Source organism: Oncorhynchus mykiss, chromosome 20 (genome assembly GCF_057628025.1).
Source record: "Oncorhynchus mykiss isolate SJ-2025 chromosome 20, ASM5762802v1, whole genome shotgun sequence".
NCBI lineage: Eukaryota > Metazoa > Chordata > Actinopteri > Salmoniformes > Salmonidae > Oncorhynchus > Oncorhynchus mykiss.
Genome location: NC_143041.1, coordinates 12,591,845 through 12,814,946, shown reverse-complemented (window position 1 = coordinate 12,814,946; position 223,102 = coordinate 12,591,845). Strand labels below are relative to the sequence as shown.

Here is a 223,102-nt window from a genome sequence, read left to right as displayed (position 1 = left end):
GGTGTGCCTTGTTAAAAGTTAATTTGTGGAATTTCTTCTTTGTGTATTTGAGCCAATCAGTTGTGTTGGGATGGTATACAGGATATAGACCTATTTGGTAAAATACCAAGTCCATATTATGGCAAGAACAGCTCAAATAAGCAAAGAGAAATTACAGTCCATCATTACTTTAAGACATGAAGGTCAGTCAAACCGGAAAATGTCAAGAACTTTTAAAGTTTTAAAGTGAAGTCGCGAAAACCATCAAGCGCTATGATGAAACTGGCTCTCATGAGGACCGCCACAGGAAAGGAAGACCTAGAGTTACTTCTGCTGTAGAGGATAAGTTCATTAGAGTTAACTGCACCTCAGATTGCAGCCCAAATAAATGTTTCACAGAGTTCAAGTAACAGACCCATCTCAACATCAGCTGTTCAGAGGAGAATATGAAATCAGGCCTTCATGGTCAAATTGCTGCAAAGAAACCAGTACTAAAGGACACCAATAAGAAGAAGAGACTTTCTTGGGCCAAGAAACACGAGCAATGGACATTAGACCGGTGGAAATCTGTCCTTTGGTCTGACAAGTCCAAATTCAAGATTTTTGCTTCTACCCGCTGTGTCTTTGTGAGATGCAGAGCAGATGAATGGATGATCTCCGCATTTGTTGGTTCCCATCGTGAAGCATGGAGGAGGAGGTGTGATGGTGGGGGTGCTTTGCTGCTGACAATGTCAGGGATTTATTTAGAATTCAAGACACACTTAACCAGCATGGCTACCACACCATTCAGCCATCCCATGTGGTTTGCGCTTAGTGGGACCATCATTTTTTTTTCAACAGGACAATGACCCAACACACCTCCAGGCTGTGTAAGGGCAATTTGACCAAAAAGGAGAGTGATGGAGTGCTTCATCAGATTACCTGGCCTCCACAATCCCCCAACCTCAACCCATTTGAGATGGTTTGGGATGAGTTGGACCGCAGAGTGAAGGAAAAGCAACCAGCAAGTGCTCAGGATATGTGGGAACTCCTTCAAGACGGTTGGAAAAGCATTCCTCATGAAGCTGGTTGAGAGAATGCCAAGAGTGTGATACTTTGAAGAATGTAAAATATAACATATATTTTGATTTGTTTAACATTTTTCTGGTTACTATATGATTCCATGTGTGTCATTTCATAGTTTTGATGTCTTGACTATTATTCTTCAATGCACAAATGTTTAGAAAACCTCTAGAATGAGTTGATGTTTCCAAACTTTTGACTGGTACTGTATATCCAAATATTTATCAGGTGCACAGAGGGTGTAAATGAAATGTAAGTGGTTACAGCTGTAGCCAGTTAGCCAGATAACACCTGGGAAAGGACAGACAGCGGGCATGCGTTCCCCCTTGGAATAGTCTCACACACACACCCACACACTCACTCTCAACCTTACACGAAAAGTGCTTATAGCAATTGAAAAAGTGCCATGTACTCCAAATGCGATCCATTATTGATTTACTGTCAATACCCAGCTAACACGTTTGGTTCCTTGGAAGTTGTGGGAACGAAGCCATATGTTTCCTGACTGGGAAAACAGATGATTTTTTTTAAATGTTCTGAGAACGGAAGTGAAAATTTAGCCTGTTCTGGGAATGTACATTTTTAGGTTCCAGAGAAAGGTTCTGAGAAAGTTTTACTGGGAGGTTTTATTAGCGTTCCGAGAACGGCAATGACAGGTTATTTTTTAGGTAAATAACGTTCTAAGAAAACGTTTCAAGAAGACGTTTAATAACACTGTTAGCTTAGTTTGGGTTAACTGTTTTGAACACCAAGCACAGATAGGTCACATGGCAATTCATTTCCCTAGGCATTAATCATGCAAACACATTTTATTGTTGCACGGTATCAGTGAGATTGGGACCTATAATATTTCACTGCCCCACCAGGATTGAGCTTAAAGTTTTTTTAAGCTGTTTATTTTAGTCTTTTCAACCAGACCCCATTTCTAAAGAAACAAGCACTCATTAAGATCAGGTGTGGCCAATTAGTGGGCACGGCCAAATCACCTGAACACACTTAACAAGATAGAGGATAGAGAGAGTTTTGTTGACGATGAGAACAGAATGTATATGTTTTTAAATTACATTGTTAGAACATTCTTTGAACGTTACTAATGTTTTCTTGTGGTTTTTATGGAAAGTTTTCTCAAATGTTCTGACAACATCACTTTAAATAGAACCGTGAACCAAGTACTGAATTCACCACCTAAGAAACATATGGTTGTCAGAACGTTATGCGCTAGCTGGGTATCCTGAACCATTCCTAGAATGTTGTGGGAAGGTTGTATGCAAAGTAACTGTAGGACAACCATTCTCTCACCAAGCTATCATTTGGTTCTCAGAACATTATGTGCTAGCTGGGTATTATATCATCACATTCTATTGTACTGAAAATCAAAGCTAACGGCTTGACAAGCAGTTTAATTGTACGTTTGCCAACGTCATTAACCTGCCGATACAATAAAATCACAATCGCTGTAGAAACGCAGGTCTCCTGCTTTATGTGAGAATAAAGAAGGAGTCCTGCATAGATATACCACTTTGTGTGTGTTTTAATACTCTGTCCAAGCAACCACTCTCCGACCCCATAGCCCCAACAGTTCCTTTCTCTGCCTAGCGCCCAGAGGGCACAACTGGAGCATTATCTGAAGCCCTTGACAAAGCACTTTCTCCAGCAGGACGCGGCGGTTACACACACAGCCACATTCAAGCAGACAGTTCCTCTTAAAAGCCCTCAGTTGTACCAGCCTGGGCTCTTACCGTAATTTGGGAACCAGCGTTTTCAAAAGAAAATGGGTTGTAGTAATGGCAGGAGAGTGATGGCAGGCATAAAGGATTGCTCGACATGGAACAGTAGGAATGGAAGAGGGGGTTCTCTGGATCTCAGATGGGGCTGCGCTTCATTGCTTTGTCAGCACTGTAACTGCAGACTTGTACAGGGAAAACATATCTGAGCAGAAGATGAAGCCTCAATCACAGATATGTCTGTATTTACTAGTAATGTATTCTCCATTGCCTCAGAGTGGGGAGAGATAAGGATTATGTTTCTGGGATATATTTAAAAGCCGTTTGGAAATGGATTGGGTTGGATTGTACAGTCCTCTGAAAGTGAGAGCATTGAGAGGATGATTGTGAGAATAGAATAGAAGAGGTGATCCCTGAATGTTCTGCTCAGGGAATAAACTGACACAAAAGAGGATGACAAATGACTAAAACTTTACCCAAAACCCACCGCTATCAATCCCTATCTCTTACCACCCACATGGAAAGTTGCTGTTACATTTAAGCCAACCCAGCTGAAACTGGGTCCCTCAATCAAGTTTATTGCAGGAACTGGTAAGATACAACTGAAAGCCCAGCTAGCATATAAGGTTCTGAGAACCTTATGTTTCTTAGAGCTGGTTGAGTGTGTCGGTTGTCCTATCGGTATTTTGCAAACAACCTCCCCACAACATTCTGGGAATTGTGCAGGATAACCAGCTAGCCCATAACGTTCTGAGGGCCGTATGTTTCTTACGGAGAAATTTCAGTAGTTCAGCATAAGATTTCCTACAGGTTTCCTCATGGTTCTATTTAAAGCAATGTTCTCAGGAAAACTTTCCATAAAAACACAAGAAAACATTTGTAAAGTTGAAAGATTTTTCTAAGAATGTTATAGAATTTTTTTTTGCAGCATCAACAAAATTCGCTCTCTCTTGTTAAGTATGTTCAGGTGTGTTGGTCACGCCCACTAATTGGCAACAACTGATCTTAATGAGTGCTTGTTTCCATTGAAATGTGGTCTGTTTAAATAGACTAAAATTAACAGCTTTGTATGATTGAAAATAACATGTCAGGGAACCATAGTAAAACGTTCTCAGAACCTCCCTGCAACCTAAAAATGTACATTCCCAGAACAGGTGAATGTTCATTTCCATTTTCAGAATGTTTAAAAAAAAAAAAACATTTTTGGGGGTTTGGAAACTTATGGCTTCGTTCCCAGAACAAAATGGAAACCAAAAACGTACATTCCCACAACTTCCAAGGAACCAAATGTGCTAGCTGGGAGAGGTGTATTTCACTGTAATCTTTAGAAAACAGATCTTTACAGCAGCACACAGATGTGAGTGTAAAGAACATGACAGTGCTTGCTTAGCAAGTACCACTTTCTCCTGATTCGGTTCACACCAAGGCTCGAACTCAGGACCTCTGCCTTGCTAGCACACTTGACCACCCTCCTGAAGCATCTTACTAGCTTTTTGCTGGTGCACGATACTTCAGGCTGACAGGCCATTTACACTAGGAAGCGACATTGAAACATCGGAAGCCCTTCACTTTAGAAGCTTGCTTGCTAGCTTGTTAGCACCCACATGAGGGCAAGGCAAGCGTGGCTAAACGAGTGCCACTTTTATAGTGTAAATGGCAGGTCAGAAGTAAGTTTCACACATCCCTATGTGCCATATTCACCCCTCAAACTACATGAGCACTGAAGCCAATTCAGATTTGATTTAACTTCTTATCTTTACATGTGGTTTAGTTGTGCTTTTCATTCTCACCAGTTTCCAAGTGGCTCATTCGACAAACCTCTCCAGTTCCCTACAAATCTTCCCCAAGATCTTTGTTGTAAATGAGAATGTGCTCTGTCTTAGTCAACTTACCTGGTAAAATAAAAGCTAATTAATAAGAAATGAGAAAACATAGCCCATTCATGAAACATGTGCTTTCAGAGGGGTGTTAAAGCAGCTTGCCTATTCAATTACCTCATTGTGCTCTAGCAGCAGTCTGTGCTGTTTACTATATGTATAAAATAGATATACAGTACAGTGCAGTTTGCATCTGAGACCGTGCATATGTCTCAGAGCACATCCATCCCTCTAGTCCAGAGGAGCTCTTTACTATCGGGAGGTTTACATTTTTCATCACAACAAGGATGGATGGCAATAGTAAAAAGTGGTTACTAAGCAACTGCTTGCTGGCTTTGTGATCAGTCAACTGTTGCAGGCATGTGAGGATCTCTCTCTCTCTCTCTGACACACACACACACACACAACACGTAAGACAGTGTGTGTGTGTTTCTCAGTGTGTCACTAATAGGCAAAACTCACAGAATCTATTATGAATGACTGTGAGAAGGTCAGTTCTGGTGACTTATTAAAAGGAAATTCTACTCCAAAATTAATTAGAATAAAATAACGCTGACATCTCAATTAAAATATTTATCCCGTGTTTCTGGCTATGTTGTGACTATGGTAGCTAGTCACAGTAATATTGCCGCTTATTTCTCGTTTTTCAAGCAAAGGTCTTTAGGGAGTATGAGAGCACAGATGGTTGCTTCGCCTAGCTGAGTTCTGCTAGAAGCAAACCGAACCTATGGATGTGGACGCCTTGAGAGGGAGACGAAGGAAGGGAGGGAGGAGAAAAAAAGAGAGACGAGGAGGGAGGGGAGAAGTGGAAAGTGGTCTCTTGCTGAGCTCTGATATTCTATTCACTCTCTCCGCGCCAGACAGAGAGCAAGCAAGTCAACGGCAATCTTGAAAGAGGTAGGTTTTATCACCAAAACTTTCACTTTGACCTATTGCTTGTGCCTCAGCTTCATATGCAGATATCTAGATTACATTGCGTTGTGCTGTGCTTTTCCCTGTAAGGTAAAATGAAATACCTTACTTTTAAGCAGTCTAATATATTGAAATAGGCTATTCGTTGGCGATATTTTACTGAGTAAAAACAAATATTTGGCTGCAATTAAAACAGTTTTGTACATATTGGTTATGGAAATTTGGCATTTGGATAATTCCAGTTGCAACGTATGTGCATTGAAAGGGATTTAAACAAGCACGTATTGACTGCATGCAGCCAATATGATAAGCCCAGAAGCCCGGAATGTCAAATACTTCACGAAAGGTTGTGACAAAAAAAAACGTTTATCGGAATAAATTAGTGTTTTCCATCGCGTGGCTGAATAGTTGATAGACTTAATGCGCCACCCTTGACGTGCGGATAATGGCTAATTAAGCGTTTTGCTTGTTTCCTCTACAGCGCAACTTTCACCACAGCAAGATGTGCGCACAAACCCTACTGTTTAAAGACAGCTCGACCTAAGGCGCGCCATAGAAATCAGGACATTGGACAGCGACACCCGGCCGATTTCAGAACCTCCAACCCGGCGGAAAGCACAGAGTCACCGGTTCTCGACTTTCCTATCAGAGCGCAATGGGTTGCAGAAGCTCTGCTATTAATGATACACTTAACTCACTCTTCTACCCAGAATGGTAACAGTATCGATACTGAGGGGACCAACGCGAGTGGCGGATGCCAGGGTTGCGACAGCCTTGACAGACTAAGAGCCCTATCACATTCACTATAAGTACCAAGTCAGAAAAGAACACAAGCGTCGCGTCAGAAGTGAATTGACAGGTTAGACACACCATGGGGATACGGCACCTTTTGCTGCTCCTCATATACTTGGATCCCCTGAGCGTTTTCTGCGCCGCCACGGGAGGCAAGAAAGTGAAGACGGAGACCAAGAGGACTCCCAAGGCAAAAGAAGCCAACATCACCGCGGCGGTCCCCACCGCTGCGCCGCAGAAGAACACGACCAAGGACTACGATATGTGCACGGGTTACTACGACGTGAGCGGACAATTTGATAGAGAGTTTGCTTGTAACAACACGGTTCACCGCTACTGCTGCGGGTCCTGCTTCCTGCGGTTCTGCTGCCAGGAAAAAGAAAAACGAGTGGATCAGTCAAGTTGTAAAAACTATAACACGCCGGACTGGGTGAAAACGCCCCCCCCGTCGCCAGCCTCGACGGGACAGCCTTTTGACCCGAGCATGGACCAGACGAACACTGCGGTGTACATCACCTGTGGGATCATAGCATTTATTTTAGTGGTGGGAGTTTCGGCTAAAGTTGCCTACGACAAAGCCACAGAGCCACCTCAGGAAATGAATATCCATAGGTAAGTCAGAATGACTGAATTAATGAACGCCTGCTTGGGTGCAAAGCCCGCTCGTATGTGTGCCGCAACGTGATCTGGTCTATAATGTCTTGAGACAAAAATGTCAATGTCGTTAAACATATTATTGTGTAATGAAATCATGTTCGCATGCAGTATAAAATATATTATGGATTGTCAATCTGTCAATTGAAATCTTCAATTTTCCGTATAACATGGCCGAGCTAATATGGGGCGTATCCACAACCCCCAGTTGTCTAAGCCAGTATACCAAGAGGTCTAACCCTTGAACTAAGAACACTAGCCGCACCTGGAACAGTTGTACAGTAGACTGACTATATTACTCCATGGCAATTAAGGGTCAGAGGTCATAGTTCAGCCTACTGTGAGGTGTCACGTGTCAGTTGTTATATCTGACATGAATGGGTCCCATTCTATGTGTATGAATTGTGGCTGTTCTCATACTTTTCAAACGTTAACTTTAGATGTGATTTAGATGTGCTTAAGATTAGATTTGTGCCCAATAGAAATTAATTGTAAATTATGTATTGTGTCATTTTGGAGTCACTTTTATTGTAAATAAGAATATAATATGTTTATAAACACTTCTACATTCATGTGGATGCTACTATGATAACGGATAATACTTAATTACCATTCCTTTATAATAATTGCCATTCATTTCTATTGGGCACTAAAGAGTTTGAAACACAACCCAAACGAACAGGAAACACATTTTGTAGAGTCACAAGCTTGATGTAGTCATTGCATACTAGGAATATGGGACCAAATACTACATTTTGGACTACTTTCTTTATTTTGACCCATACTAAATCTAAATGACCAAAAATAAATCTGTTTCTCTGGGGGATTGTATTAGTATAAAATATTAAAATGTCCCAATTATTTTGAGCACACAATATAGCTCAGTATTTGAATATTTGTTTTAAACAGTCATTGCTCATGTTTGTAGAGTCAATAGAGTCAATCATTTCAGACCCCACTATATATGGCTCTGGTTCTGCTTGCTCCATATGTGGCACCCCTAAACGTTCTATAAAGAACTCCTTTGTAGGGTTCTTTGATCCGAACCCCAGCCATGGGAAACACTGCAAACCTACGGAGGCTGCAAACAGTAAGCTCTGTCACTCAGGCAATAAGCATTCAACCAATCCATAATTGAACAACAAATGATTTGCGATTGTTGCAAAAGTTGCTTAAATTACCGAAAGAAAACACACATTGCATACACTGTTAACCTTCTGGATACAATAAATCTGCTATGTGATATTGGCACAATGTGGTTGAAAGTTATCTATTTATATATTGATACTTCATTATATGTAGCTTTTTATTAAACCCAATAGGGGTACTTTTCTATTGGAGTTTGGATGTTAGGGGTGGATTTGGTAAGATGAAAAAAGAGTAGCTCTATCTCTTTCACAAGATGTGTTTTTAATTCATGTCAATTTACCAACCTTTCTGAAAATGGATATATTGCATTTTGGAATGAGATATGTCCTGCCAATACAGTCTGACACTGCTTATAAAAATGACCCTATCACCCACTCATAGTTCAAATGGTGCATCTTTTTTTCCCAAATTATATTCTATTGGATTATACAGAATTGAGGTTAAATGCCAGAATGCCATTAATACAGTAGTGTACACATGAAATAGCAGAGGTGTTCAAAGCGAAACATCTAAATGATTTGGATAGGCAGACTTGTTGGCTGGCAAATCAGGTGTGTGGGTGAGGGAATGATCCTACTGATCCTACTGATGCATATTTGATGTATCTTTTGAGCACGTTTCATTGCAGGTGTTGTGATGAATCTGGTTTCTGCATCATAAACCCAATGTAATAATACAGAGAGCACTGATGATGCATCATCCCTTAAAATGGAAACGGATAAATCCAGACAGAAATGTGTCTATGCACATTTCCCTGGTAAAAATACTCGTAAAATGTCAAGGCCGGGCCTCCCGGGTGGCGCAGTAGTTAAGGGCGCTGTACTGCAGCGCCAGCTGTGCCACCAGAGACCCTGGGTTCGCGCCCAGCCTCTGTTGCAACCAGCCGCGACCGGGAGGTCCGTGGGGCGACGCACAATTGGCCTAGCGTCGTCCTGGTTAGGGAGGGTTTGGCCGGTAGGGATATCCTTGTCTCATCGCACACCAGCGACTCCTGTGGCGGGCTGGGCGCAGTGCATGCTAACCAAGGTTGCCAGGTGCACAGTGTTTCCTCTGATACATTGGTGCGGCTGGCTTCCGGGTTGGATGCGCGCTGTGTTAAGAAGCAGTGCGGCTTGGTTGGGTTGTGAATCGGAGGACGCATAACTTTCAAACTTTGTCTCTCCCGAGCCTGTACAGGAGTTGTAGCAATGAGACAAGATAGTAGCTACTAAAACAATAGGATACCATGAAATTGGGGAGAAAAAGGGGTAAAATGTAATAAATAAATAAAAATGTCAAGGCCTTTGTCAAGTCAAACCAGTTTGTTATCAGTTGACTGTTATAGACAATAACATTTTAAATATACCTTCTATTCAAGCCCCCCCCCCCCCCCCCACACTTCCATACCACCTATCATACCAAGACTTTCTCGTGGTGGCGGTGGTGTGTGGATTCTCAGCCTGCAGTGGTGAACTGACAAGGGTTAATCAGCATTATGTTGGAGATTTCCACCGAGTAGCTGTTTGTAGTTATGTGTGTAAGCTTCCATGTGTCTTCTCGGCTGTTTCCCGGCTCCCTTTGGGCTTTGCCACATTACAGTTACCACAGACGAGTGGACAACACATGTTGGAGAGAAGACATCGATGAGCGACCGCTGACAAACATTGTACTCTCCCTCTATGACGCATGGTCCTTTCATACATGCATGACTCAACCCAGGACTAAGCTCGAGACAGTGAATAATGTATCACGTTAAGGTCAAAGTTATCATTATAATGGGCTCCCGAGTGGCGCAGCGGTCTGAGGCACTGCATCTCAGTGCAAGAGGCGTCACTGCAGTCCCTGGTATGAATCCAGGCTGCATCACATCCGGCTGTGATTGGGAGTCCCATCGGGTGGCAGACAATCGGCCCAGCGTCGGCCGTCATTGTAACTAATAATTTTTTCTTAACTGACTTGCCAAGTTAAGTAAAGGTTTAATTTCAAAATAACAATAACAATAATTGCTTTTAACACATCTGCACAACAGCACATCCAATGTTAAAGTACCTAACTGAAAAACACAGGTGTGAAATAACTAAAAAACATGAACAATATTTATAGAGCAGCAAAGGTTATGCTGTAGAGATATTTGTCATGCACAAGGCTTGGAGCAACCGCAGCAATGCAAACATCATTTGATTTCCTCCTCCTCTTCCCAAGTGCTGGCAGGAAAAAAATGGAATATTGTTGTTATTTTCTTTCATGAGGCTGTTGAGTTTTTCTATTCCCTCTCTTCCCTCTCCTCCTCGTCCCCGAGGAGCCATACCTCCATACGCACCTGGCGTCGGCCTGAAAAACACTACCATTCAACCTAATTAGAACGGCTTCTCATAAACACAACTCTGTGTCTGTTTCTTCTCTTTTATTAATGGTTCTCTGTAACCTTCCAGTGCCAAGAACACTCACTCACCTTGGAGTTTAGTGTAGCTGCTTGGAGAAGTTAGCTAAATAGTAGTAACAGTAACAGTTGGTGCCCAAAATATTGAAAGCTCTCTCTCTGTGTGTCCCCAGGGCCCTTGCAGACATCCTGAGGCAGCAGGGGCCCATTCCCATATCTCAGTACGACTGTGAGAACTTTGCAGCGATGAACGGCTCTCCCAAAGACAACACTCCTCAACAAACCTCCTCCAAGAACCACTACACCCCTGTCCACCAGTCCAAGTCCAACCACGGTACGTTACCTTTATAGTATGGTACATATATTCTACTGTTTTGAGTACATATCATCAAAGACACATTTGGTGAAGTGGTATGAGAATACTGTGTGAAGTGTGTGAATGTGTTGGTGCATCATCATTATTCTTCATGACTTTGACCTGCTTAATCACCTGCATGAGACTGTTACTGAATTTATATGTGTCAGTGGTCTCTCATTCTTTGTGTACGAGTGCACACATTGTTTGTCTACGGCATGCTGCGCTCCCTGTCAATGGTGTAATCTCCTGTGTTAACATCCCATAATCATCCGATTTGTGCAAGAGTGGGAACAAGAGGGAGAGAGAGAAAGAAAGAGAGGGATAGAGACAGTAGAGAGAGGAAGAGAGGGATAGAGACAGTAGAGAGAGGAAGAGAGGGATAGAGACAGTAGAGGGAGAAAGAGAGGGATAGAGACAGTAGAGGGAGAAAGAGAGGGATATAGACAGTAGAGGGAGAAAGAGAGGGATAGAGACAGTAGAGGGAGAAAGAGAGGGATAGAGAGAGTAGAGGGAGAAAGAGAGGGATAGAGACAGTAGACAGAGGAAGAGAGGGATAGAGACAGTAGAGAAAGGAAGAAAGACAGACAGAGGCCCTGTTAGTGTAGATCATTGTGGCTGGTGAGGGAACAGGGCCGGGCCGTCTGTGGCAGGGTGGAAACGGTGGATGCTGAGTGGTTCAGCGGGTGAGTCAGCCAAGGATGACACCCTGAAACACAGACCGCAGCGAGACCGTGACCGCGTTGGCACGCATGGGAATGGGATTCAACCACACGGCTGGGAAGTGGGAACAGAACAACACTGACAGGGGGTGTACATCTCGGTTCTGGGATCTCTGAAGACATACAGTCCTGCAACCACAAACCTGTCTCATGTTTACTGTGAGTGTGAGGCAGGTCTGAGTTGAGCGAGAGGGAGAGAAAGACTAAAAGAGAAAGGTGTTTGAGAGATACACAGTAAGACAGAAAACGAGTGCAGAGAGGAAGAGACTGTGGCCGTATCCGAAAACCCATACTTCTGTACCTCAACACAACAAGAGAAAGGGAGGACAGACAGACAGACAGACAGACAGACAGACAGACAGACAGACAGACAGACAGACAGACAGACAGACAGACAGACAGACAGACAGACAGACAGACAAAGACCTAAAAATCCACTCGCATGGACAAAAGACACGCAGAGACACACAGCAGGACAGACAAACAGATGTGCAGGCTAGACATACAAGTGTGTCAGGTTTCGAACCAGCTCATTTAGGTTGCAAAGCATGGCGGGCCATGTCGTCCCCGGTCTGTCGACCCCGCCGGTCTGTCGACCCCAGTCTGCTCCCAGGCAGCGGCCCTGTCTGTCTGTCTGACTCACTGTATCAATCTGGTCCTAATGCCCACCGAGCCGTGCAAGGCACAGGGGGAAAGCACCCACCCAACTGGATGACCTTGTGGGAAGTCATACTCAGCGGAGGTCAAGCATCTCGCTCTCTCTGTGCCTTTCTGTCTGCCTGTCGGGTTGTGTCTCTGTCTGCCTGCCTTCCTGCACACAATCGTTGTTAGTGTTAGCAAGTGAACATAGCTCATCATGTAGGCTAGCTTATCCCTTCCCAGCCCAGCTCGCCCTACACTGTGGACCAGGAAGTCCTGTGGTCTTGGACATGAAAGGCAGTGACATGCAGAAGAGACTACATGGGTAATGTGTGGGTATAAATTGGGAGTTGCCATTCTATCGGGATCAGGATCGGTGGTACAGCAGCACAGGGAGAGAGAGAGATAGAAACCACTCACTCGCAGTGAAATTGCATATTCATGTGTGGCAAAATGCGACTCCAGTATAATACCGTACTGTTGTGCTCCTGACTAGAGGATTTCTTTCTATGAGAGATGTCCCCGCTGGGGATGACACAGTAGACAGAACATGGAGAACGGAGAGAAAGAAAGAAAGCGATTGAAAGAAAGACACAAATAAATGAATAAATGAAAGAAATCCTGCACACACCACACGCCGCAGCCTTCCAAGACGAGCCCCTCAGGTCTCTTAAATCAGAATGTCCCAGAGTCCTCGGTAACCAGGTATAGCTAAAGCCAAAGGTCTAGAGAAGCCTAAGAGGACCCTCTCCAACTGAGCCAAGAGATGAAATGACATCCTCCTCTGATCCTAAAATGGAATGCCGTGGTTTTCCACATCACAACAAGAAAACCCACTTTGCCCACAAAAAAAAAACAGATGATTTTCGTGGCATAGCTTTAGATGCATTCCTAAAAATGCAGGCCGGGTATGTCACAGGTATCCTTGGTAAATTGCTAGAAAACCTGTCCCGCCGTCCGGGGCATTTTTAAAAACAGATCCCGGAGCAAACTGTGCAGACAGCAGAATACGATACCATGCTATTTACATTGTCATCCACTCTGCTTGAGTTGTAAGCTTGGAAACCTGCTTTTAGGTCTGAGAGTTAACGTCACACACCCTGCAGCCACAACAAGGAAAAGTCCTTGACAGTTGTTCAGTTTAGAGGGCTTGAGTGGATTTGACGTTAAACGTACTTCTGGGTTTGAAGTAAAGAAACTAAGCGAGAGAAAATGAATGAATCATTCTTTTTGGACCCACATAGCTCTCACGGGGAAAAACATTTACATTACACTGCAAACACAGGTTTTGTAACTGTATGTTGGTTTTTGCTATAAAAAAAAAGTGAATTAAGTCCATAAAGAATAGAGGAAGTTATGTTTATTGTAATGTGCAGTATATCTGTTTATACTCCAGGATCCAGATCCTAACATCTTAGGGTCAGAGGTCCTATTTTTGACTCAACAACAACCACAGTTTCTCTGACTTTCAAAGTCCAATGATGACTCTGTTGCACAAACAGCTAATGGTGACTATATACAAATGACAACCATTTCATCTTCTCGCTTTTGACGTAACCTTGTTTTGATATGACTTTTGGACATTTCCCACAGCCCTTTAGTGCTGTGTGTGTGTGTGTGTGTGTGTATGTATGTGTTTGGGTATTTGTGAGTCTGTGTGTATTTCTGCATGAGTATGGGTGTTAGTCTCACTCTCTGCGTATGTGTGTGTTTGTGTGTGTCTATTGCCTCGGAGAAATTGGCAGCACAGCATGCATGAGTTTTGCCTGGATTACTAAACTATGATTTCATTAATTTAATTAAGATATAGTTCGCCGATTGGCACTTTTCATAATCAGATTCAGTCTGCACTTTTTTTCTCTCGACATTTTCAGTTTTTCTAATCTTCCAACAATTAATCCTAAAACTGCACGGCTATTACATCTCCTCACTGACCTCCCTCCCGCTCTCCCTCCCTGTGGGCTTGGTAATCATCTCCTCCATTTAAAGAGGGGTATTTCTATGCTGACTGTGTCAACATGGTTTGTATAAACCACCTCCTGTGTGCACCCGTGTTGTGTGTCAGAGCTTGCATGTGCTCATGCACATGTGTGTGTGTGTGTGCGTGTGGTCGTGCGTGCGTGCGTGGTCGTGTGTGTATGTGAGAGGTATGTGTGTGGCGGGGCAGGTGCGAGGGTGTAATTCCTTTTATGAAGACCTTTAAGTGTAGCATCGTACAGTTACTTCTTGTTAATTAGAAGCTATTTTGCATAATGACATCAAGCATTCACCACTGTGTTCTAGGTAACACAGTATTTAACCCGTTGGTTTCGTGTGCGATCAACAATTCTGACATGAAGAATAAGTATTGCACAGTATAGCATTGGTAGATTGGTTGTTACAAAGGCTGAGCGCTTACCGTGCATGGGAGGTTGAGAGAGAGAGAGAGAGAGAGAGAGAGAGAGAGAGAGAGAGAGAGAGAGAGCAGTACATACAGTACACGATACAGATGACGTGCATGCCACCATGTCCCCTACACAGTAGATACGGAGCTGACAACGCTGTAAAACCACTACACCATGTCAATTACCCCCGCCTGTCTCACTGTGGTAAAGCTTAATCGCCCTTGGAGTTGAATAACCTTGCCAGTCTCTCCGAGCTACACAACACCACATCTCTCCCTCTCATTCCATAATGAAATTATCTGATTATTAACATTCTTCTGCAATATAGAGCCAGGAACTCGAGAAGGTACAACAAAAGTTATCACGTGTCAAAGGTACCTCTCTATCTCCTACATCTGACACATACATAGGTGCATAGGTGCATAGGTGCATAGGTGCATAGGTGCATAGGTGCTCATTGGAGGTGAAAGTCACGTATCCTTTTATCAAGGACAATCAATTCGTAATGCATAGCCTTTTCCGTGGCGGTGCTTCACGCTATCTCACCTTAATACGTTGGGAAAATAATCAGGAGAAGGGGATTGGAATTGGGTTTGAACAGGTCCTTTGGATTCACAGGTTGTCATCTAGGGTCAGAAACATGGCCTAACCATGATAAAGGTTAGACAGGAAGGATCGGGTATGATATTGTGTGTGTGTGTGTGTGTGTGTGAGACTGCTCACAACACAATTACCATGGTAATAGAATGGGAGGATAATACAGGCGAGACGTACAGTAAGCCTAAGACATGATATCTGCAGCTATGGCAACCTCTGGTAAGTGAAGCATGATTGGGTTCACAGTGGTCTTTCCTATGGATTTTTATTAGCATGTTTATTTATTTATTTAGACTAGTTTTCTTCCATTTTCTAGTTTAAAGAGAGAATGATCAAGGGGTTCTGATAGCAGCAGTGATAGTGAGAATCAAAGTAATCAGAAGTGTCTGCTGTTCTTAGGTGATCAAAAAGAGAAACTTTGCAAGTAAGCAGTCTTTGGAAGACTCCTCCTCGATGTCCCTATAGGTTTACACCAGGTTTCTGACTCTGTGATTGGCTCTTGCAGGTCTCCAATACGGGAAGGAGAGCATCCGCAGCAGTGGGGGTCACGACCTTCATACTTTCATCTCTTCTGGGTTCGTCACGTTGGGTCGCGGCCAGCCCAAAGGTACAGTACAACACTCTATACACTTTCTATATCTATATAACCCTTAATCTTATCGATCCAACTCTATCTAACCTCTGCCCCATATAAAGCTTATCTATATACCTCTATCCAACCCCTTATCCACCAATCACCATCCCTCCATACACTGACCTCCATACACTGCTGAGTCAACAATGATACATACATCTTCTCTGCTTTCCTCTCTCATTCCCTCTTTACCTCTTTTTCTCCCTGTGGCCGATATCTACCCTTCCTAGTACTACATGCTGTGTACTAATGGCATTGGAAGTAAGCACCATTTTTGAAATTCCACATGCGATAAAGCTTTCTATTTTCGCGTACCCAAAATGCTTACGGTTTAGAACGCAAGTAAGGTCCCTCTCTCCTCTCTCTCTCACACACACACACGCACGCACACATGTACTCACACACACACAGTAACACAAGCATTTTGCTGCACTCGCTATTACATCCGCTAAACTGTGTACGTGACCAATAAACGCTGATTTGATTTTGATTTGACTCTCTTTCTCTCCCTCTTCACCCCGGACAGTTTCTCTCTCTAACCCAAAAGGCCTTGCGTTCTATTGGAACTACCCAGCCTCCCCCATACTGCGCACACTGTACCTCTGCCAAGTTATACACATTATTATCGGTGTACATCTTTGTTTGGTGTCGAGACATTGGGGTAAAGGAAATAGAAAGTGTACAGAAAAACAGCGATGTTGCCGTCTACCTGGCTTAGAGCGTGGGGTGGAAATCATGACCCAGCCATCTACATACACCCACGGAGGACACTCACACACACACACACACACACACACACACACACACACACACACACACACACACACCTCCTCAAGATGGATGTCATTAGCTAGGCCCTGTGTTTCCCCGTGGGTTAAATACTGATTAGTATGCATCCCTGTAGACTGTCCTGTTGTGATTCATTCTCCTCCATTTACCTTCCATTTAACACACACTAGGGATATGTCACTTCTAGAAGTTGCAATGTGTGTGTGTGTGTATGTGAGAGAGAGTGGGTATGTGCGCGCGGCTGAGTGTTTAGTTTAGTTTAGTTTATTAGGATCCCCATTAGCTACTGCACATGCAGCAGCTACTCTTCCTGGGGTCCACATATAAAACATTAATAGGCAACAACAACATCAGATATGACATTAAATAAAATATAAAAATACAAAATAAGAGTTTATATATATATATATATACACTAGTGTGTGTGTGTCCATCTCCTCCCACCCTTTTGTCTTGCTAAATGTATACTGTAGCTGATACACACATATTTCTATATACAGTGCCTTCGGAATGGATTCAGACCCCTTGACTTTTTCCACATTTTGTTTAGTTACAGCCTTATTCGAAAATTTTAAAAAATATAAAAAAGCTCAGCAATCTACACACAATACCCCATATTGAGGCCTCCCGGATGGCGCAGTGGTTAAGGGCGCTGTACTGCAGCGCCAGCTGTGCCATCAGAGTCCTTGGGTTCGCGCCCAGGCTCTGTCGTAACCGGCCGCGACCGGGAGGTCCGTGGGGCGACGCACAATTGGCCTAGCGTCGCCCGGGTTAGGGAGGGCTTGGTCGGTACCAGCGACTCCTGTGGCGGGCTGGGCGCAGTGTACGCTAACCAAGGTGGCCAGGTGCACGGTGTTTCCTCTGGCGCATTGGTGCGGCTGGCTTCCGGGTTGGATGTGCGCTGTGTTAAGAAGCAGTGCGGCTTGGTTGGGTTGTGTATCGGAGGACGCATGCCTTTCAACCTTCGTCTCTCCCGAGCCCGTGCGGGAGTTGTAGCGATGAGACAAGATAGTAGCTACTACAACAATTGGATACCACGAAATTGGGGAGAACAAGGGGTAAAATTCAAAAAAAAAAAAAAAACAATACCCCATATTGACAAAGTGAAAACAAGATGTAAGAAATTTTTGCAAAACCCAACCCAAAAAACAGAAATACCTTATTTACATAATTATTCAGAATTGTCTGTAGAGCTCCGAGACAGGATTGTGTCGAGGCACAGATCTGGGGAAGTGTACCAAAAACTGTCTGCAGCATTGAAGATCCCCAAGAACACAGTGGCCTCCATACTTAAATGGAAGAAGTTTGGAAGCACGGCCAAACTGAGCAATCTGGGGAGAAGGGCTTTGGTCAGGGAGGTGACCAAGAACCCAATGGTCACTCTGACAGAGCTCCAGAGTTCCTCTGTGGAGATGGGATAACCTTCCAGAAGGACAACTATCTCTGCAACACTCCTCAGTAAAAGACACATGACAGCTCGCTTGGAGTTTGCCAAAAGCCACATAAAGAATCTCAGATCATGAGTAACAAGATACTGTGGTCTGATGAAACCAAGATTGAACTCTTTGGCCTGAATGCCAAGCGTCACGTCTGGAGGAAACCTGGCAACAACCCTATGGGGAAGCATGGTGGTGGCAGCATCAAGATCAAGAATTTGTTTAGCGGCAGGGACCAGGAGACTAGTCAGGATCGAGGCAAAGATGAAAGGAGCAAAGTACAGAGAGATCCTTGATGAAAACCTGCTCCAGAGCGTTCAGGACCTCTGACTGGGGCGAAGGTTCAACTTCCAACAGGACAACAACCCTAAGCACACAGCCAAGACAACGCAGGAGTGGCTTCGGGACAAGTCTCTGAATGTCCTGGAGCCCAGCCAGAGCTCAAACTTGAACCCGATCGAACATCTCTGGAGAGTCCTGAAAATAGCTGGGCAGCAACTTTCCCCATCCAATCTGACAGAGCTTGAGATGAGGTGATGCTGTAATTGCTGCCAAAGGTGCTTCAACAAAGTACTGAGTAAAGGATCTGAATACTTATGTAAATTATTTCTAACAAACCAAATCTCTCTCTCTCATATATATATATACATATTTTTTTTCCCATTATAATGGAAATATCAAATTACTTACAGACCAGTCAAAAGTTCAGACAGACCTCCTCTCTCTAACCCAAAAGGCTATGCATTCTATTGGAACTACCCAGCCTCACCCATACTGCGCACACTGTACCTCTGCCATGGTTCTAAATGAAACACAAGTCTTTCACAAGACACCGTCACTGGCCATAATGACACAACATATTACATCAACTGGAATGACACTGGAACTCACGGTAGCACAAAAAAAATACAAAAATATTCAAATGAGCCTCTGTCACCTACATTTTAGTTATCACTAATGAGGAAAGAACACTTTGCCTGAACTGCAAAGAACCATTGAAGGCCTCAAAATCATTACGGTTCCACTTAGAACCATTACCCTTCCCAAAGAACCCTTGAGGAACCCTCTTTTCTTAGTTTGTTCATATACTTTGCATCTGTTATATTAGAAGCTTTTACTGCATGAAGTCAGCCAACAGCCACAGCCACGTCTTGTTCCGTCGTCATGATTTCTCGTCCCCTTTGGGCGGTAGCAGTACAGTAGAAGAGTGGATGGGAAAAGCTATATAAATGATTGTACATTAGGAGATGTTTATCATCTGTTTCCACAGAGTCAATACTTCTTGAATCCATGTTCATCATATCCGATGAGGAACATGTAATTGCGGCTCTGCAGATTTACACAGGACACATTTGTCCCTGGGTTTGGCTGACATCTGGTCTGTTGCCTGCCTATAAACCCTGTACTCTGTGGGGCTGAAGGGAGGGTTGGAGCTGGACCAGAACTGCATTGGGTGATACTCCAATAAATCAACATCTCTCGTCCTCACGAGGAATGGAGAGCGGGATTAAAATATATTTTTCAACCTATTCTGTCCCATCTGTGAATATTCTCTGCTTTGCCTCTGTTGTTTTAATGAGAGAATGATGATTTATTGTTTACATAAAATTTGCAGTTTCTGTCTTTGCTCCTTTTTTGTGTCTCAGTGTGTTATGGTCCCCGGGGGTTGGACTATATACAATGGTATTCATCCAGAATGGCTTTCTTTTTTTTTCTCTCTCTTTTTTTTCTCTTTCTCTCTCTCTCTCTCTCTCTCTCTCTCTCTCTCTCTCTCTCTCTCTCTCTCTCTCTCTCTCTCTCTCTCTCTCTCTCTCTCTCTCTCTCTCTCTCTCTCTCTCTCTCTCTACCAACATCACAGATGATGCTTCCTCTGCTTCCATCCCTAGCTGTATATTTGTGAGGCATCATGGGGTATGGTTTAGCAAAACCCAGAGTTTTGTAACAATCGGTAGTCATATTTTTTTTCGGCGAACATACACATTTCCAGATTGGAACCTTAGCACTTAGAATATAACAGATCTCCTGGGCTAGCTTGCGAAAAAATATACACAAGCAAACTAGGTCTTGTTACAGCTACAGTAGTTCTATGGTGTAGTTGTGTTTCTGTCTCAGTTTAGCTCTTTTTTTGTCATGCAGTCCCTCTCCTCCTCTGTCTTGCTCATTCTCTCTCTCCCCCCCCCCTCTCTCTCTCCCCCTCTGTCTGTCTTTATTACACTGTGTCTCTCTCTCTCTCTCCCTCTGCTGTTAACACATAGCTAATTTCTATGGAGCTTATCCATTTGCAGCGAGGCACATGATATTCACATAGCAGCAAGGTAGAATATCAAGATCAATCCCCTGCTTGTATTTGACTTCGGTTTGGAGAATGTTCTCATTCGATATCACCTGCTAATGTACAGTAAGGAACGGGCCCTGCCCTCTCAGTTGATTTCTTCTCGTCGTGGGTAAAAGCTTTGGACCAAAATCGGAGGAAAAAGGTTATTTTTGAGTCCTGATTTAGTTTTCAGGGCTGATGTTGAATAAGCAGGCGTCTGTTCAGCTAGTTAATTACAGTGTGTGTTTAGTCGTTAATTACAGGCAGTGTGTGGGTTTGTGTGTTGTTGTTTCCCTGGGGACTATATAGCAGAGGTCAAAGGGGCTGGAAGCTTCACATCTGTCTGTTAGGGTTTACCACAACACTGGGTCCACCTCAAAGGAGTTCAAGCATAGCCTTTACCCAGAGCACAAAGACTAAATTATATATAGGCTAACTCTGTCTTATCCTTGTACAAAGTGTGTGTGTGTGTGTGTGTGTGTGTGTGTGTGTGTGTGTGTGTGTGTGTGTGTGTGTGTGTGTGTGTGAGTGAGTGAGTGAGTGAGTGAGTGAGTGAGTGAGTGAGAGAGAGCTGTATGACAGCTTTTCTCAGAGATACTGATGCTCTTTTTTAAATACTGATTTGAGGCATCACATACACGTGCGCACACACACACACACACACACGTCTTTTCTCATTGCGTCGTATCCTGAGTTGCCTTCAACTATTGGCTTCATGTGTCAACTCCCACTCATTTCTATTTCATGGGTCCACCGAGTCACTCAATAGCAACAACATTCACACACATACTAATGGATTGGATTTACATACTTTGCCGCTATACCAATCTTTAATTTACTCCTGTAGAACACCAAGTCACACCCATTCACATCCAGTCAGTATTTAACCTTCAAGGACCTTGTCCAACCTGCAGTGTCCCTGGCAACCTGCCAGCCGGTCGACAGACATTTATGTTGGTGCCCATCCATTTTTATGCCTTGCGTTGCGTGACACCTTAAAAGCCTTCCACTTCCTGTATCTGTGTGAGGAGGACAGGACAGGACAGGTGTATTCGGAGGGGTGAGTAGCCATCTGTTCAGTAGTCAGTGTTATCTGTGCTGGCTCTGACTCCTACTGGGCTTCTCTCTCTCTATCTGGACTTCATCGTTCTGAGAGACAGACACTCCTGTCTCCTCTGCCATCTGTCTGGACGACCAAGATGCCTCTTTCAATTCCTTTGCTCTTGTTGTTTTGTCCTAGACTGTCTCCGAAAGGGCACCTTATTCCCTGTATAGTCAGCCTTTTTTTTTTATCAAATAGAATTGTAAAAGTCTGTTTGTGTTCTGTGAATGGTAATGGTGACATTCAGCCATGCTATGGCAGTAGATATTTTCTGTTGATGTAGCTACTATGATATGCAATACATCAAAGTAGGTATACATCAAAAATGCAGTTTGTCACTGATCTTCAGTCTCCATCTTTAGTGGTCCTGTGTAACTCAGTCGGTAGAGCACGGCGCTTGCAGCTCCACAGTTGTGGGTTGGATTCCCACAGGGGATCAGTATAAAAAACGGATGAAAACGTACGCTGACACTCTGGATGAGAGCGTCTTCTAAATGGCGTATGTGTAAACGCTGTAATCCGAATAGAGTTTTCTCCAGAAATCAGAGCACATCAGAGCTGCTCTTGTCTTTCTGCTCCCTACAGTTTCAGGTTTCCGTTTCACGTGTTAATGTCTCATGCACGAGTACAGCGAAAGTCCTTTCTTGCAAACTCAATACCCAACAATGCAATCATAAAAGAAAAAAATATTACTAGAAAAAAAAAACATGAGAAACAAGAAAAATAAATATGAAATACACAATAAATAAGTAATTAAGCATACTATACTATATACAGGAAATATTTAAAAATCAGATCCAATACCACATTTACATGTGCAGGGATACTGGAGAGATGGAGGTAGATATGTATAGGGCAAGAGGATGTAAGATAAACAGAGTAGCAGCAGCTTGCATGTGAGTGGTTGTGCGGGTGTGTAGAGTCAGTGTAAATGTATGTGCATATCATGTGTGAGTGAGCAAAAAGACGGAGTGAGTGTTTGGGTGTGTTTTGGAGTGACAGCGTGTGTAGGGCACAGTGAGTGTGCATAGGGAATACTGCAACTACTGACATAAACGGTCAGTAAAGATACAAGGAAAAGTCGTTCCGTTGTAGCTATTTTGTTACCTATTTATCGTATTGCTTGGGGATAGAAGCTGTTCAAGAGCCTGTTGGTGACGTCATACACTTACAAGCCTCCCATAAAAATAAAAATAAACTGTATTCTGTGATCTAAAGTAGAAAATAATACAAGACCTGTCACAACTACTGTATTTATTGACCTTTTTCTTCTTCAGCTAGTGTCCCGAAGAGAAGTCCGTACAGCACATCCCTGTCACATTATACCAGAGTCTTTGAGATGTGTCACACATATTTAGCCAAGCTAGGAAGTCCATAGAGAATAATACAGCTCAGCACTCTGTATAGCCGGATTGAAAATCCCTGTCACTTATGAGGAGATACTATAATTCCACCTTGATTGATTGGAATGTTCCGCTACAGCCCAGAGAGCAGATAGATTGACAGCCAGCTATGCATGCAAATTCCATAAAGCATTCCAATTCAACTCAGAGGCTTTGATTGGTTGAAGACAGTCATTTTAATTTCCCGCATCCGTATGTCAGTCAGTGAGGATGATTCGACATTCAGCCACGGCCGGAACAGTCCTGAATAGAAGTAATTGCTTTAGACAAAGACGAAATCCCAAATCTTTTATTTCTATCCTCATTACCTCACCAAGCCCCGAGTTAATTCCAGTTGGTGTTGACCTCAAATTTGTTTTCATGGCATTGGAGGATTGTTTTTGTAAATATGATGTGCGTCTGGTATGGCTGATATAATGATTGCTATAATGATATCAATCAGTATAGTAGCAGACGGTTTTAAATGATATTGTTGTGTTTACTGTTCATTCTCAGCACATATGATCTACAACTTATATGTGTACATTTCCTATACTCCTTTTACCCAGACTAGCTGCGGAGTTTCGAATATCATGAGTTACAACAGAGAAGTTGTTTAAAAGGTGGGAAAACACATTTTCAGAGCGATCAGAGGGGTAGAGGTGGGAGTGAGAGGTTTACTGCCAAAGGACATTTTCTACTTTCATGTAGTTGTGTTGTCATACTGCCAGATGTTTTCTTCTAAATAGCTCTTACTTTTTATTCTGAGAATTATGATGAGTCCCTCACTGCCCAAAAACTCCCACTGCTGTTAAAACACTCATCTCCAAGATGCAGATGAATCAGACTTGGAATGAATCAAATTTGATAGAACAACAACATACTGTACCATCAGACCGCATGATAAAAAATTGGGGCTGCGTGACGCCTGACCAAAACATCCTCCCCCAAGAATCTTAGAAGCTTCGTTAGCGTCGTCACAGAGACAAAGACATAAACAACAAACAGGAAGAGCCTCCTACGATGTCAACACACACACACACAACAAACCACACAGATCCTATCTTTCTTTATTCATTTCTATGACACACAAACGTCAACCCAATCAGTCACCTTCCTCCTCCTCCTCTGCCTCAATACATAGTATAGAGCCTCCAATGATGCTAATAAAGGACATAATCTGTTTGTGCATGTGACCTGTTTGTGTTAGCCCACTGAGCTGAGACATATAGCTCTGGCAGCTATAACACAAGTCTTAAAGGTGGAACTGACAGCCTTTTAGCAACATGAAATCTGACTCAAATCTGTTCATATACACCCCCAGGAAGAATTACATATTTTCTGACAAGCTTGCACTTAGATATGGTCATTTTCATAAATTATTAGAATGTTTGGGAATGACGTATAGTTAGGCATTTGTGAAAATTCCTCAGCAATGTAGAGTGGGAAGCGGCCGTGCGTTTGGGCAATTAATGGACATTGCAGTAAATAAAACCTAATACATAATACCGGTGCGCCACAGTCAATCAGAAGTACAGTAGGCCTTTATGCGAATATGCCATTTGCCACACTGGCCTGCCATCATTCACTTTGAACTGGACTGTGTATATAGTTAGTAGCAACAGTGGGACTTTAGATCATTAGAGCACATTTGCCAAAAGCCACAAAATACACCTGAATGGATTTTTGCATTTGGGAACTTTACAGTCCTATATCAAACAACCGTGAAAAGGTATTCTCTCTCTCCCTCAGTTATGCACATCAACAACAACAAGATCAACAACTAAAGCTAGCCAGAGAGAGATGAGCTAAACTCTAACGAGGGATAAACCCTCTCAAACTAGTTCAGCTAGTTGGCTGTCAAAATTGCACTGATAAATGATGGGGAATAGTAGCCTGCTGCTGTATCTTGCCTGCCAACGCATGCTTGTCCCAACCCACGTTTTGACAACTGAATGGGAACTTGCCTGCACGCCGATTTGATAATTGCCAAGTACATCTGATTGACAACTAGCTAAGGGTGCGTTTATAAATTGCCTCCAGTGTCAGAGTGTGCTCATTTGTAAATTTAGAGCTTTTCGCTCTCTGAGCGTACACTGCCCGATTGACACTGGATGCACTGGCTAAGGAGTAGGGTTGATCAGAGCATTCCTCACAACGGTAGTCAAGTACACAAGCTAACTTGTTAATGTTGGCGAGTTTGCTAGCTAGCTACTTCCAGACACAAATGAGAGAACAAGTAAGCTCTGACCATTTTACTCGCCCTAGCAGAGCTGGTTAGGTTGTTTACATGTTATCTAGAGCGTTCGTAGCTTGCTGTTACGCTCTTTTGCATACGTTTAGCGACTGACACTGGTCATATTCAGCGGGTGTTGCCCGTTCTTAAATTCATCAGTTATTCTGTGCTTTGAAATTGGAGTAGATAGCCAGAGTGAATTCATACACGCAAGCAATATGCTAACTGGATAACAGTCGTTTAAGTTAGCTAGCAAAGCGATTCATATTTATTGCTAGCTAACCAAATGACACCTGCATCCATCTGTAGCCCCTGAAAAAAACAATATGAGGGGAAAAAGTTGGTCACTCATTCTCCTCCAATGACATGAAATCCTCCCAGCAGTTAGCTAGCTAATGTGAGAGCTCCGTGTTTTTAGCTTGCTAAATTAAGAGCTACATAAATAGATAGTCTGATTGTATTGACATTCCCAGCCTTAGTTACGTTCACCCGTTTTTGTCCACAGTGCATCCGAATGGGTGGAGACAGCAAACAATGGCCAGCTGTGATTTATAACCTGATAGCAATATTTTTGGGACTACCAAGACATATTGGTGAATTATATTGAACTGCATCCATATATTCTGCCAACAATGTCTTACTGTACGTCATAGTATTGTCAAATGGAACCTATTTTTAAAACCTCTTGCATAAACTGGCATTTGGATCATTTTAACTGATATTCTGATTTTCTGTTTGTTTCATATCTGCAAAGTAGTCAAAACGCTGTCAGTTCCACTTTAAGATCTCGGGAAAGGTGACTCATTACACAAGCACTACTACCTGAAACAGGCATTTGATTGAAAGCTGGCTCATCTGTGCACCCCACTCACACATTAGAGGTCAGGTGCTGGGTGGTGGTGTCACTGACCTGCCAGATGAGTGCTGTGCAGAATATCCAATGAGTGGCCTGCTAATATGGTCCTTCAGAGAGTGATGGGGCCAGAGCATTCATTAGCAGCTAGGACATAATTAGGGCAAGATTCCTCTCACACAATTGCAGAGAAGAGAATGTTAGACATCTCCATTTTTGTTGCTCTCAGGTGGTGCATTCTCTGCTGAATATGGAGCGGAGGAGATATGGTGTTGGAATTTAGGGAAAAACGTGTGATGGTGAGAAATGGGGAATGTTAATTGTAGAGCTGCAGAGCTAGCTAACTGGTACCTGTGTTTGAGCGGGCGTGTTATTTTTTTATTTATCATAAGTTAACATATGTCAGGGTTTACTTCAGAGCTTTATCACCCACTCCAGGTCAGGAGAGGAGAGATATTCTCAGAGAGCGAAAGCTCTTCAGGGATGGAGAGGAGATTAGAGGAGAGGAGATTAGAGGAGAGGAGAAGGGAGAGGGAGTTCTGAGAGAACTTCGCCAGGGAGTTCTGAGAGAGAGGGAGAGAGAGAGTCAGACAGACAGAGAGAAAAAAATTGAGAGCCGGAGGAAAGGACCGAGAGAAAAAAAAAGAGAGGACAGGAAGGAAGGGAAGAGAGGACAATGAGGAGGCTGTGATGTTTGCTCGGTTAAGGAGGCTACCACTCTCTAATGTGCAACATCAATCAGGATGCTCTCTTCTCATCTCTTCTTCCCTCTGCCGCGCTGCGTGGCAACTTTTATTGCTGCTCATTAAAGTAAGTGCAGATATTTTATGCATCGATTGAAATGAGAGGAGTTTTTCATGCTAATTTCCCTCCTTTAGATTTGTTATTCAACTTCTTTGAGCAAAATGCACAGGAGAAGAAGCAATACACAGCTGATCTATGTTGTTTTCAGTGCTGAAATAGTGCTGCTGACACTTTAGCAGCCTCTGGAATTTTTCTTATCCACTTATGTTGGAAATAGAACACAATCTAATACTGAAGCATCCTCCTATAGTTATGTGACAAGCCTTCCCATAAGAGACAGTTAGCAGAATTAAGGATTGGCATGGTGTAACTCATCTCTCTCATCAACCGCCCTATGGGACTCCTGATCACGGGCGGTTGTGATGCAATGCAGTGCCTTAGACCCTTGCGCTCCTCGGGAGGCCTTGATGGGGAACATTTCAAGACACATGTTCATGGCTCCTCTTGACCTCCTCTTGACCTGATAAGCTTTCTCCAAATGCCACAACCCGTCTGTGAAATAAAAATAATGATCCCGGAATAGGCCTCTTCTAGCTTACTGAGAGCTAGCTCCCATGTGAATGCATTAGAACAGAGGTGTCAAACATACGGATTGGGTCCAATATTTTTGTTTTTAAACACCAGGGGCTCAGAGCACGAGTGGAGGGAGTAGAATACCATGTTTAGTCTTAATTGATTTTTTTATGACGGAACGTGAGCAGCGAACAGTCTTTCTCACTAGAGGCATTTGGTGATCTGACAACTTGGAATCCCCAGCAAAAAGGACAACGTCTCCTCTTTGAGCCAGTCTGAGCTTTTTTTCCCCCACATCCACACCACCAACCCCGTTTTAGGTGGAAAATGTAGCCTATCATTATTCCTCATTTGCTGCCCTATATACAGTACCGGTCAAATGTTTGGACACACCTACTCAGTCAGGGGGTTTTCTTTATATTTAGCTGGTTGAAGATGGTTGAGAGAATGCCAAGAGTGTGCAAAGCTGTCATCATCGATTTGAAAAATCTCAAATATAAAATACATTTGGATTTGTTTAACACTTTTTTGGTTACTACATGATTCCATATGTGTAATTCTATAGTTTTGATGTCTTCACTATTATTCTGCAATGTAGAAAATAGTAGAAATGAAGGAAAACCCTTGAATGAGTGGGTCTGTCCAAAAATTTGACTGGTACTGTACATAGACATGGAATTACTGCCCACTTTAATAATATAGAACACTAGTCACTTTAATAATGTTTACATACTGCTTTACTCATCTCATATGTATATACTGTATTCTATTCTACTGTATTTTAGTCAATGCCACTCCAACATTGCTCGTCCTAATATTTATATAGTTCTTAATGGCATTATTTTACTTTTAGATGTGTGTGTATTGTTGTGACTTGTTAGATACTACTGCACTGTTGTAGCTAGGGACACAAGCATTTCTCTATACCCGCAATAACATCTGCTAAATGTGTGTATTGGATTTGATCAGGTGAGTTGGGTAGCACTATTCAACCCACCTTGTTAACCTTATGACATTTTCTTCCGGATGTGACTGGACATTGACAGTTGGGTTGGAAGGGTTCAGTGCACAAAAAACTGCTGGGGTACAAAGATACCTAATAAAAATACACTTGACTGCACTATATATAGCTAGCTGTTTATCATACTGTAGAGTAAGTCATTGAATACTGACTGAGCAGCCGGTGACCTTCAGCAACGGTTCAGCTACTAATATAACGCCAATGAAAATATTTATACTAATAATTTCAAAAATAAATCATTTGAGGATGCTTGTTGAAGTGCCTTTAAACATGCAGGCTGATCTTGACGGTACTGAGCTGACCTCATAGCTACATCAGTATGCTGCTTGGCTGTCCCCCCTGCAAGGAAAACTACACTTCTCATCTCTAATCTATTATTCAGAGAGAGGAGCCAGAGCGACGAAGACAGGGGAAGACAGGATAACTTTAGAAAAATCTCTCTCTCTCTCTCCCTCTCCCTCTCTCCCCCTCTTCCCTCCATTCCTCCTTCATTTCTATTTTCCTTGCTTCCATTATGTGCGAACACAAATGGAATGATTGCCTTTTGCGGAATTGGAAACCGGACTTGCCATTCCGAGCGCACAAGCTCTCTCTGAAACGCTGATGGTATTGTTAAAATAATGATACATGAGCAGAGATTAAATTAAACTTCATCAGCTTCAGTTGTGATCCATCTCCAAGTCTATTTCCTGAAGATGAAAACATTAAAAGGGCAATGATGACAAGGGGGGAAAGGGAAGTGTTTGTTTTATCGTCCATTATTTATGTTCTTGTTCATTTTGGAGAGATGTTGGGTTTTGAGTTGAGTTTATTAGAGTATTGATCTTGAGCCTGAGGTGCTGGTCTCGGATGGTGTGGTATCAAGTCTTTGTTATGTCAGCTAATGTATCTCTCTGCAGTAAATATTGTACACACAAACACACAGCTTGAATAATACTCTGATCAATGGCATGATGAACTACACTGAGTGCACAAACCATTAAGAACACCTTCCTAATATTGAGTTGCAACCCCAGGAATGATCAAATGAAGATCCTACCTGTAGTGTGTTTATCACATCGTGTAAAGGTTGTCCCTTCTTTTAAACATGGTTTACTATGTAGTTGTGTTCTTTTAAACTTCCCCCATTTCGCTTCATTGTGACAACGCCTCTCTTAAAGACAGGTAGTGTGTTTATCACATCGTGTAAAGGTTGTCCCTTCTTTTAAACATGGTTTACTATGTAGTTGTGTTCTTTTAAACTTCCCCCATTTCGCTTCATTGTGACAACGCCTCTCTTAAAGACAGGTAGTGTGTTTATCACATCGTGTAAAGGTTGTCCCTTCTTTTAAACATGGTTTACTATGTAGTTGTGTTCTTTTAAACTTCCCCCATTTCGCTTCATTGTGACAACGCCTCTCTTAAAGACAGGTAGTGTGTTTATCACATCGTGTAAAGGTTGTCCCTTCTTTTAAACATGGTTTACTATGTAGTTGTGTTCTTTTAAACTTCCCCCATTTCGCTTCATTGTGACAACGCCTCTCTTAAAGACAGGTAGTGTGTTTATCACATCGTGTAAAGGTTGTCCCTTCTTTTAAACATGGTTTACTATGTAGTTGTGTTCTTTTAAACTTCCCCCATTTCGCTTCATTGTGACAACGCCTCTCTTAAAGACAGGTAGTGTGTTTATCACATCGTGTAAAGGTTGTCCCTTCTTTTAAACATGGTTTACTATGTAGTTGTGTTCTTTTAAACTTCCCCCATTTCGCTTCATTGTGACAACGCCTCTCTTGAAGACAGGTAGTGTGTTTATCACATCGTGTAAAGGTTGTCCCTTCTTTTAAGCATGGTTTACTATGTAGTTGTGTTCTTTTAAACTTCCCCCATTTCGCTTCATTGTGACAACGCCTCTCTTAAAGACAGGTAGTGTGTTTATCACATCGTGTAAAGGTTGTCCCTTCTTTTAAGCATGGTTTACTATGTAGTTGTGTTCTTTTAAACTTCCCCCATTTCGCTTCATTGTGACAACGCCTCTCTTAAAGACAGGTAGTGTGTTTATCACATCGTGTAAAGGTTGTCCCTTCTTTTAAGCATGGTTTACTATGTAGTTGTGTTCTTTTAAACTTCCCCCATTTCGCTTCATTGTGACAACGCCTCTCTTAAAGACAGGTAGTGTGTTTATCACATCGTGTAAAGGTTGTCCCTTCTTTTAAACATGGTTTACTATGTAGTTGTGTTCTTTTAAACTTCCCCCATTTCGCTTCATTGTGACAACGCCTCTCTTAAAGACAGGTAGTGTGTTTATCACATCGTGTAAAGGTTGTCCCTTCTTTTAAACATGGTTTACTATGTAGTTGTGTTCTTTTAAACTTCCCCCATTTCGCTTCATTGTGACAACGCCTCTCTTGAAGACAGGTAGTGTGTTTATCACATCGTGTAAAGGTTGTCCCTTCTTTTAAGCATGGTTTACTATGTAGTTGTGTTCTTTTAAACTTCCCCCATTTCGCTTCATTGTGACAACGCCTCTCTTAAAGACAGGTAGTGTGTTTATCACATCGTGTAAAGGTTGTCCCTTCTTTTAAGCATGGTTTACTATGTAGTTGTGTTCTTTTAAACTTCCCCCATTTCGCTTCATTGTGACAACGCCTCTCTTAAAGACAGGTAGTGTGTTTATCACATCGTGTAAAGGTTGTCCCTTCTTTTAAACATGGTTTACTATGTAGTTGTGTTCTTTTAAACTTCCCCCATTTCGCTTCATTGTGACAACGCCTCTCTTAAAGACAGGTAGTGTGTTTATCACATCGTGTAAAGGTTGTCCCTTCTTTTAAACATGGTTTACTATGTAGTTGTGTTCTTTTAAACTTCCCCCATTTCGCTTCATTGTGACAACGCCTCTCTTAAAGACAGGTAGTGTGTTTATCACATCGTGTAAAGGTTGTCCCTTCTTTTAAGCATGGTTTACTATGTAGTTGTGTTCTTTTAAACTTCCCCCATTTCGCTTCATTGTGACAACGCCTCTCTTAAAGACAGGTAGTGTGTTTATCACATCGTGTAAAGGTTGTCCCTTCTTTTAAACATGGTTTACTATGTAGTTGTGTTCTTTTAAACTTCCCCCATTTCGCTTCATTGTGACAACGCCTCTCTTAAAGACAGGTAGTGTGTTTATCACATCGTGTAAAGGTTGTCCCTTCTTTTAAACATGGTTTACTATGTAGTTGTGTTCTTTTAAACTTCCCCCATTTCGCTTCATTGTGACAACGCCTCTCTTAAAGACAGGTAGTGTGTTTATCACATCGTGTAAAGGTTGTCCCTTCTTTTAAACATGGTTTACTATGTAGTTGTGTTCTTTTAAACTTCCCCCATTTCGCTTCATTGTGACAACGCCTCTCTTGAAGACAGGTAGTGTGTTTATCACATCGTGTAAAGGTTGTCCCTTCTTTTAAGCATGGTTTACTATGTAGTTGTGTTCTTTTAAACTTCCCCCATTTCGCTTCATTGTGACAACGCCTCTCTTAAAGACAGGTAGTGTGTTTATCACATCGTGTAAAGGTTGTCCCTTCTTTTAAGCATGGTTTACTATGTAGTTGTGTTCTTTTAAACTTCCCCCATTTCGCTTCATTGTGACAACGCCTCTCTGAAAGACAGGTAGTGTGTTTATCACATCGTGTAAAGGTTGTCCCTTCTTTTAAACATGGTTTACTATGTAGTTGTGTTCTTTTAAACTTCCCCCATTTCGCTTCATTGTGACAACGCCTCTCTTAAAGACAGGTAGTGTGTTTATCACATCGTGTAAAGGTTGTCCCTTCTTTTAAACATGGTTTACTATGTAGTTGTGTTCTTTTAAACTTCCCCCATTTCGCTTCATTGTGACAACGCCTCTCTTGAAGACAGGTAGTGTGTTTATCACATCGTGTAAAGGTTGTCCCTTCTTTTAAGCATGGTTTACTATGTAGTTGTGTTCTTTTAAACTTCCCCCATTTCGCTTCATTGTGACAACGCCTCTCTTAAAGACAGGTAGTGTGTTTATCACATCGTGTAAAGGTTGTCCCTTCTTTTAAGCATGGTTTACTATGTAGTTGTGTTCTTTTAAACTTCCCCCATTTCGCTTCATTGTGACAACGCCTCTCTTAAAGACAGGTAGTGTGTTTATCACATCGTGTAAAGGTTGTCCCTTCTTTTAAACATGGTTTACTATGTAGTTGTGTTCTTTTAAACTTCCCCCATTTCGCTTCATTGTGACAACGCCTCTCTTAAAGACAGGTAGTGTGTTCTCCTGTCTCTTTGACACTGCCCTTCTTCCTGCAGCAGGAGCCAGGTTGAAGACACCATAATCACCTCATTAGATCTGACACCGGATGCCATTTTGAAATCAATGTGTGAAGGGAACATCTTGAGAGGAACACTGTGCACCATTTTGCAAAGACACTCATCCCTGTCCAGGGTTACAGAGTAAACCCTCCTCTTTCTCGTTTTCTATCTCTCAGACATCATTAAATCCTATTCACTGTACTACATGAATAATACGGCATGCCGGTCTACCTCCATCCTAACCAGGGATGTATTCCCTGTTCACCCACAACTCCAGCACCATCCTTAAATTTGCTGACGACACGATGTTGGTAGGCCTGATCACCAATGACGATGAGGCAGTCTATAAGGAGGAGGTCAGAGACCTCTCCCTAAAACGTCAGCAAGACGAAGGAGCTTATTGTGGACTGCAGGAAACGGAGGGCCGAGCACGCCCCCATTCACATCGACGGGGCTGTAGTGGAGCTGGTGGAGAGCTTCAAGTTCCTCGGTCTCCACATTACTAAGGATCTATCATGGTCCACACACACCAACACAGTTGTGAAGAGGGCACGACAACGCCTTTCCCCCTCAGGAGGCTGAAAATATTTGGCATTGGCCCTCAGATCCTAAAAAAGTCTTACAGCTGCACCATTGAGAGCATCTTGACTGGTTGCATCACCGCTTGGTATGGCAACTGCTCTGCATCTGACCAAAAGGTGCTACAGAGGGTAGTGCGTATGGCCCAGTACATCACTGGGGCCGAGCTCCCTGCCATCCAGGACCAGGCGGCGTCAGAGGAAGGCCCTAAAAATTTTCAAAGACTCCAGCCAACCAAGTCATAGCCTGTTCGCTCTGTGACCGCATGGCATGCGGTACCGATGCATCAAGTCTGGAACCAACAGGACCCTGAACAGCTTCTATCGCCAAGCCATACGACTGCTAAATAGTTTGTTAAATAGTTAACCAATAAGAAATCCCAAACTATCTGCATTAACCCTTTTTGCACAAACTTTTTTTTTGACTCATCACATACTGTATGCTGCTGCTACTGTTTATTATCTATCCGTTGCCTAGTCACTTTATCCCTACCTACAGTATATGTTCTTAACTACCTCAATTACCTCGTACCCCTGCACATTGGCTCAGCACCGGTACCTTGTAATATAGCCAAGTTATCGTTACTCATTGTGTATTTATTATTACTTTTCTCTTATTTCTTTATTTTCTTTCTCTCTGCATTGTTGGGAAGGGCCCGTAAGTAATCATTTCACTGTTAGTCCACACCTGTCGTTTGCGAAGCATGTGACAAATAAAATTAGATTGGATTTGATTCGAACTGGCCTAAACGTTACCGTCATTGTCGTTGATCCAGTGAACTTCCTTCACTCACAGCCCACTTGAATCATGTCTGGTAGAGGCTACAGGTAATCAATCCCCCTCCTCTCTCCCTCCCCAGCCCCAGACCTTTGGGGTAATAGACAGGGGGGAGGGTTAGGTATTATAATCAAAAGCCCCACTTCAATAGCGATAAATAATGAAGTTTCCCTAGGGGCTATTAGTGGTGGAGCAGAGGGAGGAGGGGGAGGAAGTGGAGAAAGGAAGGAGGAAGAGGGAGATCCTACATATATAACCGGCTCTGTTAACATTTCACTGAGTGGAGGGATGAAGGGAATGAAAAGAACATGATACTGGGGAGGGAGAGAGAGGAGGGGTTACAGACACGCTGGTCTATTATGAACAGACTGGAACAAGGTGTTAAGCAATGCTGATAGGCTGAGTGATGCACGAAAGGGCATTTACTATGAAGAAATTCTCTTTTATGTTCTGTAGACTTTCCTGTATCATCGTATTGGTGTCACATGGCTTGCATAGCACGCACACACTGTAAAGTGAATTGAAATCAAATACATATTGAAGAACGTCAAGTGTGTAGAAAGAAAACAAGGTGTGACATACAGTGTATGGGCAAAGGGTGAAAGTAGATTTCATTTCTTCCTTGGTACTGGACCTTTATGAGTGCATGCGATTATTTATAGAATTACATACAGAATCCCTATTAACTCAATCGGATCTCTGTGGGCCTAGTCGTAAAGATTGGTCATGTACAGTTGAAGTCGGAAGTTTACATACACCTTAGCCAAATACATTTTAACTCAGTTTTTTCACAATTCCTGACTTTTAATCCTCGTAAAAATGCCCTGTCTTAGGTCAGTTAGGATGACCACTTTATTTTAAGAATGAGAAATGTCAGAATAATAGTAGAGAGAATGATTTCTTTCAGCTTTTATTTCTTTCATCACATTCCCAGTGGGTCAGAAGTTTACATACACTCAATTAGTATTGGGTAGCACTGCCTTTAAATTGTTTAACTTGGGTCAAGCGTCTCAAGTCGCCTTCCACAAGCTTCCCACAATAAATTGGGTGAATTTTGGCCCATTCCTCCTGACAGAGCTGGTGTAACTGAATCAGGTATGTAGGCTCACACACACTTTTTCAGTTCTGCCCACAAATGTTCTATAGGATTGAGGTCAGGGCTTTGTTATGGCCACTCCAATACCTTGACTTTGTTGTCCTTAAGCCATTTTTCCAGAACTTTGGAAGTATGCTTGGGGTCATTGTCCATTTGGAAGACCCATTTGCGACCAAAGCTTTAACTTTCTGACTGAACTGACGTCTTGAGCTGTTGCTTCAATATATCCACGTAATTTTCCTCCCTCGTGATGCATCTATTTTGTGAAGTGCACCGGCATCTGTCATTCATCTCTGCCTTGGCTAAATTTCAGTGTTCTAGTCGAACCATATTGCATTTTGGAGCATAAGATACACCACCCATATTCAATCGTTTTTCTATGCCTTTGACATGCAGTAGCCTAATGATAAATAGTGATGTAGCAACTTAAAGTTTTCTTGACATTTTATTTGAATTCTTATGATAGGCTCATGTTTTACTGGTACCACGTACCCCACTACTTATCTTACCACCTGACTGTCACCTCAGCATATTGGTATTTTAATCCACTTCCCAACTGTGTGTTCTGTGTTGTTGTAAGGGAGTTTGAGTTCCTTATCTTAATTGTACTACAGTTGGCGTGATCGCAGTAGTGTACTGTAGTCCTGAGCCTGTGGGACACAGGGACAGCACAGAGATGGTGTGTGCGTGTGTGCGTGTGTGTGTGTCCGCACACCACAGGAGGTCGGAAGGGCTCGTAGTAATGGCTGGAGCTGAATGAGTGGAATGGTATCAAATACATCACACACGTGGTTAATGCCATTCCATTCACTCTGTTGAAGCCATTATTATGAGCCGTCCTCCCCTCAGCAGCCTCCACTGGTGGGCGCGTGCATGTTGGGCGCGTGCACTGGTGGGCGTGTGGGACAGAAACGAGACTGACGGCAGCTACGTATGGGAGGACAGAGCAGAACAAGGCACTCAGCAAACATGCTCAGGATGACAGGAACAAGGGAACAACTCCCAGAGGAGAAGAAGAGGAAGAGGATGAGAAAGAGGGGGGGATCGCTCAAGGGAGAACCCCCTGAAGGCAGTCAGGACGTTGTGGGAGGCTCCATGTCCTGGGGCTGTACAGAGAGACGGTTCAGAGGCTTAGTTTGACATATTCCTCTTTTCCTCAGCCTTATGTCTTTTTCTACCTTTTTGCTTGCTCCCCCCCTCTCTCCCTCTCTCCCCCTCTCTCACTCTCTCTCTCTCTCTCTCCCCGTCTTTCTCTTTCTTGTGATTGGCTGTAATGTCTATCAGAGGTCTGTCGAGGGTCACGGTCCAAAGCCCTGCCCTTGGGGAATGCTGACGGGGTGGTGATCCTTCAGCGCTTTATATACTGGGACTAAAATGGCAACTTTGTATAGTGTACTGGCTGACTGACTCCGCAGATGGAGATACATTTGTTTGCTCAGTCACTGTGTGTGTTTTACATTCTGAGAAAAGGCAGTGATGGGATTGACATATCTTTCCACCAACTCCAATGGTTCCAGGCGCTTTTCCAGATTCTCTGTGTGCTGGTTGGATGTCTAAAAGAATGACTCTGGCAGTGAAGCCCTCAGTGGAGAGCTCAGTCAGAAATCCAGAGGGAAAACCCTCAAAGGCTAGCATCACACCAGTGAAACTGTAGGCCTGCGCTCTCCTATTCCAGTAACGTCAACACAAAAGTCTACTCTGTCAACGCTTTTCTCTTCTTGGCTTTTCTCTTTTTGTCGGTCTTACAACCTCCGGTTGCCTCCAACGCACCATTAACATGCTTGGGAGCCAGCAGAAGCATGTATGTGATGTTAGATGTTGTGATGTTTACACGACACACTTGTCCACATAAACAACCTGACGCGGGACTGGATGTGTAGTACAACATCACCTCTGGTCAGCATCAGTGTAGGCTGTTGTTGTTGTAGTTGTAGTTGTAGGAGGAAGTCCTGACAATGCATGTTTCAGCCCGGAGAGGAGAGGACAAGGAGGAGGAAAGGAGGGGGAGAGGAGAAGCAAAGGAGAAGGGCTGCTAATGGACATATACTGTATCAGCCAAGCCTAGCTCCACACATGGTACACAACACAGAACAGTGGAAGGTGAAATTTCCTGTGTCGGCCGGCTGGAGGACTTGCTACATTATTCCTCTCCTATATTTTTCATCTCACGGACACAGCCATTGATCTGTCTCCTGAAAGCATCGACCGGCCAAGCTGACTGGAGCAACACTATCAATATCACATCAGACTCATTCTCAGCCCTGGCCTGTTACGTGTCTCACTTACAGAGATGTAATGTAATGGGAAACAGGGAGCTGGTAGAAGAAATTGCCTCTAACGGATTCAGAGAGAGGTATTTTTTCTATCCAACTAATGGTTAAGGTTAGGTTTGGGGCTAAGGTAATCTGACCCTAGATCTGTGATTCGACGAAAACACGTATAGTCTGACCTTCATTCCATAGGTGAGTCACAGACTCTGTGAACTTTCCCTGTAGCCTATAATTATAATTTCTCCAAAGTCTTTGCATTATGGGATCGTTTTAAGAAGTGTGGTTCTGTGCTTTAGCCTTAGCTAAGAGACAAAGACAGGGACGTCGAGGGCGGGAATAGTGTAAAGTTGGCAACTCTCTCTATGCCTGCAAAAGCAGGTTTTGCATTATTCAGGGCCTCACATTTAGTTCAATTGGTATGCACAGGTGGCATAAATTAGTAATACACCATAGTTAATTAGTATTCTATCTTTTTTTAGTGTCTGAAATTCAGCTATTTCTAAGTGCTGGTTAAAGTTTAGCTTTAACAGAGAAAAGTTGATGCTGCAATACTGCTTCAAAGTTTTGAAAAATGTTTTTCTCTCCAGACTTTTTAAAAATGTTTTATTATTAACAGCTGGATGTGAAAATCTTGTCCCGCTGTCTCGTGGAGCATCGTTTCTTAGTCAGCTCATGGGAGAGAGAAAATAAAACAGGCTTCATCTGAGGATTGAGTTTGAGTGTCTCCATAGCCTCGCTGGTTTTGTCTGGCAGATAAAGCAATCTAGGGAAGCAAGAGAGCATTAAATTAAACTGGGAAGAATCAGTCATGCAGCTGCCCCCTGGGAAATGTAGTCACAAAAATGTAAAGTGTTTCTGGGGGATGATGTCTGGAGTGATGATGTTTGGATTGCTTGGGGCTCATTAACTGCCGGCCTGTTAGCTCGTTCATGAGCCCGCTAGCTGGAGCTGTTTCCAGAGGCTCACAGTGGGCTCGCCGCGGAGCATCGGAGATGCTACGCTATCTAGCTACTGTATAAATTACTGCCCCTGAAAAGATGATCTCAAAGTCCATGACGCGCATCATTCTGACATATTGTGGTAGTGAACTGTTATTAACAGACAATTAGTATCCTCTCAAAGAGCTTACATAATGCATAATCCCTCCAATAAGAGTTGTTTTCGTTTGGGCATTCAGTGGGGGACTAACCAAGGTCATGACCTATTTCTGAAAGGGCTCAACCAGCTTTAGTTATCTCCACTCATTAGGGAACATCGGAAGTTTTAATCACCTGAGGTGGCCATCTATGATTCTGCATTTTGAACATTTAATCCAATTATGGGCATTTCCTGACATATATAGGATGGAGTGTTCACCCACATTTAAGGTTGGCCAGATGTGGTTAAAGATGTCATTGTAAAGAAAAAAGGGAAAGAATATGAGAAAAAAAAAAGATTATGTAACCATTCTTTGATATGACTTTCCCCTAATAATTTAATAGGGCATAACTAATGTTGTCTAATTTGCTCTAATTGAATTTGACCGTGCAGTTTGACTGGGACTGATGAGGCCATACAGTACAGTAGTAGTGTAGCAACCCATTCCTCACTGAATAGAGACTGTCCTGCTAGGAGGCTGCAGCATAACACGAAACCCAAACCGGCTGCGCGGGTGCGCCACCGTGCGCTATCGTGCATACATTTATTTTGCCCCCCCCACACCAAAGGCGATCACGACACACAGGTTAAAATATCAAAACAAACTCTGAACCAATGACATTAATTTGTGGACAGGTCGAAAAGCATTAAACATGTATTGCAATTTAGCTAGCTAGCTTGCACTTGCTAGCTAACGTTAATTTGTCCTATTTAGCTAGCTTGCTGTTGCTAGCTAATTTGTCCTGGGATATAAACATTGAGTTGTTATTTTACCTGAAATGCACAAGGACCTCTACTCCGACAATTAATCTACACATAAAACGGCCAACCGAATCGTTTCTAGTCATCTCTCCTCCTTCCAGGCTTTTTCATCTTTGTACTTCTATGGTGATCGGCATCTCAACTTTCATTGTATTACCACGACAACCGGCAACAAAGTTCATCTTTCAATCACCCACGTGGGTATAACCAATGAGGAGATGGCACGTGGGTACCTGCTTCTATAAACCAATGAGGAGAGGACTTTCAACGCGATCAGCGTCAGAAATAGGAACGACTCCTATTTTAGCCCTTGGTGTCGCGGACGCTCGTTGGCGCGCGCGAGCAGTGTGGGTGCAATAATTGAATAACATGGATTTCTACATTTATTTTGCGACACTCGCGCACGCGACGTGTCCGGTCTGGTCAGCATGTAAGCCGTCACAAAGTACCTCTTTTCTTAAACCAATACTGTATGTACCTAATCCTACCATGTAGACGGGGTGAAACCTAGTCGGCTTTTTTATGAGTACTATTATCATTCTATATGCAGGAGTTGTGTTCTCAGACAGGTAAATCAGTGTAGTAATTAATTTACCAAATGATTACTGCAGCTCTTCCTGCCCATGGTTACAAGGAATTTACTGTCCGTTTGCTGAATATTATTTGCAGGCACAAAACGAACTTGTACAGATATGTAGTCTCATTTGTAAATTGTGCAATAGAGATTCTACTAAATGGGTACTTGAAAGCAGACTGCTGCATATATTATTGTGTAATGTACTCTGGTTTTTTGACCAGTAACAAAATGCTGTGTCGCTAATGCTTGCTTAATGGACTGTTTAACTAGCGGTAGGAATGTGTGGGGTACAACTTAACCTTTTCAAAGAGAAATAGGCTGACATGTCATGATGCCAGTAACGTTGTTGTTGTGCTGCTGTAGCTGCAATGTCAAATACCAAAAGATCACTTGACATGTCAAAGTGCTTATGAAAAGTAATACACAAAACCACTTCCCTCCCCCAACAGGTCGTTCTATTGCTGTATGTAAGGGAAGGCTGCGAGTCTCATCAGTATACTGGTTCATACAAATACATTTCCTCTGCACTTTAAACATCCCATTTGTTTACTGCTACAGTATATTGTCTTGGAGGAACACCTCTCAATGCTGCTCTGCATAGATCCCTCCCATTGCCTTCCCCTCTACAAGGTGATTGATAGCTTTGTACATTATCCATTATAACTCCCCATTGATTGAGACTGGCAGTCAAAGATCACCAGTGAACCGCTGTTGTTGGGTCTCTCTCCGTGGAGACTGCTCCCTCATGAGGCTGGGCATGGCCGTCAACTCCTGCAGTTAGCCTGCAGTCAAGCCACAGACTCAGGTGCATCCAAAATGTCACCCTATTCCCTACATAGTGCACGACTTTTGACCAGAGCTCTATGCCCTGGTCAAGAGTCGTGCACTATATAGGGAATAGGGTGCCATTTGGGATGTAGTCTCTGTAATCACCGGGCTATGTGAGTAATGGCTGTGGGAGCAATCACGGGGGACATGCTTCATCTCTGGAGCCCCTCCATATATCAAACTGCCTTCCCTTCATTTGACTGAATGCATGCCAATGTGAAATATGACGCCCCGGGGGAGGGAGGGAGAGAGAGAGAGAGAGGGAGAGAGAGAGAGAGAGAGAGAGAGAGAGAGAGAGGGAGAGGGAAAGAGAGAGAGAGAGAGAGAGAGAGAGAGAGAGAGAGAGAGAGAGAGAGAGAGAGAGAGGAGAGAGAGAGAGAGAGAGAGAGAGAGAGGGAGAGAGAGAGAGAGAGAGAGAGAGAGAGAGAGGGAGAGAGAGAGAGAGAGAGAGAGGGAGAGAGAGAGAGAGAGAGAGAAGAGAGAGAGAGAGAGAGTGTGAGGGAGGGAGAGAGAGAGAGAGAGAGAGAGAGAGAGAGAGAGAGAGAGGGAGAGAGGGAGAGAGAAAGAAAGAAAGAAAGAAAGAGTTTCTACTGAACATAATAGTTATATATACTCACAGAGGCCCATTGTAGCTCGTGTTTTTGACAGATCTGACTGGGGTTTGTTGGAAGGATTTGTGTTTGTCTTAAGGGAAACCTACAGTATGTGGACATTTCTGGTTCTCACTGGGAAAGGACTCTTCTTGTTAAATCAGATACACAGATCAAAGTTAAGTTACAATATTTACTTGCAGACAGTGTATTCCATAAAGCAATAACAAATATTTCACTTGCATCAACAGAAAATCTAACTCTTCAAAGAAAACTGTCAGAATACATTTTCAGTAAAAAATGTTTGGTTGAAATAAACACTACTGTAACAGGCGTCCTTGACTAACCATTGTCTTGAAGAGTATCATTATCACCACCGAGGGGAGCCGGAATAAGATTGTCTCATTGTTTACAAATATTGAATATGTGAAGTTGTTTATGTCATGGCTCTGGCTGAGTAAATGTTTGTGTTATCTCCGTGGGATTTCGGTGTGAAGAGAATATGTACTTCATTTTATTTAAGCCACAGGGTTATTTTTCTTCCTCTTGGCAAGAGAGAGAGAGCGAGGATAAAGAAAAAGAGAGAGGATAAAGAAAAAGACAGAGAACGATGGCTGGTTTCCGATTGATATATTCCTTCTTCTTGAGCGATTTCTTCACGTTTGACAATCACTCGTCTTGGCTAACTGAGTGATTTTGAATAGTTTCAACGGGTATCGTTCCATTGTTGATATTTCAAGGGCAGTAGTATGTGTATTTCCCATTTAATAGGAGAAAAATCAACGTCTAGTCTATTTGGAAGAGTGCATTCAGAATGAGAGTTGTAAGAACACACAAAAGACACGAAGACATAGGCCTAGGCACATCCATTTTGTACGACACTTCTAGATACAAGAAAGACAAAACTAGAGTTCTATAAAATCATGGAACTGGAGGTCTTCTGCTAAAACAAATTTAACGCACGATTTAGGATTCCTTGCATTCGCCGTGTAGATTACTCATTTCAGAACAAATTGGCTCTATTTTTCGGGAAATTAATTCTACAGGGATATTACTACAGTAAATTGGATGGTAGTGAGAATCTGGCAGGCATTTCCCTGGCCCCCCATGGTGACACCCCTCACCTCAGCCCCTCAGCCTCTCACTACACACTATATATTGATTGCTCGTAGAGGTTAGAACCAATTATCTAGCCAGAACTTCAAAACGTTACCCTCTCCGAACTATATTTTTGACAAAGTGAGTCATGCGTTTTGGTACTTACAGGATGTTTTTTAAGGTTCAGAAGGTTAATTCAGTCTGTCAGCACCGGGAGGTGGTTTAGAGTGGATCATCATCACAGACTGAAGGAGGCAAACATGGCATTGATTAAGATGCTTTAATTAATTTTCATCCCTCCACTGATGGCAATATAACATCAGGATTAGCATTACCACTACAGTTCCCCTGTGGTGTGTGTGTCTGCATGTGTTCTCCCCTATGAGTAAACAGATGGTGACTCACAGCGCAACATTAGGATCTGCTCATGATGTGCTCCTCATAAAGTTCATCTCATGAACCATTGACACCTGACGCTAATCTACTATGCTCTGATCAAGGCTGGCGCTTTAGCTTGTGGCACTCTTCTGAAATGTTGATAAAGTTGTAACGGTTTGAAATGCTACTGTTCTGGTCCGTAGCCCTGGGCTGCTCACTGATTCTCAATGACTCTGGGTCATTATGGCTGCCGCTGCCAGCAGTAATTAAAGGGATACTGAAAGGAGCTCTGTCCTTGGGCCTCCTCTCCCCTCCCCTCCCCTCCTCTCCCCCCCCCCCCCCCCCCCTCCCGCTGGAGGCTGACTGACTGACATGGTTTACTAGATTCACCAGTGTGATTGGCATATCAATTGGGGCCGAGGTAGATTAAATGCCCTTAATCATTATTCAAATTTGTCTCGCCCAACACCCAAAGTACCCATGGCAAATTGTCGGGTACGGTTATAGCTTTTGAATGTTCGGTGATGCGTAGAGCCAAGAGGGCAAGGCTCTTAAGGGGACATGCTGCTCATCAAAAGTAACGTGACTTTGAGTGTTATTTGTAATTTCATAGTCAGGTCACCCTTTTGAACTTATGAAAATCCCAAATTTGTCAAGAAGCAAAACAAAAGTGAATGAAAATAGCAACGCCAGAGGGACATCTGGAGGTCGTGGAAGGTTAGAGGCTTTTCTCCCCAATACCCAGATCAGTGGTACGAACAACACAAAGAAGCCTCTGGAGAAATATTCAACAAGCTCTGTTGTTTTTCCTCCCTCACTCACCCATCGGCCAGAGGACAACTCTTGATGAATACATCCAGATTCTAATTCTTTTGTGGAAACGATTTGTTTTGTTTTTTGTTTGTTTTATTAACTCACCAATCCTCCCACAAGGCATGACACTGAATTCTTATGTCTCTTTTGTACCACTCTTGACAAAATCATAATTCAATTGCAACCAGGGTCTTCCATACCCTGTCAGGCTTAAAGAAGCCTTTATCTTAGCAAACGACTGACAGTCAACTGTGAAAAGCGCGTGTTTTTCTCCCTGACACAGACAGCACACCCACACCGTTTGCCTTTGTTAACAGTATTGTCCTAGTCTGATCATTAATGCATTTGGAATTAGCTCTGTGTGTTGGCAGGAGACTGGATACTGAGACTCCTGCTGGGTTTGATTGTACAGTGGAAGGAGAGAATGGGAAACAAAAGAAACCAACCAGTGTGTTTGTGTGACTTGTTTAGCCAATGCGAAAGCGAAAGCATTACATAACATGTCAAAACAGTGGCCTATTAGTTTGCCTGACAACACTGTTGTGATTGCAGTGAGTAGGGGGGTCATTTAAGGAAACTACTGTGGTTTGAATCCGGATGTGATCTCCAATTACATTGAAATGTAAAGCATGTCAAGCATGACGTGAAATGGGAATATTCCCAGAGGTGGCTGGCTCTCTGCCATGGTGTGAGAAGTTATTTGTCCATAACACATCAGAGATCACATCAGAGATCACACACAGAGAGAGAATGAGAGAATGAAAGAGAGAGAGAGAGAGAGAGAGATGTGTATCATCATCATCTCAAATGTTGTATCATTCAGGTCTTAGCAGCACGGCTGGGTACGTTAAAACTGTATGTACTGTAAACGGTACAGAGATGTTTGTACTGCATATCTGAACAGATCAGAGGTCAAAGCCCCTCAAATGAAACTTCCTCGACTGGCCAAAGAGAGTCTTCCCACAGATTGATGCTTGAGAGAGCATTATAGTCCTTCCATTTGAGAGAGCATTATTGTCCTGCCATTTTACAGCATCTGTATTGTCGGCCTCATCTGTGGGTTTCAGTTGCTTGTTTTTCTCTTGCGCTCTACTTGTCTCTATTTCTCGCTCTCCCTCCCCATCTCTCTCCTGCAGCAGTGTTTCTCTGTAATGAGCTTGTCGACAGGACGATATGATTCCAGGAATTAAAACAGCATTTCTCACTTTGATCACCCTACATTTTTAGCGAATCTCGCTCTCCCTCTCTACTTACCTTAATATATTTTTTCTCTCTCTCTATCCCCACCCCTCTCTCTCTCTCTCTCTCTCTTTCTCTCTCTCTCTCTCTCTCTCTCTCTCTCTCTCTCTCTCTCTCTCTGTCTCTCTCTCTGTCTCTCTCTCTCTCTCTCTCTGTCTCTCTCTCTGTCTCTCTCTCTCTCTCTCTCTCTCTCTTGCTCTCTGTCTTCTATTTGTGCTTGGGGGATTGCTGCTAGATGGAGAGTTAATGAAGAAAGCTTGTTTCAGAGCAGACTGGTAAACTCTGACAACACATTTGCTCTGTGCTGCTGTTAATTATCACCAACACAATCCGCTTTGATGCCTGACTGATCCCAAACCACTGTATCAGTTTAACATGCATATTTAGCACCACACTTCCAAACCTCTGTAAATCGACTGTATCTTTGTATGATTTGCATAAGCTACACAGTAGGGATCAGTGGCTGGTATTTGTTCTTTATGGGAGCTCCGAAGCAGCTAAATCTTTTACTGAAACCTTCAAGCCCATCCCATCCTTCAAGCCCATCCAAATACATCCAATACATCCTTTCTACTGCTGTTCTTCTGTATTGGTTCAATGCGTTCTTTCACCTGTGCCACAGGAGACTCAAATCCCAGGTGTGATATGAGTCCTACCAACACACCTGCATAGGTGGTGTTTTAAAAAAATCAAAGACATATGACGCTATTAAGAATGTAATCATCTCGCATGGCTTCTGGTGCTGTAGGAGGATGATAATGCTAGCTATCAGGCAGATTTGTTATGTAATGTAATGAGATATCAGAGGGAGCGATAACAGCCCAACGCACTCAGCAGGGAAGCAGGAACACAAACACTCACTCACACATGCAGTACATGACATCACACCCAGTCCCAGCCTGTTTTCTGTTATACCAGAGAGAGAGCGGGAGAGACAGAGAGAGATGGAGAGAAGAAACACCGTGCCAATTGATTATGCTATATGCTGAATGACTCTCGAGTGTTGCTCACACAGAACAAACTGACTGAACTTTGAAGAGTGATAAATGAAAGAGAGAGGGGAGGAGAGAGAGGCAGAGGCGAGAAAGGAAGAAAGGAGAGAGATGAGAGGAATGAAAATAGCAAGGTTGGGAAGGGAGGAGGAAAGGTAGAAGGGAAAGGGAGAAGCGATGTGGAGGGAGAGAAGCATTTTTAATGTTATTCTAGCTCTCCAATCGTCCTTTATCTGTGTGTGTTTTGCAAAAAGCCACACATTTGTTCTTGAAATGACCTCCAGGCAGGCTAACTCCAGCTCATTGATTTAATCAGACTTATTGGGATGTTGCTGCGGAGACCGGAGTAGCAGACTGGAGTAACACACCAGGGCCATTGTAGAAGTATTTACCCTGAGCACAAATCTAAATGAAAATCTTCGCAAACATTGGCTCTCACTGACGGTAGACAAGCTAGGCTGGCCATTTGAGGGTCTCCCTCAGGGCGGTGACATCTCTGTTGCTTTAGTCACGATAGCATTCACTGCAGTCCCATTGGCACAGGTGTCATTTCAGCGTCTAGCGTTGATTTACATTTGGTTGAGTTGTCAACTAGTGTGAATTAAAAAGAAAAAAAATCATTTTGAAATGTCTCCCTGACTTGATGACTATTTGCAAATCCAATCAGTTTTCCATGTTGATTCAATGTCATCACATTGAATTGCTTTATTGAAATGATGTTGAAACCGCGTTGATTCAACCAGTCAGAGGCCTCATGCCCTAAGGAGGAACAGGACTATGTGCCTCCTCAGATTTGTCCTGTTTAAAATAGTTGTTGTTGTTGTTGTTCCCAATGTCCCACTCTTATAACTAGCTACCAAGCTGCCATTTCAGGGTATCAATGAATTTAGAGTATCTAGCTAGTCTAACTATCTTAGCTGGCATGTCTGCTGGCAAGTTTGGTAGACTTTAGAAAAGCAAGTACATAAGCAAGTACATAAGTCTCACATTCCTTTCAATCTTTCACCAAGATTTTAGCAGAAGCAGAGAAGCAGAGAAGCAGAGAAGCAGAGAAGCAAAAAAGCAGAAGCAGAGAAGCAGAAGCAGAAGCAGAAGCAGAAGCAGAGAAGCAGAGAAGCAGAGAAGCAGAAGCAGAGAAGCAGAGAAGCAGAAGCAGAAGCAAAGAAGCAGAAGCAGAAGCAGAAGCAGAAGCAGAGAAGCAGAGAAGCAGAAGCAGAAGCAAAGAAGCAGAAGCAGAAGCAGAAGCAGAAGCAGAAGCAGAGAAGCAGAGAAGCAGAGAAGCAGAGAAGCAGAAGTAGAAGCAGAGAAGCAGAAGCAGAAGCAGAGAAGCAGAGAAGCAGAAGCAGAAGCAGAAACAGAGAAGCAGAGAAGCAGAGAAGCAGAAGCAGAGAAGCAGAGAAGCAGAAGCAGAAGCAAAGAAGCAGAAGCAGAGAAGCAGAAGCAGAGAAGCAGAGAAGCAGAAGCAGAAGCAGAGAAGCAGAAGCAGAAGCAGAGAAGCAGAGAAGCAGAAGCAGAAGCAGAAACAGAGAAGCAGAGAAGCAGAGAAGCAGAAGCAGAGAAGCAGAGAAGCAGAAGCAGAAGCAAAGAAGCAGAAGCAGAAGCAGAAGCAGAAGCAGAAGCAGAAGCAGAGAAGCAGAGAAGCAGAGAAGCAGAAGCAGAGAAGCATATCCAGTTACTTTAAATCAACAACCACCAGGATACAGCTCAAGAGTTCATAGTATTAAGCATAATGCTTATGGCTCTAGATTGAAGGAAAAAGCTGTTTCACGTGTTTGAAAAATGCAAAATTGTCCAACTTACGGTCGGGGAGGCCTAGCTTCCCTTCGGACCACCCCACAGCCATCCTCACATACTTTTTGTCCCCTCAGATCTCTGGGGTGAATGACGCCTCTGCAATCAGTTTTTTTCCCCCCCAGTGGGTTTGTTTGGTTCGTTGTGGTGCAGCTATAGACTCCCTGTACTGAAGTGTACACACGGCCAAAAACCCAAGACTAAAGAGTCAGCCAAAGCTGCCAATCGGAATGAACCCATTGACCATTGACTTGTGAATGACATCATCTCTCCCTACCTGTCAGCAGTAGATATAGGTGAAACAAAGGATACAGATCGTTAAACAATGTGACCCAAAGGGGCATCATTCTTTTAAACTGTCAATGAACAGAAGTTAGCCACGAATAGACATGGCATAATCAATACAATCCATTTAGTATTGAACAGAATGTCTCTAATGTAGTAAATATAAATATGGAAGTACATATAAGTCCAAATCTGCAACCCAAATGTATTACCTACTGTATGTAGTGCACTACTTTTAACCAGGTCACTACATAGAGAATAAAGTGCTATTTGGGACACGGACAATGTCTTACATGTACTGTAGATCCATACCAATAAGGTTCTGGTGAAAAGTAGTGCACAATAGGAAATAGGGTACCGTGCTGGATATCTGTATCTCTCTTTGGCTTTCCACATCTCAAACTGATTTCAGTGTGTTAGACATCGGGCCATAGCATTCCATTAGCTCTTTAGGTCAAGGCTTCAAGTCACTTAAAGCGTTTGTACGTCTGTATTATTAATGTACCTTCCTACCTCAACACACATGCATGCACAGCAACACACTAGCTGACCTGTTCTGGGCTGTATCTGGTCATAGTGAGGTCAGGGCTGTGTTGGGTTGTAACTTATTCATACTACTACTTAACTACTTAACAAATCAGTGTGTGTGTGGGTTTGTGTGTGTTTTGCTAGGCATTTAGAGGTGGGGAACGTAGGCCCACAGAGCATTCGGAAAGTATTCAGACCCCTTGACTTTTGCCACATTTTCCTACGTTACAGCCTTATTCTACAATTGATCTACACACAATAGCCCATAATCACACATTTTTGCAAATTTATAAAAACAAAAAAACAGAAATACCTTATTTACATAAGTATTCAGACCCTTTGCTATGCGACTCGAAATTGAGCTCAGGTGCATTCTGTTTCCATTTGATCAACCTTGAGATGTTTCTACAACTTGATTGGAGCCCACCTGTGGTAAATTCAATTGATTGGACATGATTTGGAAAGGTACACACCTGTCTATATAAGGTCCCACAATTGATAGTGCATGTCAGAGCAAAAATCAAGCCATGAAGTCAAAGGAATTGTCCGTAGAGCTCCGAGACAGAATTGTTTCGAGGCACAGATCTGGGGAATGTTACCAAAAAATGTCTGCAACATTGAAGGTCCCCAAGAACAGTGGCCTCCATCATTCTTAAATGAAAGAAGTTTGGATCCACCAAGACTCTTCCTAGAGCTTCCCAAACTGAGCAATCGGGGGAGAAGGGCTTTGGTCAGGGAGGTGACCAAGAACCCGATGGTCACTCTGACAGAGCTCCAGAGTTCCTCTGTGGAGATGGGAGAACCTTCCAAAATGACAACTATCTCTGCAGAATTCCACCAATCAGGCCTTGATAGAGTGGTCAGACGGAAGCCACTCCTCAGTAAAAGGCACATGACAGCCCGCTTGGAGTTTGCCAAAACTGGTCTGATGAAACCAAGATTTAACTCTTTGGCCTGAATGCCAAGTGTCACATCTGGAGAAAACCTGGCACTATCCCTACAGTGAAGCATGGTGGTTGCAGCATCATGCTGCAGGGGTGTTTTTCAGTGGCAGGGACCGGCAGGTTCGAGGCAAAGATGAACGAAACAAAGTATAGAGACATCCTTGATGAAAACCTGCTCCAGAGCGCTCAGGACCTCAGACTGGGGCAAGGTTCACCTTCTAACAGGACAACGACCCTAAGCACACAGCCAAGACATCGCAGGAGTGGCTTCGGGACAAGTCTCTGAATATCCTTGAGTGGCCCAGCCAGAGCCCGGACTTGAACCCAATCGAACATCTCTGAAGAGACCTGAAAATAGCTGTGCAGCAACGCTCCCCATCCAACCTGACACAGCTTGAGAGGATCTGCAGAGAAGAATGGGAGAAACTACCAAAATACAGGTGTGCCAAGCTTGTACCGTCATACCCCAGATGATTCGAGGCTGTAATTGCCTGCAAAGGTGTTTCAACAAAGGACTGAGTAAAGAGTCTGAATACTTGTAAATGAGATATTTCAGTTGATCATTTTTTATAAATTAGTAAACATTTCTAAAAACCAGTTTTTGCTTTGTCATTATGTTTTTTTTGTGTAGATTGATGAGGAAAAACAACTATTTATTACATTTTAGATTAAGGTTGTAACCAATTCTTTTAAATATCAGTATCTGTTGCTGTGTGGGAGGCAGCCTGTATGAGGAGCTGATCCATCATCTATAATGATGGATCAAAGTTTCGCATGGCTGGACCCTCACACCCAACAATGTGTGTGCATGCATGCGCGTGTGCCTGCATGCGTGGGTGGGTGGGTGTGCGTGCGTGTGTGCACACGCCTCGGTGGTAACATGGTGTACAGAACACAGCTGACTTCTACATCTCCTCGTCTCTTTCATCTCCCCCTTTCTACTCGTCTAGTATTGGATCTGTACCTTCTTTGCCATCCTTTTAACCTGCAGCCCTTCTTCTCTCGTAATTCCTCCAACCTTCATTCTGCCTCACATTTCATCTCGTTTATACTCATATAGCCTTCAATCTTTACCTCCTTTTACCTAATCTAGTAGCGTAGTGTTCAGTCCGGTGTTAGCTGTATTTTACTTGGAGTGTGTGGCATAACCTTTAGTAAGGGCCGATCAAATGTCCCGCATTCATTTCTACTTATGTGATCATATGAAGTGATCTGTACAATACCATGTCTTTATTTGATTGGCAAATGTGACATTTGAAAGAAAATATATAATATGTTGTGATGTTTCAGCTGTATTCTGTTGCTCTATCTGGCTCTCCTCTCTTGGTTTGATATGTTGTAAACTCTCTGTCCTCTCCACTACTTACTGTGCCTGGTTCCTTCTGTATTCTAGGTGAAAAGCATTGGCCCGTCCGCTCCCAAAGCCACCATGGTAGGAATGGCCGTTGTGTGTGGAATAGGTAAAGGTTGCTCCTAACCACTGATACACGGTCAGAGCTTATATCAACTTCCTAATAGTTAGGCTAGGATTGGGGCTAAGGTAATCTGATCCTATATCTGTGGTGAGCGGTGACTTTTACCTTGAGTGTTCTGTGTCTCTCCTTGACCTCTATCTGACCTTTAACCTTTGACCTCTAGCTCCTGTCACTGTGTGTGGTGGATCTTGTGTGACATCTGTTTGTGTACATTCGCTGCAGACCATCTAGATCAGTGTCGAGTCAATTGCAAAGATGAGGAGTTTATCTTGTCTTATTGAAATATCTCAAACATATTGTGAAACTTTTGAAAAAGCGAATTCCTTAATTAAATTCACCCACAGTGGATTTGCAAGGTCTATCAACCAAAGAGAAAATCTCAAGCACAACTAACCCATAGTGGCACTTTCAGTGACCCCTGACCACAAAGTGGCAATCAAAAGATGAGCTATTGCGTAAAAAATATATTTTTTAAAGGACTATTAGTAGGCTATAAGGCGATCTTAGTGGAAATGGAAATGAGAAAATCTCTTGATGATTTTCATTGCAGTTGACCTGACAAGTAAAGTGGTTTTCTATTCCATCGTGTTGTGCCTTAATAAGCCCAAGCTGTCCCATACTGTCCGTCTTTTCCTAACCTACTGTACCATCAGGCCTGTGTCAAAACAGTGTTTTCTCTCAAATACATTAAGTGTGCTTGGTTTAGCTCACCCAGCACACTGGATTGGTATTGTTGGCACTTTCGGGACTATCTAATTGGTTCCACTAAACCAAGTGCAGCTTAAGTCTTTGAAGGGATAAAAATACTATTTATACCCAGGTCCTAGCTACTGTACTATACCATGTATGTATGTATGTATGTATGTTTGTTTGTTTGTTTGTTTGTATGTGCTATGCTCCTGGACTCTTTCAGTCCTCAACATACCAAGAGGAGTTCTCTAGAGGTACGGATAAAGGCAGCTTTGAATGATGTTACTTCTTATTACTTAAAGAAGACATCAGATAAATCTGTGCTTATCCTTGCTAGCGACACTACAACCCTTCTCCTGTCCTCACAACCAACAGTCTGAAGGACTACGAGGGAGCTGGTATGTAAAAAAGAATTTACACAGAGAGAGATATTACTTTATTATACTGAACAAAAATATAAATGCAACATGTAAAGTGTTGGTCCTTGTTTCATGAGCTGAAATAAAAGATCCCAGAAATGTTCCATACGCACAAAAAGTTTATTTCTCTCAAATTTTGTGCACAAATTTGTTTATATCCCTGTTTGTGCGCATTTCTCCTCTGCCAAGATAATCCATCCACCTGACAGGTGTGGCATGTCAAGAAGCTGATTAAACAGCATGATTATTACACAGGTGGACCTTGTGCTGGAGACAATAAAAGGCTACTCTAAAATGTGCAATTTTGTCACACAACACAATGCCACAGATGTCTCAAGTTTTGAGGGAGCTTGCAATTGGCATGCTGACTGCAGGAATGTCCACCAGAACAGCCACCCAGACAGCTGATGAAACCGAGGGCTATTTCTGTCAAAAGCCCTTTTTGTGGGGATAAACCCATTCTGATTAGCTGGGCCTGGCTCCCAAGTGAGTGGCAGCCTATGCTGCGCCCCTGCCCAGTCATGTGAAATCCATTGATTAGGGTCTAATACATTCAATGATATGAACTGCAACTCAGTAACTTCGTACGCATGTTGCGTTTATATTTTCTGATCAGTATAGTTCTAACGGAACAGTTGGGGTGTGAAAATATGAGGATGAGGTATTTTTTTCCATTTACTGAATCCTGAAATATTGTCTATTCTTCTTGGTCCCATGTGATTTGAGGAAGCCAAGGCATAGTGGTGAACATCATTATCTTCTGCGTTGTCTAGAGAGACTGTGAGGTCTCTCAAGGTCTCTGTAAATGTCAGCGAAACTCTGGCCCCGGAGGTCTAGAATACAATTTTTTTTTTTTTTAAGTCTTATAATGTGACAACACAGGGTCACTCTGGTAGATGATTGTTCAGCGTCCATCATATTGCTAAATGAACACACATTTGTCACCAAAGATTGGCATTTATAGCAGCAAGTAAGCCTTAAATGCCTTTGGGTTATTGAGAGAGATGAGACACTGACAATGGAATGCTCCCTACCATTCTAAAACTGGCACTTACATTTCAGTTAATTAGCAGATGCTCTAAACCAGAGCGACTTACAGGAGCAATTAAGGTTCAGTACCTTGCATATTTTTTACCTGACTGTAACGTCATGATGTAAAATTTCTCCACCTCCCTGCCCTTCTCCGCTGATTGCTCAGTTTGGGAAGCTCTAGGAAGAGTCTTGGTGGATCCAAACTTCTTTCATTTAAGAATGATGGAGGCCACTGTTCTTGGGGACCTTCAATGTTGTAGACACACCCTCTTCCCTCAGCCCTTAAATTAAGTGGATGCTTCTGATGACGTATCATGATGTATGATGAGTATACACTTGCTGGGACAGAGGCGAGGGAGGAAGGAATGATTTTTTAAATGGACCAACCTTGCCCGTAAATTCGTCACTCGTTCATCCTGCGATGATTGTGTTTTCAGCCACCGGTAGCTTGTGGGTGCTTTATATGTGCTACAGTCAAATATGATTGCATGTCTACTTACATTAAATATATAATATATTGTTATAAACTGGGTGGTTCGAGCCCTGAATGTTGATTGGCTGACAGCCGTGGGATATCAGACGGTATTCCATGGGTATGACAAAACATTTATTTTTACTGCTTTAATTACCTTTGTAACCAGTTTATAAAAGCAATAAGGTACCTTAGGGGATTGTGGTATATGGCCAATATACCACAGCTAAGGGCTATATCCAGGTACTCCGCATTGCGTCATGCATAAGAACAGTCCTTAGCTGTGGTATACTGGCTATATACCACACCCCCTCGGGCCTTATTGCTTAAATATACACCTACTGTATGATAGCTAGCAAATTAATTAGCTAAATAACATTAGCCGGCCTAGCTGGAACTTCTGAAGAAGGAAAATGTTTTATTTCTACAATTTCCGAAGCTAACCAAACAAAAGCATCATTACTTTACGAGACGTGTTTGTGCATTAGTAGCACCATTTCTAACTGATTTACATTTGTTTATACTTACACTTGTATGCTGACTCCATCTTGACGTTGAGGTTTTAAGTTTTGGCAGACTTTTCTTAGCGGATGTACAATCATCACGAATTGAATTATGCGGTGTTTCAAGCCCCGAAGTGAACATAATTGTACACTCGCAAACTCCATTAAAAACGAGGGCTGAGGGGCTTACGTTGCAAACTTCCCTTGCTTGGCTAATCATTTGCACCGACGACAAATATGGCCGCGGAGATTCCCCCAAGGGAATGAGGGTATGTGGACGAGGGTGTATCTTTAATAAGTTTGAAACGCAGCCCGGATGTTTCTCTCACACCCTTCCTCGACCTTGAAAAACTGCTCTGTGGGCACGCACATTTGTTTCACACATCTGCCAATCAATGGTGGCCAGGAGTATTGAAGCTTGTTGAGGCGTGAGGTCAGCATATAAACACCCAGACTCGTGCGTCAATGTCCCGAGGGTTGATGTGAAGAGAGATCTTTTGCGATTACAAAGACTTTGGCACTATGGGAGGGTGTGAGAGAAACATCCCCACAAGCTCAGCCATCCACATAAAGAGACGCACGTGCAATTATTGAACTGGAAACATTTTCTCGCTGGGAGAGGTTTTACAACATGACGTCACAATCACAACACAATCAGAATGATTGGGAACTATTTCACGCTGGGAGGATTTTTACATGGCATTCTAGAACAGGCTAATATTACTGGCCCTTCTATATCCTGTAGGCTACTGTATATGATTACCTCTTATAAACAAAATATGTTTGCCCCACTGACTTTAATTATCCCATCAGCTTGCATAGTCTTCTACCAGTTAATCTAGGTCAGGTTCTAAATGATTAGCCTATAGTCTATAAAAGTCTGGCTGTACTTAAGTCTAACACCCAGAGACTTAGGCACACTGAGTCTAAAATGAGTTCTATAGGTCTACATTTGGAGGCAGCAGCATTAGATATAACTTCCTAACCAGTATCGCTGGTGCCACAATTGGGTCAGAAATAAGCTGTTTCCACTGTTGGGATGAGCGGAAGGCAGAACGAGACAGAAGTTCCATCCATTGGTAAAATAAAGTCTCCCCGCCCGCCGTACTGAGTCAAGCTGGCAGTTAACATTTAGCGATTAAATGTTAACACTCTTTGTCAGTTGTTAAATGCCAAGTCCACAGTGGCTCTCAGCCCCATGGCGCGGCGAGGTGGAAAAGAGAGGGAGGAGAGGGGATGAGAAGGGCAGGGTAGATGTGTTGGCAGTGTTTCGATGTCAACAAAGCCAATAGGATAGAGAGACCCCTTGTCTGACACCCTCTCGCACAGGCGCATGTACATACACACGTGTTTATTCAAATACTGAAAAATAAATGGAAGATGCATCTGTGAAAATGTCATTGCACATTATTTAGAACGAAAAGATCAGGCAGGGGTTGAGCAATTACACCAAATGTCATCCTATAATTTTCACTCATATTAAGTGAAATTGTATAGTCAGACAGTCAGGCAATTATGATACCCTTATGATAACCAAATCATCCCAAAACTAAAATGTATACGTGAAAGGGTTCAAATTGCCTGAGAATGTGGAAGTTGTTGCATGACTGTGTTTCCGAACGGTCTTTTGTATGGGGAGGAAAGGAGAAGAGTTTGCGTACACCAACTCTGCTGCACCCCGAGGGGCTCTGGAGGGGATGTTAGGGACCCATCTCTGGGTTGGGTGGAGGAGAGAGAGGGGATAGGGGATAGATACACAGCTGCTCACCCTCTGCTCACTGATGACCTTGTTTGTTTTCTGTTTTTCTCTTTTCAAAGGGAACACTGATGACTGAGGGTTGGAGTGTTCTCATTACTGAGGGTTGGAGTGTTCTCATTACTGAAGGTTGGCGTGTTCTCATTACTGAGGGTTGGAGTGTTCTCATTACTGAGGGTTGGAGTGTTCTCATTACTGAGGGTTGGCGTGTCCTCATTACTGAGGGTTGGAGTGTTCTCATTACTGAGGGTTGGAGGGTTCTCATTACTGAGGGTTGGAGTGTTCTCATTACTGAAGGTTGGTGTGTTCTCATTACTGAGGGTTGGAGTGTTCTCATTACTGAGGGTTGGAGTGTTCTCATTACTGAGGGTTGGCGTGTTCTCATTACTGAGGGTTGGAGTGTTCTCATTACTGAGGGTTGGAGTGTTCTCATTACTGAGGGTTGGAGTGTTCTCATTACTGAGGGTTGGCGTGTTCTCATTACTGAGGGTTGGAGTGTTCTCATTACTCAGGGTTGGAGTGTTCTCATTACTGAGGGTTGGAGTGTTCTCATTAGAGGGTTGGCGTGTTCTCATTACTGAGGGTTGACGTGTCCTCATTACTGAGGGTTGGCGTGTCCTCATTACTGAAGGTTGGCGTGTCCTCATTACTGAAGGTTGGCGTGTCCTCATTACTGAGGGTTGGCGTGTCCACATTACTGAAGGTTGGAGTGTTCTCATTACTGAGGGTTGGAGTGTTCTCATTACTGAGGGTTGGCGTGTTCTCATTACTGAGGGTTGGCATGTTCTCATTACTGAAGGTTGGCGTGTTCTCATTACTGAGGGTTGGTCCTCATTACTGAAGGTTGGCGTGTTCTCATTACTGAGGGTTGGCGTGTTCTCATTACTGAAGTTTGGCGTGTTCTCATTACTGAGGGTTGGCGTGTTCTCATTACTGAGGGTTGGCGTGTTCTCATTACTGAAGGTTGGCATGTTCTCATTACTGAGGGTTGGAGTGTTCTCATTACTGAGGGTTGGAGTGTTCTCATTACTGAGGGTTGGCGTGTCCTCATTACTGAGGGTTGGCGTGTCCTCATTACTGAAGGTTGGCGTGTCCTCATTACTGAAGGTTTGCGTGTTCTCAGTACTGAGGGTTGGAGTGTTCTCATTACTGAGGGTTGGAGTGTTCTCATTAGAGGGTTGGCGTGTCCTCATTACTGAGGGTTGGAGTGTTCTCATTACTGAGGGTTGACGTGTCCTCATTACTGAGGGTTGGCGTGTCCTCATTACTGAAGGTTGGCGTGTCCTCATTACTGAAGGTTGGCGTGTCCTCATTACTGAGGGTTGGCGTGTCCTCATTACTGAGGGTTGGCGTGTCCACATTACTGAAGGTTGGAGTGTTCTCATTACTGAGGGTTGGAGTGTTCTCATTACTGAGGGTTGGCGTGTTCTCATTACTGAGGGTTGGCATGTTCTCATTACTGAAGGTTGGCGTGTTCTCATTACTGAGGGTTGGTCCTCATTACTGAAGGTTGGCGTGTTCTCATTACTGAGGGTTGGCGTGTTCTCATTACTGAAGGTTGGCGTGTTCTCATTACTGAGGGTTGGCGTGTTCTCATTACTGAGGGTTGGCGTGTTCTCATTACTGAGGGTTGGCGTGTTCTCATTACTGAAGGTTACCTTAGCATGACTCTCCTTCAAACTGGAAGCGTGTCCTCATTACTGAGGGTTGGCGTGTCCTCATTACTGAAGGTTGGCGTGTCCTCATTACTGAGGGTTGGCGTGTCCTCATTACTGAGGGTTGGCGTGTCCTCATTACTGAGGGTTGGAGTGTCCTCATTACTGAGGGTTGGCGTGTCCTCATTACTGAAGGTTGGCGTGTCCTCATTACCGAGGGTTGGAGTGTTCTCACAGGATGTCATTAAAATTAAGGGGAAGTTTAGAAGGATTCTTAAGCCCTGAGCTTTAACAATGTGCTCAGATTGCCGCATCCAGTTTGAAGGAGAGTCATGCTAAGGTATTTATTGGTGGGCTATACATTACTAGGTGTTTATGCACCAATTGTGCCATATTAGTGCAGTTATCAAATCAAATCAAATTTTATTTGTCACATACACATGGTTAGCAGATGTTAATGCGAGTGTAGCGAAATGCTTGTGCTTCTAGTTCCGACAATGCAGTAATAACAAGTAATCTAACTAACAATTCCAAAACTACTGTCTTGTACACAGTGTAAGGGGATAAAGAATATGTACATAAGGATATATGAATGAGTGATGGTACAGAGCAGCATAGGCAAGATACAGTAGATGGTATCGGGTACAGTATGTACAATGAGATGAGTATGTAAACAAAGTGGCATAGTATAGTATAAAGTGGCTAGTGATACATGTATTACATAAGGATACCGTCGATGATATAGAGTACAGTATATACGTATGCGTATGAGATGAATAATGTAGGGTAAGTAACATTTATATAAGGTAGCATTGTTTAAAGTGGCTAGTGATATATTTACATCATTTCCCATCAATTCCCATTATTAAAGTGGCTGGAGTTGAGTCAGTGTCAGTGTGTTGGCAGCAGCCACTCAGTGTTAGTGGTGGCTGTTTAACAGTCTGATGGCCTTGAGATAGAAGCTGTTTTTCAGTCTCTCGGTCCCAGCTTTGATGCACCTGTACTGACCTCGCCTTCTGGATGATAGCGGGGTGAACAGGCAGTGGCTCGGGTGGTTGATGTCCTTGATGATCTTTATGGCCTTCCTGTGACATCGGGTGGTGTAGGTGTCCTGGAGGGCAGGTAGTTTGCCCCCGGTGATGCGTTGTGCAGACCTCACTACCCTCTGGAGAGCCTTACGGTTGAGGGCGGTGCAGTTGCCATACCAGGCGGTGATACAGCCCGCCAGGATGCTCTCGATTGTGCATCTGTAGAAGTTTGTGAGTGCTTTTGGTGACAAGCCGAATTTCTTCAGCCTCCTGAGGTTGAAGAGGCGCTGCTGCGCCTTCTTCACGATGCTGTCTGTGTGAGTGGACCAATTCAGTTTGTCTGTGATGTGTATGCCGAGGAACTTAAAACTTGCTACCCTCTCCACTACTGTGCCATCGATGTGGATAGGGGGGTGTTCCCTCTGCTGTTTCCTGAAGTCCACAATCATCTCCTTAGTTTTGTTGACGTTGAGTGTGAGGTTGTTTTCCTGACACCACACTCCGAGGGCCCTCACCTCCTCCCTGTAGGCCGTCTCATCGTTGTTGGTAATCAAGCCTAACACTGTTGTGTCGTCCGCAAACTTGATGATTGAGTTGGAGGCGTGCGTGGCCACGCAGTCGTGGGTGAACAGGGAGTACAGGAGAGGGCTCAGAACGCAACCTTGTGGGGCCCCAGTGTTGAGGATCAGCGGGGAGGAGATGTTGTTGCCTACCCTCACCACCTGGGGGCGGCCCGTCAGGAAGTCCAGTACCCAGTTGCACAGGGCGGGGTCGAGACCCAGGGTCTCGAGCTTGATGACGAGCTTGGAGGGTACTATGGTGTTGAATGCCGAGCTGTAGTCGATGAACAGCATTCTCACATAGGTATTCCTCTTGTCCAGATGGGTTAGGGCAGTGTGCAGTGTGGTTGAGATTGCATCGTCTGTGGACCTATTTGGGCGGTAAGCAAATTGGAGTGGGTCTAGGGTGTCAGGTAGGGTGGAGGTGATATGGTCCTTGACTAGTCTCTCAAAGCACTTCATGATGACGGATGTGAGTGCTACGGGGCGGTAGTCATTTAGCTCAGTTACCTTAGCTTTCTTGGGAACAGGAACAATGGTGGCCCTCTTGAAGCATGTGGGAACAGCAGACTGGTATAGGGATTGATTGAATATGTCCGTAAACACACCGGCCAGCTGGTCTGCGCATGCTCTGAGGGCGCGGCTGGGGATGCCATCTGGGCCTGCAGCCTTGCGAGGGTTAACACGTTTAAATGTCTTACTCACCTCGGCTGCAGTGAAGGAGAGACCGCATGTTTTCGTTGCAGGCCGTGTCAGTGGCACTGTATTGTCCTCAAAGCGGGCAAAAAAGTTATTTAGTCTGCCTGGGAGCAAGACATCCTGGTCCGTGACTGGGCTGGGTTTCTTCCTGTAGTCCGTGATTGACTGTAGACCCTGCCACATGCCTCTTGTGTCTGAGCCGTTGAATTGAGATTCTACTTTGTCTCTGTACTGGCGCTTAGCTTGTTTGATAGCCTTGCGGAGGGAATAGCTGCACTGTTTGTATTCGGTCATGTTACCAGACACCTTGCCCTGATTAAAAGCAGTGGTTCGCGCTTTCAGTTTCACACGAATGCTGCCATCAATCCACGGTTTCTGGTTAGGGAATGTTTTAATCGTTGCTATGGGAACGACATCTTCAACGCACGTTCTAATGAACTCGCACACCGAATCAGCGTATTCGTCAATGTTGTTATCTGACGCAATACGAAACATCTCCCAGTCCACGTGATGGAAGCAGTCTTGGAGTGTGGAGTCAGCTTGGTCGGACCAGCGTTGGACAGACCTCAGCGTGGGAGCCTCTTGTTTTAGTTTCTGTCTGTAGGCAGGGATCAACAAAATGGAGTCGTGGTCAGCTTTTCCGAAAGGGGGGCGGGGCAGGGCCTTATATGCGTCGCGGAAGTTAGAGTAACAATGGTCCAAGGTCTTTCCTCCCCTGGTTGCGCAATCGATATGCTGATAAAATTTGGGGAGTCTTGTTTTCAGATTAGCCTTGTTAAAATCCCCAGCTACAATGAATGCAGCCTCCGGATAAATTGTTTCCAGTTTGCAGAGAGTTAAATAAAGTTCGTTCAGAGCCATCGATGTGTCTGCTTGGGGGGGGATATATACGGCTGTGATTATAATCGAAGAGAATTCTCTTGGTAGATAATGCGGTCTACATTTGATTGTGAGGAATTCTAAATCAGGTGAACAGAAGGATTTGAGTTCCTGTATGTTTCTTTCATCGCACCATGTCACGTTAGTCATAAGGCATACGCCCCCGCCCCTCTTTTTACCAGAAAGATGTTTTTTCCTGTCTGCGCGATGCGTGGAGAAACCTGTTGGCTGCACCGCTTCGGATTGCGTCTCTCCAGTAAGCCACGTTTCCGTGAAGCAAAGAACGTTACAGTCTCTGATGTCCCTCTGGAATGCTACCCTTGCTCGGATTTCATCAACCTTGTTGTCAAGAGACTGGACATTGGCAAGAAGAATGCTAGGGAGTGGTGCGCGCTGTGCCCGTCTCCGGAGTCTGACCAGAAGACCGCCTCGTTTCCCTCTCTTTCGGAGTCGTTTTTTTTTTGGGTCGCTGCATAGGATCCACTCCGTTGTCCTGTTTGTAAGGCAGAACACAGGATCCGCGTCGCGAAAAACATATTCTTGGTCGTACTGATGGTGAGTTGATGCTGATCTTATATTCAGTAGTTCTTCTCGACTGTATGTAATGAAACCTAAGATGACCTGGGGTACTAATGTAAGAAATAACACGTAAAAAAACAAAAAACTGCATAGTTTCCTAGGAACGCGAAGCGAGGCGGCCATCTCTGTCGGCGCCGGAAGTCTTAGCATTAGTGTTAAGGTGTTAACTTACCACTTATCTCCACTGACGTTACCCACCGTTTTATCACCACCACATTCCTGGATGTCATGATTTGTGTGATAGGATAAGTTATGTCAGGATAGTGAGTCAGTGTTGAGCCATCTGGGTGTTAATATGCAGGCTCACATGTGCTGTATCAGGTGTGAAAATACTGATTAATATTAATATGATGCAATATGTGCCTACAGGAAGAGAGATGATGTCAAATACCTCACGGAACCACACAAGCCCGCATAAATCTGGGTTCATCATCTCATTTTGTTTGGAATGCTGAAAACGTGACTGCCAGTCATGACAGACAAAGTGCACAGCTGCGTCATCAAGTTGCAGACAGACAAAATACCCATTTTATCCATTTAGATTGGAGACCTGGTTAACCTCTCAATCAGGAATAATCAATATACAGTGTAGTTATATACTCAGTCCCTGTGCTTATCTCCTTCTCTCCTTATCACATTCAGCTGGCAGAACCAATAACTGATACAGCTAATAGGCAGGCGTCTTTAAAATGACTTAAATCCAACAATATTTTGCCCGTCCCTCCTTTAAAGGGGCCAATGCAGCCATTTTTATCTCAATATCAAAACATTTCTGGGTAACAATGAAGTACCTTACTGTGATTGTTTTCAATTTGTAAAATTGAAGCTTCTTAGCAAGAGCAATTTCTCAAGCAAGGGTTTTGCTAGGACTGTCTGGGAGTGGATAGAGGAAAACTGGAAACTGGCTGATACTGACAGAGAGGTTTGGAACTCTCTTTCTTACTGGTCTATTAATGTCAACAGGAAGACCAAACTCCCACTAAAACAGGCTGACCCACTGAGCTTTGGAGAAATACGCAGATTTAAAGAGGAGTACGTAATTCTAATTATCATTACCTTCTCGTCAAAGAGGTTCATGACGTTATCACTGCTGAAGTGAAAGCCATCCTCTCTTGGGGAATGCTGCTTTTTAGTTAGCTTTGCGACAGTATCGAAAATAAATGTTGGATTGTTCTTTTTCTCCTCAATTAAGTTGGAAAAATAGCGTGATCGAGCAGCAGTGAGGGTTCTTCGATACTGCAAGCCAGTCGAAAGACTTCCAGTTTGGTGTGGCGCCAATACAGTTCAAATTTTCTGGAAGCTTGCTTCAGGGCTCGGGTATTTTCTGTATACCAGGGAGCTAGTTTCTTATGTCAAATGTTTTCCGTTTTTAGGGGTGCGACTGCATCTAGGGTATTACGCAAGGTTAAATTTAATTCCTCAGTTAGGTGAGTTAACCAATTTTTGCTCTCTGACGTCCTTGGGTAGGTGGAGGGAGTCTGGAAGGGCATCTAGGAATCTTTGGGTTGTCCGAGAATTTATAGCGCAGCTTTTGATGATCCTTGGTTGGGGTCTGAGCAGATTATTTGTTGCGATTGCAGACATAATAAAATGGTGGTCCGATAGTCCAGGTTTATGAGGAAAAAGATTAAGATCCACAATATTTATTCCACTGGACAAAACTAGGTCCAGAGTATGACTGTAGCAGTGAGTAGGTCCGAAAACATGTTGGACAAAACCAACTGAGTTGATGATGGCTCCGAAAGCCTTTTGGAGTGGGTCTGTGGACTTTTCCATGTGAATATTAAAGTCACCAAAGATTTGAATATTATCTGGTCTGATAGGAATTCAGGTGAACTCAGTGAGGAACGCTGTATACGACCCAGGAGGCCTGTAAACAGTTGCTATAAAAAGTGATTGAGTAGGCTACATAGATTTCATGACTAGAAGCTCAAAAGGCAAAATGCAATCTTTTTTTTTTTTAAATTAAAATATGCTATCGTAAATGTTAGCAACACCTCCGCGGGATGCGCGGGGATATGGTCACTAGTGTAACCAGGAGGAGAGGCCTCATTTAGCACAGTAAAATCATGGCTTAAGCCATGTTTCAGTCAGCCCAATCACATCAAGATTGTTATCAGTGATTAGTTCATTGACTACAACTGCCTTGGAAGTGAGGGATCTAACATTAAGTAGCCCTATTTTGAGATGTGAGACATCACAATCTCTTTCAATAATGAAAGGAATGGAGGAGGTCTTTATTCCAGTGAGATTGCTAAGGCAAACACCACCATGTTAAGTTTTGCCCAACCTAGATCGAGGCGCAGACACTCCTCTGCATTCCAGACTTGGTCCTGTTCGTGGGTAAGTAACATTCAGAGAACATTCTAATAATGTTATTAAAAACAAACATTCCTTTCTTAGAATGATGAGAACACTTTCCATAAAAACCACAAGAAAACTTTAGCAATAATGTTATTTAAAAACATATACATTCCGTTCTCAGCATCAACAAAACCCTCTCTATCCTAAGTGTGTTCAAGTGTGTTGGCCGCGCCCACTAATGGGCCCCACCTGATCTTAATGAGTGCTTGTTTCCTTTGAAATGGGGTCTGTTTGAATATACTCAAATGAACAGCTTTTTATGTGTAAAAAAAACATGGCACGCTGGCTCCATCCTGGTGGCGCAGTGGACTAATTCCATGGATAGAGAACAGAAGATTATAGGTTTGAATCCGATAAAACATAAATGTGTTTGCATGATTAATGCCTGAGGAAATTAATTTTCATGGTTCCTATCTGTGCTTGGAATAAGCCAGCAGTGGTATTAAGTCGTATTGAAACATTCAGTGAAGGAAGTTATTCAAAAGAACATAATTCCCATTCTCAGAGCCTTTATAAAACCTCCTAGGAAAACTTTCAAGGAACCAGACAAACATGTTCTCTGAACCTCCCTGCCACCTAAAAATAAGTGTTCCCAGAACAGGCAAAATGTTCACTTCTGTCCTCAGAATGTAAAAAAAAAAAAATACATTTTACTGGTATGACTTTGTTCCCACAACCAATGTGAAACCTCAAAAAATAAGTTTCCACAACTTTCAAGGAACCAATGTGCTTGCTGTGGTGTGTGTGTGTGTGTGTGTGTGTTGCCTCTCTCTAACACAACTAATTGGTCCCCCAATTACAGCGGGATCATTGAACTGGTCCTTCTTCCTTCTTAATTAGGGCCCAGTGCAGTGCAGGGGCTCTTAACTCAGCAGAACTTCTCTCTGTCTACACTTTCTCTATGGGGAGCTCTGCAGTACTGACTCTCCCTATTTCTCTATGGAGGTCTCAGTGCTTTCTCTATCTGGGCACTGACAGTGTGGGGCCAAGCCTGAAGTTCAAAGGTGTGATTGGGGTGTCAGCACTGTGTGTGGATTAACTACAAAAGTGAATGGAAAGTGTTTTGGTTTTACAGCTATGGCACAATGTAATTAAAATGGAGATCACAGTGCATGTGTGTGTTCTTTATGTCTGATGCTTTTCAAGAACATTAAATACATTCATATATTCAGCAAACCCTGCCCTCACGTCTGTGACTTCACTTTGTCTGCAAACAGTCTCTCTCTCCACAAACCAAACCCTGCCCTCACGTCTGTGACTTCACTTTGTCTGCAAACAGTCTCTCTCTCCACAAACCAAACCCTGCCCTCACGTCTGTGACTTCACTTTGTCTGCAAACAGTCTCTCTCTCCAGAAACCAAACCCTGCCCTCACGTCTGTGACTTCACTTTGTCTGCAAACAGTCTCTCTCTCCACAAACCAAACCCTGCCCTCACGTCTGTGACTTCACTTTGTCTGCAAACAGTCTCTCTCTCCACAAACCAAACCCTGCCCTCACGTCTGTGACTTCACTTTGTCTGCAAACAGTCTCTCTCTCCACAAACCAAACCCTGCCCTCACGTCTGTGACTTCACTTTGTCTGCAAACAGTCTCTCTCTCCAGAAACCAAACCCTGCCCTCACGTCTGTGACTTCACTTTGTCTGCAAACAGTCTCTCTCTCCACAAACCAAACCCTGCCCTCACGTCTGTGACTTCACTTTGTCTGCAAACAGTCTCTCTCTCCACAAACCAAACCCTGCCCTCACGTCTGTGACTTCACTTTGTCTGCAAACAGTCTCTCTCTCCACAAACCAAACCCTGCCCTCACGTCTGTGACTTCACTTTGTCTGCAAACAGTCTCTCTCTCCACAAACCAAACCCTGCCCTCACGTCTGTGACTTCACTTTGTCTGCAAACAGTCTCTCTCTCCAGAAACCAAACCCTGCCCTCACGTCTGTGACTTCACTTTGTCTGCAAACAGTCTCTCTCTCCACAAACCAAACCCTGCCCTCACGTCTGTGACTTCACTTTGTCTGCAAACAGTCTCTCTCTCCAGAAACCAAACCCTGCCCTCACGTCTGTGACTTCACTTTGTCTGCAAACAGTCTCTCTCTCCACAAACCAAACCCTGCCCTCACGTCTGTGACTTCACTTTGTCTGCAAACAGTCTCTCTCTCCACAAACCAAACCCTGCCCTCACGTCTGTGACTTCACTTTGTCTGCAAACAGTCTCTCTCTCCACAAACCAAACCCTGCCCTCACGTCTGTGACTTCACTTTGTCTGAAAACAGTCTCTCTCTCCAGAAACCAAACCCTGCCCTCACGTCTGTGACTTCACTTTGTCTGCAAACAGTCTCTCTCTCCACAAACCAAACCCTGCCCTCACGTCTGTGACTTCACTTTGTCTGCAAACAGTCTCTCTCTCCACAAACCAAACCCTGCCCTCACGTCTGTGACTTCACTTTGTCTGAAAACAGTCTCTCTCTCCACAAACCAAACCCTGCCCTCACGTCTGTGACTTCACTTTGTCTGCAAACAGTCTCTCTCTCCACAAACCAAACCCTGCCCTCACGTCTGTGACTTCACTTTGTCTGCAAACAGTCTCTCTCTCCAGAAACCAAACCCTGCCCTCACGTCTGTGACTTCACTTTGTCTGCAAACAGTCTCTCTCTCCACAAACCAAACCCTGCCCTCACGTCTGTGACTTCACTTTGTCTGCAAACAGTCTCTCTCTCCAGAAACCAAACCCTGCCCTCACGTCTGTGACTTCACTTTGTCTGCAAACAGTCTCTCTCTCCACAAACCAAACCCTGCCCTCACGTCTGTGACTTCACTTTGTCTGCAAACAGTCTCTCTCTCCAGAAACCAAACCCTGCCCTCACGTCTGTGACTTCACTTTGTCTGCAAACAGTCTCTCTCTCCACAAACCAAACCCTGCCCTCACGTCTGTGACTTCACTTTGTCTGCAAACAGTCTCTCTCTCCACAAACCAAACCCTGCCCTCACGTCTGTGACTTCACTTTGTCTGCAAACAGTCTCTCTCTCCAGAAACCAAACCCTGCCCTCACGTCTGTGACTTCACTTTGTCTGCAAACAGTCTCTCTCTCCAGAAACCAAACCCTGCCCTCACGTCTGTGACTTCACTTTGTCTGCAAACAGTCTCTCTCTCCACAAACCAAACCCTGCTCTCACGTCTGTGACTTCACTTTGTCTGCAAACAGTCTCTCTCTCCACAAACCAAACCCTGCCCGCACGTCTGTGACTTCACTTTGTCTGCAAACAGTCTCTCTCTCCACAAACCAAACCCTGCCCTCACGTCTGTGACTTCACTTTGTCTGCAAACAGTCTCTCTCTCCACAAACCAAACCCTGCCCTCACGTCTGTGACTTCACTTTGTCTGCAAACAGTCTCTCTCTCCACAAACCAAACCCTGCCCTCACGTCTGTGACTTCACTTTGTCTGCAAACAGTCTCTCTCTCCAGAAACCAAACCCTGCCCTCACGTCTGTGACTTCACTTTGTCTGCAAACAGTCTCTCTCTCCACAAACCAAACCCTGCCCTCACGTCTGTGACTTCACTTTGTCTGCAAACAGTCTCTCTCTCCACAAACCAAACCCTGCCCTCACGTCTGTGACTTCACTTTGTCTGCAAACAGTCTCTCTCTCCAGAAACCAAACCCTGCCCTCACGTCTGTGACTTCACTTTGTCTGCAAACAGTCTCTCTCTCCAGAAACCAAACCCTGCCCTCACGTCTGTGACTTCACTTTGTCTGCAAACAGTCTCTCTCTCCACAAACCAAACCCTGCCCTCACGTCTGTGACTTCACTTTGTCTGCAAACAGTCTCTCTCTCCAGAAACCAAACCCTGCCCTCACGTCTGTGACTTCACTTTGTCTGCAAACAGTCTCTCTCTCCACAAACCAAACCCTGCCCTCACGTCTGTGACTTCACTTTGTCTGCAAACAGTCTCTCTCTCCACAAACCAAACCCTGCCCTCACGTCTGTGACTTCACTTTGTCTGCAAACAGTCTCTCTCTCCACAAACCAAACCCTGCCCTCACGTCTGTGACTTCACTTTGTCTGCAAACAGTCTCTCTCTCCACAAACCAAACCCTGCCCTCACGTCTGTGACTTCACTTTGTCTGCAAACAGTCTCTCTCTCCAGAAACCAAACCCTGCCCTCACGTCTGTGACTTCACTTTGTCTGCAAACAGTCTCTCTCTCCACAAACCAAACCCTGCCCTCACGTCTGTGACTTCACTTTGTCTGCAAACAGTCTCTCTCTCCACAAACCAAACCCTGCCCTCACGTCTGTGACTTCACTTTGTCTGCAAACAGTCTCTCTCTCCACAAACCAAACCCTGCCCTCACGTCTGTGACTTCACTTTGTCTGCAAACAGTCTCTCTCTCCACAAACCAAACCCTGCCCTCACGTCTGTGACTTCACTTTGTCTGCAAACAGTCTCTCTCTCCACAAACCAAACCCTGCCCTCACGTCTGTGACTTCACTTTGTCTGCAAACAGTCTCTCTCTCCACAAACCAAACCCTGCCCTCACGTCTGTGACTTCACTTTGTCTGCAAACAGTCTCTCTCTCCAGAAACCAAACCCTGCCCTCACGTCTGTGACTTCACTTTGTCTGCAAACAGTCTCTCTCTCCAGAAACCAAACCCTGCCCTCACGTCTGTGACTTCACTTTGTCTGCAAACAGTCTCTCTCTCCACAAACCAAACCCTGACGTCAACGGTCAAGCTCTTTTTTAATAGAAATAAAATACGCACATACACGCCCACCTACTCTGATGACACATTCCATCTTCCTATAACAAATATTAAAACCCATGATGTGAGAACGAGGGTCATCTATCCCCTCTCAGCACTGTGACTGCTAATGCATGACTAAACAGGCACAACAGCACACAGCCAAATGAATGTGTCTCAACAGTGGCGGCACTCGGTCGGCAGTGTGTCTTCCATCTATCTACAGTATCGTTGCTTTTTCACCTGGATCACTCTTGCACACACACACATGTGCGCACGCACGCACACACACACACGTGCGCACACACACACACACACACACTCACACACACACACACACACACACACACACACACAGGTATAAAGTACTTAAGTAGAAATACTTTAAATTATTACTTAAGTTGTTTTTTGGGGTATCTGTACTTTACTATTTATATTTTGTACAACCTTTACTTCTACTTCACTACATTCTTAAAGAAAATCAGTTAGTTTTTACTCCATACATTTTCCCTGCTTGGCAGGACAGGAAAATTGTCCAATTCACGCACTCATCCCTGGTCATCCCTACTGCCTCTGATCTGGCGGACTCACTAAACAACCATGCATTGTTTGATGTCTTGAGTTTTGGCCCTGGCTTTTGAAATTGTTTATACTTTTACATTTATTTTTGATACTTAAGTATTTTTTTAAACCAAATACTTTTAGACTTTTACTCATGTACTCATTTCCTATTAAGGTATCTTTCCTTTTACTGAAAGTAGTACTTTTTCCACCACTGCACGCACGCACACGCACGCACGCACACACACACACAAACACACAATAGCTGCCATTCATCACTTGACTCAATACAATGGGATCTTTAAAGGGACCGTGTCTCTGACATCTCTGCCATCTCATTTCAGCCCAAAACAGTCCACATGGTCTGGATGGACAGTTGGTTAAGTGACAGGGGCTTGTGCCGAGGGGTGCAATGCTACAACATGTTCATCCAAGCGCTCTCACCTTCACTGTCATCCCAAAACGTCTGAATGGAAGGATCATAATATCACAAAGAATGACCCAACTCAAATGAGATGTTCAGATATATTACTATTTTATTATGGTGTCTTTTTCATTTTCAGTACTGCCATTTTTTTGAAAGAACAAGGGCACTCATGTCCCATGTCAGTGTGTATGTGAATAACACATGCTCAGTGTACATGCTGCTCTTCTTCTGCACATTCTCCTCAATGATTCCAGAGTCTCCACCTCTCCATCCCGGTTTTTCCCCTTGCGCCCCTATTTTACCTGGCCTTCCTCTCCTTACTGTTTTCTCTCCATATTGCTTCCTCTCCATCTTTCTTCACCATGATATCCATGTCATTGGCTGGAAGATGTTAAAGGGATTCTCTATGTCTGAATCTACGTTTGTCAGATGTTTTAAAAAAATATATTATTAAGATTGATTTAAACACCATTTTTGAAGTGTGAAAACATCTGTCAAGCTTTTATTTCGTGATGAACCATCCCTTTAATGATGCCAATTCTAGCTCTCTGCTTGTATTAACCATGTCATTACTTTTGATCAGATACGATATCTGATATGCTTATCTCATGCACATTGAATGATCCTCTCCATTGCTGTTTTCACAGGTACCCATCAGCAAAACTACAACCATGTGGTTCTAGGTAGCCCGACACGCACCCAAAATGGTAAGGACAGCTAACAGCACTAGCATCCAGATACAGGGTTATGTTTCAATACCCACTCTAGCATAGGCTACTACTTAGAATTCATGCCCAGTACATTACTTAGTGTGGATGTTGAATCAGAGCCACACAGTTATTTGTAGAAAGACAAATGTCACTAAATCCCTTTTTTTTTTACCAAACCAGGCCATTCTCTCGAAGTAATGTAGCCCAGATTTTTCAAATTAACTTTGAAACACTCTTTTGACACAAATATATGCTACCACTGATGCCAACCTACTCTTCAATTTCTCTTTTTGAAAATTAGCATTCTCTTATTGAAAATATATATTTTTTTATTAACGATAGAATCACAGAAGTGTCACATTTCATCATCATGACCATGTATTCTTTTGAACGGAGCGAATAAAAAAACAAATGAATGTCTATCACCTTACTAAAAGGAAATGCGATTGGCTGGGCATCAAGTGAACCTCCTTTTAAGGTCACAGTGTCCCGGCTATAGCTTTCGACCATCGTGCACGTTCCTCCTCTGTCATTAGAAGATGGAGTACTATTACTGTAGCCCCTGCTCTCTGTGAGGAAATCACCCCCAGCTTCATTACATTTACAGATTTTCTTCTGCCAATGTTCTCTATTCATTCACAAGAGCTGGGTTTAGGGGGGATAGAGGCTGATGAATAGATATGAGGAAGAGTGCTGGTTGCATAAGGACAAAGGGTGAGGCGAGGATAAAGAAGAATGAAAAGGAGAGAAAATACCATTTCTTTGTGTTTGTTTAACATTGGATTGGCCTCTCTGGCTGATGTTCAGTGTCTGCTCAACCCTGTGTAGAAGCCTTCCCCTCCGATGCTTCCGCTGCGTTTTAAGGAGATTCTGTAGTCGTACCGCATCTGCTCCTGTGTGTCAACTCAATGTGTGTTCCATTACACACTGCTAAACCAGATGAGTGTGCCATGAATGAAATAACCCTGAATTCTATGGGAAACATGAGAAATCCATTCTGACAACACATCGAACGAACACGCTTTGATCACAAGCCATATAAACAGGGCTTGGTGTGCCAGTGTTCTGTGTTGCTCTGATAAGGCTGGTCTATGTAGCTAGTGCAACCTCTGCTATCCTCTGTGTGTGAAGCAACTGCTGACCTTCTGTCAATTAAAGAGGGTATACAACATTGCTCTTTGTACATATAAGGTGCGTTATTACTATATCTAAAGGCACATTAGATTTTGGTCTGTTCCGAATACATAAAAATGATATACGTCATTGGTTTATTCCAGAGGTAATTGCTGGACTGATGGCATTGAATGAGGTGTGTGTTGGTTGGGTTTCACACCATCAACATGTTTCTGAACTGTTTGTTTTCCACTTGGGTGGGGTAGCTCACCGATCATTGAGGCGGGGTAAGTCACACACACACACACGCACACACACATAAACCCACATGAATTAACTAACACACACACCCTTCCATTCACCCCCACACCCTTCCACACACTCACCAACCCTTAGCCTTTGTACCTTCCCCTGTCCACATAGTCCGTGGTGTGGCTGTACTGTGCGTGGTGATTTAGCAGTGACGTGTGTTTCTGGTTATGGAGGTAGCTAACAGCATGCCACAGTGTGAGTCTATTTTCCTTGTGTGGAGAGTGTATTGCAGACACTTCTTTCACAGCTGGGTCTCTCTCCTCCCAAATCTCACCCCCCACAGTTCTCTCCGGACCCCTGCTGTCATCTGTCCTTTTCAAACTTCTCTTTCTTTCTCTTCAACTCTCCCCCCTCTTCAACTCTCCCCCCTCTTCAACTCTCTCCTGAAGCAGTCACCCATCCCTCTATTTTTATCTGGCCGCTGGAGCCAGGACTTGAGCCGCACCCTGCTGCCCACTGCTCTGCGTGACAGACTCACAGCCAGAAGGGGAGAGAGAGATGGGGAGAGGGATGCAGAGAGGGAGGGAAAAGAGAGTAGTCAGAGGGAGAGAGAGAGAGAGCGGGAGCTAGGAGATAGTAGGAGAGAGAGGAGCAAGATAGAGCGAGAGGAGTTTGAGACGAAAAGGGCAAAGAGAGAGAGAAAGAGAGGGAGAGAGGGGCCAGAGTCCCAGTATGCCCCTCTCTCGCTCTGGCATCACATCGCATCAGGCTGATGAGCGGGTTGCTGCCCTGTCCTAACCCTCTCCCCACCCCACCCCACTCCCCATCCCTCTCCCCACCCGACCCCACTCCCCATCCTCCTCAGATCACAGTACACAAACTGTCACAATCAGGGTCACTGAAGCAGACATCCGTTGTTTGATGTGGTGTTGTTATTGGTCCGTTGTCATCTCCTCCGTGCCAAACAATCCCACAGTGCCTAGTGACCGCCACCTTCAACCCACGTCCCCTAACCCCCCTCTCCTTTCAGCCCACCCCCCACCTCCCAGACTCCACCAAACGCTCTCTGAACAAGTTCCTGTCAGATGAACACCTCCCTTCACTCCCCTCCCTCCCTTCCTCAGCAGCTGTGCTCTACCAGCGTTGCCTTTGTTCTGACTCCGGGTATGTTTTAGGAAGCCTGCCCATTTCCCATCTTGTTTGTTTTGCTGTGTCTCCCCAGAGAACACTAGGATGAGTGGCATCCTGACCTCGCAGACGGAGCCATACGACCTGTCCTCCTCGCGCTCCTTCCAGAGCCTGTCCCACCTGCCGCCCACCTACGAGGCCGCCGTCAAGGCCGACCTCAACAGATACTCCTCCCTCAAGAGACTGAGTAGGTCCTCGCCACAGCATAGTCCACCGTTAGCAGAAGCGCTGAAAGAGCTCCCACTGCCTCGCTGAATGACCTGCATGTTAAAAACTCTAATGCATAAGTTAATGCCTACTCTGGCATGTTAAAAAGTCTGTATTCGTCACTCGACTCGTTACTTAACTGGCATACGTTTATGAAGGATTATACCACACGCCCCTTAAAATGTAGTGCTGGGATACGTCAAAATGAAAGGCTACATTCTCTTTTTCTGAAAGGGTCCTAATATTCAGTGTATCAGCATTCACAACCTTTCCAGAAAGTGCTGACTCTTGAAGGCATAAACAGAGTGTCTGGATGAGAGGGGACAGACAATCACAAATACACACATCAAACATGCCCCTCCATAACTTCATCAAAACCACACCTCACTGGTATTCCATACCAATACACCACACAGTCACTCTCTCTCTCTTTAAAGATGTCTCTTTAGAAAAGCAGCAGCCACTATTTCTCAGTGTGAGCATTTAACCACATTAAGCTCTGTGCTGTGCTCTAGTTGCAGCTCTGTATTGATTCAGTGTACTACGCTGGGGTTCATCTCGTCATATTGAGCAGAACACAAATGTTCCTTAAGGCTTGTGTAATTGCATCATGGCTGTCCTACTTACATTTGAGTAATTTAGCAGATGCTCTTGTCTGGAGGGACCTACAGTAGGGAGTGCATACATTTGAATACTAGTCCTCCATGGGAATTGAACCCACAACCTTAATATTGCAAGCACCATGCTCTACCAACTGAGCCACACGGGACTAAAGGGAGAGAACTGAAACTATTGTAGTCTACAATTCAAAGTCGTGTGTCTAAAGTCGGTGCTGTCACAATCACGTGCGCCACACACACACACACACACACACACACACACACACACACACACACACACACAGAATCAAATACGAGATCTATTCAACCAAAAAAAGCACCTATTGAGTTTACAGGGTCTAATGGGGAGAAATCCATAAAATGTATTCCAAAGTGAAGGATCTGATCCCATCAGTGCTCGCTATCTCTAGAGTGGGTCAAAATCGTTATACATGTGCCTGTCTCAGGTGTCTCTTGTGCTTGTTATTGTCTAATAGATATTGGACTGCATATTGATTGGAAGATGCTATGTCATTGCATGGGAAATGTCAGTGCTTGGGAAATTGTCTTAATAAGTAATGTTACAAAATGCATGGTGAATGTTGTTGCCATGTTAAAAACCTAAAACTGTCCTCAGGCAGTGCCAGCCCAGCCTGACTGTCTTTATCTGCTTCCAAAGCAAATCATTTGCAGCAGCAAATAGCCAAAAGGCATCTTTCTACTGATAGATCATGTAGGATAGAGCCAGAGGCGAGATAGAGACGCATTTCCTTTATTGGAATAATGAAATGGCAAATCTCAGCATCAACTAATACATGTAAATTGATGTATAAATTGAAAGTAAAGGGTACAGTGTGTCTCTGCACACACATTCATTCCTTTTTCAGATGATTTTTGTTCAGCCTGAACTGGCCTTGCATTCTTCCCCATAGGGAATTAAAATGCATAGTATATGTTTCTCCAATCTCTAAAAAAAAAAAAAAAAATTTAAAGAAAAAACTGCTTTAGAGAATTAATGATGACATCTTACTTTCATTTGCTCTTTTATTCATTAAGGAGATGTATATTTCACTGATTTAGGCTAATTTATTTAATAACACACATCATTTTCATGCCAATTAAAAGCCTATACAGTGGGGCAAACAAGTATTTAGTCTGGCTCTCACAGACCTGTAACTTCTTCTTTAAGAGGCTCCTCTGTCCTCCACTCGTTACCTGTATTAATGGCACCTGTTTGAACTTGTTATTAGTATAAAATACACCTGTCCACAACCTCAAACAGTCACATTCCAAACTCCACTATGGCCAAGACCAAAGAGCTGTCAAAGGACACCAGAAACAACATTGTAGACCTGCACCAGGCTGGGAAGACTGAATCTGCAATAGGTAAGCAGCTTGGTTTGAAGAAATCAACTGTGGGAGCAATTATTAGGAAATGGAAGACATACAAGACCACTGATTATCTCCCTCGATCTGGGGCTTACGCAAGATCTCACCCCGTGGGGTCAAAATGATCACAAGAACAGTGAGCAAAAATCCCAGAACCACACGGGGGGACCTAGTGAATGACCTGCAGAGAGCTGGGACCAAAGTAACAAAGCCTACCATCAGTAACACACTACGCCGCCAGGGACTCAAATCCTGCAGTGCCAGACGTGTCCCCCTGCTTAAGCCAGTACATGTCCAGGTCCGTCTGAAGTTTGCTAGAGAGCATTTGGATGATCCAGAAGAAGATTGGGAGAATGTCATATGGTCAGATGAAACCAAAATATAACTTTTTGGTAAAAACTCAACTCGTTGTGTTTGGACCGGAAGGTTGCAAGTTCAAAACTCCCGAGCTGGCAAGTCTGTCGTTCTGCCCCTGAACAGGCAGTTAACCCACTGTTCCTAGGCCGTCATTGAAAATAAGAATTTGTTCTTAACTGACTTGCCTAGTTAAATAAAGGTAAAAAAATATATTAAAAAAATACCTACTGTGAAGCATGGGGGTGGACACATCATGCTTTGGGGCTGTTTTTCTGCAAAGGGACCAAGACGACTGATCCGTGTAAAGGAAAGAATGAATGGGGCCATGTATCGTGAGATTTTGAGTGAAAACCTCCTTCCATCAGCAAGGGCATTGAAGATGACACATGGCTGGGTCTTTCAGCATGACAATGATCCCAAACTCACCGCCCGGGCAACAAATGAGTGGCTTCGTAAGAAGCATTTCAAGGTCCTGGAGTGTCCTAGCCAGTCTCCAGATCTCAACCCCATAGAAAATCTTTGGAGGGAGTTGAAAGTCCGTGTTGCCCAGCAACAGCCCCAAAACATCACTGCTCTAGAGGAGATCTGCATGGAGGAATGGGCCAAAATACCAGTAACAGTGTGTGAAAACCTTGTGAAGACTTACAGAAAACATTTGACCTCTGACATTGCCAACAAAGGGTATCTAACAAAGTATTGAGATAAACTTTTGTTATTGACCAAATACTTATTTTCCACCATAATTTGCAAATAAATTCATTAAAAATCCTACAATGTGATTTTTTTCCCTCATTTTGTCTGTCATAGTTGAAGTGTACCTATGATGAAAATTACAGGCCTCTCTCATCTTTTTAAGTGGGAGAACTTGCACAATTGGTGGCTGACTAAATATTTTTTTGCTCCACTGTATATATATTTATATATATATATATATATGTATATTTTTGTTATTCATCTGGTAATTTGCTTTAGCCAATCCCCTTTTAGCGCCCTGTCATAAATGACGTTTGTGTGAAAGGACTGATCAGCCTGAGGTGTATTAGAAGCCTTGTGTCCATCATTTATACAGCTGGATCTATTCTACAATGGTCTATTATTGTTCTCTGGATTCTGGAGAGGTATTTTATTTTTCAATTTATGAATAATGAATATTATTAACGGATTCATGTTATGAAAGTTCATCTCCATCTCACTTTAGCAGTAAAACGTTCAAAGCCGAAGTGAAAAAGAACAGACTCAGAGGAAGACAGCTGTCTTTTTGGGGGTGAACTTCAAAGGTTTCCATTTTTTATATATTTACGTATATAAAAAATACATATCATCTCTGCCGCAGTATTACTTAGTCATGGGCGGCAGGTAGTCTAGCTTTTAGAACGTTGGGATAGGAACCGTAAAGTCTCTGTTTTCGGATACTGGAGCCGACAAGGTCAAGAATCTGTCGATGTGTTTTTGAACAAGTTATTTAACTCTAATTTGCACCAGGGGTGACGCACTACTACGGCTGACCCTGTAAAACAACACATTTCACTGCACCTATCCGGTATATGTGACCATGAAACATATATTCTTTACATCTTAGTTTGACAGGATGTTTGTACGTGAGCATGTGTGTACTGTACATCTGTGTGTGTGTGTGTGTGTGTGTGTGTGTGTGTGTGTGTGTGTGTGTGTGTGTGTGTGTGTGTGTGTGTGTGTGTGTGTGTGTGTGTGTGTGTGTGTGTGTGTGTGTGTGTGTGTGTGTGTGTGGCGCACGTGATTGTGTGTGTCTGAATATGTCAAATCCGTACGTATGACTAATGGTTGATGCATGGTTCCCAGTGAGTCTCCTTTATAACACATACAAGGTGTGAGGGTGTGATATCACACATCCTGCCAAGACAATCTGGAGACATGCACATATCTCTAGACCTGTTCTTGGACACAACCCATATCCATGTTCGATTTGTTAATACATGAACGTGCAGATGAATTTTCATCCATGTTACGTGATCCTGCGTCTTTTCAAATAGCCTTTGTGTATGACGTTTTTGTGTGGTGTATGCAGTATGACACTGTTTGTTAACAGACTTGTACGCAACCTTTGGAAAGCCCACAGCCAGAAACGCTGGTAAAATCACAGATGGGGCCAGGATTGTCGTATTTCCGGAGCAACCTTCAGACCCGCTATTCAATCTCCTTTACTTCCCTTTTCTCTCTTTCCCTCCTACTCTCTCTCTCTCTACCTTCTCCCTCCCTCTTTCTCTCTCCTAATCCACCTCTTCTGTCTCCCTCTGTCTCTCCACAGCGGATAAAGACGTCGACGACTACTACACCCGCAAGCGTCACCTCCCTGACCTGGCAGCCAGAAGCACAATGCCCTTACACGTCATCAAAATGAACCAGGAACAAGTACTGCATCTACATATTTGTATAAATCTGCATTTTGTTATGCAGTGGTGCCTGTTCAGGGCATGCATTTACAAAAGTCCCAAGCCATTGAATATATCAAGAGTTGACTGTATCTTCATCCATTCCTCCAGCAGCAGCTCCAGAGCCAGCCCCCCCAGCCCCAGGTGACCCAGGCCCCACCCCAGCAGCCCCAGGCCCAGCAGGCCCCCAGGAGACAAAGGCCTCCCCGAGTCCAAAGGGCCATGTCTCAGGACCGGGTTCTGTCCCCACACCGAGGCCCCCAGCAAGACTATAGCATCTCCTACGGGATGGGGATGACCGAGCATGGAGGACGAATCCTGTCTGATGAGCAGCTACTGTCTGCTGAGAGGCTGAGGTCCCAGGAACGCCTGCTTCCTCAGGACCGCATGATGTCCCAGGAACGGCTGTACTCCAAGGACCGCATGTACTCCAAAGACAGGCTGTTACAATCGCAAGACCACATGTACCCTAAAGACCGCCACTTCTCCCAAGACCGCCTCTACTCGCAAGACCGCTTGTACTCCCAAGACCGCCTGCTATCTCAGGATCCTCTGATCTCGCCGGACAAAATGATGATGTCGCTAAAGCGTGGTGTAGTTGGCAGCGTGTCCGGCGGTTTCCGGGGAAACAACGACAAGTCGATGTCGCACGCCATCTCGCACCCGGACGTGTTCATGCCCACGACGCCACTCATGGACCGCTACAAGATGACAAAAATGCACTCCCATCCCAGTGCCTCGAACAACGCAGGAGCGGCAGGCGGAGCAGGACCAGGACCAGGACAAGGGGCACACTCCAACACGCTAGCCATGAACCACACGACTAATAAGAGGCAGCAGTTTGCCTCTAGAAGGACCCACACTGTGGAGCAGCTCCACTACATACCCCAACACCACCACCAACAGCAACAGCAGCAGCAGCAGCAGCAGCACTATCGCACAGGCAGCAAGACCGAAGTGACTGTTTAACGCTGGCTAGCACGCTAACGGCTAGCTTGGGAGTGACGCAATGGGTAATGCTAACTCGCTAACAGCTAATCGCTAGTATGGGAAGGATTATGTTTGTGTGGGGAAAGGGATGGGAAGAGACTGACTGTTTGTAAGGTGGGACATGACACTCTGTAGCTTAGTTTCCTGCTAAGTCAATCAAAAGATAATACCCTCATCTCTTTGCCTTTCCGGACTTCACCAGAACCAAGTACTGTATTGTAATAGACTGGAGTTCTTCTGTAGACACAAACTCCATAAAGACTGACTCCAGATAAACATGGCTCAGCTGTGGTAGTGTGCTGTGAAATTGGCAAACTACTCTACTGTTATTCCTGTTATGCCCTAAGCACCAGCTCCCCTTGCCCTACACAATTGGGGTGTGATTCATATGAGGGGACATTGATTATATGAGAATACCGAGGCTCAGGCAGCCTTTCTGTCCAACCGTCCAACACAAATCTCTTCTTCTTTGAACTTCTACCGCTACTCTAAAGGGCTTTGCATGGTAAAACACAAGGACTGATCTAATCGATGTCTCCAAGACAAGTGTTGTTGAAAGACATGACAAGACAACCACGGGTGATGAAACCGGGACGGCCCTGTAACAACTTTATAAATATATAAATATAAACTACTGTTTGTAACGCCAGTCTTACGCATAGCTGTAGAGAGATCTTGAAATAAATCAAAACTAACGTTACTAGCACTTTTATTGGTGCCTCAGTCTGAGACAAGTGTTCCATTTTTACAAAATGGAGAATTGGTTTTAGTGGGTTTAAAAAGCACAATCAATTAATGAGATACTCTGTTTCTGTTCTTTCTTTCATAAATTAGTTCGGTGATGGCTAGCTCATAGATGATTGTAAATAAGCTATAATTCTAGAGGCAGTATTATGGACCAGTCCATACTGGTTGGCTTTTGTATTAGACTGTCTAATGTTTTCAGTAGATTCTGAACAAGTTATAAACCACCACCGTTTCGTGATCAGTTCAGACTAGAAAACCCACTTAACCAAGTATTTGACAGGATAAATGAATACTATAATGTGTGTCTTTTCAACTATGTTTGTAGATTGAGAAGTGAATGAATGTGTTGATAAAAAATATACCACTGTTCATATTTGGATGTAAACTGTGTTCTATTGACTAATATGAGAAGTTGAAAAACATGGTGATGGATTATATGCTTGTTGCAGTAGGGTCAAATAAACCATCCATATTTTTTTAAACAGACAATACTCTTCTGAAATGACTATATTTGTGCTCTGTTTGTTGATGTGTATGAAAAAGAGCATATGTCAATCATATCATTTTACGTTGGTACAGCTGACCAGCATGACCAATCAATACCTGCAGGGGTTTGAGAGGGCTGAGTGAGAGCTGAAGGTGGGGTTTTCGTACACTTACACATGAGAACGTTTAGAAAACGGTAGCCTTTCCTTGCCTGTACATATTCAAGCAATTGATAATCTCATAGAATAACCAAAATGTGAAAATACATGAAAATACATCATCTCATTAGTTAAAGAGAACACAAATTAGAGGTGGGATTCATTTTTTCCCATGACACAGTGATCTTGTTTTTCTCAGGGGTGGTCACACCTATCCCTATCATAATCAAATCCAATGTTATTGGTCGCAAACACCTATTTAGCAGATATTGCGGGTGTCGCGAAATGCTTGTGTTCTTAGCTCAACACACAAATTTAAAATGTTTAATTAAGAAATATATAAATATTAGGATGATCAACGTCGGAGTCCGGAGTATAAATATACAGAACCAGTCAAAAGTTTGGACACACCTACTCATTCAAGGTTTATTTCTTTATTTTAACTTTTTACCCGTGGCATTCTCTCAACTAGCTTCACCTGGAAAGCTTTTCCAACAGTCTTGAAGGAGATCCCACATATGCTGAGCACTTGTTGGCTGCTTTTCCTTCACTCTGCAGTCCAACTCATCCAAAACCATCTCAATTGGGTTGATGTCAGGTGATTGTGGAGGCCAGGTCATCTGATGCAGCACTCCATCACTCTCCTTCTTGGTCAAATAGCCCTTACATAGCCTGGAGGTGTTTTGGGTCATTGTACTGTTGAAAAACAAATGATAGTCCCACTAAGCGCAAACCAGATGGGATGGCGTATTGCTGCAGAATGCTGTGGTCGATATGCTGGTTAAGTGTGCCTTGAATTCTAAATGAATCACCGACAGTGTCACCAGCAAAGCACCCCCACACAATCACACCTCCTCCTCCACGCTTCACGTTGGGAGCCACACATGCAGAGATCATCCGTTCACCTACTCTGTATCTCACAAAGAAACAGAGGTTGGAACCAAAAATATGAAATTTGGACTCATTGGACCAAAGGACAGATTTCCACCGGTCTAATGTCCATTGCTCGTGTTTCTTGGCCAAAGCAAGTCTCTTATTCTTATTGGTGTCCTTTAGTAGTGGTTTCTTATCAGCAATTCGATCATGAAGGCCTGATTCACGCAGTCTCCTCTGAACAGTTAATGTTGAGATGGGTCTGTTACTTGAACTCTGTGAAACATCTATTTGGGCTGCAATTTCTGAGGCTGATAACTCTAATGAACGTATCCTCTGCAGCAGAGGTAACTCTGGGTCTTCCTTTCCTGTGGCGGTCCTCATGAGAGCCAGTTTAATCATTGCGCTTGATGGTTTTCGCGACTGCATATGCAGAAACTTTCAAAGTTCTTAACATTTTCCGCATTGACTGAACTTCATGTCTTAAAGTAATGATGGACTGTAATTTCTCTTTGCTTATTTGAGCTGCTCTTGCCATAATATGGACTTTTTATTTTACCAAATAGGACTATCTTCTGTATACCACCCTACCATGTCACAACACAACTGATTGGCTCAAACGCATTACGAAGGAAAGAAATTCCACAAATGAACTTTTAACAAGGCACACACTGAAATGCAATCCAGGTGACTACCTCAGGAAGCTGGTTTAGAGAATGCCAAGAGTGTGCAAAGCTGTCATCAAGTCAAAGGGTGGCTACTTTGAAGAATCTCAAATATAAAATATATTTTGATTTGTTTAACACTTTTTTGGTTACTACAGGATTCCATATGTGTTATTTCATAGTTTTGATGTCTTCACTATTATTCTACAATTTAAAAAATAGTCAAAATAAAGAAAAACCTTTGAATAAATAGGTGCAGTAGGTCTGTGGATCTATTGGGACGGTATGCAAATTGAAGTGAGTCCAGGGTGTCAGGTAAGGTGTAGGTGATATGATCCTTAACTAGCCTTTCCAAACATGTTATGATGACAGAAGTGAGTGCTATGGGGGCGATAGTCTTTTAGTTCGGTTACAGTACCTTTACTTTCAATGGTGGGGACAGAAGTGAGTGCTATGGGGGCGATAGTCTTTTAGTTCGGTTACAGTACCTTTACTTTCAATGGTGGACATCTTGAAGCAAGTGGGAACAGCAGACTGGGATAGGGAGAGATTGAATATGTCCATAAACACTCCAGCCAGCTGGTCTGCGCATGCTCTCAGGACGCAGCTAGGAATGCCTTCTGGGCCGGCAGCCTTGCGAGGGTAAACATGCTAAAATGTCTTACTCACACCGGCCATGGATAAGGAGAGCCCATAGTCCTCGTGAGCAGCCCACGTTGGTGGCCGCAAAGTCCAGTGTACTTCCTTGGGGGCCGATGTGGAATCGGCTTGAGGGTGAAAATATACGGCTGTGTCTATAAACAAAGATAATTATCTTGGGAGGTAATACGGTCAACATTTGATTGTGAGCTATTCTAGGTCGGGTGAACAAAAGGACTTGAGTTCCTGTACATTATCCCAATCACACCATGAGTAGTTAATCATGAAACATACACCTCCGGCTTTCTTCTTCCCTGAGAATTCTTTATTCCTGTCTGCGTGATGTACTGAGAACCCAGCTGGCTGTATGAACGACAGTATATTCAGAGAGAGACATGTTTCCGTGAAACAGAGTATGTTGCAGTCCCTGATATCTCTCTCGAAGGAGATCCTCACCCTGAGCTTGTCTACTTTATTGTCCAGGGACTAAACATCAGTGAGTAATATACTCGGAAGCAGTGTTCTTAGTCCTTAGTTGGACTAGAAGTCCACTCCGAATACCTCTTCTCCACCGGTGGTGTCTTGGGGCAGCCTCTGGGATAAGTTCAATTGCCAAAGGATCCAATTCGGAAAAGTCATATTCCTGGTCGGAATGCAGGCGAGTTACCTCCGCTCTGATATTCAAAAGTTATTTCCGGCTGTATGTAATAACCCAAAAACGTTCTGGGCTAATTATCCAAAAACAAAATAGTGCGAAGATGCTTAGGAGCTAGAAGCAGAGCTGCCATGTCTATCGGCACCATCTTCATATAGTCTGTCACGTTGACAGACAGTTTTACTTGACAGCCTTGCCATAGTTAGAAATATGCCACAGATGCAGGCTACCGCAGTACTTTACTTCTGATATCTGAATTAGTATGGTAGCCACTGCAATTTCAGACCTTCTTAAAATTCATTGAACTCCTGTGGGTTTCGAACGTGAATTCTCACAGAACACAAAAGAGGCCCCCGCAATCACATTGGTCCACAAATACAAAAGAGTAGGGAACTAAGCCGGAATAAGTTTCGGTTTCCAATTTGCACCCAATCCTCTAACCGATCAGCATTTAGATGAAAATATGACACTCCAATCAAAAGAAATCTATGGATGGGGGAAATCAGCTGGAGCGTAAAAGGTAGGCCTAAGATGCCCAGGCGGGTGGTTATGGAGACGGAAGTTAAAGCCATATCCACTGTGAGAAAAGGGAATCAGGCCAAGAACAGGGCTTTCCATAACATAATCAGGAGCTTTCAAACTGTCTCCACATTTTAAAAACACTGTCTCGTTCCGCAATACAAGACTTCATTCTGTCACTCCTCGAGTTTTAATGCTGACAAAGTTGAGGGCGGACTGAGGACTTTTTTTGTTCTGGAAATATTTGGTTTTAGCTATCGTTGCTGTTCCATTTGTCCCTGTGCCTTTGTCATTCCTATTCTGCCCTCAGAGAGAATTGTCATCTTTGATTGGGAAGGAAGGAAACATTGGCCAGTTCGCGTCGCAATCCATGGAAACCTTCAAATGTCCTACAACAGACTGTGACCTTCCTCTTCTCAACCCATACACACAGCACATGGGATAACCTAGAGGACAATGTGCCACATTTCCAATGAACGATAGGAGTGAGAAACATATAGAACTCCGTATTTCACCTTTCCCAAGTAAAAAAAATAATTTGTCCTTCACACTCCTCTGAAGACCCACAGGCCTATGCTAATCTATGTTATGGATATCTGTGTAATAGTGTGTTCAGAAGGATCTTTTCTTCTGTTTGTGCCTCTAATCCACCTGCAAACAAGTCAATAAGAGTTGAGCTGGCGGAACTCCACACCCTGAGAGGGATGTTGGTTAGTTAATCTTGCAATTAGGACTGGTGCTGGAACTCAGAGACATTAAGATGATATTTTGGCTTTAATCTGAAATAATATGACATTTTAGTGGGGATCTTAAAACTTAATACGCAGCAATAAGATGATAATAGCAACATTTAAAACTTCTCTACAAGAAACTACTCTTTACAATAAACTGTCTTGAAGTGTTCATGTGGCAGTGAACAGTCCAAATGAACAAGTCCATCTTCATTCAGGAAACAATCAGCTGAAAGAAACCTGAGTAAAAAAACAATTTCTATGTTGAAAATGTTGTTGCCAAATCCATAATTCCAACCTTATCTCCTCCTAGCACAGGGATCCAGGCCCAATAGCTCTCACTCTTGATAATCCTCAGATTGGAGAGACAGCTAACAGACGTTTTGTTTAGCGACAGATGCCAAATCCAGATAAACATTTAATTAGCAGCTCATCAACTCTGTCAGAGTTAATTACCCAAGGCCTGAGCCCAGCCAGAACTCAGCTAGTGCCACGTTAAAGCTGCTCACAGAGGCCTGAGCCCAGCCAGAACCCAGCTAGCACCATGCTAACACTGCTCACAGATGGTTGGTCCTCACAACAAGGACTGACTGGGACCCAGAGAGGCAGAGGATTCACAGAGTTAAAACCCAGGAAACCTAGACACTGTTTAGGAATTCAGATCACTAATCCAGGCATTCTGTCACTGCAGACAGAAAGTATTCACACCACCTTGACATTTCACACAAATTGTTGTGTTACAGCCTGAATTTTAAATGAGCTAAAATGAGACATTTTTTGTCACTGGCTTACACACAATGCTCCATACGAAGTGCATTCAGAGAGTGTTCAGACCCCTTCCCTTTGTCCACATTATGTTACATTACAGTTGCGTTTTTTTCACTCATCAATCTACAACGCTATAACCCATAATGACAATTCGAAAACAGAAATACCTTATTGACAGTTGAAGTCGGAAGTTTACATACACCTTAGCCAAATACATTTTAACTCAAATTTCCCAATTCCTGACATTTAATCAGAGTGAAAATTCCCTGTCTTAGGTCAGTTAGGATCCCCACTTTATTTTAAGAATGTGAAATATCACAATAATAGTAGAGAGAAAGATTGATTTCAGCATTTATTTCTTTCATCACATTCCCAGTGGAGCAGAAGTTTACATACACTCAATTAGTATTTGGTAGCATTGCCTTTCAATTGTTTAACTTGGGTCAAAAGTTTTGGGTAGCCTTCCACAAGCTTCCCACAATAAGTTGGGTGACTCGTTTTACTGTGGATATAGATACTTTTATACCTGTTTCCTCCAGCATCTTCACAATGTCCTTTCTGTTGTTCTAGTATTTATTTTAAATTTGACCCCCTTTTTTCGCACCAATTCCGTAGTATCCAATTGTTTTTAGTAGTTACTATCTTGTCTCATCCCTACAAACTCCCGAACGGGCTCGGGAGAAACGAAGGTCGAGAGTCATGTGTCCTCCAAAACACAACCCAACCAAGCTCACTGCTTCTTAACACAGCGCGCATCCAACCCGGAGGCCAGCCGCACCAATGTGTCGGAGGAAACACCGTGCCCCTAGAGACCTGGTCAGCGCTAGGCCAATTGTGCGTTGCCCCATGGACCTCCCGGTCGCGGCCGGCTGCGACAGAGCCTGGGCGCTGATATGGTGGCACAGCTAGCACTGCAATGCAGTGCCTTAGACCACTGCGCCACCCGGGAGGCCCTGATTTGCACTTTTTGCACCAAAGTACGTTCATCTCTAGGAGACAGAACACTTCTCCTTCCTGAGCAGTATGACGGCTGCGCGGTCCCATGGTGTTTATACTTGCGTACTATTGTTTGTACAGATGAATGTGGTACCTTCAGATGTTTGGAAATTGCTCCCAAGGATGAACCAGACATATGGAGGTCTACAATTGTTTTCTGAGGTCTTGGCTGATTTCTTTTGATTTTCCCATGATGTCAAGCAAAGAGGCACTGAGTTTGAAGGTAGGTCTTGAAATACATCCACAGGTACACTTCCAATTGACAAAAATTATGTCAATTAGCCTATCAGAAGCTTCTAAAGCCATGACCACTTTTCTGGAATTTTCCAAGCTGCTTAAAGGCACAGTCAACTTAGTGTATGTAAACTTCTGACCCACTGGAATTGTGATAGTGAATTATAAGTGAAATAAACAATTGTTGGAAAAATAACTTGTGTCATGCAGAAAGTAGATGTCCTAACCGACTTGCCAAAACTATAGATGTTAACAAGAAATGTGTGGAGTTGTTGAAAAGCGAGTTTTAATGACTCCAACCTAAGTATATGTAAACTTCCGACTTCAACTGTAAGTATTCAGACTCTGATTTGAGACTCAAAATGTATCTCAGGTGCATCCTGTTTCCATTGATCATCCTTGAGGAGTTTCTACAACTTGATTGGAGTCCCCCTGTGGTAAAATTAAATTGGTTGTTCATGATTTGGTAAGGCACACACCTGTCTATATAATGTCCCATAGTTGTCTGAGCAAAAACCAAGCCATGAGGTCTAAAGGAACTGTCTGTAGAGCTCAAACAGGATTGTGTTGAGGCACAGATCTGGGAAGGCTACCACAAGATTGACTGCAGCATTTTTTTGTACTTGTATTTATTATGGATCCGCGTTGCCAAGGCAGCAGCTACTCTTCCTGGGGTCCGGCAAAATTAAGGCAGTTGTATCATTTTAAAAACATTACAATACACTCATTACAGAATTCACAACACACTAAGTGTGTGCCCTCAGGCCCATACTCCACAAAATCTATGTGTACTGTTTGTGTGTGTATGGTGCGTATGTTATCATGTGTTTGTGCCTATGTTCGTGTCATTTCATAGTCCCCGCTGTTCAATTAGGTGTATTTTTTACCTGCTTTTTAAATATGATTCTACTGCTTGCATCAGTTACCTGATGTGGAATAGAGTTCCATGTAGTCATGGCTCTATCTAGTACAGTGCGCCACACATAGTCTGTTCTGGACTTGGGGACTGTGAAGAGACCTCTGGTGGCATATCTTGTGGGGTATGCATGGGTGTCCGAGTTGTGGGCTAGTATTTTGAACAGACAGCTTGATATCTTCAGCTTGTCAACACCTCTTACAAAATCAGGTAATGAGGAAGTCATTCTCTCTTCCACTTTGAGCCATGAGAGATTGACATAAATGCCATTAATGTTAGCTCTCCGTGTACTTTTAAGGGCCAGCCGTGCTGCCCTGTTCTGAGTCAACTGCAATTCCCTCTTTGTGGCACCTGAACACACGACTGAACAGTAGTCCAGGTGCAACAAAACTAGGGCCTGTAGGACCTTCCTTGTTGATAGTGCTGTTAAGAAGGCAGAGCAGCGCTTTATTATGGACAGACTTCTCCCCATGTTAGCTACTGTTGTATCAATATGTTTTGACCATGACAGTTTACAATCCAGGGTAACTCCAAGCAGTTTAGACACCTCACATTATTCATTACGAGATGTAGCTGAGGTTTAGGGTTTAGTGAATGATTTGTCCCAAATACAATGCTTTTAGTTTTGGAAATAGTTAGGATTAACTTATTCCTTGCTACCCACTCCGAAATTAACTGCAGCTCTTAAGTGTTGCAGTCGTTTCAGTCGCTGTAGTAGCTGACGTGTATAGCGTTGAGTAATCCGCATACATAGACACACTAGCCTTACTCAAAGCCAGTGGCATGTCATTAGTAAAGATTGAAAACTGGCAGTTACCCTGGGGAATTCCTGCTTCTACCTGGATTATGTTTGAGAGGCCTCCACTAAAGAACAACCTACGTTTTTCCAGTCTATGATCGATAATGTCAAAAGCTGCATTGAAGTCTAACAACACAGCCCCCACAATAATTTGATCATCAATTTCTCTCAGCATATCATCAGTCATTTGTGTAAGTGCCGTGCATGTTCAGTGTCCTTTCCTATATGTGTGCTGAAAGTATGTTGTCAATTTGTTTATTGTGAAATAGCATTGTATCTGGACAAACATATTTTTTTCCAGAAGTTTACTAAGGGTTGGTAACAGGCTGATTAGTCGGGTATTTGAGCCGGTAAGGGAGGTTTTACTATTCTTGGGAGGAGGAATGACTTTATCTTCCCTCCAGGCCTGAGGGAACACACTTTCTAGTAGGCTTAGATTGAAGATGTGGCAAATAGGGGTGGCAATATTGTCCTCTATTATCCTCAGTAATTTTCCATCAAAGTTGTCAGACCCCGGTGGCTTGTCATTGTTGCTAGACAACAATCATTTTTACACCTCCTCCACACTGACTTTACAAAATTCAAAAGTACAATTCTCATCTTTCATAATTTGGTCAGATATTGAAGTCATTGAAGGTCGCCAAGAACACAGTGGCCTCCATTATTCTTAAATGGAAGAATTTTCAAACCACCAAGACTCTTCCTAGAGCTGGCTGCCCGGCCAAACTGAGCAATTGGGGGAGAAGGGCCTCAGGGAGGTGACCAAGAACCTTATGGTCACTCTGACAAAGCTTCAGAGTTCGTCTGTGGACATGGGAGAACCTTCCAGAAGGAAAACCATAGCACTCCACCAATCAGGCCTTTATGGTAGAGTGGCCAGATGGAAGCCACTCCTCAGTAAAAGGCACATGACTGCCTGCTTGGAGTTTGCCAAAAGGCACCTAAAGACTCTCCGACCATGAAAAACAAGATTCTCTAGTCTGATGAAACCAAGATTGAATGTCAAGCATTATGTCTGGAGGAAACCTGAAATAATCCCTTCAGTGAAGCATGGTGGTGGCAGCATAGTGCTGATGGAATGTGGGATACTGGGAGACTAGTCAGGATCGAGGGAAAGAAGAAAGTACAGAGAGATCCTTGATGAAAATCTGCAGAGAATCTGCAGAGACGAATGGGAGAAACTCCCCAAATACAGGTGTGCCAAGCTTGTAGCGTCGTACCCAAGAAGACTCAAGGCTGTAATCACTGGCAAAGGTGCTTTAACAAAGTACTGAGTAAAGGGTCTGAATACGAAAGTAAATCTGATATATCAGGGGGTTTTCTTTATAAATTTGCTCAAATGTATAAAAACCTGTTTTTCCGTTGTCATTATGGGGTACTGTGTGTAGATTGCTGAGAAAAAATATATTTCATTCATTTTAGAATAAGGCTGTAATGTAACAAAATGTGCAAAAAGTCAAGGGGTCTGAATACTTTCCAAATGCACAGTATCTTTGTAGTAAATGGGTGTATTAATACACCATCCAAACTGTTGTTAATAACTTCACCATGCTCAAAGGGATATTGGCATAAAGGGATATTAAAGGGATAAAGGGATATTGGCATTGGGAAACCTCCCTGGTTTGAATCTGTGTTTGAAATCCACTGCTCTACTGAGGGACCTTACAGATCATTGTATGTGTGGGGTACAGAGATGAGGTAGCCAAATTGGCCTCACAATCGCAGACCACATGTATGACGTTGTGTGGGCGAGCGGTTTGCTGATGTCAACGTTGTGAACAGAGTGCCCCATGGGGGCTTTGGGTTTATGGTATGGGCAGCCATATGCTAAGGACAACAATCACAATTGTATTTTATCAATGGCAATTGGAATGCAAAGAGATACCGTGACAAGATCGAGGACAAATGTCGCAAGAATCTGTACACAATTCCTGGAAGCTGAAAATGGCCTGCATACTCACCAGACATGTCACCTATTGAGGATGTTTGGGATGCTCTGGATCGACGTGTACAACAGCGTGTTCCAGTTCACGCCAATATCCAGCAACTTCGCACAACCATTAAAGAGGACTGGGACAACATTCCACAGGCCACATTCAACTGCCTGATCAACTCTCTTTGAAGGAGACATGTCGCGATGCACGAGACAAATGGCGGTCACACCAGATACTGGCTGGTTTTCTGATCCATGTCCCTACCTTTTCTATATGGTGTCTGTGACCAACAGACGTATATCTTTATTCCCAGTCATGTGAAATCCATACATTAGGGCCTAATTGATTTATTTCAATTGACTGATTTCCAATCTTTGAAATTGTTGCACATTGCATTTATATTTTTGTTCTGTATATACAGTACCATTCAAAAGTTTGACACACTGACTCATTCAAGGGTTTTTCCTTTGTTTACTATTTTCTACATTGTAGAATAATAGTGAAGACTTCAAAACTATGAAATAACATATGGAATCATGTAGTATACAAAAAAGTGTCAAACAAATCAAATTATATTTTATATTTGAGATTCTTCAAAGTAGCCACCCTTTGCCTTGATGACAGCTTTGCACACTCTTGGCATGCTCTCAACCAGCATCACCTGGAAAGCTTTTCCAACAGTCTTGAAGGAGTTCCCACATATGCTGAGCATTTGTTGGCTGCTTTTTCTTCACTCTGCAGTCCAACTCATCCCAAACCATCTCAATTGGATTGAGGTCAGGTGATTGTGGAAGCCAGGAGGTGTGTTGGGTCATTGTCCTGTTGAAAAACAAATGTTAATCCCACTAAGCACAAACCAGATGGGATGGCGTATCGCTGCGGAATGCTGTGGTAGCCATGCTGGTTAAGTGCGCCTTGAATTCTAAATAAATCACAGACAGTGTCACCAGCAAAGCACCCCCACACCATCACACCTCCTCCTCCATGATTCATGGTGGGAACCACACATGCAGAGATCATCCGTTTACCTACTCTGCGTCTCACAAAGACACGACAGTTTGAACCAAAAATCTCACATTTGGACACATCAGACCAAAGGACAGATTTCCACCGGTCTAATGTCCATTGCTCGTGTTTCTTGGCCCAAGCAAGTCTCTTCTTATTATTGGTGTCCTTTAGTAGTGGTTTCTTTGCAGCAATTCGACCATGAAGGCCTGATTCACACAGTCTACTCTGAACAGTTGATGTTGATATGTGTCTGTGACTTGAACTCTGAAGCATTTATTTGGTCTATTTTGGGCTATTTCTGAGTCTGGTAACTCCAATGAACTTATCCTCTGCAACAGAGGTAACTCTGGGTCTTCCTCTCTTGTTGTGGTCCTCATGAGAGCCAGTTTCATCATAGCACTCGATGGTTTTTGCGACTGCACTTGAAGAAACGGTCAAAGTTCTTGACATTTTCCGGATTGACTGACATTCATGTCTTAAAAGAATGATGGACTGTCAGTTCTCTTTGCTGAGCTGTTCTTGCCATAATATGGACTTGTATTTTACCTAATAGAGCTATCTTCTGTGTACCATCCCTACCTTGTCACAACACAACTGTCTCAAACGCATTGAGAACTAAAGAAATTCCACAAATGAACTTTTTACAAAGCACACCTGTTAATTGAAATGCATCCCAGGTGACTACCTCATGAAGTTGGTTGAGAGAACGCCAAGAGCGTGCAAAGCTGTCATCAAGGCAGAAGTTGGATACTTTGAAGAATCTCAAATCTCAAATATATTTATATTTGCTAAACCCTTTTTTGATTAGTACATGATTCCATATGTGTTATTTCGTAGTTTTGATGTCTTCACTATTATTCTACAATATCGAAAATAGTAAAAATAAAGGAAAACCCTTGAATGTGTACGTGTGTCCAAACTTTTGACTGGTACTGTGCGCGCGCGTGTGTGTGTGTGTGTGTGTGTGTGTGTGTGTGTGTGTGTATATATAGATATATATATCAGGAAAAGTACATAGTGAACTCATACACATTGTAAATACGTAAATAGAATGCATTTCAGAACTTGACTTACCACTTGCATGTAAATATCAGACTGGGAAGAATTGACATTCGCAATCTCCCCCTGTCTTCAAGCGTAGCCAATGACATAACAACTTATTGACTTGAACCAACCAATAGAAATACAGAAACATTGAACACATATTTCTGCAGTGGCAAGTGGAAACATAACCAAACCTGTTACTTCAGGATAAAGAGCTAAATAAAAGTCTGATGGAACATTTTGCTGGTGTTAATAACTGATAATACTATTGATCAATGGTTATTTAAGTTATATTAATACAAGTAAGTATAATACTGAAGTTGGCATCCAATCATTTTTGCTTGGCAAAACAAATCAGAAACCCCCCAGGTAGCACTTGCTCGTTATTGAAGAAGCTTGCCGTCATGGCTGCCACCTTCCCTGCTGTTTTCACAGAAAGTATTTCAGAGAACAAGTGACATTTTATAATGAACATCAATGTCTAGCTTTAAAAAGAAGAAAAACATATTATGAAAACTGAAAAAGGAGGTTAAACTCTATGGGTATTATTGGGGTAAAATATTAAGCTTCCATTCTTTCATGACCTGCTACTACAGTATCTGAATGTGACTATGCAGTGCTGGAGGTGATAACGTTTGACTCCTGATTTCGTTTTGCATGTCTGAAGATAATGTCTGAATGATTGCAGAGGTCTGGGGCAAGGGAAAAATACATTGCATGATCCCTGTCATTACCGAAGGCAACTGAAGAACTGCAGCCATTTCCTTCAAATTAGTATGTCACTTGCTTTCATGTTACACACAGCAAACCATTGCAAGCTTTTCACATTAGCAGTTTCTCAGAACTGACCTGTAACCTAGCAACCGGCTGACGTGTGGCTCAGAAGATGATTAAAGCTACCTTCTTTGCCATTCTGAGCAGGAGCCCCTTTTGATAAGAATCTTTCCCAACCAACCCCAAAATTCTAACATTCTCGCCCCACACTTCCATGCCAGAAGCTCTCCCTAAATAATGAAATATGAATGGCCATGCTGTTTTTGGCCTTTAAAGACTCATGGGTTGTAACTCGCTATTGCCGAAAACCCATCCCTCCTGTACCATTTCAGAAGCTATAATGCATGAGGTACTGAACGTTATTATGCTGCACTTCATGATGTCAAGTAGCTGCTTCACGAAGCTCGGCAGTCGAGTTCACCAGGACGAGGGCACAGAGTTGCAACTGAAAATCTGAGGCAGGGAAATCAAGGCACACGCTTCCGCTGTGGCACGGCGGGACATTAGGCATCTACATGCTGGTATAAGGACATGGATTGCTGGGCCTGTGGTAAAACGGGCCACATCAAGCGAGCCTGCAGAAACAAAAGGAGCTCACAGAAAACATTAAAGACTGAAAACAAGAAAGAGACATTCCAACGAAGGAAAAAGGGACATGTTCACGCTGTTGAGCAAGAGAACACCGAGGTGAGTTACTCATCAGACGAGGAAGTCACTGAATGTACTGACTGTTGCTGGGGGACCGCACGGCTACCATGTCTCTCAGTTGCTAGAGTTGTATCTCGTGTCAGACCCAGTCTACAAAAAGACACTGAAACTTGCTTGTCTTGCTGCTTTTTGTTCTATGTTGCTCTGTCTGTATGCTATGTCTTGCTTGTCCTATGTTGCTGTTGTCTATATTGTAATTGTTTTTAATAACCTGCCCAGGGACTGCGGTTGAAAATTTGCCGGCTGGCTAAAACCGTCACTTTTACTGAAATGTCGATTAATGTGCACTGTCCCTGTAAAAATAAAATCAACTCAACTCAAACACCTTCCACTTCAACCAGACTTACGCAAGTGAATCTATTGCCGTGAGAGGCATCACTGAGGTCACCGGTCAATTAAACTGACAAACTGAAAAGCTGTCATTCTACTTCGTGAAAGGAGACTATCCATCCCTACCGGGACATTCGTGGGTGGAGACAATCACACTGGACTGGCCATTAGTGTCTACAATAATACATGGAGACATATCTTACCCGCCATCTTAAAAAAAAACATGGAGGAAGGAGTCTTTAATGGAGAGCTGGGTTGCATGAAATACATTACAGTGAAGCTCAGCATTAAGCCAGACAAGATTCCAAAGTTTCTGAAAGCACAACCCATAGCTATCAGACCAAAAGTCGAGGGCGCGTTAGTCAAGAACAAAGTACTGGAGCCAGTCAATATGAGTGAATGTGCAACACCCATTGTATCAGTCCTTAAGGAGGGAATCAGGATATGTGAAGACTTTAAAGTCACAGTTAACCCCGTGTTGTCCGCTGAGCAGTATCCGCTACCACACATTGACAACCTTTTCAAGGGTATAGCTGGGGGTCAAAAGTTCCTCAAAATCGAGTAGATGAAAAGTTAAAGGCGCTGCTGACCATCGTGACACACACGGGGCTCTTCAAGTACTGTCGCCTACCATTTGGAATCACAAGTGCGCCACCTCTGTTCCAGAGGACAATGGACCCGATCTTGAGTGGATTGCCAGGAGCATAATGCTACCTGGATGACATCCGCGTTACTGGAAAGGACGAAGAGGACCATCTACAGAACTTGAATGTGACCTTACAGAGATTGAAGGACTACAGGCTGCGAGTTTGTCAGGCCAAATGTGCATTCTTCCAATCATTGGTCATACCCGTCATCGCAGCTACGGGCCTCCACAAGGCTCCGTCCAATGACAAGTCTATCTTGGACATCCCAGCTTCTCAGAACGTTAGAATGTCCAAGACAACGTCAGCATATATCCTCCTGGGGTTACTGAATTGCTACCGATGCTTTATCCCAAGCTCAGCAATGAAGCTGAAGCCACTGCATCAGTTTCTTTGTCAGGACAAAACATGGAAATGGACAGAACAATGCTAAGAATCATTTGTGAAAACCAAGGAAACACTACTGAAATCTGCGGCACTGACACAATTCAAAGCTGCATTGCCCAGCCAACTAGCTTGTGATTCTAATCCATATGGTGTAGGAGCAGTTGTGTCCCATGTCAGAGGGTTATACATGGACCCAATGTTTCCTCTAAGCTGAGCGCGTGCTCGGGCACACAGCTCCCCTCGGACTGCTGCGTACAAGAAATATCAGCCCGGCAGAGAAGCACAAGATTAGTTAAAACTATCAATTTTTCGCTCTACTGTTGGAATTGTGATCAAATCAATGCAATATTAGCCACTTTCAATGTAACGTACCGAAACAAATAATGACTGAGGCTACTGAGGGCTAAATAAAGGGAGAGTAATCAAGGTGGTAGTTTTCTACAAGATGTGTGCATTTCTAACCATCTTTGAAAAGAGAATCAGGTTAAGAGGTTTTTTCATGTCTTAATTAAAGGGGCAGTGTTGTATTTTGAGATGGTCTTGAATAAGCCAAGTAGCCAATAGGCAGAGAGTAGCATAATTTGTCTGATTCTCTGTAATAATGGTATGGGAATAATAAATGTTATTTTGTAAACAGTTTTTTTTTGTTGCATCAAACAACACATTTTCAGTCACCTCCTTGTCTGAAGGACAAGTGGATAAACAGGTTAATATAAAGCCTTGCATGTTTTTTTCAAAAGTCTCATGGAATGTAGGCCTACATTGAACATCACACATTTGCTGATACTGTAGGCTGAATGATAGAACAGCTATTTCCATGTTATGAGATGCATGTTTTGCTTCGTATACGCTGGGAGTCAGGGTGCAGGTGCAGAAGGTGAGTTTAATAATAATAAAAGGCAGATGAACTCATCAGTAGAACGTTAAGCGTACTGGACGTGACAAAACCAAAAACTGATGACTGAGGCTACTGAGGGCTAAGTAAAGGCAGAGTAATCAAGGTGATGATGAGGTCCAGGTGTGTGTAATGATGGGAGCAGGTGTGCATAATGATGGTGCCAGGACCGGTGGTTAGTAGACCGTTGAGCGCTGGAGAGGGGGAGTGGGAGTAGGCGAGACATTTTTCTTCATTGTTTTTAATGGTAGGCCACTCTGGTAGGTGATCAAATAGCCACAGTAGCATACTTGGCCACTGTTAAAACTGCAACTTAAAGCAGGTACAGCCTCAGTGTTCACAGTAAACGTTGTTACACAGAATTTTCTGAACATTCAAGTTTGCGCTCAGCAGACCTGAAATTTGCTCAGTGCTGAAGAAAATGAGAGGGAACATTGTATGAAACCCAAAAGAGTTCTACCTGGAACCAAAAATGGCCGCAGACCCATTTTGGAACCCTTTTTTTCTAAGAGGGTAGGCATTGTTTTTGGAGTGCGTAAGTTTCACCAGTATCTGTATAGGAGGAAGTTCACCTTTCTTACAGATCATTGTCCGCAGACAAGCATCTTTGCACCGCATACTGGGATTCCGTCACTTGCTGCAAGCAGAATGCAAAGGTAGGCTTTGTTGTTGTCAGCACACACTAACCAGAAGAGAGATTCTTCAAATAACTTTATGAGATTTGCAAAAATGGAGCGGTTAACAATCACTCAATGGTGCAGCGTTAAAAGCCCAACGAACAGAGTTGTCTCTCAGCTTTTATAGAAAAGTCCAACCTCTTTGGCAGTTAGCAGATGTATGCAAACAGGGATGGGGAAAATAGTGTATTAAAGGCATTTAGCTTGTCTGTGCAGATTACGATAGCTGACGTTGCCACCATTGTGTGTTCCTTCCTGCAAGTTTCCACACAGATGAGTTCCTGCAGATAGTACAAACGTTGTCGCACCCGACTGCAGTACGCCCAGACTTACGACTAAGTCACACAAGACCAGCCTGCATCAGCAAAAAAACACTTGCATATAAAAATTGACAATTCTCTATCTAAAAACAGCATAGTATGTCCACCACAACAACTACGACATCAGGTTCCGCAAGTCAGAACTACACTGCAATGCAGATGTCAGTACAGTCCGGTTGCCTGCTGTGGGGAAGGAGCGTTATCCTTCCGCCTTCACAGAGGAAACCAGAGCAAACAGTTACACTCAGGTCATTGTGCAATGGTTCACATCAAGGAAATCGCACAAAGCTACTTCTGGTGGTCTGGATTGGGTGGAAGCATTGAGGAGAAAGCATATTCCTCATGTCAGAAGGTTCGCAATGTACCTCAACTTCTACCTCTTCATCCGTGGGATTGGCTAGAGGTGTGGCAATGCATAAATGTAGACTTCGCAGGTCCATTCGAAGACAGAACGTTTCTTGTGGTTGTGGATACTGATAGGTAGTGGCCAGAGGTTGCCATCATGAGGTCTACTACTGCTGAGAAGACCATCGAGAAGCTTGGAGAAGTGTTTAGTAGGTTTGGATTGCCACTCCAACTTGTTAGCAACAACGGACCGCAGCTGTCCCAAGCATTGTCCATGTTCCTACAGGTGAAAGGCGTATAGCACATCAGATCCACCCGTCACATCCATCAACCAACGGGCTGGCGGAGAGGTTAATTCGTAAAGACCATGAAACAGGCCTTAAAAGCGTCTTAGGAAGGAACACTGCACCAACGCTCGAACAGCTTCCTGCTATCCTACAGGAACACACCTCACGCAACAACCAAGGGTTCGTCTGTATAGCTACTCATGAAGAGAGAGAGCAACGCACAAGCGTCAACCTACACAAACCTCCGAAAGCAAAGGAGACAATGGAATGTCAACAGGAGAGCCAAGTCAAACATCATGAACTGCAAGCAAAGGACCAATCTTTCAATCCTGGAGAAACTTTTAGCTAGGAACTACCTCAGCGGAACAAAGTGGGTTCCTGCTACAGTCATTGCTCAGACTGGTCCTGCACTGTCGAGACTGCAGAGGATGTCATCTGGAAAAGGCACGTAGATCAGTTACTGTTGAGTAAAGCTACATTGACAGAAACACCAGTCGTGAGTCGTCCAGAACTGTTACACTGTTTTCACCTGGGGGCTAAAGGTCAACTTTTCAGGACTGTTGTTCACAATGGTTACAATTTAAGTCGAAGGGGAGAAGGTGTGGTGTATTGGGGGTGTGCCGCAAAGCATGATGGTGTTGTATGTGTTCTAGACCTAGCACGTTCCAGATAAATGGTTGAACTGATTCCTGTCTCCCGTCTCATCATTATTGCATTTTTATAAAGGTGTGGTTATGAAACCCACGAGACATAACAGTATTGTTTGAAGGCAGATAAGTGCTAACTTTCTCTTTGGTCCAAAGAGCTCATAGAATAGAAAGAGTCAACAAAAACGCAGCACTTCAAAAGCACTTTGAATTATTTCTTCTAAGCTTATAAGAGGGTAATAATTTCTCCTGAGTCCCATGCATCATCTGTACTGTGTATACCGGTATGCGCCACATAGGCAAAGGCACAATCTATTTTCATAACACTACCTGAAGGTGTAATTTGCAAGTTCTACATAGATTGCCTCCCATTGCATTATTGCTTTCTTCATTTTCCTCCCTCTTTCCATCCCTCCTCCTCATGCCTCTCTGTCTCGTGGTGCTTTGTTAAGGCCCTCCAATAACTGGATAAAGGAGACACCAGGGAGACGGAGCTGATGAGAGAGAAAGAGAGCGAAATAGAGATAGCTGAGGCATCATAACTTATACACCACCACGATAAAATGAATCCCTCCTCGTGATCCTTTTATGGTGTCCTTGTGAGTGCGTGTGTATGTGTGCAGTCTGCACATGTCTGGGTGCAATGGATGGGTATACAGTATATGTGAGACTGCAGAATGAGCTTTAGAGTTGGGAAGGTTATTTAGGAAGGAGGTGGTTGGTGGAGAAGACTGCTTTGAAAAAGTTAGAGAGAATGACTGTAGATGAGAGAAAATGGAGGGGAAACAGGAGCAACGCAGTGAACACAAATCACCTGACTGCACTCTTGGATGGTTCAGTATAAAAGTCTTTATTCTACAAAATTGGTGTTTAAAAAAAGAAGAAACTACTATTTGAGATCTCCAGAGTAGATTATTTTTGGATTATACTGATTTAAGTACTACAGGACAAACCTATCTATTTGGTGTAGGGTTTCTCTTCTCTTTAAGACAGAATAAATCTTTCTTTTGAACCTTCTCACTTCGTTCCTCATTTTGACAGGAACATTTCCTCCTTTCGACAAGTGAGATCAATCTAGAACTCAACTAGTAACAACTATTCAAAGACGGTCTGATAAGTGTGCTGTACAGTTAGCTAGGTTCATGTTTATGTGCAAAGAAAAAGGTCAGTCAAATCGACCCCATTCTGAAGTTGGCTGGCAAGACTATGTCTGATGAAGGTCTCTGACCGAAACGTCACAGTATGTTTAGAACTTTGGATCTACAAAAACAAGATAAAACGTGCATTTAGATCTGCAGTAGCAGGGCCACCCCAGCTAGGGTCCACTTGGAAGGGTTCTCTTTGGTCTTGAGGTTGAAGGTCCATACGTAGGTGGGTCCTCTCTGTCTGGTCTTGTAGACAGGACACTGGTAGACGTTACGCACCTCCTGCTTGTCCACAGGGATGGCTCTGATGAAGATGACGGGCATGGTGGGGGTCAGTTCCTTCAGACGGGCATCCACCATCATACCAGCCTGGTGGGAGAGGGAGAGAGGACAATGACATGGTCTTTGAGAAAAAAAGTATCTCAACTATACACTTTTCTTCAGTGTAGGTGCCCTTAAGACAAACAACAGGAATAATGTGAAAATTAAGTATTACCATATAACTAAAGCAATTTTATTTCCTGAAGGTTCTATTTGGTCAAACTGAATTAAATCATTCTTAAACAATACAGCAAATGTAATTAAATTAATCTAACTGAGTTGGCAGAAGGACAATTTAGGGGCTCAATATTTGGGGTACCCTTGAACAGTGTGTGAAAGTCACTATAAGTCTGAAGTTATCCTGTCTTCTCCTGCCTTTCAGAGCAGACTTTCCAAACACGCTCAAACAGGAAACAGAGCGGTCCATCTCACTAATTAATCCTCTCTCCACTTAGTGTCCAGGAGACAGAAGTTCCACCACGAAGCTAGCTGACTCCAGGAAACAAATGTAAATCCTAATGACTTTGGAGGAGAAGCTTGGAGGACGAAGAGACGAAGCCACTTTATGACGTCCGTCTGAATTACAGCCCTAATTGCATCAGCAGTCGGTACATTTTTTTTTGCATTCTTTTAAACATTGATAGCTTTATGTGTATTTAGGTAAATAGGAATAATGAGGGTCGTAAAAGACGCCGCCCCATCTCATTGAAATTCATGACAATCATCTTCTTGAAGGTGTATGGGGTTGATAGAAATATAAAAAGATAACAGCAACCGTCACCATTAGGAGAGAATAGATATTTATTTGTTGCAAAGACAAAACTGGCTATAGTGTATCTTATTAATAAGCTACTGTACTTCCACAGATCTAAGTGAATCTGAACAACCCTTTAACTGGAACAGAACATGGACAAATATGACCTTGGCATTTTTAGCAATCTACACACAATGACAAATGACAAAGCAAAAACAGGTTTTTAAAAATGTTTGCAAATGTATTAAAAATAAAAAAAACAGAAATACCTTATTTACGTAAGTATTCAGACTCGAAATTGAGCTCAGGTGCATGACTGTAAAGCCCAACACATACATATAAACAATCTATAAGGCCCAACACTTAAACTACATGGCCAAAAGTATGTGGACACCTGCTCGTCGTACACCTCCTTCCAAAATCATGGGGAATTAATATGGAGTTGGTCCCCCCTTTGCTGCTGTAACAGCCTCAACTTTTCTGGGAAGGTTTTCCACTAGATGTTGGAAAATTGCTGCGGGGACTTGCTTCCATTCAGCCACTAGAGCATTAGTGAGGTCGGGCACTGATGTTAGCCGATTAGGGCTGGCTCGCAGTCGGCGTTCCAATTCATCCCAAAGGTGTTTGATGTTGTTGAGGTCAGGGCTGTGTGCAGGGCAGTCAAGTTCTTCCTCACCAATCCCCCCAAAAAATGTATGTATGGAACTCGCTTTGTACACAGAGCATTGTCCTGCTGAAACAGGAAAGGGCCTTCCCCAAACTGTTGCCACAAAGTTGGAAGCACAGAATCGTTTAGAATGTCATTGTATGCTGTATGGTTAAGATTTCCCTTCACTGGAACTAAGGGGCCTAGCCCGAACCATGAAAAACAGCCCAGACCATTATTCCTCCTGATTCATTAATCCAGAGAACGTGTTTCCACTGCTCCAGGGTCCAATGGCGAAGAGCTTTATACCACTCCAGTCGACGCTTGGCATTGCGCATGGGGATCTTAGGCTTGTGTGTGGCTGCTCGGCCATGGAAACCCATTTCATGAAGCTCCGGGCGAGCAGTTCTTGTGCTGACATTGCTTCCAGAGGCAGTTTGGGACTCGGTAGTGGGTGTTGCACCCGAGGACAGACAATTTTTATGCGCTTTGTGCTTCAGCACTCGGCGGTTCCGTTCTGTGAGCTTGTGTGGCCTACTACTTAGCCGCTGAGCCGCTGTTGCTCCTAGACGTTTCCACTTCACAATAAGAACACTTACAGTTAACCTGGGGCAGCTTTATCAGGGCAGAAATTTTACAAACTGACTTGTTGGAAAGGTGGCGTCCTATGACGGTGCCACGTTAAAAGTGACTGAGCTCTTCACTACGGGCCATTCTACTGCCAATGTTTGTCTATGGAGATTGCATGGCTGTGTGCTATACACTGGTCAGCAACGGGTGTGGCTGAAATAGCTGAATACCCTAATTTGAAAGGGTGTCCACATACTTTTGGTCATGTGCTGTACACACAAACAAAATATATAAACCTATTTTCCAGTGTTGTAGTAATACGGTCTCGAGACCACATATTGAGTGTCTCAGTCTTGTCTCGAATACATTTGTACTAGGTCTTGACTCGATCTCGGACAGTGAGGAATTTCTTCCCGAGACCAGCCGAGACCAGCGAAGTAAAAAACTCATTATCAGCTTCCATTTAGTCAGCCCTAAAACCGCTTCGCCAAGCCAAATATATACACTCCTTTCTTGAAACATGAATACAGCCTTTATATCTATTATAGTCATGTTTGTGCAGTGGTGAACCTATAGGCCTTCAGTGTGTGAACCTATAGGACCTTCAGTGTGTGAACCTATAGGACCTTCAGTGTGTGAACCTATAGGACCTTCAGTGTGTGACAGGTTAGTACAGTGGTGAACCTATAGGCCTTCAGTGTGTGAACCTATAGGTCTTCAGTGTGTGACAGGTTAGTACAGTGGTGAACCTATAGGACCTTCAGTGTGTGACAGGTTAGTACAGTGGTGAACCTATAGGACCTTCAGTGTGTGAACCTATAGGTCTTCAGTGTGTGACAAGTTAGTACATTGGTGAACCTATAGGACCTTCAGTGTGTGACAGGTTAGTACAGTGGTGAACCTATAGGACCTTCAGTGTGTGAACCTATAGGTCTTCAGTGTGTGACAGGTTAGTACATTGGTGAACCTATAGGACCTTCAGTGTGTGACAGGTTAGTACAGTGGTGAACCTATAGGACCTTCAGTGTGTGACAGGTTAGTACAGTGGTGAACCTATAGGACCTTCAGTGTGTGAACCTATAGGTCTTCAGTGTGTGACAGGTTAGTACATTGGTGAACCTATAGGACCTTCAGTGTGTGACAGGTTAGTACAGTGGTGAACCTATAGGACCTTCAGTGTGTGACAGGTTAGTACAGTGGTGAACCTATAGGACCTTCAGTGTGTGACAGGTTAGTACAGTGGTGAACCTGTAGGACCTTCAGTGTGTGAACCTATAGGTCTTCAGTGTGTGACAGGTTAGTACATTGGTGAACCTATAGGACCTTCAGTGTGTGACAGGTTAGTACAGTGGTGAACCTGTAGGCCTTCAGTGTGTGACAGGTTAGTACAGTGGTGAACCTATAGGACCTTCAGTGTGTGAACCTATAGGACCTTCAGTGTGTGAACCTATAGGACCTTCAGTGTGTGAACCTATAGGACCTTCAGTGTGTGAACCTATAGGACCTTCAGTGTGTGACAGGTTAGTACAGTGGTGAACCTATAGGCCTTCAGTGTGTGAACCTATAGGACCTTCAGTGTGTGACAGGTTAGTACAGTGGTGAACCTATAGGACCTTCAGTGTGTGAACCTATAGGCCTTCAGTGTGTGAACCTATAGGACCTTCAGTGTGTGAACCTATAGGACCTTCAGTGTGTGAACCTATAGGACCTTCAGTGTGTGACAGGTTAGTACAGTGGTGAACCTATAGACAGACCTTCAGTGTGTGACAGGTTAGTACAGTGGTGAAACTATAGTGTGTACCAGGTTCATGATTCTGAAAGGACAGCAACCGTAATACTAGTATACTCATGTAGGAGTGCACTTTTTGTACAAAAAAACAAGGGCCAGTGGTGTAGTGGAGGCTATTTGTAGGTATAAACTGTATACACACTTTTATTCAGTGGGCATTGCGTATACACACTTCTTAATCCCTAGTGATGCGTATCAAAGTAGTGTAGTGGAGGTATACTACTTACCAATTACGTACTACAATAGAGAAATCATACCTACACAATCAGCGGCTTACACAAACGCAAAGCACGTGAAATATATTCACATGCGCGCCGCACACATAGCCTCGTTTCAGAGGAACATCATCCGCAGGCAGCAAGAGTGTGCAGCTCTCGGCTGGTTTTGGCATGGAGCAGCTCACAGAAGAATGACATCGGTAGCCGGTAGGGTAGGAAAGACATTTCAACTTATGATATCTACCAGTAAATGCTAACTAAGACAACAATGGGTATGCAAACCAGGTACTGAAAAAGTTTCGTCTGAAGTGTTGTTTAGTAGGCTATTTGTGATGTGCAATTGTCATCATGCCCTGTTTGCATCAGGGGCGTAGACATGGATGGGCCTGGGAGGACAGAGGCCCACCCACTGGTGGGCCTGTCAGAATGATGTGGTTTAAGCATTGTTGTGGACTTAAATACGATGGTCTATAAAAAAAAAAGTGATTGAGAGTGAATATCTAAAAAATCTATAGGGAAATTCATTAAAAAAACAGGAAAACATGGGACTTTTCACCCAGGGTGCCTTTCCTTCGCCTGGCGGGCCATTTGGGAACTTTTTGGCAACATTTGAGTATACCCCCTTCTCCAGGAACCACTATACCACTGCATAGGGCCAATGGAAAGACAGCATTCACACACAGCATGATGTTGAAGAATAAGCAGTCCATTCACCTGGACATAATAAGCCAGTCGGTCCTAATCATAAGAATAGGAAAACACAACCATTAATCATTTCCCAATCAAAATGTACAACGATTACTTCCCATTGCAAAAAAAAAACCGTTCACTTTTGACACACAAAGTATCCAGTCACCTAATGTTTAAAGTGGAACTGACAGAGTTTTAACTCCTTTCCAGATATGAAACAAACAGACAATCATAATATCAGTCAAAAATATCTAATTCACTGTTTATGCTACAAAATCAACTCCATAAGAGGTTTTAAAAATAGGTTATATTGGACCACGACGTACACTAAGGCATTGTTGGCAGAATAGATGGATGCAGTTCAATGCATTAATATAATTAATATAATTCCCCAATACATTTCTTGGTAGTCCAAAACATATTTGCTATCAGGTTGTAAATCCCAGCTGGCCTGGTATATTGTTTGCTGCCTCCATTTGGGATTCACTGTTTCAGTTTCAACGACTCAATATTCTGGACAAAAATTGATGAATGTAACTAAGGCTGGAAATGTCAATACAATGAAACAAGCAAGGGCAATGATCACAAGTCAGTCATAACATGGCTAATTGGCTAGCGTACCTATGTATGTAGCAAGCTAAAAACACAGAGCCTAACATTAGCTAGATTGCTAGGAGGATGTCATGTCATGCCATTGAAGGAGTGGGTGAGTAACAAAATGTTTCCTCTCGTATCGTTTTCGGTGGCTATACACAGCTACCAATAACTTTATCGACAGTTATCCAGTTAGCATATTTCTTGAGTTCGCAAATTCACTCCGATTTCAGAGCACTCTCATATGAGTGTGCCAGAGTGCAGAACAACTGATGAATTTAGGAACACGCAACACCTGCTGAATATAACTGGTGTCAGTAAACGTAGACAAAAAAAAAGTTATAGTAAAAAACGCTCTAGATAACATGTAAACAGCCTAACCAGCTCTGCTATGGTGAGTAAAATGGTCAGAGTGAGGGTTCTCTCATTTGTGTCTGGAAGTAGCAAGCTAGCAAGCTAGCCAACTTTAGCCAGTGAGCTTGGGTCCTTGGTTGGGACGAGCATGCATTGGCAGGCAAGCTGCAGAAGGACGGGGAGGCTACAATTCCCCATGGTTTATTATTGCAATTTTGACTGTCAAATAGATGAAAAAGTTTGAGAGGGTTTATCTAATGTTCCTTCATTAGATTTGAGCTCATCTTGCTCTGGCTAGAATTAGTTGTTGATCTTGTTGTTCATGATGTGCATAACTGAGGGAGAGAGAGACTACCTTTTCATGGTTGTTTGACCAAATGTAAGAGGACCCCCAAGGTGTTTACATATTTGCAGAAATCTATTCCAGTGTATTTTGTGGCTTTTGTCGAATGAGTTCTAAAGATCTAAAGTCATGCTGTTGCCTGTAAACACACAGTCCAGTTCAAAGTGAATGATGGCAGGGCCGTGTGGCAAATGGCTTGTTTGCATAAAGGCCTACTGCAGATCTGATTGGCTATAGCGCATGGGTCTGTGTCGACCGGTCCTGGACAAGACAGCTGTTTTTATTTACTGCAGTGTCTATTATTGTCCAAACACAAGGCTGCTTTCCCACTCTATTTTGCTATCAAATGCCTTAGTATATGTAATTCCCAAACATTCTAATAATTTATGAAAATGTGAAAATGACCATTACTCAGTAGTCTCTTGACAACCCCCCTGGGGATGTATATGAACAGATTTGAACAAGATTTCATGTTGCTGAAATGCTGTCAGTTCCACTTTAAATGCAACAAATTTCCGCACGTAACTTATTTTCAAAGAGATGGCTGAGACCTGCTGCAGCCGCTGCAAACTAACCAACAACAAAGCTAGCTAGCTAGACCGTGGGAAAACTATTGCTCGCTATTGTGCAGTGAGTGACCTGTTAGCCTTCAAGAAGGCAGAAGTTTCCATACGTTTTTGTAAAAACGGTCCCACCTATTAAGTCAAAATGTTATTGGTTGATTCCACTGTCACTCCAAAATGTTGCCCGTATACAGTTGAATGGCAGATGCCTTTATCTAGCTACTGATAGCCTAACCAATGGCTGACTTAGCTAGCTAGATTTATCTACCCAGAGACCAGCAAAGAGAAATCCTGATTGTATATTTTTTTCTCTTCAGTGTTAACCCTTTCCAATGAAAACTGATTAGGGTATGAGTGGTGGGGTGTGGGCTTATGGGATAAGTAGTGAGGGGTGGGTGGGGGGATTAGGGGATAAGTGGCGGGGTGCGGGTTGGGGTTTAGGGGATAAGTGGTGGGGGGCAGATGGGGAATTAGGGGATAAGTGGTAGGGTGCGGGTTGGGGCTTAGGGGATAAGTGGCGGGTTGGGGCTTAGGGGATAAGTGGCAGGTTGGGGCCTAGGGGATAAGTGGCGGGGTGAGGGTTGGGGCTTAGGGGATAAGTGGTGGGGGTGGTGGGGGCATAGGGGATAAGTGGTGGGGGCGGGTGGGGGCTTAGGGGATAAGTGGCGGGGTGAGGGTTGGGGCTTAGGGGATAAGTGGCAGGGTGAGGGTTGGGGCTTAGGGGATAAGTGGCGGGGTGAGGGTGGGGGCTTAGGGGATAAGTGGTGGGGGGCACGTGGGGGCTTAGGGGATAAGTGGTGGGGGTGGTGGGGGCATAGGGGATAAGTGGTGGGGGCGGGTGGGGGCTTAGGGGATAAGTGGCGGGGGGCGGGTGGGGGTTTAGGGGATAAGTAGTGGGGAGCAGATGGGGAATTAGTGGATAAGTGGTGGGGTGCAGATGGGGGTTTAGGGGATAAGTGGTGGGGTGCGGGTTGGGGCTTAGGGGATAAGTGGTGGGGTGCGGGTTGGGGCTTAGGGGATAAGTGGCGGGTTGGGGCTTAGGGGATAAGTGGCGGGGTGAGGGTTGGGGCTTAGGGGATAAGTGGCAGGGTGAGGGTTGGGGCTTAGGGGATAAGTGGCGGGGGGCGGGTGGGGGTTTAGGGGATAAGTGGTGGGGAGCAGATGGGGAATTAGGGGATAAGTGGTGGGGTGCAGATGGGGGTTTAGGGAATAAGTGGTGGGGTGCGGGTTGGGGCTTAGGGGATAAGTGGCAGGGTGAGGGTTGGGGCTTAGGGGATAAGTGGCGGGGGGCGGGTGGGGGTTTAGGGGATAAGTGGTGGGGAGCAGATGGGGAATTAGGGGATAAGTGGTGGGGTGCAGATGGGGGTTTAGGGAATAAGTGGTGGGGTGCGGGTTGGGGCTTAGGGGATAAGTGGTGGGGTGCGGGTTGGGGCTTAGGGGATAAGTGGTGGGGTGCGGGTTGGGGCTTAGGGGATAAGTGGTGGGGTGCGGGTTGGGGCTTAGGGGATAAGTGGTGGGGTGCGGGTTGGGGCTTAGGGGATAAGTGGCGGGTTGGGGCTTAGGGGATAAGTGGCGGGTTGGGGCTTAGCGGATAAGTGGCGGGGTGAGGGTTGGGGCTTAGGGGATAAGTGGCAGGGTGAGGGTTGGGGTTTAGGGGATAAGTGGCGGGGTGAGGGTGGGGGCTTAGGGGATAAGTGGTGGGGGGCACGTGGGAGCTTAGGGGATAAGTGGCGGGGGGCGGGTGGGGGCTTAGGGGATAAGTGGCGGGGGGCGGGTGGGGGCTTAGGGGATAAGTGGTGGGGGGCGGGTGGGGGCTTAGGGGATAAGTGGCTGGGGGCGGGTGGGGGCTTAGGGGATAAGTGGTGGGGGGCGGGTGGGGGCTTAGGGGATAAGTGGTGGGGGGCAGGTGGGGGCTTAGGGGATAAGTGGCGGGGGGGCGGGTTGGGGCTTAGGGGATAAGTGGTGGAGACAGACAACCAACCTGTGTTGCCAGGCGGGGTGGGAAAGAGCGGAAAGTGGGGGGGGGGAGGGGGTGTAGGCCCACCTCTTTTTGTTTCTCATTTCTTTACATACCAATTGTATTAATACTAAATCATGTGTGATCAATCTGATAATTTCTCTGTATGTATTTATTTTTTCTTTTCTTTTGAGTGGCAGCCTACAGGTACGTGTGGTATAAACTGTGTAAATTGAATATTGTACCTGCAACCCCCACAACAAAAAAATGACAAAGCAAATAAGCTACAGTACCAAACACACACCCTTCCCATCCCCCCACTATCATCTCTCGATCTTTATTATATACACATAGAGTGCTACTGTGTATTCCTCCGTCTTTGATGTCCGCATCCCCTGAATAAGTAGCTTGGCTCATTCATACAGATGAGCTGGTTTATCATAAATCTTTGACTTGTACAGCTGCAGCGCCAGAGCCAGAGCCGGGCTCCAGATGGAGGGATGCTGCTCACACTCCCGTTCACACTCCGTTACACCCTGACACTACACGGGCACAGTGCTGGCCCAGGGCTGAGAGGAGGAGTGGAGATGAGAGGAGCCAATATGAGTGCAAGACAGAAGTTAGGAGGAGAGAGGAGGGGAGCGGAGAGGAGAGGGGGAGAGGACGGGAGAGGACACTGACTGTCTCCATCGTTGCCCGCCTTCCTCCCTCCCGGACTGCCCGCCTGTCTCCCTCGCTGCTCGTCTCTCAGTCTGACTGTCTGCCTATACCCCTCCCTGTCTGTCTGTCTCCAGCTTTTAATAAAGAGAGAACACAGCAGTGCCACTCATAAGGGTGATTAAAGTGTGCCAGTGCATACTCGACACATTCACTAATTAACAGGTCCACTGGGACCCTGCAGGAGAGCTGGATGCATACATATAATAAAAAGAAAGCCTGACTGGCACACTCACCGCACACACTATTCCATACTACAGTAGTAACTGAAGTAACCTTGAGATAAACTTTAATTAAATAACTACTTTACCCTCTCTAACCATGTATGGACTGTAAGCCTCTTCACACATGCAGTGTAGGTGGGAAACCTATGTACACACACACACAACACGACTATGTCACTCTTAAGTCACTGATACGTCAGCCACACGACTCCTCAATGAGGTGACATCCCCACCTGTGTGTCCCAGCAAGCTCCTTCCACGTACAGTCCATGTACGTAGGCCCCATCTGACATAAATACCCAAGTCTCACTAGCTATGTCACCTTTGTGTCATCTATATGTCCCCTATATAACCCCTCTCTGTACCTGAGTGTCCCAGCGAGCTCCCTCCATGTACAGTCCGTGTACGTAGGCCCCCTCCCTGGGAGGAGTGCTGAAGTCCTCTCTGTTCTTCTTGGTGACGTCACACTGCAGACACATCCTGTCCAGAGGCCACTCATTCCTGACAGGAGGAATCATGGGAACATCATGGAATGTTGTATCACAATCACCTGCCTTTACCTCCCTTATCTCACCTCATTTGCTCACATCGTATATATACTTGTTTCTACTGTATTATTGACTGTATGTTTGTTTTACTCCATGTGTAACTCTGTGTCGTTGTATGTGTCGAACTGCTTTGCTTTATCTTGGCCAGGTCGCAATTGTAAATGAGAACTTGTTCTCAACTTGCCTACCTGGTTAAATAAAGGTGAAATAAAAAAAATATATTAAAAAAAGTAGTATTGTGAGAACAGCTTTTATCGTGATAATTGACAGTGGGAATTCTAGGTACAAGCTGAATTCTATTCTCACAGAAAAAACTGTTTTGAAATTAGAAAAACTGTACTTCTCACATTATTTTAAAGCGAATAATAGTTTTGTTTCCATTATCTGATAATATGTGTGATCGTGCCGAGCCTGGGTTAGCACAATTATCATTGAATCCACTTTTTCAGGCTTTATTTCTGTAATATCGATTACCATGCCAACCTACCTGCGAGCCATAGCCTGCATGATGGCTGTCAGAAAGGACTGAGGGTTGAAGAAGCCGGCCAGCCAGACGGCTGAGGGCAAGATGAAGTCAGTGGCCCAGGCCTCCAGCTCCTTGATCCTCCCCAGCAGGTCAGTGAACCACAGGACCAGGCCACACATAGACGGGTAGGCCCGTCTGGTCCACGACTCTGGGACCAGGTCTAGGAAGATGGCCGTCTGGAGACTCTCCATGTCACTGGTCATAGTCAGCTCTCCCTGAGAGGGAGGAACCAATCAGAAAAAGCGATGGGAATGAGATTCAGAGAACCTTTATTGGCAGTCAATTATGGAATAAGTTTGTGTCAAATGTTTTATTAGTAAGGCACATTTTTTATTCAAACAACTTTTTAATTAACAATGTAATTTTTCCTGTGGATTTCTGCAAGAACACTGAGGAGAAATCTCACAGTTATTGGAGTTGTCTTTTTCACACTAAAATTGAAATCCTGTGTGTCATTGAGCAATACCACCCTGTAACCACTAGCAACAGCAACCCATAGCTGATGAAGTATGCATAAACAAAAGCAGTCACTCACTTTCTTCAATTTCTATCCAAAGAGAAAACAGAATAATTATATGGATGGAGGCTAACAAGTTCAATGGCTATGACACACAGTGTGTCCTCCACTGAATGATACCGTAGCTAGCTGACGAATGTATTCATGTCTCGTCGTCATAACCCTTCTTTACTGAGGCGATAAAGAGTTCCCAGACGTATCTCATCTACTGCAGAGCGTTAACCCTGAACCAGTCACCCTTTTAACTCTCCCCCAAATCACTCAGATCCCTCAACAAGTCAGGACACCCCCTCCCACCCCCCAAATGCTTCCAGCCAAGGTCTAGATTCTGATAGTTCCAATTTATTTGCACAGTAAAGTCGAAATATGAGTACATTTGACTGGTAAAATAAAGTACATAGCTTTTAACACACTGAGGCGATTTACCAGAGGCAATATGTTGAGGCATCGAAGCTCATAACTCCTTAGAAAAGGCACTCACACACACGCACATAGCCACCTGCCTTAACCCTAAACCAGCCGTTGCTAAGACAACACTGAGCTAATATACAGCTGGGATTCCAGAACAGGCCATGTCATGAAATGTCATTTTACTTTTGTGTAATTAAAAAAATATATTCTCTCCCGTGTTTAAGGTCATATTGTTTCTCAAATCCTCACTATGACTAACACTTAAGACGAAACGCATGCACACACACACACGCACACGCACACGTGCACACGCACACACACTAGGGGCCAGAGGGCTGACTCACCACTACTTAAGAAGACAGCCTGCGTTTCAGAGGAATACTAGTGACACAAAGTTATGCAGGAATAATAACAGAGCAGACCAGACTGCTTCAGCTACTGTATACAGGCTTAACCAACAGAGCGTGACTCATTACCCCAATGATAAAAATATATATTTTTCAACCCTAAAAAGGGAAGTTGACTCCAATGCCATTGTTTCTTTTTCTTAGAAGTGGTCTATCGGTTGGCAGTGCCCAGCCACCCACCACCGGTGGACACTGGCATTGTTTACCCCAAAACAAGTCATTATCTGAGCTTCAAAGCAAAGTTAACTCAAAGTAACTGTGGGGGAGTGAGTAGAAGAAGTAGACAAAGAAGACTGTTTGTGATTGGCTGACCTTGATAGAATGATTGATTGATTGACTCACCTTGAGTCCAAGGTTGAGTTCGCGTAGGGATCGCCTTATCTCCTGGGTGAGTGTGTTCATCCTTTCACACTCCTGCAGCGCCACCACCTGGTAGGGTGTCCTCTCCTCAGCTTTCCCCAGCAGCTCTACCATGTTAAACTCTTCTGGTAACTTCTCCATTATCTCCTCCAACACAGACCGTACCTGGGGTAAAGGTGTGTGTGTGGTGTGTGTGAAGAGACAGTCACAAAATATTAACCTTGAATTTGGGGATGTATTGTGAAGACGGTATTAATGACGGAACGATAGATTGTGTTCATTGTCAAGAATTTCTCAGTGCCGGTGTCACAGTTTGTTACTGAAAAGTAGGGAATCAAAAAAAGATGACATCTGTCGAGTAAACATGATGAGAATTCCAAGCACTAATGACTCCTTGAGAAGAAAATTATGGAAGAAAAAAAATGTATAAATATTCATGAGAATTATTTGCAACAACAGCAGCCGTTTGTCTTTAATAAAAGTCAAATCCCCAGAGAATCAATCCTCGTCTCATATTTCCGTTGGGTAAGTGATGAAAGCTTATGTCTGTGTCCACATTTCCCAGCACTAGAGATCAATCCACGGATTAAACATTGAACAAAGGATTGGAGGTCATCATAACTATGGATTCTCCGCTCAAATATTGAATCTGTCTTCTTCAGCTCCGCGGCAGCCTGCATATCAAACAGGAAGCGCTCAAACGGACATCGTTCGCTAGCGTTGGTTGTCATCTGTTAAGACATAACTATCTCTGTTTCTCAGTTGTAGGTCAGCCGTCATAATACACCCAGGCAAGCACACACACACACACACACACGTACAAACACGCACCCACATGTATGTGCACACACACACTTCTATATCATGAAAAGTCAGACAGCACTAAAGCGTGAGATAGTGTAGGGACACAAGGAGAAGTCACTGCTCTACATGTATCACGCCCATTAAACAGGAAGCTAGCTTGCATATTAGAAAAGTGAGGTCATAATGTATTGGAATTTATAAACTGGGTGGTTCGAGCCCTGAATACTGATTGGCTGACAGCCGTGGTATATCAGACCGTTAACCACGGGTATGACAAAATATGTATTTTTACTGCTCTAATTACGTTGGTAACCAGTTTATAATAGCAATAAGGCAGCTCAGGGTTTGTGGTATATGGCCAACATACCACGGCTAAGGGCTGTGTCCAGGCACTCTGCTTTGCGTCGTGTGTAAGAACAGTCCATAGCCGTGGTATATTGGCCATATACCACACCCCCTCTGGCCTTATTGCTTAAGTATAACAGTTTTCTGAGTGCTTTAGATTGTAGGGGGGGGGGGGGGGATTGAGCTCATTCACTATGATCATATTTGTTTCAGACATTGGACTAGTTTTTCTGAGGTAACACATGGGAGTGTATTTAAGGTAAGGCATATGGGGATTGGGAACAAGGGAATAAGATTGTCCAGACATTGGGAGAGTGTAGTTAAGGTAACCCATATAGGTTGTCAGGGGGTAGAGGTGACGTATTATGTAATATGTCACTCCTGTCAGTGCCAGATGGGTGTTATAGAGCTATGACCTGATGGAGCCTTGGACCAAAGACTACCTTGTTCTTTACCTTACAATCAGTATGGTTCAGGTTTGACACTTTCAAAATATGAATCAGTTCACAGAACTTAGAATCTCAGAGGCAGCAATCGCTCTAACATTGGCCCAACTTCCTCTACACTCTATGGGCCGGTTTCTGGGCCACAGATGAAGCCTGGACTCCAAAACCATGCTCAATGGAGAACCTCAATGGGTGTAGGCTGTTAGCCTGTGGTTTTACCATATATGACTGTCGCATTGCTCCTCCTCCATACAGTTAGTCCATCCCTACCTTCTCATCTCTGGTGGTCCCACTGCCCTCCCCGGCCCCTCCGTCTCTGGGCTGCATCTCCAGCACAGTCCGGAACAACTTCTCAGACGTCTGCGTTAGGAAGCCGATCTCAGCGTTGGGGTGGAGGCCGTACAGGTAGGGAGACTCTGCAGGAAGTGTGTCATCTATGTACTGGAGGAAGAGGGAATTACACGTTAGAACACCAAATTAGTGGGAGTTTGCATTTCAATATTCTACAGTGAATTCCCGTCCTTCATCTGCACTGATCTGAAGAAAAAAAACTGGTGAAGAAAATATGGTGGATGCCAGATATAGTATATACTTTGCCAAGCTCTGTTAAAGCAAAGGAAAGAATGAGACATGTTATAGTTCTAGAACATCTGGCCATTGTAGTGGCAAAGGGCGACTCATTTCTCCTGGAGATTTTCAAAGGTTTCCCCTTTCACACCGATCCATATCCTCATTTGAATTCCATGCTGTCACTGTCACTTGTCCACTCAAGCTTAACATTATTGCCATCTATGGCCCACCAGGTGCCCTTGGAGAGTTCCTTAATAAGATCGATGCCGTGATAAGTTCACTTCCTGACGATGGTCACCGCTAATCGTACGCTGAGATTTCAACCTCCCAACGCCTTCCTTCAATTAATTTCTTTCCACCTCTTTCTTTCCACTATTTTCCTCTTTGACTTCACACTTTCCCAGTCCCCTACCACTCACAAGGCAGTCAATGTGCTTGACCTTATCTTCACCAGATGCTGTTTGTCTACGAATCCCCCTGTTACCCATCCATGTCTCTCATCACTTCTTCGTATTGGTTCTCTCCCTCTCTCCTCCAACCCCCCCACTCAACCGGCTTATCCCAGTCAAAGCTCTTCTCTGTCCTGGTCCCCAAATGTTCTGAAAACATCTCAAAACCTCTTTGAGAAGTATCTCAAATAATCCCATAGCCTGCCCTCCTTCCCTTTCCCCTGCTCCATCCCCATCTCTCTCCTGTACAATGGGCAGTACAGATGGATGAGGGAGTGGACATGGCCTAACAGACCCCCAGGGACCACCAGGCCTTTCCAGTTCCAGGCGCTCCAGCTAAGTCTCAGCCACTCAGCTCCCTCTCTATCTGTTTGCTGGCCAAGTGTAAAACGCTCCAGACCTCCATGCCAGGTGTCTCTGTCAGCCTAGACGTGCCCAGCGAACAACACCCGGGCTGGGGATAATTAAATACAACCTCTCCCTGGGGAGCTGGTGGGAGGAATGTGGACAGGCTGCGAGGGCTGGCAGACATTTTAGCAAGAGAGTGTTACTGATATAAATCTTGGCAGTTGTCATTTTTTTTCTTTAAAAGAGGGCTGTGGTGAAGCAAAGTTCCTGCTGTCATAACAGAGAAGCAAACAGAACAGATTCCAGAGTTGGAGAGAAATATCAGCACGCCGAAAATGGGGAAAACAAGTAGATTTGAATTGACACAACAGACTTAGACCTTAGACTGTCAAGGTTGCTATCTAATAAATGATGGATGATATTTTTTTTACTTCCGCAATTGACACAACAACCAAGTATACAATATAGTTATAGATAAGTTACAGATAAGTAACCAACTTTTCCCTCCCACATTCTCAAGGTTGCTATTTAATAATTGACAGGACTTACTTATGCGTCTGCCATGTCTGTAAGCTAGTTAGCTCCGCTAGCCAAGCACTGGCCATGGGCTCAACTAGCTAGCTATCATAACGCTACCCGTTAGAATATCCCTGAGCTGTCCTCCTCACTGATGGAAAACATGTCACTTGTGCGCACCACAAAATCTTGAGGGAAAATCTGACCTGACCCGGGGAAATGAAAACCAATGAATACAGCGGTTCTCAGGCAGGCTAGACGCGCAATATCCTTACTGTTGCATCACATTGGATGACCACTACCCACTTATTGGAGCTGTTGAACATTGAAAAAATACAACGAGTGACATATTGCAGCTTTAAGCCATGTGAGGTAAGATCATTAGGTAACCTGATTGTATTTATAGTCCTTTACTTTACTGAGAGCTGTTGTGGTCCATGTTCCCAGGCAGGGAGAATCCGGGGGTCTGATGGTAGATGTGGTTCTTTACTGACCTGGTGGTAGGTGTTGTAGTCCATGTTCCCAGGCAAGGGGAAGCTGGGAGCCAGGTACAGCTCTCCCTCCATCATCTCAGGTTTGATGAACTCCTCCAGGTAGGTCCTACAGAGTCGTCTGTCCCAGTCATCAGTGATGTGACCTCCATACATGATCTCTCCAAACAGGTATCGCAGGTCATCATATGGCACCTGGGACGCAGAGAGAAAATGAGTTATAATGCACCTTAGAATCTTAAATGCTTTTCACACTACAGAACCGAATCGAGGTTAGCAAAACCAAGTTCTACTAAGTTGGCCTGGTTTACACATCCATCATAGTTGCCAAATAAAATATCCACTATTTGGTTTAGGGTCGGCACAATAGTGTGAAAAGGGTGTTACTGTCATGGAACATGGTTGTCTTTATTACTACTGTGGCACATAAGATACAGCATGTGTGGACTGGTTACTTTCGAGTTAGCCTCCAGGTAGTTGTAGAGTACATTGATGGAGATGGTGAGGTCTCCTGTGTTGAAGGGGTAAGATCTGTTCCAGCCCTGAGGTCCAAACTTCCTCCTTTCAGCCACCACCGCGTGGAAGTAGCACAGTGCAAACAGGATGCTCTTAAACTCATTCTCCCTGGCACACATCTCCAAAGTGTCCTAGAAGAAAACAAAGGCCCAGACAACTAAACAAACATTCAAAACTCTTCCTGACGAATGTCAACCAAGTTCACCGTTTCACTGTCTGCCTCAGAAAAGTACGGGTAGCATTTTTGAAGATTTTCCAATACAAAAGCGTTGTGTTGAAAGTAAGAAGCTGTGGCTGATTCTCTGTGAGGTGTCTCTGTGCCGAAGTCCCCAGCAACGAAGGGGCTCCGCGGTACAGAAAGAAGACAATGAATGGAAATAAACGTCAGGATGAGATTATTTTTTAATTGTTACTACTTGTCAGGCGATCTCATCCCGTTGGCTCATTATACCCAGATAAGGGGAATGAACGTAAGATGGCACGAGGCCTTTAGGGGAGGGACGGTGAAATAAGTATGCCAATAACCTCTATGAAAACAGTGGGTTTAAATGCTCTTTTTATATTCCTGCCTGTGTCAGGTTGAGTACTGTGGTGAAGGCCCTCTGGCTTTTCCCCTGTCGAGCCCAAGGGAGCTGACTCCTAGAACGTATGCACACGCGCGCACACGCACACACAAACGAGCACACACACGCCACAAACACACACACGGAGAGTTAGTTAATATTCTGCACACAGTGCCTCTCTGGCTGCTCAGCTGAGAGTGAAGCATTGCCTCCCTATCCATACACTGTTAGAGGACACACACACTTGATTACATTCTCTACCAGCAAAGAAGAAGCATAAACCAAGACCTGATAATACATCTATAATGACATGTCTTCCAGCCCTTTGACAACTGTGTAACTACATCAAAAAAATCATAACCTTGTCATTCCAGAGGCCTGTTTCTTTAATGTCTCCTGTCCTCTGCTGGCCGTCACACACACAGCCAGGGAATGAGAATGGACACTAAAGCTTTTTGTATCTGCTGGTTGAAAAGGTCAGGAAGGAGGAAAGACACTGTCATCTCTCTGGCTTACTGTGGGTTACTAAGGATTCTGGCTGTATAGAGACAAACCATTGATTAGCTTTCACCCTGTACAGTACATGATTGGAATATTGTCCCTCCCTGCTCTCTACAGTACCTTAGGGGACCTCCGTGTGTGTGTGTGTGTGTGTGTGTGTGTGTGTGTATTAGCTACCACACAAACATGCACTATCGGAGAGATAGGCATCAGCACTTTAAAATGGCATGTTGGGTGGAAGCTAAGCATTGCATTATTGGTATGGAGGCAGAACCCTAGCAGGTTATGGTAGGTTACAGATGGAGAAGCATTGATAACTTGTTGATAAGAAGCTACATTTCTGGCTAACAGCTGTTTTACTGTAGATAGAAGTGCACTGATGAGGTAGAGGTGGAATTCTAACGAGCACAAATGCATATGCATGAAGGCATACACACACATAATTATGTCATGCTGTATTTCGATCACAGAAAGATGGCTTGTTGATTAACATCCGAACATCCCATCCAAATCTGCCTCTTCCCCATAGAGAGCCATGTTTCTACTGCAGTGGATGACTTTGTCCTCCACAGGTCAGAGTCGACTCTAAGGTCACTGACAGTGGTAACCCTCTCAATCTGTTAGCTGTTACTGCACACCAAATAGGCAACTTGATGACAACACCACAGAGAAACTGGCACGTAAACATGGGACGTCTGGACTGCTTCTTTTACGGGCAAATGAAAATGAAGAGAGGGAGAGAGAGAAAGAGAAATCGTACATTGTATGCCTATTTGTGTGTTACCTGGTTGAAGTTGTCCAGGGCCTTGTGCAGGTTGGCGTTTATGCCAGTGGGTGGTTCATTGGTGATTTTGATGGAGTTCTCCAGGATGCCCTGTGGTATGATGTGGCCCTCTGGGGTCCCTGAAGGCTCAGCGCTGATGAAGACTCTGAAGTCCTGGTGACTGTTCTCTCCATGCTGCTCCAGATGCTTCTCTAGAGAACCCAGCCACCTCGCCACCAGGTGAATGTTCTATAGGGAGAAATATTACAGTAATATCAATAAATACAAGCAGCATGCCTCAAGCTAGTCCACATTTACCTACACAACACGTTTTGTTGCAGGTGCGACTGTGCATTTTTAGCTTTTTCTATTCCCCTCAGAATGTACATTTCCACCCTGTATAGGGATAACATTGCGATAGCACTACATAAACTTGTCTGAGATCAATTTTCCAGTCCGTGTGTCCTAACTCCTAACCCTGAGAGAGGAAGTCCTCATGGTGATGAGGAGTTAGCCAAGCCCCTCACATCACATCACCGCCCAGAGCGCTGCCCGCCCGCGTGTTACCCAAATCTAATTACACCACTAATAACTGCAGTCATTAATTCATAAGCCGCTTTGCCTTCTCCTCATCTCCTACGGCACTCTAAATTTAATCATCCCTCTGATTGTTCAAGTTAACCCTCTTTCCAAATGACAGGAGATCCTCTGGAGCAACATCACCTCAAATTTTAGATGACAAAATAAATAAATAAAAGAGAACGATAAGACGTTTCCTTGTGTGTTTAGTGAGAAGAATACATAGCCCGAAGCTGAGGGGGTAATATTGAGATAGATCCAAGTTAGGAGCCTATAAACTTACAGCATATTGAACAAGACACAAATTAAAACTTTAAATTGAAGTGCTTTTTCATTGCCTTGAAGAACAAGCTCTCCTGTTGGCGTCTAACTAACGAGTGTGTAATACAGAGCCTAAACAGACAGACAGACAGACTGAGGCCTCCCTTAGAGCCTGTCACCTTAATGAAACCACCCAGGCTCAGAGAGAGAGAGAGAGAGAGAGAGAGAGGAGAAAGAAAAATACCTTCGAGATATTTTCTTTGTTCTCTGTTAAGTACCTCCATCCTCCAGTTCTTATAATGATGTTGTCACCATCGCTGGCTAATTTTGTTTTTTGCTATGACATGATGTCAATAGTGAACATGGCCTGTGGCAACACCAAGGCCCACCCGGCTGTCTCTCCACGTCTTCCTCTGCTCACACACTCAGTCCTCACTCTCTCCACATCTTCCTCTGCTCACACACTCAGTCCTCACTCTCTCCACGTCTTCCTCTGCTCACACACTCAGTCCTCACTCTCTCCACGTCTTCCTCTGCTCACACACTCAGTCATCAAGGCCCTCTGCCCTAAGGGCATCTCCACAGCTGGCCTCTGACTATGTCTTTATAACAATGTCTCTGTAGCAGAGACTTGGGCAGAATGACAGAATAGGCATTAAGGATAACCAAACAGACTGTAGAGTTTGAGAATATAGCTATTCTGCAGAAGAAACATCCACACTATATTCAGCACCGGAATAGTTTTGTAGATGAAAAAAACATTATTATTATTATGTTAATTTATATAGCGCTTTTCAAAGAATCTCAAAGCGCTTCAAAGCACACACAAAAAAGACAAGTACTCCGTAGTAGATTGCTAGCTAGCTAGTCCTTCACTACTAACAAAATTGAGCATCCACTTGGATGTTGCTACGGCAGTCATGTGGCGCCAGTAAGCACACCACATTTCAATAATAATTAAAGACCAGCCTTGTAACTTTGTCCTCACTACGATCCTCATCGCTGCCCACCTCTTGCTTTTGGCTAGTCTCCATCCTCAACCTCCGGACACTGGCTGGCATTCAAATCAAAACAGCTAGCAAGCTAACGTTAGCTAGTTTACCAAACAAACAAATTACTTGCCAACTTCAGTCTTGACTTTGTAGAGGATATCATTAATTATTTTAATTAGCTATATTATTTTTTACTTCTTAAAAAGATTTGTAGATAAAGAAATCTATTAATTACAAAAATATTTCATAATTTACAGGAGCTTTCTGCTTAGGGCACCAAGGCAAATATGATATAACAATAATGAAAGACTAAGAAGAAGTATGGCTGAATGAAATGAAGATTTAAAATGGCATGTAGCCTATGGCAATAGGATCCTTACAGTGACGACTCTGATTAATTCAACTCTCGTTCATATCATTCTCTCACTGAAAACTCACAAGAAGAAAAAGTGGTCTGCATTAAACTTTACAACACTACCCAAATACCCAAGCTATCATGCTCCTTACAGAGTGAAGTGAAGAAAGATGAAAAAGAGGGAGAGAAACAAACTTTTTCTCTAAAGCGTCTCGCCCTATTTCCTTTCCATCTATTTTGCTAGACTGTGAGCGTCCCTGTGCCTTTAGGAGTAAGTGCCTGGAGGACCTGGGTATTTTAGGTCCACTCAATAGAATCCCACTGCTGGGGATATGGGCTCTTCAGCTCAAATATATTCCTAGGTCTGGGGGATATAGCCTATTCAGCTCCAATCTGCCAGATTGATTGCCTTTTCTCTTTTCTCCCTCTCTCTCTAGGTGGGTTTCTGCATCTCTCAAAGTGTCTTTGGGTGGTCCTGGTTGGGCTGTGAAGAGTAAGGATAGGACAGGGCCCGGTGTGCAGTGGTATAGGGATAATGCTCCCGTCAGAAACATAGGAGAGAGAGGAGAACAGGGGCCAGAGTAATTTACCTGCAGTGAAGGAGAACCTGCCATTAACCCAGCTTTGCAGCCTGCTACTGATCTGATGCTGGGATGTCGGGACCAGTGGGAGATGAGAGGGAGGTAAAAGGTGTGTGTGTGTGTGTGTGTGTGTGTGTGTTTGTTGTGGGATCAAGGCCTGGATACGAGAGTGGGATGGGATGACTGAGGTTAGAAAGATGGGAGGAATGTGAGGCAGAAGAGGAGACATTTTGGAAAATGTGAGGCAGGGTGTGAAAAGAGCGGGAGACAGTGGCAGAGGATGAGAAGAGGGATTGAAATAGAAAAGAGACAGACCTCCCTCCATTCTTTCTCCCTCCTTCTATGAGGGTGGTACAGACCTCCCTCCATTCTTTCTCCCTCCTTCTATGAGGGTGGTACAGACCTCCCTCCATTCTTTCTCCCTCCTTCTATGAGGGTGGTACAGACCTCCCTCCATTCTTTCTCCCTCCTTCTATGAGGGTGGTACAGACAGACAGACAGACAGACAGACAGACAGACAGACAGACAGACAGACAGACGATGATAGAGTGAGTGGGCGGTGAGGTTGGTTGCCACGGGGACAAGGCTTTTTTAAGTTGTATCGATCAGGAGTCTTATGCAAAGGTAATTCAATCGCTGCTTGTCTCTGTGATGATGGCTGTGTGTGTGGCTGGGAGAGAGAGAGACACAGACAGAGACAGAAGGAGAGATGGATTGAAAAAGAGATGCTGCTTGTGTCTGTGATGACTGGGTGAGAGAGAGCTGAAGAAAGAGAGGAGAAAGAAAGGGATAGCAAGACATTCTCTGTGAATAAAGGAGACCCCCCCCACACACACACACACTCTCTCTCTCTCTCTCTCTCTCTCTCTCTCCAAGAGTTGTCTCTGTGCCCTGTGCCGGCGTTCATATCTGTCGATACTCCCCATTAGGATTCAACAAACGAGCTGGCTTAAAATGCAAACGCTGACTGGCCTTGCCCTCCAGATATGAGAACACACACTGAGGAACCAGATACTGTACTGAATAATACCTCTCTCTCTCTCCAGGAAATTATACTATTTCATATGCAGTTGAACCACAAAGGAGAGCAAAAAGCCAACACTATGTGCAAAGCACAATGGATTAGAGAAACAATATGACCTTAAACACGGGAGAGAATAGATTTTTTTAATTACACAAAAGTAAAATGACATTTCATGACATGGCCTGTTCTGGAATCCCAGCTGTATATTAGCTCAGTGTTGTCTTAGCAACGGCTGGTTTAGGCAGTCGGCTATGTGTGTGTGTCTGCAAGTAAATGTGTGTATCTGAATACCTGCAGTATAACCCAGTGTCCCTCATTAGCTGCCAGATCCAGAGCCTGTTCAGCCACCACCTCCTGTCCCTGGCCCAGAGACACATTGTGGAAGTTACCGCTGTCAAACGTATAGCCCAGCTTCCTGCCTGAAAGAAAGATCACAAAGTAATGATTCATGTAATCCATAGCAGTTTAGGGAAAATTGAAATGATCAACAGTTTAGTAATAAAGTAGTAATCTCTTTTTTATAAAGTGCGCTTCATTTATACACTGAGTGCACAGAACGTTAGGAACACCTGCTCTGACCAGGTGAATCCAGGTGATAGATTTTATCCCCATTGGTGTCACTTGTTAAATCCACTTCAAATCAGTGCAGATGAAGGGGAGGAGACAGGTTAAAGAAGGATTTTTAAACTTTGACAAAATTGAGACATGGATTGTGTATGTGTGCCATTCAGAGGGTGAATGGGCAAGGCAAAATATTTAAGTGCATTTGAATAGGGTATGGTAGTAGGTGCCAGGCGCACCGGTTTGAGTGTGTCAAGAACTGCAACGCTGCTGGGTTTTTCATGAATGGTCCACCACTCAAAGTACATCCAGCAAACTTGAAAACTGTTGGAAACATTTGAGTCAACATGGGCCAGAATCCCTGTGTAACGCTTTTGACACATTGTACTGTCCATGCCCCGACAAATTGAGTCTGTTCTGAGGGCAAATATTCAATATTAGGAAGGTGTTCTTAATATTTTGTAAACTCAGTGTAGATTCACTATCGCCTAAGAAAAATTGGCCATCTGAAATTTAGCGAAGACCCACATTATTTTTCTAAAGTAAAGTGTATAGATTCAGGGTTCTTCATTCTGTGTGATCTGTGTTGCCTTTGGCCCTCTCTTCACACTCTACATCAGGCCTCTCTGATTGGTTAGCTGCTTTAGCTTTGATGTGATTGGTCACGCATACAGGGAGGGCTTGGATAATTAGTCATACACACGCATGCAAACACGTGTGCAAACACACACACGCGTGCGCACAGAAGGGTGTGGACATCAATTATACACGTGTGTGTGTGTGTGTGTGCATTTGAACGAGTGTGTCTGACCAATTATCTGAGCTTCAGTGGGAGAATGATCTCATGTCACATGATGAGAGGATAGCTGAATTCACGCCAGACCATAAAAAAGACTTGGAGACTATTCACTCAAACATCAAACTAGGTTACTGTGTTTCCAAGGTACGGAGAAACAAATTTACAAAACATGTTATCTACAATCCAGCCTCAGCAGCCCAATAATATTATTCACACGTTGTTCAATATAACCCTGTCAGTCGCATTTCCATTTGAATCACATTTGAATCTTTCATAAGACCAAATAGTGAAGTATTGAAATATTCATCATCAAACACTGCCTCCTGGGTGGCGCAGTGACTCTGGGTTCGCGCCCAGGCTCTGTCGGAACCGGCACAATTGGCCTAGAGTCGTCCGGGTTAGGGAGGGTTTGGCCGATAGCGATATACTTGTCTCATCGCGCACCAGTCCCACCACAGAAGTCACTAGAACGTGGTGGAACAAGGAAATCCTGGCCAGCCAAACCCTCCGTTAACACAGACAACACAATTGCGCTCCGCCTCATGGGTCTCCCGGTCGCGGCCCGGGATCGAACCCGGATCTGTATTGACGCCTATAGGTTTATGAGGCAGTGCCTTAGGCCCCGTTATGGCCCCGTTATGTTACAGACTTATTCTAAAATGGCTTAAATAGTTTTTCCCCCCTCACGAATATCCCACAATGACAAATCAAAAACCGTTTTTTTTTAACAGTTTTGGAATTAAAAAAAAATTTATCAAGGATCTCTCTGCACTTTGCTCTGTTCATCTTTCCTTCGATCCTGAGTAGTCTCCCAGGCCCTGCCTCTGAAAAACATCCCCACAGCATGATGCTGCCACCACCATGCTTCACCGTAGGGATGGTGCCAGGTTTCCTCTAGACGTGACGCTTGGTATTCAGGCCAAAGAGTTAATAATCTTGTTTCTCATGGTCTGAAAGTCCTCTAGGTGCCTCTTGGCAAAATCTAAAATCCAAAATGACTGAGTAGTGGCTTCCGTCCGGCCATAAAGGCCTGATTGGTGGAGTGTTACAGAGATGGTTGTCCTTCTGGAAGGTTCTCCCATCTCCACAGAGGATCTCTGGAGCTCTTTCAGAGTGACCATCAGGTTTTTGGTCACCTCCCTGACCAAGGCCCTTCCTTCGCATTTGCTCAGTTTGGCCTGGAGGCCATCTCTAGGAGTCTTGGTTTGGAGGCCATCTCTAGGAGTCTTGAAGTTTGATAATCATGGATTTATCGGTGGTGACCGTGTTACCTAGCCTCAGTGCAGTGGGCAGCTGGGAGGAGGTGCTCTTGTTCTCCATGGACTTTACAGTGTCCCAGAACTTTTGGGGGTTAAAGCTACAGGAAGCAAATTTCTGCTTGAAAAATCTGGCCTTTGCTTTCCTGACTGACTGCGTGTATTGGTTCCTGACTTCCCTGAACAGTTGCATATCGCGGGGACTATTCGATGCTATTGCAGTCCGCCACAGGATGTTTTTGTGCTGGTCGAGGGCAGTCAGGTCTGTAGTGAACCAAGGGCTATATCTGTTCTTAGTCCTGCATTTTTGAACGGAGCATGCTGATCTAAGATGGTGAGGAAGTTACTTTTAAAGAATGACCAGGCATCCTCAACTGACGGGATGAGGTCAATATCCTTCCAGGATACCCGGGCCAGGTCGATTAGAAAGGTCTGCTCGCAGAAGTGTTTTAGGGAGCGTTTGACAGTGATGAGGGGTGGTCGTTTGACTGGGACCCGTAGCGGATACAGGCAATGAGGCAGTGATCGCTGAGATCCTGGTTGAAGACAGCGGAGGTGTATTTGGAGGGCGAGTTGGTCAGGATAACGTCTATGAGGGTGCCCTTGTTTACAGATTTAGGGTTATACCTGGTGGGTTCCTTGATGATTTGTGTGAGATTGAGGGCATCTAGCTTAGATTTTAGGACTGCCGGGGTGTTAAGCATATCCCAGTTTAGGTCACCTAACAGAAAAACTCTGAAGCTAGAATGGGGGGTGATCAATTCACAAATGGTGTCTAGGGCATAGCTGGGAGCTGAGGGGGGTCGGTAGCAGGCAGCAACAGTGAGAGACTTATTTCTGGAGAGAGTAATTTTTAAAATTAGAAGTTCGAACTGTTTGGGTATGGACCTGGAAAGTATGACATTACTTTGCAGGCTATCTCTGCAGTAGACTGCAACTCCTCCCCCTTGGCAGTTCTATCTTGATGGAAAATGTTATAGTTGGGTATGGAAATCTCAGAATTTTTGGTGGCCTTCCTAAGCCAGGATTCAGACATGGCAAGACACTTAGCAGTCTCCCAACACTGTTCCTAACCCTGGCAGTCATTGTGAAAAATTCCAACTGTTGGATATCTTAACTCTGGCTAGATTCCAATAGGAATTACACATCACTTTGCAAGCCAGCATAATGTGACTTGCAGGTAGGGTTGCAAAATTTCGGTAAATTTCCCAATGTTTTCCAGATATCCCGTTTGGACGATTCCTGGAAATCATTCAACCAGGATATATATTTTGGGAAAGTTACTTGCAGGCCTGATGTGGCCTGTAAACCATGAGTTTCTGGCCACTGTATTAGGGTAAAGCTAAGCCCCATAATATGGCCTTAATGAGAAATGTAATGTCATAAAGAGTTAAATTATAATGTTAATATTCACCTAGGAACTAACTTGGTGAACGATACAGGACTGAAAATGAACGAATTCCACAACCATGTCTCTTTTACTGACAAATACAGTCATGGGTGGTAACTCTACAACTCACTCGAAAAGACAAGGTACAGTGGGAAATTATATTGGAGGCGTGGCTTAGTAAATTTCAAGCTGATACAACTTAAATCTGGACCCCCTACATGTTTGAGTCGTTGTAATGAGAGCCTAAGTCCCACATTCCAGGGCAGGATTTACAGTTCTGTTCGTGGCGGCGCCGCCCTCTTACAAGCTATCACAAGACAAATAAACTCCTCTCCCTCTTCTCCTTTTACAATGTGAGTGTCCCTGAGGGGGGTCAGAAGGCAGAAAACAGTCGCCTTCAGCAAGTCAGCAGACCACCTTGTGATCTGCATGTGTTACTGGGTAAACGACCATCCAGGCTTTAGAGCGCCAAGAGATGTGTATTGCAAGGGAGGAGATTAACTTTCACTCTTTGTGACAAAGGGAAAATGGCGCAAGGACATTTAAACACGTTTCCTTAACAATGTATTAAACTGAGAAACTCATACATGTTGATATAACTTGAAGCATAATGTGAGAATTTTCTTCTGATTCTTCTATGTCATTAAAATGGGTATAACAGGTATTCTTCTGAACCAAAGAACGGATGCATTTGACCAATATCCTGTTTGGTACCTACAGGCTACTTACTTCATCCTAGAGATTGTAACCTGTTTACGATATTGGTTCCCAATTGGGGATCAACCCTCCCACGTGCAGCTGAAACGGTGGCGCATGGAACGCAAAAATATTCTTACAAATATTTAACCTCCACACATTAACAAGTCCAATAGCTCAAATGAAAGATAAACATCTTGTTCATCTAGCCAGCAAGTCAGATTTCTAAAATGTTTTACGGCGAAAACATAGCACATATATATGTAAAACCACCACCAGACACAGCTCATTTCAATAGCCAAAACATGCAATCAACAAACGCAGGATTAAAAAATAAATCGCTCACTAACCTTTTGAAAATCTTCATCAGATGACAGTAATATGACATATTACACAGTACATATTTTTTTTTTTCAATAATATGCCATTTATATCCATAAATGTCCATTTACAGTGAGTTCACCTTCAGAAATTACTCAAAAATGCCCGCAGGAAATCTATGTAGCGCGGCAAGATAACGTAAATAGACATCATAAACTTTGACTAAATATACATGTTCTACATATAGTTAGAAAGATACACTGCTTCTTTATGCAACCGCTGTGTTAGATTTATTTTTAACGTTACAGAAATTGCACACTATTCCATATGCTGAGACAGCGCTCAGTTCCAAGCTACATTTCCACGTAATGTTGGAGTCAACAGAAACACAGATTTAAGCATAAATATTCCCTTAATTTCGATGGTCTTCGTTCAGAATGTTCTGGAAGGCTTCATACTTACCCAATACATCGTTTGGTTTCAAGTCTTGCGTCTTTGTATTAGCTACTGCTAATAACATCAGCTGAAATGCACCCAAAACGTCCTCTGGTCCGGATAAGTTGCGCATCAAAACTTCAAAATTACACATTATATGTCGACTAAACAGGTCAAACTAAGTGCAGAAGCAAGCTTTATGATGTTTTAGACGTGCAAAACAAACTTCAATTCAATCGGCCATCGTCTGCCCTTCTCTTGAGTGCTGGAAACAAAGGAATGGCTGGGACCAATTCGCGCCCATACGCACAGCCTATTCTCTCGTGGCACGCACTAATTTCACTCCCATAGGGTCAATTCTCGCGGGATTTGAACGATTTGAAGCTCTAATGAAAGAGGACATCTAGCGGAAGAGAAATAAAGTGTCCCCAGAATCATAGCTCGTTGGGAAGGGTGGGGGCCATGACGTCAAAGTTGCTCCAACTTTCATGGCCACAAAAACTAGTTTGGAAGAATGCCTGCCCTGTGAGTTCTGCTATACTTACAGACATAATTCCAACGGTTTTAGAATCTTTAGAGTGTTTTCTATCCAATAATAATTTTTATTTGCATATATTAGCAATTTTTGACAGATTTTTTTTCCAGTTTACTAGGGGTACCCAATCTCTCCAAAGGGGGCGTATGTCTGCCATATCCTTAACAGGTACTGTTTTGTGCAGTAGAAACATGCTGTGGACACTTTTGAAGAAATCTCGGGTTTGTCCATAAGAACAGAGATGCTGAATATCTAGAATCAACGGGGTGGTCTCGTGATGCCATGTCAGGTCATCAGAGCCCTATGAGTATCCCTATAAATTACAGGATTTGCAAACAGATGAGGAGATCAAGTTTCTTTAAGGGGCGGCCACACCATGAGTGATCCCATCTCCTTGGAAACCAAACTCCGATCAACTTCTCCCATCATACTTAGACGGAAGCAATCATCCCAGAGTGGATCCTGCAAACGCACTGTTTGCCTTGGAGACTAACTGACTGTGTTTGCAATCCATCCCGGCTGGACCAAAGGAAGAATTCACTGTATGGAAGTTCTCTAATATAATGTACTTTCCTGGACTGAGAACTGAGAGAGAGATCTCGCTCCATTGGCTGTGAGCTATTTTCAGTGCACTGGCCTCATCGACTACTGTTGCGAGAGACTTGGCCAACCATCAAATCCCATTTTCATCCCATCATAACAGAATCCCAACTGAGAGGCAACAACGACATAAAAGTAATTTCCCCTGTTACATTATCTATATAAAGTGGCGTTGTGTGTGAAACTTAGTGGAAGTCACTGAGTAATTGCAAGACGGCAGGTCTAATTTACAAGCCCATGTTCAATGCTGTCCTGGCATTGTCCATATCGGAGGCTAACTGGTAGCCTAGCCCATTATAGACGCTCTCCATAATTTCACAGTTGTGAAAGCCTATGTCAACGATGTAGCCCAATCACTTTTTCTCTTTCAATTAATAAGACCATATCATCCTCAAAAGTCTTGTGAATGTACTATTGTACTTGCCTGAGTTGAATACGGAAATTCATTTATACGGACGGACCTGTGACTCTCACCTCAATAACTGAATTGAATCCCATTATACCCTGCCTTGAAATTGTATTTTCTTAGCTACCTCATGTTCCAACTTATTTGGTCTAGTAAATAAAACATTGAATGAACTATTTGTGGCATAAAGTTATTTCGCGAGTGATCGGGTTCTTGAGGTTCCAGAGCTCGACGATAGTAAAATGATATTGTTGATAGTATTAACACTATAACGGTTAATGATTCATTTGGAGAGAATAACCAAATTAAATCAATCAAATCACTGAATTATTCCAGTAATTAATCAGTAAATGATCTTAAATGTGAATTAGCCCAAAGTCACAGCAGAGTAATGACTACAAAAACATTTTAAATAATTGTACTTGGATATATTTATGAAACTTCACTGTCGGTTAGGGGCCCGTAAGTAAGCGTTTCACTGTAAGGTGTATGGAACCTGTTGTATTCGGCGCATGTGACGAATACAATTTTGATTTGATATTAAGTGCAATGAGTTTCCTCAACATTTTTGAGTAATGACAGCACATTGGTGTTAACAGTGTAGGGGACCCCATTACCATGTTTTTCCACGTCCTTCAGTGGGTCTACTCCAGGAGAGAGGATGAAGAACATGGGTGTGGCGGGACCAGACTCTTCAAAGGACACAGCAAAGTCAAGCGACCTGCCAACCACATACTGACTCCCCAGCTTCTCCTCCACAAAATCTCTGTGGGGAGACATGATGATATATGTTCAATACAAACAGTACCAGTCAAAGGTTTGGACACACCTACTCATTCAAGGGCTTTTCTTTATTTAAAAAAAAAAACTATTTTCTACATTGTAGAATAATAGTGAAGACATCAAAACTATGAAATAACACATATGGAATCATGTAGTAACCAAAAAAGGGTATAATTTTGATTTCTTTAACACTTTTTTGGATACTGTATGTGTCCATATGTGTTATTTCATAGTTTTGATGTCTTCACTATTATTCTACAATGTAGTAAATAGTAAAAATAAGGAAAAACCCTTGAATGAGTAGGTGTGTCCAAACGTTTAACTGGTACCGTACACGTAACTGCCCAAATAAAGGAAACACTTGAGCAAATGTTTCCTTTATTTTGGTAGTTATCTGTACAAAATACACATTCGGAATGCAGAGCACTGCTCATGGCTTATGGTGGTTAGTTTAAAAGCTGAAAATGCACTCATACAAACATAGTATTTATTACTTTTCTATTAAATAACTATTACATACTGTAGCTGTGGTCAATGGCCACTGGGTTAAATGTTAGCTCACTGGGTTGAATGTTAGCTGTTTACATTATATTATGTTTGTTCATTGGTGGGACAGGGAAATTCAAAAGATATCCTCACAAAAAAAACAGAACCACAGTTGTACTGTATATCCTCTAACAGTAGGTTAGAGGGTAAGGTATTTGACCTTTCACCTCACAGCGTAGGTCATGCGGTCAGGCCTCATGGCCCTCATCATACACAGTCTCTGTAGGGAACTCTTATTCTTCCACTCCTGAGGAAACTTCTCCTTCTCAGGACACTCCGACTCCACAAACTTCTTCCAACGCTTGGCCGAACCCTCCATGTCCCGGTCCAGGTTACGGAACTCGTCCATGGAACACAGAGACTGGGATGGAGGGATGAATGTAGAGGAAAGTGAAGAGGAAAGCGGCCGCAAAAAAATATGCATTAAACATTTGCCAGAAACTACAACTCTGGTGAATATAGATTAATTCTTAGATATACAGTCCCTCATCCAAAGTAACCATGTATTCAAAACTGGAATGCAATTTCTTGTTCTCATAAAATAAGATTGTAATTGTCACATGCCCCCAACACAACAGGTGTAGATATTACAGTGCAATGTTTACTTACAAGCTCTTCCCCAATGATACAGAGTTAACTAATAAAGAAATTATAAAAACACATGAGAAATAAAACACACAGGAATAAAGCTATATTCAAGGAGTACCATAACAATATCAATGTGCAGGGATACGTGGTAATTGAGGTAGATACTGTATGTACATATAGGCAGGGGTTAATGTGGTAATTGAGGTATATACTGTATGTACATATAGGCAGGGTTAATCTGGTAATTGAGGTAGATACTGTATGTACATATAGGCAGGGGTTAATGTGGTAATTGAGGTAGATACTGTATGTACATATAGGCAGGGGTTAATGTGGTAATTGAGGTAGATACTGTATGTACATATAGGCAGGGGGTTAATGTGGTAATTGAGGTAGATACTGTATGTACATATAGGCAGGGGGTTAATGTGGTAATTGAGGTAGATACTGTATGTACATATAGGCAGGGGGTTAATGTGGTAATTGAGGTAGATACTGTATGTACATATAGGCAGGGGGTTAATGTGGTAATTGAGGTAGATACTGTATGTACATATAGGCAGGGTTTAATCTGGTAATTGAGGTAGATACTGTATGTACATATAGGCAGGGGGTTAATGTGGTAATTGAGGTAGATACTGTATGTACATATAGGCAGGGGTTAATGTGGTAATTGAGGTAGATACTGTATGTACATATAGGCAGGGGTTAATGTGGTAATTGAGGTAGATACTGTATGTACATATAGGCAGGGGGTTAATGTGGTAATTGAGGTAGATACTGTATGTACATATAGGCAGGGGTTAATGTGGTAATTGAGGTAGATACTGTATGTACATATAGGCAGGGGTTAATGTGGTAATTGAGGTAGATACTGTATGTACATATAGGCAGGGGTTAATGTGGTAATTGAGGTAGATACTGTATGTACATATAGGCAGGGGTTCATGTGGTAATTGAGGTAGATACTGTATGTACATATAGGCAGGGGTTAATGTGGTAATTGAGGTAGATACTGTATGTACATATAGGCAGGGGTTAATGTGGTAATTGAGGTAGATACTGTATGTACATATAGGCAGGGGTTAATGTGGTAATTGAGGTAGATACTGTATGTACATATAGGCAGGGGTTAATGTGGTAATTGAGGTAGATACTGTATGTACATATAGGCAGGGTTTAATGTGGTAATTGAGGTAGATACTGTATGTACATGTAGGCAGGGGTTAATTCATATACACAGTATTTTCCCACCGTCTCTGAAACCTTTCTAAGGATGAACAAATGGTTATTTGCTCTTATTGTTTACCTCATATAAGTGCCACAAAGGAGAAAAGTTTGGGTTGGAAAAGTCTCATAATAAGACAGAGTGCTTATCTTCTCTTACGCCAATATGAATTGTATTTATTCAAACCATAGTGCTGAGTAGACATTAGGCTGTTTATAACAGCGGGTAGAAAAGGGGAATATGCTTCGGCAGCACAAACCTGGCACATACTCTAGACTTTTATCTGACAGCATTTGTTCTTATCTCAGCTTTGGATCACTGAAAAACAGTGGCCTCACAGAGTGCTCTGAATGTCACACACACACACACACACACACACACACACGGGCACACACAAACACCTGTCCTCTCAGTCTCTGTCAATCAAGTCAAGGTCCTATCGAAGAACATCCCAACTCCTTCCCCGGAAATACCCACCACGGCCCTTAATGAGCTAAGATGAAGTCACTCCAACTCCTCCACTTAGTTAATTACCAGTATCTGGGTTGGCAGATTCTCAGGTCAGGTGAGAATACTACAGCCCCCTGTGGCTTCCTCTCCATCCCATCCTTCTAATATCATCTAAGAGGGCCACGGCCACCAGGCACTATCACAGGATCTCATCCTCTCCAACTGATTATGTTCCTAACCGCGATAAGAACCAGAGTGACTGAATTAAATTAATGGTACCTAGACCGACATCTCTGTGGAATAGCAGGAGAGGAGAAGATGGTTTTGGAGTTTAGGATCATTAATAGTGAAGAGGGTCCAGGTTGAAATATTTATGAGTACGAAAGCCTGAGGTACACTGCCATTAGGGTTTAGCTTGTACATCAACTGATTTGATGGGAAACTATGCTCTCTGGAGTACAGTAGCCAGACATCTGCTCTCAACGCTACTGTAAACCCTGAGCAAGTGGGGACGTCATAGCCCCCCACCTTTCCGGAAAGATCTCTCTCTCTCTCCCCCTCTTGCAATGGTGTTTGTGCACCACTGGTTGCCCTTTTCTTATGGCAACAGGTCACAAATCTTGCCGCTGTGGTGGCACAATGTGGTATTTCACCTAATAGATATGTGAGAGTTGTGAACCCTTGAGGCAGCAACTTCTCAAATGAACATTTTTGTAAAAAGAATGGCATGCCTTTATTATTTCATACATGTTGTAGCGGTAATGCTCTTACCGCTAAGAGCGGAGTTTCCCAACTCCGGTCCTCCAGAATGGAGTTTCCCAACTCCGGTCCTCCAGTACCCCCAACAATTCCAATTTTTGTTGGAGCCATTGACAAACACACCGGATTCGATCGAGGGCTTGATGATTAGTTAACAAGTTGAATCAAGTGTGCTTGTCCAGGGTACCAATACAAATGTGTACTGTTGGGGGTACTGGAGGACCAAGGTTGCTTAATTGTAGTGGAAGTAGACTTCACTGTACCCATTATGTTCTGTTATCTTCCACAGATGTACTGAGTTATGGAGTGGAAACAGACTAAGTGCTAAAATAACAACAGGGGAAAAGGGGAGTTCAGTCATACGTAAATGACAAGGATAGTCAGTGGATGGTTTGTTCTAAAGTATGTAGTAGGATGAATTTATCCCTAGACACTGATTTAAAGTAGCATGTTGTCCCCTGATGGTGAAGGTTTGGCTTTTGTGGGGTAAACTGATCTTAGATCTGTGGTTAGACGCGTCTTCAACCTCAACTGTGAAGGTCTGACATCTTCGCTTCCTGTTTGCCTCACCTTGATACCGCCCCAGGAATGGTTGGACAGGAAGTCGACAGGAGAGGTCACTCCTGGTTGGACGGGATACCTCAGCAGGAAATCTAACTCTGTAGGGTTGATCTCCTTATTCATCAACAGGATCTGGGTTCACAATGACGAAAAACATATACTGTCAAAATAACATGAATTCCTATATTGTTATTTTTTAAAGACAAAAACATTTATATTTGACCAAAAATGTACAATAAAGCTTTTATTGAACTTTGAACTCTGACTTTCTGTGTACCTGGAAGACGAGCTGTGCGATGTATGTGAGTTTATCACACTCGAATAGGCCTCTGGTGGTATACTGGAACACTTGGACAGTGATGCTGTCTATCAGGTTAGACACTCTCTGTTTCAACACCTCGTCTGCCTGGGCCTTCAGTACCGCTTTCTGGAACACTACACTAAACGCCTGTAGCATAGAAACAATAGATAGAACAGACTCAGTACTGCCTAGGATAACAGACACTATGGGTAGAACATTCTGGAACGCCACAATGAACATCTGGAGCATAAAAACACAATGGATAGCAGACACACTTCTAGAACCCAAATTATTTATTTCCTGAAACATATCCAAAGTACGAGCTGGCTGGCAATTGTTCAACTGACTGCATTTAAAATATATGGGTCTGTGCGTTTTATCTACAGCAGAGACATTTCATCTGGTGAAAGGTCCAATGCAGCCGTTTTTATCTCAATATCAAATCATTTCTGGGTAACAATTAAGTTCCTTACTGTGATTGTTTTCAATTAAAATTGTCAAAAAGAGGGGCTCCCGAGTGGTGCATTGGTCTAAGGCATTGCAGTGCTAGCTGTGCTACTAGAGATTCTGGGTTAGAGTCCAGGCCGCGACCGGGAGACTCATGGGGCAGCGCACAATTGGCCCAGCGTCCGGGTTAGGGGAGGGTTTGGCCGGCAGGGATGTCCTTGTCCTATCGCGCACTAGCGACTCCTGTGGTGGGCCGGGTGCAGTGCACGCTGACATGGCTGGCTTCCGGGTTAAGTGGGCATTGTGTCAAGAAGCAGTGCGGCTTGGTTGGGTTGTGTTTCAGAGGACTCTCGACCTTCGCCTCTCCCGAGTCCATACGGGAGTTGCAGTGATGAGACAACACTGTAAATACCAATTGGATACCACGAAATTGGGAAGAAAACAGGGTAAAAGAAAGCTTCTTAGCAAAGAGCAATTTCTCAAGCAAGAATTTTGCTGGGAGTGGTTTGAGTGGGAGGGGAAAACTGAACATTTGCTGTTATTGGAAGAGAGGTTTGTAACTCTTTTTTTTTATTGGCAAACAAATTTTGATGTCACCAGGCAGGCCAAAACATCATCCCACCAAAACAGACTGACATTTCAGGCGGTCTTTTCAAACAGCTCATACACTAAAAGGGCATCATCAACATTTACAAAATGCCACAGCATTATTCCAAACTCATAGTGTGAAAATATATATCAAATATTGGAACATCACATTTTTGACTGCACTGGGCCTTTAAACTCTCTACAGTTGGCCCAGGGTGGCTAGCTACCTGCAGAGAGCAGTGTGATTGCAAACCATATCTCACCCCGTGACTCCTCAGTGCTTTGGAGGGTGACAATAGCAGGGACATTAGGTGAAGCATAAAAGCGTTAGGAAGCGACAAACACAAAGAGCAGAAAGCATAAAACACTGGAAACTAATGGAGGAAAAGGCAGAAAACAGAGCAGCGTGGGTAAAGACTTAGCTCACTGGGGAGCTCTGAGGCTGGGAGAAACATGGTGGGTTATTAGAGAATGTACGTAGAGAAAGAGAGAATAGTGAACTGTGTGTGTGCTCACTAGGGAGTGTCAATAACAGGTCAGGTCAATAGAGAGGTGGGTGTACCTTGAGAGAGAACTGGTACATTGGGTGGATCTTATTGAGGTCGTTCATTATGAAGTACAATAAGGATGCTCGGGCTGCCGCAGGCCGATAGTGCTCCCGCGCCTCGTTGATTTTGGCCTCGGTCACCTTGGCTTCTTTAACCTGCAACACACACACATGCGTAAATACACACACAAAGGCATGTAAAACACACATAGGATTCATTCACCAGCCAGGGAAATTATAGCAAATTATAACAGAGAGTACAATAACATCCTCTCCCACTGAACAAAGCAGCCATTCCAATTTAATGATCCAATTCAACATGCCTATAGAGAAGGTGAAAAATATGTTGCCACACATTCACTGAACATAAAGCGCCAGTATTAACAAAGTAGTGGCACTTTGTAAAGGAATCCACTCTCACATCTCAGTCTCTAAGCAGTGTCCTTGAGCCTAATGAAGAGCTTTTCTACTGCTCACTTGCCAAGTTTCCCAATTTGTGACTGTGCCAACGCTTCGATCTACAGTAAGCGAGTACAGTCAGCAGTGAGCAGGAGGCTCTGCATCAGCATCTCAATATACTGTGTATTCAAAAACATCTGTAGGATAGTCTTTAGAGGTGGAGAGCTAGACGTGGAGATGACCCTTTCCTGCAGTCAAATGACCAAATCACGCTCTAGTGGACTCATGGATGGAATGTTATTCATATTTTTCAGAAGTCAATGTTTTTTTTATTTATCTGACATGGTGCAGATTCTTCTTTTTTTAAGCCTACAACCACGTGTGAGGTGTATACTTTTGTTTCAAAGTAGATTTGTTTAAGACTACCAAGAAACACTCTCTGTGACCCTGATTTAGCCCACTGCGGTAAAAGGTCAATAAAGTACCATTGCTAATAGCTTTCCGAAAAGGTGCAGAGCTACGACATCCCCGCTTGCTTAGGGTTTACAGTAGCATTGAGAGCAGACGTCTAGCTTTGTCGTACCTTTGCATACTACAGTTGAAGTCGGAAGTTTAAATACACTTAGGTTGGAGTCATTAAAACTCATTTTTCAACTACTCCACACAATTCCAATGGGTCAGAAGTTTACATACACTAAGTTGACTGTGCCTTTAAACAGCTTGGAAAAATCCAGAAAATGATGGCATGGCTTTAGAAGCTTCTGATAGGCTAATTGACATCATTTGAGTCAATTGGAGGTGTACCTGTGGATGTATTTCAAGGCCTATCTCCAGACTCAGTGCTTCTTTGCTTGACATCATGGGAAAATCAAAAGAAATCAGCCAAGACCTCAGAAAAAAAGTGTAGACCTGCATATGTCTGGTTCGTCCTTGGGAGCAATTTCCAAACACCCGAAGGTACCACGTTCATCTGTACAAACAATAGCATGCAAGTATATACACCATGGGACCACGCAGCCGTCATACCGCTCAGGAATGAGACGTGTTCTGTCTCCTAGAGATGAACGTACTTTGGTGCGAAAAGTGCAGAACAACAGCAAAGGACCTTGTAAAGATGCTGGAAGAAACAGGTACAAAAGTATCTATATCCACAGTAAAACGAGTCCTATATCAACATAACCTGAAAGGCCACTCAGCAAGGAAGAAGCCACTGCTCCAAAACTGCATTAAAAACCCAGACTACGGTTTGCAACTGCACACGGGGACAAAGATCATACTTTTTGGAGAAATTATCTCTGGTCTGATGAAACAAAACAACTGTTTGGCCATGATGACCATCGTTATGTTTGGAGGAAAAAGGGGAAGGCTTGCAAGCCGAAGAGCACCATCCCAACCATGAAGCACGGGGGTTGCAGCATCATGTTGTGGGGGTGCTTTGCTGCAGGAGGGGCAGGTGCACTTCACAAAATAGGTATCATTATGAGGAGGGAAAATTATATGGATATATTGAAGCAACATCTCAAGACATCAGTCAGGAAATTAAAGCTTGGTCGCAAATGGGTCTTCCAAATGGACAATGACCCCAAGCATACTTCCAAAGTTGTGGCAAAATGGCTTAAGGACAACAAAGTCAAGGTATTGGAGTGGCCATCACAAAGCCCTGACCTCAATCCTATTGAAAATTTGTGGGCAGAACTGAAAAAGCGTGTGGGAGCCAGGAGGCCTACAAACCTGACTCAGTTACACCAGCTCTGTCAGGAGGAAAGGGCCAAAATTCACCCAACTTATTGTGGCAAGCTTGTGGAAGGCTACCCGAAACGTTTGACCCAAGTGAAACAATTTAAAGGCAATGTTGCCAAATACTAATTGAGTGTATGTAAACTTCTGACCCACTGGGAATGTGATGAAATAAATAAAGCTGAAATAAATAATTCTCTCTACTATTCTGACATTTTACATTCTTAAAATAAAGTGGTGATCTTAACTGACCTAAAACAGGGAAGTTTTACTAGGATTGAATGTCAGAAATGGTGAAAAACTGAGTTTAAATGTATTTGGCTAAGGTGTATGTAAACTTCTGACTTCAACTGTATATGTCAGAGAGCATAGGTTCCCCTCTCCCGTCAAATCAGTTTAGGCACAAGCTAAACCCTAATGGCAGTCTACCTCAGGCTTATATACTCGTAAATATTTCAACCCTGACCCGCTCCAATATTAACTCAAACCATCCTAAACTCCAAAACCATCTTCTCCTCTCCTGCTATTTCACAGAGATGAGAGAGAGAGAAAGAAAGCTAGAAAGAGAGAAAGCGAGAGAGACAGAGACTCAGAAACAGACAGAGATAAAAAATAGAGATAATAAAAGAGAGAGAACCTTCTCCTCTATCTCTGCGGCAGTGCGTTTGGTGATCTCCAAGTTCTCCACCAGCTCTGTGTCTCCCAGGAAGTTCCCTGAGGCGGAGGAGAGACGGGACAGCAGGTTGTCCTCCAGGATCTTCAATGTGATCTTAAAACCATTCTGCTGCTTCGTCAGGTTCCACTACAGTAACATACAGACAGAAATAAACAAATGGAAAATAAAGATTGGACTAAAACAGATGAAATAAAACATTGCAGTAAAATACACAGACACTACACACAAGTGTCAAAAAGGTAAGATTAACAAACTCAAAGAAACACAACTAAAGAACTGAAACACAAAATGACAGAGAACAGAGAGAAAAATGGCCGCCATTAAAACAAATCCTCTCTTCCGTAGCGGCTGACCTGGGGTTATCTTTTATCTCGTGAGGTGAAGCCAAATGCTAATGTCACTCTCAGGGTGGACAGTAAAGTTCTAGTCTATTCTATTCTATCCTTGGCGAACCTCGAAAGTTCCTTGAGGTAAACAAGGCACCAAGGGCGATGGGTTGCTCAGGGTTGGACGATGGTCATGTTTGATTAGAAACACTGTTGAACTACGTGTGGCCCATCCTTGATTCGGGACACTAATTACTGCTGGTGGTAGATAAACACGCATTAAAGGTGATGGTGGGGGCTTAATTCAGCGCAGGCATACTGAAGGATGCCTCAAAGGCAGAAGCAATCAATGGTCTCTGCATGGGCTATCTGGATAGATGAAGAGGAGGCTCTGGGGTGGATTAGAATGTCTTCCTCTCAAGGCTGAGGACATCAAGCAGCGGCCAACAGACTTCCACCACCCTGCTGCCGTCTGATGAGAGAGTCGATGCTGCTGCAGGATCCACAGGCTTTGATGATAAACCAAACAAACACAAACACACGGACAGGCGCTGGACGGATCACACACACACACACACACACACACACACACACACACACACACACACACACACACACACACACACACACACACACACACACACACACACACACACACACACACACACACACACACACACACACACTCCTGAATGCCTGCACATGGCCTGGATTAAGTGGTATTAATCATCGCACACCATATGGAGAGGTGAACCTGGCCTTCTGAGAAAGCCTCAATGCTTTGGTTTTAACACCCTTTGTTTTAAAATGCCAGGGTACCACAAAACTTTCACTTTTCAAAGATAGACAGGACCCTTGTTTCGTTGTCCTTCGCTCTGCTTGGCCTCCTGCCGTTTCATCCCCACCAAAAACGTTCCTGCACAGTCTTCCTACTCTTCTACGGATTGCTTCTTAGCTGTAACCTGGTTGGGTGATTGATTCTAGTTAGTCCCAAAACAATTACATACCAATGTGTTCCAAATCAGTAACAATAATGGTGTCAAGGACATACTGTATCTAATTGGAGGTACATAATTGGAGAAACAAGTATATGTATAATTGGAGGAGGGGTTCAAGTGAAGCAATTTGCCCTGTGAGATCACGTCACGACCTTGACCTTCTCTCTTCTGTCTCCCCTCTCTTTCCACTGTACGAGGGCAAAGCTCGCCACATCAAAACACCCCCCAATTTTTAATAACAAGTCAGTTATTAATGTTTAGTTCTCAGTCGGAATATTGTTCACGTAATTACCCGGCCTGGGAAAAACAAACAATTAACCAGATAGCAGAAATCCCTAATTGGGATTAAAAAGAGATAATACATCTATCATTTCAGGCAGATGATTACTGAGAGCTAGTGAACAGCCCTGGTGAGGCAATATGGAAAACGGATCTCTCTCCATCTCTTTCTCTCCCTCTCTCCCACTCTCCTAGGCTGCATCAGACACACACTCATGTACGCACACACACACACACACACACACACACAAAAACACTGCACCCGAGTGGGAGGCCGTTATTAGAATTGATAGGGGGATTCTATGGGTGTCCCCCTCTCTGAAAATGGGGTGTTGACATTTGACACTTCTTAACTGGACTTTGGATGAGTTCATTAAGCAATAAGGCAAGAGAACCCGTGGATTATCGAGAGTAACACACAGTTTAGGGCTGTTCTTAGGCTCGATGTGAATGCAAAGCGGGAAGACTGTGCAGGAAGGTTTATAGAAACCCCCGCTGTCTGAATAAAACATCTAATGTTGGCAACATCTTTATTCCAGTGGAGATAAAGTTTATGAATTGCCTGGCTGAACTATGGGACAGGGAATATTTCAAATGTAACTGTTATCACAAATTACGGTCCTTTGTGGTTTAGTTGGTAGAGCATGGCGCTTATAAAGCCAGGGTAGTGGGATCAAATTCCCATGACCACCCGAATGTAAAATGTATGCTTGCATGACTAAAATGCTATGGGGATAAAAGCGTCTGCTAAATGGCATATATTATATTATTACCCGTGGATTATCATGAATAACTAATGCCTATCAACCAATCAGCATCCAGTATCCAAACTATCCTATTCAGCTCAGTAGCTAAACTCTAAACTCATTAGAGGAATAATGGCATGAAGTTGATTCAGAGACAATAAACAGGTCTACAGGCAGGCTCTATTTACAGGCTCCTATCAGTACTGTGATTGTTATCAGTCAGTAGAGAGGAAACGTGTTGTTTACTGGGGAACACAGAACAGGTTATAACCAAATAAACAAATTCTACTGGGAATTGTTTGGATAGCAGGTGCATGGAGTTAGCCACGCGTTTACCCCGCTTAACTTTTAACGTTAATTAAAAAGATAAGAGTTCCACATCACGTCTTTTCCTTCCCCTCTTTTTCCTCATCTTCTTCTTCCTCTCCTCCCATCTCCATGAAATGCTAATTAAACAAGCTTCATTAAATCACATTTCACTTCACCGCTGCGTTTTGCTGAGGGGACACACAGGCGGCTTAAAATAACACTGCCGTTTTGTGTGCGTTTGTGTTTGTGTGTGTGTGTGTGTGTGCCCATCTGTGTGTGTGTGCCCATCTGTGTGTGTGTGTGTGTGTCTGTGGCTATCTCTGTGTGCGTGTGCCCATCTGTGAGTGTGTTTGTGTTTGTAAATGCCCGTCTGTGTGTGTGCCCGTCTGTGTGTGTGTGTGTGTGCCATCTCTGTGTGTGTGTGTGTGTGCCCATCTCTGTGTGTGTCTGTGCCCATCTCTGTGTGCGTGTGCCCATCTGTGTGTGTGTTTGTGTTTGTAAGTGCCCGTCTGTGTGTGTGCCCATCTCTGTGTGTGTTTGTAAGTGCCCGCCTGTGTGTGTGTGCCCGTCTGTGTGTGTGTGTGTGCCTATCTGTGAGTGTGTGTATGAGCCCATCTCTCTGTGTGTGTGTGCCCATCTCTCTGTGTGTGTGTGCCCATCTCTGTGTGTGTGCCCATCTGTGTGTGTGTGTGCCTATCTGTGTGTGTGTGTATGTGCCCATCTGTGTGTGTGTGTGTGTGTGCCCATCTCTCTGTGTGTGCCCATCTGTGTGTGTATGTCTGCATGTGTGTTTTCAGGTTATTAAAAATGATGATTTGTCTTCAGATGAAAGCCTACAGGTCTGATTAAACCCTCCCTACAGAGGCCCAATGCCAACAAGCAGCAAGCTGAATGAAATCCACTGGATGTAAATAGAATCACTGCTACAGTAAATCTCCACTCCGCTCTGCTCCGACCCGCTGACTGAGTTTTACAATTATCAGAGTTCCTGATCTCTCCCAAAACACTGCCGTCAGCCGAATGTGTTTCTGAGTAAAGTTGGGCTTTCTGATTTGGTTTAATGCGGTGGTGGTGGGGGGGGGGGGGGGGGGATATAGAGATAGGGAGATTAAGACAAGAGTGTGTGTGCATGTGTGTGCACGCATGGGTGCTTGAGTGTGTATGCGCGCATGTGTGTGTGTATTACTGAGAGCGGGGGATGGACAGGGATGCTGATAGTAGCAGTGTTTCAGTGACTGTCCTGTCTAAAGGCTTCAGGACATCCATATCCAACAGCCGTGGACACAAAGCCGATCCTGGTTATCGTCGATGCTGTGAGCATGTGGCATCATTAAGTTCCTGGGCTTTGATCAAGACCATTCTTCCAGTAACCTGCATTCAGATACTGCACATGTCGGCCATTCTCTCTCCCTACATAACAACCCAGCCAAGCCAAGCATCTCAAATGACACCGTATTCTCAACCAGAGGATGAAGTTTAAATGTAATGCGCTGTCTACAAAATAGGGTGGTATTTTGGTACACAGTTCAAGGTGACATCCCATGGACTCTGGTCAGAAATAGTGAACTACTTGTGTAGGGAATAGGGTGTCATTTGAGATGTAATGCTGAGGTGTTACTGAAGCGACAGGCCAGTTTACCGACATTATTATTACCATGCTGAGTAGTTGCTCATCAAGATGCAGTTGATGAGGCTAGTTAATTGACGAGGGCAGACAGACGTATGTGAGCGTGCACACACACGCGCGCACACACACACAATATTCTCTACGTGATGGACCCAGGGCCCAATAATTATCCCCCTTCCAGTTAACGTCTCGCTAATCAAAGAGTCTGACGATTGTTTTTGGAATCAAAGAGCTCGCCGCCGCGGGCTCTAGCGCAGCCGCTTGTGATGTCAAAACTTTGTTAAAAGAAGAGGAGCGAGATAATGATGAGAGGCTGCAAAAAGTCGCTGACTCTAGTCAGTGTTGATGAATCTGTTGTTAGTTACACCTAAGGAGAAGAGACATCAAACCCTGCTCGACTCTTGACAGTCTAACTCTCAGATGGTATCTGAAGACGAAAGATGAAAAGACTAAATGAAACCTGACTGGTTTGAGTGTCTGACTGGTAAATGTCTAGAGCTCGTTTCGATACCCGAGGGAGAGTCACACCATATGTTCCTACAGTATCCTCACTGTTGATTCCCCACTTCCAGTAATGTATGCTCGCCACACACACCAACGTTCAAAAGTTTGGGGTCGCTTAAAAATGTCATTGTTTTTTAAAGAAAAGCACATTTGTTGTCCATTAAAATAACATAAAATTGATCAGAAGTACAATGTAGACATTGTTAATGTTGCAAATTACTATTGATGTTTAATGGAATATCTACATAGGTGTACAGAGGCCCATTATCAGCAACCATCACTCCTGTGTTCCAATGGCACGTTGTGTTAGCTAATCCAAGTTTATCATTTTAAAAGGCTAATTGATCATTAGAAAACCCTTTGGCAATTATGTTAGCACAGCTGAAACTGTTGTCCTGATTAAAGAAGCAACAACTGAGCAAGAGGACAAGTACATTAGTGTCTAGTTTGAGAAACAGATGCCTCACAAGTCCTCAACTGGCAGCTTCATTAAATAGTACCCGCAAAACACCAGTCTTAACGTCAATTGTGAAGAGGCAACTCCGGGATGCTGGACTTCTAGGCAGAGTTCCTCTGTCCAGTGTCTATGTTCTTTTACCCATCTTAATTTTTTCTTTTTATTGGCCAGTCTGAGATATGGCTTTTTCTATGCATCTCTGCCTAGAAGGCCAGCATCCCAGAGTCGCCTCTTCACTGTTGACGTTGAGACTGGTGTTTTGCGGGTACTATTTAATGAAGCTGCCAGTTGAGGACTTGTGATGCTTCTGTTTCTCAAACTAGACACTCTAATGTACTTGTCCTCTTGCTCAGTTGTGCACCGGGGTCTCCAACTCCTCTTTCTATTCTGGTTAGAGCCAGTTTGCATTGTTCTGTGAAGGGAGTAGTACACAGCATTGGACGAGATCTTCAGTTTCTTGGCAATCCCTTAATTTCTCAGAAGAAGAATAGACTGATGAGTTTCTGGCCATTTTGAGCCTGTAATCGAACCCACAAATGCTGATGCTCCAGGTACTCAACTAGTCTGAAGAAGGACAGTTGTATTGCTTCTTTAATCAGGACAACAGTTTCAGCGGTGCTAACACAACTGCAAATTTTTTTTCTAATGATCAATTAGCATTTTAAAATTATAAACTTGGATTAGCTAACACAACGTGCCATTGGAACACAGGAGTGATAGTTGCTGATAATGGGCCTCTGTACGCCTATGTAGATATTCCATGAAAAATCAGCCGTTTCCAGCTAAAATAGTCATTTACAACATTAACAATGTCTACATTGTACTTCTGATCAATTTGATGTTATTTTAATGGACAACAAATGTGCTTTTCTTTCAAAAACAAGGACATTTCTAAGTGACTCCAAACTTTTGAACGGTGGTGTACATTAACAGTTGAATGAGAGGGAAGCCTGAAGCTTCAAGCACATAAAGAAGCGGTACTAGAATGCCTATCTCAGATCCCTTTTGATTCTCTCCATGTTAGCCACAGTGGCCATTTAGTGCCAGAACGTTCACCACAGAATAACCATGTTCCCATCCAACCATGTAATGCGGAAGTATATAAACACTCCTGACAGGCCTGATGGAAACAGCAAACTTGTTGGTATAATGTCCTAATGTCGACAATACAAAATACACTAGATGTATCGATTTTTTGTGGTGAAATAGATCGGGAAAATTGCTGTGGAAACACTTTTACTTGTCAATATTGATATAATAACCATCACATGGAAGTAAACAAGGATTCACACCATGATGTGTTGTGTTGTCCTCCCACCACGACGAGGAAAAGCATGAAGAGTTTAATAGGCAAATGAATTAAGTTATGAACTTCACATGGTGGTTAAGTGATGGACGGTGATGAGCTTGATGCACATTTCCAATAGATATCTAGGGTATTATTTGTATGCTGGTGACATGATCAGTGATTGGCTGCCAATTATCAAATAAAATGTATCTTGCTCTTATCCATATGACATCATATAACCTACCCTCTCCAAGATATCAGCAAACTGTTGTCTAGACAGCATGCACCAAGACGAGTTTGGGGCAAGTTCGCTGTTTATCGTAACAGTTTTTGTGACAAAACCATCCAGTCAGTTTGAAGGAAACACTCTTCCGCTGTTAAAATGTGTATATATTTGCTATGCAAATATTTGATAATTCCCTTGAAAACATTTTTGGGTGTGGGGGTGGAAACATAGCTTACGACCATCATCATAGACGAAACGCTAACTGTGCCCCACCTTGAGTTCCTCCAGGTCAGGCCTCTCCATGCTGACCACAGCAGCCAGTAGCTGGTCCTCCAGACCATCCCTGGTCACGGTAAAGTTCATCAGGGTACACTGGGCCTGGAGCTCGGGCTGGTAGTGTGGGCTGGCCAGCTTAGTGTGGAGAATCAGTCTAAAGCTGGGGTTGTACTCACACTCCTTGTCTCCTATCTTTATGTACCTGAGGAGAGGTGGATGGAGAGAGGAGAGGAGAGTAGTTGGAGGTGTGATGATTGAAGTCATGGAGTCATGTACTACGATAAATCCACATTTCAAACGTGTCAATGAACTTCTCGCTTCAATTTCTGACAGTGACCGTGCAAGGTCGGTAGGATTCAGCCTACTGGAACTGGCTGACAGGTTTGTTTTAAAGCAGGTTTCAGATTTGATGGAAAATGCTTTGGAAACCACTTAGAGAGTCACGCACCTGCCCTTCTTGATGGTTTCTCTCCCCAGTAGTGGCCCTAGAACAGGGTCTACAGTATCCTCTAGGTTCTCGATCAGAACCACGTCACCAGCAGACAAAGCTCTCTCTATGGAGTCCAGATACCTGAGAGACACATGCCCAGAAGTCAACACAGACCCGTGAATAGGAGTTTTACTGTCACTAGAAAGAGCTTAAGCCTTAATCAGTTTTACCCAATATTTTAAAGACTTTGTACTATGCTTGTTGAACCGTCTCCTGCACTATCGGTGATGGGTAATGATGTGGAAATTTCATTGAAGAAAATGTTTAATCTACATCGTTATAGCAATTCATTAAACCAGGAAGTGATTCCAAGTAAAGTCTTTCTCACCCACTCTGCCCAATAAAAGAGGCAATTATGGTCTCTATTAAGAATGTCAAGGAGAGCCCATTATATACCCTCTTCAAAAACTCTCTCCAGAACAGCTGCCATCTTGTGACTCACCCTCTCTGTCCGATGCGGATGACGCGTAGATCCTCTCCGTATTTGTTTTTGATCCACTTGACACCCTGTAGCTGGGGGTCCACCATGAGGGGCCAGCGCTGGCAGGAAGTGAGGATGGTGGCATTTTCCGTGGACATCCTATCGGCCGGCAGGCCCTCGTTCTGCCACGCCGCGATGTCAGCATCGTCCATCAGCATGGTCAGAGGGTCCAGGTCAGGGGTCACTGGGATGGGCACCTGGGAGAGAGGGGAGGTGGGATGGGGGACGGTGGTTAGTAACAAGCATAGAAGCCACAGGCATCGAAATGGCATGGATCAGGGGTGGACAACCTCCTCTTGGAGATTCATGGAGGGGGGGCTTTTGGTCCAGCCCTGATTCTATTCATCAGCTGCTTATCAGGACGTTCATTAAATGAATGGCAAACACTTTTACAATGATGTGATAACAGAAATGTTGATTATTATGTGTGTATGCATATGGCTCTGTGTGTGTTGTCCCACCTGTAACTGACTGAGGTATGGTCTCCAGGTGTTGTCCATGAGCTGCTGTCGGTAGCGCTTAGTGAAGTATCCCAGGTAGGAGACAAACGCTGTGATGAGGAGGACGTCCCCACACAGAGTCCTCTCCTGACGTCTGAAACTCTCCACTGCCTCCGCCCAACGCACGTTCTCCGATGCCAGACCACCTACCTACAGACCACAACACAATGTGACACGGCAGGACACAACACCACACATAACCATGGAGTGAGACAGGCCAGATCACAATTCAAGTGGTGCAGCGGTCTAAGGCACTGCATCTCAGTGCCAGAGGCAACACTACAGTCCCTGGTTTGAATCCAGGATGTACATCACATCCGGACGTAATTGGGAGTTCCATAGGGCGGTGCAAAATTGGCCCAGTGTCGTCTGGGTTTGGCAGGGGTAGGCCGTCATTGTAAATAAGAATTTGTTCTTTACGGACTTGCCTGGTTAAGTAAAAAAAATATTATTAAAAAAATCTAGAATTTTCATGCAAATCTCATATTGATACCAAGGCATGATTAACACAAAAGTCAAAGTTAAGGCTCTACAATTAGCATTCTGCCCTGAGTGACATTGATTACCCACACTGCACCCTGCTAGCTGTAGACTCATTAAAAAAGTATACCGTCAGTAGCCTGTCTTAATTACAATAACATCAATGAATAGAAGTGTGACAAAGTTATAGAACACAGCTGGTTTGGAAATAATAAGCTTAACTTAGCAATAATGATTACAATGTTGTTTGACACTTTTAGAAAATGCTGATCCTTCTATTCCTTTGTTGGCCTGTCTCTCATCAAGTGGAGATTACCACCCTCACACTGTCAACACAACACATCTCCTTACTGAATACTGATCAGCAGGCGATGTGTATGCCCCCAGGTAAGTGTGTGTGTGTGTGTGTGTGTGTGTCTGGCCAACTCACCAGGCGGTTGGCAAGAGAGATGGTGCGAGCGGTGGACTCAGCCTCCTGCTGGCATTTGAGCTTGTCGGCCGTGGCTTTCTCAAACTTGGCTGTCAGCTTGGCCAGGTTCTCATTAAGGTGCTGTCACACACACACACACACACACACACACACACACACACACACACACACACACACACACACACACACACACACACACACACACACACACACACACACACACACACACACACACACACACACACACACACACACACACACAGGAGAGAGAGACAGAGAGAGAGAGAGAGAGAGAGAGACAGAGAGAGAGACAGAGAGAGAGACAGAGAGAGAGACAGAGAGAGAGACAGAGAGAGACAGAGAGAGAGACAGAGAGAGAGAGACAGAGAGAGAGAGAGACAGAGAGAGAGACAGAGAGAGAGACAGAGAGAGAGACAGAGAGAGACAGAGAGAGAGACAGAGAGAGACAGAGAGAGAGACAGAGAGAGAGACAGAGAGAGAGACAGAGCTTGGTAAATTGACAGATAAAACTTCAAATGATCTAAACGCTTGTTACCCGACGACAAGCTACTCCGGATGAAACAAAACTTTCACAGTTTTCTGAAAGTTGCTGAAATGTGATCAATCTCCACAGAGGATTTATTAGGCATACGGAGGCAGTTATTACAAGGACAAACCCAATTAATTGGTGGAGACACACAGGTTCATATTATATGATACTGAGGATTGCTAATTCCCCCTGGCTCAGGAGCCATTTTCTACACAAATGCTTTGGCTGACAGCTGAACAAACGACAGGCGGAAAAAAGTGGATTTGGAACTTATTAGAGTCTAAACTAGAAACTCTTCAGGGTTGGACGTTGGCAGACAGCAAGGCGGCTGCTACGGCAGGGCTGCTATGGCAGGGCTGCTACGGCAGGGCTGCTACATGGTCTGACTTCATAAAGAGGGACTGCATAGAGGCTGCTAAGGATGAGGGTCTGAATGTCAAATACACAATAGGCCGTTGACTCACAGCTATTATTTACAGCTATAGGGATTGTCATCTTGAGATGTATTTCTTGATGCATATAACAGCCTCTGAATAGAATGTATTTTCTACTCCCTTAAAGAAACATACAACTTATTATTAGGTAATTAGATTAATTACATTTTCACAATGTGAATTCTGATACCATGATATAGTGGACTATAAAACCAAAGTCTAAGAACTGTTTCTAAATAGGATTCAACCTGATCAGTGTTAGGTTAACTCACGTTGATCTTAGTCTTGATGACTGTGAGTTTTTCCTGGGCTGCAGCCAGCTCAGCGTTGGCCTTGCTCAGAGCCTGTCTCTTGGGCTCCACCTCACAGAACACCTGGTAGAACTTGACGATGTTTAGGACCCAGGAGCAGAGGCCCGCCGCAGCGTTGGACTTAGAGGCCACTAGTTCAGGCTGGAACTCTGGGTCCTGCAGAGTTGGCATGGGGTGGAGGGACACGATTAACACGTTCAATGAAAATGTGCTGCTTGACATCATGTCCGAGGTTATGCAAGCTGGTAAGTACAACTGGTCTTGCATGTTGAGTTCTTGGGTACTCTAACAGATTCAACACTCTCACCTTCCTCAAAAGACGGTTTAATAAAGTATCACAATAATATGACACTATCATCACTGAATTATTCTCAATCAAATTCCCTAAAATAAAACAGTAGGTAAGGCTGTGTGACTGTACCAGTATGTAAGGCTGTGTGACTGTACCAGTAGGTAAGGCTGTGTGACTGTACCGGTACTGTAGGTACGGCTGTGTGACTGTACCAGTAGGTAAGGCTGTGTGACTGTACCAGTATGTAAGGCTGTGCGACTGTACCAGTAGGTAAGGCTGTGTGACTGTACTCTACCAGTAGGTAAGGCTGTGTGACTGTACCAGTAGGTACGGCAATGTGACTATACCAGTAGGTAAGACTGTATAGCTGTATTCTACTAGTAGGTAGGGCTGTATCACTGTACTCTACTAGTAGGTAAGGCTGTGTGACTGTACCAGTATGTAAGGCTGTATGACTGTACAAGTAGGTAAGGCTGTATGGCTGTACCAGTAGGTAAGGCTGTGTGACTGTACCAGTAGGTATGGCTCTGTGACTGTACCAGTAGGTATGGCAGTGTGACTGTACCAGTAGGTAAGGCTGTGTGACTGTACCAGTAGTTAAGGCTGTGTGACTGTACCAGTAGGTATGGCAATGTGACTGTACCAGTATGTAAGGCTGTGTGACTGTACCAGTACTGTAGGTACGGCTGTGTGACTCTACCAGTAGGTATGGCTGTGTGACTGCACCAGTAGGTAAGGCTGTATGACTGTACAAGTAGGTAAGGCTGTATGGCTGTACCAGTAGGTAAGGCTGTGTGACTGTACCAGTAGGTATGGCTGTGTGACTGTACCAGTAGGTATGGCAGTGTGACTGTACCAGTAGGTAAGGCTGTGTGACTGTACCAGTAGTTAAGGCTGTGTGACTGTACCAGTAGGTAAGGCTCTGTGACTGTGCCAGTTGGTAAGGCTGTGTGACTGTACCAGTAGGTATGGTAGTGTGACTGTACCAGTAGGTAAGGCATGCATGACTATACCAGTGGGTAAGGCTCTGTGACTGTAACAGTAGGTAAGGCTGTGTGACTGTACCAGTACTGTAGCTACGGCTGTGTCACTGTACCAGTAGGTATGGCTGTGTGCGAATGTACCAGTAGGTAAGGCTGTATTCTACTAGTAGGTAAGGCTGTATGACTGGACTCTACTAGTAGGTAAGGCTGTATGGCTGGACTCTACCAGTGACTAGTAGTTAGGGCTGTGTGACTGTACTCTAACAGCAGTTATGGCTGTATGACTGTACCAGTAGGTACGGCTGTGTGACTGTACCAGTTGGTAAGGCTGTGTGACTGTACCAGTAGGTACGGCTGTGTGACTGTTCCAGTAGTTAAGGCTGTGTGACTGTACTCTACCAGTAGGTAAGGCTGTGTGACTGTACCAGTAGGTAAGGCTGTATGACTGTACTCTACCAGTAGGTACGGCTTTATGACTGTACCAGTAGGTAAGGCTGTGTGACTGTACCAGTAGGTAAGGCTGTGTGACTGTACCAGTAGGTAAGGCTGTATGACTGTACTCTACCAGTAGGTATGGTTGTAATCTACCAGTATGCAAGGCTGTATGGCTGTCCTTTACCAGTAGGTAAGGCAGTATGAATGTACTCTACCAGTAGGTAAGGCTGTATGACTGTACTCTACCAGCAGGTAAGGCTGTATGACTGTACTCTACCAGTGGGTAAGGCTGTATGACTGTACTAGAAGGCTGTATGACTGTACCAGTAGGTAAGGCTGTATGGCTGTACCGGTAGGTAAGGCTGTATGACTGTACCAGTAGGTAAGGCAGCATTAATGTACTCTACCAGTAGGTAGGGCTGTATGAATGTACCAGTAGAAAAGGCTGTATGGCTGTACTCTACCAGTATGTAAGGCTATATGACTGTAACAGTAGTTAAGGCTGTATGACCGTACCAGTAAGTAACGCTGCATGACTGTACTTTACCAGTAGGTAAGGCTGTATGACTGTACTTTATCAGTAGGTAAGGCTGTATGACTGTACTTTATCAGTAGGTAAGGCTGTATGACTGTACTAAAAGGCTGTATGACTCTACCAGCAGGTAAGGCTGTATGAATGTACTCTACCAGCAGGTAAGGCTGTATGCCTGTACTTTATCAGTAGGTAAGGCTGTATGACTGTACTCTACCAGCAGGTAAGGCTGTATGACTGTACTAGAAGGCTGTATGACTGTACTCTACCAGTAGGTATGGTTGTAATCTACCAGTATGCAAGGCTGTATGGCTGTCCTTTACCAGTAGGTAAGGCAGTATGAATGTACTCTACCAGTAGGTAAGGCTGTATGACTGTACTCTACCAGCAGGTAAGGCTGTATGACTGTACTCTACCAGTGGGTAAGGCTGTATGACTGTACTAGAAGGTTGTATGACTGTACCAGTAGGTAAGGCTGTATGGCTGTACCGGTAGGTAAGGCTGTATGACTGTACCAGTAGGTAAGGCAGCATTAATGTACTCTACCAGTAGGTAGGGCTGTATGAATGTACCAGTAGAAAAGGCTGTATGGCTGTACTCTACCAGTATGTAAGGCTATATGACTGTAACAGTAGTTAAGGCTGTATGACCGTACCAGTAAGTAACGCTGCATGACTGTACTTTACCAGTAGGTAAGGCTGTATGAATGTACTCTACCAGCAGGTAAGGCTGTATGACTGTACTTTATCAGTAGGTAAGGCTGTATGACTGTACTTTACCAGCAGGTAAGGCTGTATGACTGTACTCTACCAGCACGTAAGGCTGTATGACTGTACTCTACCAATTGGTAAGACTGTACTCTACCTGTAGATAGGGCTGTATGGCCTTGAGGCAGGGCTCTGGGATGTTCTGCTTGTTGAAATGGACCAGGGAGTCCAGGAAAGCATCTACTTTGGCCATCATCACCTTGGCAGCCTTCCAACTACGGTCCTTAGGAACCCGACCACCCGGTGCCATCAGAACCATGACTGCAGCGGTCACGTTGGTCACAGCCACCACAGGAGAACCAAACGACTTCAGCTCAGTCAGGTTGTTCTGGAGGGAGAGATGGAGGGAAGGAAGAATGGATTGAAATAGAAAGTGCATTTGGAGGACATCAGCTTGACCAGGCTATTATGAAAAATGAGAAGGAGGGATAGAGACAATGACAGAGATTAAAAACTGGAATGCACTTGAAGGACTTCCACTCTGCCAGGTTATTCAGTGCAAGGGAAGGATGAATAAAAAAATATGAAAAACTGGATTTCATTCAAAGGTCTACAGTTACATTTATATGATATTTTAGTCATTTAGCAGATGCTCTTATCCAGAGTGACTTACAGTTAGTGCATTCATCTTAAGATAGGGGCGACAACCACATACTGTATCACAGTAAATACACTTTTCAATAAAGTAGGAATTAATCAGCAGTTCAGTCAGGGCATTCTAGAAAAAAAGTAGGTTTATAAAATTGGAACAGTTTGCTGACTTTGAGAAGAAGAAGAAGAAGAAGAAGAAGAAGAAGAAGAAGAAGAAGAAGAAGAAGAAGAAGAAGAAGAAGAAGAAGAAGAAGAAGAAGAAGAAGAAGAAGAAGAAGAAGAAGAAGAAGAAGAAGAAGAAGAAGAAGAAGAAGAAGAAGAAGAAGAAGAAGAAGAAGAAGAAGAAGAAGAAGAAGAAGAAGAAGAAGAAAACAACAGGGAATACTAATTGGAGTCTTTAGAGAGGGTAGCCTAGCCGGAAAAGAGATGTCAGTTCTGGTTGGGTGAACACAGAACACCTTAAACCACTCAGGTGCTTAGTGAATCCCACAGCTCTTCCACATAAAACCAACAGAGAACGGCTATAGCACTAGATAGTAAGAAACCGCTGGACATTGAGCCGTGAATATTTTAGCACATTATTTTGTGGAAAATACCATAATTCCATTTCAAATCTGATATACTGGAAATGAAACCCATAAGGTATCAAACTGTGAGTGTATTTGTGTGTTTGTGTGTGCACCTTATTGAGAGTGTTAAGAGCCTCCTGTGCTGCTATGAGGGCTGGTTCAGCCTTGGCCAGATCCTTCTCACAGTCTCTCTGTTTCCCTGTGACCACCACCGCTATGGCCGCCACCTTCTCTTCCTCCTCATCCGCCACAGTCTTCTCCTTAGACACCTGGTCATAGATCAAAGAAAAAGGACGTGGGAATTATTGTCGTACGCAGCAATGCTTCTCACAAAGTCTCAAAGTGATTCACAATAATGCTTTAGAAAATGTGGATTGCACATTTACAATGTGGAAAGCACTTTACAATCCATTGTTTAGGGAATGATGAGGGGAACCCGACCCACCCACCACCAACAATGTTTTACAGTACCACCCACCTTCTCTGTTTCCACACCGACTACCTGGATCAGCCTATCAGCATCTTCGTTCTTCTGCTTGAGCTCCACCTCCTGGGCGGCCAGCTTGGCCTTCAGGTCGTCCACCTATCGCAGAAGAGAATAGGAGAGGGCAGGTCATGTTTGAGGTTTGGTTGATTCTTCTATCTGTAATAGTGACCGGTAGAGAGCAGAGTGTCACATGTCTTATATGAGATCTGTGAAGACAGGAAGACTGTATTGTTGATCATTTTTGTCACGATGATAACGTATTATAAGCAGAAATCAACAGATATATTACACACACAAAATGAATCTGTTATCGACGAATAGAATCTCTGATGTGTGGTTATACAGGACCAAACATTTTTAAGACCCAACCCTCAGAACAGACATCATTCTATCATTCATATAATATTGATCTATTGCATTAAAAAAAATCTATGATTTTCTCAAAGCAGAGAAATGGACAAAAAGGGGACACAAATGGAGAGATAACAAGTACACTACCATTCAAAAGTTTGGGGTCGCTTTGTTTTTGAAAGAAAATAACATTTTGTGTCCATTAAAATAACATCAAATTGATCACCCTCTCTACACTGGCTTCCTGTTAAGGCAAGAGCTGATTTGAAGGTTTTACTGCTAACCTACAAAGCATTACATGGGTCTGCTCCTACCTGTCTTTCTGATTTGGTCCTGCCGTACATACCTACACGTACGCTATGGTCACAAGACGCAGGCCTCCTAATTGTCCCTAGAATTTCTAAGCAAACAACTGGAGGCAGGGCTTTCTCCTATAGAGCTCAATTTTTATGGAATGTCCTGCCTACCCATGTGAGAGACACAGACTCAGTCTCAACCTTTATCTTTATTCAAGACTCATCTCTTCAGTAGGTCATATGATTGAGTGTAGTCTGGCCCAGGAGTGTGAAGGTGAACGGAAAGGCACCAGAGCAACGAACCACCCTTGCTGTCTCTGCCTGGCCGGTTCCCCTCTCTCCACTGGGATTCTCTGCCTCTAACCCTATTACAGGGGCTGAGTTACTGGTGCTCTTCCATGCCGTCCCTAGGAGGGGTACGTCACTTGAGTGGGTTGAGTCACTGACTTGATCTTCCTGTCCGGGTTGTCACCCCCCCTTGAGTTGTGCCGTGGCAGAGATCTTTGTGGGCTATACTCGGCCTTGTCTCAGGATGGTAAGTTAGTGGTTGAAGATATCCCTCTAGTGGTGTGGGGGCTGTGCTTTGGCAAAGTAGGTTGGGTTATATCCTACCTGGTTGTCCCTGTCTGGGGTTATCGTCGGATTGGGCCATAGTGTCTCCCGACCCCTCCTGTCTCAGCCCTCAGTATTTATGCTGCAGTAGTTTATGTGTTGGGGGGCTATGGTCAGTCTGTTGAATCTGGAGTATTTCTCCTGTCTTATCCGGTGTCCTGTGTGAATTTTAGTATCTAAATATCTCTCTCTAATTCTTTCTTTCTTTCTTTCTTTCTTTCTTTCTTTCTTTCTTTCTTTCTTTCTTTCACTCTCTCGGAGGACCTGAGCTCTAGGACCATGCCTCAGGACTACCTGGCCTGATGACTCCTTGATGTCCCCAGTACACCTGGCCGTGCTGCTGGCCTAAAGAAGGCCAGTTTTCTTGCTTCTTTAATCAGGACAACAGTTTCAGCTGTGCTAACATAATTGCAAAAGGGTTTTCTAATGATCAATTTGCCTTTTAAAATGATAAACTTGGATTAGCTAACACAACGTGCCATTGGAACACAGGAGTGGTGGTTGCTGATAATGGGCCTCTGTATGCCTATGTAGATTTTCAGTTAAAAATCTGCCGTTTCCAGCTACAATAGTCATTTACAACATTAACAATGTCTACACTGTATTTTTGATCAATTTGATGTTATTTTAATGGACAAAAAATGTGCTTTCAAAATCAAGAACATTTCTAAGTGACCCCAAACGTTTGAATGGTAGTGTATACAGAAGTCGGAAGTTTATATACACTTTAGCCAAATACATTTAAACTCAGTTTTTCACAATTCCTGACATTTAATCCTTGTAAAAATTCCCTGTTTTAGGTCACTTAGGATCACCACTTTATTTTAAGAATGCAACATGTCAGAATAATAGCAGAGAGAATTATTTATTTCAGCTTTTATTTCTTTCATCACATTCCCAGTGGGTCAGAAGTTTACATACACTCAATTAGTATTCGGTAGCATTGCCTTTGAATTGTTTAACTTGGGTCAAACGGACACCTTCCACAAGCTTCCCACAATAAGTTGGGTGAATTGTGGCCCATTCCTCCTGACAGAGCTGGTGTAACTGAGTCAGGTTTGAAGGCCTCTTTGCTCGCACATGCTTTTTCAGTTCTGCCCACACATTTTCTATGGGATTGAGGTCAGGGCATTGTGGTGGCCACTCCAATACCTTGACTTTGTTGTCCTTAAGCCTTTTTGCCACAACTTTGGAAGTATGCTTGGCGTCATTGTCCATTTGGAAGACCCATTTGTGACCAAGCTTTAACTTCCTGACTGATGTCTTGAGATGTTGCTTCAATACAGTGCCTTGCGAAAGTATTCGGCCCCCTTGAACTTTGCGACCTTTTGCCACATTTCAGGCTTCAAACATAAAGATATAAAACTGTATTTTTTTGTGAAGAATCAACAACAAGTGGGACACAATCATGAAGTGGAACGACATTTATTGGATATTTCAAACTTTTTTTACAAATCAAAAACTGAAAAATTGGGCGTACAAAATTATTCAGCCCCTTTACTTTCAGTGCAGCAAACTCTCTCCAGAAGTTCAGTGAGGATCTCTGAATGATCCAATGTTGACCTAAATGACTAATGATGATAAATACAATCCACCTGTGTGTAATCAAGTCTCCGTATAAATGCACCTGCACTGTGATAGTCTCAGAGGTCCGTTAAAAGCGCAGAGAGCATCATGAAGAACAAGGAACACACCAGGCAGGTCCGAGATACTGTTGTGAAGAAGTTTAAAGCCGGATTTGGATACAAAAAGATTTCCCAAGCTTTAAACATCCCAAGGAGCACTGTGCAAGCGATAATATTGAAATGGAAGGAGTATCAGACCACTGCAAATCTACCAAGACCTGGCCGTCCCTCTAAACTTTCAGCTCATACAAGGAGAAGACTGATCAGAGATGCAGCCAAGAGGCCCATGATCACTCTGGATGAACTGCAGAGATCTACAGCTGAGGTGGGAGACTCTGTCCATAGGACAACAATCAGTCGTATATTGCACAAATCTGGCCTTTATGGAAGACTGGCAAGAAGAAAGCCATTTCTTAAAGATATCCATAAAAAGTGTTGTTTAAAGTTTGCCACAAGCCACCTGGGAGACACACCAAACATGTGGAAGAAGGTGCTCTGGTCAGATGAAACCAAAATTGCAAAACGTTATGTTTGGCGTAAAAGCAACACAGCTCATCACCCTGAACACACCATCCCCACTGTCAAACATGGTGGTGGCAGCATCATGGTTTGGGCCTGCTTTTCTTCAGCAGGGGCAGGGAAGATGGTTAAAATTGATGGGAAGATGGATGGAGCCAAATACAGGACCATTCTGGAAGAAAACCTGATGGAGTCTGCAAAAGACCTGAGACTGGGACGGAGATTTGTCTTCCAACAAGACAATGATCCAATACATAAAGCAAAATCTACAATGGTATGGTTCAAAAATAAACATATCCAGGTGTTAGAATGGCCAAGTCAAAGTCCAGACCTGAATCCAATCGAGAATCTGTGGAAAGAACTGAAAACTGCTGTTCACAAATGCTCTCCATCCAACCTCACTGAGCTCGAGCTGTTTTGCAAGGAGGAATGGGAAAAAATGTCAGTCTCTCGATGTGCAAAACTGATAGAGACATACCCCAAGCGACTTACAGCTGTAATCGCAGCAAAAGGTGGCGCTAAGTATTAACTTAAGGGGGTTGAATAATTTTGCACGCCCAATTTTTCAGTTTTTGATTTGTTAAAAAAGTTTGAAATATCCAATAAATGTCGTTCCACTTCATGATTGTGTCCCACTTGTTGTTGATTCTTCACAAAAAAATACAGTTTTATATCTTTATGTTTGAAGCCTGAAATGTGGCAAAAGGTCGCAAAGTTCAAGGGGGCCGAATACTTTCGCAAGGCACTGTATATCCATATAATTTTCCTCCCTCACGATGCCATCTATTTTTTTTAAGTGCACCTGTCCCTCCTGCAGCAAAGCACCCCCACAACATGATGCTGCCACCCCCGTGCTTCACAGTTGAGATGGTGTTCTTCGCCTTGCAAACGTTCCCCTTTTTCCTCCAAACATAACGATGGTCATTATGGCCAAACTGTTATATTTTTGTTTTATCAGACCAGAGGACATTTCTCCATAGAGTACGATCTTTGTCCCCATGTGCAGTTGCAAACCGTAGTCTGGCTTTTTTATGGCGATTTTGGTGCAGTGGCTTCTTTCTTGTTGAACGGCCTTTCAGGTTATGTCAATATAGGACTCGTTTTACTGTGGATATTGATACTTTTGTACCGGTTTCCTCCAGCACCTTCAAAAGGTCCTTTGCTGTTGTTCTGGGATTGATTTGCACTTTTCGCACCAAAGTATGTTCATCTCTAGGAGACAGAATGTGTCTCCTTCCTGAGCGGTATGACGGCTGCGTGGTCCCATGGTGTTTATATTGTTTGTACAGATGAATGCGGTATTTATTAATTTTTGTACTGTATGTTTTGTTCATTCCATGTGTAACTCTGTGTTGTTGTATGTGTCGGACTGCTATGCTTTATCTTGGCCAGGTCGCAGTTGTAAATGAGAACTTGTTCTCAACTAGCTTACCTGGTTAAATAAAGGTGAAATAAAATTTTAAAAAATAAAAAAAACCTTCAGGCGTTTGAAAATTGCTCCCAACGATGAACCAGACTTGTGGAGGTCTATGATTTTTTTTCTGAGGTCTTGGCTGATTTCTTTTGATTTTCCCATGATGTCAAGCAAAAGAGGCACTGAGTTCGAGGTAGGCCTTGAAATATATCCACAGGTACACCTCCAATTGACTCAAATGATGTCAATTAGCCTATCAGAAGCTTCTAAAGCCATGACATCATTTTCTGGAATTTTTCAAGCTGTTTAAAGGCACAGTCAACTTAGCGTATGTAAACTTCTGACCCACTGGAATTGTGATACAGTGAACTATAAGTGAACTAATCTGTCTGTAAACAATTGTTGGAAAAATTACTTGTGTCAGGCACAAAGTAGATGTCCTAACAGACTTGGCAAAACTATAGTTTGTTAACAAGAAATTTGTGGAGTGGTTGAAAAACAAGATTTAATGACACCAACCTAAGTGTATGTAAACTTCCGACTTCAACTGTATCTACTGGATAATTTAATAGCGTTAGGCGCTAGAACTGTAATCAGACACACAAAGACAGACACACACACACACACACACACACACACACACACACACACACACACACACACACACACACACACACACACACACACACACACACACACACACAGGTACAAACACACACTCATGCCACACACACACACTCATGCCACACACACCCACTCATGCCACACACAAATTAAAACCTGAAACACACACAATTTCCACAGAATGCATGCATGTTTCTACATTACCATCTGACTTCGTCAAAATGTTGCACAGGGGAAATAAAACAGAGTGATATTTGTTGTTCTTTGAGATAATTAACTAAACACGACGTGAGAGTGCTGAGGGTGTTGTGTAGAAGATGTCTCTGTTGGGTCCTGATGAAATCAACCCAGACAGAAACTGAAAAGCACCGAGTGAGCCATCAGAGTGATGTGTGGGAGGGGGAGATGGAGGGAATGAGAGGGAGAGAAAGATAGAGAGACAGAGGGATGGAGAGAGATAGAGAGAGGGAGAGAGAGAGAGAGAGAGAGAGAGAGAGATGGATTGCGAGAGAGCGATAGCTAATTGTTGTGAGACGTGGCTCTGAGATAAACAGTGAAATCGCTCTACATCTGGACAGCTCTCTATATACATGTAAACACGTACCACTGTGTATGGGGCTATCTAACACCCACACATAATACCCTAGCTTCTAGACAGGGTGCATTGTCTTTATCAATTAAAATCCGTATAACTGCCTGTCCAGGTGGATCTAAACAAACCTAAAGTTATTTCCAAGATCTAATTTACAGGAGAGCAGGTATTTTCCCCTACAGCACCACAACCAGTTCATCAGACTGGGAGTCTGGGACCGATACTCTAGAACTCATCAGATCATGTTATCAGAAAAAAGAGAAATGTGGTTGAAGAAGCAGAACTAGTTTCCCTTAATCATTAAAGGCCCAGTGCAGTTGAAATTAAGTTTTTCCTATGTTTTCAATAATATTTTACAACAGCTAATGACACTAACACTGTAACACTGTGTGAAAAAATTGGATAGTTGCTGGTTGAAAATACAATCTACAACTTAATTGTTTCCTAGAAAGTATTTGATATTGATATATAAAAACGGCTGCATTGGGCCTTTAAATCATTTTTATATATAACTATTTTTCCTTTATCTGGCTCCCTGTCAGGGATCTGTGGATGAGGGTAGATTGGAGGTTAGAACCCTCACATTTACACGACTGGAGATGAGACATTAGCCTCCCACAGCGATTAGTGTCAGAGGGAAAAAAGAAGAGGAGGAGGTGTATGTGTGTGTGTGTGTGTGTGTGTGTGTGTGTAGGTTCATTATAAAGAGTATAAGAGCACTGTTCTCCCACGCAACTCTACACTGATAGAGGCAGGTCTAGGAGCCACACACACACACACACACACACACACACACACACACACACACACACACACACACACACACACACGCACACGTGTATGTGCATGTGTGTGCAGCGCAAGAACTCAGCTCCCCTGATCCGCTCCCAGATACATCCTGTGGTATCAGCGCATCTCAGCTCCAACCCACTCTCTCTCCTCTCATTAAAACACTATTAACACTCATCATCCAAGATGGCTGCCGCAAAAACAGACCAAAATCCAGACCAGAGGAGCTGAATACAGCCCACAGGAATCCCTTTAATATGTTCTCTGGGGAGCCGATGAGTCATTTTCAGCCTCATCTCCCCGTTTTAACCCCTGCAACCTTGTTTATTGTTGTTTACCAGACAGCCAACCTCTGACTTTCTGAATTAAGTGTTGATGTTACAAAACAAGTACATTTATTGCAAGAGGCTTGTCATAGGGACGTGAACACATATAAAACGACCATTAATGAAGCCTGTCGTAAAAGGGGTCAGGGGGTGTAACTGTAATGAACAGTCAACACAATTACAGGGTAAGTATGTGCTGTAATGTATGTATGTGACCTGCTGGGTATTCCTATAGGGGGTTGGTGACACATTGTAATGCATTAATGCTAGTAACGTTGGAGGGTGTGTGTGTCACCAACACAACACACAATATAACACTATATACTATGCTGATGTGTTCATGTCCCTTCAAGTGTTGAATCAGGGAACATACACTGAGTGTACAAAACATTAGGAACACCTAACCTAATATTGAGTTGCACCCCCATTTGCCCTCAGGAAAGCCTCAATTTGTTGATGACTCTACAAGGTGTCAAAAGCGTTCCACAGGGATGCTGGACTATGCTGACTCCAATACCTCTCACAGTTGTGTCAAGTTGTCTGGATGTCCTTTGGGTGGTGGGCTATTCTTGATACACACGGGAAACTGTTGAGCTGAAAAACCCAGCAGCATTGCAGTTCTTGACACACTCAAACCGGTGTGCCTGGCACCTACTACCATACCCCGTTCAAAGGCACTTAAATCTTTTGTCTTGCACATTCACCCTCTGTATGGCACATATGCACAATCCATGTCTCAATTGTCTCAAGGCTTAAAAATCTCCCGAGCAGAGGAGCTGTTGAGTTTCTGCAGGCCATTCTCCAGCCTCTCCATCTTGGTGGTTAAGGTGAGGAAGAGGTTGGTACTGTAGGTTAAGTTAGAATAAAGTAAGGTAAGGTCTGACCTGAGCGGAGGTGCTGTTGAGTTTCTGTAGGCCGTTCTCCAGGCGTTCCATCTTCATGGTGAGATCTCTGCTCTTATTGGCCAGCAGGCTTTGGTACAGCTTGATCTGCTCCAGGAAGGACTTGGGCGTGGTGTAGTTATAGCGCCTCTCATTGGACAGGTACTCCTTGGAAGTGTGGTTCACACTGACGTGGACGTAGGCCATGAACTTACTCACTGACTCCTTCAGCTCCGGCTGGGAGGACAACAGAGGTAGAGTGTTAGAGGTTTTATTGTGGATGATGATTACGAAAGAGAGGGAGAGAGAATGAGAGCGAAAGAAAAGTGTGTGAGAGAAAGAGAGAAACAGAGAGAGAGAGAATGAGAGAGAGAGTGGGAAAGAAAAGTGTGAGAGAAAAAGAGAGAGAAGGAGAGATCTCACCTCAATGTTGTCGACCTCTTGTAGGAACTTGAGGCTGACAGACTCCAGCGCCTCCTGTGGCCACTCATGGAACCAGTCGATGGCTGTACAGTTAACCACAGCTGGAAACTTCCTGCTACGCACCCGCAACTTACTGCCCACCGGAGAAAAGCACAGGGCCACCTACACACACACACACACACACACACACACACACACACACACACACACACACACACACACACACACACACACACACGTCAGCCCACTGCCCCCAGGGGAGAAACACACAGCCACCTACCTAGCACAGGGATGAGGAATCCAGCTGTATGTGTTTATGTGCGTGTATGTGTGTCCACCTTTGTATTTGTGTGTGTGTGTGTGTTTGTGTATATGTGTGTGATCCAGCCTCTCTAAACACCGACCCATGGGACTCTACTACCCTAATTTATTCTGCTCCAAACCTCATCATAATAATAATACTGCTAACCCCTGGCCTGACGCTTTCCCTCAGACAACAGGGTATAGTGGTGGCACGATCTCATCAGGACTGTAGTCACACAGAGAGAAATGCTGGCCTACAATACCCAAACTACAGCTCCCACAGCAATATAATAAGACTAGACCTTACTAAAAAAAAAATGTATCTGAAAAATGTCATGAACTTCTGAATAGTATAATCTCTATGGTCTGACACAGGAAGTGGTAACAACTCAGAAGGCCAAGCTGGTTACAGAAACCTGTTTACAACCACATCTAGACCAGTTTCATTTGAATTATTATTATTCATGTTTCTCAACTTCTTACACCCGAGAGAGGTATGAAATTCAAAGAAAACGCTCAAAGAAGAAAACGTCCCTGAGCAAGACAGTTTGTCACCTTGAGCTGCTTGCGGACTCGATCGATGAAGAACTTCCAGCAGTTTTCCCGGGTGTCCATCATTCCAAGTCCTCGCACCTCGTTCCTGACGCTCCCGATGATGTTCTCAACCTCGTCATCTGGGAACAGGTCAGGAATCTCCCCTGGGATAGAACATTCACATCACACAGAGACATGGTGGGTAACGTACAGGCCTTGGGGGGGGGGGGGGGGGGGGGGCTACTGTGTATGCAGGTTCCTGTTCCAGACCATTACTAACATGTCACAATTCAACTATGTAGAAATGTACATTTCTAAGTGAGGGTGTCATAGATGCTACCTGTGCATCCCACATAGAGGGTCATATACTGGAACACTCCAACATGTTGTTGAAGTATCTAAACCAGTGGGGATCTCACCGATCATATAACATTCAGGTCTAAACCAATAGGGAGCTCATCTACAATATAACATTCAGGTCTAAACCAATAGGGAGCTCATCTACAATATAACATTCAGGTCTAAACCAATAGGGAGCTCATCTACAATATAACATTCAGGTCTAAACCAATAGGGAGCTCATCTACAATAGAACATTCAGGTCTAAACGAATAGGGAGCTCATCTACAATATAACATTCAGGTCTAAACCAATAGGGAGCTCATCTACAATAGAACATTCAGATCTAAACCAATAGGGAGCTCATCTACAATATAACATTCAGGTCTAAACCAATAGGGAGCTCATCTACAATATAACATTCAGGTCTAAACCAATAGGGAGCTCATCTACAATATAACATTCAGATCTAAACCAATAGGGAGCTCATCTACAATAGAACATTCAGATCTAAACCAATAGGGGGCTCATCTACAATATAACATTCAGGTCTAAACCAATAGGGAGCTCATCTACAATAGAACATTCAGATCTAAACCAATAGGGGGCTCATCTACAATAGAACATTCAGGTCTAAACCAATAGGGAGCTCATCTACAATAGAACATTCAGGTCTAAACCAATAGGGAGCTCATCTACAATAGAACATTCAGATCTAAACCAATAGGGGGCTCATCTACAATATAACATTCAGATCTAAACCAATAGGGAGCTCATCTACAATAGAACATTCAGATCTAAACCAATAGGGGGCTCATCTACAATAGAACATTCAGATCTAAACCAATAGGGAGCTCATCTACAATAGAACATTCAGATCTAAACCAATAGGGGGCTCATCTACAATAGAACATTCAGATCTAAACCAATAGGGAGCTCATCTACAATAGAACGTTCAGATCTAAACCAATAGGGAGCTCATCTACAATAGAACATTCAGATCTAAACCAATAGGGAGCTCATCTACAATAGAACATTCAGATCTAAACCAATAGGGAGCTCATCTACAATAGAACATTCAGATCTAAACCAATAGGGAGCTCATCTACAATATAACATTCAGATCTAAACCAATAGGGAGCTCATCTACAATATAACATTCAGGTCTAAACCAATAGGGAGCTCATCTACAATATAACATTCAGATCTAAACCAATAGGGAGCTCATCTACAATATAACATTCAGATCTAAACCAATAGGGAGCTCATCTACAATAGAACATTCAGATCTAAACCAATAGGGAGCTCATCTACAATAGAACATTCAGATCTAAACCAATAGGGAGCTCATCTACAATAGAACATTCAGATCTAAACCAATAGGGAGCTCATCTACAATATAACATTCAGGTCTAAACCAATAGGGGGCTCATCTACAATAGAACATTCAGATCTAAACCAATAGGGGGCTCATCTACAATAGAACATTCAGATCTAAACCAATAGGGGGCTCATCTACAATAGAACATTCAGATCTAAACCAATAGGGGGCTCATCTACAATATAACATTCAGATCTAAACCAATAGGGAGCTCATCTACAATAGAACATTCAGATCTAAACCAATAGGGAGCTCATCTACAATAGAACATTCAGATCTAAACCAATAGGGAGCTCATCTACAATAGAACATTCAGATCTAAACCAATAGGGAGCACATCTACAATAGAACATTCAGATCTAAACCAATAGGGGGCTCATCTACAATAGAACATTCAGATGAGGATAAACCTGCGATATTACAACAACAAAGAACTTCAAACAACGAACACTGTTTTTTCCCCTTGTATAATTTCACATCACTTAATGCAGGATAGAAGAGCAGAATAGGTCCTGCAAATGTCTTTTTACCATGCTGGATGCTTTATCAACAAAACAATAACAGAATGTGCTGGGGCGAACAGTGGCACTGTTTCCTCTAACACTGAAGGGGTGTAAACAGGAGGTAGTGACAGGCAAGGGTCCTAGTGACTGGATGACTCACATCACTGATTTACGGTGAAGCTCTGAGCATTACTATTACAGTACTGCAACTCAGACTCACAGGAAGACAGAGAGGAGAAAGACATCCTGTTTCTTTAGGTTTTTACTTCCATGTCTCCTCCCCATCCATCTGAATAATGGAATAGAATTGTAGTATAGAACTCACTTGTTTGTCTACCCGGAGGTGGACATTTGCGTTTGGCATCACCTCTAACAGTGATGCAGTAGCAGTGTTTCAGCACACTCACACAAAGCCATGGTAACTGGCTGTTCTTCTTTGTGAAAGAGAGAACTCTCCTCTCATTCATCTACATGGGCAGCTATTGGCAAGGCCAGATACAGTATATTGGAGCTCTTTATATATGGCTCTGGCTTCCCCTGCCTTACCTAATGCCAACAGAGTGACACATAGCCTTCTTTCCCAATGTCCCAGCCAACCCCAATGCCAACCTCCCTCCCCAATGTCCCAGCCAACCCCAATGCCAACCCCCCTCCCCAATGTCCCAGTCAACCCCAATGCCAACCCCCCTCCCCAATGTCCCAGCCAACCCCAATGCCAACCCCCTTCCCCAATGTCCCCGTCCCATTCGTACCCGATGCCAAAAGATCGTTGACCAGAACGAGGAACTTCTCATCTGCCACCTGGGCATCAGTCATTAGCAGCACCGTGCCAACATTCTTCACGCCAGCTTTGATGTAGAGGGACGCCAGGTCAGTCTGATGGGGGGGAAGAGAGAGAGAGAGAGAGGTGTGGAGGGAAGGAGGGTGGGAGTGGAGAAGGGAGAGAGGGAGCATTTAGCTGGTCAGCTGCTAGACATAAGTTCCCAGTAGAACAGAATGGGGAAAATTTGTAGTTTAAGTCATGCAATATGCAATGGTCTCGGTCAGTGCATGCAGGTGCGGGTGTGCGTGCGTGTACCTTGAGGTCAGGGATGCCGTAGCCTTTCCTGAGGGTGATTTGGAACACTTCCAGGTTGGAGATGAAGGCAGCCAATCGAGTGAGGCTCTGCTTGCCGCTGCCGCCTACGCCGACCAAAAGAGCATTACCACGTGGAGACTCCAGGATACGGTTGATACGGCAACTACAGGAGGGGGGAGAGAGAGAGGGAGGGGAATAAAGAGATAGAGGGGAAAGAGAGAGAGGGACAAAAGCAGAGGTTTTAAGAGGCAATCACCCTTATTTACTGATGATACGTCATTAAAAGTGTTTCTCAGTTCATTTCTTTTTTATTAGTGACATAGCAAAAGAGGGACCAATAATAAGTACATTAAAAAGCCATATAGAGGTTTCTCCTTCCTACATGTGAGCCATAGCGTCTTCAAACAGAACCAGGTTGAGGACAGCGTTGACTTCGTTATAGCTGTCCAGGACCTCCAGTAGTGTCTTGTTGAGGGAGCTCCAGGACTGGACAGCCATGTACCGGGGCTCCCCCACCCCCGAGGCGAAGTGACAGAACATGTTCATCTCCCTGGCCTGCTCCAGCGTCTCCTCCATATCCTGAGGGGAGACACATTCTGTATGCATCCCAAATGGCCCCTTATTCCCTATTTAGCGCACTACTTTTGACCAGGGCCTGGGCTCTAGTTCAAAAGCAGTGCACTATATCAGGAATAGTGCGTCATTTAGGACAGAGCCTCAGTTAGCTACAGTGGAATGGTTAAATGGAATCAGTCTGGACAGGGAGGAACTCAGCATTCAGCAAACAAAACATTTCCTGGAGTAGGCTACTCTGTGTTCACTTTTACTAGTTATGTTTAACACTTCAAATATTTATGATAGCGGGATGTTTCTAAACGCAGGCCTCTGTTTGAGGAAATGTACATTCCTACAGTGTATTCCCTAAGACTGCAGCTCATCTGAGGGGAACTGTGATAACGTTCTCCTTTCTCCTGTCTCTTTCTCATTAGAGAACACTTGAAAACGACGAGCTGACATGCCGGAACCGGAGCTTTATATTTTGGTGGTGTGTGTGTGTGTGTGTGTGTGTTCCCTCGCTGCAAAAAAAAAGTGTGTGTGTGATCAACTTGAGGGTGTGTGTGTGTGTCTGCGTGTATTCCCCTGTGTGTGTAGGTGTCAGTTCCCTGGCTGTAAGCATGAACAGTGTGTTTGTGATAAAGTCAGGAGGGTAGGGAGTCAGGGCACAGCGGTCAGAAAACCATTAAAATGTTTTCCAATTTGCTGGGCTGGTGGCCCAGGCCCTGACAGTCAGTCTCCTGATTACTATTCTCTCCATTCCCCTCCTCTTCCCTCTCCTCGCTGCGCTGGTCACTGATGTCCGGCCTCCAACTCTGAGCAGGCTGTCTAATGATTTTCCCCCCTCCACCTCTTGCTCTGTCTTCCTCTGCTGAACTTGGTAAAACTCTCTCCTCAACAGTGTGTGTGTGTGTGTGTGTGTGTGTGTGTGTGTTTGCATGCCTGTGTGTGAAGTGTGTGTGTGAAATGTGTGTGCCCGTTCTGATGTCTGTGGGTGTACGTCCATGTGCGTTCCTGCGTGTGTGTGTGTGTGTGTGTGTGTGTGTGTGTGTGTGGCTGCGTGTTTGTGCCTGTGGGTGTGTGCCTGCGTGTGTGTGCCTGTGGGTGTGTGCCTGCGTGTGTGTGCCTGTGGGTGTGTGCCTGCGTGTGTGTGCCTGCGTGTGTGTGTGTGTGTGTGTGTGTGTGTGTGCCTGCGTGTGTGTGCCTGTGGGTGTGTGCCTGTGGGTGTATGCCTGTGGGTGTGTGCCTGCGTGTGTGTGCCTGCGTGTGTGTGCCTGTGGGTGTGTGCCTGCGTGTGTGTGCCTGTGCGTGTGTGTAGGGGTGTACGTCCACGTGCTCGCCTGCGTGTGCGTCTCCATTTCTTTGGGTGTAACTTGGTAAAACTCTCTCCTTACCTCATAGAACTTTTTCACAGTGTCTGCCTGCAGCTTATCAAAGGCCTGTGTGTCTCTGTCCTCCACCATCTTGTCTCTGTAGACACGGTTGGACTCATGGAGGTAGATTTTCACCAGATCCACAGGACCCCTCAGACACTCACAGGTACAGAACAGAATACCCTGGTCAGGACAGGAGGCAGATAAAGTCAAGTTATACCATAAAAAGGATCAGATTCTGAAAGATAAATGTGGGTAAGTCGATCACTGTTGGGTCTAAATGCAGGTAGAAAAGGAGTGAGAGAAAGTAAGACCAGGGGTTTATGTAAGTAAGAAAATAAATCAATGGGACTTCTTGGTTTGATTTCATGTATATACAGTATTCTGAGCAATCACTGTTTATTTAAGAGACACATATTTCATAAAAGCAAGACCATTTATCATACTTTTATCTTCACAAGCTAAACCCTGGCATCTCCAACACGCTCCCAAATGAACTGAATGGCAAACTTCAGATCAAATAATACCTTCCAACAGATGAATGTCTAACTAACCTTCCAACAGATGAATGTCTAACTAATCTAAGATGATATGCTTTGCTCCGGATGAGCTAAACACTAACATTGTCCCACAGGGGAAGACTAGAACTCATCCATGTCTCAGTGTAATCCCATCTCCTCTCCCAGCAGCTGTCCTAGCATGAGGAATAGGCCCGGTGAAGCCCCGGCACTGTTTGTCCCTTTCTGCGGCCCGTCATCGAGGGAGAAAAAACACAAACTAACAGATGCTGTGTGCTCCAGGCAGCAGAACGTATGCAAATCAACGTCGTCATCATCACCTCGCGTGTTACAGCCAACTGAATCCGATCTGATGATGACTGTCGTAACAGAGTGCGTTGGAGGTGTCTGTGTAATATCTTCCTCTCCTTTTACTTCAGTCATCCTTTGGCAGCCCCCCCACCCCACCCCTCTTCCCCCTCTATCATTGTCCACAGAAGAGAGGGATGGGTATGAGTCAGAGCCTCCAGACTGTTCTCTCTGATACTGATGCACCAAGTCTAGGACCAGCATCTACCCCCAAGCCATAAGACTGCTAAACAGTCAGTTAAATAGTTAACCAATAGCAACAGTACCTGGACTATCTGCATTAACCCTTCTTGCACTCTTTTGATTCATCAAATGCGCTGATGTTACTGTTTATTATCTATCCTGTTGCCTAGTCACTTTTTTCCTACCTACATATGTACAAGTCAACCTCAATTACCTTGTAACCCTACACATCGACTTGGTACTGGTACCCCGTGTATATAGCCAAGTTATCGTTACTCATTGTGTATTTATTCCTTGTGTTATATATATATATATATATATATATATATATATATATATATAATAGAAAAAGTATATATATATATATATATATATATATAATTTTCTCTCTGCATTATTGGGAAGGGCCCGTAAGCATTTCACTGCTAGTCTACAACTGTTGTTTACAAAGCCAGTCGCTCTGGGTTCCAAACAACACCTCTCCTCCTCCCTGGTTAACTACTACAGCTATCCCCAGCTCAGCGGACTGGGCTTTCTATGTTAGACAGACAGTACAATTAGGGTTGCACATTGGGGAATATTCAGAGGTGAAGCTTTCCGTGGGAATTAACGGGAATATATGGGAATTAACGGAAATATATGTCAATTTATATTCATACCATTTAAATGTAGATGTTTTTTTAATTGGATATATTTACCATATCATATGGAGACAGAAACATAAACCTTTTAACTTATCATAAGTAGACATAATTGCAAATGATTAAATCCTGACAATAGAAATGTTAAAAAACTATTTAAATGAGTTAAATCTTCACATGGAATGATTTCACTGAACAACAAAAGAAAGGGAATATTGAATGATCCCCAATGATCCATCGCATCTCCCAAAAACGTTTTCAACATATTATGTGTAAAATGATAGTCTAGAAACTAAAGCTTTGGCTGTCTTCCTCTCAGGTTTCCATGTCTACTCCCTGGACCTACTCAATGTCCACCTCTTGAACATCAGACTCTGAGGCCTCATCTTCACTGTCACTTTCCAACCTTGTTGAGGATGTTGAGGTTGTCAGGCTCAAAAAGGCTCAAATTTGCCCGGATGGCCACCAATTTCTCAACCTTTGTATTGGTCAGCCTGTTGCATGCTTTGGTGCGTCTGTTCCCAAACAAGGACCAGTTGCGCTCTGAGGTGGCTCATGTTGGTAGGATTTAGAGGATGATGGAGGCGACAGGGGAAAGAGCCTCAGATCCACAAAGTCCCTTCCAACAGGAAGACTTCAATAGGGACTTCTCATCATATCTCCAACAGTACCGTCTGTGGTCCAAGGCCATTGATGACTGCCTTCAGCTCATCTGCAATGTAGAAACCGGTGTGGCTGTTGTCCCTTGTGTCTGTGCTCTTGTAGAATACTGGTTGAGGGGTGGAGATTATGTAGTTAATTATTCCTTGCCCACGAATATTCGCCCACCCATCAGAGATGGCATTCTCTATGATTTGCTTGACCTTCACTTGAACTCTGTTGAACTCTGCATCCAGCAAATGAGTAGATAAAGCATGTCTGGTTGGAGGGGTGTATGCTGGGAGAAGAACATTCATAAATCTCTTCCAATATGCATTGCCTGTGAACATCAGAGGTGAACCAGTTGCATACACAGCTCAAGCAAGACATTCATCAGCATTTATCTGACTACGTTCCTCCATTGAGTCAAACGTATGATTCCAGGAGGACCATGAGCTGTTGCTATCGATAAGGTGTCTGATTCAACATTTTCACCTCGAATAGAAGTAGAGGGTCTTTTGTCAGAGGTTGCTTGTCGTGAGCTTCAGGGAACTTTTTGCACTTGGCCAGATGATTCTGCATCTTTGTTGCATTCTTCACATATGATTTGGCATAGTATTCGCAAATGTACACAGCTTTTCCTTCTACATTAGCTGCAGTGAAATGTTTTTGTGGCGTTTTCCTGTAAAGGTTAGAAAAGTTAGATTAAACAACTCTTTTGTAAGATAAACGTTTTAAAATGAAACGTACGGAAACAGGTGAATTAACACTCCTCAGTTAGGAGGCTCAAGCAAGCTAAAAACCCACATGGCAGCAAAAAAAAACTAGCAGAAATAGTTAACAAGTTAGAAATGATTTAAACACACTTTGCTGTAGGTTACCATTTACTAGTTAACAAAAAATAATGTCTGCCATATAAAATCTATTCACCCCACCCAGTATTGTAATCAAAACTTACCAGAACGCATGTAGTCCTTGGCTCAGACATTGTAGTAGTGTTGGCTCAATAGTATCTCAGTAGTGTGCAAGATCTTGAGAATCAGCTCTTGAGAATGATGTGATGGAAGAGTGCACTGCACATGATGGAAGAATGCACTGTGTATTCAGAGGGTTGCAATTCCATTGAATTGGGGATAGTTTAACCAAAATATGCCACAAGACCTAGAATTGCCTTATGTGTATCCCACAAAAACGGTTCACTGTTATAAGCTAACTTTTTTTGATGAATTTAAGCCAAATTCCCCAAATTGCCAGGCTTAACCTCCCATGGAAAAATTCTGGAAATATCCTGGAAAGTGTCTGACCCTTTGCAACCCTAAGTACAATACAGTAGATGGAGTTCTCTCTCTCCTAACCATGCTGACATAACTTTCTCTCATCTCTCCTGCTCTCTTCCCTCCTTTTCTCCTTCCCTCCTCCCCCTCTCCTACCCATCGCTCTTCTTCTCCCTTGTTCTCACTTTCCCTCATTCCCACTCTCCTTCTGTTCTACCAGAGCTCATTTAGGGTGATGTTCGCCAGACAGATCCCTGTTATGCCCGCTGGCCGTGTACGGCAGAAAAACAAACGATAGACAGCGTTCCTAACGGTCTGGTGCTGTGGAATGCAGTTCTCTCACAACGCATCCCTATAGGAACATAGAGTGTTTTTCTTGTCCTATTAGCAGGGATTTGGCTACTGGCATCTAGTTAACTATCAAACATCAACATGTCCCCATAGGATGATGGTGTGTTTCTGTCATCATATTAAGCTGGATCTGGCTTTGAGTTGTTGTCAGTGAAGTAACTATGAAAACTTGACAAACACTACAAAAGTGTTTAGTGATAGCCTTGTGGTTGTATTTCAATCAATAAGGGACGGAGGAAAAACCAAAGAGTGACAGAAAGAGGAGAGAGGAATACCGGAGAAAAGAACTGATCACTTCTTGTGACATCAATACAACCTTGTGACAACCACCTTGAGGAGTGTAACTATTGGAAAATATGAGGATTTCTGGTGAAGAGAAGAAAGGCTTAGACACTACCTTGAATGTTGTCTGAACAGTTCTCTTGGAAATGCTGTAACAAAGTGTTTTCCCCCGTTAGGTTCCTCAGCTTGGTTTCCCTCATTAGAGCTGATGATAATGAGGCAGTAGTCGCCTTGGGCTGATTGTACCAGTGTTCCAGTGTTTACAAAGAAACGAAACTAACTGCTGCTTCATTAAAAGTCACCAAACTAATGTTCCTTAGGTAAAGCTCTTCAGAAATAATCCACATTTCGCTAACTTTAATGAACACAAGAGGACAGCAAAATTGCAGTAGAAGGAATACTATGACGTAATGGTAAGCACCAACACAATAGGACCTGCGTGGCTATTGCGCTAAAATACTTACTAGTCCTCACTTCGTCTGACTAGCTATTTCATAGAACAAGTTTGGGGCACAGACAATGTCTGAAGACACTAAGATGATTTGTAAACTTTTCAGGAGCTTTATTTGTAAATGAAAGAACTTTTCATTCTTAAAAACACTGAGGACAAGCAGACAAGGTGGAATGTGGACTAGAGTGTGTGAGCAGGCTGTGTCTCTTCAACCCTGTGTAGCTAGCTATCCTCAGGCCCTGGAGCTAGTTAGCAGCTGAACAGTGAAGACATATAGAGAGTAAAGTTCAAAAGAGAACTGTCTGAGATGGGGCTGTGTCTGAGCCCCATCTCACTTTCTCCTTATTACCGCAGCTGAAAAAACAACAAGGATTCATCCTGCGCTCTCTCTCTCTTTCTCCCACCTTTCTCCCACACTCTCTACCCACTTGACACCAGTGACACTACACAGACCCTTTAGAACGCAGGCTTCACCAAAACGCACCGCACTGAGACTCTTCAAAGGTCAAAAGCTAAGTTTAATGAGCTCTACCCCCATCAGGCCACTGCTATTGAAATCAATGCTGTACTCTCGTCAACGTTGATTTAAGGTGTAAAAGGTAACATAAAGGGGTCAGCAGGGCTGAAGTCCATGGTCTGTAATTATAGATAATAAACTCTCTAGTGTTGAATCTATGGTCCCTCATCGTTAAAAGGTGAGGTTAGAATAATTATAATAGCTCAACCTCAACTCATTATAATTGCTAAACCTGAACTCTTAGATTTAAGGCTAATAATGATGAATAACTGAGAACCTGTTCTTTTGAAGTATGACTTACTGTACATTCCGACGTTCTGCATGCACATTTTATAAGAGGATAAGGGTGTGACTCGAAACAGTTCCAAGGCTTGGAGGTCTCAGGGAAGGAATTATGAAAACTAAAGTACTATGCTTGAATGGCTTAGAGTATTAATTATGTATTGGTGCTCGTATTAAATGAGAGTCTTCGCCCCCCCTGGAATCGCTGAGGATCGTGACAGAAAAATATTGCGCATAAGCTTCTCTCTCATGACAGCTTTAGAGGTTACAGTATAATATAATATTCATTTAAATACATTAAATCGTTACAAACACCCCTGAGAGCAAATCCATTCTTCTCTCTTTTTCTGCAAATTTCAGCCTTATTTCTCTACACTAGGCACACCTTACTAAATCAATAATCATTTAGATGAGAAATTAGTTACAGTACTTTAACTTTTACCGCCTGGGGTGCAATAAAACTCTACCAATCCAAACTTTGATACAGTATATTAAAAAAGTTAAAGAGATGGGTTTTGAGTGCACATGCCACATCATTTAACTAGTGCTGTTTTAATGGAACAATTCATGAATGAAGGAGAAAATGCCCTAGGTCTTAGTTTTGAGTGTACAGTACCAGCTTCAGTAACTGAACATTTGCATCAATGTAAAAAATGTCACCAGGGATAGTAAATTGTAAATGTGTGTGTGTGTGTGTGTGTGTGTGTGTGTGTGTGTGTGTGCACCCGTCAATCCATTCATTCATTTGCATCACCTGGAATATGTTGGAGAGGTCTCGGAGGTTAAAGATGTAGTGGAACTTGACAGCGGTGGGCAGGAAGGTGGAGGTGAGTCTCTGATGGAGGGCCAGAGCTAGCTGGACCAGGGTAGGACAGCTCTTCTGCAGGGCAGCACTGAAGCCCTCTCCCCTGAGGTGCTGAGAGAGGATGGAACTGTAGATGGTGCTAAGAGCCTCCGCTCCAGGGAAGGACAAGGCAAACACTGAGAAGTGACGCTACAAAGAGAAATGGAGAAAATTAAAAAATGATGTGTATATGTATAGGGGTTCATAATTATGCTAATGAAACGTTGCAAGAGAGACAACGGAACATCATCAGATATGCATGCATGTGTGTGAGTGCATGCGTGTTTGTCTGTGCTTGTTTGTAAGTGTGCCTGTGTGTTTACCTGTAGACGTGGGTTAATGGTGAAGCTGCCTGCCGTAGGGTTCATGCAGGACACGTATTGCACACTGTGGACCTCTTTCAGCAGCAGCTTACTCCTGTCATACCTTGACACACACACACACACACACACACACACACACACACACACACACACACACACACACACACACACACACACACACACACACAGTCTTGTTTAACTAACCTTGTGGGGGGACACAATTTATAACCATTCAAAATCCCTAACTTAACCCGAAAACCTAACCCCAAACCCTAAACCTAACTCCTAACCCCAAATCTAAATCTAACCATAACACTAATTCTACCTTAACCCTAAACCCCCAAGAAATACACTGAACAAAAATATAAACGCAACATGCAACAATTTCAATGAGTTATAGTTCATATAAGAAAATCAGTCAATTAAATGAATCCCTAATCTATTGATTTCACATGACTGGGCAGGAGAGCCTCAAGCAGGGTTTTATCCACACCCTCGTCACCAGCCTCCTCGAGCTTCTTTTTTGTTAAAAAGAAAGATGGGGGACGGCGCCCCTGCATTGATTATCTCTGGATAAAGGCACCGTAAAGCTCAGCTACTCTTTACCCCTTGTCCCAACCATCATCTAACAAATGCACAGGGCGCAGTACTTCACGAAACTGGACTTGATGAGCGCCTACAATCTCGTGCGCATTCGTGCAGGCAAAGGCCCTTTCCATGACCACGGGCCATTACAAGTATCTCATAATGCCTTTTGGTCTGTCTAATACTCCTTCAGTCTTCCATGACTTTATTAACAAAGTGTTTTGGGGCGTAGTGGTTTATATAGACGACAATTTGGTCTATTCTGCTGACCGCGCTCAGCATGTCTCGTTAGTCAGGTCTGTGCTGGGAAGCGGTCGTTGTCCTTTTTGTGCTACCTCATGTCCACGGAGGGAGTGGAAATGGAGGAGCAACGCGTCAGGTCATGGCCCATCCCCAACTCTGTGAAAGCAGTCCAGCGATTCCTGGGGTTCGCCAACTATTTCCAGAGGTTCATCCGGGGCTTCCGGGTCTTCTACACGGTGGTCGCGCCTCTTACCTCCCTGCTGAGAGTAGGTTCCCAGCGGCTTCGTTGGATGGCAGAGGCGGAGACACTGAAGGCACGCTTCACCATTGCTACCGTGCTGGCACATCCCAACCCATCACTCCCCTTCCACGATGAGTTGGAAGCCTCCGAAGTAGGAGTCGGGAAGACTCAAGAAGGTCAAGAAGACTCTGAAGGCATGGAGACACTGGCTGGAGTGGTCCAAACACCCTTTCCTGGTGTGGACGGACCACCGCAACCTGGAGTACATCAGGGCAGCGAAGAGGCTAAACCCGAGACAGGCCAGATGGGCTCTACTCTTCGCCAGGATCCAATTCATGCTTTCCTATAGGCCAGGCTCGAAGAACGTGAAGGTGGACGCCCTGTCTCGCCTCTATGATGAAGAGGAGAAGCAGGGAGAGGAGATCCCCATCATCCCTCCGTTCCGTAACATCGTGCCAGTGGTGTGGGACGTGGATGCCGACATACGGCAGGCCCTGCGCACGGAACCCGCACCTGCACAGTGCCCAGAGAACCGCGCCTACATGCCAACAGGTGTACAGGACTGCCTCCTTAACTGGCACACATGGCGCCTGTATCGGGTCATCCTGGGAGAAGCCGTACCATCGCCTGCCTGTCTGAGAAGTACTGGTGGCCCACCTTGGCTAGGACGTCTCTTCCTGCTCCATCTGGGCTCAGTCAAAGACACTCAGACACCTCCCTTATGGAAAGCTCCTTCCCCTGCCGGTTCACTGGTCTCACCTCTCGGTGGACTTTGTCATCGACCTTCCCCCCTCCCAGGGGAACACCACCGATCTTGTCGTTGTGGACTGGTTTTCCAAAGCTTGTTGCCTCATTCCTCTGCGTGGGCTCCCGTCGGCCATGCAAACCGTGGAGGCTCTTTTTACGCCCGTCTTCCGGCACTACAGGATCCCAGAGGATATTGTGTTAGATCATTGTCCTTAGTTCACCTCACGCGTATGGAAAGCGTTCATGGAATGCCTTGGGGTCACGGTCAGTCTCACCTCCAGGTATCATCCTCAAGCTAATGGGCAGGTGGAGAGGGTCAATCAGGAAGTGGGCAGGTTCCTAAGGTGTTACTGTCAGGACCGGCCGGGGGAGTGGAAGGACTTTCTACCTTGGGCTGAGTATGAGCAGAATTCCCTCCGCAATTCCTCCACTAACCTCACTCCTTTCCAGTGCGTATTGGGGTATCAGCCGGCCTTGGCACCTTGGCATTCGAGCCAGACCGAGGCCCCTGCGGTGGACGAGTGGTCTGGGTGCGCTGAGGAGACCTGGAACGCTGTGCACACTCGTCACCAGCGGGGGCCTCGTCGGCACAAGGAACTGGCGGGCCGTGCGTCGGCACAAGGAACAGTGATTTTCACTGTTGGCGCACTGCCCGACCCACACCGCGCCCCTGTGGTCGTCCCCGAGGCCGGTGTCGTCCCCCTGCTGGTGCACCGTGCCCCTGTGGTCGTCCCTGAGGCCGGTTACGTCCCGCTGCTGGTGCACTTGTTATTTCGGGTCTCGTCCTGTGTAGTGTTATTACGGGTCTCGCCCCGTGTAACCTTTAGAGGTTTAAACCTCACTCTTTTGTTTGGGTTACATCCGTGTGTATTTTATATACTTGTTTGTTTTGGGCTTCGTCCCTGTGTCATGTTCATGTATTTTGGGTGGAGTCATAAAACCCCCTATTACGCATTCCTGCACCTGTCTACGATCCTTAAAGAACGTGATACTGTTTAATCAGCTTCTTGATATTCCACACCTGTCAGGTGGATGGATTATCTTGGAAAATGAGAAATGCTCACTAACAGCGATGTAAACAAATTTGTGCACAATACGTTTTTTTGTGTGTATGAAACATTTCTACGATCTTTTATTTCAGCTCAAGAAACACTTTACATGTTGCGTCTATATTTTTGTTCAATATAACATTTGACCGTATGGGGACTAACAAAATGTCAATGTTTCGTTCGTTTACTATTCTTGTGGGGACTTCTGGTCCCCATAAGTATAGTTAAACACGTCCACAGGCACACAAAAGCACAGGCACATACACATTGCAATGAAATACAGAAACACACTCTTCATGTGCTCCTGTCAATATGCACGCCTCAATTCTGCCTTAAGCCAGCATAGTTTAGTAACACCCTTTTCCCTCTCAATTTCATACCTGAGATACTCTCCATAACTCTACTGGCTGACCGTGTGTAACACACACACACACACACACACACACACACACACACACACACACACACACACACACACACACACACACACACACACACACACACACACACTGTGGCTGTATCTACAATACGCTTACTATGCCTGATGCCCCAACTACACAATCCCTTTAAGGAAAATCACATGCCCAAGCTCTCACATTGGACATCATTTAAGTTGTAGCATATTTTAGTAACAGCAACTGCAGTGAGTGTCCCTTTTAATAGTAAACTGAAGACATGCTCTGCTGTAGTAAGCTGAATAACAGATCAATTATTGGACTAACTCACTGCAGTAGGTTTGCTATAGCAGGGTTAGCCAGCCAGTACCCTCTTTAAAAGAGCTGTGGTACAGTAACTCTGAACAAATGTGCCTTTACTGTAATTGTCCAACATTTATGGGGTTCTTAAATTATGAAGTGGAACATCGTTCTTTTCCATAAAATATCACTGTCAAGTTCCATCTGTGATAACAATACATAGGACAAAAAGTATACACCTACTGCAGTGGTCACCAACCGGTTGATCAACTGGTTGATCTCCAAAGCATTCCTAGTCAATCACCAAACATTTCTGTAAAAAAAACTAAGATAAAGCCTTGAGCACACAGCAAAGATGAAAATGAGATTTCAAAACTTTTAAAAGCATGACTAGTGAGAGATTCAACGAATACAGCAAAGCGCTGCTGTTTTTATGAGTAAATCCATGTTTAAGTTATTCAGCAATGCCATAAAATGCACATTCTCCCTACTTCCACTCGCGCTACAACCAGCACTGCAGCTGTAATGAATGACTACAGCAAAGTGTTTTCGTAAGCCTGCGTTGTTGACGGCTTGACTCTTTGTTGGCGGCTTGACTCTTTTTTATATCAAGTAATATTTCACTTCATCTGGACATCGAATTAACAACATTAATTGGTGCATGAGGCAGAAACAATGCACTGCGACTTGAGTTTCGCCATCAGCTTGAAGACTGTCCACTTTTCTCAGTGGAGGGAGGGAGAGAGGGATGGTGAGTCGTGTGAGAGGCAGCCTCACCACTGCACTCTCCATCCCCTCAGACTGACCATCAGATGCCATCAGTTCAGCAAAATTTTAAAAAAGCGAATTATTATGCTCACTCAGCTGTGCCTCACAATCCAGGTGTTTGGTGTAACAGGGTTATATTGGTGATTCACATTGCCACTTTACTGTTAAGCCAATGGGCTTTTGTTTTTAGTTTTGTCTTGTCTTCACCTACTCAATATGGCATCTTATTGGCTGGTTTGCGTGGCTTGCTTACGAAGGCGGATGTTTAAATTAGAATCGTCCCAGTGAACAAGCACCAAACCAGCGGTAATGTGTTGGTTGAAAAGTGATTTTTATACTCCCAAGTGATGATTTTAAAGTACAATTTATATCAATTTGTTTGTAAATATCATTAGAACATCACACATAAGATGCAGCGTTTTCGGTGCATATTTGTTGTGCATTTTGTTGTAAAGAATTCCCGCCAATACTAGCTAGCAACTTACTGTGTCTAGTGGGGGGGTTTCATATATTTTGTACAGTGCGTGAGTGCATTGTTGGATGGTGAGCCGTGCATTGCATTATGTGCAATTTTGTGCTGTATCTATCAGAATAAATCTCCATGATTGGTGCTACAAGTTGGAGTCTGTGTCGATGGTTGTACACAACGCAAGAACAGACGCAAGAGCACTGTTACATTGGGGTATGAGTGTGTGTGACTGCAGGGTCTGTGTGTGCACGTCCTCTCACCAGTGGTTGTAGTCCAGGTGTTGGCGTATGAGTGTGTGTGGCTGCACGGTGCCGTAGGCGTCCACCTCTGGCATGTTCATATCGTCTATGAAGTAGACCAGCCTCCTGCTGCCTGGAGGACCATAGTTACGGCCTGCCTTCTTCTCCAGGGGCTTCTCCAACACCGCTGCAGGAGAGAGGGAAGATGGAGAGGATGAGAGTGGAAAGAGAGAGGGATGGGAATGTAAAAAGAGATGAATGGAGGATGAGTGCAGAAAGAGATGGATGGAGGATGAGTGTAGAAAGAGATGGATGGAGGATGAGTGTAGAAAGATGAATGAAGGATGAGTGTAGAAAGATGAATGGAGGATGAGTGTAGAAAGATGAATGGAGGATGAGTGTAGAAAGATGGATGGAGGATGAGTGTAGAAAGATGGATGCAGGATGAGTGTAGAAAGATGGATAGAGGATGAGTGTAGAAAGATGGATGGAGGATGAGTGTAGAAAGATGGATGGAGGATGAGTGTAGAAAGAGATGGATGGAGGATGAGTGTAGAAAGCGGGAATGGAGAGAACCAGCTAGGCTACAGTATATTTATTTGCAGTTGTACACTAGTAGTAGCAGACTATTCCCTACCCTGTAGCATGGCAGAGGTGGTGTAATAATTGAAGGGGACGTTTTTGATCATGTATTTCTCCTGGTCCAGTGATCCCAGTTTGTCTCCGACCAGAACAGACTTCCCAGTACCGGCATTCCCGACCAGCATGACGGGCCGGCGGCGTTCCAAGAGGCGGTCCATGAAGTAACGGACGCGGATAGTCTCTGTGGTGTGGACCAGACATGCCTTGGGAGAGGGGAGGTAGGGGACAGAGTTCAGATAGACTGTAGATAATCTACAGGTTGGTGTTTCCCCACAGATTTAGGATCAGATTACTCAACTCCAATTACAACCTAAACCATTACTTATTGTGGTCCTTCAAGCCGGATGTTGTGCAATATTTACGCACTGATGTTCACTTATTGTAAATTGCTCTGGAGAATAGCATCTGGTAAAAGAGCATCTGATAAATTGTAAAGAATATGTAATGAGAAGATATTTTACTGTAGACCGTCGATGACTACATAGAAGAGCTTTGAAGCAGCTAATGCATGGTATAATGTCACTATAGAAGTGACATGAAGTGACACCAATAACACAAGACTTTACCGTACCTGTAGAGGAATATCAGCATCCATCTCGAACCTGGGCACCATCTTGGACCAGGGTTCAAACTTCTTGGTGTCGGGGTCAATGTAGTAGTCAAACACGGTCCCCTGGGAGGGGAACTTGATGGTCTTAAACTCTGTCACCCACCACTTACTGAACTCCACACGGTAGTCCACCAACTACACACACACACACACACACAGGGAGAGACAAACTCTGGGTCAATCTCAATAGTCTTGAGATACTTCTGGAAGAAGAAGCCATGGTTTATTGCGTTGCGATCATACTTTCGGTCTGCATTAAAAAACAATCAAATGAAACAAAGACACTCCTATCCAACTACCCACTGGTGGAACAACTACCCACTGGTGGAACAACTACCCACTGGTGGAAACTGGTTAACATTGTTTCCATGTCATTTCAACAAGAAAAGTCAATGTGATGACGATGATTCAACGTGGAAAAGCAATTGGATTTTCAAAAAAGTCATCAATGTAAGGGAAATTTGAACCTAAATCCAATGACTTGGGGGACATTTTTTGTTGATTTCACGTTGAATTCACGTTAGTTAACAACTCAACCTTAATGTTGAGTTGATGTTGAACTTGATGTTGAAATGACGTCTGTGGCCAGTGGGTACCCATCAGTAAAAAATAAAAATCCCTGAGCTGTTATTTCCTCTCTCTCCTCTCTCCTTTCCCTCTCTCCAGGCTGTCTACTGTGTTCAGGCCCTGCTCTACAGTCAATAAACCCACTTAGCATATAAATGCAGTGTAGATAAGGAAATAAAGTGGAGCACATTGGTATGCTAGGAGAGACTGTTTTATCCCATAACGTAGATGGACATGGTTACTGTACGGAGCTGTCTGGGTTGCTTAGCAACCGCTCGTCACTTTGTTCGCCTCTGGTTCAACATTCAGCCGGCTATAGTGTTTAGGACTGTGAGTGGAATACACTTAGTTTTGAAGATGAAGCTGCAATACAGTACGGAGTCCTCGCATTGAAAGCCACCATACTTTACTGAAATATATGTGAAGCAATTCTCATCATCTGAACCTTTGAGGGGAGTTGGAGAGCGAATTAGATGACGATTTACTAAAGCGTTTGCACCCGTGATAAAAGTATACCACTTTTTCCGAAGCAATCTTATTTTATTCTTTGACTCTGAGGGAAAGCACTTATCCACTACGTAGGAATGTGTCTCACAAAAATACTTCAGAATAATATATGCCATTTAGGAGACACTTTTATCCAAAGCAACTTACATTTTAAGTACGGGTGGTCCTAGGAATCTAACCCACTATACTGGTGTTGCAAGCCCCACTGAGCTACAGAGGACCAACCACAATCATAGGAATCATTCAACCATCCTACCTGGTCCTGGAACATGGCACCTCCGAAGGCCCAGACAGCACCGAAGACAAAGTAGAGTTCGTAGAGTTCCTTAGGGCAGTCTGGAGGGGTGTGTTCTGGGGTTAACAGACACTCCAACAGATGGCACAGCATCTGGACCATACTCTGCTCCGGGACTGGGATGATCTTCTTAAACCTGACCACACACATTACAGACATAGGGGTAAGACCATCAGTGAAATAAATATACAGTATATATATTTGTTTTATGTCTTACACTATTTAGGCCTATTGTTCTCTGTCACTCGCCCTCTCTGTCTTCTCTCTCTCTAACCTTTCTTACTCCCTCTCACCCTCTTCCATGTCTACAGTCTCTCTCCCCTCAGTCCAGAGGAACCATCTACAGTGCCTTGCGAAAGTATTCGCCCCCCTTGAACTTTGCGACCTTTTGCCACATTTCAGGCTTCAAACATAAAGATATAAAAGTGTATTTTTTGTGAAGAATCAACAACAAGTGGGACACAATCATGAAGTGGAACGACATTTATTGGATATTTCAAACTTTTTTAACAAATCAAAAACTGAAAAATTGGGCGTGCAAAATTATTCAGCCCCCTTAAGTTAATACTTTGTAGCGCCACCTTTTGCTGCGATTACAGCTGTAAGTCGCTTGGGGTATGTCTCTATCAGTTTTGCACATCGAGAGACTGAATTTTTTTCCATTCCTCCTTGCAAAACAGCTCGAGCTCAGTGAGGTTGGATGGAGAGCATTTGTGAACAGCAGTTTTCAGTTCTTTCCACAGATTCTCGATTGGATTCAGGTCTGGACTTTGACTTGGCCATTCTAAACACCTGGATATGTTTATTTCTGAACCATTCCAATGTAGATTTTGCTTTATGTTTTGGATCATTGTCTTGTTGGAAGACAAATCTCCATCCCAGTCTCAGGTCTTTTGCAGACTCCATCAGGTTTTCTTCCAGAATGGTCCTGTATTTGGCTCCATCCATCTTCCCATCAATTTTAACCATCTTCCCTGTCCCTGCTGAAGAAAAGCAGGCCCAAACCATGATGCTGCCACCACCATGTTTGACAGTGGGGATGGTGTGTTCAGCTGTGTTGCTTTTACGCCAAACATAACGTTTTGCATTGTTGCCAAAAAGTTCAATTTTGGTTTCATCTGACCAGAGCACCTTCTTCCACATGTTTGGTGTGTCTCCCAGGTGGCTTGTGGCAAACTTTAAACAACACTTTTTATGGATATCTTTAAGAAATGGCTTTCTTCTTGCCACTCTTCCATAAAGGCCAGATTTGTGCAATATACGGCTGATTGTTGTCCTATGGACAGAGTCTCCCACCTCAGCTGTAGATCTCTGCAGTTCATCCAGAGTGATCATGGGCCTCTTGGCTGCATATCTGATCAGTCTTCTCCTTGTATGAGCTGAAAGTTTAGAGGGACGGCCAGGTCTTGGTAGATTTGCAGTGGTCTGATACTCCTTCCATTTCAATATTATCGCTTGCACAGTGCTCCTTGGGATGTTTAAAGCTTTGGAAATCTTTTTGTATCCAAATCCGGCTTTAAACTTCTTCACAACAGTATCTCAGACCTGCCTGGTGTGTTCCTTGTTCTTCATGATGCTCTCTGCGCTTTTAACGGACCTCTGAGACTATCACAGTGCAGGTGCATTTCTACGGAGACTTAATTACACACAGGTGGATTGTATTTATCATCATTAGTCATTTAGGTCAACATTGGATCATTCAGAGATCCTCACTGAACTTCTGGAGAGAGTTTGCTGCACTGAAAGTAAAGGGGCTGGATAATTTTGCACGCCCAATTTTTCAGTTTTTGATTTGTTAAAAAAGTTTGAAATATTCAATAAATGTCGTTCCACTTCATGATTGTGTCCCACTTGTTGTTGATTCTTCACAAAAAAAATACAGTTTTATATCTTTATGTTTGAAGCCTGAAATGTGGCTAAAGGTCGCAAAGTTCAAGGGAGCCGAATACTTTCGCAAGGCACTGTAGATCACTATGAACCATTCCATACTGACAGCTGATGTGTTACCTGGACCTGAGGGTGTCTAGACATGAGGGGAGGTACTTGTCAAACAGGATTGTCAGGTTGGCCTTCTCCGATTGGACCTCCCTCCTGTCAATCCAGCTGGATACAGGTGGGTTCCAGCCCAGATCTGCTGGGTTGATATACAGAATGCCTGGAGGGACAAGCAGAGCTTGTTACTCTGTAGTCACATGTAAACAGGTACGTACAAATACATGTCAAATGTGATCTAACTGTGAAATATGTGGTCTAGGATAACAACAAAAGAAGAGGAGAGCAGGGGGACAGGGATAGGATAAGGGGACGAGGAGGAGAGGTAATGGAGGAGGCGAATGACTAGCATACCAGCTCTAGATACAGTAGCAGGAGTAGCAGTCCGGAGGTGGCTGATCTCAAACACCAGCCTCATGGTCGGGTTGAGAGGGATACGCTCATTACTCGCCAGGGTTAACACCTAATGCAGGGAAAGGTACGGAGAGTTATTACACAGACGGACAGAGAAACACAGACAGGGAGACAGACACACACCTTGTTGTCGTCCATGACAGTGTTGAGAGACTCAATCCACATGGGGTCTATGTCTCCATCCAGTACGATCCATTTAGGCCCAGTGTGGCTGAGGTTAGCCAGCTCACGCATGATGTTAGAGAACAGACCTGGAAAACAGACATGTATCAAAGGTCTATATGTTGGTCATATCATCATCATCATCATGACAATCATCATCACCATCACCATCACGACCGTCATCATCATGCCCTCCCCTCACCATCCCTCCACTCCCTGGTTGCAGGGTTGATGATGCCAAACAGCTCATCATTGGTCACAGCTTTGGGGTTGAGGTCCGCCCACACGGGCCTCCGCTTGATGTTCTGGTAAGTCCGTTGGAGAGACCTCATCACCTGGCTCTTCCCTGTGCCTGCATTACCCACCACAAACACAGAGTGGCGCACCGCCAGCAACTCTTCCAACTGTACCACCTGGGGGAAGGAAGGAGAGAGCGAGAGCCAGAGAGAGAAAGGGAGAGACAAATAGTATGGTATTGCTATACATAATGGTATGGTACACTGCAATGCAGCAGAGTAGATCAGTACCATACAGTGTGTCACTCACGTTACATCTCTGTGAAAGACCAGTATTTACTGCATAAAGCAAACAGCAAACAGTGTGGAAAGAACAAATTATGCTACCTCTAAAACAGCCTCATCTGTGTTATGTAAAGTATCAAATTCACCTCATTAATATCAGCAACACTTTGATACACAAAATATTAACAACTTGAATTGTGGATGTGACAGGAACTTGAGAAAATAACAGATTTAAAGTACATTGTGGCAAATATCAAAGTCTCTGTAACGGTAAGAAAACGAGAGAGAGCGAGAGTGCGAGAGAAAATCATATTTCCTTTCACAGTGAAACTCACTGATGGCATTCTCAATCAATGCAATTGACTCAAGCTATTCACCCTCACCATAGTGTTAGCATCCGAAAGACCCACATTGATATTAGATGTGAGATGTGGGCAGCTGACAGGAGCTAATGCTAGCGCTACAAGCGGCTAACACTACAACAGGCTAACATTATGAGAGGCTAACAGTACAACAGGCTAACATTGTGAGAGGCTAACACTTCGACAAACTAAAATTATGAGAGGCTAACACCACAACAGGCTAACATTATGAGAGGCTAACACTACAACAGGCTAACATTATGACAGGCTAACATTATGAGAGGCTAACATTATGAGAGGCTAACACTACAACAGGCTAACATTGTGAGAGGCTAACACTTCGACAAACTAAAATTATGAGAGGCTAACACCACAACAGGCTAACATTATGAGAGGCTAACACTACAACAGGCTAACATTATGACAGGCTAACATTATGAGAGGCTAACATTATGAGAGGCTAACACTACAACAGGCTAACATTATGACAGGCTAACACTACAACAGGCTAACATTATGAGAGGCTAACACTACAACAGGCAAAAATTATGAGAGGCTAACACTACAACAGGCAAAAATTATGAGAGGCTAACACTACAACAGGCTAACATTATGACAGGCTAACACTACAACAGGCTAACATTATGAGAGGCTAACACTACAACAGGCTAACATTATGACAGGCTAACACTACAACAGGCTAACATTATGAGAGGCTAACACTACAACAGGCTAACATTATGACAGGCTAACACTACAACAGGCTAACATTATGAGAGGCTAACACTAAAGTCAAATAAACCCATTCCCCTCTGGACTTCCTCCTTTCACTCTAATCTTACTGACCAACAGAATGTGGCCAAAAGTCGTGCACTATAATATAGTTTAACATGGCTTCAGGGAATAGGGTGTCCGACAGAGACGGAGAGTGTAAGGTTCAGACGATACAAATGGATCATTATTGACCTGCAGTTGTCTCATCAGCCTGTTCCCTCCCTGTTTATATCCATGTGTGGTGTCTGTGACAGTGGCAGGGTTAAGAGCTGCTCTTGCGGTACAGCGGCGTGATGGAGTGTCATTACGTTGCTACCATACCGCTTTGACCTGCTGCAGATTGCACTCATTTCCCCTGGCCCCGCTTTCCTCTGTCTCTGACATTGTATGTGTGTGCGTGTGTGTGTGTGTGTGTACGCAGCATAATGGCTAGAATAAGGACGGTGGACCTTTCCACCTGGGACGTTATTACAGTATAACCGGAGGGTTTGGGTTGGGTATATTTGGCCGATTCATCAACAACCCAGACTGCTCTGACACTAATGTGTACTTACCACTGATATAGTACAGTGCAACACCAGGTACATGGCTTTTGGAGAAAAGGGAACTAGTAGCAGAGGAACGCAAAAGCTAAATTTGTTGTTTTATTGTTAATTACCAAGATTGAAGTGTGGTTTCTTTTCCCTGGCAGTGTTATTGAAGGTCAGGGACATTACAGTATTATGGGCTGTGCTCTTACAGGGTTATCATCTACCGTCAAAAAACGGTGTCTTTTCATGTATTTTTGGATGATTCTAGGCCTGGGTCACTTGTTATATATGAATTGTTTCATTCATTAAGTCATTCATCAACATGAAAACATAGTGCCTTGCGAAAGTATTCGGCCCCCTTGAACTTTGCGACCTTTTGCCACATTTCAGGCTTCAAATATAAAGATATAAAACTGTATTTTTTTTGTGAAGAATCAACAACAAGTGGGACACAATCATGAAGTGGAACGACATTTATTGGATATTTCAAACTTTTTTAACAAATCAAAAACTGAAAAATTGGGCGTGCAAAATTATTCAGCCCCCTTAAGTTAATACTTTGTAGCGCCACCTTTTGCTGCGATTACAGCTGTAAGTCGCTTGGGGTATGTCTCTATCAGTTTTGCACATCGAGAGACTGACATTTTTTCCCATTCCTCCTTGCAAAACAGCTCGAGCTCAGTGAGGTTGGATGGAGAGCATTTGTGAACAGCAGTTTTCAGTTCTTTCCACAGATTCTCGATTGGATTCAGGTCTGGACTTTGACTTGGCCATTCTAACACCTGGATATGTTTATTTTTGAACCATTCCATTGTAGATTTTGCTTTATGTTTTGGATCATTGTCTTGTTGGAAGACAAATCTCCGTCCCAGTCTCAGGTCTTTTGCAGACTCCATCAGGTTTTCTTCCAGAATGGTCCTGTATTTGGCTCCATCCATCTTCCCATCAATTTTAACCATCTTCCCTGTCCCTGCTGAAGAAAAGCAGGCCCAAACCATGATGCTGCCACCACCATGTTTGACAGTGGGGATGGTGTGTTCAGCTGTGTTGCTTTTACGCCAAACATAACGTTTTGCATTGTTGCCAAAAAGTTCCATTTTGGTTTCATCTGACCAGAGCACCTTCTTCCACATGTTTGGTGTGTCTCCCAGGTGGCTTGTGGCAAACTTTAAACAACACTTTTTATGGATATCTTTAAGAAATGGCTTTCTTCTTGCCACTCTTCCATAAAGGCCAGATTTGTGCAATATACGACTGATTGTTGTCCTATGGACAGAGTCTCCCACCTCAGCTGTAGATCTCTGCAGTTCATCCAGAGTGATCATGGGCCTCTTGGCTGCATCTCTGATCAGTCTTCTCCTTGTATGAGCTGAAAGTTTAGAGGGACAGCCAGGTCTTGGTAGATTTGCAGTGGTCTGATACTCCTTCCATTTCAATATTATCGCTTGCACAGTGCTCCTTGGGATGTTTAAAGCTTGGGAAATCTTTTTGTATCCAAATCCGGCTTTAAACTTCTTCACAACAGTATCTCGGACCAAGGCACTGTAACTTTTAACCAACACTCTCTAAAGGCTGAAACAGCCCACCCTGGTCAACCGGTAATTACAACTCACCTTCAGTACAAAGTTATCCTCAGCCTGTAATTTGAGGTCCAGCACAGACTGCTTGACATGCTTCTCAAACTCCAGGTCTCTCTTCCTGGGGACGTCCAGAGCAGGGAACAGGTCTCCGATAAGCCCCATGAACACTGGCATGTCATCTGTCACGATCTTAGGGATGTTGAAGTCTCTCAGAGCCCGCATGAGGACCTGGTCCTCAGGCCGATCTGGGTCACCCCGCTTCAGGGAGCCAGCCACCACCAGGACAGACTTGATGGCCCTCAACCCCCAGTCATAGTGGTCCTGGAGACCAGGGAGAGACGGAACATTAATATTTAAGGCACATTTTCCTTTTCCAAGAATGACAAAGATGTGTAATGGAAGGGATAGAAATGTAATGGAAGGGATAGAAATGGATGTACCAAAGGTTTCCGAAAGTGCTTGTTTACTAGACAGACAAAGCATAGTCTTTGTTGTTTTGAAATGCCAAACATGATTGTGTCCTTTTTTCTGGTTTCAGCTGAACATATTTTGAAAGTAAGACAAGGACAAATGGTCACACATATTTTAAACATATTTTTTAGCCCTTTTTCGTGATATCCAATTGGTAGTTACAATCTTGTCCCATTGCTGCAACTCTCGTACGGACTCAGGAGAGGTGACGGTCGAGAGCCATGAATCCTCCGAAACACGACCCTGCCAAGCCGCACTGCTTCTTGACACACTGCTCGCTTAACCCAGAAGCCAGCTGCACCAATGTGTCGGAGGAAACACCATACAGTGTGCATGTGCCCAGCCCGCCACAAGGAGTCGCTAGAGTGCAATGGAACAAGGACGTCCAGGCCGGCCAGACTGTCCCCTAACCCGAAACGACACTGGGCCAATTGTGCATCACCTCATGGGTCTCCCAGTCACGGCCGGTTGCGACACAGCCTGGGAACGAACCAGGGTCTGTAGTGATGCCTTAGACCACTGGGCCTCTCGGGAGGCCCAAACAAGATATTCTAACACGTTAATCTATACATATATCTTTTTACACACAAGTTTGCACAAAGCAAGTTATTTCATATTAGAAACTGGGTGGTTTGAGCCCTGAATGCTGATTGGCTGACAGCCGTATACCACGGGTATGACAAAACATGTATTTGTGCTGCTCCAATTACATTGATAACCAGTTTAAAATAGCAATAAGGGACCTCGGGGGTTTGTGGTATATTTATTTTACTAGGCAAGTCGGTTAAGAACAAATTCTTATTTTCAATGACGGCCTAGGAACAGTGGGCCTGTTAAGGGGCAGTACCTTGTCAGCTCGGGGATTCGAACTTGCAACCTTTCGGTTACTAGTCCAATGCTCCAACCACTAGGCTACCCTGCCGCCCCATGACTAATATGCCATAGCTAAGGGCTGTATCCAGGCACTCCCCGTTGCGCCATGCAAAATAACATCCTTTAGACGTGGTATATTGGCCATATACCACACCCCCCATGCCTTATTGCTTAAATAGAGCCCTGAGTACCAGGCCATTAGTTACCTGATGATCGTACTACTAATGCATGTCCAGAGTGCATAACAGGAGATTACCATGACTCAGCAGTCACATTGAATTTTACTGCGGTCATGACTCAGTTCTTCTCTATATCGAGCCATTTTTGTGTAATAACCAATATGGACATAATGGAGCTAGCCTAGCCTAGTCCCAGATCTGTTTGTGCTGTCTTGCCAAATCCTACTGTATGGTCATTGTCTTGCCACAATGACCATGTGAGTTGGCAAGCCAGCACAAACAGACAAGGGACCAGGCTATAATGGAGCTACTGCATAAGATCAGGCATCTGAAGCATACTGTACTTGTTTGGAAAGCAGCTCTTTGCAGAGTGTGTAGAGGGTGATGAACTTCCTTGCCAGGACTCTGGCATCGAGGAAACCTTCAGCCACCAACATGATCTCACAGATCAATTCAAAGTCTGGTACTACCATGGCACAAGGCCTACAGAGAGGGAGGGAGGTAGAGAGGGAAAGAGAGAAGGAAGGAGGGAGAAATAGAGAGTAAGATTTAGTTCAGAGGGCTGACACAGTCATGTGGCTTCTAGTCAATCCTGGTACAAATCTCGTGGTGGACATTTAGTTCAGAACTACTATTTAGTTTAGAACTACATGTAACTGTGGGACTGAAATATATTCATTGTCATTGGTCAGCTTTTCGTCCGTCAACATTATCATAAACATCCCACGGTGAATGCCTTGAAAGAGGTAACTCATCTTTGTTTTTCCATTAGTCTCATCATTTCACTGTTAAAAAAAATGACATTATAGCATTTTAAAAAACAAGGAAACACTTTTGTGCGTGTTCCGTGTGTTACCTAAACAGGGCCTTGAGATTCTCAGGTAGTTCGGTCCTGCCAGCGTAGCCTGGGTTCATGGTGATGAAGATACCTACAGAGGGGAAAAGATTCACCTCCTCGCCCATGAAGTTAAACCTCTGCTTCTTGTCTCGGATGGCGTCCTGGATGCTCTTCACCTGAACAGGACAGATATATAGATATACAGAGATATATAGAGATATAAGACAGTCAGGAACTAAACTCAGCAAAAAAAGAAACAGCCCTTTTTCAGGACCCTGTCTTTCAAAGATAATTCATAAAAATCCAAATAACTTCACATTGTAAAGGGTTTAAACACTGTTTCCCATGCTTGTTCAATGAACCATAAACAATTAATGAACATGCACCTGTGGAACGGTCATTAAAACACTAACAGCTTACAGACGGTAGGCAATTAAGGTCAGAGTTATGAAAACTTAGGACACTAAAGAGGCCTTTCTACTGACTCTGAAAAACACCAAAAGAAAGATGCCTGGGGTCCCTGCTCATCTGCGTGAACGTGCCTTAGGCATGCTGCAAGGAGGCATGAGGACTACAGATGTAGCCAGGGCAATAAATTGCAATGTCCATACTGTGAGATGCCTAAGACAGCGCTACAGGGAGACAGGACGGACAGCTGATCGTCCTAGCAGTGGCAGACCACGTGTAACAACACCTGCACAGGATCGGTACAAACAAATATCACACCTACGGGACAGGTACAGGATGACAACAGCAACTGCCCGAGTTACACCAGGAACGCACAATCCCTCTACCATTGCTCAGACTGTCCACAATAGGCTGAGAGAGGCTAGACTGAGGGCCTGTAGGCCTGTTGTAAGGCAGGTCCTCACCAGACATCACTAGAAACAACGTTGCCTATGGGCACAAACCCACCGTCGCTGAACCAGACAGGACTGGCAAATAGTGCTCTTCACTGACGAGTCACGGTTTTGTCTCACCAGGGGTGATCGTCTGATTCATCGTCGAAGGAATGTTACACCGTTACACCGAGGCCTGTACTCTGGAGCGGGATCGATTCGGAGGTGGAGGTGTGTCACAACATCATCGGACTGAGCTTGTTGTGCGTTACAGGGAAGACATCCTTCTCCCACATGTGGTACCCTTCCTGCAGGCTCATCCTGACATGATCCTGCAGCATGACAATGCCACCAGCCATACTGCTCGTTCTGTGTATGATTTCCTGCAAGACAGGAATGTCAGTGTTCTGCCAAGGGCAGCGAAGACTCTGGATCTCAATCCCATTGAGCATGTCTGGGACCTATTGGATTGGAGGGTGAGGGCTAGGGCCATTCCCCCCAGAAATCTCTGGGAACTCGCAGGTGCCTTGGTGGAAGAGTGGGGTAAAATCTCACAGCAAGAACTGGCAAATCTGGTGCAGTACATGAGGAGATGCACTGCAGCTCTTAATGCAGCTGGTGGCCACACCACTTTTGATTTTGACTCCCCCCCCCCCTTTGTTCAGGGACACATTATTTCATTTCTGTTAGTCACGTGTCTGTGGAGCTTGTTCAGTTTATGTTTCAGTTGTTGTTCATACAAATATGTATTTATTTGCTGAAAATAAACACAGTTGACAGTAAGAGGATGTTTCTTTTTTTGCTGAGTTTAGAAAAAAATGGTTCCAAAAGGGTTCTGCGGATGTCCCCATAGGTAGGAGATCTTGTAAGATACTACCACTCGCATTCAATCACCAACAAACACAAAATGGAACGGTATTCACACTCTAAAAAATAGCCAAGGCAATGATATTTGCTATAAGCTATAAGCTGTTTACTGAAATGATGAAACGGCAACACTAGTTCATCCTCATCATTTCACATATCCTACATCTATGTGTGTGTGTGTCTAGGATGTGTACAGTAAGAATGAGATTAACTTTTCCGTGTCCTTGGCTGAACCCAAGATCTCGACTGTACAGGGTGTGGTAAAATAGATTAGTTTAGAAAATGATGTGTTTACTCTGTGTATATGAAACAGCACTCTCATAATTATACACCCATTAGTCATTATTCATCATCCAGTCTGGTATTTTGCAGACAATTTCACCAACAGACAGTTGTGTTGAGGATAAGAGAGGGGCTGAATTTAGCTAATTTGTCTCCATTCAGCTGTGTCTGTGCTGCCTTCTGTTTCCCTGCCCTTTACCTAATGGAGAATTGATCCTGCCACCTGCGAACGCACTCACAAACTGCAGCTACGTTATGGCGCCTGCTCTCCCCTTAAACAGAATGGATTATCATACACCTTCCTCTGACATTCGCTTATGGAGAAGACGGGTGGGTCGTATTCATTAGGCAAAGAACAGAAGAAAAACAGACTGAGAAAAAGGGTGGGAGGCACTACCAGGACTTGTCCAATGAGAAACGCTAATTTTGTTGTTCCGTTGAAAAACAGTTTAAAATGTTTTCTGTAGCGTGCTGTTATGAACACAACCTGGGTGAAGCGCAGAGGAAGGAGAAGAGTGTCACGCCCTGACCATAGAGACCCCTTGGATTCTCTATAGTGGTTTAGGTCAGGGTATGACTAGGGGGGTGTTCTAGAATGTGTATTTCTATGTTGCTGGTTTTGTATGGTTCCCAATTAGAGGCAGCTGGTAATCGTTGCCTCTAATTGGGGATCATATTTAGGAAGCCCTTTTCCCCCACCTGCTTTGTGGGATATTGTTTGTGTGTGCAAGTTGCACCACTTATGTGGCGTTGCTTGGGTTTTTTTTTTTGTTGGTGTAGAAGTTTCACCCGAATAAAATATGTGGAACCTTGGTCCGACCTTTTTCACGAGCGTGACAGAGGGTACTGGAGCGGGTAGGAGAGTGCCCTTCAGAACCATTTGATTGTTTTCTGCCCGGTCTTATCCAAGGTCTTCTTCCTTTCATCCTTTCCAAGCATAGCTTGATTTATTATTCAATACGCCTGCTAACGCCCAGCTATTGCTCCGTTCTGCCACTTTACAATTTCAAAGTTCTCTCTCTCACTGACTTATTGAGAATGTTTCCTTTCATAGCTAGCTGCCAGGGGGAGGGCAGAGAAACTGGCTGTGCTGTGCTATACTACCAGTCTGATGATGAAACCCTATCAGCATCATCTACTGCACATAATGTTATGATATGGGTTAAGGTAAGTGTTAGGACATAGACAAACACACTATCTGGGATACACTTTCATACTCCATCCCCCAGGGGGCAGCAGCAACCTTGTCCAAATGCTGAGTCTGGTTGATAAGCACATCAGGTGCTACCAATTAAGGTTAGTGTCCCAGTTTGCAGTGATGCTACTGGGGGTTTGTTGGTTTTAAGAGTTTTTTTTTCCACCTAGGTGAGATTGCTGTCTCCCTGGAAGCATGTATCCATCAGGTCCTCAAATGCTGATTTGTCAGATAAATGCATACATTCATTTAGGTTACAGGTCATGTAACTAGGCCTAGGACACCTAGACAAATTGAGTACAACAATATCCGTAGGCTAGTTATGAGTTTTGCAACAATACACATTACAATGATGACAAAATGCGAATGGGTACTGTGCTAACTCAATGCAATCATTGCTTATTAGTACTGTATACAGTGAGTTCCAAAAGTATTGTGCCCAATAGAAATGAATGGTAAATAATGTATTGTGTAATTTAGGAGTCACTTTTAAGGAAGAGTAAAATGTTTCTAAACACATCTACATTCATGTGTATGATTATGGATAGTCCTGAATGAATCGTGAATAATGAGTGGGAATTACAGACACACAAATATCATACCCCCAAGACATGCTAACCTCTCACAATTACAAGAAAAGGGGAGGTTAGCATTTTGGATGGGGGTATGATATTTTTGCGTCTAACCTTCTCGCTCATCCTTATTCACGATTCATTCAGGACTATCTGCAACAGAAGTGTTTAATAGTAACATATGATATTCTTCTTTACAGTAGAGACTAAATAAAAAGGGTCACTGTGCCAATACCTTTGGAGTGCACTGTATGATTAGCCCAGGGACATGCTTACCTGCACAGCGACCACAGACAGCACCTCCACAGAGATCCTGTTAAATTCATCAAAGCAGCCCCACGCTCCTGTCTGGGCCAGGCCTTTATAGATGTTGCCACACGACTGCAGGAAGGGTCAGAGAGAGAGAAGAGAGAGGGAGATGTGTTCTATACAGAGTAAAATTGAAAGTAAGAATGACAACAGATGTTTGAGATTTACCACAAAAGCAAGGGCCTAAACTTTCTTGCCTAAACGGGTGACATTTTGTTGCCGTCTGTCTACCCCAATATGAAAAAGGTTAAATGCCAACTCACACCATCAGCTTTCTCCACAGACACAGAAACAGCCTCCTGAGATTCACTAGACAGGAGAGAGGTAGGATCCAAGTCTCTCCTCTCTATTATAGGGCAGAGCCCTGATACTAACCAAGCCTGACTGTGTGTGCCGCTTGGTTGTATGACTTTACACCATCGCTGCATCTCCTGGTGCATATTAGCGCTTCTCTCTGACACAGTGTGTTGTGTGTGTGTAGAGCGGGAAGGGCAATAATAATTCTCCTGTCTAGGCAGGCAGCAACAAGCTGTATGAAGAGATTGTGCCTGCGTCTCTATTGACCACTCTTATTGCAGTTGTGTGTGTGTGTGTGTTGAAGCAGGAACACTGAGAAGGGCGTCTGACACCACTTAACAGCAAAATAAATGCATCCATCAGGTTGAACTGTTATGTTCTTCCTTCAAGGACAGGGGGAGAGAGCGAGAGAGAGGAGAAGACCGACAGGGAGCTCTCTTTACCCTCCTCTCCCCTCCATCTCTGTGTCAGATATCCACACCGAGTAGAGTTGGAGAAGCAGGACTTAGATCAGGGTAACTGGCGGCCCGCCCCCCCTTTTGAAGGCCCTCGGATGAACCCCCCCCCCCCCCCCCCCCCAAAAAAAAAAAAAAAACTCAGTCTGGGTCTCAACTTACTGTTGCGAGTTAGAATAGTAGACTACACAAGGTGCAATTTCGAAATTTGGTTGTGCATCAGATGTTTTACTCTTGTTATGTTAGTCACTGATAGTCAGTCAATTCGACCGTGTCAGTTGACTTTTTTTAGATTGCTAAATTAGTTCAGTGGCCAGCTATCCAAACTTGTTATCATGGTCGAATTATCCGGGTGGCACCCATTGATTTTGTAATTCAGTCTCACTCAGATATACACTGCTCAAAAAAATAAAGGGAACACTTAAACAACACAATGTAACTCCATGTCAATCACACTTCTGTGAAATCAAACTGTCCACTTAGGAAGCAACACTGATTGACAATACATTTTACATGCTGTTGTGCAAATGGAATAGACAACAGGTAGAAATTATAGGCAATTAGCAAGACACCCCCAATAAAGGAGTGGTTCTGCAGGTGGTAACCACAGACCACTTCTCAGTTCCTATGCTTCCTGGCTGATGTTTTGGTCACTTTTGAATGCTGGCGGTGCTTTCACTCTAGTGGTAGCATGAGACGGAGTCTACAACCCACACAAGTGGCTCAGGTAGTGCAGCTCATCCAGGATGGCACATCAATGCGAGCTGTGGCAAGAAGGTTTGCTGTGTCTGTCAGCGTAGTGTCCAGAGCATGGAGGCACTACCAGGAGACAGGTCAGTACATCAGGAGATGTGGAGGAGGCCGTAGGAGGGCAACAACCCAGCAGCAGGACCGCTACCTCCGCCTTTGTGCAAGGAGGAGCACTCCCAGGGCCCTGCAAAATGACCTCCAGCAGGCCACAAATGTGCATGTGTCTGCTCAAACAGTCAGAAACAGACTCCATGAGGGTGGTATGAGGGCCCGACGTCCACAGGTGGGGGTTGTGCTTACAGGACATTTGGCATTTGCCGGAGAACACCAAGATTGGCAAATTCGCCACTGGCGCCCTGTGCTCTTCACAAATGAAAGCAGGTTCACACTGAGCACGTGACAGAGTCTGGAGACGCCGTGGAGAACATTCTGCTGCCTGCAACATCCTCCAGCATGACCGGTTTGGCGGTGGGTCAGTCATGGTGCGGGGTGGCATTTCTTTGGGGGGCCGCACAGCCCTCCATGTGCTCGCCAGAGGTAGCCTGACTGCTATTAGGTACTGAGATGAGATCCTCAGACTCCTTGTGAGACCATATGCTGGTGCGGTTGGCCCTGGGTTCCTCCTAATGCAAGACAATGCTAGACCTCATGTGGCTGGAGTGTGTCAGCCGTTCCTGCAAGAGGAAGGCATTGATGCTATGGACTGGCCCGCCCGTTCCCCAGACCTGAATCCAATTGAGCACATCTGGGACATCATGTCTCGCTCCATCCACCAATGCCACGTTGCACCACAGACTGTCCAGGAGTTGGCGGATGCTTTAGTCCAGGTCTGGGAGGAGATCCCTCAGGAGACCATCTGCCACCTCATCAGGAGCATGCCCAGGCGTTGTAGGGAGGTCATACAGGCACGTGGAGGCCACACACACTACTGAGCCTCATTTTGACTTGTTTTAAGGACATTACATCAAAGTTGGATCAGCCTGTAGTGTGGTTTTCCACTTTCATTTTGAGTGTGACTCCAAATCCAGACCTCCATGGGTTGATAAATTTGATTTCCATTGATAATTTTTGTGTGATTTTGTTGTCAGCACATTCAACTATGTAAAGAAAAAAGTATTTAATAAGAATATTTCATTCATTCAGATCTAGGATGTGTTATTTTTGTGTTCCCTTTATTTTTTTGAGCAGTGTATTAAAAGCGGCAAACATTTCTCTCCACCCTATGGCAAGATGCGTAGAATTTTAGGAAACTAGCTGTAAGACAGCCAGTTTTCCTCACCGCCTCATGGGAAAATGTGTGTAGAATTGCAGCAAACTTACTTTAAATGGCAACATTTGCTCTACACTCCGTGGCAAAATGTGTAGAATTGCACGAAATGAATTCTAAAAAAGTGTTTTAAATGTTCTCTGCTGTCAAGAGTGGGGCCACTAAGATGTTTTGCCCACAACGTGGGAGGTATGATGTGGGTACGCAGACTCGTGAGCAACTGCGGGCCCTCATGATGAGTTGTTTTGTTGTGTCCCCCACCCCCATCAAAAGTTGCCCAACCCTGACTTAGATGATTCATAGCCTGTCTGCAGAAGGAGTGGGAGCCCACCTTGTAGTCCATCTGCTCGGAGCAGTTGAATACATAGACCATGATGCCAAGGGCTCGGCCCAGATCCTTGGTGGTCTCTGTCTTGCCAGTGCCTGCTGGGCCTGCTGGAGCACCACTCATAGTCAGGTGGAGGGACTGGGTAAGAGTGATGTAGCACCTGGGAAACACACACACATTCTTAGTAATAACAACTTCACTTCATAGGCTGATTAACTCAAGTCAAATAACAGGCAGGCATTGAAATGCAACAACAATCTGCATGTTTCAATAGCACACTAAGGTGTTGAGGAGGACTGATGGAGACGATCAAATCTGAAATTGATCATCAATATAAATGCGTTGTTTGGCCTCTGAAATCAATGTGGTAATCGTTTCAGCAAGCAGAGGGTAAATAGACAATATATTGTGAGAGAGAGAGAGAGAGAGAGTGTGTGTTAAAAGAGATATGCAAAGCTACCGGAAGAAAAACGATCCAATTTGTGTCATCCAGAGACTGTTGCCAACGTTTTTAATAGTCATTTTGGAAATATGGCCATATATCTCACAATCAACTGTCTGGGTGGCTACAAACCTGCTTGTTCTGAATGCCTAAACACAGTTCTCAGGAGGGGCTGAAACAATTTAACTGAGAAGTATTGTGTATGTATGATTACATCATTGTTTTTCTACCAGGGGGATGCCATCACAATCCTTAAAAACACAGCTTCCAGAATGATGTGATTGAAATCCAAACACATCTGAAACCTGAAATCAAACTGTTTAAGTTGGCCAGTAGCCATCTGTGAATGAATGACAACTTTATATCAAACTTTCCCTGACTACAGTATGGCTGAATGACAGAGGGTCAGTGGTCAAAAGTTTGACAGGCAGAGATAACGAGATAGAGCACAGTCTCTGGCCATATGCTGCCTCTACGAGCACATGGCCGCTGATCAGTGATCCAGCCTTCAAACACCATTGTCTTTGTGGTGCTTTGTTCTGGCTTCAAAGGGAATAGGCTAATGGTCAGTTCCACAGCCACAGCACAGTTTGCCAGAGGACTACAGAAACAGGTCATAAATCCACTTTTTATATTCAGACTTTATCTGTGATAATTTCCCACAATAATGTAGGAACCCGGTTCAAGCTGCAATTGCTTGTATGAAAGGTGCTAAACAACAAAACATGTTCCTTATGATTCGTTTTATTAATCCAAGAGAGTACGTTGCAGATAGAAATGGCATGAATAGAACTGACATGATTCCTTAGAATCAGAGAGGCGTGTTCGTTCTGCATAATACATTTCTATCGGAATGTTGGCCAACCCGCTTGTTCCTACATATGAGAAGCTAACCACAATAACAATCCCAGGCTCCCGTCCCCGCAGGAGGCCTTTTGCCTTTTGGTAGGCCATCATGGTAAATAAGAATTTGTTCTTAACTGACTTGCCTAAAAAAAACAATTAGCCACAATAGTGAATTTGCAGTTCACCTTCAAAATAAAAGTTTCTCATTGAAAGTGATGCTAATGGATAAAAACAGTGGAATCGTGCCATATTTGGACTAGATAATGCTAAACAAGTTTGGCATCCCACTGTAGGTGTATTAGACTGCATAACTGCACTGAGAGCATACTTCTTTACACTAGGCAGGGTAGCCTAGTGGTTAGAGCGGTGGACTAGTTAGCAAAAGGTTGCAAGTTCAAATCCCTGAGCTGACAGTGAGTGCCCCCCCACTCTTCCTAGGCCGTCATTGAAAATAAGAACTTGTTCTTAACTGACTTGCCTAGTTAAATAAAGATAAAATAAGCATGCATAAAAAGTATATACAGAAATTATGAACCCAAAAATCTATTAGAAAATAATGATTTTTATTGTTAGTCGTGACTCTAAACCTATAATGTTAGCCAGCTAACTAGCTAGCTAGAGTGGCTAGCTAGCTAATCTCTTACATGTACAGTACCAGTCAAAAGTTTGGACACAACTGTACTCATTCAAGAGTTTTTATTTTGACTATTTTCTACATTGTAGAATAATAGTGAAGACATCAAAACTATGAAATAACACGTATGGAATCATGTAGTAACCAAAAAAGTGTTAAACAAAATCAAAACATATTTTAGATTTTAGATTCATCAAAGTAGCCACCCTGCCCACAGCCAACCTGACCCACAACCGCCCCCGCCCCATTCCATGTGCCGAGTTGAGGGCTAATTTCACCACATGTGCAAAGCAGTCAAAGTTTAAGCACTGCCTTCGCCCAATCCTGATACATCCAATAAATCAGTGACGAAAATCCAAACACCAGAACTCCTGCTGCTCGTTATCCTACCAATTCCATCACGCCCTGACAGATTATTTGGTTTTCGCTCAGAATCTGTTCACGAGAGATTAGGCTCGCCCTAACTTGTCTATCAAAAAAGTAAACAACCATAGTGGTACTTACCTGTGAGTGAGATGAAAACCAATCAGAATGTGATACCCTGTGCCAACATTGTTTTTATTGGTCAGTGTACCTGTCAGTCAGAGGGGTTATGACAAGTCGTGGTGTGTTGCCCAGGTACTCGTATGAATAGAGGAACTGGGCGTCACAGATGTTGGCGAAGCAGTGTCTCTCCTTCTCATCCCAGCGATGACGTAGCTGAGACAACCATAGGAACGCCTGAGAGTTCTCCACCTGGCGATGGGGGAATGGAGAGAGAGAGAGAGAGAGAGAGAGAGAAAGGGGGGGGGAATTGGAAGAAGACAAAAAACAGGGATGAGTAAAAAAAACAAACATCCAAAACACTTTGTCTTCGTTAAAGTTGCAAAACTTTTAAAAATCCTTTATCATTATGTTAATTTCATAATTGAGAAAAGGTTGAAAACAAACTGAAACTGATACCTTCTGAGCGATGATCTTAGCGACCACGTCCCTCGCATGGACGTCTATGGTGCAGATGGTCATGACCTTCTGGCGGTCGCCCGGCGACAGCTGTCCAATCAGCATGGAGATTAGTGTGTTGAGCTGGGCGACCTGCTTCCTGTTATATTCCTTCATGGCGTTCTCATATCCCTCCTCCAGACGGGAGAAGGCCATGCCCACGTCTGACGTCCACCAGATCTGAGTACACGTCAGGGCCACCTGGAGGGCGATATACACATTAGAAGTTAGAGGTCAAAGGTCAGAGGAAGACAGAGGTTCGAGTTACAGAGCTGAGTGCACTACACAGATCGATAAAAAGACACAGGTCATGGCAGGAGCGGTCAACCCTCCTCCTGGAGAGCTATTTGGTGTGCAGGCTTTTGTGACAGCCCTGCTCTAACACACCTTCTAATTCTAATGTACCTGAGCGGGGTAGTCAAACAGCCACTGCTCTCTGGGTTTGTCCTCATAGGCCATCACTGCCTCTGTCATCTCATGACGCACTGTTGACCGCATGGTTTCCAGAACCCGATTCAACCACATCTCCACCTGAAGACAACCACACAGATAATGATGACATACTACACAGTGCAACCACACACATAATGATGACATACTACACAGCCATACTATGAATGTGTTTGTCATTTTAGATCCGAGGGGCATCAGACAACATGAATAAACACAACTGGCTTTTCATTCAAACGAAGGTGTCTAATAGGGAACTAACACATGTGACTTACAGGCCTTGAGATTTCACAGATTGGACAGAGAACATCTGACAAATGCTATAACATCTTTCAATCCCTGTCCCCCATCATAGTGTTACCTGTCCGGTGCAGTCGCAGGGCTGATTAAAGGGGACATACTCCTCCTCCCTACTGAACATGCCCAGACCTGTCTTAGTAGGGTTCCCCTCCGTGTCAGTCTCAAACTGCATCTTAGCTGTGTTGTCAAACAGCTTGGATAGATGTCTCTGGACCTAGGGACAGAGCGGGAAGAGTAGGGACTAATGTCAGGAAAAGTCAGGACCACGCGTTATTGACAGGTTTCAACAAAAGTCGTTGTTCAACTATCCTTCAATATTGAAGAGAATAATTTAGCACTTTTTATTCCCAGGATGAGGTGTAAAGACTCTGGCAAACTATGACCAACACTGCTCCCTTGTGGAGACTCAGAGTCCTACAGGTATGAGCAAAAAAACTTGTCTCAGAGTAAGAGTACTGATCTAGGATCAGGTCTCAATCTGTCAATATAATTGTATTCAATATGATCTAAAAGGCTAAACTGATCCTAAATAAACACGCCTAATCTGAGAGGCTTTGTGGATACAACTAATGGGTATAGGTTCCTACCTGGAGTGGGTTGGTTCCATTGGACAGTATGTCCAGCATGTCAGCAGAGGAGATGAAGTAGAATCTGGGGAAGGCCAGACGCTTGGTGTCCAGATACTCAGCCAAGGCCTTCTCACACAGAGACAGTCTACACAAGGTTACACACACCCATTATCAGTGAATTGTGTGAATATGTGCAAGTGTATAAATACATCCATGGGTCAGTTCTTACATTTGTATGTGTTGCCTTTTTCTATTGATAACACAAACATTCTCTTTCCTCTAACACAAATTTCAGTGCACCGTGAGACAGAAAATCCCATCACACCACCACAGACTCCCTCTCCTTCCCCCACCTGCTCTGAATGTCCTCCAGTTTGCTGAACAGGCCTGCTTTATTGGTGGCCTCCACCACGTTGGGCGTTTTATGGGCTGCGTTCGCCAGCTCTTTGAAATCGGCATCAATCCCTTCAAAGCGTTTGGAGTCCTGGGGAGAGTTGCATTGTGGGAGCCCGGCCAGGGGATAGGAGTTCCCAGAGGACAATCACACAGAGAGATATTAACTACAAACATCTGGCTTTAAGACTCCCACTGGAACCAGAGGAACAGCATCGTCATCAAGGTAATTAAGGAAATGTATAATTCTGATTTATAAAAGTAGGCTGGTGTTTAGACAACTAACGATTTATTAATTAACATGCATGAAAGTGGTACAGGCAGAGCCCTTATGAAGGATAAAAAACAAACTTGTGAAATGGGAGTGCATGTGTGCATGCGAGTGTGTGTGTGTCTTTGAGCATGTGTGCATGTGTGTGTGTGTGTGTGTGTGTGTGTCTGACCTCGGGCAGCTGTGAGCGGATGTCCTCAGAGCCTATGAAGATGCTCTCCAGATGGGTCCAGGTACGCTGCACCTCGAACCAGATGGATATCACTCCGTCCGCCACTGATAACTTCCGTTGCCACAGTGACACCTCCTCCAGGAAGTGGGCGATGTACTTGGAGGACATGAGGTTCTGCAGCTGGACCTGATTGTCCTCCAGGGTTTCAATCAGGTCCTCGTCCGAGCGCAGCAAGGGCACCTGGGTACGGTGGTGAGGCTCGTACTGGAACTGCATACCTGGAGTCAGTCAATCAACCAAACCAATAAGTCAGTCAATCAACCAAACCAATCAGTCAGTCAATCAACCCGAACCAATCAGTCAGTCAGTCAATCAACCAAACCAATCAGTCAGTCAATCAACCCGAACCAATCAGTCAGTCAGTCAATCAACCAAACCAATCAGTCAGTCAATCAACCGAACCAATCAGTCAGTCAATTAACCAAACCAATCAGTCAGTCAATCAACCCGAACCAATCAGTCAGTCAATCAACCCCAAACAATCAGTCAGTCAATCAACCAAACCAATCAGTCAGTCAATCAACCAAACCAATCAGTCAGTCAATCAACCAAACCAATCAGTCAGTCAATCAACCCGAACCAATCAGTCAGTCAGTCAATCAACCACACCAATCAGTCAGTCAATCAACCCGAACCAATCAGTCAGTCAGTCAATCAACCAAACCAATCAGTCAGTCAATCAACCGAACCAATCAGTCAGTCAATCAACCAAACCAATCAGTCAGTCAATCAACCCGAACCAATCAGTCAGTCAATCAACCCCAAACAATCAGTCAGTCAATCAACCAAACCAATCAGTCAGTCAATCAACCAAACCAATCAGTCAGTCAATCAACCAAACCAATCAGTCAGTCAATCAATCAACCAAACCAATCAGTCAGTCCAATCAACCAAACCAATCAGTCAGTCAATCAACCAAACCAATCAGTCAATCAACCAAACCAATCAGTCAGTCAGTCAGTCAACCAAACCAATCACAGATTAAATATGAAAAGTACAGACATCTGATAAAAGTCCTAATTGAGTTCAGTTTAAGGGTATTCTGTACTGTACCGGTCCATGTAGAGTTGAGTTCAGAGAGCACCTTCTCCATGCCCATCTCTTTGACAGCCTTGTCCACGATGCCCCTCACCTCCTCCTCAAAGTTGTGCAGGTTGAGCTGCAGCAGGTCCGCCAGTGTTGTCTCCTGGTCCATGGTGAAGCGCACCCCGGTGGCAGCCATTAGCTGGTGCCAGTGTCTGGCCCGTATGGCAGGGTTCTGGAGCTCTGCTACGGCCCTGAGGGAGGTCAGGAGGTTCTTTACCCTGCTGTCCAGACCTGAGAACGCCTCCCACGATCGCACCTAGGGGGAAGAAGGGTTTTTATGATACAATTCAGCATTAACCACCAAAAAGGGAGAGGCAAGGTGTGAGAAATGTATTTGGAAATGTACATGTTCTTTTACAATGGGTTTTTCCTTTTTGATTGTGGCCAATGTAATATCTCACTCTCTCTCCCTCTCACCTCTTCTCCCCTCTGCACCTCCTCCACCTCCTCATCTCTCCCTCTCACCTCTTTATCCAATGCTCGGATGTCTTTATTGAAGCGTTTACACTCCAGTTCCATGTCCTCAACGTTGATGTCTCTCCATGGTGTGGTCCTCCAGGCAACCATAGTACTGTCTACTACAGCTATCATGTCCCACAGCTCCTTCAGCAGCCCCACCTCACGCCTGGGGAACCACAGGATATAACAATAAGTCAGTCAGTCAGACAGTACATCAATCAAACAATTGTGTTAATATAATACTTTTCACAAAAAAACATTTGAGACCGAGTGCTTTACAGTAACCCGGCCTGGATCTTCTAAGGGAAAACCGTAGAAGGACAAACTCTCTCGAAGGAAGAAACCTTGTGGGGAAAGCCTTGTCTCACCTGCACTGTCGTAGTTGTCTGTAGTCAGAGACAGTCACCTCAAACAGGCCGGCAGACTCCACCAGCCCAGCCATCACAGCCTCCTTCTCCTGGATCTGTTTGTGGGATGCATTCAGCATGGCATACGGGTTCTCACTGTCAAACCTACAATAACACACAGAGGAACCACACAGCAAGGTTACTCTCTCAGCATCTGATATGGTTTCACATTGATACTAAGTTAACCTGACATTATAAATGTATTAACTACCAGGGAGAAAATAGATTTGAAAGCCCTTTGTGTAGAGGGTCTTACTGACAAACCTACATCACACCAGCCTGAGCACCAGTCTGTCACCGTTTCAGCTGACTACTTTGTCAAATCATGTTTGAATGGGGGTTGGCTACCCAGGCCCATAGGCACATAGTCAATTATCAACCCGGACATCCATGACATTAATGAGAAAATCATGTCACTACAGAGGAACGATTATGCGCATAATTAATAAAGTAATTAGACAGCATGATGGAGCACCACTACCTGTGTGGGTAATTAGCATATGTAAAGATTCAATTATGCTTGCCTAATGTTTAAGCGTTGTGTCGTTAACTGTTCACTGCACAATTATAGACTGGTCGATGTAGAGGTGTGACAGGAGGGAACAACAATGGTGGCCCATGTTTTTACCTAGCCCTCTGGTTGGGGATGTGGAGCCATAACCACATTGCTTACACCTACAGTATCCAGCCCTTTTAGATCAAATAGGACACATGTCCTGGGGTAGGAGCTAAGGGACTGTTTAGGACTGAGGATTGAGTGAGGACACAAGGGAGAGGACAACTTTCCGTCAACGTAATTCAGCCTGTGTGTGGGAGCGCGCGTCACCTGAAGGGCCCATTCTTCCTGAAGCTCTCTCTGAAGGCATGTTGCTCCACGTCGAAGGAGGCACACTTCCTGCGTAGTCCGGCCACCTCGCTGGCCTGGAGAGGAGCCACCTGCTGTTTCACCACCACCGCCTGCTTCTTCACGTTGGTCCACTTCTCTGGAAGCTCCTAGAGGGAGGGAGAAATAGACGAGTGTAAGGCAGAGGAAGGAGGGAGAGGGGGACAATGTGTGTTAAGGAGGAAGGAGGGACAGAGACATTAGTAACTTTTCTGATAGCGCCTGGACAGAGAGAAAGGAGGAAGAGAGGGATGAGTATCGGGAGGAGGATGAGTACCACCAGAAGGAGCAAAGAGGGAGTGGGACAAAACAGAGGGATGAGTGCCAAAAGGAAGCACAGAAGGGGACAGAGGAATGAGAGGAGGAGGAAGGAGAGAGGTAGGAGATTGATCGATTGACTTTGGACAAGGGTCACCTCTAGCTGTTTGTAGACCACGTCAGGCAGCTCCTGTTCATATGTCTTGAGCAGAGTAATGGTGTGTTGGAGCGGCTCAAACATGGCGTCCGTCACACCCTGCCTCTCCTTCACGGCCAGCAGGTGACCCATGACCCCCACCAGGCCACCATAGTCGCCCTGCTCCACCCTGTGACACAGCCCCTGCTCTGCTAGACTGATAAACTCCTCCAGGTCTAACAGGCTAGAGAGGGAGAGGGAGAGGGAGAGAGAGAGAGGATGTTTAACAGTTTAAAAACAAGAGAGACAACATGAAGTAGAAGGGTACTTTGACAGAGTGCTTTTTCTCCCCGGAATCCTCTGGTATCTGCCTAACAACCTGTGTGGGATATTGGTAGAGTTAGAGTCTGCCGACCTGTTCGTGACGTGGTCTATGAGGTGTTGTTTGAACATGAGACTCCACTTCCTGACGATGTTGAGCAGGGCACTCTTAAAGGCCCGTCCGTCGACCCTCATCCACCCCTGGAACACACACACTGGCTCCAGACCCTGCACCTCTTCATGGATACGCTCGTATCTGGGGTTACACACACACACACACACACACACACACACACAGAGTCATCATTACATACACACTTGCACACACACACTCAAAAACACACTCTATTTATCTCCCTTACCCATCCACCTGCTCTCTAAACTGCTCCAGTGTAGGTGGGTTCTCTGGGACTCCATCCTCTGCATGAGCCTCTATCTCCTGACTGGTCAGCAAGTGGCCGTACAGCAGGAACTGGCGCATAAACTCCTTCCTGTCGTCAACGTACAGGTATGCATAGCGCTCCAAAGAGTTACGGAACTCACAACACGTCGCCATGACGCCCTGCACACGTTCCATCAGCAGCTGGCGCATGTCTGCCAAATCAGCCATGTCTTCCATAACAGCCTGATAGTCGGCAGATTATAATTATTTTATAGATGACAGATTATAGATACAATACACATTCTAGATGATGGGTTAAAGGGACTCTGGGAGATTCTGGCAATTAAGCGTCAGATGAACTCGTGCATACCATTTTTATGACTCTGTGTGCATACCTGTAGACTAACAGTAATTATGCTAACGCTAGTAAGCATTGGCTTGCGAAGCTACCACTAACTTCCTTGATACTGCAGGCAGAGACATAAACATGGTAAAAAATGCCAGAATCTCACAGTATCCCTTTTAGGGTGGCAAACTTAACATATATTATATGACAAACTTGACATATAACAACTTCCCCCCCAAATTACCAGGTTTTCCAGAAATCCTGGTTCTGTCATCCTGATTCCGGGAACCTTCCAACAGGGATTTCTGGAAAACCGGGGAATTTGGGGGAAAGTTATCTGCATTCTGCAACAATGGTAGTGTTGTAGTACCTGGTAGTGTGGGACGCTGCTGTGCGCGGCCAGGCGTGCCACCAGAGAAGAGGTCCTGTAGATGTCATTGACCAGGCTCTCCACCAGGTCATAGAAGCCATCGGCAACTCCGTACTCCAGCGAAGGGTTAAACACCATGTCAGGAACCCTCAGGTCCAGCTGGGCCTCAAACAGAGGGGCCACACCACCACGCTGGTCTGAGGGAGGGAAGAAGGGGGCTGTTTCACAAAAATGTGTGAGTCTCGTACAAAGTGCTCGTCTTACACTCAAGGAGGGCTCTCCCAGCATGTTAGTCCAACCTGAGGTGGATACACAAACAAATGTACTGATCATTCAAGTGGAACGGATCCTTGCTCACCGGTGTTGTCGAGGAAGAACTTGAGGGAGCATTCGATGCCGTTGAAGAAGCCGTCTATGACCATGTCGTCTATGTACTCCACATAGGCTTTCCACTCCTCAGAACCTGGGTCTGCTCTGAACAGCTTCAGGTTACTCTGTCACAGAACGAAGAGACACTCACACTCAAAATCAAAGAGTAACATGTACACGGAACATGCACCTTTTATTTGTATAAAGAAATGAATAATGCACACCTTTTAACCCTTTACATCCGTGGGGATTGGCCTATACGGATATGGTTACATTGAAATGTTTCTGACATAAGACATATATGTAAAGCATAATCATAGTACCAATTGAAAGGGAATCGAGTGGAGTTTATGGGCATATCATTAGATCAAAGTTGAGAAAACATTTCACCAGACTCAAGACTAAATCCAAACATTACACTTGATTTTCTATGCATTTTACATTCACTGTACTTTTCACAGTATTTTCACAGATAACAACATCTGAAAAGACTCTGGATACATTCAGTAACACGATGAGAATATTCCTGGAAGATGTGGGGTAGGTGCAACATAAGACAAAAAAAATAAGAACGATTTTGAGTGAGATGACTGACTGGTGTCTCCAAGTGGACACACACCTCTCCAAATTGTGCACAGTTCCTAAGCAATTTCAATGTACTTCTATGGGTCAAAAAAATAGTCTTCAACTATAAGGTGCTTTTTTTGATCTCTCCTAGCTGTGCCGATGAGGAACTACAGCAAGCACACTTGTAGTTTTTTTGTTTGGAACACAACTCTGCATCCCTGTTGTTGTTTACGCAGAAACGGGCCATTATATATCATTATCTGGGTCAGGTGGGCATCATTTGAAAGCCTGTTCTATTGCCAATATGACTGGTTAAGTTATAAAATACGATCTTACAGTGTTCTGCTTTCACAAGGCAATTCAGAGAAACAGATGGTAATTTTGGTGAGCAGAGAAAGGTGCTAACACACACACGTCCGTGTTCCGCTGGGATTTTTCTTCACAATAGGCAGACGTCGGCTCACTCTGTTCAGAACAACCCAGGGTATGACCCCATGTCATCTTGTAACTGTACATCAAACATAATGACCATAAAAGTTGACACTGCATATGACATGTTTTATGATATGGAAATGTGAAGTGCACATTTGGACTCGCGGTGGTTTGGATTGCTTGTCTGTCATCAAATATGTATTTACCGTATTTATTATAATCCACGACGTCTCGTCTTTCAACATAAATTGAGTCCTCTTAATTCACAGCATTTCCCTCACTCAGACAACCAAACATTTGCAAAAGTTGCCAAATTCGCAACTTTTGCAATGATGACTAACATATAACTCCTAATATGGTCAATAAAGTTCCCTGCAAAGCCAGAAGAGTTTATGACCTTCATGTTATTTGGTATAGTCACCTTCAGCAGGAAGTGTATCTTCTCTCCGGAAGAGCGTATTTGGGCGTAACACCTCTCCAGCCTGTCAGCCCGGTCGTCCAGGCTGAGAAGGGTGTCTCTCTTGCCCTCCCTTCGGTCATAGAGGGGGCTTGCCAAGGCCCTCATACAGCCCTGGATCTCCTCCACGTGGTCCTTGGTTCTCTGGAGCCTCTTCTCCAGGTCACACACACACTCACGCACTTCCTGGATGTACTCCCAGATACCTGGTCACAAACAGGGGAAGGAAATGGACACAGGTTAAAAGGGCCATCACAGTTTCAAATCTATGTTTGTCAGGAAGTTTTCAGACCTTGAAAGTAAAGTGAAGATGAAACCATGTCCCACAACTTGTGTAGATCCAGCTACTCGCCTCAATCCCTGAAAAAACGTCTGACAAACGTTGAAGAGTAATGTCCCTCTAAGGAAAGCTGGTCAAGGTTGTTACAGTGTTTCCACTGATCTATTCTTAAGCAGGGCACTGAGGCATCCGGTGCTGCCAACCCAACCCTTAGTCTGGTTACCAGCCTGTTTAGTTGTCATTCCACTCCTGCCATGCTAAATAATCTTTACCATATGAAACGGAGTGGAAAGTTAGCTAAATAGACTTGCACCCAGGCTATCCAACTCCATCTTCTACTAAAACCTCAAAGTGAAATGATAGGGAACTGGCTCCACCTACATCTCCCATAAAGCAGGCTCTATATAACACCTTGTCCCCTTTAATTATTCTCCATAACTATCCTAAGTGCATCCAGCACAGTAAGCAGCACCAGAAGTAACATATTGTTTTTGTCTCCATCTGGCCACACACCTCTCCAAAGTGTGTGTGAAGTCATTTCACTGTACTTTAATGGGACAAAAAAAAAGTATTCAACTATAAGGTCCTTTTTTTGATCTCTCCTAGATCTCTCCTAGCCAGAAACAAATAACTTTCTTCTGAAACGCGTCAGTCTATTCTTGTTCTGAGAAATGAAGGCTACTCCATGCGAGAAATTTCCAAGAAACTGAAGATCTCGCACAATGCTGGGTACTACTCCCTTCACAGAAGAGCGCAAACTGGCTCTAACCAGAATGGAAAGAGGAGTGGGAGGCTCTGGTGCACAACTGAGCATGAGGACAAGCACATTAGAGTGTATAGTCTGAGAAACAGACGCCTCACAAGTCCTCAACTGGCAGCTTTATTAAATAGTACCCGCAAAACACCAGTCTCAACGTCAACAGTGAAGAGGCAACTCTGGGATGCTGGCCTTCTAGGCAGAGTTCCAGTGTCTGTGTTCTTTTGCCAATCTTAATCTTTTATTGCAACTCTGCCTAGAAGACCAGCATCCCTGAGTCGCCTCTTCACTGTTGACGTTGAGACTGTAGTCATAATGTATGTACTGTATATATATATATTTTTTTTTAAACATTTTAGTCATTTAGCAGAAGCTCTTATCCAGACCGAGTTATAGTAGTGAGTGGATACATATTTGTTCGTCTTTTTTGTACTGGTCTGCTGTGGGAATCGTCCAACTTCCCTGCTGTTGCAAGTGCCATGCTCTACCAACTGAGCCACACAGGCTTCTCTACCCTGTCCTTCAGGAAGCTGTGGGTCCTACAGTAGGCACCACCACAACTCTCCCAAACAACACTGTTTGAATCACACTGTATCAATCAATGATTGAAGCACTGTGGCTTAGTCATCTGTTCCAAACACATCTTCTCTCCTGGGGTCTCATGTCATGACATCGCAGTCAGTCCTGTCCCAGAACTGACAAGGATGGAGGGAACATTATGAAATAGGCATGTGAGGAGAATATATGACTTTTGCAGAGTGCCTGGTTACAGTAGAACAGTAGAGTAATGTAGCCAAGCCCAAGTGAGAAGGAAATTGTGGACGGTTTTTGCTCAAGTTGAAACATTAGGGCACCCGTAATGCCCCACTTCCCCCTGTAGTTTTGACCTCTGACCTTGGCTGTTCCAGTTGATGTCCTCCTCTGCCTCTCTGAGATGCATGTCGATGTCTCTGAGCTGACCCTGGACCAGTGGGTGCTCCACCTCCAGAACCGTGCTCACCACCTTGTTGTATCTCCTCACAGTGAGCTCCAGGTTGGCTATGTACTGCCACAGCTGACCCCTGCTAGTGTACACCTGCTCTGCAGTGTCCGGGATGGACTCTGTCTGCCTGGCCTTCAGGTACTTCACCTCTCTCAGGACTGAGACCAACTGGGGGGAGGGAGAGGGGCGAGGTGGGGTTTCAGGGGGAGGAGATAGTAGGAAGGGAAAGAGAGAGGTAGAGAGGGGGAGGAAAAATAACAAGTTCACTGTAGCAACAATGTAATTTACAGTAATGTTGAATACAAGATAATTTCCCCCTAGCAGTACCTGTGGGTTGAAACTGACGGAGTTACGTTTATAGTACCTGTGGGTTGAAATTGACAGAGATGAGGCGGGTAGCTGGGTCTCGGCTGATGAGGGGGAGGTTGAGATTGTACTGGGACTTCTCTCCTACCGTCTCAGTCCATACATCAAACAGCTGACGGGAGTAACTGGGGGAGGTAGTTGGTTATCAAAGCTAATTAGTTTAACTCAACTCTGGACCTCGAAACCAGTTCCACTGCTTTTTTTCCATTGTTCCTCATCTAATCAGGGACTGATTTAGACCTGGGACACCGGGTGAAGGCAACAAATTATCAAGTAGAACAGAAAAACAGCAGGCTCCGGACCTCGTAGGGTCAGAGTTGAATACCCCTGGTTTAGAGAATTAGTTGGTTGAGAGTGTTTCCCAACTCCGGTCCTCGACTACCCCAAACAGCATACGTTTTATTGTAGCCCTGGACAAAAACACCTGATTCAACTTGTCAAGGGCTTAATGATTAGTTGGCAAGTAGAATCAAGTGTGCTTGTCCACAATAAAAAATGTGTACTGTTGGGAGTACTCGAGGACTGGAGTTAAGTTTAGAGAGTAAGTTAGTTGATCAATTAACAAAACAAGTAACACATTCCTATTACACTGTTAATGCTAAACACACTGCTGCAGATTTCAATAAACTGTAATAACAGACATTTGTTTCTCTAATGAGACACTGTATTAAAAAAAAGAATGTTCTTCAGTAACAAACAGAAACATGCAGCGAAAGCGACTAAACCAAAATGAGGATTGAGAACAACACAGACATATCAAATCTAAATGTATTGGTCGCGTACATGAATTTGCAGATGTTATCGCAGGTGCAGCGAAATGCTTGTGTTTTTAGCTCCAACAGCACAGTAATACCTAACTATTTAAAAAAAAGTAAAATAAACAATACACACATTATCCAGAAAAAAAAAGAAAATAAGAAATATCAGAACAAGCATTGTCAGAGACCGGAATATATATATTTATAAACTGGGTGGTTCAAGCCCTGAATACTGATTGGCTGACAGCCGTGGTATATCAGACCATATACCATGGGTATGACAAAACATTTATTTTTACTGCTGGTACCCAGTTTATAATAGCAATAAGGGACCTCTGGGGTTTGTGGTATATGGACAATATAACACACCTCCTCGGGTCTTATTGCTTAAATATAGAGTACCAGTCAAATGTTTGGACACACCTACTCATTCAAGGGTTTTTCTTTCTGTTTTAACTACATTTACATTGTAGAATAGTAGTGAAGAAATCAAAACTATGAAATAACACATGTGGTTACCAAAAAAGTGTTAAACAAATCAACATTTATTTTATATTTGAGATTCTTCAAAGTAGCCACCCATTCCACAAATGACCTTTTCACAAGGCACACCTGTTAATTAAAATGCATTCCAGGTGACTACCTCATAAAGTTGGTTGAGAGAATGCCAAGAGTGTGCAAAGCTGTCATCAAGGCAAAGGGTGGATACTTTGAAGAATCTAAAATATAAAATATATTTTGATTTGTTTAAGCCTTTTTTTGGTTACTACATGATTCCATATGTGTTATTTCATAGTTTTGATGTCTTCACTATTATTCTACAATGTAGAAAATAGTAAAAAATAAAGAAAAACCCCTGAATGAGTAGGTGTGTCCAAACTTTTGACTGGTACTGCATATATTTAGACATATAATGGTGTGTTTTGTATGTAAACAGTATTATAGTGACCAGTGTTCAATGACTTGACTACAGTATAAAGTGAGTAAAAAAGTATGTAAACACTATTAAAGTGACCAGTGTTCTCTATATACAACGGGCAGCAGTCTCTAAGGTGCAGGGTAGAGAGAACAGTGAATGAGGCTAGAGGTGACTGTTTAACAGTCTGATGGCCTGGAGGAAAAAGCTGTATCTCAGTCTGTCGGTCCCGGCTTTGATGCACCTGTACTGTCTCCGCCTTGTAGATCATAGCGGGGTGAACAGGTTCGGGAGGCTGATTTCATTTATTGAATCTCTCACATACACAGGGAGTCTAGTAAAGGAGGAGGAACATACAGTAGGGGACGACTAAACGGATTCATTCACTACAGAGAACAGACAATATGTCAGGCTCCTGGACGGCTGTACAAAATCTGTAAAGAGACTGTTTATGGTGAGGGCTTCAGAGCACTGAGGTCCTTATTGGATTCCTGCTGATGGTTCATCTCCCGAGTTAGACACAGCAGACGCTGAGGCAATCAAACGCCTGGGCTAAAACTATAAATCACAGTGTTTAGTGTTAGCATAATGACCTGTGTGTGTGTGTGTGTGTGTGTGTGTGTGTGTGTGTGTGTGTGTGTGTGTGTGTGTGTTTGAATGCCTTTAATAGCTGACTGGAATAAGTAAGCAGCGCTGCTGATTACAACTGTATAACAAGGTCCCTAAAGTCTGACTGGAGTGAGCAGGGTGCAGGGGACACATGTTGTTCATCGTGGTATTTTAGATTGGGTGCAGGGACAACAATGGAACGCTTGATATTGTACATTTGATGCAACGGAATGTGAGTGGTAATGTCAGTGGTTATGTGAGTGGTAATGTGTGTGGTAATGTGAGTGGTTATGTGAGTTGTAATGTGAGTGGTTATGTGAGTGGTTATGTGAGTGGTAATGTGAGTGGTTATGTGAGTGGTTATGTGTGTGGTAATGTGAGTGGTAATGTGAGTGGTTATGTGAGTGGTAATGTGAGTGGTTATGTGTGTGGTAATGTGAGTGGTAATGTGAGTGGTTATGTGAGTGGTTATGTGAGTGGTAATGTGAGTGGATATGTGAGTGGTTATGTGAGTGGTAATGTGAGTGGTTATGTGAGTGGTAATGTGAGTGGTAATGTGAGTGGTAATGTGAGTGGTAATGTGAGTGGTTATGTGAGTGGTTATGTGAGTGGTAATGTGAGTGGTTATGTGAGTGGTAATGTGAGTGGTTATGTGTGTGGTTATGTGTGTGGTAATGTGAGTGGTAATGTGTGTGGTAATGTGAGTGGTAATGTGAGTGGTAATGTGAGTGGTAATGTGAGTGGCAATGTGAGTGGTTATGTGAGTGGTTATGTGTGTGGTAATGTGAGTGGTAATGTGTGTGGTAATGTGAGTGGTAATGTGTGTGGTAATGTGAGTGGTAATGTGTGTGGTAATATGAGTGGTAATGTGAGTGATAATGTGAGTGGTAATATGAGTGGTAATGTGAGTGATAATGTGAGTGGTAATATGAGTGGTAATGTGAGTGATAATGTGAGTGGTAATATGAGTGGTAATATGAGTGGTAATGTGAGTGATAATGTGAGTGGTAATGTGAGTGGTTATGTGTGTACGTGCGTATATCAAATCAAATGGTATTTGTCACATGCGGCGAATACAAAAAGTGTTGACTTTACAGTGAAACGCGTACTTACGAGCCCTTTTCCAACAGTGCCGTTAAAAAGTAAGGAAATGAACAAATAGATACAACAAGAAAATAGCAACACAATAAAATAACAATAATATGCACACACAAGTACACACACACACACACACACACACACACACACACACACACACACACACACACACACACACACACACGCACACACACACGCACACACACACACACACACACACACACACAGAGAGAGAGAGAACATAATTGAAACACAATAGAATGCAGGTTCCTATGTTGTACGTGTTGTGTAGGGCCATTGTACACAGGGTATTAGTATGATGACAGAGCATATGAGATTATGAGAGCGCCGTGAACCACACTGCCACAATGGAAACATAAATCACGACTGGAGCTCCATGTCTCCATGCTATATTCCGCTGTGGCCCTGCCTTCCATACACGTAATCCACTACACTGATTTACACTAGAAAAAAATGCTGCATTTCTATAAAGCTTACAGGATTTTCTTTTTAAACGCATTTCAATAGAGTTGTTCAGAAAGTGGTAGCAGAGATAAAATGGAGTTAAAATACCTATCCAGTAACTGCATCATCTCCTCGTACTTCTGTACGGCTCTTTCTCCTGCTGTAGACTCCAGACACCTGAGAAGGAACCACCAAACCCAAAGGCTGAACTTATGCTCAGCTAATACTGGTACAACCACTAGCAGCAGAATCTAAGGGGTAAAGTAGCGATGCGGGGTGAGAGGAGACTCACGGGTGGGTGATGTATCTGAACATGGAGAAGGGGGTCTGGATTCTCTCCTGTAGTTGCTGAGCCCACCTCATACCTCCTGCTACAGCTGGCATGTTCCTATTCACAGGAGTATAACCTGGAGTGATAGAAACACACAGATTGAAGAACGAACTAGAGAGGTAAAGGTTCTGGAGAAACAGTATCATGTGGCAGCAGTGATAACAGTGGCAGGCAAACTAGTAAACGGTCAAACGTTCATCATAGCAAGAGTGTTGATGATTTCTTTACATGTATTACTTTGGTACGAAATTATGATATAAAATGGTGTGAGTTAAAAGCAAGGCGTTTTACCCAGTTCCTCCTGTGTGTGTGTGTGTTTGTTGAAGAGCAGTTTGCAGCAGTCTAGCTCTCTGTCAAACAGGCTGATAAGGAGAGGATATCTGTCCAGAGCATCCGCTGCCACGAGGGGGCGGTCTAACAGGCTGCCAAACATATCCAGCACCTGCAGGGAGGACAGTAGGGTATCAGTGTGTGTGTGTGTGTGTGTGTGTGTGTGTGTGTGTGTGTGTGTGTGTGGTGTGTGTGTGTGTGTGTGGTGTGCCTCTCCTCACCTTGAATGCGTGCTCAAGTCCAGAGGCATCATCGAAGGCCTGGCAGAAAACTGCTCCCAGACGACGGTCTGTATCCTCCACCTTACATCTGAACTCACACACGTCTGCCTCAAACTCCTACATGGAGACACACACACACACAGTCAGGTAGATACTTAGACAGCCCTTTCAAGCCCTTTTTGACAGCGCTTTTAGACAGCCCACAAATAAATTGCTTCACTTCAAATGTGTTTGGCCAATATTAACCATATCTGCTGTTACAGTAGATTATTCTTAACTTAATCTGGGTCCATACAACTGCCCCTTGTTCCCATATTTCTTCTTCATTATAGAGTAACGCAGGGATCATTAACTAGATTCAGCTACGGGCCGATTTCTTCCTCAGTGGATGGTCAGGGGGCCGGAACATAAAAACAAATCATTTGCAAATTGACAGCAAGAAGCCCAAACAGATATAATATTTGACTAAAACATAATCATTTCAAACCTTGCTTAGACTTGTATACAATCACATATATCTCTGCGTGGGAATACTTTGGAACAATCAATTGGAACAGATTTATTTCTGGTATTTCTGGTATTTATTTCTGGTCTTTTATGTCTAACAATTCACAAAAAAAGATATATATGATATGATATATATTTTATATATATATATTTATTTATTTTTTTTGCTCAAAAAACTTCGGGGGCCAAATAAAATCACCCGTGCGCCAAATTCAGTCCGGGGGCTCCCAGTTGGGGAACCCTGCTGTACCGTATTGTTGACGTCGAGGCAGTCATAGGGCTTCTCAGTGAGGACTTTATATGTGTCCAGGAACTCCTGGTGGAGCCACAGGACCTGCTGGCTTAGAGCTCTGCCTCGGATGCCTCCAAACTCCACCTTCTCCAGCTTCAACAGGTCTACTGCTGTCAGGAGGACATCCTACAGACAGGGACAGAGAGGGACAAACACAGAGGAGACCCTGTTAAACATCAATCATTTAATGTAGTGTATTGGATGCGGTTATGGTGTTTATGGTAAACAGTAGGCTGGGGCGGTATACAGTATATACCGTATAACAGGGTATTTTGAAATGACGACTGTATGATTTTCATTACCGTCAAAAAAATCAGGGAAGGGGGGACTAATATGTGATTAATAAATTATCTCCAGCTCAGGGCTCCAGCTATGCATTTGGTTTGCTAACTTGCTAGTTAAGTGGCTAGCTTGGATCAATACTTTTCTTTGCTATTTTTGGGGGGTTTGGAAAGAAATAGTGCCCCTTGTGTACACTGCCGGTAATACCGTATATCCTGGTATGGTACAGGAACTGTATGATGGTATGAAAATCTTAATACCGCCCAACCCTAGTACACAGTATGTTTGGCTTACTAATGTGTGTGTTTGGACTGAATAGATATGAATCCTGATATCTGTACAATATTGACGTCGGTAGGGTGTAATTCCACTACTTTTGATCTGTTCAATAAGTTAATGTGTTTCAATATTCCATAAATGTTTCTAAAGGAAATTAAAAAATATATTTAAAAAAAAGAAAGCCCTGTTTTTAATGAATTGATCCTCACCTCAATGGTTTTGACACGGTCGATGAAGCGGTCGAGGCCAGAGAAGACCATGAGTGGGTGGAAGTCCCACGGTCGGACTTCCCTGCCCTTCCTCTGGTACTGGCCCAGGCTGGCCCTCTTCTCCTCATAGGTCAGTCTGAAGGTGTTTAGGATGTCCAGTGAGGTCTGGACCTTCCGCAGGCTCTCAGACACATCTCCCTTTAGCACCTCCTCTGGGCTCAGATACACCCGCGCCTGAGGTGGAGGACAAATCAGAGTTTGTGATGTCAAATAAAGACCCATATCCATAGATATACAGATATTCACCTTCCTATACATATACAACAATCAAAACAGCAGTTAGCAGTCAAATCCACAACATTCATGTATATTCATGAGACTGTATGAATGTGGTCATGGTCACAGTCCTGTAAGTTGTGTAAGTAAAGCACACACATCAAAACATGAACGTCATTTAAAAACAAAAATAAACATTGTTTTTCAATGCAACTGGAGAATATGTCGCATTACTGCAAAATTGAGGAAAAGTACTTAATAGAGTTATTACTACCACCAGTATTACATGATTGACTGTATATTCATGTACCTGTTGTATGAGTAAATTGCATGTCTCCTGTAGCAGGACGATAAGGCGTGCTGGGGTGTTGTAGTAGCGTGAGTTGGACCACACCAGACACACAATGTGCATCAGAGGCCCGATCTGACCGTTGACCTCAGGGAACTCCACATTCTCCAGGTCCTCAAAGAGACGCTGCAGCGGACGAAGGTACGTACAAATGTCCTTAGCTTCCTCTAGGGCTGGGGCACACACACAAACACACACACAGGCAGATACAGAATCAGACACACACAAGTTCAAGTTCACTACGTTCTCATACAATAGGACAATCCGTGGTCCCCAGTCCCTTCAGACACAAAGGTAGTAGAAAGCTTGCATGGTGTCTTAGTTTTAGTAGCACCTAATGAACACCTCCGATACAGCATTAACATTAGTTGAACCCACAGTGCGGTTTTACTTTATCGCCGATTTGTTAAAACGGGGCTTTAGTTTACCTGCTAGAACGTCCTGTAGCATGTCTTTAAAGGCAGGGTAGTAGCTGCTCTCCATGGCATCCAGCAGCTCTGCCATCTTGGTCACCTTGGAGGACTTGAACTGAGAGTGGATGCACTCCAGGTCTGCATATCTACACAGAGAGGTTAATTGGAGTAGTGACATATACATTCGTTTTTATATGCATACATATCGAGAAAAAACAAACATTTGTTTATATGTGGGTCACTGTTTAAAAAAAACATGCTACTGTTTCCTGCCTACTGAGCACAACGCAGGGCCCTGGCATATAGTGTAGGCCCACTACAGTACTGACCTGCTCCTCCAGAAGTTGATCTCAGTGTGTGGTGTGGGACTCTTTCCCTCCAGCAGAGGCTCAGATGAGTCCTTCTTCAGGACCCCACGAATCTGGTGGCTCCATTCTATCACCACTGACTCAATGGCATGGATGATGCTCTTGTCCACTACATCTCCCCTGTAGGTGGCGATAACATGGGTTAGATAGGGGTTTGAGACTGGGGTTAGGGGTTAGGTCTGGGTTAGGGTTAGGGTAGCCTAAAGATCTGGTGACTCCAGCTGAATCATAAAACATGTTGATATCTATCAAGTCTGGGGAAATACAGGTGTATATGTTATACACGCCTATATACACTGCTCAAAAAATAAAGGGAACACTAAAATAACACATCCTAGATCTGAATGAATGAAATATTCTTATTAAATACTTTTTTCTTTACATAGCTGAATGTGCTGACAACAAAATCACACAAAAATTATCAATGGAAATCAAATGTATCAACCCATGGAGGTCTGTATTTGGAGTCACACTCAAAATTAAAGTGGAAAACCACACTACAGGCTGATCCAACTTTGATGTAATGTCCTTAAAACAAGTCAAAATGAGGCTCAGTAGTGTGTGTGGCCTCCACGTGCCTGTATGACCTCCCTATAACGCCTGGGCATGCTCCTGATGAGGTGACAGATGGTCTCCTGAGGGATCTCCTCCCAGACCTGGACTAAAGCATCCGCCAACTCCTGGACAGTCTGTGGAGCGAGACATGATGTCCCAGATGTGCTCAATTGGATTCAGGTCTGGGGAACAGGCGGTCCATAGCATCAATGCCTTCCTCTTGCAGGAACTGCTGACACACTCCAGCCACATGAGGTCTAGCATTGTCTTGCATTAGGAGGAACCCGGGGCCAACCGCACCAGCATATGGTCTCACAAGGGGTCTGAGGATCTCATCTCGGTACCTAATAGCAGTCAGGCTACCTCTGGTGAGCACATGGAGGGCTGTGCGGCCCCCCAAAGAAATGCCACCCCACACCATGACTGACCCACCGCCAAACCGGTCATGCTGGAGGATGTTGCAGGCAGCAGAACATTCTCCACGGCGTTTCCAGACTGTCACGTCTGTCACATGCTCAGTGTGAACCTGATTTCTGGCCTGCTGGAGGTCATTTTGCAGGGCTCTGGCAGTGCTCCTCCTTGCACAAAGGCGGAGGTAGCGGTCCTGCTGCTGGGTTGTTGCCCTCCTACGGCCTCCTCCACGTCTCCTGATGTACTGGCCTGTCTCCTGGTACTGTACTGGCCTCCATGCTCTGGACACTACGCTGACAGACACAGCAAACCTTCTTGCTACAGCTCGCATTGATGTGCTATCCTGGATGAGCTGCACTACCTGAGCCACTTGTGTGGGTTGTAGACTCCGTCTCATGTTACCACTAGAGTGAAAGCACCCACAGCATTCAAAAGTGACCAAAACATCAGCCAGGAAGCATAGGAACTGAGAAGTGGTCTGTGGTCACCACCTGCAGAACCACTCCTTTATTGGGGGTGTCTTGCTAATTGCCTATAATTTCCACCTGTTGTCTATTCCATTTCCACAACAGCATGTGAAATGTATTGTCAATCAGTGTTGCTTCCTAAGTGGACAGTTTGATTTCACAGAAGTGTGATTGACATGGAGTTACATTGTGTTGTTTAAGTGTTCCCTTTATTTTTTTGAGCAGTGTATTTGAACACTGTTATTGTGTTAATGTTATTACATGTTATAATGCATAACCCTACTGTGTTGTAATGTCCTGTTATAATATGAGACTGCCGGTCATTTAGGTTACCTCTTGTCCCTCTCCAAGGCAGCCTGCTCTACTCTCTCTGCCCCAGGTGGTAAAGGCAGCAGAGTCTTGCCTTTCACTTGGCCAGACACCACAAACACATTGGTCTTCAGGGAATGAACATGGCGCTGAATGTCCTGGGATACCACCTGAGGCCATTCACTGTGGTTCCTGCCGTTGGACAGCAATGGGACCACAACCTGAAAGGCATAAGGGGGAGAATAAGTATAACATCAACTTTATCACAGTAAAGAGTATTACAAAATAATGTATAACAATAATAGCTATTATTCACTCATTTCCAGTTGTGTAAAGTACTTAAGTAAAAATACTTTAAAGTACTACTTAAGTCGTTTTTTAGGTATCTGTACTTTACTTGACTATTTATTTATATGTTGGACTACTTTTACTTTTACTTCACTACATTCCTAAAGAAAATAATGTACTTTTTACTCCATACATTTTCCCTGACACCCAAGTACTCGTTACCCAAGTACTCGTTACATTCTGAATGCTTAGTAGGACAAGAAAATGGTCCAGTTCACTCAGAGAACATCCCTGGTCATCCCTACTGCCTCTGACCTGGAGGACTCACTAAACACAAATGCTTCGTTTGTAAATGATGTCTGAGTGTTGTAGTGTGCCCTGGCTATCCACTGGTAAATAATAATAAAAAAACAAGTTAATTGTGCTGTACGATTTGATTATTACAAGCAATTTGAAATGATTTATACTTTTACTTTTACTTTTGATACATAAGTATATTTTGGCAATTACATTTACTTTTCATACGTAACTATTTTTCTGGGTGACTTTCATTTTTACTTGAGATATGTTCTATGAAGTTATCTTTACCTTTACTCAAGTATGACAATTGGGTACTTATTCCACCACTGCTCAACTCATTACCTAAAAATAATATGAGATGCCTATGTAAAGTATTGTCGTTGATTATAGTTCAATTGTTTGTAACATACACACACACACCTGTTATAGGTGAGCTGTCCTGCGCAGTGAGCATTGCTTTAATTCTTACCTCCTCCACTAGTGCAGAAAACTGGTCAAGCGGCGCGTAGGACAAGTCTCCATATACCAAATTACTTTTCATTGAGTCAGGGGTTAGAGCTGTTTTGCTTCTTTTGACGAAGTAAACACCCTTGTTTTTAACGGTCGCTGGAAACCCGATAGTGGGCAGCAAGTGGCCAGCTGCATTCAGAGACACGACCAGTGTCATTTGGTCGGGTTTGTCCAAGAACTCTTGAATAACTTGCTTGTTGTCATCGGTGGAAATACATTTTTGCCACCGGTCTTGCTTCAGTTTTAGAGTTTTTAACACGTATTTCTCTATGAATTCGAATCTCCTGTCCTCTGCCGGAGAATCTTCCATTCTTGCCCTGTTCTACTATCCTCCTCGGCTTTTCAGCCCACTGCCACAGTGACCCGGTGGCGTGAGGGGGTTTGTGTATAAAGTGATTGTGTTCTGGCCTCCATAGTAACGCTGTGTTTGCATTAATGAACCATCCGTTGCTTGGGGAACAAAAGCTACCCCCTGGCTCTGACCCATGTCATTCTTCCAGATAGGTTAACTAGGTAACTAGTCGCGCTTTCTGTTTGTGTGCCGACTTCTCAAGACAGAGGAGAATATTAACTTTAGTCTACATGAGAAGCACTGCAACAGGTGATACACTTTGGCAACACGTTGTGCGCAAAAGGAAACATGCAGGGTAGCCTACCACCACACCAT

At 43.9% G+C, this 223,102-nt stretch overlaps 2 protein-coding genes across 12 annotated transcripts; one reads left to right on the top strand and one right to left on the bottom strand.

Moving 5' to 3' along the window:
* Positions 1–5,082: 5,082 nt before the first annotated feature.
* Positions 5,083–79,546, top strand: shisa6b (shisa family member 6b). 11 transcript variants are annotated; one of them, XM_021575586.3, is made up of 10 exons: positions 5,426–5,539; positions 6,036–6,958; positions 10,682–10,842; positions 15,711–15,812; positions 50,654–50,692; positions 69,745–69,804; positions 71,187–71,207; positions 72,395–72,547; positions 77,197–77,300; positions 77,435–79,546. In XM_021575586.3, exons 2-10 carry the CDS (start codon positions 6,426–6,428, stop codon positions 78,287–78,289), a joined length of 2,028 nt encoding a protein of 675 aa, XP_021431261.1. In that variant the 5' UTR covers positions 5,426–5,539; positions 6,036–6,425; the 3' UTR covers positions 78,290–79,546. The 11 variants fall into 11 exon arrangements, with proteins under 11 accessions (XP_021431262.1, XP_021431261.1, XP_021431260.1 ...); XM_021575585.3 differs by having other exon boundaries at positions 77,432–79,546; XM_021575587.3 differs by lacking the exon at positions 71,187–71,207 and having other exon boundaries at positions 5,083–5,539; positions 77,432–79,546.
* Positions 79,547–98,327: 18,781 nt separating this feature from the next.
* On the bottom strand, positions 98,328–222,855 carry dnah9 (dynein, axonemal, heavy chain 9). Its single transcript, XM_036955698.2, has 76 exons — positions 222,395–222,855; positions 221,362–221,558; positions 219,557–219,715; positions 219,243–219,373; positions 218,776–218,987; positions 218,190–218,423; positions 217,378–217,545; positions 216,621–216,737; positions 216,361–216,511; positions 216,031–216,145; positions 215,847–215,915; positions 211,891–212,017; positions 211,439–211,694; positions 209,472–209,713; positions 208,041–208,176; positions 207,683–207,879; positions 206,947–207,209; positions 206,679–206,840; positions 206,285–206,507; positions 205,813–205,979; positions 204,948–205,091; positions 204,586–204,745; positions 204,088–204,376; positions 202,975–203,252; positions 202,492–202,622; positions 202,157–202,283; positions 201,631–201,783; positions 201,225–201,350; positions 200,781–201,020; positions 200,413–200,573; positions 197,920–198,076; positions 194,787–194,891; positions 190,774–190,931; positions 190,262–190,400; positions 188,428–188,715; positions 184,830–185,040; positions 184,589–184,716; positions 184,406–184,514; positions 184,067–184,214; positions 182,021–182,195; positions 180,652–180,825; positions 180,076–180,283; positions 179,460–179,625; positions 174,403–174,505; positions 173,990–174,229; positions 167,771–167,932; positions 166,204–166,400; positions 165,822–165,984; positions 165,496–165,619; positions 162,542–162,684; positions 161,684–161,845; positions 161,264–161,497; positions 153,223–153,327; positions 152,858–153,013; positions 151,682–151,912; positions 148,537–148,731; positions 147,281–147,400; positions 146,332–146,520; positions 145,832–146,067; positions 145,348–145,470; positions 144,897–145,101; positions 137,825–137,989; positions 135,067–135,207; positions 133,446–133,616; positions 133,178–133,300; positions 129,750–129,943; positions 128,871–129,019; positions 121,546–121,673; positions 117,484–117,711; positions 115,575–115,766; positions 115,123–115,314; positions 113,016–113,186; positions 111,133–111,315; positions 109,417–109,670; positions 108,747–108,882; positions 98,328–99,010 (listed from the first exon to the last, which is right to left on the bottom strand). The coding sequence occupies exons 1-76, from the start codon at positions 222,743–222,745 to the stop codon at positions 98,783–98,785; spliced, it is 13,395 nt and encodes a 4,464-aa protein (XP_036811593.2). The 5' UTR covers positions 222,746–222,855; the 3' UTR covers positions 98,328–98,782.
* Between the last annotated feature and the right edge of the window lie 247 nt (positions 222,856–223,102).

Excerpts from the sequence above, each read along its gene's own strand:
- dnah9 (XM_036955698.2), bottom strand. The coding sequence starts at position 222,745 with ATGGAAGATTCTCCGGCAGAGGACAGGAGATTCGAATTCATAGAGAAA. Across the intron at positions 148,732-151,681 it reads CCATACAGCCCTATCTACAG|GACCCAGAGTTCCAGCCTGA; the intron begins GTAGAGTACAGT and ends CCAACTCTGCAG. Across the intron at positions 133,301-133,445 it reads TCGCACAGCTCGTCTTCCAG|ATCCTGTTGATGAATAAGGA; the intron begins GTACACAGAAAG and ends TTGTGAACCCAG.
- shisa6b (XM_021575585.3), top strand. The coding sequence starts at position 6,426 with ATGGGGATACGGCACCTTTTGCTGCTCCTCATATACTTGGATCCCCTG. Across the intron at positions 6,959-10,681 it reads CAGGAAATGAATATCCATAG|GGCCCTTGCAGACATCCTGA; the intron begins GTAAGTCAGAAT and ends GTGTGTCCCCAG. Across the intron at positions 15,813-50,653 it reads GGGTCGCGGCCAGCCCAAAG|GTGAAAAGCATTGGCCCGTC; the intron begins GTACAGTACAAC and ends TCTGTATTCTAG.